Source organism: Eptesicus fuscus, chromosome 10 (assembly GCF_027574615.1).
Source record: "Eptesicus fuscus isolate TK198812 chromosome 10, DD_ASM_mEF_20220401, whole genome shotgun sequence".
NCBI classification, from domain to species: domain Eukaryota; kingdom Metazoa; phylum Chordata; class Mammalia; order Chiroptera; family Vespertilionidae; genus Eptesicus; species Eptesicus fuscus.
Window position 1 is genome coordinate 48,930,531 of NC_072482.1, and position 288,358 is coordinate 49,218,888.

General features: G+C 38.1%; 2 protein-coding genes and 2 long non-coding RNA genes across 5 annotated transcripts in view; 2 read left to right on the plus strand and 2 right to left on the minus strand.

Annotated features, from left to right (window-relative positions):
- Positions 1 to 47,910: 47,910 nt before the first annotated feature.
- LOC103294148 (ephrin type-A receptor 7) lies at positions 47,911 to 167,092 on the minus strand. The gene is made up of 15 exons (XM_054722666.1): positions 167,068 to 167,092; positions 163,222 to 163,377; positions 162,041 to 162,376; positions 79,798 to 79,922; positions 76,125 to 76,308; positions 69,023 to 69,131; positions 68,390 to 68,445; positions 64,049 to 64,174; positions 63,013 to 63,198; positions 62,378 to 62,439; positions 60,671 to 60,880; positions 59,799 to 59,948; positions 51,863 to 52,056; positions 50,486 to 50,641; positions 47,911 to 48,325 (listed from the first exon to the last, which is right to left on the minus strand). Exons 1-15 carry the CDS (start codon positions 167,090 to 167,092, stop codon positions 48,211 to 48,213), a joined length of 2,190 nt encoding a protein of 729 aa, XP_054578641.1. The 3' UTR covers positions 47,911 to 48,210.
- Positions 167,093 to 214,356: 47,264 nt separating this feature from the next.
- LOC129150510 (ephrin type-A receptor 7-like) lies at positions 214,357 to 223,387 on the minus strand. The gene is made up of 3 exons (XM_054722277.1): positions 223,084 to 223,387; positions 218,613 to 218,677; positions 214,357 to 215,044 (listed from the first exon to the last, which is right to left on the minus strand). The coding sequence occupies exons 1-3, from the start codon at positions 223,178 to 223,180 to the stop codon at positions 214,367 to 214,369; spliced, it is 840 nt and encodes a 279-aa protein (XP_054578252.1). The 5' UTR covers positions 223,181 to 223,387; the 3' UTR covers positions 214,357 to 214,366.
- A 1,180-nt stretch (positions 223,388 to 224,567) lies between these two features.
- On the plus strand, positions 224,568 to 272,845 carry LOC129150614 (uncharacterized). Its single transcript, XR_008557334.1, has 4 exons — positions 224,568 to 224,588; positions 255,666 to 255,718; positions 267,806 to 267,892; positions 272,776 to 272,845. It is a non-coding gene; the product is annotated as an uncharacterized LOC129150614 (long non-coding RNA).
- Positions 272,846 to 284,031: 11,186 nt separating this feature from the next.
- The window catches only part of LOC114229395 (uncharacterized), a 25,226-nt gene continuing 20,899 nt past the window's right edge, over positions 284,032 to 288,358 (plus strand). For both annotated transcript variants that reach the window (XR_003615528.2, XR_003615574.2), the window contains exons 1-2: positions 284,032 to 284,179; positions 284,831 to 284,952. This is a non-coding gene — a long non-coding RNA (uncharacterized LOC114229395). The remainder of the gene's footprint in view (positions 284,180 to 284,830; positions 284,953 to 288,358) is intronic.

Consider the following 288,358-nt stretch of genomic DNA (forward strand, 5'->3'; position numbering starts at 1 on the left):
TTTGGCATCTCCTGCCATCTGGCAGTTTCCCCTTCCCTATGCCATTTCTGAGGGGAGATCAGGCTTTTGCAATCTCAATGACAAATAAAAGCACTTGGAGGGCAGGGTCTCTATTGGTTTTTCTCCCTGCTGTGTGAACATATGCATAAAACAGTGCTGGGACTTGGGAGGCACTCAAAAAATATTTACTGAAGCAATGAATGAATTGTTTCTGCCTAAAGATGTGACTTTAAAATATGTAAGTGCCATCATACCATCATGCATAATACTTTTTTTTTTCTTTTCTGTTCTGAATTTACATTTACTCTTAACACTATTTTACTATGTCTAGTTTGAAGATTCTCTTTTGTAGAAAAGGCTTGATACAGCTACTAAGACGAAATGCAAGCATGGGCGAGAGCTTTCAGGATGACAACCTCATTTGCCTGGCCAGGGGCTCCTCTCGGGAAAGGCTTCTCAGTTTCATAGGTACCCGTGACTGCTGTTCCGAAGGAGGCTTTTATCCCTGCTGAGTTCAGTGTCAGAGACCAGGCCAAGGCCATTTATTTCACAGCTGTCGGGAAAGTGCAAAGTTAAACGTCCCCTGCTGACTCCTGCCTTACCTTTAGCCTAGAGGGCTGTGGTGGCGGGGAACACAGGCGCACCTCGCTCAGGTAAGGTGATCCCCGGGGAAAACAGGCAGTGGTCCTTCAGGATCCAGCCTTCCTGTGATGCCCCGGGGAGATGCTTTCTGTCACTCCAGGTTCCCATCCTCTAAAATACCTTCAGAGCCACACAGGAAGATGGCAAGTCATCCAGTCCAGAAGACTTCATACATTTCTTAAGTTGTAAAAGGTCTCAGCACTCAGGGAACTAGACCAGGCAGATAGGTTATTTGTCTAATTATAAGTGATTAATTAAGCCTTATTACTCTTCCAGGCTTAAGGTATGTCATAAATCTAAAAGGAAAGTTAGAGTATATATGTTCATAACCTTTCTCTTACAAATACATGAGCATGCACACATAAACACACAGCATTTCATCATGAGGTTTTCATTTTTACATCTTTTGAAGGGAGGCCTTTTCAATCTATAGCTATGAGGTGAGTATAAAAGAATTTGAAAGAAGACCAGAAAGCCTATATTGATTTACACTGGAAAGGCAGACACATCAAATGCTATAGGTGGGGAGAGAAGGAGCAACTCCTACTCAGGCTGGGTCTGGAGAGAGCTCCAGGGCGTAATTAGTGCCGGGGTCCAGCTGAAGGGGGACTTTGGGGAGATAAGTGAGCTATGAATGGAATTCCTGTCTGGTACATCCCATGTCTCTCTACAGAAATGCTCAAAATAGTTTTAAACTCTATTTTAAACACTGGATAATATTAAGGTTTATATTTGATTTTTTTCCTTAATCTAAAACAGATCAATGACACTTTGCCTAGACTGGATGAAGGTAGGTACTATATTCTAACTTATAAAAGAAGAAGCTAAGACTTATACTTCCAATCAAATGGAACAACAGGGAACAAATTTATGTTTCCACTAAAGCAAACAAACAAACCAAAAAAGGGGAAAATATATGAAACAATGGGTTTCAATTCACCGTACCTCAAAGAACACTGATCTCTCAGAAATTGGAAACCCATTAGGTCTGCCCTACGATTGCCTCAGCTTTCTGCTTTAGAGAGCTTTCAGGTTGCAGCTCACGAAGGCATCCCAGGCAGAGCCAGGCAGACTTCCTGAGTTGAAGAGATCAAGCTGAGAGCCTGGGACACCAAAGTGCTAGAGTTTGGAGATAAGAAAGTGCCCCACAGTGAGAGAACTCTGATCCAAAGAGGGTCCTTCTTGATTCTGCTTAGTATTGATAAACCCATCTGAGTAAGAAAATTACCCAATGCCAGAAAAACGTCCCAAAAGATTAGAGACATCAGTACCTGGTGCTCATACAAAATGGGAACAGTTACTATACAAGATGTTTAAAAATATATATATTTTTTATTGATTTCAAAGAGGAAGGGAGAGTGAGAGAGAGATAGAAACATCAATGATGAGAGAGGATCATTGATTGGCTGCCTCCTGCATGCCCCACACTGGGGATCCAGCCCATAACCCAGACATGTGCCCTTGACCAAGAATCGAACCTAGGACATTTCAGTCCGCAGGCTGACGCTCTATCCACTGAGCCAAGCCATCTACGGCTACAAGATGTTTTATATAAGCCTCATGATAACCACAAAGGAAAAAAATACAGTAGATATACAAAAGATAAAGATTTAAAGACTTGTTATAAGGCTACAGTAATCAAGATAGTCTAGTATTGGCATAGAGATGGACAAATAGATCAAAGGAACTCACTAAAAGAGTTTAGATATAGATCCATACATATGAACAATTGATTTTTGACAAAAGGTCAAAAGATTGAGTGGAGAAAAGATAATCTTTTAAATAAATGTTATTAAAATATTTGACTATCTATATGCAAAAACTTTAAGACATAATTTGTACCATATAAAAATTAATTCAAAATGTATCACAACCCTAAATATAAAGCCTTAACTATAAAACTTTTAGAGGAAAAAAAAAGATAAAATTTTGTGACCTTAAGTTAAGCAATAAATTATTAGATACAATACCAAAACAGGAAACATAAAAAAGAAGTTGATAAACTGGACTTCAAAATTAAAAAGTTTTCTTTAAAAGACACTGTTAAGAGAGAATGATAAGACAAACTACAGACTAGGAGAAAATATGTGCAAACTAAATACCTGATAAAGGATTTTTATCCAGAATATATAGAAATCCCACATAACTCAACAAAGGAATAATCCCTAATAAATAAAATGGGTGAAAGATTTGAACAGATACTTCACCAAAAAAGGCATATGGATGGTAAATAAGCCCACGAAAAGACACTCAGCATCATTAGTCACAGGGGAAAATCAAAATTACTACTACTACTGCTGCACACATATTACTACTACTACTGCTGCACACATCATTAGTCACAGGGGAAAATCAAAATTACTACTACTACTGCTGCACACATATTAGAACGTCTAACATGAAAATGTCTGATCACATTGCGTGCTGGTGTGATGAGAAGCACTAGGGGCTCTAATACATTGCTGCTTGGAATGTGAAATGGTGCAACCATGTAGGAAAACAGTTTGTCACTTTCTTAAAAAGTTAAACATATTCAGACCATATGACCCAGCCATTCCATTTTTTTGCATGTATACCCAAGAGAAATGAAATGAAGATATAAATACAAATTTTTATACAATTATTCAGAGCAACTTTTTTTGTAATATTCTGAAGACAACTCAAATATTCTTGAACAGGTGAATGAATAAATAAAGTGATTTGTGGTCTATCTGTACAATTGAATGCTACTTAATAATAAAAAGGAATGAATTATTGATGTCTCCAACAATATAGATAAAACTGTAAATGATTATGCTGGGTGATAGAATCCAGACCCCCTTCTCCCCCCCAAAAAAAAGAGTACATCCTACATGTTTTTATTTTTATGAGATTCTACAAAATGCAAATTAACCTTTAGTGACAGATGGCAGATCAGTGGTTGACTAGGGATGGGAAGAAAGGGGGGGTGGTTTCAGAGGGATTACAAAAGTAGGCCAGGAAACTTTTTCAGCTGACACAATGTTCGTTATTTTTATTGTGGTGATGTTTTCCTAAATGTACACATCTGTCAAATTATTCTAAGTTCATATTTCAAATATGTGAAACTTATTGTATGTGAATTACATGCTAATACAGCTTTTTTTAAATAAAATTTAAATATTTTTGAAAACCTTTTATTAAAGTTATAAGAAGAAAAAGAAGAAGGAAGATGAGGAGGAAGAAGAGGAACAGAAGGATGAGAAGACCTAGAAAAAATACTCCTAACTAAATAAGATAAATGGTACAATGTCTGGCATGTTTTCTAAATCCCAGGTACTCTCTACTAACGTTGTGTACAAAAGTATTTGATCCCTTCCTCCCATATTGGTAGTGGATTCTGCAAGCTACTGAATTACAATAACCTGGTCTTTTTAATGGACCAAGTAAAATTTGGTTTGCTTCTAGAATTGGTGCACATTGGTCTAGCACTTTTATATATAAAATATTCTTCATTGTTCTTATTTAAAAAGGCCACAATAGAAAAGAAAGTTCCAATCAATACATCTTACACATTTGATTTTCTTTAAATAACCTCAAAAATATTGTTTGTAGAAGAAAGTGGCCCAGAAGAATATTAAGTTATGACAGTAGTTATTATAAAAATAAGAAAAACAGTATCTACAATTTGTACATTTGAGCAAGAATAAAGGAATCGTGATAAATGGACAAAAAACAAAACTTATATAAATTTTCTTACATTCTTTGGGTGCCATAAAATGTTAGCAAAATATTATAGTTTAAACAGTAGAAAATGTTAGCTTATTTGTGCCCTCTTCATAGTAACATCTCTTTAAACTCAAAATTGTATTTTGTTTCTATGGCAAGTTTATATCATTGTTTAAATAAATTGTTCTTAAAATTACAAGTTGAGAAAATTAAGACCATGATGTGAATTTATGATAATATATGTAGATATATGCTGAATAGTGTGCATTTCACAGATTACTTGGCAATCTTCTGATTGTAAAAGTTTCTTCAAAAATAAATGCAGATGGCCAAATTTTATCAAAGAATTCATGAATTTCTCTTTTCATACTGAAGTTAGTAAATAGTTCTTATATACCTTTAAGGTTAAGAAAATACCTGAACTCATCTCATTCAACCTGATAACCCTTGCGTTTCCTGATGTTCATTACATTTGGGAGGAATTGCAGATGACCAAGTATTTGATGGGGCATGGAACCTACTGTAACATCTAAATTTTATTCTTAAAAATAAAAATCTAAGTTACAACAGAGTGTCAATTTGTTATTGAAAGAGAATTTTCTTATTAATTGGAGTAAGATACCATCAGTTTTCTGGTAGGGCTTCAAGTGGGGTAGACAGGTGGAGGATGTGGCCACAAGGTCCTATGGAGTGAAAGGTTTGGAAGGAACACAAAGAGAGAGTGGTAGACTGTACGTGCACAGATGCTCACAAGTCTATTTGCGAATCCACATGCTCTTTCGCAGTGACGCCTTGGTCTTCCCAATGAAAAAGTGTAGGGTGGTGAAGACCTGGTTGGGGGGGTGGGTTGGTAGGGGCTGGGTGTAGGGGGGTAAAGGGGAGGGCATGGGAGACATTTGTAATACTGTCAACAATAAAAAATATATAAAATAATAATAATTTTAAAAAGTGTACTCTGTTTCTCCACTTCACATAAATGTTGCAGAAATACTGCTGTGTGCTTCCAGGCATTGACCTTATCCAGTGTGGAGGCTTCTACTTCATTCCTCTTGGAAGCCATATGCCATGTCATCAGTGGGGCTCCCTCAGAGCAGCAGGCTGCAAGCACCCAAGTCATATGGTGAGGCCCTAACGAATGAGAAACCCTGGGGAGAGGGAGAAAGGCCAAGGGGCACTGGGCTAGCCGACGTGTGGGTGACGAAGTCATCTTGGAAATGCATCTTGTAGCCCAGCTGCCCCAGATGACATCACATGGACCAGAAATAAACCTCCCAACGAGTTTTTCCAAGTTCCTGACATGCAAAGTCAGTAACAAAACCTGAAACAAATAGCATTTGCTTTGCGACTAGAAGACAGGTGGACACTAAGAGAACCTTTAGTAGACTATTTCTTCAGAATGAGGGCATTGTTATCAGAGCTGAAGAAAAGACACCCTCTATTATATTATGGGATGTCTGGCAACATTGTCACCTATGATAACACGGAAAATAAAATGTATTTACCTGGTTTGTTTTGCTAAGGAAATTTCCAGGCAGAACAATGAAAGTTATAACTTTTTTTTTTTTTTTTAATGGCATGGTAAAGAGAGAGAGTAATGATTTTAAAATGGAATTATAGAGTGTCTGAGACAGTCTTTCTTTCCAGTCAGGTAAGAGTTTCTCAAAGGAAAAAAAAAAAAAAAAAAGGCCTCAGGGTAAAGATAAAGACAAAGGTGCAAGGCTAAGATCCTTGCTGAGGACTCAGAAAGATTTAAGGGTATGTTCAGAGACTCTAAGAAATAAACAAGGAGGCCTCCCTCTAAGAATCCTGAAGACATGCCTTTTACACACTGTGCTAGACAAAGGGACTCTTATGGATCCTGAGGGTGTCGTCCCACAGCACCTGGACTCTCAGGGTAGAGGAACCTGTTTCTAAGAGATCCACAGACCCGGCTTTTGTCTAATAGAGGAAACCCCAGTGTGATTTATAAGAAGCTCATGAAGTTTGTAAGAGAATTTTACTTGTTAGCTTGAATTGAAAAAGATGGGGACAGATCAACATGAAAAAAGGCCTGCGGGACTCACATCATCTAGGGCAGGGAGCAGGCTGAGAAAGCTACACAATTGCAAATGGAGACCAAAGACCAAAGTGCAGAGAGCAGGGTCTAACCAACAGAGACGATGCCCAGGAAGCGGAAGTAGGCCTGTTTCAAGGAAAAGACAGCATGTGCCTGGAAAGATTTCCGAAATGCTTTAGACCAGTCGTCGGCAAACTCATTGGTCAACAGAGCCAAATATCAACAGTACAACGATTGAAATTTCTTTTGAGAGCCAAATTTTTTAAACTTAAACTTCTTCTAACGCCACTTCTTCAAAATAGACTCACCCAGGCCATGGTATTTTGTGGAAGAGCCACACTCAAGGGGCCAAAGAGCCGCATGTGGCTCGTGAGTCGCAGTTTGCCGACCACGGCTTTAGACTAATGATTGCTACATACATCCCCCTTCACACTCCCTCACTTTTGCCACTTGAACGTTTATTACATTTACCCTCATTGTATGTATCAGCATTGTATGTGGGGTGTGTGGGATACTTTGACTCCTTAGTCTAGTCACCCGTCTCAGATTGAGAGCAAGCACACTTGAGAAACCTGTGCCACACCTGGACCTGATTTGGATGGTGAGCTCCTGGACTTTGAGCTAATGCCACACTGTAATGAGAACGTGCAGGTCTTGAGATGGGGGTGCGTGTGTTTTGCGTGCTGGAGAAATGTGAATTGTGATTGCCAGAGGCAGACTGGTAGGTAGACTTGCTCCCTGAACACTTGCTGCTTCTCAGATCAAGAGATAGAGTCTAATGCCCTTCTTTTTTAATGTGATGGACTAATCCCAGTGACTTGGTGAACTGATAGAATATAGTGTAAACGACATTCGGGGATTCCTGAGGCTCCATCTTAAGAAGCCTTTCAGTTCTACTTGAGCTTCTTGGAATCAGCCCCCAATGATATCATGTGAATCAGAGGCAAACCTCCCATCTGGGTTCTCCCCAAGTTCCCAACATGCAAAGTTGTGAACAAAATAAAATGGATGTTCTAATATCTATCTAATAATAGAAGAATATGCAAATTGTCCGGGACACTGTCACAGTAACAGTAATGACCAGCAGGCTGCGTGGGGCTACCAGGCCAGCAGGGGGGTTAGTGAGGGACGACCAAACGACTGAACAGCAGGCTGTGTGGGGCAACCAAGACGGCAGGGGGGTTAGTGAAGGACGACCAAATGACTGAACAGTAGGCTGTGTGGGGCAACCGGGCCGGCAAGGGGGGGGGGGGGGGGGGCAGTTGGGGGCGACCAGGTCAGTAGGGGGAGTAGTTAGGGGCAATCAGGCTGGCAGGCAGAGGCACTTAGGAGTGATCAGGCTGGCAGAGGGGACAGTTAGGGGTGATCAAGCAGGCAGGCAGGTGAGAAGTTAGGAGCCAGAGGTTCCAGATTGTAAGAGTGATTTCCCGGGCCTAAACCGGCAGTTGGACATCCCTCAAGGGGTCCCGGATTGGAGAGGGTGTAGGCTGGGCTTAGGAGACTCCCCCATGCACAAATTTGTGCACCGGGCCTCTAGTATCATATAATACACATATTATATTATAACTAACATGTATATTATACATTACTAGAGGCCCGGTGCACGAAATTCGTGCACGGAGGGGGGTTGTCCCTCAGCCCAGCCTGTACCCTCTCCAATCTGGGACCCCTCGAGGGATGTCCGACTGCCTGTTTAGGCCCAATCCCAGTGGGCCTAAACGGGCAGTCGGACATCCTTCTAACAATCCAGGACTGCTGGCTCCTAACTGCTTGCCTGCCTGCCTTCCTGATTGCCCCTAACCGCTTCTGCCTGCCAGCCTGATCACCCCCTAACCACTCCGCTGCCAGCCTGTTTGCCCCCAACTTCCCTCCTCTGCCGGCCTTGTCACCCCTAACTGCCTTCTCCTGCAGGGTTGATCACCTCCAACTGCCCTCCCTTGCAGACCTGGTCCTTCTCAACTGCCCTCCCTTGCAGGCCGGGTGCCTCCCAACTGCCCTCTCCTGCTGGCCATCTTGTGGTGGCCATCTTGTGTCCACATGGGGGCAGGATCTTTGACCACATGGGGGCAGCTATATTGTGTGTTGCAGTGATGATCAATCTGCATATTACTCTTTTATTAGATAGGATAATATATAATTTTTGTTATAATCCCTCTCAAAACCTAGGAGCGATGGAGTTGAAAGCCCAAAAGCCACACCAAAATTCAAATGCACGTGTTTCAGTCAACAACCTAGAGGAGTTCTCAGCCAACTGCCAGCCTAACTGCCCCTCCTGTGAGTGAGCCATGTTGGCTATTCAGCCCAGCGGACACTCAGGTGACTGTTAGCTTTAGTCACTATCTGCCTACAACATGAGAGACCCAGAGTAAGAGATAATAAATTGTTAGTGTTTGAAGCCACTAAGGATACGGATAGTTTGTTACACAACAGTAGATAACCTATACAAAAAGTATTTGTTTTGTCAGAAGGAAGGGATTGTTACTTCAAATATGTGGCAGTTGAAACATGTTTACATCTCAAATTATAGATCATCTTATGTCCTTCCTCTCCCCTTGCTAAATGCCATTGCCTAAGGAGCCCACAGCTTTGCAGTGTGGAAGACACCACTCTCTCTAGTTTAAAAAAAAAAAATTAAGAATGTGAGTCAGCCCTAACCAGTTTGGCTCAGTGGATAGAGAGTCGGCCTGCATACTGAAGGGTCCCAGGTTTGATTCCAGTCTAGGGCATCTACCTTGGTTGCGGGCACATCCTCAGTAGAGAGTGTGCAGGAGGCAGCTGAATCGATGTTTCTCTCCCATCGATGTTTCTAACCCTCTATCCCTCTCCCTTCCTCTCTGTAAAAAAAAAAAAAAAAAAGAATATGAATCATCCACATGACTTGTGTTCTGGGTTGTGCAAATGTTTGCATATTCGATACTCCTAAAAGTAACAGTCATATATTTTAAGGTTGCCTTCCTTGATTTTTATTTTAAAGTGAGAGATGTGTATGGAAAACACATGGGGAAAATATTTTCAGTTTAAGTTGTTGGGCAGGCAACACATTTTAAAAGAAAAGCTTCCCATTATCTCTTTTAGAAGTATGATCAAATGTTTAGAATGTGTCCCCGGTGGATGTTTCCAGCACAGGAAAACTCTCTCAAGATGATTGCCGTTCTTGAGGAGTCAAACCAAACCAGCCCAGCTAAAGCATTGATCTGTGGTCTTTGGGATTCTTAGCCATCCTCTTGCTCCCAAAACCTCTGCTATATTGGTGGCCCAGCTACACTGCTCTTCCCACGGGCCACTGACAGGTGAGGCACCTGTGTCTTTGTATTCCTTCCAGAACCTGGCCTGGTGGTGTGCTCAAAAGAGCTGCTCAGATGGCTGCTGCATGAGAGCATGTCTTCAAAGTACAGAGAATGGGCCATACTGCATTTCATTTCTACCCTGGGCAAGAGTTCCTTGGTTGTGATATACATGTTAGTCTCTGTCCCCAGAGAAGCATGTCACATTAGCAAGCATCTTTACTTTCAAAAACTCCCCAGCATTCATGACATAGTTTCATCTAAAGAACAGGAATGAAGGTTAGGGAAGGAGAAGTGACAGAAAGGTGGGTTTTCAGGGGACGGATTGATTTGGTCACTGAGCTTATTTAAAATCACAACTCTCCATGAAAACACCGGGGAGGCCCTGGAAAGTGAAGATCATGAGAGCAAGAGACCAGATTGTTAAGAAGCAGGCAGGAAAGAAGAGGTTAGGGAAAGCAGGAAGCCAGAGCCTGGAGGGTCGGCCAGAGCCAGAGGAGACGCTATAGTGACAGGGAACCAGTTATAGGTGGGCAAGAAAGGACCCGCAGGGAACCAGCCAGGTGGGTCGTGAAAGCCACGCCAGCAGCGAAGAACCTCAGGTGGCTCTGCAGGAGTTAAGTGGCAGGTCTGCAAACAGTGTGACATGTGGCTAAAGCCCACCAGCCAGCCAATGCAAACAGAAGGCTTTTCTTCTCCAGTGGTTCTCAACCTTCCTAATGCCGCGACCCTTTAATGCAGTTCCTCATGTTGTGGTGACCCCCCAACCATAAAATTATTTTCGTTGCTACTTCATAACTGTAATTTTGCTACTGTTTTGAATCGTAATGTAAATATCTGTGTTTTCCAATGGTCTTGGGCTCTACAGCAGCGGTTCTCAACCTGTGGGTCGTGACCCTCAGGTTGAGAACCGCTAGCAGGGTCACCTAAGACGATCAGAAAACACAGATATTTACATTACAATTCATAACTAGCAAAATTATAGTTATGAAGTAGCAACGAAAATAATTTTATGGTTGGGGGTCACCACAACATGAGGAACTGTATTAAAGGGTCGCGGCATTAGGAAGGTTGAGAACCACTGTAAGCCCATCTAGTCCTCAAAGATAAGTATTCCTCACCCGCCTACAGAGAATTCAGTGCCAGAGTGCTGGGGATATGCCATATCTAGACAGACCCAGTTATATTTGTCACAGAACTCACATTCTAGGGCAGCGGTGCTGAGCTGACCAGCCACTGTGTGGGCAGGGAGAGCTCTCCTGGGACACTGACTTATTTCCCCCAGTCCAGGAGGCCATTCCACCTGCCATTGCCCTGTCTAGAGATGACCACGCAGTAGTCCCAAATGGATGGCCCTGGAATCCTCCCCCACTGTGGCAAGGCACAAGCTGAGGAGTGGAGGAAGCCCACCAAGGACCGGCCCTCCAGGGCAGCTCACAGCACAGCCCTGGGACGTCACACACCTCTGTGCACCAGGACCCCCGCCACCTGGAGGGAGCGGCCGCCGCTCTGGGTTCCGCCCACCGATGAATGCTGAGTGGCTCTTACTGGGGTGTCAGAGCAGCACTTTCTCTAGGCACCTCTGAACTTGGAGCAGGAACCTGGCACTTCCGAGTAATTTTGCCAGGAACGAGGAGAGCAGAGCTGGCTGCCCTCTGTGAAAGGTCAGCTAACGAGCCCCACCTGACTCAGAGGCTGAGTCTGTGGACCTGGCACGTCCCCTAATCCCTGTTAAGCTCTGTGCTCTGGCTCCAGCCACCCCAGACGCCGCCCATGCCCTCGGCAGGTTACCGTGCGTAGAGGCTGCTTCGAAACGGTGCCCACCTTTTACAAACAGCAACAGCGACAATGGAAGAAAAGCCTCTGAGCACCGGCATTGACTGCTGTTTCTCATCAGCTCGGTGTGTACTGACAGCCTGGCTCCTTCATGTGCATTGTTTGCCAGCTTCCTCTCACTGTAACCTGAATGCTAATGAGCAACCTGTTCTCAGCATCGCGGCCATGGAATTTTTGAAATATAAATAAGGCATAGGAAGAGTAGCTGACCGTACACAGCAAGCAAGATCTAAAGTAATGAGGTAGGGGAAAAAAAAATCACTAAACAAAGAAAAATAAATGCACATATCCTCCTACCCTCTGGATGGGCCCAAAGTGATACTCTTCTTTCTATATATTTTTTTACATTATAGTTTAGGAAGGCTTGTAAGTTCTCATTCTGAGAAAAAAAAAAAAATCAGTGGTTAGAATTTAAAATGTAGAATCAAACCTTGATTTGAGTCTCGGCGGCTCTGCCACAGGCTCCCTGTGTGATTTTGAGATACTGAATCGCGTTTTATGACTCAATGTTACCATCAACAAAATGGATGGGATAATCTCACTATTTCAGGCAATAAATAAAAATAAATAAATAACACACAGAAGCCTCTGACAGGGATGAAGCCCTCAAAACAACGGTCGTGAGCTGGCTATATGAAGAGCCACCTGCATCAGTACTAAAGGCAGCTCTCCAAACTGTGTGATCTCCCCTGATCTCAGCAGCTGGCCGGCGCGGCGAGCAACACCCCGCACATGGGCTGGCCTCCCGAAGGCGTGCAGACCTGCTCATGCTCTAAGCCTGCCCTTCTTACGTGGCCTAGATCATTCCCACTCACTATATGGGCACCGGGAGGAGATAGAATTCCCAGTTGTGTGTGTTTGTGTCCATCTTAACAAGTAAAATAAAGATGAAAAAATAGGTCCTGTTAATATTAATAAAGAGTTGATCTGGCACCTCCCTCCACTAGTGTGGGAGAGCCCCGTGTAATGCAGATTCTAGGAGGAATTTGAGAAAAGGGTAGAGTGGGCCTGGGACATCCTCACTGCTCAGTCTGTTTTATTAATTTGCAGTATCTGCAGTTTACCTGAGGACAATTGATTTACTTTTTGAATTTACTAAAATCAACACTCACAAAATACTGGGCTTAAGATGACTTATGCCAAATCAGTGTGACCGTTGATAAAACTAGCAATGCCGCCCTAGCTGGTTTGTCTCAGTGGATAGAGCTCGGGTTTGATTCCGGTCCAGGGCACATGCCCTGGTTTTGGGCTCAATCCCCAGGGGGTGGGGGTGGGGGGGGCATGCAGGAGACAGCTGATTGATGATTCTCTCTCATCATTGATGTTTCTATCTCTCTCTCCCTCTCCCTTCCTCTCTGAAATCAATAAAAATATATATATAAATTGTAAAAACTAGCAATGTCAACACAATCTCAGAAAGAATGATGGGCCCTTTCCCTGCACCTCCCGGCGGCGCTAGACTTCAGTAGAGTTGACTGAAATGAAGGGATTAAGAAGTACAAATTGAGAAGTTTGAAAAAGATGGCGGCGGAGGTTAAAGGCTGTTCTGTTGCCTCGCACCCAGCGAAATCGGAGGGGATGAAGTGTGGAGGTGCGTGGGTCTGGCTGGTGGCGGAGGAAAGGGGCTTTTGTTCCAAACCTAAGGGAGATTAGCTCTCCATCACCCTGAAACCCATCTTCTGGCGAACCCCGGGAGACCCAGATGCCTGCGGGGAGAGGCGGGACTCTTGCAGAGGTGCGCCCAGCAATCAGTGTTTGCTGCGCTGGAGTGCGGAACGAGGGGACTTAGATACATGGAAGGCAGAAGGACCAGACTCACAGCCATCGAGGCTCGCCACACCATGGCCTGTTGGCGCCCTGAGACCCCGCCCCGCCCTGGGACCCGCCCCGCATGTTTTGAAGACCTGCCCCGCAAGTCTTGCAGGCACACCTGCGCCCCAAGCAACGGCTTATGCATGTGGGTGGCCTGCCCTCTGGCAGCGGACCAGATGATCTGCTGTTCTAGTCGGACTGCTCCAGGGCCACTCAGACAGGAGGAAGAAACTACAGTTTTTGCTGTAATCCTTGCTGAGTGCCTAAGGCAGTAGCTGATCTACACCCCATTGGAGACCCAGAAACGAGGGCATCTAGTGGTCTGTGGGAGATGACACCAGATTTCAACCACGTGCATAAGGGACACATTCAACGGGAATATTCAGTGAACGCCAAAGCTTTGCTGCACCAAGACCCGGCCCATAAACGTGTCTCCTGCACAGCAACTCTTCCTTTATAGACAAAGAGAGCCCCCCCAGTGACACCAACAACAATCAAGACTTAACTATACAAAGGAGGACCAAGATGGAGGCATAGGGCGGAAGCCTGATTGTTGCCTACCACAACAACTTTGAGACTACGACAAGAGAGCAGAGCAGACACCATCCAAGACCACCATAGGGCTGGCTGAGTAGATGCTCTACAACTAGAATAAAAGAGGGGTATGTGGGATGATGCTGATGCCGGTGACCCAAAGACCACACTTTAAGAACTACAGCTCAGGCGACACAAAAGAACTATGGCTCAGGCGATACAACAGCGGCCTGGAACGTGCTCGGCGCAGTTCCCCCGGCGGTCTCCGGCTGAGGGGACGGCTCCACTGGCAGCCAAGCACGGACAGACGAGCCCCTATGAGACATGGGGTGGGAGACTCCGCGCTTGCTGACCTCTGAATCCGTCAAGAATCTCAACGCCCCGGAAGCGGCCAGGTGCGCATGCTCGGCGACCAGCCACCTATGCAGACCCAAGGGCCGACGCAGCGACGCCAGACTGGCCCACCACCATGCACCGGGTGCACCGGAACTTCGCCGAGCCGCCGCCCGACGAGTTCTGCAGCAGCCATACTGGAGCTCTGGAAGGATGGCCAGGGGAATTGCTGAGGGGGGATTGACCGGCAGGAATTGGGATCGGGAAGACGGGGCCCCGCTGAGACCCGGGTGCGGGCGGGGTTGCGCGCCTCTGGACTCGGGTGTGGTCACACGCCTCTGGGTATAAGTGAGGCCTCACGTCCCTGGGTCTAGGTGAGGCCACATGCCCCTGGGTCCAGGTGAGGCCGGACTCCGGGTCCGGGTGAGGCCAAGTGCCCCTGGACCCGGATGACGCTGGACCCCATGCCCGGGCGAGGCCAAGCGCCCCTGGGTCTGGGAGAGCCCACACACCCCTGGGTCCAGGCGAGACCATGTGTCCCTGGATCCGGGTGAGGCTGCGTGCACCTAGGCCCGGGTGAGCCCAAGTGGCCCTGGGTCTGGGAGAGGCCAAGCGTCCCTGGGTCCGGGTGAGACCATGTGTCCCTGGATCCGGGTGAGGCCTCGTGCACCTAGGCCCGGGTGAGGCCACGTGCCCCTGGGTCTGGGAGAGGCCAAGCGTCCCTGGGTCCGGGCGAGACCATGCGTCCCTGGATCCGGATGAGGCCTCGTGCACCTAGGCCCGGGTGAGCCCAAGTGGCCCTGGGTCTGGGAGAGGCCAAGCGTCCCTGAGTACGGGTGAGACCATGTGTCCCTGGATCCGGATGAGGCCTCGTGCACCTAGGCCCGGGTGAGCCCAAGTGGCCCTGGGTCTGGGAGAGGCCAAGCGTCCCTGGGTCCGGGTGAGACCATGTGTCCCTGGATCCGGGTGAGGCCTCGTGCACCTAGGCCCGGGTGAACCCAAGTGGCCCTGGGTCTGGGAGAGGCCAAGCGTCCCTGGGTCCGGGTGAGACCATGTGTCCCTGGATCCGGATGAGGCCTCGTGCACCTAGGCCCGGGTGAGCCCAAGTGGCCCTGGGTCGGGGAGAGGCCAAGCGTCCCTGGGTCCGGGTGAGACCATGCGTCCCTGGATCTGGATGAGGCCTCGTGCGCCTAGGCCCGGGTGAGCCCAAGAGGCCCTGGGTCTGGGAGAGGCCAAGCGTCCCTGGGTCCGGGTGAGACCATGTGTCCCTGGATCCGGATGAGGCCTCGTGCACCTAGGCCCGGGTGAGCCCAAATGGCCCTGGGTCTGGGAGAGGCCAAGCGTCCCTGGGTCCGGGTGAGACCATGTGTCCCTGGATCCGGGTGAGGCCTCGTGTACCTAGGCCCGGGTGAGCCCAAGTGGCCCTGGGTCTGGGAGAGGCCAAGCGTCCCTGGGTCCGGGTGAGACCATGTGTCCCTGGATCCGGGTGAGGCCTCGTGCACCTAGGCCCGCTTGAGCCCAAGTGGCCCTGGGTCTGGGAGAGGCCAAGCGTCCCTGGGTCCGGGTGAGACCATGTGTCCCTGGATCCGGGTGAGGCCTCGTGCACCTAGGCCCGGGTGAGCCCAAGTGGCCCTGGGTCTGGGAGAGGCCAAGCGTCCCTGGGTCCGGGTGAGACCATGTGTCCCTGGATCCGGGTGAGGCCTCGTGCACCTAGGCCCGGGTGAGCCCAAGTGGCCCTGGGTCTGGGAGAGGCCAAGCGTCCCTGGGTCCGGGTGAGACCATGTGTCCCAGGATCCGGGTGAGGCCTCGTGCACCTAGGCCCGGGTGAGCCCAAGTGGCCCTGGGTCTGGGAGAGGCCAAGCGTCCCTGGGTCCGGGTGAGACCATGTGTCCCTGGATCCGGGTGAGGCCTCGTGCACCTAGGCCCGGGTGAGCCCAAGTGGCCCTGGGTCTGGGAGAGGCCAAGCGTCCCTGGGTCCGGGTGAGACCATGTGTCCCTGGATCCGGGTGAGGCCTCGTGCACCTAGGCCCGGGTGAGCCCAAGCGTCCCTGGGTCCGGGTGAGACCATGTGTCCCTGGATCCGGGTGAGGCCTCGTGCACCTAGGCCCGGGTGAGCCCAAGAGGCCCTGGGTCTGGGAGAGGCCAAGCGTCCCTGGGTCCGGGTGAGACCATGTGTCCCTGGATCCGGATGAGGCCTCGTGCACCTAGGCCCGGGTGAGCCCAAGTGGCCCTGGGTCTGGGAGAGGCCAAGCGTCCCTGGGTCCGGGTGAGACCATGCGTCCCTGGATCCGGATGAGGCCTCGTGCGCCTAGGCCCGGGTGAGCCCAAGAGGCCCTGGGTCTGGGAGAGGCCAAGCGTCCCTGGGTCCGGGTGAGACCATGTGTCCCTGGATCCGGATGAGGCCTCGTGCACCTAGGCCCGCGTGAGCCCAAATGGCCCTGGGTCTGGGAGAGGCCAAGCGTCCCTGGGTCCGGGTGAGACCATGTGTCCCTGGATCCGGGTGAGGCCTCGTGTACCTAGGCCCGGGTGAGCCCAAGTGGCCCTGGGTCTGGGAGAGGCCAAGCGTCCCTGGGTCCGGGTGAGACCATGTGTCCCTGGATCCGGGTGAGGCCTCGTGCACCTAGGCCCGCTTGAGCCCAAGTGGCCCTGGGTCTGGGAGAGGCCAAGCGTCCCTGGGTCCGGGTGAGACCATGTGTCCCTGGATCCGGGTGAGGCCTCGTGCACCTAGGCCCGGGTGAGCCCAAGTGGCCCTGGGTCTGGGAGAGGCCAAGCGTCCCTGGGTCCGGGTGAGACCATGTGTCCCTGGATCCGGGTGAGGCCTCGTGCACCTAGGCCCGGGTGAGCCCAAGTGGCCCTGGGTCTGGGAGAGGCCAAGCGTCCCTGGGTCCGGGTGAGACCATGTGTCCCAGGATCCGGGTGAGGCCTCGTGCACCTAGGCCCGGGTGAGCCCAAGTGGCCCTGGGTCTGGGAGAGGCCAAGCGTCCCTGGGTCCGGGTGAGACCATGTGTCCCTGGATCCGGGTGAGGCCTCGTGCACCTAGGCCCAGGTGAGCCCAAGTGGCCCTGGGTCTGGGAGAGGCCAAGCGTCCCTGGGTCCGGGTGAGACCATGTGTCCCTGGATCCGGGTGAGGCCTCGTGCACCTAGGCCCGGGTGAGCCCAAGCGTCCCTGGGTCCGGGTGAGACCATGTGTCCCTGGATCCGGGTGAGGCCTCGTGCACCTAGGCCCGGGTGAGCCCAAGAGGCCCTGGGTCTGGGAGAGGCCAAGCGTCCCTGGGTCCGGGTGAGACCATGTGTCCCTGGATCCGGATGAGGCCTCGTGCACCTAGGCCCGGGTGAGCCCAAGTGGCCCTGGGTCTGGGAGTGGCCAAACGTTCCTGGGTCTGGGTGTGACCATGTGTCCCTGGATCCGAGTGAGGCCTCGTGAACCTAGGCCCGGGTGAGGCCACGTGCCCCTGGGTCTGGGAGAGGCCAAGCGTCCCTGGGTCCGGGTGAGACCATGCGTCCCTGGATCCGGATGAGGCCTCGTGCACCTAGGCCCGGGTGAGCCCAAGTGGCCCTGGGTCTGGGAGAGGCCAAGCGTCCCTGGGTCCGGGAGAGACCATGTGTCCCTGGATCCAGGTGAGGCCTTGTGCAACTAAGCCCGGGTGAGGCCACGTGCCCCTGGGTCTGGGAGAGGCCAAGTGTCCTTGGGTACGGGTGAAGCCAGATCCTGGGGCCGGGTGAGGCCGTGCGCCCCTGGATCCATCCGGGTGAGGCTGGGTCCCAGGCCCGGGTGAGACCACGCGCCCCTTGGATATGGGTGAGGCCACGTGCCCCTTAGTCCAGGTGACGCCGTCCCCCTGGGATCGGCCGAGACCAAACCAGAGGGAGTCAGACCTCCATTACCACCATTTGTCCACCATCCAGAGCTGAGGGGTCAGTGCTGACATGTACACATAAGGAACTACTGGACATCGAAATTGGGTCTCAAAAGAACTGTTGGTCCAGGGGGAAGCTCGCTACAGATTGATTCATTTGCCTGTCAGCATAAATATTATTGCTCGTCTCACATTCAGTTCTTATTAGTATATATCTAGTGACATTTGATCTCGTTCATCTAGAGGAAATGATGAACAACATAGACTGAGGAACAAGAACAGAACCAGAAGCAAGGAGGCATACGGGAGGGTAGGGGGAGGGTGGGGGGAGGGGGAGAGTTCAACCAAAGGACCTGTATGCATGCATATAAGCCTATCCAACGGTTAAGTTCAACAGGGGATTGGGGCATGCGTGGGGAGAGGGGTGGGATGGGAATGGGGGGATGAGGACAAATATGTGACACCTTAATCAATAAAGAAATTAAAATAAATAAATAAATAAATAAATAAATAAATCAAGAAAAAAAAAAAAGAAAGAATGATGGGGACGAGACCTCTAATGTAGGTCCCCTGAAGGCCACCCAGATTGGCATTGTGGCTGCTTCTCCTGTGCGAGTGGGGGGCATGGCGAGCCCCTCTCCAATCTCCCTTTGAGACTGAGCTAGCTGTGGGGCTGCGAGGAGCAGTTAGCTGACGGCCTCCAGGTGTGGGTGCTGCAAGGTCCGCCTCTGCTGTCTCCTGGCAACCCCAGGGATAACCACCCCTGGGAGTAGAGGGCCTAGACATTTCTGCCCCAAACAGGACTCCTCCAAGGATGTTCTTTGCTCTGGAGCTGCCTTTTGGGGTGCTGGAGACATTTTCTGATCGGCAAGTCAGTTGGAGATGCTCCCTGCCCAATCCCGCTTCTCTGCACCTCTGCCCCCACCTCTGCCTTCCCTTTCTCAGCTGACAGCTTTGCATTGCATTGTGGTCTGAAGGCTTCTCTGCTGTCTTGCTTCATTCTTCTGCCTTTCACAAGTGTTATGCCCAATAAAACTATTGAACTCCTAACTCCATCTCAGCCTGTGCTTCCCAGAGAGCCCAAATGACAGGGATTTTCTGCAAATTGACTAAGAACTGAAACTTCCGGCCTGGAAATTGAATTTATACAGAAACGGAATTAAAACAGTATTTGTTTCCTTTTCTTTTAAAAAAATGTTTTTTATTGATTTTTAGAGAGGAAGGAGAGGGAGAGAAAGATAGAAACATCAGTGATGAGAGGGAAACATCAATCAGCTGCCTCCTGCACTTCCCTACTGGGGATCAAGCCTGGGAAATCGAACCAGGGACCTCTTGGTCCATTGGACCATGCTCAATCTGCTGAGCCACACTGGCCAGGTTGTTTCCTTTTCTTTTGCTTATTTAATTGTCTACTTTTTGTTTCCTTGTACCTTTAGTTTTTTTAAATATATTTTTATTGATTTCAGAGAGGAGGGAGAGGGAAAGAGGGATAGAAACATCAATGATGAGAGAGAATCATTGATCAGCTGCCTCCTACATGCCCCACACTGGGGAGAGAGCCCTCAACCGGGGCATGTGCCCTAACCTGGAATGGAACTGTGACCTCCTGGTTCACAAGTCGACACTCAACCACTAGGCCACACCCACCGTGTTCCTTGTACCTTTAATAATCAACATTCCACTTAAAAATTTCTGCAAATTTCTTATTGTTTATATTGGACTTATTTCACGTAATTGTTCACCTGGAATCTTGGCAGATTTATTATTAAAATACATGCGTCCACTGCATTTTTATAATTCTTCTTCCCTAACCTAATTTTTTAAAAGTTCAATAATTTCTAAGCTAAATTTAATCAAATATTTATTAACTTTTTACTCTGTACCAGACACCACTAAGGTACTGAGGCATCTGCATTAGTCTGACAGCCACGATTTCCTGCGTTTTTGGTACTTCCATTCTCCTGAGGGAAGAGACAGGCAACAAGCAAAATAGTCGCCTGTTTGGAGCACGGCCCCAACCCTCCCAAGGCAACGGCCCTCACTTTATTCTGGTCTCTGTTCTAATGTCACCTTACATTGGCCATCTATGGAAATTTCAACTCGAATAGCTCTTCTCTATTTATCCTGCTGACTGTTTCTTCCTTGTCCTTATTGCATTAGGGACTATGTTTATTTGCTTATTGCTGTAAGTACTGCCTGAAGGTAAGCTTTGTCAAAATCCCTTGCTACTAGAATGTAGAGTGATATTCATCTGGACTGGACCTCTTCTCCAGTCATGTTATGAGGTAAAAACAATGATAATCTGGCTAGAAATTGTTCCCTTAAAATTGCGTAGACATGGAGTTATCTGAAATATAAGATTATATTCATTATTGATATGATAAACTACTTCCTAGAGCATTTTTCTTCTTGAGAAATTAAGTAATAATAGTATGAAGCTATGACAGAAAGAAAATATTTACAATATTTTATCTTCATCTCTAGCTGCTTTGGCTCAGTGGATAGAGCATCTGCCTGTGAACTGAAGGGTTCTGAGTTTGATTCTGGTCAGGGCACATGCCCGGGTTGTGGGTTCGATCCCCAGTAGGGTGTTCAGGAGGCAGCCAATTGGTGATTCTCTCTCATCATTGATGTTTCTATCTCTTCTCCCTCTTCCTTCCTTTCTGAAATTAATAAAAATATATATTTTTAATTTTTTATCTTCAAGTAATTATTTAAAATATCCACATTTGTGTATGTCTTAGATGTCCCAATTTATAAATAAATGCATAAACATTGTGGGTATCTATTTAAAAGATTTTTTTCTCATGGAATGTTCATTTAAATACATTTGATGGCCACTGCTCTAGACATGTTTTAAATTGTTTAATATAAGACATTTTATGAGCTGAATTGTGTCCCCCACCCCACATTCTCACATTGAATTAAGCCTCGTACCTCAGAATGTGACAGTATTTGGAGAGGACTTATGGTTTCTAAAGTGGTGATTAAGTTGAATAAGGTCATTAGTGTAGGCCCAATTCAATATGACTGATGTCCTTCTAAGAAGAAATTTGGACACAGAGAGACACAGAAGGGAGACCATATAAAGACACAAGGAGAAGATGGCCATTTACAAACCAAGGAGAGTGATCTCAGAGGATACCAATCTTGTCAACATCTTGATCTTGGACTTATAGCTTCAGGACTATGAGAAAATAAATTTCTGCTGTTTAAACCACCCAGTCTATGGTATTTGTTATGGCAGCCCTAGCAAACTAATACAGATGATACAGATTTCTGGAAAATTCTACAAAAATGTGGCCCTACTCTTCCCATATATTGGGTGATTTATTTTATTATACATAAGTACACTTGTTATAGATATTTAAATTCTGATATTTTAAAATTATTATACAATACAAATGATACATTTGTTTAAATTAACTATCCCTGCATCTAGAAATCTCCAGAAATAAATGTAATCATAAGTTTGAGACATATATATATATATATGTATAGATATATATATATATATATAGCTATATAAAGATATATATTTAAATATTTGTGTTAAATTTTTATAACTTTCATAAAGTTGTCAATTTTTAGTAATTGCTGTAAATGGGAAAATCCAGTGCTGAAATGGATCAGTTTGGTAAAAAAGTAAATATTCCTCCCCAAATTGCAGGGTTTGTTTTGTGCATGCTATTGAAATCCATCTGCTTGTACTGGAATTGAAACTAAATAGATTGCTAGGGACATATTACCCAGAAAAGCCAACCTTTTTTGGTCTGTCTTGTGACACTCTGGGCTCAGAATTATGAATGTGTGTTATCAACAATGCTCAAAAATGGCTCAGCCTCAGCTACGACCCAACATCAAGCATCTTGTAGACGCTGTTGAAATACTAGCATTGCCAAATGAAACTGATACCCAGCAACAAAGAAAAAGATTGGATTTTGTTCTACTTTCTGTGACAAGCCAGCCACAAAATCTGTAAAACAATACAGCTCCAGAACTGATGGATTCTAGCCAGGATTTAATATGAAATATATATATACATATGGTTAGAAATTCTCCAACTAAATTATTTGCAAATTCCTGGGAAAAAAGCAATTTACTACAGACGTTGAGATGAGCCAAGCCAGCACTAATACTAAAGAAAAATAAACCAGCTAAGGAATGTTCTTTTATACCCACCAATATCCTTAGGATCCAGTCCAAGGTTTTGGTTGACTTTTTGGCTCATAGATTAGAAGGTTATTTAATGGTGTGAATCAAAGAGTGGATTCTTATTCAGAAGGATAACATTATTAATAATTTTATTGCATGCCATACATCTCAATCATCACAGTGGACAAAAAGGCACAGATGTTTCATTAGATGTTAAAAAGGAATTTATTAAGTTAATTGCCATGTAAGTTTTACATTTAGTAAAATGTCTAAAAGTAAATCTTTCCAAAAGAGTAAGATATAAACTTCACGAGGCAAGCCTAACATAAGTATTCACTATCTTCAATTTCTCTTCTCTTGTTCTCCCTTGAACCTACTCCAATAAATATTTTGCTCTTTTTAAAATATTTTTTGCTTTATTGATTAAGGTATTACATATGTGTCCTTATTGCCCCATTGTCCTCCCCTCCCACTCATGCCCTCACCCCCCTGATGTCTGTGTCCTTTGGTTAGGCTTATATGCATGCATACAAGTCCTTCGGTTGATCTCTCCCCAATACCCCCATCCTCCCCTACCTTCCCTCTGAGGTTTGACGGTCTGAGCGATGCTTCTCTGTCTCTGGATCTGTTTTTGTTCAACACTGCCATTATCAAGATCACCCTCGGTTGACTCCCAGTCCTCATTTTATTTGACTTATCAATGTGACATTTGACAGAATTGACCACTCTTTCCTGCATGAAGGCCCTTTGTTCCCTGACTCCCCACACAATACTCTCTTCTGGTTTTCTTCCTACTTCCTTGTTCTCCTTCAGTGGCTCCTCTTCCTCTCTCTGGCCTCAGGAGGGTCCCAGGTTCATTCTTGGTCCATTCTCTATGTACATTCACTCTTCATAATCTCAACCAGTTTCATGGCTTTACTTGCCATTTATATGTTGAGGCTTCAGTGTCTGCCCTAAACCCAGACTCACCTATCAAACTACCTGACACCTCCCACAGTGATCTGCGGTTATCAAAAAGCCTCCCACAGTTAACATCTCCAGAAACACACTGACTTCTGCCTAATCCCAAATATACTTCTCCTCTAGTATTCCCCATTTGTTAACAGGGTCTTCCTCTTTTTCATTTCTTCAGTCCTTTGGGTCACCTTTTATTACTCTGATTCTTTAGTTCACATCCTACTTCAAGGGCATATATCTGGGTTGCAGATATATGGTTGGGGGCTTGCAGGAGGCAACCAATTGTGTCTCTCTCACATTGATGATGTTTCTCTCTCTCTCTCTCTCTCCCTCCCTCTCTCCCTTCTGAAAAAAGAAAATCCTCAGGTGATGATTAACAAGAACAAAATAGTTGTTGAATAAATGCAAACAAAAATGTATTAAGAGTATGTGACTCTATTATTGTACTCAATTCTGTCAGATAGAAACGTGCGTTATACTAATGGTTTGAAAGGAAATATTAATAGTTAACCTATTGATCACTAAATATGTTTTAAGAAAATAAAATTCACTCATTTCATTCTTACAAAAACCCATGGACATAAATACCATTATTATCCCATTTTACAGATGAGGAAACCAAGGGACAAATAAACTGAGTGTGCAAAGTTTCAGAATTAGTAAGTGATGTATGTGGGATATTAATCCAAATAGTCTAGTTTTAGCATTTATGCTCTTCAACACTGAGTTACATTACCTCTTCATGGTAGGAGGCTAAACCTTGTGTTAAAGTTTGAGAACAATTTTATTTTCTAGTAACAGCAATCAAAGCCCAATTAGTTTACAGACCAAAGGGAATTTGTTGTCCCATTTAATAGGGATAGAGCTTGTCTCAGTCACTCAAGGGAATCAGATTTTACCTTCAAGACTTTCCTTCCCCTTATATAATCTCTGCTTTTATAAACATGCTTCCTTTAGTATTTTTTTTTCTTTGCAGGTAGATTTTCTTCACAACGCAGCAGGTGATGGGAGACTATCAATAGTATCTACACTAATAAAAGAGAAACATGCAAACTGACCATACCTCTGCTACGCCCACAAGCCACACCAATCAGGATTGAGTATGCAAATTAACCCAACCAAGATGGCTGCTGCCACCAAGCAAGCAGGAGGCTTGGGTTTCCCCGGCAATGGAGGAAGCCAAGCTTCCCGCCCGCTCTGACCGGCCCTGGCCTCTGCTCAAGGCTACAAAGTTTCAATTATAGAAGATAAATAAATCCCAACAAAAATGGCAGCAGCCATGGAGCTGGAGAGAGCAGGAGGCTTGGGTTTCCCCGGCGATGGAGGAAGCCAAGCTTCCCACAGCCCTGGCCTGCCCTGGCCTCCACTCAAGGCTACAAAGTTTTAATTATAGAAGATAAATCCCAGATACCAGGCCTCTGCTTGGGTCGCTGGGGGGCGTGGCCAGCCTGCAAACCACCACAGGCCCCTCGCCCAGGCCACCCCACCCCCCCAAGGGAACCCTCACCCTGATCAAGGACACCCTTCAGGGCAAACCCCCCCATCAGTGCACCAGGCCTTTATCCTATCTAATAAAAGAATAATACGCAAATTGACTGTCACTCCAACACACAAGATGGCTGCCCCCATGTGGTCAAAGATGGCTGCCCCCATGTGGTCAAAGATGGCTGCCCCCATGTGGACACAAGATGGCCACCACAAGATGGCCAGCAAAGGAGGGCAGTTGGGAGGGACCAGGCCTGCAAGGGAGGGCAGTTGTGGGCAATCAGGCCAGCAGGGGAGGGCAGTTGGGAGGGACCAGGCCTGTAAGGGAGGGCAGTTGGGGATGATCAAGGGGAGGGCACTTAGGGATGACCAGGCTGGCAGAGGAGGGAAGTTGGGAATGATTGGGCCTGCAGGGAAGGGCAGTTGGGGGGGACCCAAGCCTGCAGGGGAGGGCAGTTAGAGGCAATCAGGCTGGCAGGGGAGCAGTTAGGCATCAATCAGGCTGGCAGGGGAGTGGTTAGGGATGATCAGGCTGGCAGGCAGAAGCAGTTAGGGGCAATCAGGAAGGCAGGCAGTTGAGCAGTTTGGAGCCAGCAGTCCTGGATTGTGAGAGGGATGTCCCAGATTGGAGAGGGTGCAGGCTGGGCTGAAGGACACACACCCTTGTGCACTAATTTTGTGCACCGGGCCTCTACTAATATTCATAAAATCCCGGGATAGCAAGTCTTGAGAAGGGAAGAGGAGCTGACTGTCAGCATTAGTGAGTACCATTATGATGGTCCCTCTTTGGTGAGATGTTTATCCTTGGTCCATCACAGTAGCCAGATTGTGGTGGTTTACTGAGACTGGAGAGTCCTGGAGCACATACCCATTCCTGTGGCTAATTGAGTGGGGACTTTCAATTGACTGACCACCAGAATCACACAAAGTTTCCCAAAGGAAGGTTGCAAACAGTGAGAAAACAAAAGCTATTGGCCACTATCACCTATTTTATTAGGTGGTCAGAGTATAATACTTATATTTACTTGAACTTTGGCAAAATCAATATAAGAAATATGACCAACATTAAAAAGTTTCATGGTTAGACCTATGAGCTATCAGTCCATAGGTTCTCATTACAGTATTTAACTAGTTGACTAAATAAATTAATATATAAAGGTGAGCCTTGTTTAGACCAATGGGATAAGTGCATCAAAGCCTAGGACCATTCATTCAAACCTGTGTACTTAAAGTACAAATAACAAATTAAATTTAAAAAGTTGAAGTAAATAGGTTAAAAAAATTACAAATTTAAATAAAGTTAGAGTAAAATATTACTCTTGGAGTGCCATGAGGATGAGGCAATGGTAAATACCTGGCGGGATATCACCAAGCGTCCTTCCCCAGGGAAACTGGGCATCAGTGACAGAAGTTGAAGTGTGCTCATGGTGGACTCTTGTCTCTCAAGCCGACATGTCCTCTATGTCACCTTGCTTTTGGCCTGTGCCATCTCTCCACGAAAGCTGCCCAGGGGAGGTCTCTAACAATGCGCCACATGTACATTTGTGCTTGTTAACTCCATGTTTTGCATTCCCCAAAGTGCTTCCAATCATTAACTATAGTTGAAATTGTAGTCTGAATATCTACGCCCACTTAAATTAAATGTAAGAATATTCACGAAAGTATGGGAGGGGTAATTTTTCATAAATGAATTTTTTCTTAACACAGTAAAAATAATTTAAAACATGTATCTATACATACATGTGCATATGTGACTGGACTTATCTTGTGGTCCATGTGATTGAATAACATGTTCAGGAGTCCTTTAACTAATTCTTTCCAGACATTAAGGGGGATCTCTAAAAGGCCTTAAATTAGAAGGTTCACTCTCCCAATTTCCTACTTAGTGTTAACGTGCTCTATGACAACCTTTATAATCAAGCCTGTTTATATTTTAAATAATAAAAAGCATCTATTTATGTGCCTTGTGCAGGTACCATATAACTTTAATTTTCATTTCTCTCAAAAATTTTGTGAGACAGGTTTATTATGCATTTTTTAGATGAGAAAACTCAGGGATGCTAAATGAATTTCCCAAAGTCTTATAGCTGGTTCATGGTGGAGTTGGGATTTGAACTGCTCATCTCTAAACACTGTTTAAATGCTCATAAGAGAAGAACAGATTATCCTGGGGTGTTCATAGGAGGAAGAGGGATTTTTGAATAGGAAGTTGGAAGCACTTTTGCAGGACTGGTATGTGCAGGACACGTGATAAAAACCGAGGGGCATGGGAGCATCCAGTACAAGGGCCCTTGGCGGGGAATATATTTTGCTGAAGCATGGGCTGTGCATTAAAGTGATATTTAGTCTCTTTATAGAGGATTTTCATCCCAAATAAGTTTATATGCCTAATCAGATAACCATGGTTATTGACCCCATTTATTAAACACTTGCTCCATGCCAGGCAATTACTGTGTTTTTACTCACATGATGATAATCTAATGGGAGTATTTTCTGACACTGAGCGACACGAGCACAACTGCCATTACTTTGGTTCTCTGCTCTTCATGCCACCATACTGCAGTCAGAACCTACTGGTAATTAAGGGACATTTAAAGACCTGTGTGTCTCCCCTCACAAACTCTCTCCCAGTGTCTAAAATTTCTAGCAATCATATCATTCTCACTTTTTTGGTTGTTTTTTTTTTCTTTTACCATTTTCACTTCTAATGTTTTTATTATTTATGATGACATTATTTATAATAAGAAATTCTGTCAAATTGCCAGAAGACAATTTTATGGCAAAGTGAGATGGGAAACCATGTATAAAAATGAAGGTCCAAGTCAGTACTCGGGAGCGTCAGGTCAAGTACAAGGACAAGGTGAAGACTGGTGGAGTGAATGAGGCTTTATTATTCTCTGACTTCCTGGGAGGCTGACACACCGCACCACCCAGCCCAGGCCAGCCCAGGATGAGAGAGCAGACTAGTGGACATTTCACAGGTGCCTCAGAAACTAGGAGACAAACAAGAATCTTGCCCAGATGAGGTGTCTTAAATTGCACCTGTGTTCCCATGCAGAGAAGACCTGGTCTAAATGCAGGCACCAGTAATTTGTGTGGATTAATTATAAAAGGGGCAAAAGGTAATGCAATCTTTTTATATTGACCTATATAAGTGGGGAAAAAAAAAACCCTAATTTGGATCCACAGTGAGGAAACTGACCAAAGCATCCTGAGCGCCATGGCTGTTGTGACAGAATCGCCCTCTTGGCAATGAGTCTGCCCTTGGCTTCCTCCTCTGGCTCCTTGCTGACAGTTATTTGCTAAGTATTGCGGTAAGAGCTGGGTGACAGGAGAGCGCCAGAGATATCAGGCAACTATATAACCTTGTCCCAGCCTCATGACTGCTAAAGAGCTCTTGTTGAACTTGTCTCTGTGAAAGAAAAAAAAAGCATTATGAAACTGATACGTATACCCAAGACTCATATCAAAGCTGACACATCAGATACACATTCAAACTACTATGCTGGGCTGTGATAATAATTATTCTGACTGTCGGTATCATTGTGTTCACACTATTACCCAGAAAAATTGCACCTTGAGATTGTTGTGTTGATTCAGATTTGAATCTATTCATGTCTAGAGCATATAGAGATACCAAAATAAATTCAAAATCTGTCCTCAGTAGAAGATATAATATCAGGCACATCTCTAAAGCAAAATTGAACTAAAGCATAACTTAGTGACCCAGGAGAAAAGAACTTGAGTTAAACTTGGTGTTTTTTCACTAGCAAGGTTTTGAGAAAGTTATTTAACTTCTCTGCCTTCATATCTGTTAATATTAATAATAAGAACAAAGAAAAGAAACAATAGTTTGAGTATAGTATAGATTTTATTTCCCTAAAAAAAAAAACACGTAGAAAATACTGAAGGCTATCTATGAGTGTTCAGTATAAGGATATGTTCAGTCTATTGTTTGTGTAATAAAATGTGGAAAGATCAGTATAAAGATATTTGGAGAAAAAATTGGGAAAATAGTTTTAAATCCTCATATGGGGAAATCAGAATGTTAGACATAATGAAGATCTTAGACCATCTAATTAAGTGGTTCTCAAAGTATGGTCCCAGCAGCACACTTTGTGAGCTCAAACCTGAATCCCTCCAGCAGACCTCAAACCTAGAGAAGCAGAAACCCGGGTGGCGTCCAGCAGACTCTGTTTAACAAGCCCTCCTGGTGCTTGTAACGTCCCTTTGAGAGGCACTGATCCAATTCAAGGTCTTCACTGGACAGAAGAGGAAGCTGAGGCTCAGAGAGGTTAGCAGATCCATTGTTTTGGGCAAGGTGAAATTAGAAACCAAGTCTCTTTTACTAGTGTGATTTATTCCTTTCACACCTATCCACTGGACTTCAGTTATAAATTAAGTAATGCTTTTCTTGTTTAAAAATATATATTTTATTGATTTTTTTTACAGAGAGGAAGGGTGAGGGATAGAGACTTAGGAACATCGATGAGAGAGAAGCATCGATCAGCTGCCTCCTGCACACCCCCTACTGGGGATGTGCCTGCAACCAAGGTATATGCCCTCGACAGGAATCGAACCTGGGACCCTTCAGTCCCCAGGCCGATGCTCTATCCACTGAGCCAAACCAGCCAGGGCAGTAATACTTTTCTTTAAAGAGTGTCAGTGAGAAGTGAGAGGTGTGGCAGGTCTGCAGGGTGGGAGTGGAAGGGCAGACCCACAGCTTCCAGATCACGTGCTTCTTGAGGATTTCAGCCTTGGATCATTCACAGACAGTCTTAGAACCCCAGCATTCTGTTGCAACTTTAGGGCACTAATAAAATTAATTGTAGGCACCTGCAATTCGTGACTATAAAATCACTATAGTCTTTTCTATCCTATAGGTTTTATGGATATAGTCGATTATCATTTTTCTCATACTTTATGCCATTTATACCCTTTTTTCCCCAAATGGCATAAAACACCATGCCTCCCAGCACCTGAAAGACTTGATCAGGAAGGTTTTTGCAACATATACTGAGAAGACAGAGTCATTTTATTGAATATTCACTTTTCAAGATGTTTTCATGTTGCTTATTGAATTTTATTAGAGCTTACTTTCATGTTTTTGAAACGATACCTCTAATTTGGAAACTAGATACTAACCTACCTTTATTTTTCTAGTTGGAAGGTATTTAAAAAATAAATCCGTCACTAAACAAGCATAAAATAGAGATCATTTTAAATACAAGTATTAATTTACACTTAAATGTAAGATATTCACATTCTATGGTTCTGGAAAGCTGTAATGACAACATTCTAGAGATACATGCCTGTATTTCTCTCCTGGTCAAGCAAGCAACCTCTTAGAATCAGGAAAGCAGAACACCGCAAATAACTTGAGTGAATTTATATAGAGAAGAGTGTAGCATTTCAGGGTGAAATATAGCCAACCAGGCTGTAAGACCTTGAATGTGCTACGTAACTGCTCTAGAGCTTGGTTTCCTCATTTGTGGGCTGAGAATGATGATAATATCTGCCTCATAGAATTATCATGGCAAATAAAAAGGACCACATATTGAGTCTAGCAATCCATTTCCCTACAGATGGCTCTGATGTAATGCTCAGCAGTAAATATCCACTGAAGTTTAGCTATTAGATTTATGTGCTTTTTTCTCTCATCAAAACACTACATAATACTATGTGTTTGTTCCTCACATGTTTGAATTTGTGTGTGTGTGTGTCTGTATTTTCAGCAACATTTTTTTCTGAATTGGGAACAGTTTTTATCCTGTAATTCTGCTTTGTTTATTAATAGTTCTGATATAGTTTTTCATCTGTACCTAAAATGTAGTGTATTCATTAAGTGGTGACTATTCTTGGAACCTATAGATGATTAACTGATTAGCGATTCCATCTAGGATGTAGGCAAGTCCTACCTGCAATTATGGAATGACAATAACGTACAAGAGGAACTGTTGCCTCAGCACATCAAAACACATATCACCTTGTGAATGTAACTACCAGAAAAAACTAACAGTTGTTTGGGTTATTTATTAAAAGTCCTTGAAAGGAAACAGTTATGCGTTAAGCTGTTTGAGTTTGCTATTCTAAAGAGCCTAGCGTCTCACACTAGTGACTGTGAGATAACAGGAAGGTAAAGGAAAATGTGGGGTTTATACTCCAATGGGCAATAAATATTCTCCTATTTAACTTCTCAATTCAAATACTTTTGAGAAAAGAAAGTCACAATCATTTATATGTACATGGTGATAATTCAAATAGTCTTTAGTTTTTAAAATGTTCATGTACTTGTTCTGAAAAAAAATTGGATTTTGTTCATTATTAATCCATTCATGTAAAAATAAAAAAACTGCATGTAAGTGAAAACAAGTATTTGGTTAAAAATAAAATTAACACACACTCATGTTTCTAGATATCTAGATAATATATTACATTGACCAACAACAGTGACTGGAATTTAATCTTTTCCTCGGGATGTTTAGATCTTACACACATGGCTCAGGTCTGGTCTTAATATCATTACAACATATTGAGTCTGGATTCTGGAGCTAATCTATCCTGGTTGAAATCCTGGCTCTCACAGTCTTTTCTCTATGTGATCTTAGGAAATCATTTAACCTCTCTAATCCTATCTCCACACCTAGGATGTGGGAATAACAAAATCCTCACCCTACTGGGTTTTAGTAGACATAGTTGAAATAATTCATGTACCATGTTTAGCAGATTCTTGGCAAAATGTTAACTATTATTGTTAACAGAACATTAACAATTATTATTTTTATCATTGAATATTAGATATATTTGAAAACAAGAAAAACAAGCTCTACAGTGTCTGATTTAGTCAATAAATTAATTTTTTTGTACTGATTATACACATATATTAAATACCTAAAGAAGACTTCTAATGTTTAGAATATCAGGTATCACAAAACTATTTCATAACTATGAAGTCTCTGGAAATATCTGGCTCATTTTTAGCCCATGTGCAAAGGTCCTAAACATATTTATTTACTTCACAAGTGTCCAATAAAATTACATCAAACGTATTAAAGCATTTTCTAAAAATTTCTTGTAAAGAAATTGCAAAGCACCATTATAACATTTGAAATTGCCAAATATATTTTCCATGAAGAGACAAAGTCATGATGACTATTATCAAGTTAACTTGGTGCCCTTATGCAGAATCACTTAGAATTCTGAAATAATAACATTTGGGGGAGGAGGAGTCATAGCCTTTGATATTCTACATGGTATAGTGTTACCCACAGGGAAATATATAGTGCTAGTTCATGAATCTTTTATAAACTTGAAGTTTGTATTCAAATTACCTAAAACAATTTTATGGCAATAATAAACATATTCTCTGTTGATCTAGAGGGATGATCTCAACTTCCATTTCTTGGCTAAGGAGGATTAACATAATTGAGATGAATATCCTTCTCCTTCCCCATACATTCCTCCGTTGTAGACATGTCTAAAGCTTTATGAAAAATCGTGAGATAGAAGCAACTGTTTCATTTTTCTTGAGATTATGAGGGGTGGGGATGGAAAGAAGGCTTGCAAGCAATCATCATTTATATCATTTCTTTTAAGTAAGGAAAGAGCTGGGAGAGTGTTACCCTGTCCTGTCCCCAAACCTGTAAATCTCCAGTCCAAGGCAGTGGTTTCCAAACTTTGTTGCACAATACAATCACTTGGAGTTAAAGGAAAGGAAATCCCAATATGCAGATTGCACCCAGAGGAACAATAGCAAAATGCTGTGGGTGAGAGCAAGGCATCGATCACAATTTTTAAAGACCCAGTGGATTTTTCTGTGTGTCCAAGTTTGGGAGTCAACTGGTTTAAATGTGAGCTTGGAGACCTCAACTCTACACACCAATCCTCCGTTCGAATATATAACATCAGTTTGTAAACTTAAAATTTCTACATTAAAACAAACATTTAGACAAAATCATTGGTGGTTGGCTCATTTCTACAAAATTTGGTTTTTCTATGAAAAAATGCTCAAGTAAAGTGGGAAATACAAAAAATATATATTAGTATCTGGCGTGATTTCAAATTTTGTGACCAACATGATCAGGGCTGCTGGAGAAGGCATGGGGTGCTAGCAGTTGTGGAACTGACAAGAGAATTTGAATGCATGGGTTTAGGTAATCACATAACATATTTAATTTATAGCTTATTAAGCAGTGGGTACACTATTTCCAAATATAAACAAGAAAGTTATTTTCCCACATAGATTTTTTTAAGTAAAATTATTTCTTTTAAATTCCTGAGTCCCTCAAGGATTTTGATAAATGATTCCTATCTTATTACGGTGTGAGAAAGTGTTAGTTACCAGAGGGTTCTGACCAATCATGCTTCTCTTTATTTCTAAAGACTGGTAAGCAATTTGCAAATGTTTCTTGATAGTGCCATAAAAATTATTTTAGGTAAATTTGGAACTTTTCTTTTTCACAAGATGATCTTAGGTTATCTAATACTACATAATTTGTTTGCTTTATGTGATTATTATTTTTTATTTAAAAAACAAGACCAACTTTTCTTTTTTATCCTTGAAATCTGTACAATTAAGTTAGCATGTGTTTTCCCTGAAAAATAGTGAAGACTTGAAAACTTGTTAAGAATAAGGTATTTCAACCAAGCTTTAACTACTACCTTCCAAGTGAAAGAAAGAAATTAGAAAACATTCAGCATTAAATAGCTGGCAATGCCTCCAGATAAGTAGGAAATCTAAAATATGAAGGTCATAACAATACTGTTTCAAATTCATTAGGTCTGGCCAGTGTGGCTCATTGGTTGAGCATTGGCCTATGAACCAGGAGGTCACGGTTCAATTCCTGGTCAGGACAGAAGGCCTGGTTGTAGGTTGTAGGCTCGATCGCCCAAGGGGGTTGTGAAGAAGGCCAATCGATTATTCTCTCTCATCATTGATGTTTCTATCTCTCTCTCCCTCTCCCTTCCTCTTTGAAATCAATAAAAAGATATAAAAAATTCCTTAGTAAAAGCAGGAAAGTCCAACTACTGGAAGTTGAAAGACAACTTTTAAGCTTTTCCTAATATTTCAGATGTCTATTTTGCCCAGTGTGGTATTAGTCTGGCTGGGATGGTAAGGTTAATGACTGCCTTCTATCCAACTGGAAGTTTGCATACTTCTATTGTAAAACATTCATAGAAGGATGGGACATAGATATTTTCTTAATTTGCATTTTGTTGTTTATCTGAAGCTCTTTGCATAGTTATTCAAATACATTTCCCTTTATATGCTGAACTGTGCATGAAGGCAAGATATTATTTTCCCTACTGGTGACACAATGTAGAATGCTTATCAAGATAAAGTAGAGAGAGGTTATGCTTTTCTATAATTTTTATGATTCTGCCTACAGCTATTTAGAAAATAGGAAAGAAATGGGTTTTGTAAACCTATGCAGTGTTAGAAAGGCAGGCTGTTGGTATACTTTCTTGAAAACTAACTTTCAGTAGCTTGTGATAGTGAAAGGAACTGGAATTTGGGCAAAATGGGACATTAAGTTATAAAAACAATAATTAGGTATTTCTCTTTCTTTGGGTTACATTTCTTCACTGTTAAATATCATCAAGATTTGAAAGACCGTTAAACTATTATCATATTCACACTACCATGGTATAGGATTAGATCATAGTTATAAGCACCAGGCCACCCTTTGTACTCACAGACACTTGTTCAATGAGCTTATTTCTCATATGTGTATGTGTGTGTGTGAGTGTGTGTGCATCATCTGTACTCACAGACACTTGTTCTTGTGTGTGTGTGTGTGTGTGTGTGTGTGTGTGTGTGTATTTCATCAATGTACATACATCTGCTTCAACAACTAACTGGCTTTTATCTACTTCACCTTGACTCTTTTTTTCTTTTTCTACTTACACTAGAGGCCCAGTGCATGAATTCGTGCACCAGTGGGGTCCCTTGGCTAGGCCTGCGGGATCGGACTGAAACCAGCTCCCCAACATCCCACGAGGGGTCCTGGATTGCGAGAGGGTGCAGGCCAGGCCGAGGGACCCCACCAGTGCACGATGGGACCAAGGAGGGACCGCAGGAGGGCTCCAGGGCGAGTCGGGCCCCTCTAGCTCAGTCCCAATTGGCTGGACCCCAGCAGCAAGCTAACCTACTGGTCGGAGCGTTTGCTCCCTAGTGGCCAATGCACGTCATAGCAAATGGTTGAGCTGCCTTAGCATATCATTAGCATATTACGCTTTGATTGGTTGAATGGACAACTGGATGACTGGACACTTATAATATTAGGTTTTTAATATGTAGGATGCTATACATTTTTGAGGTCAGCTGAGTGTTAGAAAATACTGTTAACTCCAAGTACTTTAAATATTTTTTTATATATCTTTAAAAACCTAGTGTCCTGATTATTTCATGGGTTTAGGGGCTATAGGTGGAGACTGGATGCTTCCCTACAGAATGACTTCTGCTCATCATAACAAAAATTAGATGCACTAATAAAGGACTCTGGCTGTGTCACATGCTGGCTTCTCCATCCTAGGAGGGCGATTTTGGGTGGGATAGATTGAAAAAAATTGCTCCCTAGGCTTCCTTAGGTTGTCATGTACACTGTGAAGATATGGTCACTGCTATACCTTCCTGGTCGGCCATCATTTCTATCTCAGGGGACAGATGCTGGTAAATCAAGTAAAAGACATATTCTATACCTCAGCATGTACTGTTGCGTGCTTGGTGCAATTAAGGGGAAGAAAGAAACATTGTGTTATTTAGCAGGCAGTATGCTATGTTTTCTCTCTCTCTTTTGCTCAAAAGCAGCACTTTGAAGCAGCTGTTTTAGCCTTGCTTGGCTAGTGATGAAACAGGTTCAAAAAGTTGAGGGGTTTTCTCAAAGTCACAATTAGTGAGAGGCCATGTCTGCACTGTAAGCAAACTGTGTCTAGCTCCCAGATCTGTGCAATTGTCTTCTCGGCAACTGGTTAGGAAGGGATTTAAGAAACCCACAGTTCACAGTTGTAGCCCCAGGCAGTGCCGAAGCAGGTTTTCTTCCATTCTTTCTGGAGTCTATGCTTCGCTCTGGAAATCTGCATATTTGGGTATAGATCCTTTGTTCAAGTTTTCAGAAACTATTTTCTGGGTTCTCTATGTATTTTATCATTAACTCTTCAATAATCATAGTGCTCCGAGGCCCAGCAAAATGCATGACGCTGAAGTTACTCTCAGCAAAATCTTTGTAGATGTTTAAAATGAGGTGTCCCATTCTCTGATGGGTTTCTCTTAATTTGTAATACTGATGGGTCTTCAGTCACAGAGTTTAATGAGTGAAATAATAAGAGCCAGGTACATTTCTAAGATTTTTACATACATTAATTTATTTATTTCTAGGAGCCACATATGAAATAGGTACTATTATTCATTGCCATATAACAAAGGAGAAAATGAAACAAAATGTGGCTATGCAACTAGCTCAAGGTCACACCAACAGTAATTGGTAGAACTGGGATTTGAAAGTAAGACCAAAGGAATTTCCTACCTTCTTGAGGTACAAACATTACTAACAGTTTTCCTCCAGCCAAGCTCAGGTATTTGTGGATGCCAACCTTGCTCAAACTTGCTATAATTTGACTAAGAACAAAAGAGACTTGCCATTTCTGGGGATCCCATGAAGGTAACAACTTCACACATCTGCTTCTGCAATGAAAACAGGGACCACTCTCACCTTTTGCCATCAGGTTTTAAAAAGTTAAATTGAGAAAGGATATTGCAAACTTGGTGACCAAAGGTGTGAGTTTTAGGAAACAGAATTACAGGAGATTTAGAAAACAGCAACATGCAAATCAGGACACAATATGCGATATATTTTTTAAAATTATATGAACACACATAACAGTAGTTATAATTTTATAGTCAAAGGTGAAGAAACTATCACGTCAAGTTTATTTCAACAATTCTTTGAATCATGTTTCTTTAGTCTCAATAGCTCTGATATATTAATTTATTCAGCCACAATAATTTAGAAGTAGTTAGCTTTAAAGCATTGCTATTTATACATATGCATACAGATTTCTACCTGACTGAAATATATTAAAATCAAAATGTAGTAACGCAGTCTATTTTAGTTTAAATGGAGTGAGCCATTTGAAAATCCAAAGAGTAACAAACAAACCAAACCTCAGAAATGCCAGTCATCTTCTTACTTGATTTTCAAATCATCTGAAACTGGTGAGAAGGGTCAGAAAAGGCCTGCTGTGGTTGAGTCCGATGTGAATATTTACATCCCCGTTGTAAACCTCTAAAATTATACAGAGGCTAAAAGCAGTGTTGACCCAGCCTCAGTCATGTTGTTTCAGATCCCGTTATTCTGCTCTTCTGCTATGGCTGACATTTCCAGATGAGCAAGCCCTCCACAATAACATTACCCAACACTCCCCACACAGTGCGAAAACAACAAGCATAGTTAGACATGCATACAGACAGGATTAAAACAGAGAAATCAAAATGTACTGTACCCTGGAGCACGACCAAGCAAGCAAACTATTCATTCCTGCAGAAGTTAAAGTTGTTAAATTTGGGCAGCTTACACCTGTGCTGAGGAACATCCACTTCCTGTAACCTGGGGCCAACAGACAGAATGCAGGATGGCCAAGAAACTCCAGGTGGGCGCTAAGAGCAGATAAATGGTATGCAGTTTGGAGAGTAGGGGATGTGATTTAGAGTTTTGGGGATTAAGAGACCTTACAGGTTACATGCTGCAAGGTCGCAGGAAGCTTTAGAAGCTAAAAAGAAAAACCTTGAATTTGAAACTGTGCTGGAGTGGAAGCCACCAAACTGAAAGCCAAGCAGATGAATTCTTAGACTATGCAATGTGTAAGTCATAAAGCTTGAAAAGCCACAATGGAGTTAGGAAATACCAACCCAGATCAGAAGAAAATATGCCAAAATCGTTAAAAAATTAAAAAAGCATCAATATCTTTTCCTAAACACACATACTTGAAATGAGCAAGCTAAATCGAAACTACAAGAAAACAATTGTCGAGCAGATAGCATTCAAATTCAATTCAAAGAAATGAAATTATTATAATATTTTAAATTTGTTCCATGCTATTTAAAGTTCATGTGTTTGTTTAATTGCATGTGTTCTCCATGAAATTACTGTTAAAATATATAAAAAGCAAGGCTGATATTCCCAATGGGTAAGACATCTGAAGTTCAAAGAGTTTAAGTGTTCTGCCGATGTTGAGGAATCAGTAAATGATAGAACCAGAACTAATACTTCTGCATCTGAGAGCTTCTAACTTTTCCCTCTACCTTGGTTGTTCTTATTCTCATTAAATGTGAAGATTCTTCTTTGACATTAAATGTTTATGGAGTGACAAATGCGGTAGTTAAAACTTAGTAGTCAAAATTGAAATACTATGAAGTAAGTGAAAGACTATATTTCAGTTGCAGTTGAAATGTATTTATTTAACTTCAATGGCAGCGACATAGTTGTCCATGCAGTCAAAGTTATTGATTATGTACCTGCCATGTGCAAGGCACTTTTTATTCAGCCGGTGTGCAGTGCTGGGAAAATATAAGGAAAGAAAGGTCCCTTGCAATGATTTCATGGCTATAGCTTATGCAAATAGAAACTTTGCATTGCTATAATCGAATATTAAATCTTTATAAAAGGAAAGAAAGTAAGAAACATGATGATATTTTTACTTTTGAAAAATGACAAAACATAATTAAGTGTATGCCTCTAGTAGCAGATTTTGGTTCTTATAATTAACTCATTAAATGTATGAAAGCAGTCGATGCAAAGCCTCTTTAGCCCTATTCCCAAACACACTGCCAGACAGGTCACAAGGTCTGCTGCTGCTTTGGGAGCAGGAACAGAGGTAGAGAATTATACAATCATGCATGTACCCTATTTCACTCAGCATACATACATAAGTAAGTGATAAAGCAGGTGTGTGTTGAGTGATTCAGGGTCACATGACCCTATGCATTTTAAGAATATTAAAGTCCAGAAAACAGGCTAATTACAGAGTGTGATATTGCCTTGTGCTAAGGCCATCAAGATCTCTTGCCAAAGGGAAGAAGTAGCTATAAGGCCAGGAAAATACATGAACTGGTTAGCTTGATTATTTGGAAAAAGATGGGGAGAAGAAATATACAGATGTTTTGTCAGTGGTCATATTTTATGTGGTCAGAGTAGTATTTTGGAATAATGAATTTATAATTACATATCTGTTTCCCAATAAAAAAAGTTTGTGAGTTGTTAATTAAATATAAATATGATGTTTTTATACAGTCAGGAATTAAGATATGACCCTCAGCTGATGGTGCCATTTGGATTATGTGTTTGTACAAGGTGTGTAGATCATGGTGATCTTGAGACTTCAGATGGGGTCATGCATATCTCTCAGGTCAATGAAGATGGGGCTATGTGAGGAATGGCACAGTGCAGCATCTGGGAAACTTCTCCGACACTGAAAAGTGATACACTGCAGTAGAATGAGAGTGATTAAGAGACTCAGTTCTGAAGAATGGTCCTCATGCATTAGGTTAAGACTTAATTGCTAGAGCACTAGAGTCCCTGGCTTGAAGGTCATGTGACCCTAACTCACTCAACACAGCCCTGTTCAGAATCTGCAAGGCAGGAGGCTCTGTCCCAGGCTTGTATGAGTTGGACAAAACTTCTACTTCCTATCTGTGTGGCACCATAATTGACAGATAAACAATGTAAAGCATTGTATAATATAACTAATAAAAAATTAGAGATTTTCTGACTTCTTGAAAAGATGATAGAATAAAGCTACGCAGAAATCTCCCCACCACAGTAACAATAGTAGTGAAAGAAAAATTTAAAACATATATTTAAATGAGGTAAAATGTAAATTAGCATAAACATAGATATAATTTTCTATATAACTCAGAATGCAATGTTTATTCAAGTCATCGAAGGAGATACATACAAAGTAAAAAAAAATAGACATTGTAATATTAATTATAAATTGGGGGGCGGGGGAGTTTGGACGTGTTTGCTCAAATTTAACTTCCTTTTGTCCAGCATTTGTTTTAAAGATAGTTACATATTCTTTCTTTGAAGTATAGGAAGACAGGCCATCCCAGCCTTTAAATCTATGTTGGGCTCAGTAAATACCAGAAGAAATAAAATACATTCACTTCTCCTCTTTAAGAACTTATAATAACATGTGTTCTATGCCAAACCCACAAGTGGCTGAGTCTGGCAGATGTGGATAACGGTCAAGATCACACAAGGTAGGGTCCCAGGTGTTGTTATGTTACATAATTGAGGACAGTTCTCTGATCAGTGAGGGGCCATTACTTAGTCTTTTAAACTGGGGGGAAAGCATTTTATGTGTTAAAAAAATGACTCTGAAAGTCATCATGAAAAAGCATTAGGGGAAGGTGTCATATTAGAGGGTGTGACATTGATCTAGGTGAGAAATGAGGAAAATCTAATTTAGGGCACCGACTGTGAGAGTGGTAGTAGATTACAGAGATACTGGAGAGCTAAAATCAGCTGGATGTAGTAAGCAATTGTTTATGGCCAGAATAAAGTTTGATGTTTTGGGTACTGATTTGAAAGAAATTATTAATAATGATTTTTTTTTTAATGGGGAAAGAATAAGAATGAGGTTTAGAACAAAACCCTATCATTTATATTAAAAAATTCATTAGTAAGTTAGTTCAGAATTGACAACGGTGTGTTTGTTAAATAGAACAAAATTCAGAGAAAAAACATATTTCCCAAAGACATAGTAAGAGCTAATGTATATCGAGCACTTTATATTGTTAGAAGTACTTTCCAAGTCGCAATGGACAAATGTAACAACTCTTGAAGGGGGCACTACTTATGCCTATCTGACAGGTAAGATAAGAGGAAATATAGAGAAATAAAATCATTTTCCTCGTGTTACACATGTAGTGATAGGAATCTGTCACACGTGTCTGTCTTCAGACTCTGAAATCACCCATGACATGGTGCTGCCTCTTCGCTATGTAGATAGCAGATTTACTGGCCACACCACAAAAGTTGGCTTTATTATATTTTTACTTAACCATAGAGTCAGTGATACTACCTATAGGTGGAGAGCTGGAATGAGGGAAGTTTGCATTCCAGAAAAAAAACACATTATTTTCCCTTGTCTAGGCCTAATTTAAAAATAGTCACAAGAGCATCTCACATATTTCTGCAGATTACTGTTCCTTAAAAAAACATTTTCATCATGTCTTTACTTCATCGAACAAGATATTGGTAAATAGTTCTTCATTGTTTCACCAAGTCCAATTCCTTCTACTTGATTTCAAATTATTCTTTAATCTTGCTCTGCTATTTATAACCAGTGATACCTCTTCCGTTTAACATCTGGAAGATACTGCTATTTGATGTGTCCTGGTCTTGTTTACTAATCAGCTCCTCCCACCTCTCTCTCTCTCACAGGTCCACCTCTCTGAGCGCCTCAGCTCAGTCCCTGGGGGCACCCTGCTGCCCAGCCTATCACAGAAGCATTCATCCGTGCTCTGAAATTACTCTTCCCCCTCAACACCCATCTTCCGGCCACCTTCACTGAACCCCACGCCTCCTTCAGAGCACCTGATCCTCGCTGCCTTTTAAGATAAAAAACAATTTGAATTAATTTGCACTTCAAGCATTCTAAAATATTTACAGAGTGTCTGCTGAGTGCCAGGCACTGTTAAGTCCCAAAGGACATAATGCAAAGCTTTCCACTTGGCTTTCTGCCCTCCAAAAGCACTTGATCCAGTGGGAGAGAGACGCACACGCCAAGGAGCCGGCGCAGCACCGTGGGATAAGCACAGCACCAGCAGCACAAACAAGGCATAGGAGGGAAAATACTGGCTCTCGGGTGTCAGCGAAGACTTGGGGGAAATAACTTTTGAGTTGTGTCTTGAGGAGAGGAATTTCCCCATTTAGAAAAGGGAGAGGGAATGTGAGAATGGAGAGCAGAGGTATGAAGCACGGAAGGGTATATTCTATTGTCCTGATCCAGAAATAGAGATCAATTCATATTTCAGGCACCACTGACAAACTTTGGTTCTTTAAACTTCATTTCCACCACATCCCTTTGCTGGTTACAATTGCTAATAGCTCTTCATTGCCTCTCCATTTAAACTCAGTTTCTCTTGTCTGACTACAGATTTCCTGTAATTCATCTATGCCTTTAAAAAATGCTGAGAGAGAGAGAGAGAGAGAGAGAGAGAGAGAGAGAGAGAGAGAGAGGAAGAGGAGAGAGAGAGAGAGAGAGGAGAGAAACATTGATGGGTTGCCTCCCGAAAGTGCCTACAACGAGGGATTGAATCTGCTTGGTGTATGGGATGATGCTTCAAGCAACTGAGCCACCTGACCAGGGCCATTAATACCTTTTATGTACACTTTTATATACAATATTATTTGTTCCTTTTCAAAATCTGAAGGATAATATTATTCGGTGTTTGCTGGCTTTGTTTTGTAAGTAGATCCGAAGAGCTTTAACTGCTCTTGTTCTGCTGATCCTACACCACACCTAACCTAACAGGTAGTCCTTTACAAGGTGTGGAACCATTGAAATAGCAGCAGTAGCCCATGCATTTCCCTGCCCATTTCTCAGGTAGAGCTAAGCAGGTCTGTTTGTAGCATCAGGTTCCTGTTTGTGTGAAGCTGGGTTCTGATGAATACATTTGGAGCTTGGGTGCCACCTGGGAAGATTTCGTGAAAACATGGAATAGCAATATAACAATAACGACACTGGCCAATAGATCTCCTGCCCAGTAGGTCCCCCAAACACTTGTGCTAATGTCAGAGCTAAAGAAAGGTATGACTCTCTTTCGCCTGGAGAGAGCACATTTTATTTATTAATATATTTTTATTGATTTCAGAGAGGAAGGGCAAGGGAGAGAGAGAGAAAAACATCCATGATGAGAGAGAATCATGGATCGGCTGCCTCCTGCATGCCCCCTACTGGGGATCGAGTCCACAATCCCAGCATGAGCCCTTGACTGGAATCAAACCTGGGACCCTTCAGTCCACAGGCTGACATTCTATCCACTGAGCCAAACCAGCTAGGGCTGGAGAGAGCATATTTTAGTCTCATATTTTGTACAGTTTCCAATGTTAATAGTGCATGTCTCAAACAAATTGACAGAGAGATGTCAGATTAAATTTAGAGCATTCTCTTGTAAATTGCTGTACAGTCTACCCAACAATGTAATAAAAAGCGTTCTTGAATTGTTTGCCTCATTTCTATGAATTGGCAAACAATAGAAATATTTTTATTTTTAAAAACACACCATTGATATGAACACTAGTTCTGCAAATGCAGTTTCATTTTCTTCTATTTGTTTTTCTAGAGTTTGCTTTCAGTCGTTTACTTTATTTAGTGTTGGTTACACAGTGAAATGATGAGATCTGAACAATATATGTTTGTCCTTTACTATGCTAGAACCAACTTTACTTAAAACAAATGTGCCCGCTTCTCCCTATGTGTCTTTAAGATGTATGATTAACAACACATTTAAAACTATATTGTGCATTCTTATAGCTAAAGTCTACTATAGATTTAAAATCTACTAATATAGGCCATGCATTTCAAAAGGGAAACAAAACTAATCTTCAGCAGTAGAAACGTGGGATATGATAATGACATTCATGTTGCAAGTTATATCTGATTGAGCTTTATTTGCTATTCATGGAGGTTTAGAATAGGCAACACCTCACTTGTTACTGTCCCTAAATCATCAAATGCTGGCAATTTAGGAATCCCTTCTACTGCCACCTACTTAAAGTGCTGTTACATTCCTACAGAACACTAGACCAGAGCTACTTACTGCTACGTGCCAAACTTTGCGCAATAGGCCTAATAAGATCAATTAATTGCGTTTATTTTAACCTCAAGGTCAATCAGAAGAGGTCTTTTATTGTTTAACTATACATTTAATTATATCTAATCACTGACCTTGAAAAAAATAAGCCTCCTTTACAGCATGTGAATCTAATGAGGCTCACAGAAGATGCTGTTCCCTTCTGAGCAGCTAGAAAGCTTGCCAGTCACCAAGCACTGTCTGTTATCATTTGTTAATATCAGTAGTTATGATCTTTTGCATTTAGAAATCAGATCACCTCTTTGCTGTGTGTGTCTTGCTTTCAGCAGCTTTCCTCAGAATTGATATTGAATATTCATGGCAGTTAACAATATAGAACAAAGGGTAACAGGAGATCAAAGCCCTCCAACAAAAAGTGGTTACCCATGATCAGCATAAGTGCGAAATCTCATTTTTACTTAGTGATAGAACTTAGTAATGGCTTCATAATTTTGGAAGAAAAAGAGTGCGGGTAGGCTAGTGTATTTTTGTGCCACGTATGAATCCAGTACTTAGGAGCTCATTTGCGTGCCCTTCCTTGTTTCAGGATGTGCTGTGGGAACTTAACAAGGGAATTGCTTGCTGAATCGTCAGGGATAGCGGAGACTTCAAAGTTATCTTTCTCCGTTCAGCCTAGCCTGAGCCTCAGCACCACAGGTGTGACCATCAGCAGTAGCACCTCACCTGGCCTTTGCCTGGTCTCATTTTTTGAAACATGTTTGGATAGTTGTTAAGAGCTTGCAGAGCTTATGACGATAATGCTGAGAAAGGGGGTGTTTAGTTTTCTTCAGTTCAGGCGCACGTGGAAAGGATCACTGTGTCGGTGTCAGTGAAACACACTCCATCAGACCCTCAGGTAGCGCACTGCTCCCACTGCTCTGGGCCCTGTGCTTGCATCCCGCAGAGTCTTAAGTGTAAACACTCTCCAAGTTGCTGGCTTTTATCAGCGTCCAATGACGAAATATTACCTTCCCCGTGCAAATATTCTTGTTAGTTCCATGTAGCTGTAGTTTCATAAATGTACAAAAAAGGGTTTTAACTAAAATGTCGGACAGTATGGCGCTCTTCGAAGACATTTTTTGTTACTCTGTAATGGTTAGAGTGGAATTAAGTCGGTGTGCTAGAGGATGAGGGGAAATAAAGGATACTAATTCTCTTTGTATTCTGATGGGTCTCCTGAAATAGTTCAATAAAACCTTTACTCTAAACACCTCCCTTCATGATACTGTGTAAGGAAATAGAGAATGAGTGAGGGACATCAAGGAATCCGCCAATGATTGGAGACAGGATTTTCTTTACATTGTCTAATAGACTCGTTTATTATTTTAAGCTGGTAAAAAGAGACTTATGATTCGTGTTGAAGAAAGAGTTATTTGTGCTTGATACATTGAAGACACTGTTCAAAAGCAGTTTGTCCTTATAAAAGGATGACCCCTGTAGTAATTCTTAGGCAAGGAGGGACAAATTCAACCAACAAAAAGCACATCTCGCCCCAAGTTCCCCATGATTTCTCCACATATAGCAAAAAAATACACATCAGTAATTTATTTGAACATGCACATCTGTGAGTAGCACAGTTCTAGGCTACTCAGGAAACAAAAGGGAGAATATCAGCATTACCTAAATAAAAAAAGAGAGGTGAATTACACCATTTTAATTGTCTTAAAAACACGGATAAGAGGAGCAATTAAAATATAGTCCTAAATAGTACTAGCTAATGTAGATTACATAAGTATACAATATGATTTAACTAATAGTGCTCTGACAATCAATAAACCACCAGTTCTAGTAAACAAGGCCCAGACCAATTGCTGAGAAAAAGTTAGATTCGGATGTAACAAACGTTACTTTTATTTCAGTACTGAACGCAAAACACGCGTCAAGTGTGAAGACAGCGTTCTAAAAAGGCGGCTCTATCAAAGCAAGGAGGGCATTTCCTTTTGCATTTTTATAATTTTTGAATTCTATTTTTGACATATACTTTCTCTATTTTTCCTCCCCTGAGCACTAATTTATCAAAAAAAAAAAAAAAAAAAAAAGATTTCAAGGTGCAAGTTGTACATTCTTACTGTTATACCTTTTCATCTCTTTCTGGAAAAGAGTATTAACAATCAGCATTACAATGTTAATTCCTTTTCTCTGGATATCTTTTTCACATACATGTATTTCAAAATCATAGTGTTGATTGGGAAAAGAAACCTACAAACGAGAGCGATGTCATCATACACTTCCTGTTGTGCTGTGTGTCTTTCCCATCCCTTCTCCCCTTTCCCTGTAAAGAGCTGTAAAAAATTTAAGGCAGATGAGGTATATTGCTGAAGGAAAAAGTTATTTTTGAAAAAAAACCTCAAAAAAAACTTTTCTTCTGCCCTTCTACTCAAGAAAGACTACTCAACTATAAATCTAGTGCTAGAAAAAGCAGGAAAGACACCGTCTGCATGTACCATACTATGTCTTCTATTTCTAGAATGGCTTTTTGTCAATTTAATTTTAATAGAAAAAATAAGCACCTTAAGCTATGAGCAAGAAAAGAACTTCATTATCAGTGAGTCTAGAATCCAAACGGAATTAAGAACACTCACTCCAACTCTTCCATTCATTCTCACAAAGGCCAATGCTACTGATTAGAGTTGTAAAGTGCTGTACTGAGTATAAACACTTGTATACACTGCAGACACTGAAAAATAACCCTCAAGCACATTGTGTCATAGTTCCAAAAATATATTTACAGTCTATTACAAAGATTACAAATGGAAGTGTCTAGGTGACTATATTATGCTAATTAAACTTATTTTACAGATTATTTTTCCTTAGGGACAAAAAACATTTTAGTGAAATTAAAATGATTTCTCTAGTCAATCAAAAAAATAAATTAAAATATCAAATAACACTGTACAGTGACTTAAAAGAGGGGGAAAAAAGGGTGGGGAGGGGTTTGGGAAGCAATCCATTTGAATGTTTCTATAGCCATCTTTGGTCCTAAATGTGGGAAAACACATTATGTAGCACTGAAAATACCTGTTCTTTTGTGATGCTCTGCAAGTAAAATAGAAAAATATAGTGCATTTTCAATGTATTCAGAGCCCACTACAGAGAAATGTGTGTACAAAACAAGACAGTATAAATAAAATTTACAAGTTTTACAAAGGAACATTTACAGATTTTGTTTCTTGTGTTTGTTTGCTTGTGGATGCCCACATTATCAAACAAGACCAATTATGACCGATCCCTGGGATCTTCCTCTAGTAAAATCATTATAAACAGCCCAATTCTCTTTGGAAGTACAACAGTTCAATTCTGGGGTAGTTCATGATTTTCATAACTTTTGAAAGCAGTACTCACAATATGTATACATTCCTGAAATAGCTATAAAGACACATTTAATTATTGCTTGTGAAATTCTAACACGTAATCAAATAATATGGAATAATAAATAAAGCTTAAAAAAAAAGTCAGATCCTTCACCTCTTTCTTCCGTGGTCAAAAGTATTCTTTCACTTAAGTTCCTCATATCAATGTTCACAAATAAAAGAATTTTTCTTTTCTGTAACTGCATTGCTGATATCCTGTGCAGCAACTTTGTTTTGCAAGGTGAAAATTGTGAACTGCCCCTTGTATCATGCTTCAGAGTTCTAATATAAAACGTAATTCTTTCCTCTTGTGTTTGGACTGCATTAAACAGAACAGGATATAAAATATAGGCCAACTATTTCTCCTAAATTCCCTAATGGCATGATATTGAAAAAAATCTTCATGTGCTCACACTATTTAGATAACACTGGATAGTTCTTGCTCTCAGAGACTTGCCTTCACCGAGATTCTTTAGGTGAAGTGTCTCATAGCTTTTTTATGGTCAAAATCCTACAATTTGAATTTTGTGATTTTTTTTTAGTAAATTCTGTCTAGTAAAATCCCTCCATAAACAATCAGTTAAAAGTGCCTTATAGTGTTTATGGATCATTATTGCTTTTTTTCATTGAAAAGATAGTGTTGACTGCTCTTTACAAAAAAATTTCTTTTTTAAAAAATATCAGCACTCTTGGTAACTTGAATTTTCTTGACTACCTGGCCAATTAGCAAACCATATCAAAACAGCACTGATTAAACAAATAAAACGGCACAGAAAAGGATACCAATGTTCTGATAGAGATATCTACCATCTTGCTATGTGTTTTTTTTTAAATTCGAGATTCTTTCAAAAGTACCCAGTGTAGTAATGTGTCATAGATAACACTAAAAAGGTCCAAAGCTATAAACAACTTTCTAAAACAAAGTCCTTATGAAGAATAAACAGATGATTTTAAAAAGGAATAGTCTGAAATCACATATTTAAGGAAAATATTTCATTGATTTTAACAATAAGATCATGATTTTATTTGACAAATATATTCTTTCTTAAATTCTTTATGTACATTTTAAAAAGTCTATAAGATAAAAAGGAGGTTAGAGAGCTCAAGGTGTTTGGATGTTTCAGGTAGTACTTTGTTTATTGTCACTGCTGTTTTCCTGGCCACCAGTGGTGGATCCTAAATTCCCTTTTTATATATTCTGGTGGCACTTAGGAGTTCAAGTCTATAGGTGCTTCTTAAATCTTCTCTTCACTGTAGGAAGGACCCAGGACATCAACTGTCTTCTAGCAGCATTCTACGCACATACTGAAGGCCAGCACTGTTCTCTCACAGTCCACTCTCCCTCAGAAGGGAGAAACGCTCATCACACTTGGATTCCAGTTCCATGTAAATGTAGCATTTGTGCTCTCATAGTCTGAATGCTGCTCATGATTTTCTTTTGATGGCCAACCAGTGTGATCCCTAAACTCATCACATCCCTGAAAAAGACAAACGCACTTTTTATTAGGTACCTGGCCAAGAATGTATTTGGTGCTAAACTGTCATCGACTCTTTAATTAAATAATCTGTGTATCTAATCGTAGAGCCCTTGGGTATCATGATCATGTTCCTGCAGTGGGTCAGACTGGCCGCGGATTCAGCATTCTCCTCTGTGAAAACCTAACCGCTCAGCTCTCAATCTGCCCGGATAAATTACTTTCAAAGTGATTTGAAATTTTATATAAGAAATGATCAGTCTTAAAATTATTATTAATTTAAGGTAAGATTAGGAAATGTTATTTGAGATGTTGTATTCTTGAACCTAAGTGAAGTTTAAAAATATTAATTATTAAAATAAAATGTAGTATGAATAGAGATACTTCTGGGCTCTAGTAGATCAAGATTCATTAATGATCATAAAAAAAAGTTTATACTGAGTTTAATTATATAGTAATGCTGAGCACATTATTGGTTGTATACTTACTTTCAGTTCAGTTCAACCATTTGAATACCTTTCAGAAATAAATTATTATTTAAATCAGGGGTCCTCAAATTTTTTAAACAGGGGGCCAGTTCACTGTCCCTCAGACTGTTGGAGGGCCGGACTACAGTTAAAAAAAAAACAAACTATGAACAAATTCCTATGCACACTGCTAAGTCGGCTGCTAAGCAGGACAGGCAGTGGCGGCAAAAACACCCGGCGGGCCGGATAAATGTCCTCGGCGGGCCGCATGTGGCCCGCGGGCCGTAGTTTGAGGACCCCTGATTTAAAGCGTACACTACCCATTACCCACGTTTAATAGCTTAAATCTGACATAAGCTAACTGGATCTGTGTATGTACTTTTACCTTTGCGAAAAGCCATTAGGATTGAGCTTAAGTATTCAAGCACCTAAAATATAGCAACAGGACAGCACTGCACTATTTCGTAGCAGTGGTTTAATAAGACTGAGAGACACAGTCTTTCAGGGGAGTTGGTGACTTTGGGGAGACAGGCATAATTATGCCAGCTCTGCCCACGAGGTGACTGGCAGAAAACTTGACCAGATAGCATGTACATGCTTAAATTCATGTATACTCCATTTCCTGACATGTCAGAAAGCAGTATCTGATTGATGGCCTTCATCTCATCTTAAAAATGTGAAACCCTTCACACAATAGCATGTAAAATGGAGCCCTCTAATAAAACCTTCAAGATTGTTTCCCATTTTTAAAGCATTTTTCTTCTATCAGAATTTTTTATTTAATATACCTATGTATTTATTGTTGACAGTATTACAGATGTCTCCCATTCCCCACCCCCCTTTACCCTTCTCCTCCCAGCTCCTAACCCCTCTCCCCCAACCAGGTCTTCACCACTCTATTGCTCATTTTCAAACACACTGTCTGACTGACAGGAATTGTATCACCCATAAGTGTTGTGCAGCAGCCAAGGAAGCTAAGTTTAGGGTACATTAATAGATTTCATAAGGCCACATAATCAGTGACGGAGTCAAAACAGAAAATTAATTTTTACTTCCAGGTCAAAGCAATTTCAAAGTTGTTTTATCCAGTGATTCTTAAGGTTAAAAAAAAAAATTTGATGCAATATTCACACACTTTCCAAAAGATAAGTTAAAGTAAGCTCTTAGTTACAGTAAATTAAATTAAGCTTCCTTTGACCTCTTCAGAAAACAATCGTATTGAATGTCTCAATGCATTTTGGTATTGGGTTTGAAGCTTTGAGATTTTTAATGTCGGATACAAATGTGGTAAAAGATGTCCTTAGTTGCAATAAGGAAGGTTAGGAACTTAAATGATACAGTGGTTAATGAAAAAGGAAGTCTCACTGAATGATGTTTAGAACACTGGCTATCCAGACAAATTACCTACCACTTAACTAGCTGAGCTGGTTAGGGGAAAATATTTCAGCTCTCTGAGCCTTAGCCTGGTTGTATGAGAAACTATGGACTTAATAAAACTGTTGCTGTGGGGGTTAAAAAAAATACTGTATGTTCAAAGGCCTATTTAGGATAATGCCTGGCACATAGTAAATACTTATTAAAGAGATACTTTTCTCCCTTGTTTTGTAGTTCAGACCTCTTTAACATACCTCTACTATAAAGCTTGAATTATACGGTAAATACATTCCTAAATATAATTTAACAAGTTTAAGCTTACTCAATTGTCATTCTGGCAACTGATTCAAGGGAGTTGTAGCCAGCTGCTGTGAAGTTATCTTTATATCTTTCCATTTTAATAGCTTGTAGCCATTCTCCAACTGAGCAAAATGTAGTGAAGTCGGGAGTGTTTTGATCCAGAAGAGGGCTTATTGGCCTAGATAAGAAAAAAAACAAAACAAACAGAAACAGAAGAAAACATTTTTTTCCACGAACTACTAAAGAAAAAAATGTCTTGTCCTATACAAAAATAAGGGCACATAGGATAAAAGTACACATTTTAATTGATATTAAAATAATATAAATGTAAAACGTAAATGTGTAAGTATTAAAATAAACAGATATACTAATAAATTATAATGCATAAGGTTACCTAATTACTGCAGACTACAAAATTTATATTTTATTTATGTTTCATGACCACCAGATTGCATCGTCCATGCATTTTTAAAGGTACAGCCAGCAGTATTTGTGATCAGTACATATTTGTTCATTTGCTTCTCTGAAAGTAAGTGTGAGTAAAGGAAGCACATCTGGCTGTGGACTGACTGTTTTAGACCATGAGGGTGCTATTAAGAACAGTATGTACCACTGTGCTGAGGGCTCCCTTACGAGACCGTGTGCGTTAACACACCTCCTCAAGGGCCTGACTGACCTCCAGTGCAGACCAGAGCACTGGGTTTACCTGGCAGCTGAGGTTGAATAACTACCAGCATGCATCACAATGGAGGAAGTCAAGTTCAAAGAATGGCGTGTTTCAGACACTTTTTATTTTAATGTTTTTGTGTAACACACTTTACTTTTTTAAAAATTTATTTATTGTCTAAAGTTTTACATGTCTCCTTTTTCCCCGCTGGACCCCACTCTCCCAATCAGACACTTTTTAACTGGTATATCTCTTTAATCATGTATTGAATTACTTTTACAAATGTTAATTTCAGAGACTTATTTTGCATAATTCACAGCAAAACAATAAAATAGATAATATGTCACAAACTAGGGTACTAGCAAAACAAAGCCTAATAATAATAATAATAATAATAATAATATAAATAGAAATGATTTGAAAATGTGAAATGTCACCCAATCACAAAATTCCAATTTAAATTTTTTTTCTAAATGGCAGCCACTGATATCTATCATAACTTTTAAGGAAAACACACACACACAATAATAATTAGTAGGTCTCTTTAAACACCAATTCAATTGAGGTAAGCTGTCTGAAAATAAAAAATGAAAACGGTAAACACAATATATTTAATAAGGACTTATAATGTAAGACACATGTCCATTGGCCATTGAGATGGGCTGAGGAGATAAATGGTTCATGTGAGCATGTTAATTTCTCCCAGGTTCCACTGCCTTAGGCATTTCTTACCTACTGCAGGTTCCCAAGGGTGTTTTCAGACTACTTGGGTTTCGAATCATTTTGTCCAGAATTCCAACTATCTGCTCGAACTTGGGCCTTTCGGAGCGTTCCTTCTGCCAGCAGTCCAGCATGAGCTGGTGCAGGCCCGCGGGGCAGTCCATGGGCGCCGGCAAGCGATAGCCTTCTTCTATCGCTTTTATAACCTACAGCCAAAAGGACATTACACATATTACCGACGGAGGTTCACTTGTAATTAAGTGAATTGCCCAGAGGCAAAGTGACTCATCCTGATAAAAGTGAAGCACGCTACTTTGCAAAAGACTTCCCCGCACCCATACATCCGTAAATGTTAAGCCTCTATTACAGGGGTGCACGAGCAGGATGTGATGACATTTTCTAGTCAATTCAGCAAAGGGGAACAGCAATTAAGTTCACTCAGGTGACAATAGATGGAAAATCTTTTAATGTCATCCCAGAAGTGTTCAAAAGGGAGTATGTTATGGAACTACTTTACTCGTATGTAGCTGTGCATGTACATATTTGCCTATAGATTTTTCAAGTTGTAAGAGGAAGTTCTGTGTTGCCCAACATTGAATCCCTAAAAGTTTCACTTTTTGTATTTTTTAAACAAGATATCAAAATAGGTGAATGGTACTATGACAGTAAATATTACCAAGTACACTATTAAATAATATGAAGCGTATATGTTTAGAAAGTATACTAGTGTTATATGCTGAAGCCTATTTGCACTGGTTCAGGAAGGTGGTTAAATCACCTTGCAACTCCAAGTTTAGTGACGTCACAGTGCCAGACTGAAATGGGCTTTGGGGAAGAGGGCAGTGGGTGGCAGAAAGGGTTACACTAGGCAATTGAAAAAGGTTACAAATCAGGGCTTTCCCACTCAGAGTCCTGGTTGTTATACTTTTATCAGCATATCCCTGCCCATCTGTCATAAGAAAAGCGTAATATGCTAATTAGACTGGACATCCTTGCGGACGACCTTCCAGATGAAGCTGAGGCTGCGAGGGAAGCCCAAGTCCTGGGTGCCTGCATCCAGAGGAAAGCCCGGGTCCCGGGTGCCACAGGAAAGCCAGTGCCGGCAGCCAGGGGAAGGAAGGCCTAGTCTTGCACGAATTTTGTGCATCGGGCCTCTAGTTTATATATAACAGCCTAAACTGATATTTATATCAAGCTTTGAATGTTAATAAAAAATAGGCTTCTATAAACATTTGTATGGGGCAATCAGAAAGTCTAAAAGTTACTTATGCAGACTTATTTTTTATTTATATGGAATGAAAAAATAGATCTTAAAAATCAGAAATTGTTATAAATCTGAGCAACACAAGAAAACTAATAGAAGGGCAAAGAATACAAATAAGAATTTGCAAAACATTATAATATTCAAGGGGGATTAACAAATCCTTTGATACTAAGGTAACAGTAGAAATATAAGAAAAACTGACAAACAAAAGAGGTGACCTGGAGTTTTTGAAGAAAATAAATCCAAAAGCTGGCTTTAAGAAATGCTGATAAAGTTAGTATTTGTAGGGAATCACATCCTTAAGATGCTTGTTGACATTCAAGAATTGCGCATTCAAATGTAAAAAGGTTGTAGGATGGCATTAGTAAAGTAGCTGACATCAACAGTTTTTAGAGAAAATCCTTTGGAAAAGAAAAAAGAGTCCACTTGAATTTAAGAAATATCCATATATGCAAATTGATGAAGCTTAAAAGGTAAATAGATTGACTTAATTACAGTAATTTTTGAGAAGTACTGTGAGTATACAAGCCTCAGACCACATTCTCTCCTGATCATTGTGTCTTATATATCAGTTTACTAGACATCTTCCTCTGGACCTTCCACAGGCATCTCCTACTTCACATAAGCACACACACACAAATGGTAACTCTGCAAAGATCACAAGTATATAACTATAGGGGAAATTAATAAAAAAAAACTTTTAAATGCAAACAATTTCCTGTGGCTTTGTACAGTCCAGTGACAGGCCTATACTTGGACTCAAAAGTGCTCTATGTTAAACGACTTAGATAGAAGTAAAAAAAACTGTACTTTGGAAAGCTGTGTTGTTATTTAAATAAATTATGCATCCTATATAATAAAAGCCTAATATGCTAAGTGTCTGGTCATCCAGTTGGCCGTTCAACCAATCAAAGCATAATATGCTGATATGCTAAGGCAGCTCAACTGATCGCTATGACATGCACTGACCACCAGGGGGCAGACAGTCAACTGGTTGACCAGTCACTATGATGTGCTCTGACCACCAGGGGGCAGACGTTCTGACTGGTAGGTAAGCTTGCTTCTGGGGTCGGGCTGATTGGGACTGAGCAAGATGGACCAGACACGCCCTGGAACCCTCCCTTGCTGTCCAACCTCCCACGTCCCTCCCTGCCCTTATCATGCACCAGTGGGGTCCCTCGACCTGGCCTGCACCCTCTTGCAATCTGGGACCCCTTGGGGGATGTCAGAGAGCCGAAGTGACCACTTGCTATGATACACACTGACCACCAGGGAGCAGACGCTCAATGCAGGAGCTGCCCCCTGGTGGTCAGTGCACTCCCACAGGGGGAGCACTGCTTAGGCACAGGCCAGGCTGAGGGACCCCCCCGTCCTGCCCCAAGTGCATGAATTTCGTGCACCGGGCCTCTAGCAGTAAGTAAATAATAAAACTTCTAAAACTTTATGTATTCAAAATAACCAAAGAATAAACAATTGGGGGTCATTTTTTTTCATAGGAAAAGGAGTGTTTGAAGTTGTTGGAATTTGAACAGTTTCTTTCTGATTTGACAGGACTGCATTCCCATGTCCATAACATTGGTGCTGTCCCTATAACATCCTGACCTGTTTCCCTGCTTGCAGTTTGTCTTCCTCCCATGTCCAGAAATAATGCAGGTGGAAGGAGCTTTCTTTATTTATTTCCCTCTAAATAATATTTTAAAATGATAAACCTAAATCTTATCAAGATCTTTCTGACACAATACTCTTCAACATCTCTCCCAGAGGTTTCTTTAGTTTTGAACCCAAGAAATTCTTAAGTCTTTGTGCCAATAAACACAGTATCATGCCCTGAAAGACTCTTACAGGAATAAAATAGTTAAGAAACCTCTGTAGTTGTCTTATTGCATTATAGGAATGACATGATTCCTATCATTAAAACAAAAAAACAACATGTATCATAATCCAAAATGGAACTTGTAGCTCTCAAAGATACAGTGGTTTACACATTTTTAACGGAGCAGCAGCAATATATAACATTTAAAATAAGAGATGCTCTGGACTGGGAATCAATTTGGGGCTTTAAGGGCCCCATTAACTATCATGCCCTCACCTATATGAGCACCAGAGATGCTTGCTGGGAACCTCGGCCTGGCCAGAGCACAATTTGGCATACATACCTTGGTTTTGCCTGTCCAGATCTAGCCTTAGTATTTAATAAAAGTCAAAGAAAAAATTTATAAGCAATTTCTAATTCTATATAGTTTCCTGTGAAATAAGAAGAGACTAGGGTAAATGCCATCCATAAAAATCCGCTGGGATACAACAGGAGTACTTGGGCATGCACTGTAAAAAAATACTTAGGAATAAACACAAAAGTTGCTCGTTGAGAAGTGTTTCAGTATGATTATAGTATGACCATTGTAATTAAGAGAAAAAGCAGCACCCATGATAATGGGTCTGTAGTCACTCAACATAGGATATAACATGATTGGCTTCTGTTCTCTGCTCATGCCCATTTTCATATCATTAACCTCACATAACATAACCCACATTTTACACAATTAAGTACTTCAGACCCCACTTAAGGGATTATGGCAAAGTTTAAAAAAAAATCACAATTTTGTTTCTATATTAATATAAAAAACCCACAAAGGCATAAATTAGTCGTGGCTTTTAAAAGAAAAATAAATTGAGGGCTCACAATTTAGTTGAAAATAAATTTAGTTACCATGTATTATATTTTCAAAGCTCTTAAGTGTTCTAAAATGAAACACTTTAAGAATTTATCTTTATGCCCCATATCTTTATGGAAGCTTATTCTTCATTATCCTTATGACCATTTGCTAGTAAAATTAAAAATGCATTGGCCTAACTCAAAGAAAAAAAAAAAACCTATTTGAGTACTATGCACAGAAAAACAATCAAATCTGTACAATGAAGAATTTCAAAATATGAGTGTAAAACTTTTATTCAAATTAAGACATAAATTCAATGAAAAGCTAGCTTCTTTGAGTGCCAATTATGAGTATTTTCAATTTCTACAATATCTATTACCTTTGACTGCATTTTACATATATAAAGATTTTTCTCTGAAAGACCATTATGGAAAGGGCTATAAATCTGCAGATTTTATTCTTTAAAAAGAATGAAAATTGGCAACTTATTTAAAATGATCAGCTTTGATTTTAATAGCAAATAACAAGATTCTAACTGCTTCCATTTGGTGAAAATTCAAGAAATTTCTAAGTACGCAAAAATACAATGAGCATTCATTCATACAAGTGTTAATTAAGTCATAAAGCCTTGGGTGTGAGTGTCATTATCCTATGCATGTTATCTTTTCCCAAGTTTTTTTTTTTTTTTTTTCTCACACACATATCTAGAGTGTAACTAAAGCCTCCCGGCAAGGAACTCCCTACCTCACCGACTTCTACAGTAGCCCTTTCCTATTTCTTCAGCGTGATCACAGAAACCTCCCTTTATTCAGCATGCAGCCTGGGATTTTGTGAACTTGCTTATAAACATAACCATCAATTTACTGCTTATTTTCATGGCATCTTATTACAGGCTTTCATAATCTCAAGCATTTGATAGTTGGGGGCTTTCTACATTCCTGACAAATTCCTAGCAACTAAATTTAAACACTATAAAGTGAATTGATTCACTTAATAAATCAATTTAGGCTAATTAAAAAGGTAATATATCTGAAGATCTGGTGAAAGCAAACTTTCCAGAAAAACACAATATATTCTCTGATACACAGGATTTCCATATGCATGAGGGGTTTTAGAGATCTCAATCCTCTCCATGAATTCCTAGCAGAGACTCCAAGTTAAAAAAAAAAAAAAAAAAAGCTTTTAGCTAGAGAATTTTTTACCAGAATAGAATTATTTTAAATTATTCAGGTTTTTCACCATTTTTGTATTGAAGATTGTACATATAGGTAATCCCCCCAAAAGGTATACATACTTTAAAAACAGCTGATAACTCAATTTTTACTCCTTTTCAGGTTAACTGGTTTGAAATAATGGGTGAAGCCAAACTAAGCTTTGAATAAATAAAATTTATCCACTAGACGTTTTTATGGGGCTACATAAAAGATAAAGTTTATGGTACAAAACCAGCAACAGTCGATGAATTGAGGGTGCACAAATACTAAACAAAATGATTCTTGATGTTTGTGATTCCATTGCTTTTCATTATCGGTGGATCAGTCATCAGTTTGAAAACAGGGATTGTAAAAAAAATATTATTCATTTCTGTCGATTCTTTTAAATTTTCAAAGTGAACTGTATGTTAATAAATACTGACTTTATAATCATTTAAAGTGTGTATACATTTTTTTGGGATACCCTATATAACTGCTCAAATAGCACTTTAACAATACAAGTATGAAATAATAAATATTACCCTATAAGAGAAATATAAACATCAAATTCATTACCAAAACTGGCATAGGAAATCTCCTACTATTACATAAAATTGTGTCTGAATTTAACAATTAAGACATTCAAAATTAAAAAAAAAGAAAGAGGTGCTAAATGTTCTACATCAGAACAAAGCTGTATTCTAGACATCATTTAACTTAATTGATAAAACATTTATTAATTCATGATACACTATGTTATCTTCATGATATTTAATGTTCAAGAAAACTTAGAGAATTCTAAAAATGAAAACGGAAGCTATTTATTGTTTTCTTAACTATTTCTATTATTTGTTTTTAGAAGTTAGGTGAACTTTGAATTTAAGTTATCTTATATTCTTGTCATTCCCTTTATGTTTGAATCTAGTACAGAAGGAGGGTGTCAAAAGAAATGAAACTCTACTGAGTGTCTAGGGAATATCAATATTTCTCTTTCTCTGCCCCAAGGATTTGTTTGCTCTCGTTTTGACAGCCCATGGAATCTTTGACACTGACACCTGTCAAATATTAACAACTTTGCCTCTGCCAAACGGACGCATCACTTAGACTTTTATCTTTGAAAAACCAAAACCAAAACCAAAAAAATAAATAAATAAAAATTAAGAAGTTTCAAGTCATCTCTCAATTTAAAATACCAAAAGATTTAAATGACTTAAAAGTTTCACCTTTACAGACTGTGAACTCCAGGTAATGCAGAAATTTGTAAGGAAATATACTGAAAATAACTTTACCGACAGTCTGATTTGACTTTAGCTGTCTAAAAATAACTATAAATTTTAAGAACCATATAAATTTGATATGGAAAATTCTAAAATAAAAAACAAAGGTAGTTGGTCCCCATACACCTTGCTAAGCTTTTGCTTCTGAACTTGCCAGTGTGTTCCCTTGGAGAATTTCTCATCAGCTATAAACCAAGATCTTCTTCAGATTTCTACTTCCTAGATTTACACTTCCTCTACTTTTATCCAAATTTCACTCACATTGTCAATAAGATGAACTATATAATTCTGCCAGTATTTGAAAGTTTTAGACCTATAAAATGTCAATTACAAAAAAAATTCAACCTAATAGAAGCAAAAATTCACACTCACTTATATTGTTTTATAAATGGTCTCTGGGTGTGAGATGTATAACCCCCAATAGGCTACCATTTTCTTGTATCAAAGAATAATAGCATATTTTGTCTTAGTATGTAACAGTATACACATTAATGAGCACTATGTCTTCTTTAGGAATTTCCAAAAATGCTTCCATTGTGATTACATTATGAAATATCACTATGAAACACCAATATTGATCATAAAATTTAGATTGTCTCATGAAATGGAAATTTAGTTATTCCGATTAACAATGATTTAAACAGGTTTTCTCAGAACATTAAAGAAAAAGAATAAGATAAAAACAAAAAATAACCACAATCACAACCTTCTTTACCCTCCTCTCCACAAATGATGCTTTTACTCCTGTGACTCTCCCATTGTAGCTGGGCAAGCAAAGCATCATTACCTTTAATAAGGAGGAAATATCCTGTGGAGGCTTCTATTATATCTAGAGATTTAAAGGTAAAGGAAAACACAATTCTTCAAAATGGAATTGATTGAACCACTAATTTATGGTAATTATTTAGTAATTTGTGGTATTAATTGTGTAAACTCAGCAATTATCCTACATAATAAAGAGCTAATATGCTAATGGCCATCATGCCATCACGCCTTAATGACCAATCAGCAGGAGGCACATGCGGGTGGGCGGGGACTTGATACTGCATCCTCCTGGATAAAGCCGCAGCGGCTGCCTGAGGCTCAGGCAAGCTGTGGATGGCGGCTGCCACTGCCCAGGGCCCGAGGCTCAGGCAACGAGGGCTGGGCTGAGGCTCAGGTAAACCGTGGTGGCTGCAAGGGCTGAGGCTCAGGCAGCCATGCAGCTGGCAGTGGCAGCAGCAGAGGCGTGATGGGGGCGTTGCCTTCCCCGATAGCCGGGTTGCCTCCGCCTCCTACAGAGGGAGGCCAGAGGCAGCAGCAGTGAGGAGGTGATGGGGGTGGTGCCTTCCCTGATCAGCCATGGGGAGCGGGCCTATGCCATCAGTAGGACATCCTCTGAGGGCTCCCGGACTGTGAGGGGGGCAGGCTGGGCTGAGGGACCCCCCCAGTGCACAAAAATTCATATAACATTTTTATAATTCAATAGAAGTTTTATCATATGAGCCATTACCTACATATTGCAATAATAATGGATATCAATGTATTAAATCATTTTTGTTTAAATAGTGTAACACCTACATCTTGATTTGACATGTCCCAATAAGGTCTCTCTCCGTAAGACATAACTTCCCACATGACTATTCCATAGCTCCATACATCACTGGCTGATGTGAACTTCCGGTACTGGATGGCTTCGGGTGCTGTCCACCTTACTGGAATTTTCCCACCCTATTATAACAAGAAATCAACATTTTAAATATGTATAATAACTTATAAATCATTTATAGCAGAACCATAAAGCTACCATTAAACATCTTTATATTTGGTTGGCAATTCAGCAGTATCACACCTATCCATCTTGAATCTCTCTAAGTGTATTTAAAGTTACTAATCTGTTTTTTTAAACCATTACAATATTACACTTTTATGGCAACTCAGTTAATGGGCCTTATGTGGTCTCAGGAGTCTAGTCAAAAGACAATGACAAATTATGCAAAGTAACCACTAAACTGGAATGAAATATGGTGTATTTAAGTAAACCTTCACATATTTCCCTTTTATACAATCTCACAAAAGTTGTAAGACTTAGCATAGCTAATCTTCTTTTAAAATCTTTATTTAAAATAGAATTATATTTCTTTTTTGCTACAAGTATGAGTACTAGTAATAGATGTTGTACATGACTTTACAGTATATTATTTATCTGAACATCCCAATATATAAGATAAGCATGCTATCATTCTTCTTATTATTTCTTCTCTTATCCTATATGTAGATTATAAAAGCAACAATGATTCTTCCAAAAGGAAAAAAAAAACAGTAACAAAACAAAAAACTCCTGAGGTTAATTTGCCCTTTTTTCCCCTGTTAATTTTGTATCATTACGCTTTGCTTTCTTGGTAGGAAAATCTTAGGAATATGAAGAGATGCAGTAACAGACTTTTTCTTACAGTTGTTGTATAGACAGCTTCTGGATCGTCCTCTATAACCCGGGAAAGGCCAAAATCTGACACTTTACAGACAAGATTGCTGTTGACAAGAATATTGCGAGCTGCAAGGTCCCTGTGAACGTATCCCATGTCGGCCAAATATCTCATTCCAGCAGCAATTCCTCTCAGCATTCCCACTAACTGAATGACTGTAAATTGCCCGTCGTGTTTCTACAGGAAGACAAAAATAAAGTCCAGTAAACTGTGCTTTGAAGGGAAAGAAATCCCCATGAAAAAGTCAGCACACTAGTCATTTCCTTTTGTATAATAGGATTTGTTCTTTTTCATACAATACAGACATTTGTGAAAAACAAAATAAATACTGATTTTACTGAGAGGCAAATAATACAAAGCAGAGTTTAGGTAATCAGTTATTTGTACTGATGTCATTAATATTAATTAATAATAGCTCCATAGTACACAAATCCAAAAGTATATGCTAATTTTTAGGTGAAAGTTAAGGAATGGCACATCCAAACATATCCCTCACAGCTAAGTGTTTTCCTCACTAGATAAAAAGTTATGAAAATCACCTAAAAACATATAAAGGTACAAAGACACATATATTATTTCGCCCAAATGGTAAAAAAAAAAAAAAAAAAAAAAGGGAGGACATTTTTTATTAAATATAAAGAGAAACTAAGAAGTAGGAAAGGATTATATTGACTGACTTTGTTTTCTTTTTATACTTTTCCTGGTTTTGCTATTAGTAGGAACATTACTTGCAACAAAAAGTCTCTAGACTAGGTATACTAGCCAGTGGGCTTGAACAATATGTGCAACTGGACTGGCTATCATCTATGTTTAACCCACAGATTTCTCCAAATGAATTACAAGTACGGTGCATGAGGACACTGGTGTTGAGTTGATTAACTTGCTAGGTGATGCTTTCCTCCCAGGAGCTTATAGTCATGCCTATCACACAGATGCGGCAACAGCAGCAATACAGATGTCTCTAAGTCTCCTGAAGGCCTGTGAGTCTGGGTAGAACGTACAATTCTAGATCATCTATGACAGCTCTGCACGTCCTCTTAGTGCTTAGATTATTTTCTCTTTGCCATTTAAAAAAATGTTAACATGTGTTCATGTTCTTAGGTGAAAGGTCTCTGAGGATGAAAATGCATATTTTGAACATTTAGAATGTATCATTTATAAAAATAATCACATGCTATTAATTTTAAAAATGTTAACAATTCGACATTTTATGCTCAGGGTTCACTTAACAGCACAATAGAAATGGCTCCACAGAGCAGAACTGGGGTCATGGTACCAATATTATATGGTTATTTCACTTTTCAGTCTTCTCTGTATTAGCACTGTATTTCATCCTTAATTGTACTAGAAAAGTAAAATGCTACTCTACAACCTGTATTCAAATTACAGGCCTTTAGGTATCCTCTGTACTTGAGGTAGCATATTAATGGAAACTAGTTTTTTCACTACATTGTATCAGTTGAATGATCAAAATGATTCTAGTTCAAGCCAGTCTAAGGCTCTGAATTTTAACCTGCTTAACAACTTTCTAACTTGTTTATAATTTTCGCTGAAAAAAAAAAAAAAACAACAACACACACACACACACACACACACACACACACAACTTCAGGACATTATTTTGGTAGCATGTATGCAATATGTTTAGAATGGGAGAATAATTTTGCTACTTACCCTGAGAAATGCATCTAGAGATCCATTTTCCATGAATTCTATTACAATCATGACAGGTTTCCCTAAAATTAAAAACATATATACATAAGAAAACAAAAGTGTTGCTTCAGAAAAATGCAACCTCAACTTCAAGGTTATTCTCCTTCTCATCCGAGATAAAACACATGGTGTTTTTTGAAAGACAAATGCATGAGAGTTTCAAAAGTTTCCAGTACTGCTGCTAAGGTCAAAGAGTCCTTAAATGTCTAGAACATGGTCACGATTCAAAAAATTAAACAATAAAAATCAGTGTGTTCTTCTGACTCCTGCTTTGTGAACAAAACTCAGGGAAAATGTCACTTTACGTAAAGTATGAAGACTAAAACTGTACCGCCTCTATGGTTTTTGAGCTAAGGGGGAAAAGAAAATCTCAGTCGCTTTAGCTATCAGATATTATTTTATTCTAATCCTGCAGTCATTTGATTTTTTTCCTGAGGTGCTGACACAAAAGAAGAATTGTTTAGTCAGCACATGCCAAGAAAAACATTCATTTAGAATGTGCAATATGTTCGTACTTTGATTTTTTTTACTCTGTGTGAAATGACACTAATTTCTGACAGCCCACGTGGTAAATGAACGGTATGATCAATATCTACCTCTTGTAACAACCCCCTCCAAATGGACAACATTTGGGTGGTCAAACTGCCCCATGATGCTTGCTTCGCACAGGAAGTCCCTCCTTTGTTTTTCCGTGTACCCGACTTTCAGGGTTTTTATGGCCACAGCAACATCTCTTTTCCCTGGAAGTTTCAAACGTCCACTGCACACTTCTCCAAATTCTCCTGAAGCAACAGAACAGGCAGATGTGTTTTAATTGCAGAAGTATTTCCTCTCTCAAAGTAAATGCAAATAATCCATTAAAAGTACTTTTAAGCTTTTCTAAAGTCTGTTACACAAGCTACTATTTTTAAAATGAATTAACAAAAACTCTTTCAGAAACAAAATTTAGAATTAAAATTTGCTATCTAACGCACACTGCCTACTAAAGGGAACATCAGCAAATCCTAAACACTGCTACCTCTTTTATTGTTTAAGGGGCAAATAGTTCTTCAAGATTTAAGAGTGTTGAATTCGTATGCCCCATGACTACTACATGAAATGGACTTGGACTGAAAATGTAACATTATTATTAAAATACATTGAACACATAGAAACTAATATTCCTTTTCAATAATCCATGCATATTAATTTTCGGCGTGAAATTAAATAGTACAAAAGCTACTGAATACCTTACAAATACAAGAAAAAGAAATAAAAATGAAAGCTTAGCAAGAAGATGGTAAATCAAGTAAGAGGAAATATATTCCAGCAAAATTCAGAAACATGCTAATTTTTTATAATACTGTTATTTCTTAAGTACAGGCCAAGCTTAAAAGATAGCTTACAAAAGAACAGTATCTTAAAAAAACAAACAGAAGGCAAAAATGCACAGATTCTCTGTGTCACATGCTTCTTTTTCACTTTTTTCTCTCTTCAGATTTCACAAACAAGTACAGCCTCATTGCTTCCAACAGTTCAGGTAAATGCAAAAGCTCTATACTTGAGGTATAATTATTTGCCTGTCATTATGATGTATGACTTTCGATCTTGGCTAAATGGAAGAGCTGAATAAGGAAGCTACAACAGCCTTACCTGCACCAATCACACGCTCAATTTTAATACAGGAGGCATCTAGCTCCTTGGCGAATTGATGGACAGCTCTATTTGGGTCCTCATAGGTTTCAGGGTCAATGTAGGTTTTGGTGCCTGGAAATTTAACTGTAATGATGTAAGAAAGCATGACTGTGATGAAGCAAAGCACTTATTGTGCAGTCAGCCCAGGAATTTCATTATGCAGAGTGCTCCTTGGAACAGGGAACTTGCTTCCACATCACCTGATTCACAGCGGTTTTAACAGACTACTTCAGTCTGCGGGCGTATAGGTATTATCTGCAAGCTTCTATAGGTTACATAAGATCCAGCTCATGGGTTACTAACTGAATTGCTTTTCCGATAAATCAACAAAATACATCACCAAAATTCTCTGTCATGACTTATCAGACTGGAGGTTTAATTAAATTCACTGCTATCATGGCACAGTTCAAGCCATACTGAGGTTAGTAATGGACTTGGAAACACATTTGTAAATCTATCAGTCAGTCAATCAATCAAACACACACACTGGGAAAAGAAGACATTTCATATACAGGTAGCCTACTACACTGACAGCAATATTAAAAACATTTAGACATCTCACTTATTCTTTTGGTTTATTTTTTTTAAAAGACCAACCACCGTTGACATATACATAAAATTAATACAAGAAGTGAGGGCCACTATCACAGACTCAGAGAGAAATCTACTAAAAACACAATTTCATTTTTACCTTACAGGGCAATAGGGGCCAGAATGTACAGAGTCCAGAGTAAAGTTAGAAAATTTACAATATTCCTGGGATCTGCTAACCATGTATGACACAGTTTGAAAGAAGAATGGTTTATATGAACTTTCATTTATAAGGCTCTGGAAGGAGGCAGCCAATATGCCTCAGAAAAAGTAGTCAAGATTCAAACAGCATAGAATCATAAAAGTTGCAAAAGTTAAAATCTTCTTAAAATGCACCGGAAGCATGCAGGTAACAGATAATGCGATGTTAACTTTAAATCAAATTCAGTTACAATAATGTACTCCAAGTCAGTCATATGGTTAGAGACAAAGATAAGATAGGCATATATTTGGTTATATTAATGCAATGAAAAGAATTACACTATATCCTCAAAAAAACTTTATTGTTTTTAACAAAGCCACTGAACAATCTTTTCATTAAATCTCACTATTTGGAGAACAATATATTTCTTTATGTATTACACTGCAGCCTAACTGTGCTTATGTCATCACATTAAATTAATCTTTTAAAAATAAACACATAACAAACAAAAGGAAGCAGAATGTATGAAGGAAAATGGGATTTAAAAATCTTGATTTATTCTGCTGTAGTTGATTGTTTATCCAAAATTGATTGTCTTAAACAATTACTGTTCCAGTTTATAAAACTGACAGATGCTCATTTGTTACTAAAGCTGAACATGAAGAAAAAAAAAAAAACACACAAGAAGAAAAGAGAGAGGGGATAGAAAGAGAAAAGAGAGAAGAAGGAGTACAGGGAAGAGGGGGGAAGAGAAAAAGAGAGAAGGGAAGAAAACAATAGGTTAACCTCCTAGATTGGCAGGCAGATGGAGAATGAGCCATCTTCTCCCTTTTTATTCTCTTTCTTTCATAGTTTTTGTTTTGTTTTGTTTTGCGATAAGGGAGCTAGAATGGAGGTAACCTTCTGCATCTCAAACGGGGTCTCTGATGGTTCTTTATTCAAGCTGTCATAAAACATTTTGACAGGCCACAGCGATTTTGGCATAAAAACATGAAATACTGCCCAGCTTGGATTCAAAGACATTGTTGGAAGAAATGGTAGGAGGAAACAAAATGTAAATTGGAATTGCTTCACTGAACTCCTCCATTGTGTTTATATCTTTAAATGTAGTACTTGGGCCATGGAGAGTGGAGTGTGCCTGATATAAACGGCTGGACATTCTATTACATTCTGTGCTCTGAAAGCTAGTTAAATGGTTTGCTTTCATATTTCCGTAGAAATCCAATCTGGTGCCTTAGCACCTAAGGAAATTGTTTGTATACTAAAGGAATAAAAGGACACCTCGTTGCCAATAGCTGGTGACCATACTGCTGTACTTAGACACAGTCATGAACTCAAATACAATGTCTGTTTCTTGTCAAATGATAAGGAAAGACATCCTTGTTAAAAGGGTGATTCAAAAATAACAGGGATTAACCAGAATAGGATAGTTAAGTGCACTTTGCTTCATTATTCATTTAAAAATTGATTTTTAAAATAAAATACATTGATATAATTTCTGAATATTCTGGTCTGTGGCTTATCTCATTAAGGCGGTGAGCTTTTCTGTGTTTTAGTCGCTCATTTACATGTCTCATGAGTGTTAAATATCTTAAAACCAACATAGATATTTTTGCTCTGGAGATGAAAACTGTATATTTATCAAGCTTATCTTGTCTACGTTAGCAAGTAAAACATGCCGCCCTATTTTTTCTAATTACAAACTGAATGTCAAATGCAAAAAAAGCAAATGGCATTAAAATATAAAACTGAGTGATGACAATTAAGCATAAGGCTATATAAGTTTTACATGAGCCATATTTCAACTTACTTTCTGCATTAACCTGCAAGCTAAAACTAAGACATATTTGGTAATTTTGAGATGTCTCAGAAATACTCAATAACAGAAACAAAGGTGACATGCTGATTAAAGCAATATTAAATGATTCTACCACCAAATTATTCACATATGGGCAGAATCAGGGACTGCAGGAACTATGGTCTTAAGTTACTCTCCTATATACATTTTAAACTAGATATAAAAATTTAGGCATTCAAGATTGGAACCTCTTTTTCCTATCTGCGGAAGTGTTAAAATTATTCTCTTATGTCCTGAGAGAGAAAAAAGTAACCTCCATTTTTTCTGTACATCCTCTAACTAAAAACTGCCTATGGCACTCTCATCGCCTGAGGCTGTTTTCTCCCAGGAAAATCACTGCTGGATTAGCAATGGGGAAGCTCCAATATCAGGAGCACATCAAATAATCCCAGAGGGGGGAGGTGGTGGGATCACATGTATTCAGCCATAATCAGGGGGAGAGTTAAGTTTTATGAGGCTTCTACAATTATGATACCCTCTTTAAGTAAAAAGAGATTATACACACAGGATGGCTAGGGCTTTACCAGGTCCTAAACAGGGGTCTGTGAAAGTGAGGGGCCCTGGAGCTTAGGCTTCTTAAAGAAGCCGCCTCTGGTCACACCTTTTACTTTAATTTGTAGTATCCCAAACACCCTCCCTGCCTGGAAATTAATGAGTTTCAACATCAATTTAGATATGTATTATCTAAAGCCACTTCTATTTTGAAAGCTAGAGTTACAGTGCTGGTTCAACAAATAAAAACATATTAAAGAAACTCAAAATTTGTGTCTTTAAATAACACATTTTCTCCATAGATGCCTATATAATCTTGTTATTTTAGAATGGGTGCATGGCAATACCTTCTTAGATATTAGCAAAATAAATTGATAAACAATACAATAATAGATATAATTCTTTTGCCATTTAGGAAATTTATCTATCCATAAAAAAATTCTAGTCAAGATGATTACTACTAAGAAAAATAATAAGTAAAATTGTTCTTAATAATTTCAAGGATTATCAGAACTAAAATCATTTGATTGTTAGATTTTTACTTTGGATGCATGGAGCCCTAACATTTACTCACATGGCTCTCATTTTTTACTTGTCATCCATAATGAACAAGAATAAAAGTAATGCAGATGGATATCTATTTGGTTACCTAACCTCTGTTCCAAATACGATTTCTAAAATGAATTTTTAAGAACTAGGTAATCCAAATCTACAGGAAAACATTGGAGGATTAAATCCTATTACTATACGTTTAATGTCTGGTAAAAATATCTATCAGTGATAGACAATGTATAGTAGCTGAAGAGAAAGTGGTTCCTTAGCCTTTCAAGGTAGCATACTTCATTAGGTGGTAAAGCCTTCTAATTTGATAAGAATTCCTTAGCTAGAACGCAGGCCATGCAACATTTAATGGATTATTATTAAAATAGTAGGAAACATTTGAAAAGGAAAAATTGTGACATAAAGGCAGCTTAATATATCCTGCAGTTATATTAAAATTTCTTATGAGATTACATATCAGAATATATTTTATTTTTTTTAATTCACATGATATGGCTTTCATTCTAAATATATTGTCAAATGCTTTAAAGCAGTACTTTGAGCTCATTATATAATTTCAAGGGTGATGCGTTAGGAATTTTTTCATGCCAATATTAACAACCAGGTTTCTGTATTAACTGCAATATATGAAAGTAAAGAAAAACCAAACACTTACAATGAAAGTAAAGCTCTTCATCCCCTTCTTGGTCAGCTTTGCTATATCCACAGTGCCTGAAAAAAAAAAAAAAATTGTGACAAACACATTCAATGATCTTCCTTTATATTTTTAAAATTCAGTAAAATATTTTATTTATTTTACAACATGCTAGTTAGATATATAAACAAAATACGAAAACTTCCTGTCCATAGTTATAAACATAATAGTAACATAGCAATTCATATGATTAAAAAAAGGCACAGAATATAAAGTATTTGTGTGAGACGATGTAGAAGGAACATATTTATAGATTTAGATTTATAAACGAGTAAATATTTGCTTCTACATTTTTTTCCTGGAAAACAACAACAACAACAACAGATTTTAAATGGTTTCCACAAACTTTAACTAGAAGAATAATTTTTCCCAATAGAAATGACAATACTCATCCCCTTAAACTAGAGGCGATGATTAAGTTCAAAGTTTATTTTGATCTTGGGAGAATGAAAACTTAGTGCCCTTTAATGTTTCATACCAGACAGAGAGTGTTTGCATTTACTATTCTAATGTACTAAGTAATAAGCCATGGGGGACCTAATTCTGAAAAATCACAAGTTTTATCTCAGAGATGAGAAGAAACGTGCGTTCTACCTTCTTCCGATGATGAAGCCGAAGACCATGAACACCAGGATGATGGTCCCCGCAACGGCGACCACAGCGATGATAATGACGGGGTTCTGCTCACTGGAGACGGCTGTGGCTGCAAACGGAGCAAACGGGCTCAGCAACACTCAACACCAGGCAAGCACTCGAGAGGTTAGACAAAATCTTACCAACAGGAGATAGCGATGCCATCAGATTCACCTCGAACTTTAAATAAATGCATTGTTTTCGATCAGTGTACGTTTAAATGTTATTTTTGCATTTTAAAGAAGTGGTAAGGACAGTACTTCATCTATTTTATGTTCCTCAGCTATAAAAGAAACCTATAAAATACATCATTGAATGCCTATCTCCTGCTTAGTGATTGGAAACTTGGTTATGAATCAGAGATAGAGATCTTTGGTCTACAATTGAGATTAAATCCCTATTTTTCCTCAGCAAGGTATGTGATCCTTCGAGGTCTGTTTTTCTGGAATATACAAAAAGAACCAAAATACATATTCTCTGTATTTTTTCAAAGTATCTTAAGTGCTTTATCTTTCATGTCATCAATATAAAATAAAAAATCATCATGTGATTAGAGTCATCGTGACTTAACAATTCACCAGAATGAAGAAGAGCAGAATTACTTGTATTAATTTGAAAAAGCATGCAATGCACACACATATGAGAGTTTAAGATTATAGAGGAGGTTAGCTATGTATGAAAGAGCAAACTTTCTGCAAGTACTTTAAAGAAGATTTCAGCATTATCTAATGGTAGACACTTCCTGCATGATGCTGGGTGATTCTTCTATGCTCATTAGGGCAAGCCCTGCTGGCCTTTCGGAGGGTCTCTCTGGGAACGGTATATGTTTACATGTCCTTTAAAGCAGCCTTTGATTCCAATTCTTCAGCAAGTCACATGGCCTTCCCACGTCCATTTTTCCAAATTAGTGGAGTTTTACTTGTATCGCAATTTGCAATTGTCATATTTCCCTCAGAGTATTATAATTTCAATGCCAGTATAGCCTTCATAAAGTAATCAAAGAAATATAAAACAATAAAAATGTATATTCCACGAAATGATTCAGTTTCAAATATCATATAACATATAATGTCCAACTAATGTAGTTTGTTTGTTTCTGAAACAATCAACGGCGGTAATCTTTAATTTACGGCAGGATGGAAAACATTACTCCTCCTTGCCAGTGGCAAGGGACTGGGTCTCCAGAGCAGTAAATTATATGTAGGCAGAGTATGTCCTGCCACAACAGGCAGCGTGAAGTTTTTTGTGTGTGTTTGTTTGTTTTTGTTTTTGATTGGCCTTCCTTTAGTTTATTTATGTCTTCCTCCTTTTGACAACTCATCTCTTAATTTTGTATACCTATGCTAACTATAGATAGCTTTTACCCTGAAAAAACATATAAATAGCTCTGGTATAATAATTTCTGAACAAAGGTATTATACACACTTGCCAATTCAGTACCTGCTGATTTATCCCCAAGGGAACTAAATGAGGCAGGGGTTGAGGGGAGGAAACAACTTTTAAGCTTTATTTTTGAATTACAGCTCAACAACAAAAAGATGATTTAAAGTTTTTTTGTTTGGTTGGTTTGGTTGTTTTCATCTGTCTTTTTATATGTGGTAAGAGAGAAAAAAGGATGGAGTAGTCTGTTCATGAAGAAGGAAAATTATACACATATGTATACAAAGTGTTTCTATTCAATCTATGTGTCCCATGGGTCTAATCCTTTGGTTCTCTTAGGTTCCGTTCTGCCCTTAACTTCAGGAACATAACTCCAATGAGAAAACTGAACTCAGGTGCATGATGAAATAGAACTTGTGAATATTCATTTATATGTTTTTATATCTAGCCGAGTCACACTTTAATCTTTCCATAGTCAACATCCATGGTTAATATTTTCAACTATTTCATGGGTAATAAAATTTAAAACTAAGTTATAGGTGTCATAATCAACACACCATGGTTTAAAAATGATAAAAACAGTAGAGTTGACTTTGCATTAGAAGGGGCTTTTAGGACATATGTGCAATGAAATAGTCTGTTTAACTTCTCTTTTCAAACAGTGCTCAAGTGACTTCTCTTCAGTGGCATCTTCCCTGCTGTTCTTCCTAGCACAGGGAGTCGCTGTTTGCTTACACTAACAGCATTGGGCCATGCACTCTATCAGCACTTAACGGCGTGGCTAGAATTTGTGTACAAGTCTGTCTTTCACTAAACTTTAAATTGAAAGTATCAACTCTGTCATGTGTCTGTACATCTCTAATTCTTAGCACAGTAGCTTGTGCTAAATCATTATTTCTCAAAGAATGGTCTGGGAAGCCTTGAGGATCCCTCAAGAGCTCTCCAGGAATGTGGAAGGCCAAAATTATTTTCATATAATACAATGTAATTTGACTTTTTTAAAATACGTTTTTATTGATTTTTAGAGGGAGGAAGGGAAAGGGAGAGATAGAAACACCAGTGAGAGAGAAACATGGATCAGCTACCTCCTTGCACGCCCCCTACTGGGGATTGAGCTGGCAATCTGGGCATGTGCCCTGCCTGGGAATCAAACTGGTACCTCTTGGTGCATGGGACAAAGCTAAACCACTGAGACACACAGCCGTGTTAATTTGACTTTTTTTACTCATATATGCTTATAAGTGCACAGAGTTTTCCAGAAGTTATATGACATGGGATGACATCATCACCCTGATGGCTAATGAAATGTGTGTTGAAAAAATGTTTCAGTTTAAATTTCTGATGTGGTGAATATCAATAGATATAATCTATACTAATAAAAGGGTCATATGCTAATTAGACCAGACATCTTCCAGACATCTTTCCGGACAAAGCCTCGGTAGCAGGGGCTGAGACAGAGGTGGTTAGGGGCGGTCAGGCTGGCAGGGGAGAGCAGTTAGGAGTGATCAAGCCAGCAGGGGAGAGCAGTTAGGGGGATCAGGCCGGTGGGGGAGAGCAGTTAGGGATGACTAGGCCAGCAGGAGAGAGCAGTTAGTGGCGACCAGGCTGGCAGGCAGTGTGGTTAGGGGTGATCAGGCAGGCAGGCAGGTGAGCTATTAGGAATCAGCAGTCCTAAATTGTGAGAGGGATGTCCAACTGCCGGGTTAGGGCCGCAGGAATCAGGCCTAAACCAGCAGTTGGACATCCCCCGAGGGGTCCCGGATTGGAGATGATGCAGGCCGGGCTGAGGGGACCCCCTACCCCAGTGCACCGGGCCTCTAGTCCTATATAATAAAAGACTAATATGCAAATTGCCCCCTGGACCGGGAGTTTGACTGGAGTTCATCCGGGAGTTCTACAGGGGGCAGGGCTGGCCGGCCAACAGCCCATGGCCCCAGCTGGCCTGATCGGTCCCAATTGGGGCAGGTTGGCCAGATCCCACCCATGCACGAATTTGTGCACAGGGCCTCTAGTACAAATAATAAAAATCTTAATTCCTGAGACCAAAAAGCTTAAAATGGTGTGCTCAACAATATAAGCTGACACTCAAGACTGCCCGGGTGCTGGGCACTGAACTTGGCACTTTGTGTACATTAATTTATTGAATCCTCAGAATGCCCTCTGAATTGGGTGGTGGCTATTATAGCAACCAGGGTACAAAGAAACAACTCATCCAAAGTCCTACATCTGGACATGGCAGAGCTGAAATGCGAAACCAGGAATATGTCTACTCACATGGATTGATACTGATAATCTGTTCTAAATTGATGACTTTTAGTTATTTATTTGTTCATTCATTGAGTGCTTTCTATGTGTCAAGCGCTAGAAAGACAATATTAAGAAAAGATGTGATCATTCTTTCATCAACTATACCAGGGGAAGAGAATATTCTTATGCTAAAAATCGCCAAATCTTTTCTAATGCAAACATTGATTTTTAAGATTTATTTCATGTAATCATTCAGGTTCCACTACTTCATCTTAATCTCTCTGAGTCTTATTTGCTTCATTTCTATATAATGAAAATAATATGTACAAATCTCAGAACACAATTCACAGTAGTTTATAAAGTTCTCAAACCTATTTGGAAAATATTTTAAAAACCATTTTGAAAATCTATTCAAACATATGATAAAAATATTTCGCAATTTTTCAAACCTAATGGTTTAACTGATAAAAAATGTGCAGGTAAATATGAGGTAATTGATGTTTTTTAAGTTAAAATTATTCATTAGAATATGGAAACATTATTTGAAGTGTCTTATTACACTAGAAATCACAAATATCATGAGGTCAACCTAAGACTATGAGAACGCATTTAACACAAGATCATGAAAATGTTTAAATGTTGATACCTCAACTTAAAAATTCTTTAATGTTTTTGGATGTTTAAATGTTAAATTCTCAACTTCAAATCCTTTAATGTTTTTGGGGCCATTGAACTTATTCTCATTTTTAAATTTACATAATCCATTTAAAAAATAATAAAGATAATGGCATTAATTTTGTAACAGTGAATATCTACAATTATATCTACAATCATAAAAACATAATTTATATTTCAAATTTACTTCAATGTTTTATTCTGTGAGGTTCTGAGAATTACTGCTTAGTTTAAAAATATAAAAAAATGTTCCCAGCCAGTGTTGTTCAGTGGTTGAATGTCCACCCATGCACTGCGAGGCCACGGGTTCCGTTCCTGACCAGGGCACATGTCCGGGTTGTAGGCTCTCTCCCCAACAGAGGGCATGCTGAAGGCAGCCAATCAATGTTGATGTTTTTCTCTCATCGATGTTTCTATCTCTCTCTCTGCCTCCTTCTCTCTCTAAAATAAATAAAATCATATTAAAAAATAAAAATATAAAAAATTTTGAAAGACAAATACTGTTGGCAAATTTAACAATCATTAGGTAATATAAAAGACTAGAGGCCCGGTGCACGAAATTCGTGCACGGAGGGGGGTTGTCCCTCAGGCCAGCCTGTTCCCTCTCCAATCTGGGACTCCTCAAGGGATGTCCGACTGCCCTTTTAGGCCCGATCCCTGGGATCGGGCCTAAAAGGGCAGTCGGACATCCCTCTCACAATTCAGGACTGCTGGCTCCCAACTGCTTGTCTGCCTGCCTTCCTGATTGCCCCTAACCGCTTCTGCCTGCCAGCCTGATCACCCCCTAACCACTCTGCTGCCAGCCTGTTTGCCCCCAACTGGTTACCCCTAACTGCCCTCTCCTGCAGGGTTGATCACCTCCAACTGCCCTCCCTTGCAGGCCTGGTCCTTCTCAACTGCCCTCCCTTGCAGGCCGGGTGCCTCCCAACTGCCCTCTCCTGCTGGCCATCTTGTGTCCACATGGGGGCAGGATCTTTGACCAAATGGGGGCAGCTATATTGTGTGTTGCAGTGATGATCAATCTGCATAGTACTCTTTTATTAGATAGGATAGAGGCCTGGTATAGGGGTGGGGGCCAGCTGGTTTGCCCTGAAGGGTGTCCCGGATCAGGGTAGGGATTCCCTTGGGGCGTGGGGCGGCCTGAGCGAGAGGCCTGTGGTGGTTTGCAGGTGGGCCACGCCCCCTGGCAATGCAAGCGGAGGCCCTGGTATCTGGAATTTATTTTCCTTCTACAATTGAAACTTTGTAGCCTGGAGCAGAGCCAAGCCTGGGGCTCCCTCTGAGGCCCACAGCCATTTGTGTTGGGGTTATAATTGAAACTTTGTTGCCTTAAGTGGGTGGGCCCGGCCAGGGTGTGTGGAAAGCTTTGCTTCCCCTGTTGCCTGCGGCAACCCTGGCCTGCTCTCTCAAGCTCCATTCTGCTGCCATTTGTTTGAATTTGTTTACCTTCTATAATTGAAACTTTGTAGTTTGAGTGGAGGCTTAGGCCTGCAACTGCTGGCAGAAAGCTTGGCTTCCTCTGTTACCTAGGAAACCTTGCTCTCTGTGGCTGTAGCCATCTTGGTTTGGGTTAATTTGCATACTCACTCTGATTGGGTGGTGGGCGTGGCTTGTGGGTGTGTCGGAGGTATGGTCAATTTGCATATTTGTCTATTATTAGATAGGATAATTAGTCTACATTTAAAAGATGTATGAAAATATTTTTCTGAAGTCAAAATAATTCTTTGATCAAAATTTTATTAATTTATTTAAAAAACATTTTATTAAAATATAGGGAAGAAAATCATATATTTTTTATCATTTTTGTTTAGAATTTTGTGGGAATGCTAGATTGGCAAGCTGGTGATGAGGTAACAGCTGGTGAACCATTGCCTGAGCAGCGACATCAGGAGAAATAAAAACATTTCAGAATACAAAAGTACACTCTGAGATCTCAGCTAGCTGAAGAACAACCAGCAGTGGTACTCAAGCTGTTCTGAACTTGTACTCTGATGATAAACTAGGACACCATCTAAGATACTTCTGCTTCTTTGTGATACACTATAGACACATGGATCGTTGTGTTCTTATGTTGCATTATAAAGGTAAGCAAAATGATAAAGGGGATACAAGATATTGGTAACATTTTATTTTTAAGCTGAGTGGTAGATACAGAGATATACATTTAAAAATACGTACTATTTCATATATATGTTAAGTATATTCTTTAGTATGCTTGAAATATTTCACACACACAAAAAAAAAGTGATAAAAATAAACATAAATGCATGTTCTAAGAACTTCCTGAGCTCAATTTTTGAAATTATTACCAAAGGGCAAATAACGTAAAATTACTTGCCCTTTGGTAATAGATTCTTACATATCATCTTTCTCTGGCCCACCCTGGTGTGCATCCTGGCTTCGCTTGGGGTTTCTAAAAAGAAGCGGCTTTGACTGATACAACTAGAGTAAATTCCTTTTGGGGTCTACACAATCACCCTGTTTATTGAACAAGCCCTGCCTCTGTTCCTAACTTCATCTTTTTCAAATAAGCTCAGTATGTATTAAAGAAACTATTTGAAATCCCCTGTTTCTAACATTGCAAAACAAAACTGCACATTTAAAAGTATTATCCTGAATAACCTTTACAAAGTACATATATTTACAGACATATTTAAAGTAAAAATTACCTTAAACCAAATCATCATCCCCAATAGTTAAAAAAAAATGCAAGAGTTTAAAAAATATAGAGTGTAAGAATCCAAATCAAGGTGGTAATTACCTTCAAACATTTTACCTGTAGCTTCCTCTAGCGTAGCCACATCAAGTCTGGGGCTGTAGTTTCCATACCCAGCGGCAGTAAAAGCCCGAATCTGGAAAACATACACTGTTCCTGGCTTCAGGTTATTAATGGAGGCTGAAGTGGACTTGGTTTTTACTGTCGAGTAGGTACGTTCCCTTTGATCCTAGAAACAATATATACAGGGCATATTTAACTGTGATCGCAACTAGGCAGTTTGACAGCCAATTTTTGCAATTTATTTCAATTTGCTGCATTGTTATTATAAAGGCTACATTAGATACTCTGTGGAATATTGCACATTGAGTTGTTCCTCAAATAATATAAAATGTAAATGTGAACACATGCCTTTGTTGTATAAATTTCAAAGAGAAATATTTTTGTTTAAACACTTATGATATTTGGAACATTCGCTTTGTTGGTAGAGGGCAGAGTGGCAAGAACTAGTTAGCCATAAAGAAAGTAAAATGCCCTAATGACCAAGACATGGATACACACCTGTAAAATCTATGGTTTAGTAGAGGTTTTCACTTCATAAGATAGTTCTTTTAATATTTTTCCTGAATGTTATTTAGCAAGCAAAAAAAAAAAAACATGTTAAAAATGAAGAAAGCTATTAAATAAAAAAATTTAGCTAGCACTATTACCATAGTACTGCAATTTTCAACCAGTGTGTCGCAAGAATTTTTGAAACATGCAATACCTCACTATTTAGCCAGAGACACTGACCTCTTTTCTGTTAGATGGTCTAACAAAAAAAAATGACAACAGCCAACACAACAATAAGTCTGGTGTGAATGCCTTGTCTTGAACCATAAATATATAGGTCATATAATAGAGTTGAATCTTATGGGTCATGTTGCATAATAAGTTTGCATCTAATTGGTTAATTCTTGGTACCAGAATCCTTATATATGAGTATAGGCACCTGATTTTTAAAAAATTCACTTTGGAGCAAAAAGGGTAGATAATTACTATTATTTGTGTGTTTTTTTTAATCAATCAAAATTATACTTATTTTTATCAGATCAGCAAAAAATATATTTTTTGGTGTGCCACAGAATTTTAGTGGTTTCTGTGTGCCATGAGATGAAAAAGGTTGAACATTGCTGCCATAGTGACATTATCAATTGTTTTCATTAAAACTGCATTTACAACAGAATAAAACCACTATTACAATATAGGAATTAAGGGAATATTTTAAATGAAAAGAATTATATAAAAGTCAAAATATTGTATAATTTATGGCTTAACAATATAATTTAGTTCAATTTCTTCATTTTTCTGATATATAAACTGAGGCTTACAGAGTTTAAAAATGTGACTTTCATATTATATATGACTAGAGACCCGGTGCATGAAATTTGTGCAAGAGGCTTGGCCCTCGCAGCCCTGGCTTCGTGCGGAAGGTCACCCGGAAGGACGTCGGGAAAGTCGTTCAGCTGTCCAGTCTAATTAGCATATTATGCTTTTATTATTATAGATAGAATAAAATAAATTTTAAAGTTCAAGAATATGAAAACTCCATCAAAACAATGTGCAAATGAATACAAATTTAAAACTTAATTGATATGCCTCTAATGGGCTATTTATGAAAAAAGTAATAAAAACTGCTCATCCAAATATACAATTTTAGAGAGTTTATTATTTGTTCTATAATAAATTCCTGCGCTCAACTGTGACTGTCAATAAAAATCTCATTGAAATCTGAAAAGTTCAGTCTGGTTGTTTGATTTTTCTTCACATTAGTATTTACAAAAGTGTAAATAACTGTATATCCAAACTATATTTGTGATTTATAGTGAAACTGATTTGTGATTGTTTTTATTATAACCATTCATAAAAATGATAGTTGGTATTATAAATATGCATTTATCTAAAATAAAACAAGGCATAACTAATATTAGATGACATAATGATATATACATGTGTGTATATGTATATACCAGGTATGTATATATCATATGTTTATATACATTATAGTGCAATACAGTTATTCCCTTTTAATTATTGCCTAATTTGTAAGTTCAGAGAATGTACAAACATTTTCTTTCTGTCATGCAAAATAGAAAAGGAACTATTTGAGTAAGGATTTGCAAAATATCTTGTTTCACTGTAGAAACTAAACTCTCATTTACCTTGTAACTTACATTTAAAAAATGTATTTTATTGCTTTTGAAATCTGATGTAATTTCAGAAGGGATTATAACTGTTAGAGCTCATTGGAAAACAGACATAAAAACCAACATTAAAAACAAGGATTCCCTCAGAAACACATTTTTGATGGGATAAAAATGTTTCCCTGGTACAAAGTGAGGTATTTAAAATGTAACTTTGGCAGTGTAGTCAGGAATTTATAAAGGAAATAATAAGTCAAAATATTGTAAACTTAATCTGAACATTGAAACTAATCTTAAACTGTTTTTGCTTCAAAAGGAAAAATATTATCTATTGCCAATGTACTAGTGCACGTTAAGCATTCATTCAAGTAGATCAGCCCCCAAGTTTTTCCAAAGTTTTCAGTTCCTACTTTTAAAAGCTGTCTAACCGGTTAAAATAGCCCTGGCTGGTTTGGCTTAGTGGATAGAGCATCGGCCTGTGGACTGAAGGGTCCCTGGTTCAATTCTGGTCAAGGGCATGTGCCCGGGTTGTGGGTTCGATCCCCAGTGGGGAGTGTGCAGGAGGGAGCCGATCAGTGATTCTCTTTGATGTTTCTCTCTCTCTCTCCCTCTCCCTTCCTCCCTGAAATCAATAAAAATATATTAAAAAATAAATAAATAAATGGTTAAAATAGTTATGTGTATATTATAGCACTTCAGCTAAATCACTTAAGTCAATAATAGTAACACTTACTATTACTATTACTACTAGTAATAACAATAGTTTCCATGTTTCAAACCTCAAACCAGGTTCTTCTGTGCGGTAGAGCCTACATCACAATTTGTGACTAAGGGCACCAGGCTCGCCCTCTCTCCAGACAGGTCAGAAATAAACGCACTCAAATGCTCAGACATGTCACTGTTTATTAAAATGCAGTAAATATGGAGATACAGAGGCAGCACTCGGGTTTTTGCCGTACTATTTTTCATTGAGAAAGGAGTATAAAGAAGTGGTCTTGGATGTGATTATCATAACCTAGATGAACTAAATTTCACAAGGAATTTAAAGAAGTAGACTATCATCAGCCAATTCTAAAGTTTAGAGAATACTGCAAAGTTATTGCAAAAAATATCTTTAATTTTCAAATTACTAAATAATTTTAGGCCATCATCATATCACTGAAACCACACACATAAAATAAATCATTAAAGGTCCAAGCAGACATCCTAAAATAAACATTTTTCAAAAAAATGCATTGGGCTGTGTGGTTTGGGTGGCACTAAAACACACTCCACCTAACTATCATGATTTCAAAATCTGAAGAAGTAAATGTATTACTAGAGGAATATTTTCAGTTGTGTAGCAGAAATTGAATAACACAGAAATTATAATAATGAATCATAGTTTCCAGGAGATAATGATCAAAACTGGCTAAAATTAACTAAAAATTCTGAAGTGCCTCCGAAGAGTTGGCAGAATGACCAACTTTAGTCTGCAGTGTAGCAGGACGACACGAGACACACGCTGTGGTACATTTCCTGTTCCTGGTACTTACTTTCTCGTAATACTTGATTTCATATTCGGTGATGACTCCATTGGGATGCTCTGGCTCCTGCCAGGAAAGCTCCACACTCCGCTGTAGCACTCGCTCCTTCATGACTCCGCTCACTTGCGAGGGAGCTGTTTGGACAAGATGTGTCAATAAACAATGAGAAAATGCACTGGATGCCTCGAATCAAATGTCACCACTGATCAGTTCCATGCTGTGCCAGTTTCATTAAGGTAAAAGAAAGCACCTTTTCATAGCTCACAATTCAGGAGGTAATGAATATTCAAACAGGACCTTATTACTGTTCATAAACCTTAATAGGAATTTAAATTAAAGTGCAAACAGCAGAAGATAGCATTGTTCAAGTTAGTGAAAAATGGAAATGCAGGGGCTGAGAATGACAATTAAGCCAGTGAATGCTAATTAAGGCTACAAAATATGATTTCAGATTAATCTCCAGTGATAAACTAAGTCCAAATATTTATTTCACATGCAACAGCAATACGCTTATAAAAGAAAAAAAATAAGTTAATATCGTGCAAGAAAAAGTATATGAAATGGCTACTTTTAATCTTCAATGAAAGGGATCACACTTTTAAAAAAATGTATTTATGTTTCATGGGTGTGTGTGTATTCCCAAAGAATACCAATTAACCTTGGCAAAAAATTTTTTACACTTTATTTGGTCAAGGGCAAGAAAATGCTAAAGCTGCTGGTATTCAAATATGCGTGTGGAAACACATATATACTCTTGCACGTGTACTTTATACTTAGGTAACCTAGGCCTCAAGCTTTGAAAGAAGCAGTTCGAACTATAATTTTGCCTTCTCTTTCTATATAGATAATAATATGCTTAGAGCTCTTTCATTCTAATTAGTGGCATATACTCTCTTTTGGTAGCTAAGACGGTGGAATGCAGCAAACTAATTTGCTCTGTCTAATTTGCTCAGTGATGATTAACTAGTTGTCTTCTCTGTCTAAATGAGGAGCTGCACTGGCCTGGCTGAATTTCAGGGGGGTCATTATGTTCCATGTATCATGCTCTATCTCATCCTGTAAAATATTTTCAGGCTGTTAATTTAATTTTCAGATGTCCAAATTTGTTAATAATCCCGCTGACAGAAAAGCAATTATAGGAGGCCAAAGCTGTTTAAGCAAGCCTCTGATGTTTATCCTCTTGGCTTTATTTTGCTTCTTCTCCTTTTTAATGTTTTCTTGTATCAATGTCTAGAGAAAACATTTTTCACTTCTTTCTGGCTTGACGGTTGGGAGGGAAGGACATGGAAGATGCATGACTCCCATTTCCTCACAGATTACTAACAAAAGCATAACTAGGGAAGATTAAGTGGAACAACTTTTGCTTTCGGGGGATGCAGTGTGAAGTACTCAACACACTGTGCTTACAGAATCAATGTGTGTCTGATGTTTCCAATGAAGCAAATTTCTAATAAGAAATCTTATTTTTTGCCACTTTTAAAACCTGATTCTATGCAGGGAAGAAGCACTTGTTTCTAAAGTGATTTGCCTCTCTATCCAGAGCATGCTCGGCGTATCTCAGCCCACTGTGATGTTCAAGAGGCTGCTTCCTGGGAAAACAAACCCCACCTAAGCACGAGGTGAGATTCTACTAAGTAAATGATCTCTAATTGTCTAATTTAGGTAAAATCATTCAGAAAAACCTGTATTTTAATTCTAATTAGTAAAAAAATAGAATGCCGCAGCCCAGGTAAGAATACCAAAATAGTCGACACCCTTAATTACCCTATAAAGCTGCTGGTTTACAACACAGCGTGTGCCATTTGGAAAGAGGTTAGCTGAAAATAGGTGCGAGACCTAGTCAGTACCAATCTCTAGGTCTCTTTCAAGTAACACACATAGTTAAATGTGATTTCCAGCTAAGTCAAACTGTAAGACATTTTGATTAGCTTCTGTCCTTAATTATTAAGGTGAAGGAGGCAGAAGACACTGAATTTTCCAAGGTATGGAGGGACTTGGTGTATAAATTTACCTCATTTAGTTTCTGATATGTTACAGCAAGATCTAAGTATAGACAGACTGGATTTCTGCAAGTTACACACTGAAATGATATTGTTTCATCCTGGAAAACCAATAAAGTTATGGTAATTGGGGGTTGGGGGAGAAATATCTAAAGTACTTTTCAAATGGATAGTATTTTGAAACCTGTGTCGGCACTAACAGTGCAGTGTGCTACACCACCCCTCCCGCCCCCGCCCGCACCTTTTGTACAAGCAGCCGTTTCTGTGACTATACTCCAGAATTTCTATTTCCTTTTTAAAAAAATTATCCCTTGGTGATACTGTAGCAAGTCACACATTTGAGAGGATCAGAGACAGAAGTACTAGCACATGGCCCTAGAGAGTAGATAAATTGCATGATAGGAAAAATCTTTCCCTGTCTTATGTCCTTCAAATACAATATTTTGGTACAGGAAAACTGATAATATTTTCCCTTCAGTTTCAATATCATAGGCATTAAGGATATACAACCCAAAAGATATATAGCTAAGCTAGTCAGATTCTAATAGGGTCATTACTTTCAGATAAATTTATGTGTATAAGTAAAATTGAAGTTGCATAATCTTAAAACTCAATGATTTCTATGGTGAATATATATATGATCTACTAAATTAATCACATTGTTACAATTTCCCTAAAAATACACTCACACTTACACCAAATATTCAATTTACCACAATCTGAAGTTCATTTTGAAAAGAATATGTACACAATTAAATTTTATACATAGTTAACAACCAAGTAGGTGCTGTGACATTTAAATTGTAATTTCCACAATTATCAAAGTGAAAATAAAACATATTATAATCAGAATTGATTTGAAGTTAATAAGTAGTAACCAGCAATAATAAATTCTCTAAATTGAAAAAGTAGAAAAAAATACTTCATATAGAGGAGCTTTTAAACATGATTTTTTTAGTAGGGTTTTTAACAAATGATTAACAGATTCATTTCTCACCTAAATTTCTTGATATATGCATATACAAAAATTAATTTTAACTGAAAAAACAGATGGAACATTTTTGCCCTTAAAAATCTTCACGACTTATTGAGACATATCTAGAGTCTGTACAAATGACAGTGAAAGATGACCTTAGGAAATTCAGAAGATGGGTTCCGTGGCTCAAAGGGGTAAATTTCAACAGTATGAAAACAAGGTTGATAAAGGTGATGCAACAGGAATGCAGAAACCTAATAACAGGCGGAAGGTAATTTGTGGGCTGGGTTTGTTAGTGTGAGCCTTTGAATTAAAAAAATAATCAGTGAGAATGTCAGGTTTATAAAAGACCTGAACCAATCAACAATTTACAGATTTTGCACTTCAAGCATTCATGCGTGACTTTTGATCTTAATCAATTTATAATTAAAATCCAAATACAAAAGACACATTTAAATTTTAAGATGAAATATATTTATAAAGGCTCCATTCTCATTCCCCACCCCCCCACCCCACCCCACCCCCGCCCAAATGTTAAGTTTACCTTCATGCATGGAAAAATTTCCTAGCACAAAGTAGGGAGAAATACAATATTAAAACATAGTGTAGGAGGATATCCAAAGATATCCATAGTCTAATCTCTGGAATATGTGAATGTGCAACAGTATATGGCAAAATGAACACTGCAGATGTAACAAAGGTTATAGATCTTACAATGCAGTTATTATCCTGGATTTCCCCCCGTGGGTCCAATCTAATCACATCAGCATGTAGAGCAGAGACATTTCTCCAACCAGTGTCAGAGAGTGCTGCTGAAGGAGAAGCCAGGGAGGTGTGAAGCAGGGGAGGGTATAACCATAAGGGAAACATGAGAAGATACGGGGACAGCCTTTAGGATCAAAGACTGGTCCTGGCTGACAGAGGCAGGGAAACAGAGGCCTAGATTCTACAAGTGCAAAGGCCCTGGATTCTGGCTACAGTATGAATGAGCTTGGAAGCAGGTTTTCCCGTCTCCGGATAAGAGCCTGGCACAGCTAACAATCTAACCCCACCCAGTGAGGCTGTCAACAGAGCATCCAGCAGAGAGGCCCACAGTGCCCAGATCTCTGACCCATGGAACTGGGAGATAATAAACAGGTATTGTTTTTACGTTTTTGTAGTAATTTTTATGGTAGCAATAGAAAACCAATTTGTATACGTAGTAAAGCAAAAAATAGACTTACTGGTCTGTTTATAAAGTCTATGAAAAAAAGGTTAGTGATAGGATAGTTTGATAATGTGATATGTCAAACTTCATGTTGCAATAACATGTAGTCAAGAAATTTTGATCTTAATTAGCACTCAAAACACAATGTCTTATAGGAAATAAATCTTCATTGTATATTTAAAAAAATATTCTTTGTGGTAGAACTTTAGTGAACCTCATGAAGGATTTAAAAAGCAATTTATACTAGTTGTCATTGTTACTTCACTTAAATGCTCTCATTGAATTTCAACAAAGAATGGTGAGTGAAAACATAATATTTGTATTTCTAAAGAATACAATGAGGTAAGATGGGTCAACAAGCATGGAATGACCTTTTGCCATGCATTTCAAGTTGTTAAATCTATTGACATTTGTTAGGTTTCCATTAAATAAATACAAAAAGTGAAAATGAACAAATCTTTAGAACAGTCAAATGCAAATCTGACAGTAACAGAATAATAGTCCTTACTGAATGCTTTTGTCGCTGCACAGTAGGGAATTCATTTTTAGCAACCCTTTGAAATCATAAATATGTGTATTATTAGCAGCTTGGTATTTTTAACGCACAACTTTTAGCTTCCTTACTCTTCCCTACAGGTGTTTCATTTTTATACTACAGAAAAAGCACATATAAAAATACATATAAATTTATTTCAATAACAAACACTAGGCCATAGCACAGAGTTGAGTATCGTGTACCATATCAATTCCATTTTGGGGGTATGTAGGAACATGTAAAAAAATTCTAACATGTGATTTCACTAAACTTTAATTTCCTGACTGTAAACAAAGGGGTTAGTAGTAATATGATGAGCAATAAATATAAAATTTACCTAACAAAAAGAAGCACAAGGGCAATTGAGCCCACAGCAATTATGAGCAATCAATTTGTGATAGATGTCTGTCAAATTATTTTTGGTAGGAGAGAAGCATGATTTGTAGCTAAGAAAAACACACACATAAAATCTCATTTGAAATACATAGTTGAGAAAAAAAATCAGTATAAAATGAATTTATCTTTTTTAAAAACTTAAATTATGTTATTTGCATTGCTATCTAACATACCAATTAGGATGATTTTTATTCAAAATGTAAAATACACAATTATAATAACATATATCACAGAATGAATTTCTAAATATATTGAAGCACAATAACTGAAAAGACAACTTAAATACGAGTAAAACTAAGATCTGAAATTTTTTAATGAAGCCAATACATTTTCAGTAAGATAATAAAACATAACAGGAACTATGAAAGTCAGTGTTCTACTATTTGATTAAGAACAACCTTGCTCTTGAAAGCAATAGTTACAACATGGTCAGACAATACATCTTTCTGAGAGTAAAGTTTTCTCTGTTATGATCAGATGATTAGTAACCAATTGTTTGGATATTTAATGAATTACTATAGGAGCTAGCACTTCCTGGCAGAATCTCTAGGTAAAATGCCTTAAGGTCAAAGAGGTGAGTATTGTAGGGAAAGCTGTGTGTCTCTCAGTTGGTTCTAAACACACATTGAGCCGATTGCTAATCTCAGTTTAAGTACTGACTAGAATTCTAATTGATGAGGGGTTAATTTGTAAATCCTGGTGCATTTGTGTTTTCATAGGATTACAATGTAATTGTAACTTTCAATGTAAATAAAATAAAATAATATTTTGTAAAGAGTAGGCACACATTGTTGGCCTATGAGGAGATAGAAATGTAGGTCAGATGAACACCTACCTCCGCAAGCACTTTATTGTTGCTGCTTCTTTGCAGACTCCTTGAAGATGTTTTTTTTTTTCTGGTTCAAGCTACTTATCATATACTAGAATGTTCAGTAGCAATGTCTCTTAAACAGAGTCTAGCATTTATCTAAGTACCCTTCACTGTTACACTAACATGCTTAGAGGTAAAAGCACTATAACAACCTTTTATTCATTTCTGATGAAAGCTTCATCCTCTCTAATAAAAGAGTAATATGCAAATTAACCATCACTCCGCTATATAAGCCACACCCACCAGCCAATCAGGGCAAGTATGCAAATTAACCCAAACCAAGATGGCTACCAGACGGGAGGCTTGGGTTTTCCCAGCAACAGAGGAAGCCAAGCTTTCCACACACTATGGCGGGCCCAGGCCTCCACTCAAGGATACAAAGTTTCAATTATAGAAAGTAAACAAATCCAAACAGAAACGGCGGCAGCTACGGATTGGGCAGGAGGCTTGGCTCCGCTCCAGACTACAAAGTTTCAATTGTAGAAGGTAAATAAATTCCAGATACCAGGGCCTCTGCTTGGGTCGCCAGGGGCGTGGCTGGCCTGCAAACCACCACAGGCCCCTTGCCCAGGCCTCTCCACGCCACAAGGGAATCTCACCCTGATCCAGGACACCCTTCAGGGCAAACCAGCTGGTCCCCACCCATGCACCAGGCCTCTATCCTATCTAATAAAAGAGTAATATGCAGATTGACCATCACTCCAACACACAAGTTCAAGATAGCTGCCCCTATGTGGTCAAAGATCCTGCACCCATGTGGACACAAGATGGCCACCACAAGATGGCCAGCAGGGGAGGGCAGTTGGGAGGGACCAGGCCTGCAAGGGAGGGCAGTTGGAGGCGATCAACCTTGCAGAGGAGGGCAGTTAGGGGTGACCAGGCTGGCAGAGGAGGGAAGTTGGGGGCAAACAGGCTGGCAGGGGAGCAGTTAGACATCAATCAGGCTGGCATGGGAGTGGTTAGGGGGTGATCAGGCTGGCAGGCAGAAGCAGTTAGGGGAAATCAGGAAGGCAGGCAGGCGAGCAGTTGGGTGCCAGCAGTCTTGGATTGTCAGAGGGATGTCCGGTGGGATCGGGCCTAAACGGGCAGTCAGACATCCCTCGAGGGGTCCCAGATTGGAGAGGGTGCAAGCTGGGCTGAGGGACAACTCCCTGCCCCCATGCAAGAATTTCGTGCACTGGGCCTCTAGTTTGTTTATAAACTCAACAAATAATTTTTCATGATGATAATAGTATGAACGAAGAATTGCATGGGCTGCAAAGATGATGAGGTCACATTTCCCACTTTGAAGGAGATTTTAATGTAGAAAAGAGTCAGAATGTAAATATACTCAATTTGAATGCACAGTTAAACATCATAGCATAGATGAAGTATGAACTAAGTGCTAGCAAATTCTTGGGAGGCAGTAAAGAGTAAAACACAAGCCGAAACCAGTTTGGCTCAGTGGATAGAGCGTCGGCCTGTCGACTGAAGGGTCCTGGGTTCGATTCTGGTCAAGGGCATGTACCTTGGTTGCGGGCACATCCCCAATAGGGGGTGTGCAGGAGGCAGCTGATCGATGTTTCTCTCTCATCAATGTTTCTAGCTCTCTATCCCTCTCTCTTCCTCTCTGTAAAAAATCAATAAAATATATTTAAAAAATTTATAAAAAAGAGTAAAACACAAAAGCATTTCCTGTAACTCAGTGTTTGACTGGTATAAGCATATATTTAAACTAATTATCAGGAATGTTGCCATCATGTCTATAACCTGCAACAGATAACTTTCTATCAATCAATAATAACAGCCGGGTTCAAGACTGGGCCCATGATTTTCTCTCTAGAAGCCTCCACCAATAAGTCACCACTCACTGAATCATTCTTCCTCTGCTTCAGCTAATACAGAATTTTCTCCAATTACAGTTTACATTAAATATGATTCTGTATTAGTTTCAAGATGTATAGCATAGTGGCTAGAAAATCATGCACTTTACAGAGTGGTCCACCTGATGTTTCAAGCACCAGATGGGCCCACACATAGTGATTATGATACTACTAACCTTATTCCCTACGCTGTAACCAACATCTCTGTGACTGTTCTGTCACTACCAATTTGTACTTCTTAATCCCTTCACCTTTTTCACCCAGCTCCCCAAGTCCCCTCCCCTCTGTCAAGCTGTCAGTCTGCTCTTTGTACCTATGAGTCTGTTTCTATTTTGTTTGTTAGTTTGTTATTTAGATTCCACATATAAGTGAAATCATATGGTATTTGTCTTTCTCAGTCTGACTTATTTCACTTAGCATAATACCCTCCAGTTCCATCCATGCTGTTGCAAAAGGTAGGCTTTCATTCTTTTCATGGCCGAGTGGTATTCCATTGTGTAGATGTACCATAGCTTTTATATCCACTCACCTACTGAGAGGCATTTGGGTTGCCTCCATATCTTGTCTATTGTAAATGACATAGCAATGAACAGAGGAGTGCATATATTCTTTAGAATTAATGTTTCTTGTTTCTTTGGATAAATACCCAGAAATGGAATCACTGGGTCATAAGGCAATTCTATTTTTAGTTTTTGAGGAACCTCTACACTGTTTTCCATAGTGATTGTATCAATCTGCATCCCACCAGCGGTGCACGAGGGTTCCCTGTTCTCCACATCCTCCTCAACACTTACTGTTTGTTGATTTATTGATGAGAGCCATTCTGACAGGTGTGAGGTGATATCTTATTGGGATTTTCATTTAAGATAGATTTTTTTCTAGGAACATATTTTCTTTGCTGACAGCACTACACAATATAACATTTAATTATTTTATAGCCGTTTATCTCCTCAGTTATTCCGATGCTCCTTGAAGGCAGGACATTTAGAGAAGTACGGGAGGGTAGGACTGAAGAGCACGGCGCCAGCTCTGCACCTGGGGTCCACTGCTTATTTGCAGATGGTGTGACCTTAAACAAGGAACGGGACATCCATGTGCCTCAGTTTTCTCAGATTTAAAATTCAGTGTAGCTATAATCAGACTGGATACTTCATAAATAAAATTATTCTAGAAATTTAATATATAAATACATGTAATATATAAATACTTAAAACCATTCCTGACACCTGGTAGGAACTCAGAAAATATACAAGGTGGCCCCTAAAATGAATACACACACTGAATAATTATAAAGGCAGTGTTTATTAAAACACATTTCATTTCCACTTAACAGCTGACAACTCATCTCATTTTCATTCCTTTTCAGGTTTAACTGATTTGAAATAATGGGTGAAGCCAGACTAAGCTTTAAACTAAGAAAATTTATCCTAAGTGCCACTAGCCTTTTTTTATGGGAATACATAAAAGATAAAGTTTGTGGTATAAAAACGCCAACAGTTGATGGATTGACAAACACCGAACAAAATTACTCTTGATGTTTGTGATTTCATTGCTTCGTGTTATCAGCGGTGCCTGGACCAGAATGGTCATCAGTTTGAAAACAGGCATTGCAAAAGAAATGATTTATTTCAGTAGATTCTTTTAAATTTTGAAAATGACCTGTATGTTAATAAACATCGACTTTATAATCATTCAAAGTGTGTATGCATTTTTGTGACACCCAGTATTATGTATTATTATCTTAGACTTTGTCTGTAATAGACTTACTGGTGCCTTGACCTTACTCCAGAATACTCTAATTCTGAAAACAAATTAAGGCATCAGTATTTTTCAAATGCTCCTCATATGAAGCTGATCTACACATGAGTTTCAGAACAGTCCTTTTGAAACTTTGGCGGGAGCATAAATTGTTATTTCAAGTGGGATTCTAATACTCTACATGAAAATTGCTGGCAAATTTTAGATTTTAAAACAGTATATTGACATTTTTATTCAACTTATATAATTTAGATATAACCGATTTCTATAATTTATACTCTGTATTTTATATGTACTAATAAGAATTTATGTTAAGTCATTTAGAAGGAACTTATTGCAAAAAAAAAAAAACACCCACACACAAAAAAAAACAAAACACCACAAAAAACTACCAAAATGGGAAGAGGAATGACAGCACACATCCTTTTCAAATATTATAATCCATAAAGTTAACGAAGCAGTACCAATGAAGCAATCTTTTCTATTTTGGGTGATGAGAAAAGTAATATTTTTAATAATTCTTTTAAAACACTTTTAAATTTGATCTATCAGGCCCTCTCACTCCATCTCTAATTTTCTAAGAATCCATGGTTAACATCTAGCTTGTTTATAAGGCGACTACATAACTACAACCCATAGCTAGATGATTTTAGTTATGAAAATTAACTTAAATAAGATACACGCATACACACACACACACACACACACACACACACACATTTCTTTATGACCCAAACCTTCCTTACATGTCATCAAATAAGTTTTAATTGTGTATATTTTATTTGACTTTGGAACATGTTTTTTCAATAAAGAGAGAATTGTGTTGTATTTTAATCATAAAAATATTTCAATACTAGTTGACAATTTTTGAAATGTTAGGTTAGTCCAAATGTTTGTTATGAATATCTTTAATTATTATTTTCATAGCTAAATTATTTATAATGAATATTCTTTCCATTAATTTATATCAAACAAAATATAAATTATCTTGCACTTGATACACTGTAACTATATTTCCTTACAATATGTACATGAGTATAATCCTCATTTAGATTAATAAGCTTAATTTATGTACTATTATATATTACATATCATAAAAACATGAAATATTCTTATATTATGTAATAATATACATTAATATTTACACAAATAATGGTGTGGCTTAAAAATACTCCTTAGTTCCTCTCCCCAAATATATACACAATGTTTAAAATATTGTTCTGTATATTATAACAACATTCTGAAACTCCACAGATGTGGTTTACTTTTCAGAAGTAATAAAGCATGCATTCAAACAACATGTAGGTTGTTTATTAAGAGAAATATTATCAATAGGAATAATATGAAAGAAAGAGGAGGGGTGAGATTTGCTTTAAAGCACTATGTTAATTATATACAATCAGAATAAATCATATATCCCATTAGAATAAAACTTGCATTACTAAATGCCAACTTTGTACTATGTGACTATACTGCATTTATAACTCCCAACTCCTCTTCTAGTACACCATTGTTTTTCATTATTTTAAAATTAATATAATGTGTTAAAACCACATTTTTATTAAAAAATTAATAAAATGGGCCCTAACCGGTTTGGCTCAGTGGCTAGAGTGTCGGCCTGCGGAATGAAAGGTCCCAGGTTCGATTCCAGTCAAGGGCATGTACCTGGGTTGTGGGCACATCCCCAGTAGGAGGTGTGCAGGAGGCAGCTGATTGATGTTTCTCTCTCATCGATGTTTCTAACTCTCTATCCCTCTCCCTTCTTCTCTGTAAAAAATCATATGTATATGATTTTATATATATAAAAAGGCCCGGTGCACGAATTTAGTGCACGGGAGGGGGGTGTCCCTCAGCTCAGCCTGCACCCTCTCTAATCCGGGACATCCCTCTCACAATCCAGGATTGCTGGTTCCCAACTGCTTGCCTGTCTGCCTTCCTGATTGCCCCTAACAGCTTGTGCTTGCCAGCTGATCACCCCCTGACCACTCCCCTGCCAGCCTAATTGATACCTAACTGCTCCCCTGCCAGCCTGTTTGCCCCTAACTGACCCCCCTGCAGGCCTGGTCACCCCTAACTGCCCTCCCCTGCAGGCATGGTCACCCTTAACTGCCCTTCCTTGCAGGCCTGGGTCCACCCTAACTGCCCTTCCCTGTAGGCCCAGTCGCCCCCAACTTCCCTCCTCTACCAGCCTGGTCAACCTTAACTGCCCTCCCCTGCAGGCTTGATCATCCCCAACCGCCCTCCCTTGCAGGCCTGGTCCCTCCCAATTGCCCTCCCCTGCTGGCCTGATCACCCACAACTGCCCTCCCTTGCAGGCCTGTTCCCTCCCAACTGCCCTCCCCAGCTGACCATTTTGTGGTGGCCATCTTGAGTCCACATGGGGGTAGGATCTTTGACCACATGGGGGCAGCCATCTTGTGTGTTGGAGTGATGGTCAATCTGCATATTACTCTTTTATTAGATAGGCTAGAGGCCTGGTGCATGGGTGGGGGCCAGCTGGTTTGCCCTGAAGGGTGTCCCGGATCAGGGTGGGAGTTCCCTTGGGGCGTGGGATGGCCTGGGCGAGGGGCCTGTGGTGGTTTGCAGGCGGGCTACACCCTTCAGTGACTCAAGCGGAGGCCCTGGTATCTGGGATTTATCTTCTACAATTGAAACTTTATAGCCTGGAGCGAAGCCAAGCCTCCTGCTTGCTCCATGGCGGCAGCCATTTCTGTTGGGATTTATCTTCTATAATTTAAACTTTATAGCCTTAAGTGGAGGCCTGGGCTGGCCAGGGTGTGCAGAAAGATTGGCTTCCTCCATTGCCAGGGGCAACCCTAGCCTCCCGCTCTTTCCAGCTCCGTGGCTGCTGCCATTTGTGTTTGGATTTGTTTACCTTCTAAAATTGAAACTTTGTAGCCTTGTGTGGAGGCCTAGGCCAGCAAGGGCAGGCGGAAAGCTTGGCTTCCTTCATTGCCTGGGACCCCAAGCCTCCCTCCTGTTCTCTGTGGCTATAGCCATCTTGGTTGGGTTTATTTGCATATTTGTTCCTGATTGGCTGGTGGGCGTGGCTTATGGGTGTAGCAGAGTGATGGTTAATTTGCATATTACTCTTTTATTAGATAGGGGATATATATATATATATATATATATATATATATATATATATATAAAAGGAAGCTCAGGTCCTCACTGAGCACATTAAAAAAATTAATAAAATGGAATAAAATTGAGCTCATCACATATATTTCATTACATGTTTGTTTCATATATGTGTGTATGTATGAATATACCAAAGTAAAGATATACAATATGCACCTGTGAATTACTAATTAAGTTATTTTTTACATTTTTTGAAAGCTTCTTGATTACATGATATAAAATTGAGGGTATATTCCTTTGTAGAGTGATATACAGGTGTGTAAAGTGATACAAAACATAATACAGCAAAAATAAGTTTGACAATTCCATATTACATCATTCTTTTACTCTATTGTAAACTTCTTTTTTAAATATTTTTTATTGATTTCAGAGAGGAAGGGAGAAGAAGATAGAAACATCAAAGATGAGAGAATCATTGATCAGCTGCCTCCTGAATGCCCCCTACTGGGGATCGAGCCTACAACCTGGACATGTGCCCTGACCGCTAATCTCCTGGCTCATAGGTCTAGGCTCAACCACAGAGCCATACCAGCCAGGCTATTGCAAACTTTTTGATGATGGTTGAAGAAAATGACCGATTCCATTGTATTCTGGTTGCTATCAATTTCCTACTATTTCACTGTATGGTTTCTTTTTATTCTAATTCTCCTCTTTGCATCTTGTACTCTGGTATGAAGTGATTTTTGTTTTGTTTTGTTTTTTGTTTTGTTTTTGGTAATCTGTACCGAGGATTTTTTTTCCCATTGATTTTTAGAGAGAGTAGAAGGGAGGGGGATAGACCAAGAGATAGAAACATTGATGTGAGAAAGACACATTGATTTGTTGCCTTCCACATGTGCCCTGCCCAAGGTAGGTGCCCTTGAACAGAATGGAACCCGTGACCCTTCACTCTGTGGTCCAACACTCTAACTGCTGAACCAAACTGGCTAGGGCATGAATTGTTTTTTAATCTATTTATTCTTGGTCTAAAACACATAGATATCCAAACCAACCTACTTTCTTAAATATTATTTAACAATATTAACTTTGGCAGAAATTGTCCATTACTGGTTTTGCTCATTTTATTTTTAAAAGTTTTTTTCCCCAAATCATAACTCTGGTGCTCCTCACAATTTATTTGATTTTAATTTCCCATCCTATTAAGTCAAATTATTCAAGGAATAGAAGAGAGAAGAAAGAATAAAGGAAGGGAGAAGAATGAAACAAGAAAGAGGTGGTGGAGGGATGAGGCAGAGGAAGATAATAAAAGAAGGAAACAAGTACAGTATCTAAAAACTCATTAAAATTACCTCATTTAAAATGTGCAATTAAAGAATGTTATCATCTCAGTTGCTCCAGGTTATCTGAATATATTTTCATCTCCAAAGTGCATAAACTTAAGAAATTCATATTACTTAATCATAACTTCTCAATACCAGTCAAGATTTATTATTTCAAGAACCTACCACAAACTAAGCATTTAGTTTAATAGCATCTGCTAAATACATTTCAATTAGCATTGCAGCTTGTATTTTACACATGCTGCCTCACCATGTAAAAGCTATTGCCTAGGCATTTAAGCATAAATGAAAACTACTTTAAATTCCCTAAACCTGTATGATGGCAATGGTGCAATATGGCATTAATTTACTAAAACATATTTTAGCACAAAGAGAAAATTAATGAAGTTCACTACAGTGGCCAATATCTTAGAAGTCACTTTTTGTTTTTCATAGCCGGCTGGGCATTCAGTTTAACTTCCTATAATGTTCTTTAAAAATCAACACATAAAACTACGGAATCACTTCTATGCACTGAGAAAATCTTGAGTTACAATGAACAGATACAGGTAACAAGAGTTACCAATCCTATATAATAAAAGGGTAATAGGCAAATTGACTCTAGTGGCGGAAAGACCGGTTGCTAATATGCAAATCGACCCAATGGCAGAATGGCCAGTCTCTGTGACTAGCACGGACCACCATGGGGGCAGACGCTCAATGCAGGAGCTGCTCCCTGGTGGTAAGTGCGCTTCCGAAAGGGGAGTGTGGCTCAGTCAGAAGCCAGCTGTCTCATTGGCTGGCCAGCACAGTGGAGGTAGTGGGAGCCTCTCCCGCCTTGTTTGTAACTGGACTTCATTCCTCATAGAAACAATATCATAAATAGCACTTAGATTTTCAGGTTAGGCCACAAACATGTATCCGACCTAGCATATTGTTAAAATATTGTAGATTTGTACAGAAAAGGAATAAAAAAACAGTTCTGTTTTAACACTAGTAACTAAGCCAAACAAAAAAAACCAGTACAATGAACAAAATGTGTTTATTATATTGAATATAGGTGTAATTAAGATCTTTCCAAATCTTCCTGCAATTCTCATGTCTCTTATACTGATACATGGCTTGCCTCCTCCCCCTTCCCTCCTCTTGCCATATGGAGTTTCAACTTTATTTCTAAACTAGAGGCCCAGCACATGAAAATTCATGCACTGTAGGGGCTGGTCCCTAAACCCAGCCTGCCCACTCTCACAGTCTGGGAGCTCTCAGGAGTAGGAGGCGACCTGGTGATCAGGGTAAGGTGACACTCCATCACACCTCTGCTGCTGCCACTGCTGGCAGTGCAAGCCTCGGGAGGCCCTGGTTACCTGAGCCTCGGGTGGCCATGGCAGCTGGGCAGCCGCCATCAGAGGCTTGCCTGCTCCTCAGGCCAGACCTGGGTGACTGGGGGGCTGAGGGAACTGGGCGACTCCAGAGGCAGGCGCGTGGAGCAGCCAGGCCCGCCTGGGGGCGGGGCTGGGTGGGCCTGGCCTTGCTGCATGCCTGCCACCCCAGTGGGCTGAGGGGACTGGGCTCCGCCATCTTGTGGTTGTGGGCGCCGCCATCTTTGAGGGCAGGCAGTCAATTAGCATATTCCCTCCTTATTAGCTGTGGGTGCCACCATCTTTGCAATGGTGTGAGGGTCAATTAGCATATTCCTTCTTTATTAGATAGGATAGTCTCCAGCCATAGTTTAAAAACTATTTGAATAGTTTGAACTCATTAGGATCAAAACTTAATGATATAGGGAAAATTACCCAAAATTGCTGATTTTAAAGATATTATCCTAACCTAGAACTGTATCACTACTTTTTTTTTTTAATTGTTTGGGATTTTATGATACTTCTCCTTAAAAAAATGCAATATACATAGTAGTCAAAAAAATTAAAGACTGATCTTAAGGTATATATACAATTTTATAAATTTCTATGAGATATTTTAGCACTTTAATTTGAGAGAATAAACAACCTAGAACTAAAAAGCAAATTTGCTTCCTAGAGGAAAATTTTAGATAATTGAGAGCTGTTATTTATTTAGTAAACCAGAATTAAGTGTATATCTAAAAGCTTGGAAACTGATAAATAGTAGGGACATTATTTGTTACCAAAATCGAACAAGACCTCTATCCCCAGCCTTATTGTGAAATAAATTACTTGTATATTCCTCAATGATATTTCTCATTTATATATGACAGTCACAGAAATGTTATTGGCTATATTTACTAAAAATAAACTCCATATTGAATAAAGCTATAGAATTAGTAACTCTTCAGCTCTCTGTTGTAACAAAAGCCAACACCTACATGAGAAGCATTAAATGTTTCTTCAATTCTGTGAATCAATTTTCCAGGTCTAATTTTGAGGAGCTATTGTCACCATGGTTAATTTTTGTTATAAAATTCCGATAAAATGCAAATCTAAAATTTTACTCTAAAATAAAAAAATATGTTTCTTGTCCCCCATCCTCTCTTATTTTTAGTTTTAGGTAAAGTATTTTGCTTTAGATCTCTTTGCCTTAAATCAGTAGACTAGCCACAAACTACAACCAAGGCTCGAAAGCAACTTTAGTTCCCTGAGAATGAAGCAATGCAGGGTGATGAGCACCTTCCATTACCGGTTCACATAATAATCTTATCTCACTCAATGCAATGGCAAGGCTCTTCAGGATGCCCGTGTCCTGGAATTTTCAGCTTAAGGGCCTGGCAGAAAGTTTCATGAATGATTCATTAAAGGTAATTCTACTTCCTAGTTATTATAAATTTGATTCCTTATTAGCATAAAACAAAACAAAACATACAAATGCAGGAAATAAATACAACATTGAAATATATCCCAATTGTCTATGTTGCAAATATTACCCTGCTGATGCTCACTCAACATTTGCAATTCACTGACTGACAAATGCTCAATTGTTGTGAAAAATTAGGACATTTTCTGTTTTGTCCAGTAATAAATTTTGTCCAATGGTACACTTCTTTATAAAACTGCATCATATTTCTGAATATACCTCTCATTTCTGTCCTACATTGTCTTGGATGTCAAACAAAAACAATTGTGCAACATATCTTGTGCTATGTACAAAGGCAAATTCCATATGGTTTGTATTTATTAAAAACTAGAGGCCTGTTGCATGAAATTCGTGCACAGGTAGGGTCCCTAGGCTTAGGTGGCGATCAGGGCTGATCTGTGGGGCGAATGTTGGGAATATCAGGGGTCCCCTCGTCTGGCCTGGGGCCTGCGGGCTGGGGGCAGTTCCTGCTTTGATCATCTGCTCCCTGGTGGTCAGTAGGTGTAATAGCAACTGGTCATTCCACAGGTCATTCAGCAGTTCAGTTGATTTGCATATTAGGCTTTTATTATATAGGATGTATTTTGAATGAAAGATTCCTATATTATTTTAAAATAAAAACTTTTGAATTTAACAAAGTTCTAGTGCTACAGTTTTGTTTTTAAGTCAAAGCCAAGAAATAATTATTATTAAGCATCTAACCACACACTAAATAAAATATTAAAGCTGCACAATAAATTACTACTTAATCACTAAATAAGTTATTATAATGTGCCACTGAATCAAGTCTCACTCCTGAAGACTAAGTGATGTCCATGATGCTCAGTACTCAACAGCCCTGCTCAGCTCCTACAGACTCACACCTATGGCTTCTTTTACAGAGACAATACATTTCATTTTTGCTCATTCCTTTCTCCTGCTGCCTTCTATTTATCTCAGCATTACTGTCTTTTCCAAAGAACCCTACCTTCTCATGAAGGTTCGACAGCTTCAGGTTGGTTATTTTTACCTCCAGGGATGTTTCAGGCTTAATGTGTTCTAGGAACCACTTACGCATTGGTCCAGGTAGATACTCTCCTACAAATGAATACTTTTTTTTTTCCTATCAGACTTCCTTGCTGTCCACCTTTTGAATCATAGTAATTTGGGAATACAAGGTATTGATTATGACCTGGTTCAGTCATCAATTCAAATGGAATCTACTAAATAACAGACAGGCAATAATTTTCTGGGGTCAGATTACCAGATTATGTTAGCTACTTCCCAATGACCCATTTGGAAAACTGTACATTAATCCTTAAATAAAATGTGCAAAAGGACACTTGGCCACTTGGAACACACACACACACACACACACACGTGCATGTTGAAAATGCAACTCCATTATGTCCCAGAGTTAGAAGGAAAAGTATTTTCAGATCAGTCTAAGTTAAATTTGATTTTCCATGCTTGAAATCAACCATCACCGTGACTACCTATAGATTAGGTATTGTTTGTATATGTCTAAGAGTAATTATAATAAACAGAAAGAAAATGTATTGCTAATGATGCTCCTCCCCCAACTCTACGAGCTTTAAAGTCATACAGAAAAGAGTCATTCCCAGCTCTGTTACTAGACACTAGTGGCCCGGTGCACAAAATTCATGTATGGGGGGGGGCGTTCCCTTAGCCCAGCCTGCACCCTCTCCAATCAGAGACCCTTTGGGAGATGTCCAACTGCTGGTTTAGGCCTGATCCCCTGCACTTGGCCATCCCTCTTGCAATCTGGGACCGTTGGCTCCTAACCGCTCACCTGCCTGCCTGCTTGATCACCCCTAACTGCCTCTGTCTGCCTGCCTGATTGCCCCTAACTGCCCTCCCCTGCCAGACTGATCTCGCCCCTAACTTCTCTCCCCTGCTGGCCTGATCACACCTAACTGCCTCTGCTTGCCTGATTGCCCCTAACTTCTCTCCCCTGCTGGCCTGATCACACCTAACTGCCTCTGCTTGCCTGATTGCCCCTAACTGACCTCCCCTGCCGACCTGATCTCGCCCCCAACTGCCCTCCCCGGCTGGCCTGATCTCCCCTAACTGCCTCTGCCTCGGCCCCCACCACCATGGCTTTGTCTGGAAGGAAGTCAGATGTCCAGAAGATGGTTGGTCGACCTGGTCTAATGAGCATTTTACACTTTTATTAGTATAGATAGATTATATAGGATAGGATTGCTTAAAGGGGGGGGGGGGAGCCTTTTTCAGCAGGAGGAGATGCTCTTGGCAGACAAAAATACATAATCTCTATATCTGGACTGATAGCCAGCCATATGCACTATACTGCCAAACCAGTCATTAAAAAATTGAACCACTTTCTTACACCTTACACCAAATAGCTGTTGCCCTTAAAACCCTTCCTCAGCCCCCACCTTAGGTTCTGCCTTCGCAGTTTACCCAGATTAGTTTCTGATTGGTCGGTTTCTATGCCAGTCAGCGTCTCTGGGTCTTTCTCTGGATCTGATCAGAGAGGCGGGGCTGATCAGCAGCTGCTGGTGAGTGGGCTGAACTGCTGACCTCTCCAAGAGAGAGAGAGAGAGAGAGAGAGAGAGAGAGAGAGAGAGAGAGAGAGAGAGAGAGAGAGAGGAAGAGAGAGAGAGAGAGAGAGGTGCAGCTGCTGGCGAGGCCCAGAGAGAGAGGCAAGGGCTGATCAGCAGCTGCAGCTGCCATGGAGGCTGTGGATCAGACCCTGTTTCTCTCTCCAGTCCTCGTCAGCAGCCGCGCCTCTCTCTTTGTCTCTCCAAGAGCTCAGCAGTTCAGCCCGCTCGCCAGTCCCTGCCCACCCGAGTCTGCTGCGCGTGCAGCCTCACTTTTGGTCATCCCTTCATTCATTTTGGACGTTACAGACCCTGGCTCTTTATATCCTATATAATAAAGATGTAATATGCAAATGGTCGTTACGCCATGAAGCATAACGACCGACCGTGTAATGACTGGATCATGGATCAGCAGGAGGGGCAGTGAGCTACAGGAGAGGGCAGGGCAGCAAGCTATGAGGGGTGCAAGGGAGAGGAGGCGGGGAGCTACAGGAGGGTAGGGCAGCAGGAGGAGAGCTACTGGAGGGCGGCAGCGAGCTACTGGCAAGCTACTGGTGCACAGATTCGTGCGCCGGGCTACTAGTATATAGATAAGCTAAAATCATAGTGTTGGTTACCTTGAGATGTGTGAATTTCATTTTTCATTATTTCATTGTGTGCCTCAGTTTTCTCATCTCTTAAATGAAGATAATATTGTCAAGTTTTAAGGGACTGATGAAAGCATTCAATGATAAAAAATGGGGAGGCTAAGTATAAAATAAAGGGTAGCTGTCATAATATTAGCACAGCATACAGATCTGTCATGGTTGGCTTCTGTTTACTTTTCCAGCACCATCACCTATAATTTCCTTCTTATTTCTATATGCAAGGATTGTACATTCCATTTCATGACTTCATGGTATGGCTGCCCAGTTTCTTCTCCATGGAAATCCTTATACTCTAGTCTGCTAGACAACTTCTGCTCACAACTTCAAGAAAACCAAAGGCTCAGCTTCTCCATACTTGGTATATACTTCAATTTAACTAGGGTAATTACCTATTTACACCCCTCCTCCTCTACCAAAATATGAGCTCCACTGGAGTAGAAACTATATTTGTTCATGGTTACATTCCCAGACACTGCACAGTACCAAACACAAAGCAGGTATTTCACACTTGTTTTGTGGAGCAAAATTAATTAAAAAAATATATATATCTGGGTAAGCAATTCATCACCTTAAAGAAGCTTTAAAACAATTTATACATGTGAATATAACAATATTCACTTCTCTATTTTCAATGCTGCCCAATATTGTTGATATTTCTTTAGTATTTTAAATATCAATGTCCAGCTGATGATACTCATTAGATTGACAGTAGCAGATATAATAGTTATTGGAAAGCTAATTTCTTTAAAAGGCAGGCAAAATTGCAACAGTCTACTTGTATTTGAAAGGTTATTCTTTGTTATTAAGTTACTAAATGACAAAGCTGACACTGATAAAAGGTTATGGGATACCACTGTACTATGCTATAAATACCTATTGCTTTAGATCAATATCCACAAAATTCCCCATTGTGTTTAAAAGCCCAGCATACTACAGTAGGCATAAATAAATAATCTATTTTATACTAACAATAATCTACAGAGAAGCAACTCAATTTCCATAGGCAAACTTTTGTTTTGCAGTATAAAAACAACAGATTGCTTACAACTTCTGTAAACACTAGGTACATAGGCAAACAACCCATTGAACCACAGGTGAGAGAATCAGCAACTAGTAGAGAGGTATTCAGGTTACATCTATGTCCCTGACAATGCTCCATTCCTAATATGTGGTCTAATTTTAGAGGAGATATAACCTTTTTTATATTTTGTGCTGATCTGTGCAAGCAAAGAGAGTGAGGTTATCCTGTTAAGTTGGCATATATTTGTAAATCATATAGATGAAATAAATAATTCTGGATTTTGAAAAATTCAAAAGGAGTAAATTCCTTTTTTTTCCTAATAAGTTGAAGATTTTAAAAAAATATTGATAAAATCAGTTACATTTAAGAATTAAATTATTAAAAAATCTGTGTGAAAAAGGCTATGCAAAGCCATACATGATGCATCTGATTTTTTGGTATTCATAATTTAGTTTGTAAAATCTTCTGTTACTTAAATTTATTTGCACTTGTGTTTATAATTTTTATTTAAAACAATCAAAATGCTGGTAATCATTTTTTTAAAAACATTATTTGAAGACAGGTATTTTAGTATCAAGAGATTATTAATACATTCTGATTTTTTTGTTTTTAAATTTGAGTGTTTCATAATATAAAATAAACTTCAGAAAGAAATGTAAAATTAAATGAGACATTTAAGAAAATTAGATATGCAGGTTTATCTGTCATGTGTTTATAGTTAGAGCTTGCTCCCACGATCATCTTCATGAAATCCCTTGTTTCTTTCTTTGACATATGAGAGAAAACACTGTCGTTCTTCTGTGTCTTTTAGATCAATCTGTTGACATTGGTATCAAACAACTTTGAACCGATGTCGAGTTGAGTAACAAGTGACAATATCAACTCCCAAGGCAGCCAAAATGCTTGCTTCCTGAATGCATTTTGACAGGTCAGACACAAACCTGATACTTACAATATGCAGCAGCAATAAGCAAGCATCACAAATAGTAAACAAAAGCTCCCATTACCTTGGGAGACATGTTTATATTCTCTGCAAAACATGTTCTATATTAATTATTATTCCTCTGTCTTATCTTTGTTTGTTAGTAGCAAAATGTTTGCCACTTACTTGTGGATAAAAGCTCTGGCCCATAGATGCTGCTGTTTGTAAGTGACTCCCAAAGACAACAAGACATCATTTTCCCAGGTGGGCTACTCATTTACTTTCTGTTTTTTTTTTCCCTCCCACTATTCATCTCTGGTGACAAGTGTCAATTATGGACAGGAGATTTATGGGACAGGAAGGATAAAGCCCAATTTACAAATCATTTCCTGAGCAAGCAGACAGGTGCAATGACAGAGCCGGCTTGCTGTAATTGAATTTCTTGCTGCTATCTACTCAGTCACAAGAAGATGTCAACCTCAAGGATATTAGCTGTGCAAAAAGTCTTAATACACTATGATTTTGAATGTGGAGATGACAATGTAGCCGGGGTTTTAATTCTGGACTCTGAATGGAATATACTAAAGTAGTTTCTTTCATGTAAAAATAAGGATTTTCCTGACCCCTTAAATGGAGAGTTCATCAGGGACAATGTGCCAAGGTAGGCTGACTTTAAATTCAATGGCAATAATGGTTACGAAAATAAACTCCATCCAGACGTATCTGAAAGTTGATTTATATATAACTATTAGTATACTAAAACTGAAGAATATTTGTTGGATAAATTCACATTTTTAATGGGTAACTAGTTTGAACCTTGTTATTAATGTGAATATTTTCAATCATATGACTATGGAGCTATAAACTTGTAGTTAAATGTTGCCTTGTTTTAAAGAATATACAAATATATATCATCATAGGATTCTATGATTATATTAATTGCAATCTACCAGCTCTCAAAAACTATGTACCTCGTTTAATTATTAATTTTACATCCTTAGTTTAAATCCAACTTTTTCAATGCATATGTTAATAGATAAAGGCCTCACATACCGTGTTGATAATAAGTCAAAGTTCTGGAGGGCTACAGAAAGTATAATTCAATCAATACTGTTGCTTTTCTTGTACACATTTTATTAAAACTAGATTGGCTCATTTCATGGCCATCTTCTCAAAGTTTAACATTTAAATGTTTCAAATTCTTTTTTTCTGAAAAAATCTTTTAAATCCTACAAAATGTGATAATTTTTTTAAATGGGGCGGGGGACACTTTGGACAAAATTTGGCTAAGAAATTTTTCTAAAATCTTAAATATTCTACACACAGGTTATCCAACAGCCATTATTCCCTAGTATATATTTAAGTTAGTTTTCATTTTTATTTTAATGAACTGATTGCAGATAATGATACAGTGAATCATTTAAATGTATGTGTCTAGAATTGCATTGGTAAGAGAATTTTCAGTTTGGTAAATAAGCAGTTTTATAAATGTCTAGTTCAATCTAAAATTTTCCATTTTCTTTTTTCTTAATTTAATTTTATTGTTTAAAGTATTACATATAGTAGTACATATATCTCCTTTTCTCCCCATATTACATATATCTCCTTTTTTCCCCCCAATAAAATTTTCCATTTTCTGTGTTCTAGATAACACTTGATATATTATATTTTTAATTAACATTTTATTATGTGTTAAACTGTCTTTTGTTGCTATTTATTTTTATACTTCCCTAATTTTGCTGACTTATTGTTAATTCCTATTTCATTAATTTCATATATTTTGTAGGATGTTTTTCTTTTTTTAGTATTTTGTAATTTTTTCTTATTAAAAAAAATAAATACTGGGCACTACTCCTTTGTCAAATAAACCTACCATTCCCTTCTACTGTGAGGTTTCTATTTTCACTTTTATAGTCAATTTTACCAATTTTTTCTTTAAGACTGGGTATACTGAAAATTTCTACTCTAATCAGAGATAATTAAGAGAGCCCTCTCTATTTTCTTCAAAATTGTTTAAGTTATATTTTTCTCTTCACAATTGTCTTTATTCTATGAAATTGATTGTGATTGTGTGCAGTACAATAAATGGTATTATACTACTTTTTACTTATTAAATTATATCACCTCAGCTATGTATCATATTTCTATATATGTTTGAAGATATTTGTTCTGTTTTCTTAGGCTACTTATCTGTGTTTTTGTTGAGAGCACATTTTTAATTCCATAGCTTTATAATGCATCTCTGCACATTTTTCTTCAAAACTGTTTTAGCTATCCCCATCCATTTTCCTTTTTTCATGCAATTCAGAAATTTGATTAACTGATTAAGTTTTACACACAGTCTATTGGAAATTTGATTATAATCACATTGAATATAAAAATTCATTTGAGAAAGCTTGATATATATACACACACAAATATATATAACATATATAACATACTATAGTATAGTACCTATATAGTATATATAGTACCTATATAGTATATATAGTACATATATAGTATATATCTATATATATATATATATATATATAGATATATATATATATATATATTATGAAGACTTCCAAAGCAATGAATATTGTCAACCTTTCGTATTGTGTCTTTGTGTCATCTGAAAATGTTTTGTGTTTTTTTTAATATAAAATCTTGCAAAACACGTGGTCCCTTATAAATTTGTATCTATTTGCTTTTACAATAGCCAATTGCATTTTAAAAATCATGCTTTCAAATTGGCCACTCTTATTTTCCAACAACTGAATACTGCACACGGAGGAAAATACCCTTTATAATTAATTGTCAAACAGTCCTTGGAGAAGGCATTTTAACCACGTTATATATAGGAAACAGGTTAAAACAAGTTACCTTTCCTAACGTGACAAAATGTATAACACTAAGAACATAAACTAGGTCTCATTTATTTTTCTTGCTGTGGAAAGTGAGCCTAATCATTTGCAGGTTATTACATATGAATCTTAAGAAAAAGTTTTTTAACCAAAGTTCACTTTGTCCCATATGGCCATAAAGACCCAAGCCACATTTTATAAGGTGTGGTGCTCTGTCTCTACTCAAAAGTCTCCTCTTTTGATGCCCATTTAGTCCTGTGTTAATAACTGGCTTAGGTCCACTATTCCGGAGGTGACTGCAATTCTGTGTAGCCATTCCAAACCAAAGAAGGGTTTTGAGAAATGGGAGGTTCTTTATAAGCACCAGTTGCCTCTAGTTATTAAAATAAAAGCTTTCCCATATACAATCTTGTCAGCAGTAGCACTTAGTGACCTGAAGGGCAGCTATTTACTAAAAACAAGAACTCAGTAATTGAGGTCCCTGTATACCATATCTCCAAGCCTTGCACGAAAATATAGCACAAAGGCTTGAGCTCAATGCTTTTTAAGCTACTAAGGATTTAAGCTACGGAATGCTTTTTAAGCTACTTCAGCATATGTCTTTGTCAAAAATACCCAATCGGGCCTTATCTCCATTATGGTATTTTACATGTAATTCCCAATTGACCTGAGTTGAAATTACCTTAGTTTGGGTGGGAACAAAATTAGCCTTCAACTTAACAGGCTTTAGCTTTAGGTACGTGTCATTTCACAGATTCTCTTTCCAGAAGGTGTTTGGTAGATCAGGAGGATGCTGTTCAACAAGAAGCTCCTTTGTTTTTGTCCTACTGGGATTTTTATGTTGACTTCATCCGGATAAAACTCTCAGGTAAAGAAAAGCTCTGACTTCAGGGTATGTTGAACGGGGATATAAATTAAGATTTATTGAGTATAGTTTTTTTTTAAGGCTTTATAAAACTTTCTTGATTCTAAAGTAAGGCTTAGTTCTCCCCCAGGCTTCATCACAATTTGTAATATAGGCATAGAATGTTAGAATCAGAATGGCTTTTGGTGCACTAGAATTTAATTTCCATAGGACAGTGATTTTTGACTTCTTCACTGCCACATATCCAGGCAACAACTACTCTAGTAGGTTCACAGTGTGAGCAGAGTCAATACATTAGAATATATTTTTCAATTAGATACCTTGAATTTCATAGCTGAGGACACAGAGATTCCAAAAAGTGAAGCAACTTGTCAAAGGCAAATGGTAACTTAGTAGGAGAGTAGATCAGAACTCAGCTTTTCTGAGATTATGGTCAGTGGTTTCCCAGCATGTCAAATTGCTACTAACTGGGCAGCCAAAGACAGCACTTTCCTGATCCACAGATTAGAACTACAAAGGACAGAAACCAAGAACACTGCCACTTACAGGTGCCTTTTTGTAACAGAGCTGGCCCACTGGGCATGGAGTGAGGCACTTTCAAGAAATTCTCAGTGGAGTAAAATGGCTGAGAAAGCATGCATAATCAATTATTCATAACGCAGTATTTTATAATCTTTAACATACAGCACATATTTATAAATTTTATGAAATGAAAAGCCAGCTTTCTTACTGTAGACTCTGTCTTGCAGCTCTGAAAGTCAAACAGCTATTTTATTTTCTTTCAAACATAAGGCTGATTTAAGAATAATCACTGAGGAATAAACCTAAGAAATCAACAGTACTTGTATAAAAAATAATAATTCTTTACTCAGCTACAGTTACATATGTAATTAAATAAAGGAATAGAATATGTTCTGAGAAAACTCCATGTTGGACAGATATCTATTTTATTCATATTAATTCATAAATTCAATAAAAATCACCATTCAATATGAACTCCAAAAAAAATCATTAAAAAAAAAAAACTCAACACAAAGAGACTAAAATTTATAGTTGGAAAAGAAAATAATTAGGAGAACCATTAAAAATAAGAAAGATAATTATAATTAGGGCACAAATTATAAAATATAAAATTCTAAATCTATAATAAGTAAAACAATGTCATATTAAGCAACCAAACAAACAATAAAGAATTAAAAAAGACTAGAAAGTCCACAAACAGACCCGAACTTCTATATGGCCTTGGCATAAAATTTTAGCATTTTAAATAGTGTGAGAAGAATGAATTTTACAATAAATTGTATCAAAGCAACTGAAAAGCTTAGTGGGAGTAGGGAGTTAAAGATACCTTCACACTGTATACAAAATAAATTCTTGATAACTTAAAATTTTAACATGAAAGCTAAGCCATTTAAAAGAGAAACATATGAATAAGTATTTTTATTTTTTAAAATATATTTTATTGATTACTTACAGAGAGGAAGGGAGAAGGATAGAGAGTTAGAAACATCGATTAGAGAGAAACATCGATCAGCTGCACACTCCCTACTGGGGATGTGCCCGCAACCAAGGTACATGTCCTTGACCGGAATCAAACCTGGGACCCTTCAGTCTGCAGGCCAATGCTCTATCCACTGAGCCAAACTCATTAGGGCTGAATAAGTATTTTTATAACTTTGTTATGAATAAAGTTGTAGACCATTAAGCAAAAGATAGGCTCATAAAAATTTATATGTCAACAGTTACATGCATAAAGTTAAAAGACAACAAACTGGAAACATACTATCTAATAAAAGAGTAATATGCAAATTGACCGTACCTCTGCTACACCCACATGCCATGCCCACCAGCCAATCAGGAGCAAGTATGCAAATTAACCCAACCAAGATGGCTGCAGCCACAGAGAGAGCAGGAGGCTTGGGTTTCCCCAGCAATAGAGAAAGCCAAGTTTTCCATCTGCCCTGGCCGGCCCAAGCGTCCGCTCAAGGCTATAAAGTTTCAATTATAGAAGATAAATAAATCCCAACAAAAATGGCTGCAGCCACGGGGCGAGCAGGAGGCTTGGCTCTACTCAAGGCTACAAAGTTTCAATTATAGAAGATAAATAAATCCCAGATACCAGAGTCTCCGCTTGGGTTGCCAGGGGGCGTGGCTGGCCTGCAAACTACCACAGGCCCCTCACCCAGACCGCCCCACACCCTAAGGAACCCCCACCCTGATCCAGGGCACCCTTCAGGGCAAACCAGCTGGCCCCACCCATGTACCAGGCCTCAATCCTATCTAGTAGAGTAATATGTAAATTGACCATCACTCCAACACACAAGATGGCTGCCCCCATGTGGTCAAAGATGACTACCCCCATGTGGACACAAAATGGCCACCACAAGATGGCCAGCAGGGGAGGGCAGTTGGAAGGGACCAGGCCTGCAAGGGAGGACAGTTGGGGGCAAACAGGCCTGCAGGGGAGGGCAAACAGGCTGGCAGGGGAGCAGTTAAGCATCAATCAGGCTGACAGGGAGTGGTTAGGGGGTGATCAGGCTGGCAGGCAGAAGCAGTTAGGGGCAATCAGGAAGGCAGGCAGGCGAGTAGTTGGGAGCCAGCAGTCCTAGATTGTGAGAGAGATGTCCGACAGTCAGACATCCCTCGAGGGTTCCCAGATTGGAGAGGGTACAGGCTGGGCTGAGGGACACACACCTCCCTGTGCATGAATTTCATGCACCTGGCCTCTAGTTATGTATATATTTGGCTTCCTAACTATGTCTGTAAAAAAGATAAGTCCTCATATATATAATTTTAGATAGACCTTACTTATTTCATTTAATAAACAAATACTTAATGCAATAAATTAAAATATATTTATCTGCTTTTTAGGAGTTTATATCATAATGGGGGTAAGGATATATACAGAAAATAACATGAATAAGTAAAATATATACTGTGCTAATAGTGAGACATGTTAACAAGAAATAAATAAGGCAGAGATATGGGAAATATTGTTGGTGGTTGAAATTTCAGATCTAGCATACAGATTACTTTAAGAAGTAAAATCTTACCATATATTCCTTTTAAGAAAAAAAGGGGGAGGGGATAATGGAGACAAAAGCATATGGATCAGCATAGTATCTACCTGCATTTTTAAACTAAATAAGCTTTTACTGGAGATTTTTAATTTCATAATTTTATCTGTAGAAAGTTGATTTATGATCCTGGAAAAATGGGAGGCGAAATTGTATTTTTAAAGAACGCAAAAGCAACGCAAAGGAACACTCCTTTTATTCTATGAATGTGCAGAGGAACTCCACCTATCTTCCATAAGCCACTTTTCCCCCTGATTTTTTTTTTTTGGTTGAATTGCCAGCACATTCAGCTTCTCACATGCTGCAAAACAAATGTTTGAGAAACGAACAGGAGAAAGATGGTTTTGTGTCTGATGTTAAAGACATACCCCACTGCACTCAAATGAAGAGAACACTGGAACATTTTCTGATTAAATCACAGGATCCATTAAGGAAAAGGGTAAACAACTAATAGGCATCCTAGGATGAAGGGGCCCTTACACATAAGTCCCCAGTTTTGGACACTTGTTGAAACCACGTATTGTGAAAGACAGCACAGAGGCACCTGAGGGCTTGTGGTTTATTCTTTGTTCTAGACTGAAGACAGAAAAGCCATCTCTATTGGACTACAAGGTCCACCAATGACTGTATGAAAGCTTCCTGGAGCTGCCAATGCCAGTGGCAATGCTCATGGTAATCCATTCTGCTCCAACCAAATCCACTGAATGCACTGCACCACCTACTGTATTCAAGATGCTCTAGGTGATATACAAGTGACGGATTGTACCTTATGTCCTTGACCTAAGGCGTATATAATTAGGTTAAGTGAGATATAAGTAGAGAAAATAAGACATCTTCCTTAAAGAATGACATGGATCCTTTCAGTGGAGGATCCTGGAAAACCGTGGGGCATATTATGTCATTCTCCAGCTGAAACTCTCCATTGGCTTCCTAACTACATCCGTAAAAAAGCCAAGTCCTCAGCGTAGCTACTGACTTCATTGTCTACTAAAACTCTCCTTTGCTTTTTAGCGACAGGACAGTCTTCTAGCTGTTATCAGAACTCACCAGGCATGCTCCAGCCTCACATATGGTGTTCCATCTGACTGGAACATTCATTCCTTAGATATGTGCATGGTTTGTTCTCTTTCCTCCTCCTGATTATTAATGCACCCCTCTTACTATTTTTTAAAATTGTCAATCAGCCCCCACCTCACCACCCCATTTCTACTTCCTATTCCTGTGTCTTAGCTTCTAAAGACCATATAGTTTATCATTTACTAGTATTTTGTTGGTTATCTCCACCCATACCTCTAGGATTTATATGAAAACTAAATATTTTTAAAATAAATTGCAGCACCACGAGGGCTGAAATTTTGTCCCCTCCCCCAAATATTTGTATAGCTTCCCCTTCATTACTTCCGGATATAAAATACATATGCATAGAATCAATGAACAACTTAAAAAGTTCATGGACGAAAAGCATGAGCTGGATTTAATGATGTGAGAAGATTTGATTAAGCAGGGAAAACAGTGTATGGTATAAAGGAAAGTAAAAGGTGATGATAGTGAAAAGGGAAATTATGCAAGTAAGGTCCAAGGAATAATATGAGAGGCTAAAGCAATTCTGCTATACAGAATATTGTGGATTAAAATCTCCTAATAATTCCATGGTGCCCTATGGTGGTTATAAATCATGTTTTGTATGGAATCTTTCCTCCTACAATTTCTATTTGACCAATAGAAGTCACATGGGCAATTCCAACCTAGAATGCCCATAGAAGAGAGAAATACTTCTCTGATTAAAAACCACACACACACACACACAACATATAATTAAGCAATTTAGTGACACATAACTAGTTATTGTGAAAGTGGATTGCTTTCTAATTCTTCATAAATTTTAATGCTAATTTACTTATTAGACATATTTAGGTTACTGTGAAAAATAATACATATTGTCATTGCCAAGAAATTGAAAATCACGTCATTAATTTATTCTATTACCGATGGGAATAGACACTGGCAACTATGCAAAAAAGTTTTTAATGTTGTTAATACCTCCATTAGTGCCATTTTTGCAAACTTATAGACATACTTTAGAAATTTTTCTTCCCAAATAGCCTATATGTTCACACAGAGATAACAGCATTTAATATAGTCACATTACTCTCATCAACAGATATTCAGTTAATACCTAATCTTTTTGTTTTAAGATAAATCAATCTGTATAATGAGTGTCATAATAAAATACCAGAATAAAATCTATTTTGGTCCAAAAAAGTGGAAATACCAGTTAGTATTTTTACATAAAATAAAAACTAGTGTGGAAATCAGTACTTATACTCAAATCATACTATTTAAATAAGTCCAAACATGTCTCTAACTTTAAAATAACTTTTAAAAAGTATGATTTGACTGGAGAATTGTGGAAGAAGCCTACATTCTTCTCCATCCTCATAAATCCTCCCTTGCAGCCCAGCTGAATGACTATTTTGCTGATGTGGTAGAAATTATATTGAGAATTTTACATTTTACCTCATTTAATGGGGTAAAGGAACCATAATGTTAGATTCTGTGGAAATAAAAACATAAAGAATGCGTTCAGAGAGTTTGCTAAATATCAGGTTTCTACAAAGTACCCCACATTTTAAGAATATACTCTCAAATACCCAAATGGATTTAATTAAAGTAAATAATAAATTTCTGTTGATATAGCCAACCCCCTAAATATGTGCATGGTACAGCACTATGGGCTTAAAAATTATAAAACCAGAGAAATTAGAGTAAACAAAACCCAAAAGCTGGGTAGTATTTCATATAACCTGTTATATTGAACTGAATATAGTCTTTTTTTTTTTTTTTAATGTGAAACTAATTCCAATGTTTAACAAAACTCAGTGTAGATAAATTGCTTTTCCTTTCCCTGATTTCTAAGCTATATTCCATGTGGAGTTCAAATCAATTTATATATTATGAAATATGTAAATAATACAGACTTTCCATAAATAATCTAACTAAATTTTCTGTAGCTTAAGACCATTACCCTCAGTTTCTTTCCAACTACACTAAAAATTGAACTACATTCTATGACCCACAGTGCGTACACTAGGTTTTGCTTCATCAGGTGAGAGAAATTAACTCCCTCTTGAAGGAGGGAAAATTCTATCAGTGAAGATAAACCACATACTTTAATTCTTTTAGTACCAATTACTATTTATTTTAACAGAAAGTATCATAGTAGATAGACATATCAATTTAATCTTAATGGAATATAGTTACAGTATATAAAAGAAGCATAATTATAAATAACATTGCATTTGAAACACAGAAAATCAAATCAGACTGTAAATTAACAAGTCTAAATAAAATGCATCTCTTTTTAAAAATATATATATTTTATTGATTTCAGAGAGGAAGGGAGAGGGGGAGAGAGATAGAAACATCAATGATGAGAATCATTGATTGGCTGCCTCTTGCATGCCCCCTACTGGGGATCAAGGCTGCAACCCCAGGGCATGTAGCCTTGACCAGAATTGAACCTGGGACCCTTTGGTCCACAGGCCGGGACGTTATCCACTGAGCTAAACCAGCTAGGGCTAAAATGCATCTCTTTAAAAAGGAAATACTTAATGTTACCATCACTGTAATAACCAAATGTTAGCGTCTATGCATTTTCTGTGTAAGAAAACCAACCAGTTTAATAATATGAGCTACAAAAAGAAAAAGAAATCACCAGGATGATAAACACAAAATTCTAGTTGAGAAGACACTGTCTAAGCTATATAGCAGAAATAAAGATAATAAACTTTAAAATCTATTCAGATAATTAACTGAGCTGTTCAGACTCAAATAACAAATTCTGAATGCCTTTTATTTTTATCTTTCTCTTGACTAACTCACACCCATAACAACTTAGCAAAAGATATTTTGAAAGAAGATTATTTAACTTCATCCTTTTTATTTCTTCTCCCTAAAACAGAAAGTTTCCAAGGAGCTGAATTTATACAATGAAAACTAAAATTATTATTTTTAAATTTCACACTATATACCATTTTTGAGTCAAGTTTATTTATGATCCCCTTATGTTAAGTATTGCAAATTTTTTTTCATGGCATTCAGATCATGCAGTTAGTACACGATGGGAAAAAAAGAATAAGTTTGGTAAATATGTATGCACTTATGCTACATATCAATGTAGACCAATTATTATGACTCTATTCTTTATGCCCTAATGACTGTGTGATCACGTCCTGTCTTTTTCATTCTGGGGAAAGCCTGCAACCATTCCTTGAGTTAGAATGAAACCAGGAAGATTTGCTAATAACAAAAGTATCATTTTTAGTTACTTGGAAATAGTGAAGGTAATAAACAGTTTCTACTCAGTTCTCAAATGTCAATATTTCTTTACAGTGACATGGATGTGCACATTTTTGTTCACATGTCAGCACTATAAAAATAAAGAGAGAACATTATACTGACGTCTCCTATTTGCAGTGCCTTGGTGAAAGGTGTAGGGTGGGCCAGATATTGTGTGAGCAGAATAAGCTTACAGTATTAGACCAAGAGTATTGGAATCACAGAAACCTGACACTGTCCAAACAGAAAGCATATTCTTTGTGTCTCATGAAATGCTGACCATTTTTAATCTTTTGAGGTTTAATCACTATTGAGTGATATGCTACATGGTAACTCTAACTCTTCTCAGGCTCTAACCATCATCCTTCCCTCTCGCCTGGGGTACTAGAACCTTTTCTCTGTGGCTCGCCCTGGAGCTGAGCATCCTGACCCTTCAACACCTGCTCTGGCTACCATGTGACAGATTTCAGTACAAAAAAAGGAAAAGAAAAAGAAAAACTCGCTGTTATAATTACTAGAGCCAATGCACTATTAATCCTGAAAATGAAGGTTCACAGTTAGGTGAACACTCCCATGTAGACTTACTTATGTACTTCAAATAGTTTAAAAATAATTTCTTTTTAAATATATTTTATTGATTTTTTACAGAGAGGAAGAGAGAGGGATAGAGAGTTAGAAACATCGATGAGAGAGAAACATCGACCAGCTGCCTCCTGCACACCCCCCACCGGGGATGTGCCCGCAACCAAGGTACATGCCCTTGACCGGAATCGAACCTGGGACCTTTCAGTCTGCAGACCGACGCTCTATCCACTGAGCCAAACCGGTTTCAGCTAAAAATAATTTTTTTAATTTTTCAATTAGAGTTGACATACAGTAGTATATTAGTTTCAGGTGTACAACATGTGATTAGACATTTATATAATAACCTCATGACTATTTTGTAACTACCAATTTTTGTTTAATTCCTTTCCCTTTTTCACTGATCCCCCAAGCTCCCTACCTTCTGGCAAACATGAAGATGTTTTCTCGATTTACGAGTTTGTTTCTGTTTTGTTTGTTACTTTATTTTGTTGTTGTTTAATTTATTTCACATAGAGGTGAAATCAAATGACATTTAAAAAAAAAACCAATTAGTTTTAGAAATTTTATAAATAATTCAAATATCTTAATACATTTTAGAGATCTCTTTTTCTTTTTAACCCTCACCCAAGGACATTTTTTCCATTGATTTTTACAGAGTGGAAAGGAGGGGGAGAAAGATAGAGAAACATCGATGTGAGAGAGACACATCAATTGATTGCCTCCTGCACGTGCCCTGACTGGGGCGGGGATTGAGCCTGCAACTGAGGTACATGCTCTTGGCCGGAATCAAATGCAGGGCCCTTCAGTCCGCAGGCTGGTGCTCCATCCACTGAGCCAAACCAGCCAGGGCTGAGATCTCTTTTTCTTGAAAGAGCGCATACAGGTAGAATAACCTTAATTTTGGAAATTCTTCATAATATGATGGCTACTTTAAAAATATTCTATATTCTATAACTTACCATTAGAACAGTTAATCTTGATAAAAATGATGGCTTATAAAGAAATGATTACTTTATTTAAACAATGCAAAAAGTCCCTGGTGCATAATAAGGCTAAACAAAGATGTCTTTATTATATATGCCATTCAAATGAAATCTATTTTTCAAATTTCATAAATTGTGGTCCTATGAAATTTTATAATTAAACATAAATATAAGAGAAATGAATACATATCTACCCAAATATTGTACTACTATAAAATATTTCCATAAAATTTTCTTGAGATAAATATAAAGAACAAAATTAAAGTTTATGAAGAGACTAGCAATTAAAAGCACTAACTTCTGAGATTAATGAACATTTGTAGTTACACAATTAAATGACCAATGGAAATAAATGTATTAAACTAACTAACATTAAAAAATAATATTTTTCAGTTTTTTTTTTTTTTTTTAAGTCAAAGAAAGTGAGATTAGGGGTATGGAGAATACTAAGTTTTAAGAGGTGGATATTAGCCACTTCAGTCACTTTATATTTGGTTCAAAGTCCTTAATCCCTAGTCAGCTTTATTGCTTTATCAGACATCCAACAAGTGCATTTTAAAAGACTTAACAAATGTATGTTTTTGAAAAGTCTGCAATAAAGATGAATTATTACAATTAATTTACATTTTCATGGTGCTGAATTTTGGAATAAATTACTTGGCCTATGACATGAGTCAAGTTCATATAAATTTTGGTTATGGCCTCAATGTAGAAAGCTGTACCTCTCAACCCCCAAGTGATTTTTCTGTTTCATTATGAAACACATTGAAAACTGAATGAAAATCAGCAGTGGGAAAAACCTTCTAAATACATGACATTACTTTTTTGCATAGTGTTTCACTCTGTAATCTCATAAAAGTTAAAAACAAAACAAAGCAAAACAAAACTCGCAGCAGGTTCCCTCCTATTCTGTTGCATACACTGTACATTGCAACAACCCCTTTATGCAACAATTCAACAATAAGCACCAAGACTTTGACTGAGTAATTCTTTTTCTGTAAATAGATGCTAATATGGTAAAGGGTGTATCTTTAGAGAAATATGAAGCGATTATCCATAGTCTTGGAGAGTTGAAAACAATATAAATATCCTACCTACATTGTATAATAAAACCACAGAAAATAATGTTTTGAAGAACTATTTCATTTCATGAGAAAATGATACTATGTATTACTAAGGAAAAAAGAACATATATGATAAAATACATACCATTAATGAAAATTTGGGAAAGTTTGAACAGCTGGTGATTGTGCTTTTTTCTTCCAAAAGAAATATCCGGATTTCCTATTATCTATAGCAAACACATATTGCTTTTATAGCCAGAAACAATAAAGGTTATTATAAGAGAACCCATATTGTAAAACATTCTTATTTGGTACTAGAGGCCTGGTGCACGAAATTCGTGCATGGGGGAGGTCCCCTCAGCCCAGCCTGCACCCTCTTCAATCCAGGACCCCTTAGGGGATGTCTGACTGCTGGTTTAGGCCCGATCCCTGGGATCTGGGACCACTGGCTCCTAACTGCTCACCTGCCTGCTGGCCTGATCGCCCCTAACTGCCCTCCTTGCTAGCCTGGTCACCCCCAACTGCCCCCCTCTGCCATCCTGGTTGCCCCTAACTAACCTCCCATCGGCCTGGTTGCCCCCAACTGACCGCCCCTGCCGGCCTGGTTGCCCCACACAGCCTGCTGTTTAGTCTTTTGGTCGTCCCTCACTAACCCCCCATGCTGTCCTGTTCGCCCCACACAGCCTGCTGTTCAGTCATTTGGTCATCCCTCACTAACCCCCCATGCTGTCCTGTTCGCCCCACACAGCATGCTGTTCAGTCATTTGGTCATCCCTCACTAACCCCCCTGCCGTCCTGATTGCCCCACACAGAGTGCCAGCCTGCTATTCGGTCGTTACTGTTACTGTGATGGTGTCCCGACAACTTGCATATTCCTCTATTATTAGTATAGATAACCAAGGGTACAAATGAAATTAAATATAGATATCTAAGCAGAATACAATATATTCTTTTTAAAAACAATTACCAAATATAGATTTTTTTAATATTGCTAAATTAAAACCAAGGTATTTGCCATATGATTTGTAATTTTAAAGAAATATTTTTAATGTATTAATCATCAGGGTTAAGTATTGCTTAGAGATGGCACAAGCAGTATAAAGACTCAAAGCAGAGGCTTCCTAGCCTGTGATGGTCAAGGAAAAGGACCAGACTAAGCAAGGTGGTCTTAGTGTGGGAAAGACGAAAATGCAGGGCAATAGCACAGGGAACCAAACGCAGATGGCAGCAAATACACTAGACACAATGAAAAATGTAGGAATGGCCTTTCTCTTCCTTTCTCTTTTCTATTTCTATGTCCTATTTTTTATTCTCACTTCTTTCATCTCCACTCTTTTCGATTCTTCTACTTATGTGTTATAGTTTATACTTCTTCCTCCATTATTTTTCTATCCCAACAATAATCTTATCCCTCTCTTCATTGATGTATTCCATGGCCTGGTTTCTGTAAAATGAAATACCATTTAACAACTGTCTTGACATGCATGGTACTGGCAATTTAGAATGTTTTAAAAGATAATCATATTGAAACTATCTTATTGTATTGACATTTTCCCCCTGAGGCTAGACAAGCATATTCCACAAGAAATATTTATTTTGACTCAGGAAAATATCTAAAGTAATTCAGTATTTTTAGTAAAATAAAATACATCTATAATAATAAAAGCATAATATGCTAATTAGACCAACGTCCTTCCGGACGACCTTCTGGACACAGCCGGGGCTGTGAGGGAAGCCCGGGTCCCAGGTGCCAGAGGGAAACCAGTGCTGGCAGCAGGGGGAAGGAAGGCCTACTCTTGCACAAATTTCATGCATTGGGCTTCTAGTTATGAAATAAATGTTGAGAAGTATCAGTTAGGTTAAATGCTCTTTTACATCCTTCATCACTACTCCAATTAAATGATGGCACATCCAAATAACTACTGTATTTTAGAGAGGAAGACTTAGGCTTGGATTAGCATTTAACAGGGTAGCATAAGGACACCTGACTTGAAGGAACAGAGCCACTTTCCCAGGCCTGCCCAGCCCCACAGATCTCCTAATTCGTCTCACAATCATTAATTAAAACATTCACCTACTAAACATTTACAGAAATCTTAGTTCAACCAACAGAGAAGTGAGTCCGCCTTATATACATGACCTACAACCATGACCAAACATTAGAAGCACAAACTGAAAACCAAGTTAATGGACATTATTCTAAGAATGCAATTTGGGGGGAGGGGGTAAAATGTTCACTCAAGAAAACTGGATTTTAATATAATGTTGTATGTCAATTATACCTTAATAAATTAAAAAAAAAATAAACCTGAAATTTTGCCCAGTTGGTTGGAGCAATATCTCGTGCACTGAAAGGTTGCAGGTTCAATTGCTAACCAGGGCACTTACTGAGGGCAACCAATTAATGTTCTTTCTCTCTCTCTTTTTCTCTCTCTCCCACTTTCCCCTCTCCCCCTCTCAAAAATGAATAAGCATATCCTTGAGTGAGAATTAAAAAAAATAAAATAAAACATTTAAAAACCTCTGAATTTTACATTTAGATATATTTTAGCTGATAATAATATGAAAGTAAAGTATGCATTTTATAAAATAGTATAGTTATTTAATAAATATTGTAATGACTTTAGTAAATTTTAAAAATATTAAATCACTGACATATATAAAAATTAACATTAAACTGACTGACAATAAGATTTTTCTTAAGTAAATAACATTAAATGATGAGCCCATAAGTGGATATACACAATTTCAAAATTAGCAAAACCCGAAAACTAAATTCTTTCATTGGGGTTAAGCCCATGATTAAGATATATACTACTGAGTGGCCAGATTATTTTGATCTCTGAACACATAATAATCTGGCCACTCAGTATATATATATATTAGAAGCCCGGTGCATGAATTCATGCATGGGTGGGGTCCGGCCAGCCTGGCCAGAGGGAGGGGACATGGGCAGTTGGCTGGCCTGCCTTCTGGTCGAACTCTTGGTCGAGGGGACAATTTGCATATTAGCCTTTTATTATATTGCATTTATACTGAGTGGCCAGATTATTATGTGTTCAGAGATCATAATAATCTGGCTACTCAGTGTATACTTAGGCACTGGCACTAATAAAAATTATGATAATTTCTTCTAAGCTGCATGTCAAATATCTTATAGATACACTAGAGGCCCAGTGCATGAATTCATGCACCAGTGGGGTCCCTCAGCCTGGCCTGCAGGTTCGAGCCTAAACTGGCTCTCCAACATTCCCTGAGGGGTCCCAGATTGTGAGAGGGTGCAGGCCAGGCCGAGGGACCCCACCAGTGCACAATCAGGGCCAGGGAGGGATGTGGGAGGGTTCCACGGCGTGTCCAGCCTGTCTTGCTCAGTCCTGATCAGCTGGACCCCAGCAGCAAGCTAACCTACAGTTGGAGCTTCTGGCCCCTGGTGGTAAGTGCATGTCATAACAAGTGATTGAGTGTCCTTAGCATATCATTAGCATATTATGCTTTGATTGGTTGAACAGCTGACCGGCTGACCGGACACTTAGCATATTAGGCTTTTATTACATAGGATATTCCTACTTACAAAAGAAAGAACGTAATCATAGGAATGTTCAGTAGTTGTGTGGTCTGTCTCTGTCTTCAGAGCCCTAAAGCATACAAATTTAAGCAATTTAAAGATAAAATACTTAATATTTCACAACCCAAAGATAACCAAAAAAACATTTCATCTCCCTTTAAATAATGGCTCATTTTGATTTTAGTTTAATTCTCTGGTGGTTTAAAGCAATGATCAACTCTTGTTTGTATCTGAAAAAAAAATTCTCTTCAACTTTAGTTTTGCTCTGGTGGATACATGGTCCGATTTCTTGATGCATACTTTTCAATGTGCCCATTTTTAAGCTCTAACAGGAACACCTTGACTATCTGCTGATCTTTCATTGTTCAATGTTTTACCTGTGGAGAACCATGCATTTGCCTTACCAATTTCATGGCCTCTGATGCTGTTTGAGCTTCTCATAATGTGTTCTTTTACTTATGCTAAAAATGGTGATAATTCGTTCTCAGGATCCCTTTAAAGAAAGAGTTTATGTTTTATTATGAGAACTCTATTGTAGGAATAGGTAGGACTCCTAAACTGGGTGCCCTAAAATGCTGCTCTAATGGTTATGAAAAAGTCAATTTCATTGGACCTACTGTAGAGATTAAAGATCTTCTGGGTCAAAAAAAGAAATGGCATAGCTAAACTCCTATCTTTTTTGAAAGTGGTGAGAAGATACAATGAAAACAATTTAACAGGAAGCAAATGACTTATTTATGCCGTCATAGGAAGGCTTTTCACTGGAAGGCTTTTCACTGCTATAGTTTTGGTAATAGAGTGAAGCCAACAGATAATTAGATGAGCCCACTTTGCTCTCTCAGACCAGGACTGGTAAGGCAGGCGAGGTGAATTTCTAAAGATCTCTTCCATTTAATAATACATATGTAGCAGATTAGCCAGGTTTAAGAAGAGCATAACATCCCCTTTCCAACTTCCCAAATAGCTTAATATTGAAAACCAAATCCTTATAAATTTTTCATTTGCTGAGCTGACCATGTCAAGTAGTTTATAACATTAGAATTTACTCTTATAGAATCAACCTGAAATATTTAGGGCCCTTCCCTGTGGAGCTACAGATACTTTTAGAGACCTTGAAAGCTACTGTTTTGATATTGCATATATTTGATTATATACTATTCTCACAGAATTTCTAAATTCTGAGCACTACAACTTCAGGGTGAATATCTATACTTATTTCTTTAGCTCATCTACTCTTTTAATTGTCTATCAGGTCCCAAGTTGCTTATTTGATATGCAATTATGTAACCATTTACATGTAATATACGAACTGAGTGAAATAATTATTTTCTCTATCAGTTGGTAACAAGGCATATATATTTACTATATCTGATTATATTTTTAAATAATTATATATTTTCAATAACTTCCTGCAGATTATTGTTTCTACATTATATAAATCAATGCTATTTATTTCAAGATTCTCTGGTTATATTTCTTATATATATATGGCTCCTAAATAATATGAGCGATGTACTATAAAAACAAATTTTGAAAACATTGAGAATTCGGGTGGAAAATAATAATTAGCCTTGACAAGAGAAAACTAAACCACAGCCTTAAGATGAAATATAGTAATATCACACTGTACATTTAGTAAAACTACCTGCTGTGTTTACTGGGGTCATTTCTCCCTACCTGCTCTTGCCCAAACAAACAATCATGTGTTAGACACTTTGGATTTCCTTTCTTCTTTTTTCCGCTAGGATGCGAGCAAGGTTTGCTCTTGCGAGCTTTATTCTCCACTGCGTAAGTTGTCTGTTTGCCTGAGTGGACATAAAACAACCTTGTAGGAACCCCATCACCTCCTGGCTTTGGAATTCAGTATAGGGATTTTTTAAAAGATTTACTGTTTGGATTATGTTTTAAATAAACTAATGTGAAAATAAATTCATATCTCCCCATGAAGATAGGTGGAAGTCAGTCCTAGATCTAACCCACAATAGAAACTAGCCTAAAAACAAGGTTATTCAAAAAGGAAAGGATCTAATTTGGGGGACACAGTTAGGTAGGACCCAGTTTTGTGCTGATCTTGGTACTTTTTATATATGACTTATGAACCATTGTGGGTTCTCGTACACATTTTTCAGAGTATTCCATTTTAACATTAGCAAAGTGATTAATCCAACTATGAACTATCTCATAATAAGGCCCTGTCATATAAAAATTTAGTCTTAAGCAGAGTTTGTACTTGGTTACAGACTTGTATATGTAATTACAAGTTTAAATATTAACTGCTTTGGCAGAACCAATTTTACCAGCATTAAAGCTCAGTTGTGTCCTTCCACATCAGTGCTCCCTATCCCCAATTCCTTCAGCTCTTATAAAAGCAGAAATCCTTGACCCTGTCTAGCACCTACAATATGTGAAACTGGCTCCTGCTGCCATCACAGCTGGCTTAGGAATCCCTTGGAGAGTCAGTCATTAGCTACAGAAAAAGATGAAATAGCTAACCTAATGAGGTTACAATATGCGTTGGAACCCTTCATCTCCCTTTAAGTAAGCCATCCAATAATCATAGCTCTCGTTCCCACCTCCATACCTTCTTCATAATCATTTTCTGTATCCGGAATGCTCTACCATTTCCTTTTGAATGAATATTACACTGCAAGAAGCCTGAAGAGCTATTCCAACTATGGCATTCCCCATCTCAGAAGAAATATGTTGTACTTATAAGACATACTGCACTCCTATGCATTAATATCTCTCTCCTGCTAATTCATGTATTTCTTAAATGAAATAAAACAGTATACATGAAAACACGAACACAGTGTTTGGTGCATAATATGGCTCTCAAACGTGTTCATTTTTCCTATTGCTGTTATTTTGCCTACAAATTCTAGCACAGTTTCAGTTCATGGCAGAATAAATTGGCCTGCATGTCTCCATAGCTTGCCACTATGCTGCCATCTGCTTGGTGAGAAAGTGAAAGCTATGTGAAGAAAGAAACTACTTAGAAACAGGCATTTCAGAGCCAGTGAGTTCACTAATTCATGGTATTTAAATGCCGATTTATGGACTGGTTATATTCCTTAATGCAGTTTTCACTAGAAATGAGAAGAAAAAAAAAAAGACAGATAACCCAGTAAATAAGTATATTTTTAATAAAGGTAAATGTATTTAATTTAAAGGCTGTCCTTCATCATGCAATTTTATTGTTTACTCATACAGTTTTAAAACACAATAATAAGAAATAGTGGATTATCAGGGTGCTCGCTTCCTAAGTTTTATAAATATCTAATCGCTATGTTGTATACCTGAAACTAGTACAAACCTCAATAGTAATTTAATTTTACAATTAACAAAAGAAATAATGGAGAGAAAACAATACTGTCATTTTCTTTAAAGTTGGTTTTTTTTTTTCCTTTCTTGTCTATATCATTACCCTTACAGTGAGAGCAGAGTGGGATTAGTCCTTAAAGCTTCATGTAGTTTTCCTTATGTGTCAACCTTTCCTTTAAAAAAAAAATTAAGGTTGCCTACAATTCTAGAATTAGGAAACTATTACTGTGGCTGAAAGAAGAAAGTGGTGGTCTTTTCTTACAAATGTAAGTTCTTCTGTTGTCTCAATTTCTCAGTCTTTGCTGTTATTTAAATATGGATTTAAATTCTTAAGTATAAATAATGTTTAAATAGTTCCTCTTCCTGCTAATGTCACAATTCAATTCAAATGAACAACTATTTATTAAGGGCTTACTATATTCATGCCACTCTTTTGTTAGGGAAATAAAATCAAGGAAGAGAATGACCCATAGCCTCATGAAGCTTACATCCCCCAGAGGGAAAGTAGACAATAACCCTGAGAATGAAGACATTATATAGTGCAGAGGGTGAAAGAAGTCTAGGAAAAAAAGGAACAGTAGAGCATGGCAGGGTGTCAGGATATGGAAAACCTATAAATTGTCATATTACATTGGTAGTCTGGATAGACCTATTGAGAATGTAGCATCTGAACAATAATCTAAAGGAGATGAGTTGGTTAGCCAAATAGACACCCAGCTGAAGAAAATTCCAAGGCAGCAAGAATAGCCAGAACAAAGGCCCAAAGGTGGGAGCATTTCTGGTGTATTAAAGGGCCAGCAGAGACAGACGTGGTTGGAATAAGTGAGTGTGTGTGTGTGTGTGGGGGGGGGTGGGGGGGGGCAATGGCAGGGGATAAGACTGGAGAGAGTGAGTAGGTGTGGTAGGGAGCCAATCACATAGGCCTGGAGGACTTTCGCTCTTGCTCTGAGTGATATGGGGCATTATAGCAGGTTCCTGAAAGAGGAATAAAATGGTTTATGCTTTAAAAAGGACCTAGCTTCCATGTTGAGAATGAACGATCACAGGCCAAGTGTAGAAGAACAGAGAACCTCTTAGGAGTTTTGTAGTAATCCAGGTAAAAAATGCTGGTGGCCTGAACAGCCAAACAGTCATTGAAGTCAAGAAAGCAGCCAGATTCAACATATATTTTATATATGCATAAATATGTTGAGGGTAGAATCAACAGGATTTTCTAAGACTGCATGTATTAGCAACCGAGCATTAAAAGTATTATAATAGCCCGGCTGGAGTGTCTCAATGGTTGAGCATCAACCTATGAACCAGGAGGTCATGGTTCGATTCCCAGTCAGGGCATATGCCCAGGTTGCGGGCTCCATCCCCAATGTGAGGCATGCAAGAGGCAGCCGATCAATGATTCTCTCTCCTCATTGATGTTTCTATCTCTCTCTTCCTCTCCCTTCCTCTCTGAAAATAAATAAAAATATTTTTAAAGGTATTATAATAAACTTTATTTAGAAACTATTAAGTGATAATTATAAATTCACTTGAAAAAATGCTATCTATAAGGCAACAAAATAGTAATTTTATCGTTTTTTTGAGTTTCTGTGGTAAGCTGAAAAATAAGTTTTCTATGTTGAGGATCTCTCATATTAACATATTTATTAGATATTTAGATGGTGAACTGTGTGTTAAAATGGGTAAAATATTGCAATTAGAAAGTATGGTAGATAATTAAAGATGGACTCAGTGGTGAAATCTGTAGTATGTATTGTGTGGCAGTATGAATGAGTTCCTCATTTAAGGAAGGGAAAATACTGAGCCATTTCATTGATTAATTAACTGCCTTGTGAAGCTTTTATCTGATATTATATTTTCATGCCTGGTTTAATTTTACCTAGAAGTGCTTTAATAAATTTTATATTTTCATACATAGAAGCTTCAGCATATTAGAATATTCTGCAGATATAACAAGAGCTTAGCGAAGCACTTTGATATATAAGTACAATTCAAATAAAGATTCAGCATATTAGTTCTTTCATTCCAAAAGAGAATTCTTTTAAATTAACATTATATTACAGTGATAGGCAAAGTGATTAGAGACTAAATATGCTTGGCTATTTTAAAAGAATACAATCATTAGCACAAAATGATTTGTAATGCAATTTTAGTTCACTGGGGAAAAAAACAATTCCCTTTCATATTTAGTAAATATATTTAAGAATGTAGCTAGAAAATCCAGGTTTGGTAGACATATAATGCTTACTTATCTCTTGCATGGCTTAGAAAAGATGGTATTAGGCACAGGTCAGATGTGCAATTAAAACGGAGGGAAATGTGTTTTATAATAAAGAAATCTATTATATTTTTTATAATATATGAAATTTCATAAGCATTAGTCAGAAAATATGATTTGGAAAATTATATTTAAAGCTTACACAGTTTTAGTAGTATTTAATGCTTTAGAGACAAGATGGCCCAACACAATTAGCTAAGTCCTGAGGCAGCATTAAAATGCTGAAATACAGGATTGTAGGAGCTTACCAAGTCAGAAGTTTCCCAAAATAATTTTGATTAGTTAAAATACTATTTTACTCCATGGTTTACAAAAGAATTTACATATTTTTAAATATTTTGTTTTCTGGTAATAATTGCTAAATAAAATAGCAATAAGTTTTACGTACTTATCATTAGTGCTAGGAAGAATTTTTAAAAAGCTGCTTAGTACAGAAACCATGCCCTGAAGCAGATATACATAAATCAATACTCTATGTATCCCTTTAAATCAGTATATCTCAAACTGCTGTGTAAACATCTTGCATATATATTAAGTTCATAAGAAGTACCTGTATCCCTATAGACCATGCACACAACTGGGCTCTACCCTAGTTACCTAGAAAATCAGGATCTCCTCACTGTGGGTCCCAGTATCTGCATTTGTAACAAGCACCTAACATGAAGTCTGGGGACATAACATTTTGATACTCAAAAGAATCAGAGAATGGGATACATACAACAGCAATACGTTATTTGTGGATTGTGTATATATCAATCACAGTGGCTGAGAGTATGATCTATTAATATTCATAGAAAAAGAGAGACTTAAGCAGACTTTTAAGAATGGATAGAATTTGAACATGCAGAGGGCGGGAGGCATTTCTGGTAGAGATACTAAATCCATAGGGGATAGTTAGAAAACAGTTACTAGATGCCTTAGGTGGTAAAAGTGGCTCAGGCTAGACTGGATGCAGGCGGCAGCATACACGGTGGTTCACCATCCAGAGCCCCTAGCATCTCTTCTTGGTATTTTTAAAAAGTTGGTGTCTGACAGCTTACTGCTGGGTGTCTTTCTGAAATTGTTCTTAGAGGACAAGAGACACCTGGGCCAAGGTCATAGCCCCTGAGAAGGGGCATATTTAATAACCACTTAATGACAGAAGGGGGGATGGCATAAAGGTCTGGCTCCTTGCCCCAAATGAGACAACAGTGCCCTCCCAGCCCTAATCAATGGAATTGGCTAAAACCATTGTTAAGGTAGAATCTTAGCTCATTGATTCCTCTACCCAATCCTGATAGCTTTGCACCTTTTAGATGTTGATCTCAAAAGCAGTCTCCAGTATATTTCCTGCATACCTACCTCTTTCTCAGACTCTATTTACCTTTGGAATTCAACCCACAATGCCTGTGTAGCTGTGTTCAAAAGTCAATGCACTTCTCCTTTTCTTTCCACATATCTGTGGTGTTTGACAGTGAGGGCAGTGTTTGTTTTTGAACTGAATTGTTAGACACAGATGATAAAATATTAAGATTTCATTGAAACAGCTAGATTTCTGGCTCCCCTCCTGGCCCCACTGGGCATGTATGCATCTTGAGTATACTTCACTTCCTTCAGAGGATCCTTCCTCTCCAGGTCTCCATGGTCCACACACAACATCTTAATTGTTTAGAAATCTGTTTAAATTAATGGTCAGGCCCTAGCTGGTTTGGCTCAGTGGATAGAGTGTTGGCCCGTGGACTGAAGGGTCCTAGATTCCAGTCAAGGACATGCACCTCCATTGCAGGTTCATGGCCAGGGTGCACGCAGGAGGCAACCAATCAATGTGTCTATTTCACATATTTCTCTCTGTCTCTCCCTCTCCCTTCCACTCTCTCTAAAAATCAATGGAAAAAAAATATCCTAGGGTGAGGATTAATAAAAAAAAATAAGATAAAATAAAATAAAATAATTGGTCAGGTACTATACCCTTTAAGACTTAATTTTTGACCTGCAGTGGGGGCAGGCTAGAAGAGATCAACGGGGGAAAAGTGGGTACATCTGCACTACTTCAACAGTAAAGATAGATTTTTAAAAAAGACTTAATTATTGGCCTTTAAAGTATGAGAAAATTGGAAAGGCCATAAGGCATAGTGATTAAAAGCATGATTTAGAGTTTGATTCCTGACTCTATACAACCTTGAGAGTATACAACTCATATGATCTACACCTTTATTTCTTCATCCGTAAAATGGGGAAATGAACATTATTTATTGATATAATGAATACAAAGAATCTATTACATAACACTATAAAGTAAATTGAGCAATCACATTTTCACACCACACAGATGCATACACTGATGCATTTTTATATATATACCAGAGGTCCAGTGCATGAATTCATGCATGGGTGGGGTCCCTCAGCCTGGCCAGTGAGCAGGGCTGATCAGGGCCAGCCAGCTGTGGGGAGAGACTGTGGGAGGTAGGCTGGCCACAGGAGGTTGGCTGTGGGAGTGCACTGACCACCAGGGGGCAGCTCCTGCATTGAGTGTCTACCCCCTGGTGGTCAGTGCACATCATAGCTACCGGCCGGTCGTCTGGTCATCTGGTCATAACGGTTGCTTAGACTTTTATACACACACACACGGTGGGGTAAAGGTAGGTTTTACAGCTGTATGTGAAATACAGAATTTATTCTTGTATTATTTATTAATTACTGTATATTTTCCATATGAACAACTGTAAACCTACTTTTGCCCCACCCTGCATATATATATCATTTATACTACATGTAATTTATATATTACATATCTATAATGTACTGTGTATAATTTATACTGTAGAAAAGTGACATGAACAAGTAAAGTTTAAGATGGGTCTTTAAAGAGAGAAAATATAGTATTAATTAGTATTATTTTTTAAATTCAGGAAAAATACTCCAATAAAAATTATATAAAATTAAAGCAAGCATCTTTTATAGTCTATTTATAGCAATTCTCTTTATCTTGTTTTATAGCAAAGATATAAAGCTCCCTGGAGAGGCCAAATGATTATTTATTTTAGAGGGGTGCTTTTCTGATAAATATACCCGAGTTTTACAGATCCATACTCTTCCTTAGACAATTTCTAAATCTGAACTAACTACATCATGCTCACTCATGAACATGTTTTTTCCAAACCAATATTTTTGTAAGGGAATATTTTTTAATGAGTGCAGTCAAGTCTGGTTATATCAAAGGCTAAATCAGGGAGGCATAGAGTCACTATCTTATCCTGATTTATACCTTTAAAACCTGGGTTCCTAAATCATGAGTTCAGTCACTGGATCAAATCAAGATCAAAACCTCTGCTTGGATTCAGCGATTCATATAAATTTCTACGGTAAACCTTCCAAAAGTCATCTGCAGATACTTTTACTCATTATGGTAAGAAGTTCCAAGTATTTAGGCAACATTCTGTTCCCAATTGTGTGTGTATGTGTGTGTACACACATGGGGGGTGTTCATGTGAGTTTTAATAGTTCTATTAAATATATTTATTTATGCTACTTAGGACTCATGTAAAACATCAGTCAATCAAATCGGTCATGAATTTAATTTAAAAGCTTGAATTCAGATTTTACTAATACAGTATCCAAGGGGGAAAGCAAACAAAACGCATGATGTGAAAAATTTTTCATAACTGCAATTATGGCTTTTGCCCACTGATCCCAATTCAAACAATTTTAATTCTGAAACACAGAACATTTTAAGTATAGGTACTTAAGAATTTTGGTAAAATAGGTTATTTCTAAATATTCATCTCTCTAGGAAATAAATGAATAAGTAGACTATCTTAATCAACCAAATGTACATGCTCTGAAACTTAAGAACAAACATGCTATTATTCCATACTCAGCTGGCCTTTTATCCACCTCAGTGTGGGCTTAAATACTGGCATCCAATAGGGTAAAATGTTTTCAAATATATTTGGGACTCCTGCCATTTTTCCCCAAATGCTTTCCTTCTTTTTCTCAGTATTCTACTCATTATCCTCTGCCACTTCTTACAGTTTAGCTCTCGAGACAAAAATAATGACTTTAAGTATATAGAATATAAAGTTCTGGGAAATGTGCATGGTTTCATATGCTCACAGATATAGACTATTCATTAGGTACTAAATTTCCACGCACAGAGCAGCATGTGTTTCCTGGCCTATTGCAAACAATATTTTGGAAAGGCAGCTGTTTGACAATTGCACTTACATATCCTCAGATTTTACGTATGAAGTGGAAACTTCCATCTGCATTAAAGTATAGTCCTACAAGGTTCGAAATCAGCAATGAGGGAACACTACCCCTAACCGATCCTACTGGCTTTCATACAGTGCTGCTCTTTAGCTTCTTTCAATTTGATATCATTTTTGGATGTAGCTAAATGCCAGATACCCTGATAAACATATACTCTACCAGCTGGATCTCCATCTGCTCAACTAAACATTTTCACACCAAATCTGTGTAAAAAGCTATATTTTCAAAGACAGTTATCTACAACTGAAATATTAAAAGCTTAACTGCAGGAGTCCTTCCTCTTACATATTTCACATGCATTTAATCACAAATACAAAACCATCTCCAAGTGTTATCAGTGGTCTGCTTGCTCTATTTTTGCCAAAAGTTATCTTTGGCCATTAATACAGAGGCAGACAAAGTTTTTGAGCACAAGAAATATGTTTGACATTTTTATAGAAGTATTGCTAGAATCTTTCATGTGTTTGCTTAGGGAAAAAAAACTGTAAAATTAATGGAAATAATGTTTGTTTTTTTTAAATCTGCATTGGTTGTCCTGAGATAACTTTATTTGCCTATATGTGAATATATTACCAAGCAATATACTTATAAATGATTCAGAATCGTTTTAATTGGGCCTCAGTTATGCTGAGTAAAAAAAATAGAAATTCTACCTGAAAATCAAATTAATCTAAGATGGTTCTAAAGAATACTACATAAACCTCAGTGGCTAACATATTTTAGCTGGGGGAAGATTCATCTATAAACTATTATTAGATTTTAGGAAACAGAGCAGATGAAAGACAAAGTGTAAAAATATAATAGTATTGTCAATGAGGCAAAAATAGAATCACATAACTCATACAACATATTAGTGAAAACTCACAAAACATAATAGGAAAAATTTGGGAACAGGAAACTGTATATACTTTCAGAACAGTGTACACCACTTTTAGATAAATTAATGGCCATGCTTTAAAGAATGTGTGTGTGTGTGTGTGTGTGTGTGTGTGTGTGTGTGTGTGTGTGTGTTGGGATACATAAGAAGGGTCAAGAAAAGAATCAAGAATGATTTCAAGATATACACAGAGAAATACAAATCTACATTTCTTAGAACCTAGGCAAGCAAACTTAAAGCATTCAGAACTTTGATATTTCTTTCAAATCAAGTCCTTGGGCAGAAAGCAGCAGGAAATGTTTGTCTGCTCATTGCACGAGTAGAAGAGAGGTTCATTTTTTTTTAAGAGGGAGAAAGGGTAGGTATAAACCCTGTATCCATATATTTTCCCTTCATTATTCTATTCTCTACTTATTAATAACAATCCTTACACATTATTTCCAATAAATATGCCTTTTCCAAGACTGAGATTATGTAGGATTTAACTTTCATCTCTGAACTTCCCCTAAGGAGAAAAAACAAAAGATCTCAATCACAATACAGACAATTACCTACCTTGTAGACCAAAATTTATTTTAAGCATCTACCAGCAGAAACAATTAGAATCGCTAAGTATAATATATGTACATAGGAAAATACTTGCAAAAATATAGCTCAATTCAAATCCTAAATTCTAAATGGGAGATCAATGGAATTTAGAAAGAACTAGTTGTAAATGGCTTGTACTTCACAGAATTGTCAACAGTATGTCACTGCATATATATTGTTTTAATAATCAAAACTCTCTAAGTGAAAAACTCTACACCTATTCTTCTAAAAGACATAGTGTGCCCCTTTATCAAAACAAATGACAGGCCTCTTCAGCTGCAAGATATATAGGCCAAAACAGTGATGGGTACTTTACTCAAAATAAATATCTGCTAGAATCAATTATCTAAAAAAAATTCCATAATTACAAGCTTTGTTTAAAATGGTAAAAGTTAGGATATAACATCCTCCTAAACCACACTGCTTTCCACTCTTCACACCTCATCTTGATTTTGCCAAAATATATCTAGCTAGAGTACCCAGGTAAAAAATAAAAGGTACAAATGGTAATGAACATTCTTAAGATATCCCAACAAAATGAGTTACCACTAGTCTTAATATCAAAAAAGGTATACATTTAAAAATTGCAGTAAAAAAAAAAGAGAAACTTTTTTGAATACACTGGTATATTTTATATTTACTCAGATGTGCTTTGCAGAATCTGAATATATTTAATTGGCTAAAAAAAGGACTCTGAATCACAGAAATATCAATGAAGAAAATGTGCTTAATTCAAGCATTTGCCAAGAAAAATGGTTATCATCAAACACATGAGATTAAATAATTATCTGTTTTCTTTGCTGGCTCAAGATAGATGTAGATCTGCTGCCTGCGATTAGTGAAAAAATGACATAACATTTTGTCTTTGCCATCAGCGAGATCCATCAAGGATTCAAGAACAAAGATTCTAGATTTATAAACTGCCTGATGTCTTTACCAAGCATTAGCCATATAGCAGGTAATTCTATTCATAGGCTAAGAATATGTAATGAATCTCTCATAAGAACTTAAGAATAACCTCCCAGTGAAAGTGCAAGGAAAGAGATTGATATCGATCTCCCCCAATAACCGAGGTTCTGTGAGACACTATGACCATTTCATCACCGAATCCCTAGCTCTCAGCAAATTACCTGACATATAGTAAACACTCAAAAAAAGTTCGTTTAAAAAATGAGTAAAAACATAACCTGAATATCAATAAAACATTTCCACAATATTCAGTGTCATTTAATAATGTATGAAAAGTGATCCTAAATGATTTTAATATGGGTATTAAATATCTAATGAATGTTATACCTTGAACTTAGAAGGAAAGCTGACTCTCATGTGATCTAAAATTCCCCATTTGTGATGATTTCTAGTAATTCGCTGAAAATTGTAAGCAGGAGCAGGTACAGAAAGCAATTTTTAAAACTGAGAAATCATTGTTCCTTGAATTTTTAAAGTAAGATTATATCCTCTTCCCCCTTCACTTTTAGTGAGCGAGTTTCCTGTTACTGTGGGAATACACAGAGACCTGGGATCTCATCATTACATATCACAGTTTTGGACTAAAATTCTTTAGTCTACCCCATGAACACAGAAATCTTGTCTTCCTTGCAAACTACCTGACCTCCAGTGGCTAGCAGAGTCTTTGACACCTCATAGGCATGTGCTATTTATTGAATAAACAAACAAATGGAAGGAAAACAACAGACACATTGTAACTAAAACTTTCTACAATATAAACCTCATAGTTTTGTGAAGATTCATGCAATATCCTCCTCAGTTTTTTTCCAAGTAAGCTTGACCCATCCTTTTAACTGGCATTCACATGATATGATTGGGAGTCACTTCGCAATGGTGCCCAATACTCCGAGGTGGAGGTGACAAGTGTAGAGCAGAGCGGAGCGCCAGCCACCCTTAGCCTACAGATTCGTGCGATCCGAGAAACGAGATGTTCTGATGGGAGTTCATCATTTCCAAAGTGCAGCTCCCACTCCTCACCTGGCAGGGCTATTCGCATTTGTTTAACACAGATCACTGCCGGCTCCCTGAAGAACGTTCTGTGTTTTCAGGGCATTAAACTGAATGTTGCTCCTATCTCACTGGCTGTTCATTCTCCGTCACTTTTTCTAATTCTTCTTCATCACCCCGTGTCCTCACACTCAGAGCTAAACCCTCTTTTCAAATGTCAGCTGTACTAATTCTATTACCTCATTTAGTTTCATTATTTTAATTTCATATCTATACTGATCGTGTCAGGTTTATATCACCAACCCAGACTTCGCACATGAACTCCAGATTTGTATATCCAATGAGAAGCAATTCCAGACATCTTAAACTAAGCATCTGCAAAACTGAGGTTCTAAACTGAGATTCAAGCCTGGCCCCCTGCAAATTCGCCGTTCCTGGAAATAGCCCTTCTCTGTTGTATTCTCATGACACATATATGTCATTGAAATGAACCAAGAAATAAAATGTAAAATAAATCCAACCATGTGTAAAACACACACACACACACACACACACACACACACACACACACACACGTCCCCCTGCACCCGAGTTATTAGTAAATTCACCTTTTCAGTTGCTCAGGCTAAAACCCTCAGTCACACTCTTGGTCTCTCTTTTTCTCACATTCCACAGTCAGCTAATCTTGTTGATTCTATATTCAAAATGCATCACACACACACGTCCCCCTGCACCCGAGTTATTAGTAAATTCACCTTTTCAGTTGCTCAGGCTAAAACCCTCAGTGAGACTCTTGGTCTCTCTTTTTCTCACATTCCACAGTCAGCTAATCTTGTTGATTCTATATTCAAAATGCATGCAGACTGTGACCACCACTCCTTCCATCCCCTTGCTAATAGTCCACACAAACCAACTCCATTCTCTTCTAGAATACTCCAATAAGCACCCAAAGTAATCTCCTACTGCCATCATTGAGTCCCTCTTATCTATTCTTAACATAGCAGCCAAACGATATTGTTAAAATGGGAGTAGATGGATGTCACTCCTCTGTTCAAATCCCAGATGGCTTTCCATCTCCATCTAAAGCCAGTGGTTATAATGACCTACGAGGACCAACCCAATATCCTCCGACCTCATTAACACCCTGAACTCTTCTACTCTCTTAAATCTCTCCACACCAGCTCTACCCACCTCTCCACTGAACACACCAAGTGTGTTCTTTCCTCAGGATCTTGCACACCTTGCACCTCTGACTGGCACACTGTTCCTTCTGTTGGTTTTGCTTTTCATACTCAGGCTTTTCTTCAATTGTCATCTTCTCAACGAAGCCTTTTCTGACGACCTTTGAAAAACTGCAACGCCTCTGAAACTCTGCTCATGCCTTTCCTACCCTGTTTATTTGGATAGCATCGTCTAATTTTTAAATATTCTATACATTTAATATATGTTTGTGTGTTCTACCCTGTGTATGTAATTCCCACTAAAAGCTAAGGGCAGATTTTTTTGTGTCTACTACATTTTCTCAGAATCGAAAACAATGCATAGCATTTGTGAATGCTGAATAAAGTTTTTTGAATGATAAAAAATGAATGAAAGTGTTAAGAGAAATCATTTCACTACTGAATTTTCACCAGTTGGAGAGGATTTTGGTGTGATGGAATCCACACCTTCCAAGAAGCACACCGTATGTCATACTTCATTGATTTTCCCCACTCAGAACAGAGGTAGCTGGTCTTCGCCAGCATTATTATCATTGGCTAACAAGATTTCTCCTAGGACACTGGTTCCTGCATTAAAGCATAAGAGGGTCACTGTCCACTCTGGGCAATAAAACATTCTCACTAGAGAATTCCCATGGAAGCTCCACATACTCAATGCCTCCCCTCTAGGCACACAACCTCGCCAGAGGAGGCAGATTCTCTGGGATACAGGGGTGCAAGATGGCATTGTCTCCTTAAGCAGAGTACACACACACCATGGTTAAAATAATGCTTTCACTAAACAACAAAACAGGCAAAGTTCTAAGTTCCTAATTAAAAGATCAAATTAAGAAAGCAAGAGAAAAAAGGGCCCATTTTGTAGAACAAATGAACTAAAACTGCATTATAAAAAAATCCGTTTATCTTTCCTGATCAAAACCAACATGTAGTGAGGACACCATACTTGTGAAAGTCTCCTCGGATCTTGCACACAGATCACTGCCTCTTTATCACACACAAATACTGCTCCTCATGGAACTGAGGTTAATAAAGTGATGTGTGTTTTTTGTTATGATTAACTTTTAATTTTGTCTCAATTTGAAATTTTACATTTTAGTATCAGTTACACTGAATAAATATCTTCTTTCCTCAGATCTGTACTGTAATGATGTAATTAATATGCAAGATATGTGACTACAGAGTGGGTTTCTCAAATTCTGAATGAGGCATGGGCCATAAAACATTTATCATTCATCTTTTAAGCAAAATAACTAAAATTTTAAATTGCTGATCATTAGTAGTTTTTATTTCAGACATAAAAGTTTGAAAACTTTTGTCATGTAACATCTAAGTCAGACCAAAAGCAATATGAATGCAAATATGGAAATAAAATTGTCATTTTTAGTCACACTAATACAGCAATATCATATGGTTCAAGAGATCTTCAGGAATGTTACTCACCTAATAAAAAATGTGAGTGCCATACCATGAATTATGGACTCTGATATATTTGAATTTTTTCACGTACTTTTCCAACATAGCTATTATTTGTAGAATTTTGAAAATAAGGGGACATTTCCCAAAGTATACATTGCATCTATTAGAAAGTATGGCTAAGGTTAAATAAATTTAGTGACTTGCTGGATTTTCTCAAATATTTTTATTTATTTATTTTTTAGAGTGGGGGGTGAAGAAAAGAGAGAAACATCGATGTGAGAGAGACAGATCGATTTGTTGCCTCCTGTATGCACCAGGACAGGACTTGGTGGGGATTGAGCCTGCAACCAAAGTACATGCCCTTTACCAGCAATTGAACCAGTGACCCTTCAATACAAGGACCGATACTTTAACCACTGAAAACACTGGCCAGGGCTCAAATATTTTTGATAACTATCTGTATAAAATAATCTTTCTGCATGCATAGTCTACTTCATACAATGAGAATGAGGCACAACCAGGAAGTAAAACCAGGTCAACTTGCTATCCTCTTTCCAGTACTCAACAGTTAAAATGCAATAATAATAATAAAAATAAAATGAAAATAAAAAAACAAAGATTCATGCTTGGAGCAGAAGACACTAAGCAATAATATTGAATTAAATTACAATCATACCTAGGATATATGGCGGGTTTGGTTCTAAACCACTGAAAAAAATGAGTATTGCAATAAAGCAAGACAACAATTTTGCCTGTGGAAGGTCTTGCCTTCAATTTGTAAAAAAACACATCCTTAAAGTGCAATAAAGTGAAGCACAATAAAGTGAGGTCTGCCTTGTATTACAATGTAAATTCTCACCTAAAATATAACCAGACCTATCACTTTATATTGGTCAAAAGAAAAAAAAAACTATGCTTTGGGGAGAATGAAGAAAAATATCACAGTGAGTAAGACAAGGGGAGATTACTAAATGAAATTGGAATAAGCCTTGTTATACAATGTTAAACATACCTATTAAAATGATTTTTGAAACAGTGCATAAAGTGGTAATCATAGTAAGAAGGTGACTCTATTTGAAGGCAAACAATTTTATTTCTTCTCTTCTCTGTTAGCTTGGGCATCAGCCTAGAAGGTATCTCAAAAGGGGCCAAATATATATTGGCTCTTTATTCTGGAACTGGTCTTAGGACTTTACAATGTGGAAAACATGCACACCTAATCAATGTCAAGTATTTCTTAAGTGGCTTTAATGAGAAGATCTGTCTGATCAAGTTCACATTCAAAAGTAGGCATATAGATCAAACATTTCAATACAGCAATAATTATTCAAAGTATCACAAACATTGGAGAGTAAATTGACAATATATGAATGAAGTAAATCTTAGGGCTTAGGTATAACTTTTGACCAAAAAAAAAAGTATAAATCAGAATACTGCAAATGGAGATATCACTGTACTTTAGAAAAAGAAGTAAACAAAGATGGCCTAGTAGCTTTTCTCTAGTTTTATTTTCTCTCTATCTCTCTCTCTATATATCTATATATATATATATATATTCACACCACTATAATAAAACTATGTTTTTTAAGGTCTCCAATGATTTATTTCTAGCTAACTCAGAATGTCTTTTCTCAGTTTTCTTCACCCATAAACCCTTTCCAAATTCTGCAATTCTTAAACACATGCCTTCTGGAATATGCAGATATTATCTTTAGCAGAAAACAAATATAAAAAGCATGACCTGGGGTTCATTCAAATCAAACATATACATAGGTCTTTTATTATTTTAGAACTTATTTAGAAAAAGAGATTCCTTCTAGAATTAATAGTAGATTTATTCATGTACAAACACATATTTTTCACAGAAATGATCATGGAGAATTAAAGAAATAGTCTGAATAACTAAGAAAGAATTATTTCACCTGAAATATACAAACTATTGAGGCAATGGTGGTTTCTCTCCTAGTAAGTTCCTCAATATAATATGTGTATGTGTGTGTGTGTGTGTGTGTGTGTGTGTGTGTGTGGCAAATAGCAATTCAACTACATTGTACATTTAGTTTATCAATGTTTTATTTCTTCAAGGTAGGCATTTTTCACTTTTCAGCTGCTAGTGTGAACACTCTGTCATTTTAGATGTTCCATAGTATCCACAAGCCAATACTTTCATTATAGTAAGTCTGCTTTAAGCGGAACATAGACAATTCTAAGGCACATTTACTCATATAATTCAACTAAATATAAATCATGTATTAATATATTTTATCAAGAAATATGTATTATGCACCTTCTACTCACCTGATCTTGTTAGCTGCTTGACTTTAGAAAACATGTTTAATAAGAATACTTGTTTAAGAATATTATCACAGAATTGGACTCAAAATATGTTTACAGTGGAGCTCAGTGGACCTGGTGGGAGCTGAGGAGTGGGAATCAATCAAGCACACAATAAATAAAAATGAATGATAAGTCTTCTTGAGAAAATTAATACTATCTAATAAAAGAGTAATATGCAAATTGACTGTCACTCCAACACACAAGATGGCTGCCCCCATGTGGTCAAAGATGGCTGCCCCCATGTGGACACAAGATGGCCACCACAAGATGGCCAGCAGGGGAGGGCAGTTGGGGGCAACCAGGCCTGCAGGGGAGGGAAGTTGGGGGGACAAGGCCTGCAGGGGAGGGCAATTGGAGGGGACCAGGCATGCAAGGGAGGACAGTTGGGGGGGACCCAGGCCTGCAGGGAGGGCAGTTGATGGGGACCAGGCCTGCAGGGAGGGCAGTTGGGGAGGACCAGGCCTGCAGGGGAGAGCAGTTAGGGGTGACCAGGCTGGCAGGGGAGGGCAGTTAGAGGTTACCGGGTCGGCAGGGGAAGTCAGTTGGGGGGGACCAGGTCTGCAGGGGAGAGCAGTTGGGGGCAACCAGGCCTGTTGGGGAGGACAGTTAGGGGCAATCGGGCTGGCAGGGGACGAGTTAGGCATCAATCAGGCTGGCAGGGGAGTGTTTAGAGGGTGATCAGGCTGGCAGGCAGAAGCGGTTAGGCGCAATCAGGCAGGTAAGCGGTTGGGAGCCAGCAGTCCTGGATTGTGAGAGGGATGTTCGACTGCCCTCAAGCGGTCCCAGATTGGAGAGGGTGCAGGCTGGGCTGAGGGATACCCCCCTCCCCCATTCATGAATTTCATGCACCGGGCCTCTAGTAAAGTAATAATAATGTCACAAAATAAATGCAATAATGAAAATTATAACTCTTCTTATCCTCACTCTGACAAATTACATTTCTGCTAATTCTGGCTATAACTAAAATGGTCAGTTATTTAGAGAATGTGATCTTTAAGTATTTGTAATCATTAATCTGATATAAACTTTTACAATAATGGAAAATTCCATTTCTCTCTTTGCTAGCTGGCTTACATTTTAATTATATGCAGTTTCTACATAGGAACTCAACTATAAATTTAATAAAATTTAATTTTTGGACTGCATAGGAATATATCTGTGCAAGGCAAAAGTGAGCAAGTTTTTATAAATAAGTGGGTTCTGTTCACATTTGAATCATACACCTCAAATTCTGAAGGCAAGCATTGAAGATATTTGTTTAAATACCTTAAATTCTCAATATAATTAAGTAAAAATATTATTCAGTATATTTTTTAATTTTCAAGTAAATTGATTCAATCAATAAGCTGACAAAGTTCAAAAGTAAATAAACTGTTGAAAGTGTTTATTTATAAAGGGTTGGTTCAAATTTATTAAAATAATGAAATAATTTCATATTTTTATTTATATTAATTTTATATATTTTTTATATAATTCTCTAACTTACATATACTACACCTACAATTTGAAATACTTTCCAATTACTAGGGAGCAAATTTACCATTTAATGTTAGGAAAAAATGTCCAAAGAAGCATGTCAGATGTTATCATTGCTCCTACTCTGGAATCCTGGATAGAGAGAGACAGACATATGAGGTGTCTTTCTCTCTATAACCTAGCAAAGAGGCACAGATATTATCCTCTTTATCCAAAGCAAAATGGATAATGTTTAATTGTAATTTATATGTTTTAAAAGCACACTTAAAGTAGTATCATAAAAGAGAGAAAAGTTATATAGGTCACATAGTGTTCTGAGTACCAAAACGTTTAAGCCTTTCAACTTCTGTAAGGCCACTTAATATAAGGAAAAAATAATAACAGCCATCATATAACTTTGTTTACAACATTGTCCTTGATTTTTAGGGTTGCCCAGAGGAACATTCCCTACCCTCACTTCAATGACTTTATCATCAGTAAACCAGGCAAGTTCAAGGCATACATGACAGTTTCAGATTCTGTCATTTGCCACATGTTACAAACTGCTTTGACACAGTGTGTCCTTCCCTCCCTTTGAAAACATAGTGGGTAGTTAAATGTACAGCTAGACACAGCCTTTTACACCTTGCAAAAAAAAAAAAAGGAGAAAACAGTTTTTTCCCCCAAATCAAGTTCCTTACCAGCTACTGCTTAAGCAGCTGAAAGCAACCTCTTGCTTTGAATGGCATCCTTCTTCAAATTTAACAAATTTACAATAAATCTGAAGGATGTTCAGATTGATATAAGTTGGATGCCCTTTATAATATACAACAGGAAAGAAAGAAGAAAAAAAAAAAAAAACAACAAGAAGTTTTTATCAGCCAACCTGTTCCTTTGTTTGCTATGGAAAGGGATAGGGGCTGGGAGTCCTTAGGAAACAGGCATGTGTGAAGTATAAACCAGTAATTAAAAGTGACTGATGGTGTCGCTTTACTGTATTTGGCCGAAGGCACATTCACTACAGTGAGAATCCTTACGGAAGGTATCTTAAACAACAGAAGAGTGTATTGCTGCTTTGTTTTCAAAACCAGAATTCAAGCCCTTACTTTCTCCCATGGGAGACTGACTCCGAACACTAGAGAAAGATCCTCCAGGATAAGGTTGCTCAATAATGTCAAAGATTACCAGTGATCAAAAGCAAGGTTCCCGTGACCGCACACCATTTCCAAAAGGTCAAAATCACAAGATCTTGTAGTAAGTGGATGTGTTTACACACTGGTTGAATAAGGCTGTAACAAAAGACTCCACTTTTACTCTTCAGAATACAGATTAGAAACTAGACCTGCTTTTCTGTGGGTAGTGCTTTGACCAAATCTACCCTTAGAAAAAGCTACCTTTACAAATATAAAATGAGTTTGGACCAAGGGCAGCGTTTTATTAAAAAAAAAATGTTAAAATGTCTAAAGGAAAGAAAACCTGTTTTTGAAGGGCCTCTAACATCTATTAAAAAAAAAAAAACCACTCAATACATTTGTATAAATGCACTTAGTAGATAATTGAGAGACTTCTGTCAAAGGACTCTATCAGGAAAATAAAATATCCCAATACTTTTCCATATCAAACAGGACTGTATCACAGACAGGGCTGTTGTTATTCTCACCACTGATCTCAAACCTGCAGCTCTTAGGTGAGATGTACCTCAGAGAGAGGACGGAATACCACAGGACAAAAAAAAGCAGCCCCATCCAGGAGGCAAAGAAATGAATTCTCAGGGAACAACTTGTTCTTTGTTCACCATTTATAAGACTCCTGTGATATGGGGCTAGTGGCTTCCTATGGTAGCATCCTCCTTCCTGTGCCTAGCTGCTCGCCACCAAAGCAAATGGGAGGGCAAGAAGGGCAGGAAGAAGAGAGAAAAAGAGAGGGGGGTGAGAGGGAGGATCAAAAGTAAAGAGAGATAACATGTCAAACAGCATAAAAGTCTAAACAGGAGACTCAAGAATATTATCATGTTGCCAGAAATCCCCATCAACAACACCCCCCCGCACCCCCTCAAGAGCAGAAAAGCAAAAGGCAAAGGAAACAACTGAGTTACAGGTCAGTCTGAAACTGCTGTCACACACTATTCTGTCCAAAAATAGAATGCATGTTCCTCTCCCGTCTTTTTTGTTTTTCTTGTGTTTTATATCTTTTGGCTTCCCATTTCTTGCCGCCCGCAACCCCCCACCCCCACCCAATAGTTTAAGGTAGACTAAGCAGGGTGTGTGTGCATGAACCGTGTAGTCAAGGGCTCATTTTCTAGCCAACACAGAAAGAACCAAAGGAAGAGTAGAAACCAATCAGAGATACACTGCGTGAGAACAATTTTCTGGTACGTATTTTAAGAAGCTCATACAGAGCTACACAAGGGAATATTCCCGTGACTGTATCACTGTATACCGTATTCGAACCTCAAAATTAAACTTTCTCTCTAAATTAGTATCTCAATAAATCATATTTCTCCTAATACCAGTTTGTCACAAATTTGTTTAAATTTCATTCCCAAATACTTAAAATTTCCTAAAAGTTATAAACTATATCTGAATATTAAATAATAATAAAAAACAAAGGTGGGTCATTTTTTATTCTCTTATTATTTAATGGAGATGCATACTACAATATATCTTAAAAACCTTAACTAAAAATTATTGACCTTTACAATCTTTTCAATTTATTTATATCAAATCATCCTCTTCCAATTTTATATTATACTAGAGGCCCAGTGCATGAAATACATGCACTGGGGTGGGAGGGTGGTGTCCCTCAGCCCGGCCTGCACCCTCTCCAATTTGGGACCCCTCGGGGGTTGTCCGACTGCTGGTTTAGGCCTGATCCCACTGGCAGTCAGACATCCCTCTCACAATCCAGGACCACGGGCTCCTAACCACTCATCTGCCTGCCTGCCTAATGCCCCCAACTGCCCTCCCCTGCTGGCCTGATCTTGCCCCCAAGTGCCCTTCCCTGCCAGCCTGATCTTGCCCCCAACTACCCTCCCCTGCTGGCCTGATCTCCCCTAACCCCCTGACAGCCTGATCTCGCCCCTAACTGCTCTCCCCTGCCAGCCTGATCTCATCACTAACTGCCTGTGCTTCGACCCCCACCACCATGGCTTTGTCCGGAAGGAAGTCGGACGTCCGGAAGATGGCCTGTTGACCTGGTCTAATTAGCATATTACCCTTTTATTAGTATATATTAATCACACAATAAAATAAAAATTGAGTCAAGTAGTGGAAAGGCCCTGCATTCTGATAGAGGAGTAAAGTATATGTAGTTATAATATTTACCTATATAGGGAAATAAATTTTATAAAAAATTAAACAAATGTTTTTTATAATCCATATCATACACATGTATTTTTGCACTACTTAATTTCCTTTTTTTTTTGAATGGAGGTTTGCTATGGTTATTATTATTATTTTAAATTCTTTAATGTTAAAAGTATTATATATATTTCCTTCTTCCCCCCGTTGTCCCCTCTGCACTACTTATTTTTTTCAGAAAAAGAGATAAAATATAACTGATATTTACCATCATTGTCTAAAAGTATAACAACATGAAAACTAATTTATTGTGAGATAGTGCCTTAAGAATTCAAAGTTAATTTTAAAACATATATATCTCTTGTTAATTCCTGGAATTCCTTGAATCATGATGATTTTGGCCAGAAATGGGTTTATAGAAATGCCTGTATTTTTGTGGTCCTGATTATTGAGGGGGCTACATTTTGTGAGAATTAAGCCAACTTTAAGTTGTAGTACAATCATCATTCATTTGCTAATTTTACTAAGATTGTGCTTTGTCAGGTAAGTTTATAGAACAGCTGGTCAAAACTCCATTCTATTACATCAACACCACCATCTGAAAACTGCAAAGTGTTTTTATTTTATAATACACTGTTCATGTATTGCTTCATATAATACTGTTTTAACAGTAAAATATAGAGATTGCACTACTTGCCCAAGATCAAAAAGAAACTTGGTAACCTGAACTGAAACATTCTGATTTGAAATCCAGAGTTCTAAGTCCAACTTGTCTGATATGTCTTTTAAGTCTATTTTTCTCTATATGCACTTTTATAGAGAAACTGTTTTATTATGATATAGGTAAGTAATCTGCTCAGCTCAATATGTTTATTGACTACATAAACAGACTAAGCAATACATATTTTAGGCAAGTCAATACATTGAGAAAAATCTACATCTAACAATATAGAGAAGAGAAGCAAAATTACTCAGATGACATGTTTTTAGTTAACAAATACTCCTAAATTTTTAAATTAGACCCTATTGATTAACTACAAGGTTTTATTCAATAGTCTCTCTTATTTAAGCCTCAATTCCTTTATCTGTACACATTAAATTGTTTATATTTGTTATACTCACAACTCAAAATGGTATAAAATGGAAAATTACCATTTACTGAACATATACCATTTACTGAAAACATAAACTCTCATGATCCAGAAGTGCCAAAAAGAAACTAAATGGTAGAGACAGATGTTAAAAGGCCATAAATTGTTTGGTTGGATATTAATATTTAAGAGGAAATCTACCTAACTACTTAAGAGATACTCTATACTAAACTATTAGGGGTAGTACACATTAATAGTATATTCATAGAGGAAATAATTTCTTTAAAATTTATAATATGTATTCATATCCATGCATAATATATACATCTGGGTGTGCATGTGTGTATGTGTATACATATATGTGCATGCACACACTTTCTTGAGAAATTTGCAATAATGAACCATTCATAATGAATCTTCCACACCAAATTAAATCCTGAGTTAAACTGTCTTGTAGCTTATAAGCAATTAGTATGAACATATATAATCAAAATAATATTGAACTAAATTATTGCATATCCATTCCAAAAATATCATGGATGGTAAAATATGTTTATTCTTGCAATTAAATCACTGTGAAAAAAACTCAGGAGATTCATTTCTAAAGGACAAGGGAAACATTTAGAAAAAGAAATACTATGTGATTTTTAGAAAGTAATGTTAAATGGTTTATGAATCCATATTTATCATAGATCACATTAAAGCTATTCAATTATTTTCATACAAAACAAAGGATCAAACTGTAGTTACACATTAAGATATTTTTTTAAATAAATTTTAGCTGTGTAGAGTTTTGGTTTGACAATGAAATACTTCTAACATCATGACCTATGGCCTTGCAGAGGTATAGGGCCGGGCTTTGTGAAAGAGGTAAGGGCTAGAAACTAAGACTTATGGAGTTAATTATATAGTACTGATAATAGAAGCTGCAAAAGTGGTTATCTTTTCCTTAGTATCATCAGTACAAATTTTTCACAAGATCTTACTGTATAAACATTATAATCTATTTGATCTACTGCAGATTGGACTGACTTCCTTCTGCTAACCAGGCAATCTCTGGCTTAAAGTGTTGTCAGACATCACCTTCAAACAGACAGCCAATGAACTGATATTACATTTAAATTTGATTTTCAAGGAGCTCATTTTTTTTCAAATATCTTTAGAGTAAAACACTATATAAACTATAAATATAATTTCTAAATTAGAAAATTATAAATCACTTACTTAATGTGCTCGTTAAATTATAAAACAAGACTATAACAGAAGGGCAAATTATATATTTTAGAATTATTGCATGTGTATGTGTGTAAACTAAGTTCGTAATATCATTGAACTTTGACATCAATCAGTGTAAGGAAGGAAGGAATTAATATCATCAAAACAAAAAGACAGGGAAAACATAAAAAGTGAGATATCTTTTAATTCAAAATAAGCACATTAATTGTAAGTCATTCTAATTTTGACCTAACCAACTTTTAACCCAAAACTTTTAGGTGGTAACTGTGGCAAATTTATATCAGCAGATTGATACAGATGTTAGCTACAGTGAACAATTTAGCACATATCCACAACATACAAAATGACATGCAGATTGGCTATGCCTAGAAGTGAGTGTTTTCCTGATTATAATAATCTATAGGCTTCATTGAATATGGAAGTGTACTTGTGACATCAAATATAATTTAATCACAACATCCAAGAAAAACACACACACAACACTTCTAAGGCATGGTTCCAGCATTTGGAGGACCTCAGATCTCTTTCAGGGTCTGCCTGGTTAAAGACCCAAGACCCATTGAAGCACACATAATTCAGGAGGCCTGCCTGCCAGCAATAAAGGCTGAAATTGGATACTTGGTGAGATTAATTACCTAGATAGGGCTTGATAATGCAAGTCAAATGGGAATGTAATTAAAGTGCAACTTCCATGAAAATTATTCATTGCTGATGGATCAGGTGACAGATAAATCAAAAGGCATTTTACAAAAGCCTACAGGTTAACTTGAGGCAGGTCTTTCTTTTTTATAAAACTCTGTAATTGCAGGTGTGGAATTTGCTCTTGCTGTCCTAATCTCATCATGATCCCATAGGACAAAAAGGTAGATTGTAATGTAACCTCTTAGAAACAGAAGCCAATAGAAAAGCCATTAGGATCATAGTTCCAAACAAAAGGTCAACTAGACTGGAACCAGTTGGCTGGCAGCTTTCAGAAGAAAATATTGCTCTATGTTCTTACTATAATGGGGATTGCAACCATAAAAGAACAAGTGATGAATTAATCAGTTGACTAGTCCCCAGGGTGCAATTCTTGCAGATGAAAGACATGCTGGGGGAATCAAACAGAGTTATAAATTAGATACATCGAATGGTGTACAATATTTTACATCATCATTATCAAATAAAGCCTTCCTGGATGTGCTGTTAATTCTTCACTGTCAATACATTTATTTACAGGCTAAGAATAATAAAAAATACACCGTTTTATAACAGCAGGGTAATTTCAGTTACCCAGAGGGATACTAAATCTAATTTCCATGGTGGGTTCTCTTAGGTGGGTTTATTACACATCTAAGAGCAGATAGATGAAACAAAATGCCCAATTAAATGATAGTTATTGAGAAATATGGCTTTACATGTTACTCATTTGCGAGCTATAACTAATGAACACAGTTTGCTTTTAGTGACCTTTTTAAAGACAATGCATAACAGTGTTCTTGTTTGCAAGAATAGATTAATGCTGAACAGCAAAACCATGCCATCTAGTAGAGGGCTTATGGAATTCACAAAAAAGGACAATTACTTTCAAGAAAAAATAATAACCTTAGCATAAAAATTGAAATATTTTTGTTAGACAGAAATCTAAATAATAACATAAATATGGGATGTACTATTAAAAACCCTAAAATAATTATGTAACTTTCCCAAAAATTTACACTTTATGTTTTATTTAAACTTAAAAAAAATGTCAAATTCCCCTAAATAAATCATCCATCTCAGTATAAAATAAAAATCCTCCAAAGTAAAAGGCAATCAGAATAGTAAAATCTATGTTGCACTAATACCTATCGGCAAGTAAAGGGCCCATCACAAATGTTTTACCTATTTCTAACAAATATTGGTAACATTGTTGTGAATAAAAATAAATTTTACAGAGCAGCTCTTTCCACATGGTGAAAACTCAGAAGTAAGAAAATCCTTAGGCAAACACACTTTTAGATTTTAGGTATGTAAATCTGATACATGGAGCCTATTTATGTTTGAAGTGCTATAGGTAAACCATAAAAATGCATCTGTCAGAGAATCTTCTGTTTATAGTTCTCCATTCCTAAAGGTTACTGATTAAAATTGAAAACAGGCATGGTAAATACCCAATGCATTTTATCAGCACACATTGCTCTTTATGTTCCCTGCAGGTTCCAGTTAGTAACTTAATCCCAACCAAACTATAAAGTAAACTATTCATGATTTGTCAGATTTAGCTGATGCTTATCCATAAAAATGGGCTTTAAAAAAAGTCACCAGGACACTATAATTAAGATCCGTTCATCCATTTCATCCCTGGACTGGGGAAAATAATGAAATATCAGAGCAGTTAGACCGCATTCTAAGGAGGCCAGTGAGTATCTTTTCAAACATAACACCAGTATTTGATGCAGCAGGTGCACCAGAAGGGACTCACAAATCATATTAATGTCCAAAGTCTGATGAAATGGCATCAGGGCTTTCTGTTCTTGGTTTATGTAATTTTTAAAGGTAAAAGGAAAGGTGACTAAAAATGAAAGATAAAGACTTAGTAGTATTAACATACTATAAACAGCAAGAATAACATTTCCAAACTTTTAGGTGGATCTCCTACTTTTTTATAAGGGAGCACATGATATGGGGCATAATTTTAAATGTCTGGAAGAAAGAAAATAAACTGGGACTAGAAGGAAACATGAAAATTAAAAGCACAACAAAAACATGTATGTATATAACTATGCACACTACCTATACACTATATATAGTAACAGACCTAATCTTTATCTTTATGAGATGGGTGTAACAGGTCATTTGATTTTATAGCAATATTTTATATTAAGAATGATAAATATATGGGATATTGTTATAGATGCATAATTTATCTTTATACAATTAACAGCTTTCCTTTTATGACCTCTATTTCTGAGATTATCAGATTCTCAATAATGAAATTTATGGGAAGCTAAATTTGGGTTCTTAGTGATGTCAGGGATATTTGAAAATAGGATGAGATATCAAAACAAGGAGAAAACAAGGTTATGATAATATATTAGAAATGAAAAAGGCAGTAATTTTTTTCAAACAAAATTCAGACTCATACTCTGTCTTACAGTCCTCGCCAGTCTGATAAATGTTGTATGAAATCAGCATAAAGAGTCATCTATTATAATTCAATTCAGCTAACATTGAGCGCTTACACTACCTATGCCACAGTGCTAAGCTTTGTTTTCAATCATGGCAAATATGATTATAACATTTTCTACGGCAAGTTGTCTATCAAAATTGTTTCTCAGAGCCCCAAATTATCAAATTCAATGGACTTTCTTTTGTCTTCATTCTACTGACCTCCTATAACATTTGATTCTAAGGTCAACTGACTCCGGAAATTTCCCTTCCTTCCATTACTATCACAGACCTCTTATCCAGCCAGCCGTGGCACTCCTCTTTGGTCTTTACCATATGCTTTTCATATTCTGTCAACTTCTCACTCTCAGTGTTCTCAAAACTTCTCTCTCAAGCTCTTTAATTATACCTTCATCTTCTCTTCCCAAGACAGGTCATTCGCTAACTCACCATTCAGAGGTTTATGATTCTCAGATGTATAACATTTATTTTGCACCACCATCCTAATGTTCATTATCCTGGGACTATATGTGCACTCATAAAATACATGAAGTTAAAAAGCACATATAGTAATAAATGTCTATATACATACCTATGCACAGAAATACATTAGATCACAGAAATACATTAGAATTATATAGCCTGATGTAACAGACAGTAAGGGTGTTCGGTTTAAGAGTATAATCACAATTTGAATAAACTTCAATAATGAAAAGGCTTAACCAAGTATCTTTGCAATGTATTATCATATATGATTGCCATTATGAATGCTATGCCCAGTCAATGATTTGTATTTTTTCCACATGCTGAAATTAATGATCAAATATCATTAAACATCTGAACACTAAATATCTGGTGTCCACATGCTACAGAGCGTTAAGAACTGTGGAGCACTAAAGCTATGCTGTTTCTCAGATCTTCTCTAGCCTCGTGTCTTCAACAAGGCAAGCAGCTACAGGCCTGTGTGTACATCCCACCGTGCACTTTATCACAGAACGTACATCATCCATCCAGCCTTGTCCCTGATCAACTTTGTTGGGTTGCACCAATCACTCCTCCCTTTGTGACTGACCTCTTTGCAAATGGAGTGCAGGAAATATGGATATTTTTTGCTGGAGTTTTACCACGTAACTGATCCTTTTTTTATTGCTTACAATAGTACAAAGGGAGTCTAAGTCATAAAACAGTTGAAATGGAAACAAGAAGCAATCAGGCTTTTGCAGTAGTAATAGACAGATCTGAAAAGCAAGGTCTTGATAGTGGTCCCTCCTTCCCACTATTACCGTACGTAGATCAGTTGGTTAAGACTGTTAATGATCCTCTTGGATCAATGTCTTTTCCTTGTAGCTCTAATTTACTGCATTGTTTGATTAGTACAAATGTTTTCGTGGATGGCTCTGCATTATTCTACCAGAATGCTTGTCTGAATCAAATTTGCTTCAATTCATTCACCAATGAAGCAAGGAAAAAAATAATCAACATTTACTCTCTCTCTTAACTCTGGTACTGAAAATGGAACAACAAATAAATGCTTGTCAATTTAAAGACTTTCTTCTACCTTCTCAAAGTTATGTCCCTCAGTTTATCCAGGGCTTGAAATGGTATATATGGTAAGGTATAGCAGTGTGTAGGAAATAGGACTGGGGAAGCTAAATATGTACTTCAAATTTATGGGCCCAAGTTTTTATTATTATCACCTCTGTCATCATTATCATTATCATAAATTCACATGTATGTACCCATTTATATACAAACTAGAGGCCCAGTGCATGATTGAATCATGCACGTGTAGGGTCCCCTACACGCTTTCCCTTTCGATCACGGGGAGCTGGGTGCCTGTCCGCTGGTGCACCAGGCGCCAGAGGCTTCTGAAAGGCCTGCTGCCTGAGCGGACAGGCACTCAGCTCCCCCGCTTTTGATGGTCCGCGCGGCGGGACGTCAGCTCGCTGCCCCAGAGGCCCCTTCTGTGCCGCAGCACAGCCATGGCGCAGACGCTGAGCTCGTGCTGCTGCTGGCGACGCAGCTCAGCGTCCCGCCGGCCCAATCAACTACCCCGGCCACCCCGAGTCCCGCCCCCCCACACCTCCTGGCCAATCATGGGCATAGCGAAGGTACGGTCAATTTGCATATTTGTCTATTATTAGGTAGGATAATGTATGAAATTACCATCCACTGGCTTTTCATTCTCTGAAATGCAACTTATTGATTTCTGACTATTAAATGAATTTTTTCTGAAATGGTGTCTGTTTAAAAAATATCAATGCTATTTCTTTAATTACACTTTTGGGGAAATGGTTACAATAGGTTGTTCTATGGGAACTAAGCAAACAACTCACAGATAAAACCTTATTGTACTGTGAAACAACACCAAGTAAATTAAGTAACCAGTTTTGCTCAACTAAGGAAAAAATCACCTCTTGATTCAATCTGTATTAAAAATATTTCACAAATGAGTTAGTTTGTATTCTTAGTGTAGTAATGCTATATCATATTACATATATTTTGTTGTCTACTTAAGTTCTTAAAACCTCTAGAAAAAGAGACTGAATTCAATATATTGAATATTGACCCATGGTTGTATACTGAAAAAAGTTGCATATTTTACTTAGGTCCATGCTATTAATGTGTTTTGTATATGTTTCACCTAAAAGTAAGGTATAGGTGGTCTGGTTAGTCACATTTCAGTTATAGCTTTGCTATATATTAATTGAACAAACTTCATGACTTTAAGAGTAAAGCGGCTATTTCTTTATAAATAATATTCTATATTTTATACATATTATCTATATGCATTTTTAATTTGCTGCAATTTCTACTTGATAAGCTGACAGCAAAATGAAAGATCTCCTATTAAGGACAACACACATAATAAGAATTACTTTGCATAATTCCATCATTATAGACTATTCCAGGATAATGGTCCTAATGGACAGTCATATATTTTTTGAAGAGCCTATTTAGGGGAAGCTTAAATTTAACAAGTTACAAATTTAAATCTCTAAAATATAGAGTTGTAAAAACATCTTCACTAGAAAATCCTGAAACAGCATTCACTTCTTAATCACATAGACATTTCTGGTTTAACATTGCCAAGAATATGACAAACTTGCTGAAGCTTAAAAACTCAGTGACAAAACTCATAACTTACTTTGTACCAAATGTTCTACTACTATCAATATAGCACATCATATAATTTACTAGATAATGAATTGGCTCTGTTAAAAAGATGTCTTGGATATGAAAATAAACGTATTACTATTGGTCTTTCTGCCACTTGCTAAGGCATTGTCCTCAATAAGTTGAGCACTTTTCTGCGGTGGAAACATTATAGGAATGCACATAATTTCTAAAATTCCCTCTCCTTGATCCATCCACGAAAGTGTACACATCTTATTTATCCCCATGAATATTGAAAATAAATACTTTCCTTCAAAACAATAGTACAGAACTAAATTAAACGATCTCAGGAATGGGTGCTTGTGTTATTCTGCTTAGGTTGCTATAACAAAATACCACACATTAGGTGTCTTAAGAAACAGAAATTTGCTGAAACCGGTTTGGCTCAGTGGATAGAGCGTCAACCTGCGGACTCAAGGGTCCCAGGTTCGATTCCGGTCAAGGGCATGAACCTTGGTTGCGGGCACATCCCCAGTAGGGGGTGTGCAAGAGGCAGCTGATCAATGTTTCTCTCTAATCGATGTTTCTCTCTATCCCTCTCTCTTCCTCTCCGTAAAAAATCAATAAAATATATTTAAAAAAGAAACAGAAATTTATTGTCTGGAGGCTGGAATTCCCAGCTCAAGGTCCAGCAGGGTTCAGAGTCTGATGAAGGCTTTCTGGCTTGTCAATGGCCAGGTTCTGACTGTGTGCCCACATGGCCTTTCCGTGGGGTAAGGACACAGGGAGAGAGTGTGAGCTCTCTAGGGTTTCTTCTTATATGGACACTGACCCTCTAGGAAAGGGGCCACAACCCAAAAAACTTATTTTACCTTAATTATCTCCTTATAGTCCCTATGTTCAAATACAGTCACATTGGGGGTTAGGGCTTTAGCATAAGAATTTGTGTTGGGGGGACACAATTCAGTTTACAGCAGTATTAAAACTAAGCTCATGAACAAATTAGCTCTTTCTTCCCAGATCTTAAATATCATTATCCAAAAAGTAACAATGCTGAGATAAAAAATTTAAGAAAAGATTAAGACGTATTAAATTGTAATGACAAGCTACGTAAAACACCTTATACTAGGTTTCTTTCAAATGTCTACAGTCCTTCATTCAACAGCATGCAGATCAACTTCTCACCCTAACCCCAACATAAGCAAAATTAGTTCATTACACATATTCATAAAAACAGAAAAGGGTGGATCTGACAGATTCTGGGATTGACGAATATGGAGGTAAGATGCAGATGAAGGTGTGGGGCTGATGACATGGGTTGTTTAGGGGCATTTCTTTCTATATATTTTAGTTAAGAAAAATCACAGAACAGCTACATGCTATAGTCTGAAGCAGTGAAAAACTACTAAACAAAAAATATTAACATAATACACTGAGTGGCCAGATTATTATGATCTCTGAATGCATAATAATCTGGCCACTCAGTGTATTGTGTTAATATTTTATATGTATTATGTTAATATTATATATATATATATATATATATATATATATATTATATACATATACATATATATATATATATTAGAAGCCCTGTGCATGAATTCGTGCATGGGTGGGGTCTAACCAGCCTGGCCGGGGGAGGCGACATGGGCAGTTGGCCAGCTGGTCGAACTCCTGGTGGTCGAACTCCTGGTTGAGAGGACAATTTGTATATTAGCCTTTTATTATATAGGATATACACTGAGTGGCCAGATTATTATGCGTTCAGAGATCATAATAATCTGGCCACTCAGTGTATATGAAGAGCAGGTGTCATGTGCTTAAACTAGTAGTCCTAAGCCCTAATGAAAAAGACCTCAAATCTTAGTTTCTATTCATGCTTCTAATACATTTAATGTCATATAAAAAGACAGACATTAATTCTATTTTCAGATTTTCAAAATATGAACAACTCTAAGTTTTCAAAATTAAAGGTTATTTGTATCTTAATATTTTATAATAGATTACTTAAACTTTTGTCCTAAATCTCTACTTAAATACCAAGTAGAGATTGAAAAACTCATTATAAGATTTTTAAAAATATCTACAGTTTCAAGACCAAATCACAAAATTTTTATAGGTGAAATCATTATCCTATGTATCCATTGCCTAATTTAAATAAAATTATAAATATGAATTAAATTAATCTTTTAAATATTAATCTTAATAATCTTATAACATCTCTTTTCATATTACAATACTATATAAAGAGTTTATGATTCGCCCTCATCAGTTTGCTCAGTGGGTAGAGCATCAGCTTACAGGCTGAAGGGTCCTGGGTTCGATTCAAGTCAAGGGCACATGCCTGGGTTGCAGGCACAATCCCCAGTAGGGGGAATCTGGGAGGTGGCCAATCAATGATTCTCTCTCATCATTGATGTTTCTATCTCTCTTTCCCTCTCCCTTTCTCTCTGAAATTCAATGAGAAAAAAAAAAAAGAATTTATTAATTTGTTCAACAGATATATTAAGCTTGTACTCTGAGCCCAATATGTTACTGGGGCTATTGAATAAGACTAAGATACCACTGTTTTCTTACAAAGTGAAGTCTAACAGAAAAGACAAACATTTCCCAGATAAAATGTGAAGAATTTATAAGAAAATACAGGAGCTCTGGCCAGATAGCTCAGTTAGTTGGAAGGTCATCTGATAAACCAAAAATGTTGCAGATTCGATTCCCTGCCAGGGCACATAACTGGGTGAGGCATGTACAGGAGGCAAACGATCAATGTTTATCTCCCACATCAGAGTTCTCTGTCTCTCAATTCCTCTCCTCCTCCATCTCTTCTTCCCTCTCCCTCTTCCTCTTTCACTAAAAATCAACAAAAATATGTCCTTGGGTGATCACACAAATACTTAATTTTCTCCTAAATTTACATAGTAAGTTTGGGATGTAAAGATACTGTGTAGGCATATGGGTCTTTACATGTAAAGTTACCAGCCCATAATACTAGTAAGCACTCAATAAATTGTAGTTGTCAGTATTCATGCCAACATAGTTGCATTTCCCATAATAAAAAGTTTATTAAAAGAGTATCCCAAATCTACCTTTATATGTTTTAATTAGTGATGCCCACTAAAAAAAACCCGGAAATGTACCTACATGTATACTCTTAAATTAATGGTGTCACAAAAATACTTAAACATTAAAGAATTAAACTTTACTAAGAGAATCTAAAACTATTTGTTAAGCAAAGCATGTAAATTTCTAAAATAGCATGTCCTATGGCATGAATTAGCATGATTGTATTTGCTCTGCCTTTCAGATAAAGCAGGTTTATAAAATAACTAGAATCAAACAGACATGCGTATTTTGAATGGTTTACTGTTAAAAGAATCTCATTGAGCTGATCTTTCTGTTGCAGACTGTATACGTGTGAGTATGTGCATGTTTTAGCAACATTAAAACTATTTCTATAACATTTTTGTTGGTGGTGGTGGCTTTTCTTGCACTTATATCTTGTTTCACCTTACAGAGGCTGTTGCATTAATATTGTTCAATATAATCAGTAAATGCTCTCAAACAAGAAAATACTTTTTGCTTAACATTAAGTTCCCTTAAAGTAGAAATCAAGCTTATATATTCCTGGGAAATATAAAAAATATATAAACTTAAACGGAATTAATTTATTTTACTTCTAACTCGAACTACTATTTTAAGTCATTGAAAAAAAATGATCTGAGTTAATTTATGAGAAAAGTAGTCACGGTTGAGTCACATTAATAAATATGTGTAAAGATACTCTGACAAATACAGGAAATGACTTCGGGCACTGTCTTTTTTTTTTTTTCAAGTAATTTTGACTATGTGTGTTATATCATATAACCCTACACTTATATTTCATTCGACACTTTCCATAAACATTACAGAAATCTAAGTAAAGGGAATACTGAAGCAAATCTTAATTTTGACAGTGAAATAAGATCTGGGTACTTGAAAACATAAGGGAAATTAAGACATGCAGGGTTATTTTTATAGTTTCTTGAAGGACAATAAAATTGTAGCCAAAAGGCAAATACTATAGTTACCAATGGTCTCTCCCATAGATTACTTTTGTTATTAATATCCTCAGGAAATAACACTTCTTATTAGGTCTCCTTTTCATTGAACAGTAATTTATCACCAGGCTATTGAATCAATCTGCAAATTCCCATATAAAGGGTTATAGAGCTAAATTCTTTAGGTTAGCAGACCATGATAAGATTATATAACAATAATTCTGAGGTAAAGTTGTACTTGATTGCAATAATCAAGGTCACATGTATAATCTTTACCATGTATATATTTACCACGTGACCTTTCTAAGTTATACACTGTAAACTTCAACATTTTACCTGCAAATATTATTAATACTTATCTTACCAAATTTACAAATTTACCTGGAAATTTTAATGATATAATGTGTGTACAAGTTGTAGGATGACTGGCATATTTTCTGTGAGGACATTCATCCAGATACACACAATTGGTGATAAGGAAAATACATTTCTTGAGAGAGAGAGAAACTTTGTAAGATATCTTGGCAGAGAAATTAAAATGTTTCCCTACACCACAATGGCAGATTTGCTGATATTTTCTCACATTTTCAGAAAATGTCTTCTGCATAAATACATAGGTATAGATAAATACTTATCTATATCAATCTACATACAAGAAACTACTCTATGTATTACATCAAATATGTGGAAGATATAGCAAGTTTAAAACTTTAGCCGGGCCAGTTATGTCATTGCCTGTTCAAAACCAACAAGGTTCTTCCCTTGTCTATCAGAGAGGTGTATTTTCCTAAAAATAAAGTTTCCTATTATCCTTTCCTACAAATCTTTATCCACTAGTTTACACCGCTATTCTCTAAACACACTCTGAACTTTGTCCTCTCATTCTTGTGCATGATTTAACTACTTGTAAGGGAGGCTGTGAGGGGCTGCCCACATCCCCCCTGGTGAAGGACAGAAAGACTTACTTGCCCAGCTTCTGAGACAGCTGCCAGAAAGCAGAGCCCAGATCCCTGCACCCTCTTTAGAATTCCTTTGTCTGGAAAATGACAATTTGTGCCTTACTAGGGTAGCCTGCAGCCATATCTGGATATCACACAGGTATGAAAGTCTGCCACGCTCTCAACCCTGGACAACCTGAAGGTCCAGGAAAGGTGAAGAGCGCCCTGTGGTGTAGGCTGAGGATTACAATGAGCCCGCATCATAGCTCATCTGCTCAGTAATACTCCCTCCCCGTCTCTTCCGATGGTGCTGATCCGATGTGCACACCCTAAAATACCACTCCTGCACACTATTCTCCTGGGGAGCCCAACTTGGGGAATTAGATCCTCTTTCAAGAGATGACAGTATTCATCCTCATTTGCTTCTCAATGCTATCAATCACACTAAAAATTACATTATCTGTACACACACTACTCAACTATCAATAACTGTCAATCAACAGTGCACAATGTATATTTTCTATTGTTTGATGACTTTGTCTGTTTAATTATGGACATAGGATAGGATCTTAGAGGTCTTCTATCCGAAGTTTCTCTATTACATAGGAGGAATACAAGAATAATTACTATATCTCTTATTAAATCTCTTTGGGGGAAATAACACATTTTATAATTTTTTGTTAGTTTGCTAACAAAATTAAATTGTTTAATTGTTTAAATGATCCCACAGTGAATGGAGGTATTGCAGAATTTTAGGGAGGCCTGTTTTTATTAACTTTCATACTTCTGCAGACCACTTTTATGTTAATCCTGTTGGTCTATGGATGGAATATAATTCTATCTAATAAAAGAGAAAGATGCAAATTGACCATACTTCCACTACGCCCACAAGCCACACTCACCAACCAATCAGGAGCGATTATGCAAATTAACCCAACAAATACGGCAGCGGCCACAGAGCTGGAGAGAGCAGGAGGCTTGGGTTGGGTTGCCCCTGGCAATGGAGGAAGCCAAGCTTCCCGCCTGCCCTGGCATGCCCTGGCCTTTGCTCAAGGCTACAAAGTTTCAATTATAGAAGATAAATAAATCCCAGATACCAGGGCCTCCAGTTGGGTCACCGGGGGGCGTGGCAAGCCTGCAAACCACCACAGGCCCCTCACCCAGGGTGCCCCATGCCCCAAGGGAACCCCCACCCTGATCCCAGACACCCTTCAGGGCAAACCAGCCGGCCCCTACCCGTACACCAGGCCTCTATCCTATCTAATAAGAGTAATATGCAAATTGACCATCAGTCCAACATACAAGATGGCTGCCCCCATGTGGTCAAAGATGGCTGCCCCTATGTGAACACAAGATGGCTGCCACAAGATGGCCAGCAGGGGAGGGAAGTTGAGAGGGACCAGACCTGCAAGGGAGGGCAGTTGTGGACAATCAGGCCAGCAGGGGATGGCAGTTGGGAGGGACCAGGCCTGCAAGGGAGGGCAGTTGTGGGTGATCAGGCCAGGAGGGTAGAGCAGTTGGGGGGGACCAGGCCTGCAAGGGAGGGCAGTTGGGGGTGATCAAGCCTGCAGGGGAGGACAGTTAGGGGCAATCAGGCTGGCAGGGGAGCAGTTTGGCATCAATCAGGCTGGCAGGGGAGTGGTTAGGAGGTGATCAGGCTGGTAGGCAGAAGCGGTTAGGGGCAATCAGAAAGGCAGGCAGGCAAGCGGTTGGGAGCCAGCAGTCCTGGATTGTGAGAGGGATGTCCGACTGCCCGTTTAGGCCTGATCCCTAAATGGGCAGTTGGACATCCCTCAAGGGGTCTCAGATTGGAGAGAGTGCAGGCTGGGCTGAGGGACACCCCCCCCCCGCCCCTGAATTTCGTGCACCCGGCCTCTAGTGGGAATTATAAGATTTTAAAGGGGGTGCTCCTCTTGAGGGCCTAGAATATACCTTATTTCTCCTCATTTTGGCAAATTCATATCCATTCTGAAGTTGTAGGATGACTGGCATATTTTCTATGAGGACATTCCTCCCCCTACCACCCCTCACGTCCCCCCACCCCCCTCCAAATAGGCAGTCCTTTTTCAGGGTTTCTGTATGTTGTTCCTAATATTTTTACAGCATGCATCACTTGACATTCAAGTTCACTGTCTTGAGTTGTGAAATACATATCCTACTACATTATGGGCACCTCATAAGGATGAGACCATTCTTTACCTTCTGTCCTAGCATTCTCCACAGTGCTTGACACACACTGGTCAGTACAGCTGGATGAATACTTTAAAAGTAGCATTTAAATAGTAGTCAGCTCTTAAAAACATTTAAGTAATTATTAAGACCATATTTGTTCAAGAGAGCCTTCCAATGTAAAGAAGATTGAGCATCATCATGCCATAAATCAAATGTATATGCTTTCCCCTCCACTTATATATTTTAAAAATCTCTCCAATGTCTATGAGTTTGATCCATGTGACTTCACTCTTTTTTTTTTTAAATATATTTTTATTGATTTTTTTACAGAGAGGAAGAGAGAGGGATAGAGAGTTAGAAACATCGATGAGAGAGAAACATCCATCAGCTGCCTCTTGCACACCCCCTACTGGGGATGTGCCTGCAACCAAGGTACATGCCCTTGACCGGAATCGAACCTGGGACCCTCGAGTCCGCAGGCCGACGCTCTATCCACTGAGCCAAACCGGTTTCGGCTGACTTCACTCTTAATAGATCAATAACATTCCTAAAAAAGCAATAGTAAAAAGAATATATTTCCGCCAGTTTATGTAAGTCATATGTTCCTGATAAGTAAATACAAAAATTATCTAAATATGAATATCACAGATTATGCTCTCACTATAGTTCTCATCTTAAAGCTAATTATTGGTCTAAGTAATAAATGATCTAAATAATAATTTAGACCTATAAATTATTGGTCTAAAGGTAGCTTTAGACTAGTCTTAAGATAACTTGTGACTAGTCTAAGAGTCACATTTTATACAGGCCAAATAAAATTAATTTCTCCATCCTCCAATTTGTGACACATCACTGACAATTCTGAGCCTCCATTATTCTCCCCTCTCATTGTAATAAAAACTTTAGACTGTTTTGCCTTGACATGTTCACAAAGCTTTACATAAAAAGAAACTAATAAGCATTCATCTTGCTACTCACTAAAGTATCATTTTTGTAATAAGATTTTTTAAGTTTTCTCTAACATAATCTCATTTAACAAGATAATACAGGAAGCTAGCTATTATTTTATCCCCATTTTATGTATAAAGAACTTTAGCGGTTCATCCTTGAGCACATGCCTCCTGTGTGCTCAGGCAGAACCAGGCCTAGAGCACCATTCCTTGACCAATACCCTGAACAAAAGATATATTTCCATTCAATGTATTTCCATTTCCACAAACGGTGGTACAGAGGGTCTTGAGCTCCAGACTCCAATATAATAGAAAAGGAATTACAAAGAGCACACACTGCCTTTCAAACCCTGGCTGATTATGTGCCATTCTAACTCTGTATTCTTGCCCCCTCACACGCAGATTCTTTTTTTTTTTTTTAATATTTTTTTTATTGATTTCAGAGAGGAAGGGAAAGGGAGAGAGATAGAAACAACAATGATGACAGAGAATCATTGATTAGTTGCCCCCTGTATGCCCTGCACTGGGGATCCAGCCTGCAACTCTGACCGGGAATCAAACTGTGATCTCCTGGTTCATAGGTAGACATTCAACCAGTGAGCCATGCTGGTCAGGCCAGAATATTTTTTTTTATACAAGGCATCAATGGATTTAAACCAGAGATAGAGGTTTTAAATTCATTACTGAAGTGACCGCAGCATATACTACGTGGGAAGTGAGGCTATGTGGTTAATGGAGAACTTCAAAGATCACTGCAGATTTCCATGATACTCATGAACATGAACCAAGTTTCAAATCATTCCCCCTTTAAAAATAGCACAAATATTGCTGATGCAGGTGAGGGAAAGTAGGTATACAAATGGAATAGGAAAATAGTCATTCACATATTCTACATATGCTCTGTTAAAAACTAATTTAAAACTTTTCAAATTGCCACAGCTTTCTGCCATATTTAAACACTTTTTTTGAAGTAGAAAAAACTAACAGTGTAACAGTGAAAATTCACGGGTTTTTAGTATTTGAGATATAGTAGAGACTAGACAATTGTGCATTAATATTTCAATATAAAAGTGCAAACCTAGTTTGCTTTTTAACTTTATTATATTTATTCTTCATAAACAGTTTAAGAGCTTTAATGGGATATAATTTGTATACCATAAAATTCACTCATTTTAAGTACACAATTCAATATTTTTTAGGATGTTTACAGAATTGTGCAACCATCACAATCTAATTTTTGCACATTTAAATTACCTCCTCCCAGAAAAACAAACAAAACTAGTTTGCTTTTAACCAGAAGAGAATCAATGCCTAAAGCCACTTTACTACTGTGAGATATTTGATTTGAAAATTTATGTAAAATCTATGACCCACTTAGCTGGTGTAGTATAAATTTGAAAAATTAAACACCAACATTTAAAGAGCAAAAAAACAGATTCCAAATGCAACCTAATTGGCAAACTCTAATTGGGGTATAAGTTCAGCATCTGTATGTTGTATTAAAAAATAATTTTAAATGTTCCTTTACATAGTTGATATCAGCAGGAATGCAGCAGTTATTCTAGCTCAGTAGACCTCAGAGTCCTATTAATGATTCCAAAGATAGTGCCAGTGTCACAATCATAAACGTAAAGATTTTTGTTGTTTTTAAGCCTCACCCTAGGATATTTTTCCATTGATTTTTAGAGAGAGGGGTAGAGACATAAAGAAACATCAATGTGAGAGAGACACATTGATTGGTTACCTCTAGCACTCATCCTAACCAGGCCAAGACCAGGGCTCAGGCCTGCAACTGAGGTACGTGGCCTTGACTGGACTCAAACCTGAGACCATTCTATCTGTGAGCCAACACTCTATCCACCGATCCAAACCGGCTTGGACAACCTAGTGTCTCAAACACACTCACTGTATAGTTATGATGACAAATTTCAATATAAAGCACACCAACAAAAATATGTAACAGCAGCAGCATTTTAAGACTAGTACATAGTGTAGGGTAAATACATTACATCAATGCAAATATCAGTGAAATCAGTTATTGCTTTGGTCTAATGTTTGAAGATTTAAAAGTCTCTAGGTTATTTTACCTCCGGACTTCTAATTTTATAGGGGAGATCTGATTTGCAATAGCCTTTTAAATATCAAAGAGAAACCTTTAGAATAAGAACCTACTACTTTGTTCAGAATGGTAAGCAGAAGACCATATGCATAGTTTTCATTCTGCAGATATCATTTAAATAGGTAACTTTGCTAAAATTGGCATAGAAATGAAGAATAGATTAGTCTATGTCCAGGAATTTGGGCTAATACTGGTTTTTGACAGTCAGCCAAAAATCAAGAAGACCTTGATTATGATGCTCACACAACTCTGGGTTCCCGGGTAGGTCCAGTTTTATTAATGACAATGACATAACACTTGGCTACATCTACTACATAGCATCTCCCTTCAGCAGCAAGGATTTTCAAAAGATTGAGAAAGCCCTCAATTTCTGAAACTTTCTTCAGTAATAATATTTTTCTGAAAGTTTAGAAAATCTCCAATTCATGAAACTTCCTTCCCAATTTGTGCTTTCCAAAACATACATAGCAATGCGGAGAATGACTGAATAGGGCATCTCAAATGCGAGTAAGGAAATAAGTGAAAACTGCTTTTAGGCTAAATTACAAGTTCATAATCATGGTTATTATATATCCTAATTCATTTCTTCTGAAATTGTCATGAGACCTCCCAAGTATGTAATTCAACATTATAAACATTATATCATCACAAATCTGATGAACTTAAAATTCCCTTATGCAAAATTTAATTCAGACTTGCCACATAATGTAAATAACACATTCTCTCTGGTAAAAAATTGATTAACACTATGTGAGACAGTGCAGCCAACTCTTTCATTATTCTTAATTCTCAGGTAGATTTTGATCATGAGCACATATCACACAAAAAGGTAAAAATGCAAGTAATATTCTGCATTTCATTTTATCCAATATATCCACTCTCCTCTAGATCTTTCAACAGACTTTCTAGTCTAAGAGCAGCCTTAACTGGTTTACAATTTATCCCTTTTATTTCTCCTGCCAGATCTCTGGAGGAGATGTTAATGAGTCTAGTAATGGTTTAACAGGCAACAGGAGAAATAACAAAGACAAGCTAAAGGTGTGAATAATCAACAGGCTGGAATAATTGAGTTCTGTGTAGCCAAGTTAAGGAAATATTCAAGTGAGACACCTCACCTCTGTAAGCACATTATTCACTTAGTAAAGGCAAACGAAAAAACATACCTGCTTGACCAGTGGTGATACTGACAGCGGCAAAGAGCCTCTGGGATCGGCTTAAGTCAGAAACTCCATTTACAGCTTCAACTTCAAAAGTGTAATTCGCGTGGGCTAGCAGGTCCATGACGGTGACGTAGTTGTCCTCTAATCCAGTCTGCTGGGGCATGTATCCAATGTTACTCCCACAAGGAACACACTCGCCCTGCTCCCAACTGCACCGCTTACACAATATTCTGTAGGTCACATCGTTTCTTCCCCCATTGTCTGCAGGAGGACTCCATTCCAAACTTACTGTGGTTTGATTGATGTTGAAAATGAGGTTCTGTGGTGCAGATGGAGGCCCTTCAGAAACCAAAAATAAATAAATAAACAAAAACAGAAGAAAAAAAAAAAGCAAACAAAATGCACCGCAGGTCCACGTGGTGCATTAAGCTGGCGGCTGAATTACCATACAGAAAACTAGTCGCAATGCTTTCTTTCACATAAACATTTCATTACCTTTCCTAGAGAAGCCATATAAAAGCCTCCTTGAATTCACTTGGCAAGAGGCTTTATTTATTTTCCATTTAATATGTCAAAATGAAAACAGGATAACAACTGTCTTTGTACTTTTGCCACGGTCTTTAGCTACTTTACTTCCAAGCAATTAAAGAAGAACAGTTAATGCACCTAAAAAAAAACAGTTGTGAAGTTGTTTAAAAATAGTTTCCTTTTTAAGCATATAACAGAGAATACATCTATTCATTTTTAATGCGCTCAAGAATGATTTATAGGACTGTCTGGAATTTGGTTTGGATTTGGGTCTCTCAAGCACTCATTAATTGAAGCACCAAGATGTGAGATTTGTTCAATTTAGTGATGGAATTTTAATTTGCAAACCATTACTTTTTAATCGCATTTCATACACATGTAAGACTCAAATAAATAACTTTTTACATTTTATGATTCCTGTTAAATAGATGTGAAAAGTATTATTAAAATGCATCTTGATTTTGAAAACATAAGAATTACATTGAAGTTGAAGTAAGATGTATTTTACGTTATTGTTTAGCCTTAGAGGTTTATGAACAAATTTTAAATACTTAATAATAATTAAGATTTGTGAATGTATTCACAAATTCTATGCCTATCTCAATGACAGGAAGGAATCTGAAAGTCCTTTTGTAACTTTACTGCTACGGACTTACTTGTGCACGCAACATATGGTGGGTCAGATGGAGCCCTATAATACCCATCCTCACATTCACATCTTGAAGAACCTTCTTTATCAGAAAAACTGTGAGTTGGGCAACGAGAGCACTGAAGATCTTGAGAGGAAGATTTGTAGAACCCTCGGCCACAGGCTGGGTATACAAAAGAAAGTGAAAATAGAAACATGAGAGCAAGTAGACCTTTTTTCAATTTCAGTAATATTTTGCAAAGAATAAAGTATGAAATATGATTTGTGAAAAACAAGCTGTTTATGATAACACTAGAGGCCCAGTGCACGAATTTGTGCATGGGTGCGGTCTTGCTGGCCCGCCCCAATTGGGGCTGATCAGGGGGCCAGGCAAGCCAAAGGGAGGAGCCGTGGGAGGTTGGCCAGCTGGCCCTGCCCCCTTCGGGCCGGTTGGCTGGCCTCAGTGCTTGTCATACCAACCAGTCGTTCCAGTTGTTCCGGTCATTTGGCTTTTATATATATATATATATATATATATATATATAGTAGATTTCATGTTAGTATATATCAATAACCATATTTTATGATACTACATTTTAAGACAAAATAATAAAAATCAAAAGATACAGCAAACTTGTACCTATAGTTGGCATCAGTTCAAAGTCAAGAGCCCTAAACTAAACATAAGCATAATTTATTTAGACAAAATCTTAAAATATTTAAATAAGGGTAATGTCAATTTCAATAGAATTAACTTGTTTGTTAAACTGCATTAACACACTCAAAAAGTTATGTTTTCTTCATCAAATATAGCTGTAGCCCTGGCCAGTTTGGCTCAGTGGATAGAGTGTCGGCCCACAGACTGAGGGGTCCCCGGTTTAATTCCTGTCAAGAGCACATGCCTGGTTTGCAAGTTCAATCCCCAAAAGGGGCATGCAGGAGGCAGCCAATCAATGATTCTCTCTCATCATTGATGTTTCTATTTCTCTCTCCCTCTACCTTCCTCTCTGAAATCATTAAAAATATATTTTTAAAAATATAGCTATAAATTAACATTTTGTGTTAATTTGATTTATAATGAAAAATATAAAAAATAAGTTTAATCGTCTACTAGAAACAACGGTATAAAATTTTTCATCTGAAAATGATAGAAATTTATTCCCTTCGAATTTTCAGGAAACTTCAAAATATAATTTCAACCAATTGAACTTAAAACAATTTAACAGGTTGCTTTCTACTAAGTGAACTCCCGTGTTACTAAAAATAATGAAATCTTGTAAATAGGAGACACCTATTCCATCAGAATTAAGGAGAAAGCCATCAACTGTAAACAGACTGAGGACTGTTTCTCCCCTGCTGAGAGAAGCTTAGGATATAGTCACACTAACACAGCAAATGCTCTCAGCAATGATTAGATAAGTACAGAAAACATCGCTATCACCTCCTACTGAAGTTGTTTTTACTCACTTACATCCTATTTATTATTAAATCAAGTACCCTTAAACCATTTACTATCACTGGATATTTTCTATATTTATTTTCAATTAAAATTTAGCAAACTAAAATTATATTATCTCAACAATTTTTATTAACAGATGGTATTATACATTGAATATATTAAATAAATTTAATGTATCCTTCATATTTTAAATGAATATCTTTTTAAGCTTTAGTGACCTTCAAATTTAATAGAAATTAATAAATCATATCTATAAAGATTAGTTAATATTTAACCTACATTTATATTTAAGTTTATTTAATGTTCTTAACTTGGGCATTATTCAGTAACTGAATCACATTTTCACTATTTGGTGGGAAAAACAATCTTGTTTTATCAAGAAGGTATATTCTCAAAAAAAAAAAAAAAGGTGAATCATTCTCTATTTTTGTTCACATGCTAATTTTTTAACTCATGATTTTGATACATTTGAGAGTTCAAAATCACCTTCTGAGTTTCAAGAAAATAAGCCTCTTTTACATGAACAAGATGGGTATTTTAGATAACTTAGAAACTTAAATATCTGTTATATTGTGAAAGATAAGTGTTAGATACAGAAACAGAACTACAATCAACTCTTTGTAAATATATCATACACTCCTGAGCTCAAAAGCCAGTCTGCCTTTGGTTGGCTTCCTCAATTCATAGACGAGGAAAACACACATAACACATCCTATCTAATAATAGACAAATATGCAAATTGACCATACCTCCGACACACCCACAAGCCACACCTACAAGCCATGCCCACCATCCAATCAGAGCAAGTATGCAAATTAACCCAAACCAAGATGGCTACAGCCACAGAGAGCAAGGTTTCCTAGGTAACAGAGGAAGCCAAGCTTTCCACCTGCCCTTGCCAGGCCTAAGCCTCCACTCAAGCTACAAAGTTTCAATTATAGAAGGTAAACAAATTCAAACAAATGGCGGCAGAATGGAGCTTGAGAGAACAGGCCAGGGTTGCCGCTGGCAACAGGGGAAGCAAAGCTTTTCGCACACCCTGGCCGGGCCCACCCACTTAAGGCAACAAAGTTTCAATTATAACCCAAACACAAATGGCTGCCAGCCAGCCTCAGAGGGAGCCCCAGGCTTGGCTCTGCTCCAGGCTACAAAGTTTCAATTGTAGAAGGAAAATAAATTCCAGATACCAGGGCCTCCGCTTGCATTGCCAGGGGGCGTGGCCGGCCTGCAAACCACCACAGGCCCCTCGCTCAGGCCGCCCCATGCCCCAAGGGAACCCACACCTGATCCGGGACGCCCTTCAGGGCAAACCAGCTGGCCCCCACCCCTATACCAGGCCTCTATCCTATATAATAAAAGAGTACTATGCAGATTGATCATCACTGCAACACACAATATAGCTGCTCCCACGTGGTCAAAGATCCTGCCCCCATGTGGACACAAGATGGCCACCACGAGATGGCCAGCAGGAGAGGGCAGTTGGGAGGCACCCGGCCTGCAAGGGAGGGCAGTTGAGAAGGACCAGGCCTGCAAGGGAGGGCAGTTGGAGGTGATCAACCCTGCAGGAGAGGGCAGTTAGGGGTGACCAGGCTGGCAGAGGAGGGAAGTTGGGGGCAAACAGGCTGGCAGCAGAGTGGTTAGGGGCAATCAGGAAGGCCGGCAGGCAAGCAGTTGGGAGCCAGCAGTCCTGGATTGTGAGAGGGATATCCGACTGCCCGTTTAGACCCGATCTCGGTGGGATCGGGCCTAAACAGGCAGTCGGACATCCCTCGAGGGGTCCCAGATTGGAGAGGGTACAGGCTGGGCTGAGGGACAACCCTCCTCCGTGCACGAATTTCGTGCACCAGGCCTCTAGTATTAAATAAACAAAGAAGCTTAATGTACCTTCACATGTTCTCAGTAGCAATAACTACAAATCTAAGGCACAGAGAGAACAATAAAATTGATTACAAAATAATATAAAAATATAACACTTAAAAATGTTTATAAAGATAGGATCTTGACACATAAAAGAAAGGTGAACTGCTAAGTTAAAGAACTGAGCATGAATTTCTCAGCCTTTCTTTAAGTATTCACTGTCTCTTGCTCTAAGTATTATTTGTAATTCAACATCCAGATATACCATCCATAAAATATAGAAGGCAATGCTTTATTCACAACCTGCAGCTTGATAACATTAATACCCAGATAATTAAAAAAGAAAAAGAGACAGTAATAAAGAGAGGGAGGGAGGGAGGGAAGAAAGAAGGGAGGGAGGGAGAGAATGTGTATGTTGAGTCTTTGATGATATCATGTGCGTATTTACATAGGTTTTACAGGGAGAGGAGGTTAGGAAGCAGGGAGATGGGAACACAGTGGCAACATGATTTAACATCTACAAGGTAAGTCTTCCAGAGTTACTAGGCAGCAAACTACCTAGTGGAATCCCTCGAATTCCCATGCTCCAATTGCAAATAAAAACCTCTAAAGAAAGGCTTATTCCTGTTTTCCTCATTAACAAGGAGGTATACTTTTTTTTCTCTCAGCATACATGATTTATAGAATATATAGGGTAGAAAACTGTAAAATTCTTATCATTCAACTTTCAAATTTACATTAAATTCTGTCACCACTTTAACAGATGGGAAAACAGATTTGAAGCAAAAGTAACCTGAGTTCTTCAAGTAATTCCATTTGTCTAGGTTAAAACTGGATTTAGAACGCAGGCCCACTGATATGAAATCATGCTATTCCACCAGTGTCGACTGCTGAATGAACCAGAGTTTGGCACTTATTCAATGGCTCTCAAGGGCTTTAGCAACCCTAAAAAATTATTTTCAATGTGTCCCTATTTCTTTAATTTATACCTCTTTACTAATTTAAAGCTATTTTTAACTTACAAAACTATGAAATAATATCCTAACATACCTACAGAAGAGATATTAAATTGGTATTCTCAATTTCATTATGAATTTTGTCACTGACAATTCCTGCAAAATTATGGAGAACATGCATGGCTATTATTAAATGGATAATAATAGAAACTATATTGGAAAATGTGGTCATAGAAGTCTTAACATTTTTTCTTTGAAGTACTATTTTGTTTCAGTTCAGTTAATATTGAAAATAATGAGTTGTAACAGGACAGTTTTTACTTAACCTCTATGGAAACTATTAATTTAGACTTATTAAAAAGAAATACAGGAGTCCTCCCTTATCCATGGTTTCGCTTTCTGTAGTTTCAGTTACCCATGGTCAATTGGCATGGCTCCGTGATCCAGAATCACCCAAAGTAGATGATTCTCCTTCTGATGTATTGTCAAAGGTCAATAGTCGCCTAACCAATGTCACATCGCCTACTCCATTCACCTCACCTCATTTCATCATTGTATCATCTCACAACATCACAAGGAGGAAGAGGAGTATAGCACAACAGGACTTTAAGAGAGAGAATCCACATTCACATTACTTTTATTATAGTACATTGTTATAATTATTATCTATAATAATAAAAGCATAATATGCTAATTAGACCAGACATCCTTCCGGACGTTCCTCCGTCCTTCCAGACAAATCTGAAAGGGAAACCCGGGTCCTGAGTGCCTGCCAGTGGCCAGAGGAAAGTCCGGGTCCTGGGTGCCAGAGGGAAGCTGGTGCCGGCAGCCAGGGGAAGGAAGGCCTACTCTTGCATGAATTTCGTGCATAGGGTCTCTAGTTTTATTATAAGTTACTAGAGACCCTATGCACAAAATTTGTGTGGGAGTAGGGGGCCCCTCAGCCCGGCCTGTGCCCTCTCGCAATCCAAGATCCCTCAGGGGATGTCCAACTGCCAGTTTAGGCACGATCGGGCCTAAACTGGCAGTCGGACATCCCTCTCACAATCCGGGACTCCTCATTCCTAACCTGCTCGCTCCTTACCACTTGGCTTGCCGCTCCTTAGCACTGCCACGGAGGTGGGTGAGGCTCCTGCCACCACCGTTGTGCTCACCAGCAGTGAGCCTGGCTTCTGGCTGAGCAACACGCCCGCTATGGGAGCACACTGACCACCAAAGGGCAGCTCCTGCGTTGAGCGTCTGCCCCCTGGTGGTCAGTGTGCATCATAGTGACTGGTCATTCTGGTCATTCTGCCATAATGGTCACTGGGCTTTTATTATATAGATTATTGTCAATCTACTGTGCTTAATTTATAAATTAAGTTTTATTATAGGTAAGTATGTAAAGGAAAAAAACATAGTATATATAGTGTGAGGTACTATTCATGGTTTCAGGCCTCCACTGGACGTCTTGGAATGTATCCCCCACAAATAAGGGGGGTTACTGTACAAAATTTTTGGAGCTATGGTATTAAGTCAAGAACATGCAACAATATAAGCTGTCTCTTATGATAACAGTGAGCAATTGGGTGGTTAAAAAGTTTGTGAAGAAAGTAACAGATGCTCTTAAAAATTAAAATTTTAGATGAAATTGCTACATGAAATAACTTCAGTAAAATACTCAGTGACAGAAACTGGGGTGCAGTGACATATCTGACAGTCAACCTTCATAGGAAGAATCAGATGAGTTCTCGAAAATGCTCCCAAAAAGGCTACCTAGAAATCAAGACAATTTATCTTCTATGAATGCAGCTGGTTTTCTAAAAAGTAATAATAAAAACATTTTTAGGGGCAAATGACTTCTGAGACCTCAAACAAAGACAAATTCACTTCATACATAACTATAAAATATACAGAAATAACTTAGTAGGAATCATGCAATCACAGTTTTAAAACTTTACTTTCTTCACTTTATTTCTCAATTTGTTCAATAGCATTTGAACTGAAAGCAAACTTTAATTAGTATAGTATGTGCCTATGGTAAAGTTAGTTACAATAAAAAACATACCATTTTAATTTCCTGCTTTTAGATGTTTTTGCTTTTTAACTGAACATTGTATTTTTTGTGTGTGTGTTTATATTTTTTCTGTTTTAGTGAATTTATTGGGTTGACACTGGTTAATAAAATTATACTGGTTTCAGGTGTACAGTTCTATAATACATCATCTATATATTGTATTGTGTGTTCACTACCTCTTTATGTAATGTTTCATCATATTGATGAAGTTGGAAATATGTATAAAATTTATTTTCAATATTTCATTACTTTTGTAAAAAAATCCTTTTATCTATTATTTTAGTAATAGTACTTTTTCAGTGTTACCACAAAGACCTCAGATTAATTCTTTTGAAATTTTTTCAGCCCTTAGGACCATAATGAATAAAATAACATAAAAATTCATTATTCTAGAGCCAAGAACCATAATCTTGTCAGATTTTATATACTAAGCAAGTTTCATTTGGTCTGCTCTTTAAGTGGAAAAATACAAAAAAAAAAGGGGTGGTTGGATCAAGGAAGCACATGTAATTTCTGTTTACTAGAGAGTAACTTTATTATCTACTGCAATATGTCCACTAAATTATAGTACAGTATACTATATTTCAATATGTTATAGTATCTACTACAATGAAAGAAATGTCACTTAACATATTTAATTTCAACTATTTTAAATAATAATGTTGTCTTATGTAATATGAAATTGGTTCAAATAATATTTGGAATTTAAATTCCTTTAAGAAGAACAAAAAGGCAATAGGGTTTATAAATTAATTACTTAAGAGTTATAATACTGCAACAAAATGTCTATAAACACAGGGCTATTTAAATCTATAAGGGAATTAATACTGAATCCTTGCACTGTGATTCTCAAGTGAAGTCTCCTAACATTCGCACCTTCTGGAGTTGTCTTCAATGGTGTCAGTGTTTAACTAATGGCTGCTAGGTCTATGAGTATCCACCTCCAGGAGGCAGTGTGTGGAGCAATCAGGGTAAAGCCTCTGTGTTCTCAATAAACATTCATAAAGGCCATCCTAAAAGCCATCGACAAATGTCCACCCTTTAGACTAAGCAATTAGGTGAAATGGGGTATCTCTTCATTTTGAGTGAGGGTGCAGATACTCAGACTTGCCCTGGTTCTTTAGGTTTAATACCTACCAGGGTAAACCTAGGGGATATTTTATCTTATTATATTCCTAAGGACCCTATCACAGAAAATCCACATACTTCTAGAGTTCTATAGCCAAGAAATATTCTCTGGTCTTTAATGGGCTATTTTCTTGGAAATCTTGAGCTCCAATTTTAATCTCAGACATACTGGACATCAAGGCACTGATAATCTATTACCTCAGTCAGCTATGCTCCATGACTGCACATTTGGAATGCCTGGAAAGATACTAATGCTTGGGCCTATCACAGTAACTGAATAATTCCTGGAGCTTGAACATTTCTATATTGTAAAAGGTTTCCAGGTTTTTAGAAACCTCATTCTGTAGGTTCCCGGTTTCTTCTCAGACTATCAAAGTCTCTAAAGAATGCATAATAACAAAACACCTCCACCATAAAATTGATGAGGGGGTAAAATGAGATATTGAGAAATCTAAAAGTTAGAATTTTAAGAAAAATAAAAATTCATTAAGAAGCCAATCAAAAACTGCAAATAATCTGAGTAGATATTTCTCAATGAAAGATAAGCAAATGGCCAATAAACACTCAAAAAGATGCTCAACATCATTAGCCATCAGGGAAATGCAAATCAAAACCACAATGAAATCACACTTATACCAAGTACAATGGATATAATAAAAAAGACAGATAAAACAAGTGTTGGTAGAAATATGGAGAAATAAGAACCCTTATTACTGTTAGAAATGTAAAGTGTTGCAGCCACTTTGGGAAAAAAAATGATAGTCCTTTATTTTTTTAAATATATTTTTATTGATTTCAGAGAGAGGAAGGGAGAAGGGAGAGATAGAAATATCAATGATGAGAGAGAATCATTGATCGGCTGCCTCCTGCATGCCCTCTACTGGGGATTGAGCCCGCAATCCAAGCATATGCCCTTGACTGGAATCGAACCTGGGACCCTTCAGTCTGCAGGCCAATGCTCTATCCATTGAGCCAAACCAGCACGGGCTGATAGTCCTTTTAAAGGTTAAGTATTACCCAGTAGTTCCACTCCTAGGTATAGACCCAAGAAAAATGAAAACCTGTAAGCAACAGAAAAACTTGTATATAAACATTCATAGCAGACTTATTCATAATTACTCAAAAAGTATAAACAACCCAAATGCCCATCAAATAACAAACAAACACAATGGAGTATTATTCAGCCAACAAAAGGACTTAAATACTGACACATTACACATGGATGAATCTTGAAAATATTATGCTAGGTGAATAAACCTAGTCACAAAAGATCATATATTTCATAATTCAATTTATGTGAAATATTCAGAAAAAGCAAATCTATAGAAGATAGAAAGTAGATTAGTGGTTGCTAGGGGCTGGAACAGTGAGGATAAATGGCAAGTGACTATTAATGGGTACAGGGTTTCTTTTGGAGGTGATGAAAATGTTCTAAAATTAATTTGCAGTGAGAGTTGTACAACTCTATGACTATACCAAAAACCACTGGAGTGTTCACTTTAATGGGCATATGAATTATATTTCAGTAAAGCTGCACATATAATAAAATCTATTAATAATGTGACTTCAAACTAAACATTTAAGCAAGCAAAGAAAAATGTATTACATTTTTCTGTTGATAATATATTACTTTGTCTAACACATCTATATATATAAAAGCCTAAGTGACCGTCCAACCGTTCAACCATCCAACCGGTAGCTATGACACGAAATGACCTTCAAGGGGCAGACGCTCCACACAGGAGCTGCCGAGCTGCGGTGACTAAGCAGCTGCAGTGACTTGGCAGCTGCGGTTCTCGGGTGATGCACCCGGAACCAGAGAGGAGGGAGCCCGATTCCGGGGTGTGTCACCCAAGAACCACCCTCTTGCAATCCGGGACCCCTTGGGAGATGTTGGAGAGCCAATTTTGGCCCCATCCCCACAGGCCAGGCTGAGGGACCCCACCAGTGCACGACCAGGCCTCTAGTATATGCTATATTCATCTATTTTTATAAAGCTGTATTTAGGTAAAATAAGTTAACTATAAATTATTTAAAAATTTGGAAAATCTATAATCAATAGATTCTTTTTTTACCCATTTGGTAATTTTAGAGACACATAAATAATAATTTATCTTTTATCTGAGGAGTAGTAATTTTATCTGAGTAATTAAATAACAAAATAAATAGATTCTTATCAATACCAAGTTTATATTTAGGGGAGACATTGGATACATTATATACAAAGTGAGTTTTGAGTGAATATCTGAATAGATCTTAGATATTCTTATTTTTCATTCACATCATTTTTCCAGACAGCGGGCTTGTTTCCTTCCTTACTAACCCTCTCAATTCTTCTTCCATGAGCTAATTGAATACAACTAGATTCAGCTTCCTCAGGCCTTACTCTGTTTCCAGACCTGTGATTTTAAGCACAATTGAACTTTTTCTGAAGTAATTATGTGTATGTGTCTGTGTGTAAAATATGAGGCTTTGCAGATGTTTCCGGCCACAGTCATACAGCTGCAAAAAGTTTATTAATTACAAACTATAAGAGGATTGTTCTGTAATTGAAAGTTTCTGGGCTTTAATATTATTGCAGAATCTACATACATACATAATGAATGCTGTTATTTTATTTATTGCAGATGGACATTTTATTTCATTCAGGCAAAGTGAGTCTGTTTCCATAGGAGCTTTCAAATATTTGTGTCCTATTAATGTCCGTGCTTCTATAATGCAAAGGGGAAAGCACAGCTTATAGAAATAGTACTCCCACTGCTCGAAGTGCTGACCTCATCTGGGACAGACAGATCCAGATTCAGTATTTTAATCCTATTGACAGTGCCTCAGTGGGAATAATTACAAAAGTCTGCCTGAAAGCCAGACCTCCTGTCACTGATATGCTATGATTTCTCACATTGAGAATGAACAGCGGGCAGGAAGGATAAAAACAACATGATGTAACTGAGTTTGTTATAGTTTGTGAGGCACCAGCCAAATTACCCTACAACTAATTTGTAAGAGTTTAGAAAAGAAACGGTGCACAATATAAAGTTTGTGACAACAGGTGCTCAAGTGATGAAAAAAATTAGGAGATTTTTAAAACGAAAAAGAAACTTTAATTTCAGGGCATAATTAAATATGTGTTATTTACTTGTGTTGTTTAATTTAGTACTTTTATCGGTCGCATTTAGTGGGAAAGAAACAGATATAAATGAGAAGTTTTTAAAAGTTTTGTTTTTAAGATATAGACTGTAAAAGGAAATAAAGCATTATGCAAACACAGTGTTTATTCCTTTATTAAATTATCAGGTTGGAATATGCTAAGAATTTTGCTGAGATCTAGCATTAAAATACTCTATTTTATCAGAATATCGCCATAATTAAGATGTCATTACAAAATGATTTAAAAGAAATAAAAAGATGTCAAGTTAGAACATTCAAAATCTCTTTTGTATTCTTATTCTACTTTATAAATATTGGGCTACATTGAAGAGACAATGTGTTACAGCAAAAGAGAACTGGATTTTAACTGAAATGATATGTGTTCAAATCGACTCCACCACTGTGGCATATAATTTGCACAAAGCCACTTCCCATTCCTGGGCTTCCATGACCTTGTTTTCTTGTTATAAATTACCAAGTCTGGAGACATACTAGTTATTTTTATGTTTGTAAAAGGTGGTTTTAACAATAATACAATAATCAGTTATCCAGCTGTTAAAACTCCCACACAACTGTCTTCAATGAAATGCTTTAAAAGCACGTTTCTACCACCCATCACCCCATCCCCAAGCCCCACATAGAAACGAACACCCCTTAGTCTTTCAGTGGTGCCTCAGGAAGAGTGTGAAAGATGGGTGCTAAACGGGCGCCCTGCCTCCCCTACCATTCCTGACAGACCTGTGTCCCTGCGCCAAGGACCCCTCTGTGCAACAAGTCACCTCTAACTCTCACTGTACCATTGTCGTCCAGCCCTGTCTGTGATCCCGGGGTTGTGCACATTCATTTTGATTCATGCAAATAAGTATCCTGAAATAAAGTATGAAAATTTTAAGTAAATTACTTAAAATCACCTCTCATAAAAGGAAAGATTCAAAATGAAATCAGACCCTTCTGGATCTCACTCAATATTGCCCTCATAGGTTCAATATGAGAGATCAACCTATAGATAAAAAATTAATTATATATGAAATCTCAGAATTTAGTAACCCCACTGGAAAAGAACTAAAATTACAGTCATCTTAAGTCTAATTCAAGTGTATTTCTAAGTAGTATAGTTATGGGGTTGCCATGATTAAAAACACTTAAATAAGGGAAAGCTAATTGACCAAATTCAAACATTCATTACTTATTTGCAGTAACTAAAAAATGTGGCTTTTTTGGACAGCATTATTTTATTTTTCTAAAAGATTTCCTTCAGGTCATGTCATCATAAACAAGAGGCTTCAACAGGAGAGATCTTAAACAGCAGCTGGTGTTAAGAAGCTTTTAGACACGGGGTACAATTCACTCTAGCATTTATGCCACTCCAAGTTTAGTTTCAAATATTTCTCTTATGTTTATTATACATTACATAATTTTAGTTTTAGTATTCATTCTCATTATGTTCCTCACAGTTTCAAAACATATCAAGAAAGGTCAGATCATGTAGGCTCTACATAAAAAAAAAAAGATATAAAATATATGAGTGAGAATTTCTTTTTTGAAAAATGAGTATTCTTCACATAATCATTTGTAAAACAACATTTCTTAAAAGATAAAATTTATATTCTCAAGAATAGATATTGTTAAGTTCATCAAATAGGCCTCACTTCAAAAACTGGAAAAGGCAATACGACTTGTCTTTTATGTAAATGACCAGTTTGGCTTCTTCTCCACATGGATTAGCTTCATGATCTTTGTAAATTTGTTTTTTTTTCTGAGCCACATTTCTTATATCTAAAACAGAGAAACCTGATAACAAGATGACCTTCTAAGATGGTTGTGAATTAAAGTACATAACTCATGTGAAGAACTTAGCACAGTGCCGAGTGGAGAATAAGCACTCAATAAATAACTATGATGATGATGTCACGATGTAATTTTCCATGCAAAGTTTTGATCTCACTCTGGTTTCTACCTTGATAAACAGCGAGCCACTTTCCCAATTCCAGACGTGTATTTAAACAAGACACACAAATTATTAGGCAAATATAGCCAAATTTCTCATTCCCTGTTAAAATAATTATTGTTTGCCTATTCTTTGCATTGTCAGGTAATGGACCAAAGGTATATCTGCTAAAAAACAAATATGATGACATCTAAATAGCATATTACCTTTGACCTGAAATCAAATGGCATGCATAAGCTTTTGATTATGTGTTTCAGCTAATTAAGATTCTGATATTTTATACAAGTTACTCTTATAAATTATAAATATTGTGCCTTAATTTGTATATTTTATAATGTGCTTAATTGTCTCCTATTTCAGTGGTGAATATAGATTCAAAGGTCACCTTTCCTGCCAAACTGTAGCATTTCATCGAGGTGAAGTGATAAAACTAGTCAGTGCAGGTAGACATGTAGGAAAGGTGTGTAGGGACATATGACTGACCAATTATATTTACCCTGGATAGCTATTTGTGGCAGTTAATGGCTTGTTTCTCAGTGAGGCTAATAGTGGATCTGGCAATATCAGAATATTCCAAAAGGGCAGTTTACTTCAAATTCAAAGATCTTCAGCTAGATAAGAAATAGACATCCTATATAGTAAAAACTCAGCAACCAAAACGGCAGAATGACCAGTACAACCAGAATGACCACAGCCCCTTGCCCCTGCTGGCCCAATCCCCCAGCGGGACCCCCACCCTGATCGGGGACCCCCACCCATGCACCGGGCCTCTATCCTATATAATAAAAGGCTAATATGCAAATCGACCAAACGGCAGAATGACTGGTCGCTATAAAGTGCACTGACCACCGGGGGCATATGCTCAGCACAGGAGCTGCCCCCTGATGGTCAGTGCACTCCCTCAGGGGGAACACCGCTCAGCCAGAAGCCCTGAGCCGGGCTCACTGCTGGCAAGCACAGCGGCGGTGGCAGGAGCACTAAGGATGTCCGACTGCCAGCTTAAGCCAGCTCCCTGCAGGAAGCGGGCCTAAGTCGTCAGTCGGACATCCCCTGAAGGCTCCCAGATTGAGATAAGGTGCAGGCCAGTATGAAGGACCCCCTCCTGAGTGCGTAAATTTTGTGCACTTGGCCTGTAGTATAAATTTAAATGTCTGAGATTCCATTGTGTTTAACAAAGTGAACATATTTTAGTTCAATTTAAAGAAATAAATTTAGAATATTTTATGAGTGATATCCTCAATAGCAGGTTTTTCTCCTGCATATCTGTAGAAAAGTCTTTAAGATCCATAGCCAAAATAATGAGTTAATTCCATCTTAATCTTTTAAAGAGCAGTCCTTCCTTTTGAAACAGTCTCAGACATGCCTTTTCACTATCAGTTCTCTGAAATAATTTTAAAAATTATTAAAACAAAATCATCAGTTAAAGCAATCTTTCTAGCTGTTTTGTAAAGACTATTTTTCTTATTTAGTCAGTTATAAAATGTGGATCAATACTAAGTCTTGTGAAGCAAGTAACCCTAAAGCAGTTTAATGCCATTTGAACATGTGGGGAGATAAATAATCATTTCTATTATGTCAGTAGAAAAATTTCTGAAGATCATAAAAAAATCAGTTTACCCTGGAGCATGACATTTTAACAAGATGCATCAGAACAATGAGGAAACTCACTCTATCCTTACATTTTAGAAATAAAAGAAAATAACAGGCAGAATAAATCCTTACAACAAATAATGTTGTTGACCATCAATCCTTTATCCAAAAAAAGAAGTTAGCTATACACATACACAAAAAGCAAATAGACATACACATACATATGTATATACTGGTATATACATATATATAGGTGATAAATAATCACTAGAGATCTAAAATAGTAAAATTCTATTAGTAGATTCCTATACTTTCTACTTCTTATAATAGAATATCAGTTCATTGCTAATTTTTCTCTCTACACCAAGTAAATAATCTGTCACAGCTCTCTCTGTATCTTATCCACTTTGCATCTATAGCATTTTGCAAACAAATAATGTGGGTACTACTAGAATATCTTTTAATATCATTTTTAGTAAAGTATAGAAAAAGTAGCTATGTTTGATATGAAAAAGACATCTTATTTAGTTCTTTATTTAAGAATAACTAACTCATTCTCCAAAATAAAAAATAAGAATATTCTAGTTTTAAATAATCTAGAATTGTATACACAAATTCCTTCATCCCTGGTAGTAATTTGGAACTAGACAGGCCACTATTAAAATAAATTCTTGTAATTAACATTTCTATTGGAAAACACAGAAATATCACTGATGCCTTACACTATGAAAAATGATTTCAATTTATTTCTTACTGGCTCTCTTTCAAATTTTAAAAACAATTATTGTATAGTAAACAAAAACTCATTTTAAAAAAATGGGCTATTACATCTTTTATTTTCTTTTATTGTGAGCATACACACACCCTGGTGTACATTTTTGTTTTCCCATTCAATTTCATATGTTGCTAAGATAAATTAATTCATTTAGTCTATGACCTACGGGGTGAGGAGCATAACAAAACTAAGGGTTAAAGTCTATTTATATGCATATATATTATTTTACTATTTTCAAGTTAATACTTAAACCTAACAGGAAAACTGGATAAAAACATTTTACTCTTAACATTAAGAATAAGCTCAGAAAGGCACTACAAAGTATTGGACTCAATATATAGCACTGCATATTTCAATCTGAAACAATTGAGAAATTTAGGTGAAATACTGGTTTCTCCAGGGGAAAGATAATAATGTAAATGTGAGCATTTCTAAATAAGAAATTTGTTGAAAGTTCTCTGGAATAGAATGATTGATTCTATTTCTACACTAATGGTGCTGTAATATAATAGTGTGTACAGAAAATTGATCATGCATAAAACCTTCCTAATTAATTATAATGAAATCATCTCAAAACCTTCCTAAAGGTTTGGAAATATAAATTTATACTAACCATAATACAGATAATAAGGAAGGAAAGAAAAAGTTCAAAGACTGTACCCAAATAAAATGGTGAAGAATAATACAGAAAAAAAATGGATGGCACACTGTGAGGACATACTCACAGAAGACATACTGACTAGGTGCAATGGGTCAGATGATATTTTCAGAATAGATTTATTTTTCAACATTTAAGTTGAATTACCCTTTGGTGTACATATTCAACAAAAGACTGATAAGAATGTTAGTTGTCTGTATGTCAAAGTAAACAGAATGTCTAATATCCAAGATGTGACTAACTTAGTCTTGTTTAACTTAGGAGTAATCTAGCATTTTATAAGAACTTGTGAAAACCACAGTTTTGTGAGAATATGTATACTAATAGAAAAATGGGGTATCCGATGCTTGAAAGTTTTGATGTGCTTTCATTTCATCTCACCATAATGAACATAATACCTACAGCATGGTAAGAGCAAGGGTCACCCTTGCCAAATGTCAACAATTATAAAAGGAGAGAGGCCCAACTTTATAAAAATATGACTATTCCGTTTTTCAACATGATTACTGTGTAGTTTGAATTAGTCGTCTTTTAAGTAGAGGCTTAGAAGGTAGATCTTTAAAGCTACACATGTTAAAATGATATGTCTCGTCACAGCATGAGTTTTGAAGTTCTGATTTTCCGTAAATGAAATCCTTCTCTTATCATAAAAATAGACAGTGTCAGTTATATTAAATATTTTGTAAAATTAGAATTTTTCTCTTTACCTGTTATCTTTGTTATATCTTTCCTTTACAAAATGTCCATCTATGTTATAGCCCTAAATGACATGCAATCTGTAGAATATTAAATTCCCCACCAACAGAAAGCACAAAAATAACATGGAGTCTCAGATAAAGGTATTTAAAAAGAGCATTATTATTATATATACATTTTTACAGTCAGGCTTAAATATGGAGATATTTATATCAAGGAGTAAGCTATGTGGTGCAGAACTTACTGAAGAAGACTCATTAGAAATGTATTTGCTAAAATTGCAAACCACAGATCCTTAGTGAAGTCCTAACTGACTTCTGGTTTAGGCAACTGAATTCCTTTCCTCTCTTCCCATTCCTATAATGAAGCATTATATATAAGATTTGTGTCTATGTCTATATCTAAGTCTGTCTGTATGCTATATCTATATCTGTATCTATATCTGTATCTCTATCTATATCTCTACAAACCTAACACTGGGTATATCACACCCTCATTACAGTCTTAAAAGGTAGTTGACATATTCTTCCAATCTATAATAACATGCTAATTAGACTGGACAAAATATGCTAATTAGCAATATGCTAATTAGACTGGACATCCTTCCGGACAAAGCCGGGGCCAGAGCAAGCCAGGGCCAGAGAGAAGCCTGGGTCCTGAGTGCCGGAGGGAAGCTGGTGCCGGCAGCCGGGGGAAGGAAGGCCTACTCTGGCACGAATTTTCATGCATGGGGCCTCTAGTTTAATATAAAAGTGTTAATTATGTTTCCTTTATATTTCACAAGAGTTTGATCCTTTAAAGTCTTCCATCTGAGTGTCATGCCTGACTAAGCAAGTCTTAATACCGCCCAGAATGTTGGTGTTCTACATTTATTTATTGCAATTTTATTTGCCAAAATAGAAGAAACTTGTATGTGTGAATATGTGTTGATGATTAAGAAAATCTTGATAAAACAGTATAGAATAGTCTTTAAGAATGCAGGCTAAGGAGGCAAACATCTTGTGTTGAAATTCAAGGATCAAATGCTAGGCTACTTATAGGTAAGAAACTGCCTGGGAATAATAATAGTTTTTTCCTAATAAATCACTATATAGACTAAATTAAATAACTTATAACAATGTCTAGCACATACTGAAAATTTATGCATGTCAGTTCATATTATAATTATGATTATGTTAACATAGAAAAGAACACTATTTTTTAAATTAAGATAATTTTGCTTCTACTAAAAGACACAAAAACTTTTTAATATTTTCCAACATTTTTTCAAATAATCTGTTTAACTGAATGAATATGTAAATCATGTAGCTAAATGTCTAAATGTTTCAACTTAGGAATTCCTTTAATAATTTCAACAACTGAAAAAACCATGAAGATGATAGAATTTTTTTAAATAACCTCATTTTAAAAAATCTGCATTGGAAAAATCAACCTATTCTCTCTTCTGTTGTTTTTGTTCTCAATAAACTTACTTTGTTTAGCATGTTATTTAGGCTATCCTATACTCTACAATAAAAGGAAGCATGCCAAACACATTTCAGTCTGTGCTACTCGTCATTTAGTATCAAGATAAAGCAACATAAGAAATATTGATAATAATTCAGAGATCTGAAAGGGTAAACAAAAGCTCTAGTATCTTGCAAGCAACTATCACAGATAAAACATTCACTGAGAGAAAGAGAGAGAACGAGACACAAAAAAATAACAGATTCCTATTATAATACAACTTTTTTCTAGTCAGTTCATCCTTTTTCTTTGCTACTCTTAACAGTGATGTAATAATCCATATATATTTTAATATCAATCTGCTTTGTATCCACATTTGCAGAGTCTAACAGTGTTTTTTGTCTAAAGACTAATAAGAAGCCCGGACAATATGGCTCCCAGGTTGAGCATCAAACCATGAATCAGAAAACCAAGGTTTGATTTCAGATCAGGGCGCATGCCTGGGTTGCAGGTTAGATCCCCAGGAGGGGGCGTGCAGGAGGCAGTTGGTCAATGATTTTCTCTCATCATTTATGTTACTATCTCTCTCCCCCTCTCCGTTCCTCTCTCTAAAATCAATAAAAACATATTTTAAAAAATAAATTAAATAAACATTAAAAAATAAAGACTACTGAGAAAAGTGAAAGCTACCATTTTCTTCCTTTATGACCACAAAAGAGGGAGGAGGAATCAGAGTACTTTGGGGGCTTATTCTGTCATTATTTTCCTTAGCTAGATGCCAACAGAACCTTTGTTATAAGAGACTTATGATACGTGGACTAGACAGGTTAGGCAGAAGAAGGTAGGGCCTTCTTATAATTAAAAACAAGTCTGAAGATAAGAAGTAAGAAAGGAAGAGAGAGGGCAAATTCCAGAAAGCATGCTATGCCATCACTAGCGGTAACCACGTGAAAAAATTGTGGTATCATTTTCGTATATTAATACAACACTGATAGTCTTCGGCAAACAACTGACATGAATCTTTTGAGAAAGCAAATAATGATAATATATGAGAAGAGAAGGCAGAAGATGCTTCTCCCACCTATAGGAATGTATGCGGCTGATTTTTTGGAAAATTGTGTCCTTCCATTATAAGATAAATATTCGCTGCCTTCCATATCAATGCATCTGAACAAAACTAAAGAAGACCATATACGTTGACTGCACACCCTATAACCAAAGCCTCACCTTTGGGAAAATGTAAGTACTCTTCAACTCTTCACTCCTGAGCCCCAAGTCAAAGACAAGGCGGAGTCATGCACTCTTTGAGGCAGATCCTCAAAATGCAAATTAATTGTTCATCCTTTTCAATTCTGTCCCTTAGAAGTCTTTGCTTTCTGAGACAAGTACCCAGGAGTCCTCACCACTTCATTCTTAGTAATTGGAGAATGGTCACATTGGTCCTTTACATTTTATTAATGATAACCAAATAAAGATTAGAAATAACTTATATGGGAATTACAAAGGCTCCAATATATTGCAAAGTTTTCCTACAAATGACAAGGAATATAATTTTTTTAATTCTGCAGTTCATGACTTTTTAAGTGGGGGTATTTTGGCCCAAGAACTATTTCATGAGGACTGCAGACATTTTAGATTACTTTATCTGTAAGGGGGTGATTTAACTGTCATCTAGTAGGTAGACATCAGAGAAGCTGCTCAACATCCTACAGGCCTCTCCACAACAAATAATTATCCCATGCAAAATGTCAACAGTGCCACCGCTGAGCAAACCTGCTTCTTTACAAACAGGTATCTGCCAGTTTTATTTCTGAGTCCTAGTTATCTCATGAATAGGCCCTTCCAACTAAGCAAAATAAAAAGAATTGTGGCTAGATTCTGTTCATATTTAAACAAAAGTAGAAGTTAACTTTGTTACAAAAGTTAGTTTTATCTTTCAAAAACTCAGCTTTTTTCTCAAAATTTCTCCAGCTAACACTCTAGATGATTTGCTAAGAAAATAGCCTCATTTGACATTTCTATAAAAAAACATTCTTTTGAAAAAATAAAGAAGTGCTATATTATAGATTCAAGTTGACAGAACTATTGTTATTACCACCATCCCTTCTCTCATATCAGTGTCTCTTATTCCAAATGTCCAGCTATATGTAAGGTGTCTCCACTTATAAAGCCCATCGTAACCTAAAATTCAAAAGAATGAACTTGTCATTCCTTCAGTAGGAGGAAGCTTGATGTTTCCACTTTCCTCTACTCTCATATTAAGTTAATTCCTGTCCATTACTCTTTGGACACCATCATTACAGTAATCCTGGGTCAAATGTTTAACACAGCTCATCTTATTTACTGTGCTACCTTCCTATAATCATTCACTTATTCATTCAACAAACACATTGATTACCTCTTATCTACTCATATGAGAAGAATTAGAGGCATTGTGGAAGCAAAACAGACACAACCCTTTTCCTCATAGAGCACTCAGTTTAGTAGAAGCCAATAATTAAATAAGCAAGTATAATGAACCAAAATGTGTTAGGAAAGGAGATCACTGTAGGAACACCAATAGGTGGCATCTCTTCTCATCACGTAACTGAAATCCATAGAATAAGCAAGAAACATTATTTTTAAACAAAAATTTGGAAAGAGATTTATTCACAGGCAAAGACAGAGCAAAGAGGAAAATGATCATAGCACATTTAAGGCAATGACAGAATGCCAACGTAGAACAAGTAGAAGAGAAGCAAGTTGATGAAGCTAGAAAAGAAGGCAGGCTGTGAATTAAGAAGGTTGTACTTTATTCTAAGATAAATAGAAAATCATTGAAGGATCTTTAAGAAGGAAGTGTTGCGATAAGACTCATATTTAGAAAGATCACACTCAACACAATAGATTAGCAGAAGGCAGAAAAAGAGACTAGAGAGAAGGCTGCAGCCCTGTTACCCATGGAAGATGACAGTAGAGAGTAATAGGATGCACGAGTTTGTTTATAGAGAGCTAGATGTTCAGTAGATGTTAAAGGAAGCATCGAGAGGTTTTTACCAGATAGCCTCTAGTATCTACTCTAGCACTTTCCAATTATCCAGCACACACCAGCAGATTCAATTCTGAAATGCTGTAAATAAAAATGCAGTTTTCAGAGAAAGGCCAATATCACATGATCTCACTCATATGTGGATTCTAATGAACAAAATAAACTGATGAACAAAATAGATCCAGAGACATAGAAGCATGAAACAGACTGTGGGATGTTAGAGGGAAGGCGGGAGGGGGGGCAAAGAGGTGGGGGAACGGAGAGATCAGCCAAAGAACTTGTATGAATATATGCGTAACCCATGGACACAGACAATGGGGTGCTGAAGGTTTGGGGCCGGGGCAGGGCGGGCTAGAAGCAGTCAGTTCGCGGGGTTCGAGGGGGGAAGGGGACATATATAATATTTTCAACAATAATTTTTTTTATAATGCAGTCTGATTTACAATAAATAGCAAAGAGGGTCCTCACAACATCTTATGAGATAGGCAAAGCGAGCAAAATTCCCTCATTTGACAGATGATGAAAGTGGAGGCTCAGAAAGATCAAGTAATTTATGCCAACTTATGTTACCAGGTAGTAAAAATAGGCTTAGCACCCAACTGAGTTTCCACATCCACTTCTGTTCCTAGTGGTGTGTTTCTCCTGGATCCAGACCTTTGCCAAAGCCTTGCGCTATTGGTGTATATTATACACTCTGGCACCCGATTACTGTCAAGTGTGATTTTCTAATCACTTCATAAGTGTATATGTATATTCAGTGGCCATTCTACATAGAAATGGACATAAAATCTTAAACTCTTATTATATTGAATAGAACTAAATGAATAAAATTATAAATAGACATTTATATTCATAAAAGCAATACAGGAAGAAGAGATCTAATAGCATTGTCCAGGCTAAAATTATGTTTCACATCGGTTACTTGGCAATATGACCAGAACATAAATATTTAATGAAATATGAAAATCAAATGTGCCTTCATGCAAGTTCTCTCTAAAAGCACATTAATTCCAGTGAAGTATAAAAGTTAAATTGCCTCTTCCTCCAAAACATAATTTTTCTTTCCATTTAGCTGCATTTGACAAGTAATCCTATAAGGTGCTTTATATTTCCAGCTCTAAATTTGACTTCAAAAAATTATAATTAATCAGTTTGCTATCATGAAATATGAAGTCCTGAGTCACAGTTTCATAACTTAACTTCCAGGCAATATAATTACTTTTGTTAGTGGGTATAACTACCAGTTACTCATATATACTAGGAAATTTATTTTGGATATGATAGGTAACAATAAATTTATATTTTAAAAGAGCTGCAATATAAAAGAATACCATTTAAAAAGTGATTACTTTGGAAACACACAAAATGTGTGGAAAGAGGAAGCCAAACCTTTCTATGGAAGATGACTATATAATTTATTGTCCAAACCAGGACCCTTTCAAGAGTAAAAGGGGAACTTTAATAATGACAACATGAATGACACCCTTGTCACTACAATGAGATGATAATAAAAGGAAATGGCTTTCTAAGAGGTCCTGAAATTACAATGATGGGCCCCTTAGTAAAATTAGCTTCCCTATACCACTATAGTAACTAAGTAACCTAGATATAACCAAAGTTCTGAAATTTGGAGATTTGGGAAATTTTACTAGCCAGCTCCTTTGCTAATGTTCTTAGAAGTGAGTTAAAATCAATATATTTCACAGTAACAACTTGCTTAAAACTGACTTTAAAACTGTAAGAATATTGTTGTTGAGGTTTGTTTTTAACTTTCCTTCATACTAAAGTACCCTTGCTTAGTGCTAGGAAGCTGGGTTCCTTGCCACAGTTACAAAACAATATCTAATACATTTACAAAATCTTTTATTATTTCCATTAAACACATTTCAATCTATAAGAACAATACCCAGTCAATTTTGAAAAGCAAAGCATAAAACACCAAATAAGTCAAGCCGTATTATACCTCCCCCTAATTCTTGTACTTCAGTTGTAAATAATCACAGGAAAAAAAAATTTTGTAGGGGCAAAGAAAAATACTTTAACTCAAACTATTAAGGTGTGGGTTGTGAACAGTAACCACTTACAATATACTGTATAATACAAAAGCAATATGCTACCACAAAAGCATTCCTCCATGGATAGCAAGCCTTTTCATCTGCTTTTGTGAAAAACAGGAGGTATTAAAGAGTTGAGACAGAAAAAGATTTTTTAAGATGCCTAGAGAAAGAAATATCCATTAGTAAACAGGATTCTCCCTGGGGCTGCATTTCTTGAATATTCTCCATCAAGGAGATGAGAATATCAGTTTTTACACTGCAGTCCAGGAAAGTGATCGTCTGAAATTAGAGCTGCTAAAAACAGGCAGGTACTGTGAAATTCAAGGAAATGCTGCATCAAGAAGCTAAAGGAACAAAGAAAGGATAAAATTCTCGTTATCCTTACAAAACTGGCACATTATTCCAAGTGAGGTAACAGGCAGAACCTCACAGCAGATTAAAAGAAACTTGAGGACAAATGTTTCATTCAGTAGGCCTTTCTATATAGCAGATAACTTTCCACCCAGTCAAGAAAAGCCTTGTCTTTTATTAATTCCATTTGAAGGTTTGCCTTACTATATAAAACCCCTCTTTTCTCACTTATTCATGAATGTATTGGCAAGTGCCTCTACATCATTCAACATGGCAGGTGCCTTAATTTTTCACTGTAACTATTAAAAGCTCTGCAGAAGGTAATGGCCTTGTTTTCATGTTGTTTGTTACAGTTACCACTAAGCAATTCCTCCTTCATATTTTCAGAAAGCATCCTCTTTAAAAATAATGAAGTCCTCTTTAGAAAGAAATCTGAGGTAGATTTTTCTGAGAAAAATTTAACTACTTGCTATTTACTTTCAGTGCTTCCATGTAATCTGTCCTTGGCTACACAATTATAATTTGAGAAGAGTCTAAGATAATAAATTTTAAGTTAAAAGGAAAATAAGCAATACAAGCAAGCCATTATTTTAAGTATTAGGTAGGTAAGTGATACATATTTTACTTTTAAAATTGGGAACTGAAGAGAAATTGTGGGAAACACAAGTCAGGTCTAATGCAATACGCTTTTAAGAAATCATATTGTGTTTTTACTGCCGGCTCTGAAAAAAAATTAAAGATTTCAATTCTAGAAAATCCTTTTCATTTCAAACTGTGTCCTTAAAAACAAGGACCTCTCAGTTTGACTTATTCTATAGGGCAGATAAACTGCTTCTTTTGGTATTCTGATTATTACACATGTATTTAGTAATTCTAACAACTGAAGAACATTAGCAAATTAATCACAAATTGAACCACAAAATAAAAAGCTTAGAAATGCTATATCAAAGGTTGTTGAAACCAATGAGGTAATAAGTTAGGAGAAAAGATTACATTCTAGAATTCTGTGACAGATTACACCTTTTTCTTTTCTTTCTTTTTCTTATACCCTGTGATGCTCTCATTCCAATTTTTCTGCCCCTTCTTTGGCGAGATAAATTGATAACATCATCATCTGTCAACCAGCACAGCCATACTTAGGCCATCATCATCAATCAGAATGTTTTCATTTCCCAGTCACAAACTGAAATTTCCCACTTTGATCTCAGCCTTGAATCTTGTTCCTTATCCACTTTAATTCTGCTTTTTTGCCCTTCTCCTTCAATGACCCTAAATGATCATTTCCCCAACTGTGTTTCCAAGCATTGCTACAAACATTACTACGGATTACATAAAGTCAACTATCCACATTTTACAAATAAGTTTAGAAAACTTTGAATTAAAAAAAAAAAGTCATAAATACTGACCTCTCAAAACCTGTTTCACGTTATAAACCATCAAAAAGGGGGAAGGGGGAATTATGTGGACCATCCAAATAATTAAGTAGAGACCTTGTATCCCTCCCTAACAAGTTTACTTTGTTGTTTATCTCTTTTCTTCATGACAACTGTCTATTTTACTTTCTTTCCAGCCATTTTCTCACTTTACCATTCATTCCTTGGATCACTTAAATTTGGTTTCTGCCCTCATCATTGTTAGATAATGAGACACTGCTTACCCATAGTTAAGAAAACTCTCTCCCCAGGATATAATTGAATTTGTCTTCCCAGCTTTTTCAACTACCTCTATTTTCACAGATATCTCTGACAAGGACCTAGCATACCCAAGTCACTTTCAAGAGATCACTAACACTACACACAGCCACATTCATTTCAAGGGAGAAGCCCAGACTACCTGGTTTTCTGATCAAGGGTGAAAATTCAGCAAAAGTGGGTATTTAAAACTATTTTTTTCCTTCTTTGTCCACTACACCTAATCAAAGTCTTTATCCTATTTTAAGAGCCGGCATTAAGAATGCTTAATTTGACTAGCCCATTATTTGATGAGAGACTCTCATTCCCCACTGCCTAACATCGTTTAGGTAATTCATATCACCTTGCACAACATCTAATATATTTATCAAACACCTATTTTGTTCCTGGGATGTCACTCAGTAAGACATATGCCTTATATAATTTAATATTGGATATCAGTCAGTCTCCACAGATTCTATCATGATTCCCCAATTTAAGAGGAAGAAACTGAGACTATATGAGGTTAAGTAATTTGCCCAAGGTCACAGCTAGTAAGCAGTCAAATATGAATTTGGCTCCAAAGTGCTTGCTCTTCACCACTAAAATACAATATCTTAGATGATAACTGATTTTTCATAAGAAATATACAAATAAACTATTCTGGATTTTTAAGATAGGAGGAGAGATTAATATGACCATGAAAACCAGAGAAGGCTACCTGGAAGAGAACACTTGAGTTTTTGATGGACACACAATATAGGAATGTATTATGAGGATATGGAAGAAAAGGAGTGTCAGGAAAATAAAACAAGCACAATAAAAATATTGCAACCAAAAAGTAAGAGCTACATTTAGAAACTAAATTAACAAATTAAGTTAGTTTGGCTAAAATGCAGTGGTAAAAAGTAAGCTCATGTTTCATCTTTAATATCTGGTTTTTCTAGGCATTAGTTTTACCTCCATAATGTGTCTGTAACACATCCCTTCCCTCTCATTCTCAGTAACAGGGTCTCTATTCAGTCTTTACCTTGAGTCACTCCAAAACATGCTGTGGCTTTCAGTTGCTCTCACTTCTAATCCAGTCTTCAATTTCAAGAAGTTATTACTACAGCACAACTTTGATTCTATGTCCCCCTTAAAAATTCTTGATGATTTCACCATAACTACAAAAGGTAGATAAATTCCTTAATACTGTAACATAGAAAGCTCTCTGACCAAGATTTAATCCAAGTTATCTTCCATTTTCCTAACTTTACCACTATCTAATCCTTTTCACAAACACCCCAGCTATCTCATCACCAAATATGACCTGCAATTTCACACATGCCCCACCTTTACTCATAATGTTCACCAGGCCTGGAAGTGCCTTTCTATGGTTTCACATCTTTCTATTAAAACTCAAGTACATACCATCTCCTGCAAGCCTTTATTTTTTCTACAGTTGAAATGTTTCCTCACTCAATTAGAATATATACACAACTTACCACTTTCTAAATTACAGTGTAACTAGTTATTTAAACATTTATATTTTGATGAAAATATAATCTACCTTAAAAGTGCACAGAATAGATGCTCAGTAGTTTTATCTTGTTTTTCTGGTTTGTTTTTCCAACTAATGGATGGAGAGATAAGTTTTGGGGCGGGAGCGGGGGGATGTCAGTAGGAGCAGATGTTTTCTGGATACAACTCTTACAGTGGACAACAGCAGTTGTGATGGGAAAACACGAGCTGCGGGGCAGCCTTTTCCATCTTCTTTACTAATCACAAATTTCCTGGTGCAGCAGAAGCGTCTAAGATCAAAATCCTCAAATGTTGTCTAACCCTCGAGCATCTGAGTAGAGAAGGCTGATCTACCAAAATTATACAGGACTAAGCAGGCTAGAGGCTGCATGTTTATATATCTTTTAAAGAACTAATAAATTATACTTTATCATCTGATTCACAGATGATTTATCACCCTAAAATATTTTCTATAGTCTGTTATGAAAACAAGTGTTAGTTCCTTAAAACAAACCTACTGAAAGTTAGACATGAAAGTTTAAAAAAACTATTTTTAGTTGGACTAAGAAACACCGATTTTTTTGAACATGTCATATCAGACAATAAAAAAATAGTTGCACGATAAATACAAATGTATGTGTAATATACAGAATATGGCAAGATTCAATATACCATTAAAGATGATTATTGAAATTTTATAATTACTTTGGCTTTCCTTCTGGAATTAATATGCAATTATACACCAATTTCTTCCTCACACAAAAAGACATTTACCTTTGGACAATTCATATATAAAACCTATTAAAATTCATGCTACTCATTTACAGCTTATTCTTTAAGTGATATCCATTGCCACAAAACAATGCAATTGACTGCAAATGTATACTAGCTTATTAGTAACAGCTACAACTCAAGGACTAGTAACCTACAAGAATAAAATATATATGTGTGCATAGGTATGCACACACAGAGTTCTATGTATTTTATATGTATTTTGTGTACTTTATGTTTAATCTACTTCTCTGTCATCCAGCAGTCAGAAAGAAATCATAAATGCTAAATACTTGACACGTTTTAAAGTCCACAGAGTCCCTGTTTTCCCTCTATATTTATGGTGGAGTATTTACTAAATTGGCTTAGGTTGTGTGCTTTTTGATTGATACAAAAATATTCCTGAAAATATGAAACCCTGTATTTAACTAGAGTAGAATCCCATATTTTTAAACAGCAACCACAAAAAGTACTTGTACCCCCCATGTTAATGAGACTAAAATGCAAAGCAAGTATGGGTTAATTTTGTCATGTTCTATCCACACTACTTCTTTTACTTTGTGAAATTATAGATTACAAAGATTTGTGTGTACACACACAGACATATATATGTATAGTGATACATGATCAATGCAAAAAACATGAAGATAGAATAATCCAAAGCAAAATAAATATAACCTATATCCCACAGGCCACAGAGGATCCACATTAATAATTTTATGTATATTTTCCCAGGCATTCTCTAAAAGTGATATCACACCTCTTTATGCATTGCTTTTTACTTAGCCTAATATTGTTAACAATTTTCCATGTAAACAATTATAATTTAATGATATGATTTGACAGTCTACACTAGATTTAATTTGATGGATATCCTATAATACTTTTTTAAAAAAATGTTTTTATTGATTTTAGAGAGAGGAAGGGAGAGGGAGAGAAGAGAGAGAAACATCAATGATGAGAATCATTGTTTGGCTGCTTCCTGCATGCCCCCTCCTGGGGATCATGAGTGAAAACTGGGCATGTGCCATGACTGGGAATCAAACCATAATCTCCTTGTTCATAGGTCAACATTCAACCATTGAGTCACACTGGCCAGGCCCATAATATGTTTAATCTCCTATTCTCAGACACTTAGGTTGGTATTTCCATTTTCAGAGTCAAAAATCTTTTTCTTGCCTTGGAAGAGAGTCCATAATATCATCATTATCATCATCAAAATTACTTGCTGGTACTTAACTGTTAACTAGCAATTAATTGAACACTGAATAAGAAATATGATTTTTGTGTTCTGCTGTATAGAAGTGACCTAAATAACTACATGTATATGTTTAATCCTTCCTCGTCTATTTACTGAGCAGATAGGATGAGCCAGGTAGGGTGACATTTTTAATGAATATAAAGAAATGTCATTATTCTGTAGTAATCTATAATCTAATGGGGCATCTACACTAATAAAAGAGAAACATGCAAATTAACCATGACTCAGCTATGCCAAGCCATGCCCACCAGCCAATCAGGAGTGAGTATGCAAATTAACCCAACCAAAATGGCGGCCAATCACGGAGCTGGAGCAAGCCGGAGGCTTGGGTTGCCCTGGCAATGGAGGAAGCCAAGCTTCCCGCCGGCCCTGGCCAGCCCTGGCCTCCACTCAAGGCTACAAAGTTTCAATTATAGAAGATAAATAAAGCCCAACAAAAATGGCAACAGCCATGGAGCTGGAGCAAGCAGGAGGCTTGGGTTGCCCCCGGTGATGGAGAAAGCCAAGCTTCCTGGCCGGCCCTGGCCTCTGCTCAAGGCTACAAAGTTTCAATTATAGAAGATAAATAAATCCTAGATATTTGCTTCTATCTGGCCCTGGCCTCCGCTCAAGGAGGCACTGAAAAAAAAAAAAAAAAAAAGAGAGAGAGAAAGAAAAAAAGGAGGGGTTGGGACCTTGGGTCGCTCGGGGGTGATCAGGCCAGGATGGGACAGCAGGGGCCATTGGGGGTAAGCAGACCAGCAGGGGGGTAGTTGGGGGTGAGCAGGCAGTCAGTGGGGGTCAGTTGGAGGTGATCAGGACAGTGGGGAGGGAAAGTGGGGGTGAGCAGGCCAGCAGAGGGGGCAATTGGGGTGATCAGGTTGCCGGGGGGGCATTTGGGGGCAAGCAGGTTGGTGGCAGGGGGCAGATGGGGCAAGCAGGACAGCAGGCAGAGTGGTTAGGGGCAATCAGGCAGGCAGACAGGCAGGTGAGTGGCTGGAGCCAGCAGTCCCGGATTGTGAGAGGGATGTCCGACTGCTGGTTTAGGTCCGATCCCTGTAAACCGGCAGTAGGACATCCTTCGAGGGGTCCCAGATTGGAGAGGGTGCAGGCCAGGCTGAGGAACACCCCCACCGCCCCATGCACGAATTTTGTGCACCAGGCCACTAGTATTACAATAAAGCTGATGCACATTGGAAACCTGTCTGATCCCATGGCTGTGAACTTGTGGGGAAGAGAAGAATAAGGAGAGTGGAGGATGATAAGATTAGAAAAGCCTTCCAAAAAAGAGATGACAATCTAGGCAGAAAATTACAATAATTACAATATCTGAAGATCACAAGGGGAGATAAAGCAATTCTGATTTCTCAAATTATTCAGTACAGATAAGTAATGGGCATAAAAAGAAACAGAGGCAAGTACAAAAGGATTTTGAGTAAGATGATAAGAACTATCTTGGTAACTACTTGAGTAAATATGTTCAAAGAAAGTCATGACATGATTGCATTTGCATTTTAAAAGATTACTGTGGGGGAGAAGCAGAAAAATTGAAAGGGAGTAAAATCAAATACAAACAAAAATTAGGCAGCTACTGATATTCTTTAAGGAAAATAAGACAAGGACTTAAGCTTGATGGCAATAGGATGGGAAAAAAAGGATTGGATAGATTGAAGACATTATATAAAGGTAGAATTAACAAGGCTTCTGGATCACTTCCAGCATCTTTTACCAAAATAAAAATGCAGTGAGCAATTTTTAGAATAATAACAATTATTGCTAACATTTATTGATCATTTACTATGTGTTAGACACTGTGCTAAATGCTTAGCAAACATCATTCCATTTTTATGCATATTTATCTTCCACTATACATGTACAAGTGTTGTATGTAAGTTAGATCATTTGGTCCATACACAATGTCTTGAAATAGATACTATTAATACTTCCCATTTAAATTTAGGAGACCAAGGACTTGGGGAATGAAGTAGCTTGCCCATTCACACATCTAAGTAGTGACAGATTCTGAACTTGCACTTCTATAAGTGTATCTTTAGCCCAGAAGAAACATTTTAACCACTAAATACATATATTTAAATATGTTTTTATTGATTTTAGAAAGAGAGGAAGGGACAGAGAGATAGAGACATCGATGAGAGAGAAACATCATCAATTGTCTGCCTTCTGCGCACCACCTGCTGGGCATAGAGCCCAAAATTCAGGCATGTGCCCTGAGCTGAAATCGAACTTGCAACCTCTTGGTGCATGGGTTGACACTCAGACACTGAGTCACACCAGACTATTTAATTATTTTAATTGGGTTATGTTCCAAATACGAAAGATGTCTCAAAAAGTCTCCTGAGGATGAAATACTTATTCACTCATTATAAAATAGGCATAACAATAAAGATACATTAAATTTCTTGTCAGAGGGAAAAAAAAAAGTAAAAAATAATAGAACAAAGGCTGAAAGATCTGGGTCAGAATTTCAATCTTAAAAAAAATATGACATCAAAGTATATAATTAATATTCATTTTCATTCTTCTTTAAGTAGAAAGCATTTTTCTTTAACTACAGAATTATTATCTTATTAGAACTTGTGAGTCCGTATCACTATTGGAAAAAAACGGGACTAGGAAGAACAAAAACTCTTTCTTACAGAACAAAACAAACCATGAAATATAGAAGGAATAAGAAAATTAGAAAACCAAAAATTTGCAACTACCATTGTAATAAATGATTTCACTTGCTATTATCAATGAATAATAAAGCAGGGGCAAAAAAAACTGTGAAGGAATTTGAAAATTATAATGTCTTTTAAGTTTCACTGAATAGATTATTGAATAATTATAAAGGGAAAACAGTAAATGTACAGTTATATAACCTTAACCAAGTCATCAAACTTAGCATCACAAGTAAGTGGGTAAGTTGACAATATGTGATAGAATTGAAAGTAAAACACCTCAGCTATGCTGTATCTCTGCCAAAAACTTTAAATTGAATCTAACAATGAGGAGACAGCCAGGCAAATCTACAATGTGGTATTATTCGAAGAAATAACTGATCTAGATTCTTTAACAAAAAGTCAGTAAAGTGAGAAAAAAATTTGAGGGAAAGTTTTAGATTAAAAGGGAAGAAAGGAAATACCATAGTGAAACAGTGATAAGATCTTTAAATGTATCATGAATTGGAAAAAATCAGCTATAAGAGACAGCTTGAGGCAAATGGGAAATTAGCATAGGAATAGTTTATTAAACTTCTAAACAAATAGCAAAGTTCTTGCATTTGAAATATAGTAGCATGTTTACGTAGAAGAACGTCTTTTGGAAAAAATGCTAGAGTATTTGGGAGTTAAATGTAATTACATCAGCAACTTACTTTTAAATGGTTCAGCCAGGAAAATATATACATAAATATATGATATATAAATATATAATATACACAAACAAGAGTGAGGAAGGGAGAGCAAATAAAAATGTGGCAATATTTTAAATATTGGAGACTCTGGAGACCATTAGAGTGTTCATTGGGCTATTCTTCGTGCTTTTCTGTTTGTTAGACATTTTAAAAGGAAAAAAAATTATAAGGTGGAAATTAATTTCTCAAATGGAGTTAAATATTTACTGCTTGACTGTTAGCCTTATTCGTTTTAAGTGTTTTTGGCAATCTATAAACTCATAAATTTATCTCTCACTAACACATTCATCACAGTAATCTATAAACAAAAAGCACTCAAGAAATATTTGTTGAACTAAATTGAATTGTTTTTATATTCCAAACATCTTTTCCCAACAGCATTTTTAGTACTGAATTCTTGTTAAAGCCAACATTTTTTTTGTTTGATCTACTCTCCATGCAGCATTGAAGAATCCCTAATCCCCCTATATATTATATTCCTGTCAGTTTCATCATTTTTTCTCAGTAAAATGCATTAAAATTTGACAATAATTTAAATTGTCAACAAATATTAAAATCTAGCCTAACAGTACGTGTAGCCTTGATATGAATACACTGTAAGGAGAACAATCCCTCAGGAACTTTATACCAGAGACTAACCCTCCAGAGGTTCATAGAGATTCCAAAACAAGCATCTCTACCTTGAAGGCAAGAAAGGTCATTACAGGTATGAAAGCATGAATGGAAACTTCAGTGTCACCTTCACTGGAAAAACTACTAATGTGATATCACTGTCTAATAAATAAACAAAAACATATTAACTTTAATACCTTGGTAGAGCAAGACAGAGGAGGGCCTGAGGGGAGTAGCATGAACAGGACAGAACTCAAGGAACAAATTCCTCAGTCACAAAGAAAAGATACAGGTAAGAAAGCATCTACTACTGCAAAGCCCGTGGACCTGAGATAGCTGCCTATATATTTATGAATATATCTATGTAGTCATAAACAGTATATATTTATAACATGTATGTACACATATATACATATATACTTACATACATATACATATACATTTATATATATACTAGAGGCCCGGTGCACAAAGATTCATGCACGGGGTGTGGGTCCCTCTGCCCAACCTGCACCCTCTCCAATCTGGGAGCCCTCAGGAGAACCCTCTCCAATCCGGGAGATTCTGTCTGTCTTTGCAATCAGATGAGTGAATTGTCTGAGACCCCAACCCAGTTTGGTTTGTTGCTCACAGAATAATAGAGGGTTGTTGTTTTTTTCTTTGCTTCATTGGTGGAGATTTCCTGGAAGTTTTAGGATATCTTCCCTTTAATTTTTCCTAGACACTCTGATTTTACTTATGTCTCTCACCTTTGCTTTCCCTCCATCCCCCACCACAACAGTAAATTGCTCCAGGCTCACCTTGCTCTAGTGTCTAGGAGATCCATCTGCCACCAGAACTACAATTCCCAGCATTCCTGGTGCTCCCCATGCTCTGGGTTTTCCCTTCCTGCTCTGTCTCTGTCCCATGGCCTCTAGCTCGGCCAAGTCCTCCAAACCTCTAGCTCTCCCACTCTGCTCTCTGCCTGGCGCCTGTGTATGCAAATTAATCCACCATCTTTGTCAGGATAATTCACATACTCACTCCTGATTGGCTGGTGAGAGTAGCAGAGGTATGGTCAATTTACATGTTTCTCTTTTATTATATAGGATAAAACATTAGGAAAGGGGGAAGGATGGGAGGGAGAAATGGAGAAAGCTGGTTAGTTATTTAATTAGATAAAAGAGAAACAGAATAAAATAATCCACTATTCTAACCTATTTCTTCCTCATTATCTTCAGCTAATTAAAAATGGAAATAAGCCCGGCCAGTGAGGCTCAGTGGTTGAGTGTTGACCTATGAACTGGGAGGTCATGGTTTGATTCCAGTCAGGGCACATGCCCAGGTTGCAGGCTTGATCCCATGTCGGGTGTGCAGAAGACAGCCGATCAATGATTCTATCTCATCATTGATGTTTCTATCCCTTCCACTCTGAAATCAATAAAAATATATTTTTTAAAAAATGAAATAAAAGTTAAACTCATGGTTTAGGAGATAGAAAAATCTAAAACTGAAAACCCAAGATCTGAACTGTGATTGGACTTAAACCCATTATATTTACTATACTTTGGAGCGTTAGTCAGCTTTAGACAATTTCCTTCAATATAAAAGGACACAACATTTTTCCAGAATTCTACATTACAATCTAAAATTTTAAAAATTATATAGTAGTCTCCTGCTCTCCAGAAAAAGCAATTTTACCACCCAAATCCTTCCATCTCAAGATTCTTTTACAACTGTCAAAAAAGCCACGCTGATGAAGCAGTGCAGAGTAAACTCTAATCCAACATAACTTCAGAGACCTGCAGGTAAGAGAAAGTAAAAATCCCCCACTTTCCCTGACCTCAAACACAGGTCAAGCTTCGCCAGAAATCCTTGATCCCTGTAGCACAGTAAGAATCAGAAGTAAAGTCAACCATGCCCTCAAAGGGATGGTTATCTTTTCAGTTGTCTTGTGAAATGTCAGACCAAGGATTGGAAGTGCTGGTTTATTTTTTCCTCCAGATTGAAACAAGGAAAAAACAACTCCCAGGGCTCTCAGAGATGTCACCTGATGATTCTTCAAGTGATTATACTACAAATAACCTGTCCATTTTCTCTGTACTTTTTTAAACAGGAAAAACAAACCCAAAGCATTTAAAACTACCACCCATTTACTGGATTTTTCCATAAATTGCTTCTTCAAGATACCAAAGTAACAATATATTTTAACACAGTATATAAAATTAATACCAAGGAAAAGACTTACTTTGAAGTACAGTGGGGGAGGTTAAACACAAAGTAACTTCTTTTATATTTAAAAATATAAGCATGTCAAGCTCACTTTACACAATAACATACAATGTATTATTTTTTAAAACATGTCTATTTTGATATCATACATTTCCCAGGTAAGGTTATAAAAATAAATAATAAGATAATGAAATGCAAAATTAAGAATTAATGGTTACCTAAAATATTTCAATTTTTCTTTGAAAACGGATAGAAGTACATTTTTTAATTGGGAATAATTTTTTAAACATTTATGTAAACTTATTTATTAAATAATGTATAGCAATTTCTTATACAGATCATAAAACTAATACTGATGAGGGCAAAATGTCTCATTTCATTTAATAATATATGGCAATAATAGCACTCAACTCCTGTAAAGGATTCACTGATTCTACAGTCTGGTTGCATTTAAAGATCTTTGAAACTCATTTTAAGACCTGTTTGGACAAATAGTAATTCATACTGAAGTGGCATGGTTTGCTTAGGCATCTTTAATAATCCTCTATTGGCATCTTTTTAAAATCATAGCCCTCAGCAATTATGGCTTTCTAACAGGACTCGGAAGCCCAATTATTTCAGTCATTATTTGGTTCCTACAAATGTAAAATGTAATCAGTATTGTATGTAAATATAGCACCTAGTATAACGTTGAGTAATGTTGCTCAATTGATGATTGTAATATTAGTACAGGAGTGATGTTTAGTACCTTCCTAGTCTCGAAGAAGTTTCCAATCCTTGAATAAGCTGAGAAATTCTGTGAAATGACACCACTGGTTCAAATGACTCAACAAGGATTAATTTTAGAAAGTCACTAGAGGCCTTTATGACATCATAATACACTGATTCACATATTTTAAAAACCCTACACTGGGCTTGCAGGACTTAAGTGGACTGAACTTTGTAAGTTCTAAGGGCAAAGGGGCTGAGACTTAATAGCAGCATGAAATGACACTTTGGTTTCTAAACTTTAGTGTTACTAATCGAATCTGACTCCTGCAGATCATAAAGTACAATTGGCTTTTTCAATTTAGATTCAAACAGCGGGCTAAGTCCATTAACCAGTGATTCCATGAAGCAAAATCTACTGCCTTTTACCAATTCTTCTTTATTTTCTTCTACTATGGAAACTCTTTGGATGATATTTCTGAAGAAATCTAAAAAATCTACAACATAATAGAAAAAATTTAAGCAAAGTTATATCTGTACCCCTAGACAGCTTTTCACAAATGTTTATGAGAGTTACTATATTGTGTAGATCATTTAGAAAAAATATCACCAGGAGGCTGCTATCATTTCTGGAGTAGTTTGTGTGCATTTTGTCCATTGGATTTATCTGGAGGGGTCTTTGTAGAAAGTAATGCAATTCAAGATATTTGAAAATCAGCTTAATTTAGTACACCTTCCCCTTCCCCAATCATCACCACTGTTGTTAGTGGTTAACAATAACAAACCTTCTGAAGTTACTCTTGGTCAGAGTACTCATTTTGAAAAAAAAAATGACGCATTGACTGAATTTAGTATCTGTATGCGCAGATAGTGTTTAAAATTCATAAACAAAACTATAACTCGCATACTTGTGTTTTATATGTACATCATTGTTAAATCCTGCAGATGATAACTGATGAGACATAGAAATGTCACCATTCAGTGAAGTTACTGTCAACTGGGGTAATTTCTCTCTGGTCTTCGAGCTTCATTTTTCTTAGAAGGGTGCTTGGATTCAGACAAATGTGAGAGGAAAAATAAGAATTGACTAAACACATGTTTAGTGTCTTTGTATGATTAGGTTCTGGAACACTTCCAGGAGAAAACTTTGTGTATGAGCTCATCTGATTTTAGTTACTTGCAAAAGAAAATAAGAAGAATACATCTTCCTGATCAAACGCTGCCTTTTCAAGTTTGGTAGAACAAAAAACATGCCTCCTCCTTTAATAAGTACAAATACACAAGACTGATGAGGTGAACAAAAATCAATACACAGATTCCAAAAATTTCACAACTGTTTATTTTCAGTTCAAACATGATTGATGTCAATTAGATGCAGATCTGTCCTGGTGATTCTCATGAAATCCACCATGTCAGATAGGCACCTTCCGTGGAACTCTGAAAATTCAACACTGTGCTTTAATGTACTTCCCCCTAAATCCTTAAATTCCACACATTCTATAAAATGATTGTTTTGTATTTATTACAAGTATTCTATTTTTGTCTGTGGTAATATTTAGTTACAGTGTACATAACTACTTAATATTGTTGATATAATGAGTATTTATGACGACTGGCACATTTTAACCCTCATTTTTTGTAAGAAAAAATTTTAAAGTACTAAGGAAAATCCTCCAGAGCAAGAATATGCACAATATACAATTTAAAATGTAGTCCTCAGTAAGAAGAATAAAGCAAAATCTTGCTTTGTGGACTAAGAAAAACGAATAGGGTGTAACAGGCGTTACTAACTAAAAAGAAGATGGGTTTTTAGACAATGCTTTCAAATGATAAAATGAAGCCTTTCTGACTTGCACTCTAATGAGAGCAATCCACTTTTCATAATCATAAAGAAATATATTCTGCTTCATTATGTTTTGAATGTGAACTAGTTACCCAGAATCTTCTCGAAATTTATCTCTGTTATTAGGGAAAACGGAATCTTCTCCTCTGTGACTAGACACTGTTACAGAAACTAAAGAAAGCCAAAACAGAGCTGATTCTGCAGTCCAGTCAAGCTCTGCCTGTGAAAACATCTTGACATGGGAATGAAAAGAACATCAAGTTACATTGCTGTCAAAATGGTAAATCTGAGGCTATTGGGAAAATCAAAAATATGGAGCGCCTAATGAATATATATTTGCCTACTTGACCAACAAAACACACACACACCACACACACACACACACACACACACACACACTCCGTCCACCATTCACTTTTTGAAGTGTCAGATAACATTCTTTCTCAAATGGCACACAGGGCTTCATTGGCTATGCATAAGGTCAGTGAATATTAGCTTCACTTACACTTGGCTGAGAATCGGTTGGTGTCAACAGTAGAGGCTTAGGTCCTCCACTGAACAGGGTTAGAATCTGACAGAAAGCTGCCTCTGAAGAAGATGGATGATCTTCTCTGCTGACCCTGCCCCGCTAAAGTGTTGTAGTTTGGGTCTCTTTCCATCTCTACAACAAAAGACCCTCACTGAGCTTCCCAGTAGCCTTCAGCTTTATTGGTGCTAACAGGTCCAGACATTTTCACCGATTTGATTGTCCACCTTTCAAACACAAGAGCTTGCCCTTTTTGGCTAGCTAAACCTTGGCACAGATGTCTTTCTTCGTAATTACGTCTCTGCTGTCTATTGGAAAGGATGCAATCAGACAGGCAAACATCATGTTAGCACGGAAAATGCTGAACTATTCATCTCAGTTTCCCAATGTCATTTGTCTGTAGAAATTAACTCTTAGATCATCGCAAGGTAGTCTTCTAAATGGGAAAATCAAAATCTCATGTCTATGTGATGACTAGCATGTAAAGTATGTTATGCACAACTATTCAATAAGTAGGGAAAAGAAGTGCTTCTGAGTCATTTTACATGAGCAGTTATTGACAACCATATTTTAAAATGCATGTACCTGAAAATATTCTAATAATTTTCAGAGCTCTATTTTGCTTTCCATTTTTAGTGACTAATCTGTGAAATATGGCCTTCCCTGTATAAAAAATACATAAAAACATTTATTATCTTATAAAGATGCTCTAATGATATAATAAATTGATTTGAGATGCTGACTATGAGCTATTTTAATATGGTAGATATTTGTTATTTATTTTTATAATAATATAAAGAAATTGCCTAACCTCAAATTTAAATGTTCAGAAACATATATGTAAACATGATAAAAAGTTCTTGAAAATAGATGTTTTAAAAATAAATATTTTGAGTATATATGGATTTATAACTCTGAAGCTCTAAAATATTATAACTGCCAACATTATTTATTCCATGCAAAATGTAATTTAATATATCTATATATCTAGAATTACAGTTAGCTAATAAATGCATGTATTTATAAAATATACCAATCTAAGTACTAAAAAAGAGAACTAAAAATAAAAGTAAATTTCACAAAAATGAAGATAAGTATAGTACCAATATAATTCAAGCTAAACCTTTTATTAAATTGCAGACAAATTATAATAAGATCCTTTTCCTCTATTTTGAAATGAAAACTATGTACCTTAAATTAAATAATTCTGAAAAATTCTGAAATTCTGTATATTATATTGAAGTGTTAATGCTTTCATTCAAATTGAGACATTAACAAGTTATAGTTGAAAATAACTATTTTTTTAAATTTTTGCAGTAAAACATTTTGATATGATATTAACAACTATCATTAAAATAAAAATACTTATTATGGTTGGGGAATCCATCAAAAATATACAATGCTGATAGTCATTCAAGGAGAAATTCAAGAACACAGTTCAGTTTTATCTTTAATATCATATAAGCTGTGTATCAATGACTTTTATTCTCTCAAGTAAATAATATTAGTCTAAGAAAAATTCCAGTAATTTCAAGTATGTATTTGCAAAGCAACTATCAGTTTTTGCTTTTTAAATTGTATTTATTTATCTTTCTGTAAGACAGAATGAACAAAATCAAAATTCTTCTTCTAATTGTGAGCTAGAGTACCAGGGAATCAAATTAGTTATTACTCTTATTTGATCATTTTAATGCTAAAAATCTAAAATTAATCTTAAAAATCAAATGCCTTCTTGATACTATGCAATGATTTAAAAAAAAAAAAAAAAAAACAGCAACAAAATTCTTCATGCCCAATCAGGTCCAGGGCGGTGTTCTGTGTTCCACTGACCTAAGTAGTCTGCCTATGCAGATTTTCAGGAGCACGTCCATCCATCTGTGTCAGCATTCTATCAGACTCCACTCTGATCCAAATGACAAGCAGTTATCTACTGACATTAATGAATAATAAGTAACCATGCCATCTTGGTTTATATGAATAAAATGTATGTTATTTTCAGTGAAGATTAGTCTATATGCAGAAGCAGATATGGGTTTTTTTTGTTTTGTTTGTGTGTTTTCATCTCATACATTAGGAAATGGTGGGGGGAAAAAGTGGCTGCAATAAAAGGTGTGCTTAATGTGAACTCTGGTATACATGAGTGCTTTGTTTTTCACCAAGGCAATCTTGCCTCAGCTTGTATCATATAAGCCTAAATGAGCTGTATTCACAGGCTCCTGAATATTTATGCTGTCTTTTACAGACCTAACACGTAGTTTGTTGTCTCTGCAATTTAGTATATAATGACAGAAAATCCTTAAAAAACTAAAGATCAGAAGAAATTGTGTCAGTATCCTAACCTTGCTCCTCTTTCATATTCATCCTTAATCTGACTTCCTGGAGGAAAACCTATTTAAATTATTAGTATACTCTCCTTTGTTGTTAAGTCTCCATCTCTCTCTGATTTAAACACACAATAATAGAAATTGCTACATACAGCTTTTTGAAAAACTAAGGATTAAGAACTTTAACTGATTTGGCATTCATATACATATCTTGATTGAGTTCCTTTATGGTATTGACTGATAGAGGTAATTCTGGCCCAAATGTTACAAGAGACTATGATCAAAATGTGGATTTTCTTACCTCAAAAACAAACAAACAAACAAAAAAAAGATAGAATTCAAGTTACGCAAGTTTTGCCATATATTATGATTAGTGATTTTCATTTTTAACTTTACCATTTTGCCTTTCCATTATGAAACTCTCTTCTCAGTTTAATAGTAAAAGTTTAATTTTACAATTTTTGTAAATAATGAATATTATGAATGATTGAAGAGGTAAAAAACTGGATTTCTCATTATACCTAATTAAGAATTTTAACAGAAACATAAAAGGATGGATTATAGTTCAAAACAGAAGGATATGCCAGGAGTAGATCAAAACTTTGCAATGATAATATTTATTAATAAGGTTCAATATTTTATTAATTAGCTATTAATTTGTACAACATCGAATTATAATATATAGAATCACTCTCATGTAAACAAGGCAAAAGAGCAAAATGTTGCAGGCTATATATTTTATCTTAGTAAAGACACAGAGCAGAGAATGAAGATGTACTTTCACTGCTTTAATCCACTTCACTGATGGGAAGGCATGTCCTAAAAAGTTTAAAATCAGTGGATAATGTAGAATTTCTGAAATGGAAGTAAAAAGCTATTGCCAAAGTCTATGAAACTATAGGAAAAGATGCAGAAAGAACAGAAACTAGAGGGAGCAGTTATGGCAGAGAACATCCACTTTACCACATTGAAAGATAAATTATATTAGAAAGAAGGATGATTACACATACAATGATGGCCTGGTGAATAATTTTGAAAATCAATGAGAGAGCTGTTTGAACTTGAAGTGAGAAGCAATGTTGTCTTATTGGGGAAATTTACAAAGAGGAAAATGATCAAACCATTATGCTCAGCCTTGAAATACACAGCGCTCTCATACATAATGTCTGTGCAGAATAAACATCAGACACAGAAAGAGCATGGCTGAAGCAGCAAGCTTAAAAAGTTCCAGTCAGGTTTCCTCTGCAAACTAAAATACTGTCTCAACATAATAAACCTGAAGACTTACGTCGTTCCCAGCTCCAGCTCACAGCCTGGATATCTAAGCTTAGCATGTGTTAATTTTAAAGCTCAGTTTTGAAGAAAAGATTTTGTAGAAGCAAAGACTGAGGGGCTCAAGTCTGCAAGTTTCTTAGAGGAGAGCTAGTCAGAAACCACAAGACTAAACAGCAGAGTTTTGGCTCCCTCTGAAATTCTAGGTTTGTAATAATGTAAGAAGGGGCCACTGTTCTCATTTTAAACATTTACCTACATTTGTCAAAATATCCAAAATGTGCTAATTGCTAAAATTCACCTTCTTACAATCTGGTAAAGTACCACAATAATTAAAAATTTAGAAAATAATAATCTATTTGAAAATCAAGAAGCAACATTTATATATAGATAGATAGATAGATAGATATAGATAGATAGATATATACATATATCTATATATATGTACATATATATAGATATATATGTACATATATAGATATATATACACACACACATATATATGTACATATATAGATATATATACACACACACATATATATATGTACATATATATAGATACACACACACACACACACACACACACACACACACACACACACATATATATATATTGCTTTCTGAAAAAAATTTGCAGGCATTGCCAAGGAAGCTTTATTTTGTTTTGTCTTTTTAAAATATGCAATAATCCAAGAATATACAAGTTTTCGGCCTCTGTAATTTTCAGTTGAATTTTCCACATAGAAAAACAAACATCTTAACTATTCAACACTTATAAATTAAAAGATTAGTGCACAGCAATTTAGAAATCTAAAAATGGGTCAAGGACAAAAATATACTTAATTTTTTGTTACATATTGTAAATTGGTGTTTTTTTTCCTCTAGTAGGACTAGAGATTGGCAGTGTGAGTATGTGTGCATATGTGTGCATGTGTGTATATGTATGTACATATGTGCATATGTATCATGTGTATATTATCTTGCAGTAGAAAAATGGAAATAAGTTCTGATTTTACTTTGGAATCTGTCATGAATGGCCTGTTAGAACTATAAATGAGACCCCGAACACCCTCTAATTTAACTTTTGCAATCTTTAATTTACACTCAAACTTTGAGAATTTATCATTCTAATTTTCTTGGAAGAGATTATAAACTCAAGGACTGCAAGAATGTCCACAGAACAGTTGTGTTATAATAAATGTATGTGTTTGAGAGGGTATACCAATTAAGATTACTTAATCCATCTACTCGTTTAAATTAATGTCATTAATGTGAGTAGGTAAGTTAATGCCACTAGCTGTCACTGTCTACATGGCAACTAGTTCAGATAATGATAGTAAACTACTAATAAACATAAAACATACAAATCACTTGAAAATATAGAGTAGCACAGTGAACTTACTGATATCAAATTAATTTGTTTCAGAATAAACCTTCATTATATGTAATGATGCTTTAGATATATTTTACCCCCTACACCTAATGTCTTCTTACTCTACTCTTTTAAAAATAGTGCTCTTCTTTAAAAGTAGAGTTGGTAATATTAGCACAATAGATTGTTGACCAACTTTAATAGATAATAAGTGCAAAATTTATAGATGATAATTACATCTGATCAATATTATAATATATTGATCGAAGCATCACAGGGCTCCCCAGATGTAGGTTTTCTATAAAAGTCTGTAATTCAGCCTTTAGTGTTAATGGTGTTGGTGCAGGTCTTATATCACCTTAGGTGAGTGGCTAACCTTAGATGTTAATTGGGTGACGTATGAAACAAAATATGATAAGCAGTAAGTGTCCTTTCAAAGCCTCTTGACTTTTAATACATTGGAAGCAAGAGACAAAATAATCCTCAACAGTAAATAATATAAATGAATGAGACAATTGAAAAAATTCAAAATCCACAGTAGAATAGTACCCTCTCATCCAGAGAATACCTTCCAAGATCTCCAGTGGATGCTTGAAATTTTGGACAGTACTGAACCCTGTACATATCTACTATGTTTTTCCTATATACCTATGATAAATTTAACTTATAAATTAGACACAGTAAGAGATTAACTAATACCAAAATAAGAGAAAATAAAATACTGTAATAAAAGTTATGTGACTGTGGCATCTCTGTATCAAAACATCAAATTGCATTGTGCTCACCTTTTCACTTAAAGGAAACACTTTATAGCTTCCCTTTGGCATATCTGAATTGCCAGCATCACTACTTTGGCACTTTAGGGCCATTATGAAATAAAATAGGGGTTACCTGAACACAAGCACAGTAGATCTGACAACTGAGATTACTATAAGTGACCAACAAGTGGATAGCATATAATACAGCGTGGGTATTCTGGAGAAAGGAATGATTGACGTCCCAAACGGGATGGAGACAGATAGTGTGAGTTTTTTTCATGCCATTCATAACTACATGCAAGGGAAAATTTATAAATTGTTTATTTCTGAAATTTTCCATTTAATATTTTTGGACTGTGGTTGACTATAGGTAATTGAAACCAAGAAAAGCTAAATTGCAGATAAGGGAAGACTGCTGTATATAACATGTGACCATTAAATTTTTTTCAAATTACTATACCCAAGAATGTATTTTCCCTGGTTTTCTATGTCAATCATTGACCACCGACTAAACAAAGTCAGCAAAATAATAAACCTCCCATACTTCTTAAGGCCACAGAATTTGTGAGAGACAATGCACATTTAATTCAACTGAGGTATGTATTATTCAGGGTTCTTGTAAAAGTGTGTTATTTGGGAATAATACTATAACCTATACATATAACTTCTCAGATTCTATAACTTTTAACAAAGTTGATATCACAGGCAGAAAATAGAAAACAATATTGTTACCTCACTAAATTCAAAGGTGAATGGTTTTTGTTACCAGATTTTTAAAAAAATGCACATTATATATGCATGCAACCTACTTCCCAAGTATTAATACTACATGAATATCCTAATGGAAACATGCCTCCATAAAATTAAATTGGTGAGATATATTGCAGAAGATGGGATAACTTAAATGTGAGAAAAAATGAAAAAAGCATTTTCCAAATGTTTCTTTTCTGACTCATGCAACAGATAAATATGCACATAGAGAAAAATATATAGCAAGGTTGAATTCCTCCCTTAAAGATAATATTATTTGTTGTACAAAATAACCACATTATACACAACATCATGATACATTAAATATTTTATACGTTATAATTATAGTGACCATTGCCTTAGAGGAAATGGCTAGAAGTTGGCTACAAAAATCAAATTCAATGCAAAATGCTAAGGCAATGTATTATGACATTGCCTGCCAGAAATTAATGCCAATTTAAACTTCCATTAGAAATGTAAAGAGTGACCATATACTTGCCAAAGTTAGGATAATTAGGAAAGTTCTAAAGTTATAAACGGCGCTTATAAACCATAGAAAGTTAAATCAGACACCGTAATTTCATTCTTCCTTCTTTCATTATATTTTTCATTTTCATCAGATCTTCCTTCTTCCTGTCCTTTATTTATTGACTAGTTAAATGCAAGGTGGTGCATATAAAGATAAGTAAAAAGCAATCTAATTTTAAATGAAATGTACAAGGTTGTAGTAGAAAACTGTGATGATTATAAATGTAAGAATCACAATGATCTTCCTCCATTTTTTCTTTAAAGGATAGAAGAAAATGATCATAGCAGTTGCTCCTGGGGAAAAGGCCGTGGGGCTGGAGATAGGGAGGGCACCTGTTCTAGACCGGTGCACGTTACCTACTCAAAAACATCTTAAGAAAGTATGCTGAGCTTCTGAAAGTGACTAAGCCAAAAAATAGTAAAAAATTGTGATGTAGTTTTAACTCAAATAGAATAAAGATATTTGGAAATGATATTAAATTTAAGTAATTTCCAACGTATAGAGTGTAATATTAGCTATGAATTGATTTCTCAGGTTTGGTTTCTTTCTATTATTTTTTGCTTGTTTTGCAATTCAATAAAAAAAGCAAAACCATATAATCTTATAGTAAAAGTCACTTTCCCATATAATCATAAATATACTTCAAGAACTTACTTTATTTTGATATTTTTTTAAAATTTACCTTTATTGTTGAAAGTATTATAGATGTCCCTCTTAAGAACTTCTTATTTTATGATAGTTGGAACTCTGTCTTTCTCAAGACATAGATATTAAGTAGTAAAGAAGGTAAATGGCTTTCATTTCATTAGAGGAGGGAGACGAAGTTGTAAAGGAAGACACAGAAAGATAGCGACAAACATGACAATGAATAAATAGAAATAGAAATATTACTTTCATAGAAATAAATTCCTCATATCTGGAGCAGACTTCTGTCTGTGTTTCCTAGTTAGCATATCACCTTGCTATATTCTCTTCAGATATAAAATATAATAAAGGGTTCTCATACTCACAAAGTGTAAGACTAATCATAGACACTAGCCGTATACAACTAGAAATGAAATAGTCATGCAAATTTAAAATAAAAAATAATTACTTTGGCAATGGGTAGTGTATGATGCTTAAGTCTTTAAGACTATTGATAAACATTTATTGGAAGACTTATGTGCTGCAAGGAACTACTAGGGTGAGTAGGTAGAACACTATAAGTTTGCATTGTTAAGAAGCTTAGAAGCAGTAAAAGAAAATCACAAATAATAACTAAAATCAAATAGTGTATGATGATACCCACAGAGAAAAGGCAAAGTATTTATACGTATTCACAAGGAGAGATTATCTAACGGGCTATCAGTGGCATTTAATTGAAATTTTAAGTAAAGGCAAAATTTCCACAGCCTGAGATCAACTAGGTAGAAAACAGCAAGGCATGGTAATAAAAGGAAAATGGCATGGAAGGAACTGCCGTCAGAATTTGGAAGACTGAGGTCAGTGAAGAAGTTGGGGAAATGTAGAATAGGTAATGCATTGATTATTTGATATGTCCCAGATACTGTTCTTAGGGATTTTTTTTTAACATGCATCATTTCATTCAATACTGACAAGAACCCTCTGAGGCACATATAATTTTTATTAGCCCTATTTTATACTTAAGGAAATTAAGGCTTAGAGTGATTGTCCTAGTTTATACACCTGGTGTTATATAGCCAGAATTTTAAAACTCTGTGACTCCAGCATCAGAACTATTAATTCCAAGTGTATCTTACATTTCCACATATATTTTTTATTATAAATACTATACATTATAAAGACTCATTTGTTAAAATGAAAAGTGATGATAAAAATTACATACTACTTTTCTGTGAAAAAACAGTTTTCAAAAATCTAATCAAGCAGAAATCTTATTAGTAATGCTATAACATTGAATACATATTTTAATTTATGGAATAGTATGTTACATGTCCATAAATGAGATATTATTAAAATAATGACAGACCTGTTAATTTATTAATAGAAAGAATTAAGAAACAATAGTGAGGGAAATTTCTTATAATAAAAGTGAAAAGTGTATGATTATTTGAATCCCCCTTTACATGAAATCATAAAAAAAATTCTAACTGTTTTAATTCAGAAAATTAAAATTAAGCAATATAAATAACAGAAGCAGATCACATGGATGTGTTCTGACATATGTGCATGCAAACTGCATTACATCTTCAGATTTTTTATAGTTAGAATGACCTGGTTTATTATCATCCAATGAGAACACTTTTGAAAGCAAAAAGAAGCGGTGTTAATAAGTAAAAAAAAAAATATCTTAGGCAAATGATCACCCTGCTTAAAATAAAGTTTCATTAGTTATTCGTTAACTAAAATCCATTAGTTGAAGTAGAGGATACATTTTAGAAAGCAGCGTGGTGAAGTGAGGAAAAAGACTAGAACTGGGAAACAGGACCCCTGGTTCTCATCCAATATTGTTCCTTATTCATATCCCTGAGTTTCAGTTTCTTCATATGTCCAAAGTTAAAAACAAAAAACTTCCTACCTGCCAGTGATATGCTATGGATTAAATGAGAAAATGAACATGATTGTTCAGTGTCAAATGCAATTACCTATACAAATCCAAGGTATACTGCCCAGCTACACACTTTGACAAATAATATTCAAATTTTAAATGGAATCAAGTTGTACAAAAGTTCCAAAAATTTCAAAATATATTTCAAATGTATTTTTATTCATCTTCTGAACATAACTACATATGTAAAATACAATCTACTCTTAATTTTTTAAATGACTACATTTTTTATCTAAGAAAATAGAGTGGCCAGTTTCATAAAAGTGACAACTTCTATGGTAATTTCTTTAATGGATTTCTTGACAATAAAAGCATGTTAACTACCTGAAATTTTATATTTTTAAATGACTGTAAAAATGTATCTTCATAAAAGCATTATATTAATTAATCAGACAGAAGTTCTCCATATATTAGACATGAGGAATATTTGGTTTTTAAATTGGAGGGGTTTTTATCTCCCAAATTTTGACAGAAAAAAACTCTTACATCCACTGATCAAAATTGTGTTCAGTTTTTATAGTTTTAATATTTCAAATTATACTCTAAAAATATCCCAGTGATCTGCCACTCTAGAGAGTGCCCAGATAAACTTGCCCCTACGTGGCTAACCACCCTTATTTGGCTAGGAACTCACTAGTATCTTCTCCCAAACACTTCAGTTTTCCTCAATATGGAACCAGAATTTGTTTTCAAACTCTGAACAGGATCACTGAAAGGAAAGAGGAGAAATCCTGTAAAGACAGGCCTGGATTGAATCCAGGGGCAAGTACTCTCACAGCGATGCCAAGGAATTATGCCAAGGAGGGAAGTGATTTTGCAAATAGTGCCACAGTTAAGTATAAGGCATGTAATTCTTTTGTCAACACCACCAAGGTTAAAAGGAAAGTTATTTGATGAACAATTTACTTGACTTACAAAAATGCAGACATACTCTTTCACAGTTGAGTGATAAGGAGGCATCTTTACTCCTTTAATCACATTTTCTTTAATGAACTCCTTCTATTAATACCTAATTTCACCTATCCTAATGCATAATTAATGTAGATGACAGTGAAGTAATTTTATTTTATTTTTAAGTACCTTAGTGTATTTTGCAGGTGACAATAATTTTGGTATTCAAATGAGTTTCCAATTCTTGAAACCAATATAAATGACTGAATAATTTTAATACTACCACATTTAATGAGATGATTTTGCTCATTTGGGAGAAATTGGAGACTTTTCTTCACCGCAGAAAATATATCTCTTTACCGCAGTTAAAGACTGGTTTTCTTAGAAGTATAGCACTCAAAAAGTTCCTGTTTATTTTTCTTAACAACTAAATGTAAAAATCCTATGAATTAAATTACACAACATGAAACAAAAACACTGTAATTTTTTAAACCTTTAAACATTAAAAGGTCAGGTCTAGTCTTTTCTTAGACAAAATTTATTGTGCACTTTTATATGTATCCCTGCTTTGTTTCTTATGTTTCCCACTTTTTATTGTGCTAAAGTTTTACATTCCATTTTCACATGAAAACCTTCATACTACTAAACCACTGCTTTTATAGCTAAAATGTAATAGTATGTTCTTAAAATTTTCTGATAGTAGTTACTGTTGAATTCACCATCATTTTCAAATAACTGTTGTTAGCCTCTAGTCAATAAGAACATTGCCTTTCATTAAATTGATTAGTTAACTAAGAATACTTCTTTACTTACCCAGTGTAATAGCATTCTGCCTACTAATCTTCAGTTTTTCATTTCCACATACATGGAACCTGCAGGATTTTCTACTATGCAAAAAATACTGCCAGTGACAGAAAGGGGAAGAAGACAATGGGTAGACACGTTTGCCTCCTTCAGGGGGTGTGAAGAAGGCTGCTATCTCGCCTATGAGACCTGAACCAGTAATATCTCAATCTATTTTGCAGAGTGCACCTCACAGTGTCAGCTATGAAGAAGATGGTAATTAAGTGCTGGGTCATAAGTATTTTATATGCTAGTGACCAGCAACATGAAATATCTAATTTGTCAACCAGGACAGGAAAATATACTTGGCTCAGTTACTCCATCAAAATAATACATCCAGTGGAAACATAATGTGAACCACATATATAATTTTTCAATTTCTAGGAGCCACATTAAAAGAGTAAAAAGAGCCCTAGTCGGTTCGGCTCAATAGAAAGCCTGTGGACCGAAGGGTCCTGGGTTCGATTCTGGACAAGGACATGTAACTCCGTTGCAGATTCCTGGCCCTGCCAGGGTGTATGCAATAGGCAACCAATTGATGTGTTTCTCTCTGTCTTTCCTTCTCTCTTCTACTCTCTCTAAAAATAAATGGAAAAATATCCTCAAGTGTGGGGGGGGGGGAGGTAAAAAGAAATAGTTGAAATTATTTTTGATATTACTATATTTTGTTTGATTTATCTAAAAAAGTACTAATGATGTATGTTACATTCTCTTTTTTCATACTAAGACTTTGAGATCAGGAGTGTAATTTATACTTACAGCACATATCAATTATGTATAGCCACTTTTCAGAACCTAAAGAACTACTGTCTACCAAACTGGATAACACAGTTCTATACATTTCTTTTATTATTTCTTTAAATATTCTATTAGAAGGATAATTTTATGGGGAAGTAATGTGATTTATATGCCAAATTACTATTAGCAAGACATTCCAGTTCAGCAATGAAACTAATATTCACTAGGATTTTCCTTGTTTTATGATGAAAACTAGAGCAATATTGTAGTTAAAAGCCCAGGCTCTCAAATCAGAATGCTCTGAGTTTGAAGATAAACATTACTAAAGTAACTGCAAGCAAGCCATTTATCCTTGATAGCCCCGATTTTTCATTCTGTACAATAGAGGTGATAATGGTATCTACCTCATTCAATGAGCTAGTATATGTGAAGCACATGGAAGAGTATCTGCACCTGCTGTAACCACCAAACTTAGTTATAACAATTACGGTTAGTTATACTCCCCTCTAAATTACCTAATATTTGCAAATACTAAAATTATGCTGCTGGCTAGGACTAAAAGAATATATAAAAGTTATTTTTTGGAATGTATTATAAGTTACAAGTTAAAAGACATATAAGTAATATAATCTCATAAAAGAAAAAGTGTCAGGACATTCACAAACAGAAAAATATCTATCAATTTTGAAGGTCTATGTGACAGTTTTCAATTTAAAAAAATTGGTCAATTATTATGAGCACATATGTTATGTAATTTAAAATCCAGTTTTAAAAAAACATAAAACTCACAAATTCATAGGCTGTTGTTATTTAAAAACAAATAGGAAACGTCCAGCTGATGTTTTATGATAACTTAAACTTTACTCTGGCCCACTTCCACAAAAATGGGGTCTACTATAACACAACTTACCAGGAATACACTCATTTTACTTATTATTTAGTCCAGAAAAGAAATATGGCTTTGGCAGAAGTAACCTCAGAGATTTATCAATGTGATAAATTGTGATGATTTTGTATAAAAATGTTAGTAATTATAAAAATATTTTTACAAGTTTGCAAATGTATTTGTACTTGCCCTGTCAGTAGAACTCTTGTTAGCAGGGGGCTCCCTTAAGCTACTTTTTTTCGGCTACTCACAAGTCCAGAAGATAGGGGTTTCAAAACAAAAGGAATCACATATCACTAAATCCTGATTAATGTCACTTCCCTCTCCTCTCTCAAATCTCATAGCTCAATGTGCAACTGTTCATTTCTTCTATGTCAAGCATACAGCAAATTAAATTTTAGTAGCAGATACTGTTATCGCCAGTATTTATGACATACCCTTAGTGCAGAAACCACAGTGGGGAATCCTTGTTCCTAAGATCTACTGAATCAGGCTGTAGCAAAGACTCGCATGTTCAAATAATTATTATTACTTAAACACGTTGTCACTGAACTAGAAAAAAAGGCAAAGGAGAATGTGAATAGTGCATATTACTTACGTTCACACGTGTCCCCCTTCTGCTGGTAGCCTGCTTTGCAGATACATTTTCCAATGGGCACTAACCACTCTCCTTCTGCACTGCAGTGCATCCTGGGGGAGTTTTCCGCCTCTTCCTCTGCACTGCTGACACATGTCCCTCGAACCTCAACTAAAGAGGAAAATTCTGAACCAGTCACTGTATCTGGAAAGACAGCTAAGTTCTCAATAATGGACCAGCACTTCTTGTAGTACACTTTGACAGAAACCAAAGCTATGCAAGCCCCTACATCCTGAAAGGCAAGATAGAATCCCTTTTTGGACAAAGGTCCAATCTCTCTCACCTCAGTGTTAAGCTTCATCTTCCTTTCACCAAGGTCACCTTGGGTGAAACTTTCATCTGCAGCAATGGTGTCTATTTTTACATAGAGGTTTTCTCTTATATTCCTGCCAGTGTCGTAGTCTGTCTCATAATAGTACAAATTAAAGGTTTCCTTGCAAGTTCCCAATACTCCAGGAAGACTGTTACAATCCCTCAGGGTGAATTTCAATTCTACAAAAATCCTTTGTGCGTTGCCTTTCGAAATCCAGTTAGTCCGCAGCCAGTTGTTTTGGTTGGGCTCCATGACCTGGCACACCTGGTATGTTCGTATTGGGGTGTAGTTCTCATCCAAACCACTAATTTCTTCCCACTGTAAAATTAAATAAAGGTCATCAGCCATCCGGCGAACATAATAATGATAATAATAACATTTTGACTTAGAGAGTGCATGAGGAATCTCTTAGCACAAATGTGTATCTTTGAGAGAAGTAGATTCCCTACCCTGACCAACACTGCAGCCTGAGAACAGAGCATTCTCCACTTCAGCTGCATCCTTGTGGCGGGACAGGCTGCGTGCCTTGTTTGCACAAACAATAAATATTTCATTTTGTTTAATATCTCTTTGCTAGTGTATTAGATTAGTTTCTTTTTACATGTTTGCTTACATCTGTAGTCTCTATTGAGATTATATTTCTGGACTAAAGTACACAACACAATTATTATATCACAGTTTAATGCATATACATATGGATACATGGCAGAATTTTTTTATAACGCAGTTGACATTTTAAGTGTGAATGTTATATTTAAACTTAGAAAGTACCTAAAAACATAGGGAAGGAAATGCCAAGAGTACTCTGAATGGAAAAGCATTCAGATGTCGATAAGTTGATATTCATAATGCGGACTCTTTTACAACCTTTTCAAAGTGAGACATAAGAGAGTAACATTTTACAGAGCTACTTATTTATTGCAGTGTTATTAATAATAGTGTACACAAATCCACATATCTTTTAAAAAAGTACTTGTATAAAAGTATGATTCATCTTTGTAAATAAATTGCTTTCAATAGAAAATCAAATGTACATGGCAAAGCAGCATCCTGAATCATATTTCAGTAATAAGCTTTCTGACCGAAAAAATAGCAAATGTTTCAAAATGCTCTTTCCTATGCTGATACAGTGCATGCTACAGCAATCTCGTGTTATATGTATTCGCACAAAAAAGAAAAATAATAAGTTTAGGAGAATTAGAAAAAATTTAAAGATTATTAAACCATGGATAATATCATCTATATCGCTATTAACAATTAAAGTAATTTCACCTAAAATAGCCCAAAATGCCTGAAATAACACTTATGTCCTTTTGTATCATCATTACAAAATTACCCACTTCATATTTATGCTGTCTTATTAGTGAAATTATCATCTACTTTTATTCATTTCACCAATGTGAAATGGCAAATATAAAAATATATTTGTATGAAAGTTCAGTCACATAGCATGCAATATTTAAACCATAGTTTCGAGAAAAACAGGGGGAAAATAAACTAATAAGCATGTGCTAGTGAGTTTTATCTGTAAAATTTGATCTAGAATCAATTTATTTAAATGCTCTATAAGTGTTAATATCTTCTTTTAGAAGTGTTTCTTAAAAAACTAATGAAACTCACAAATTAGCAATTTACTGTAATTCAGCAATTCCTTGTGAGATGTTATATAATGGCTACAATTTTATTATACAAATCACCCAAGGTCCTCCACTACAGCAAAGATCCCATATCAACACAACTCCAGTTTGTGAGGAGTTAGTGGTGTGCATTATTTTCCCTTTGCTTCCATTCGTTGCGTATAATATGAATGACAGCCAAATAGACCCAAGTTCCTTCATTGAGACAGGTAGGTTTTTGTCTCTAAATTAGACTGAAATTAGTAAAAGAAGTAAAACTGGTAATGGTATCTACTACAATACCAAAAACTACAAAGATAAATGTGCTGTTTTTAATAATTTCCCAGTTTGAAGAAACCAAGGCTAATTACTATAAAGGAATAAATCTTACAAACTGTCTAATTTTAAGAAAAATTACATTATTTTGTTCTATCTATGAAAAATCAGTTTTACTAAACTATGAATCCCAGTTTATTTTCATTTTTATTTAAAAATTTGTTCCTAAGGGGAAAGTTTCAAGACTAGATAACAAATAGTGACATGATGTAAATGCATTTAACGCAACTTTTGTCTTTTCTTTTTTTTTTATCTCACTTTCTGATAAACTGCAGTGATTTCTACAAATGACACCACTGGGAAAGAAGTCTTAATTCAGATAATGTGCTTTTATGGTTTGCTTATAAAATTTTTTTCTAGAAGCTTATGTCTTAATAACAATTTATTTCCAGTTAGATTTTTAATTACATGTAAGCTAACCCATTTCATATACAAAAAATACTATCAATCTTCATTTTCCAATATTATCTGTTTAATCCTTCAGATATGTAGGGCTAAATGTTACTCAGATATTTTGAACTGACAGAATGCCCATTTGAGTCCAAGATAACATGGACAGTCATAATTTATCATGTCATGGATTACATGGATGAAGTACTACAATCATATATCAGTTTACTTCTCCCTAGAGATAAAAAACCACCCACTATCTCTATTTGTTTTAATTGATGGATGGTAGAAAATAGGCTACATCTGTCATCGGCAAGAAAGGTGTTTCATTTTTTTATTGTGAATGTCTTCCTATAATATGAAGTATATTATTTCACTCATGGAAAACCTACACTTGCAAGAAAAGTACTGCACCTCAAACTTCACATACTTTTTAAATTTAATTTGTAAAATATGTGTCACTTTTTATAATTTATTTTGCCCAATACAGAAAACTACAATATGATATCAAGCAATCTCTCTGAATATTTTAAACATGTTTTCATCATTCACATTTCTCATTCTTAAACTGACTTCCACTTCATGACATTGATCTTATGATGTTCTTATACTCAAAAAAACCCTTTCGGACTTTTGTTCTTCTCTTTGCAAAATTTTGTTACACTTTTTCTATCCTCACTTCATGCTCTTTGATTCCATGTCAAAGATTAACTCAAGTAACAATAGGGTATACTTTCCTTTCTTGAAGCCCTCTTCTTTAATAAGGGATGAAGTATGTGATCTCTCTCACAATTAAAAAACTGAAGAACAAAGGCGTTGAACTAAATTTAAGAAAGTAATAGATTTTTCCTGATATATAAACCATAATGGTCAAAAATTGGGGGTGAAAGGTTACTTATGTTTTCCAAGATTTTTGGTTGACTGCCTTCACTCATACTTACTGTAACAGATTTTCACTGTAGTATGTGCATGCTCTGCACTTCTGATTAATAACAACAGATAGACATGATATAAACTTGGAAAATCCAAATAATATCTCATAGCAAACTGTATGCTAAAATACTGAGCATATTACATTTTTGGCTGCCTTTTAAGGTACCTTTTGAATGATGCTAAAACTGTTTTTAAAAGAGGAAAAACAGATTGCATACTATTTTCAAGAACTATACACTACCTACCTGGCTATTATACTAAAGAAGTGTAAAGCAACTAGAGTGGTTTAAATGAGTTTGTGAAAGGATTGTTCCCTGTAATTAGTTAGCATTTATAGCCTGGAACCTGAGGTATGATACCACTCACAGTAAGAACTCAAAAGATTATAGAGTGCTTTTTAAATCCATGTCCCCAAGCACGAAGTATACCTTCTTCTCGACTTAAAAAATTAAATGTCTCACGACAAACACAACAAAATATTGAATATGAAACCTGGAATTGAAATTGTTTAAATTTAAAGAATGTGAGTAACTCCACTATGGAGAGAGAGGAAAGTTCTTGAGTCTTGCTTTTGAAATGAAGGGTGATATTTTATGAGGAGAAGCACTTACCCCATTGGGTGGAGAGGAGATCCATTCCAGCTCTGTTTGTTGTGCTTTAGAATCCAGCAGCAGTACTGAAAAAGAAAGTTTTATTTCCAAACGTTACAGGAAAAACTGCAACACATTTGTAAGTTATTAAAGTGAATCTTAATTTTATCTAATTATCACTTTATGACTTAAGATATATAAAACAGTTATTTATATAAAGGAATGGTGAAATGAATACCTACCTACCTGATACAAGTATATTACTCCACTGTGGGAGAAAATGTATTAAAATGCCATCTTATATTTTGTATTTTTGATTAAAATAAACTCAAAAACTCAAAAGTAAAAAAAAAGGAGAGTAAACATTGCTATGTGATGTATTGTTTTTCTAGAAATTGTATATTATAATAGTTTGTAAACCATTGAGCCTTCCAAATTTTGTGAAACATGATAACCTGAATGTAATAAAGTGTAATTCTACATGACGCTTAAGATAGTCATTAATTTATAGTATTTTGCCATCAGTATTTCCTAGCACTTTTTGAGAATTGCAGTTTATTAAAACTCTTCACACGCAGTGTCTTTCACACACATATACAAGAGGAATATGACTAAAATATGTATTAAGAAATGTTATCCTTAGAAAAATAAACTATTATTTGCAAGGTATAGTTTTGAGTTAGTTAAACATCTGTTTTCAATATTTCTATATTTTTTTAATTTCCAAAGGTTTCAAAGCATTAGCTAATTCTCAAAAATGGTATATTTGAACTCTGACTTGACTATTTTTCTGATTTTCTTTTTAAAAGTTGTATTCCACTTTTATGCTATCAAAAACCATAATGAAATTAAATTAAATTAATATAAATGTAATGATTGCTCCTGATATTATTAATATAACATATTCAAATGGCATATATCATACTTCCAAGTTTATACATTTTATTGCTTTTTAAGACAATTACCCTCCTAAAGCATTCACTGTTTGTTCAAACTGGTTTGTTACCAGAGTTTTTCTCTTTAAAAGTATTTTTGACTCTAGAGTATTTTAACAAATGTATCAATTTGTCCACAAATAACAGTGAATGCATTTTTGAATGTGCAAATATGGTTAACATCCAACCTCAACAAAATGTTAAAATTTGGACTTTAATAAAATACATGGTTATGTGAACTTTTAAATAATCACTAGAGGAAAAAAAATGTATTTTAAAGGAAATGAAAATGTGTTATGCTTGGAAAACAGAACACACTGATTATGTGTTCAATTCCTCCATGCTAGTCAAGGTTATTCTCTGTAACTGAAACAAGTAGATATAGATAGATACAGAGACACTTGTTTTCAAAAATGCTTTGCACTTAAGACTATCCGGGAGACCATGACAGCACAAACTTTGGTCACAAACACTTGACTCTCTTCCAAATGAGGAGGGGGAAAAAAACACACTTTTAAAATGCAAGTTATACTTTACACTTTGAACATTAAAAAAAAACACGTTGGATTAGTGAATTTATATGAAGCAAATTTTATTTTGTTTTTGTCCTCAACAATGGAGACAAAGCTGAAGGAAACAACGTAGGTGCCACGCACTCTTCTTTTGAGATAATTTATCTTATTTTTATGACTTTTTTGTCTTTTGTATTGACAAGAGACCATTGGATTTTAAACCCAGGTGACCTTCTTGGGTCATTTTTGAGAGCAAAATAGGCGTTGTGGACTGTTGACTGTCATTCCGTTACCCCTCGACCCAGACTGGGGTGGGCTGGGGTGCGGATGGCAAACACGTTGAGAAGTCAACAAAAACAAACAGAAATTGGCCCTTGCAGGTTGAATCAGAAGCAGCTCTCAAGTGATCAGCGTGCCTCGCTCCCCGCCATCCGCTCTCCGGACGCACCCGCAAGTGCGCGCTTCAGCCTTCGCGTTCCCAGCAGCGGCGTCACCCTCCCAGCCCGCGGGGGGCAGCCCAGCGGCCGGTCGGGACCTGGGGCGCCCAGAACGGGCGCGGGGACTCCGCGCCCAGCCGCACTGGGGCGGCGGGGTAGGGGCGGGGGGCGCGAGGCGGGCGCGCCCTGGCGGAGGCTGCCCAAGGCCGGGCGGGCAGCGGCGGGCGGCGGGGCCAGGGCGGGGCCGCCGGCGGGGCGGGGCGGGGGCTGCCAGACGGGCGCGCCCGCCGCGCTGAGCATCCATTACTCCTCTGCCAGACCTGGGCACTCCAGGGAGCCGGTGGCGCCCGGGCTCCTGCAGGAGCCAGCAGGAGGAGAGAGGCTTTCGGGAAGCGTCTCCTCTGAGGATGCAGTGGCGGCGGCCGCTTTTACCGAGAGGAAAGACAGCAGCTGCACTTCACCTCCAACCGTCAGACGCTTTAGACCCCGCGCTCGCAGTAGCGGGAACCGATCTCCCCGGGAGAAAGTGTTCGGGGAAAAGTGGAGGAAGGGGGCGGGGGGGTGGGGGTGGGGGGGAGGAGATCCCTCATCTTCTTCCAACCACCCCACCCACCCTGGAGGGCCGAGCCCTGCTTTCCCAGCGCCCGCCACTGAGCGCCCCGGCCGGGCCTTTGGGCTTGCAGAGCGGTCGCAGCTCCCGATCGCCGCTGCGCGCTCCGAGCGTCGCCACCGAGAAGCCGGGCTCCTCTGCCACCCCGCCCACCTTTTAAATATTTCACTTCTGCGTTTAAACACTTCAGCCTCCTGGAAGGAGAATCCTTCACACGGATCCTGCACGCAGAAGAGAAAGGCGAGCGAGCGAGTCTGGCTGCGGAACCTCTCCCCCTAGTGAGGCAGTGATTTACAGCGCGCACTCCGGCCGGGGTCTGCCCGAGCTCGCGCGCCGGGCTCAGCCGCCGCCGCCGAGCAAACTTTTCCGCTGCTCCCGCGATTCCCGAGGAATCGGGACAGGGTTCCAGATGTGGATGCTCCTAATCGCTAACGCCACGGGAGTGGAACTGTGGGTTTTGGTGTTGCCTGGGTGTGTCTTTCTAGCAGATGTCAGTTCAGCTGCAAACGCGTAACCGACACTTCGACGGAGTCCAAGGTTTTCTCAAAATTCCTCTGAATGGGTTCAGAGTCAACACAGGTTGCAGAGGTGGAAACGGGGGTCAGAAGGTCAGGCTGGATCAAGAAGTAGGACAAGACGTTGGTTTGAATGAACGGAGAGGGGTGCACGAAGAGAATGAGGTTGGGGGGTGGGGGGGGGGCGCCAGCACTAAATCACCAAGTTTTCAATGATAGATGAAGCGAGAACCGATAGGTAGCCCCACCATCTCCACCACGACCTAAATCTGATATCAGATTCCTCCATTCCCCACACTTCAGAAGCATTTATAAAAAAAAAAATTATTAGTATTCTGCTTTTAAATATCGTAAAAATCAACCTTAGACTCACAGCCTAGAAGACCGGGGGTGGGGGGGGGGGGGGATGGCGGGGGCTAAATAGTGACAATGCTTGGAGCAAGGTATTTCCATTGACAGGATTTATTTCCCCCAGCTCCAACTACAGGCACCGAAAGGTATTTTACCTTCTGTCAGTGGTTCAAAGGAAAATAAGAAAGAAAAAATAAATAAATAAATAACAACACCTACAAGCGTATCTGGTGCCCAAATGCAACCTGCTCTCTCCATCCACAGCTAGCCCTCGTGGTCCAGGTCTTCCGCTCTGTTGGACCACTCGGACTGAACTGCCGGACTTGGGGCAGATGTTTGGGGACTTTCGGTCGCCTAGTCGGCAGCACCTTATCAGGCGCACAGCCGCAGCCTGCCCCCCGCCTCCCGGCCCGGCCGAGCCCTCTGGGCTCCGGCTGCCCCGGGCCGCCGGGTCTGCGCGTGGCGCGCGCTGAATGGAGACATCCGCGGCCGCGGGGAGCGCGCCCCGGGTCGGCTGCACCTCCGCGGCGTTATTGTTCCGCGCAGGCGGCCGAGCGCCAACCGCAGGCCCGCGTCTCCTCCTCCGACGCAGTGAGCACTTCATTAGTAACCCGAGCCCTCCGAGCTCACCCCCGTCACCGTCCCCCCAGGAAGGCTCCGGACTTCAGCCGCTCGCTGGCGGGCTGCCCGGGACACCGAAGGCTGCGCTCTCCAGCCCCCCACCAACTCCGGCCCGCAGCCTAACCCACCGGGGGCAAACACCGAGAGGAGGAAGGGAGAGAGGGCTCGAGAAAGAGATCTGACCCGCTCGGGGTCTTCGAGAAGGATCACGCCGACCGTCCCCCAAACCCCATCCCGCCACCCTCTGTTGCTGCTCACGCCCTCCAGACTGCCCGCGAAAAAACCCCGCTCCGGTCGGGCCGACAGCCCGGGACGCGGGGCAGCAGGAGGCTGGGAGCAGCGCCCCTGGCCACCCGGGGCAGCCGGGACGGCGAGGGGGGGGCGGGGAGCTAGCGGGGGAGGGTCGCCAGGCTCCGGAGGCGCGGCCGGCAGCCCCCCGGACTCGCCGGCTCGCGCCGGTAGACAGCTAAATAAATAAGTCAGAACAAACTTTGCTTTTCCATCGCCTTACCTTCCTTTACAGCTTGCGCCTCCCCGGTGTGTGCAAAACGGAGCAGCCAGATGTAGCATAAAATAATCCATGAAGGGTTCCGAGTTTGAAAAACCATGGTGCATGAGCAGGTTTTATTTTAGGTTTCGGTTGAGTCGCAGCTTTTTAAACGCTGTTTGCTCCGAGTGGGTTCTTTTTTTTTTTTTTTTTTTTTTATTGCTCTTCTTGCATCGATTCCCCTTCTCGATCTCCAGGCGACGGCTCCACGTTTAGCTTTTTAAAAAAAAATTTCCCCCCTCCTGAACGTTCGCACCACCGCGTTCACTGCCTGCAAGTCTCCGACTGCAGACCCGCCGCTGGCTCCACACTCCAATAATATCAATTAGGGGGGCGGGGGCGGGGCTCCGAGCCCAGAGCCTCAGCCACTCGGGCTGAGTGGCAGGCGCAGCCGGCCTGCCAGGCTGCGATTCCCAGGGCTGAGGGGCGGGCCCCCGCGAAACGGCCGCCCCGGCCACGGAGGCGGGGCTCGGGGAGCGGGCCAATCGGCGGCGAGCGGAGTCAGATTGCGGGTCCAGGATTCCCTCCAGGTTCTGGGCTCCCTGCCGGTGCTGGATGCTCCGCCACGGAGGACGTGGATGGCCGCCGAGGTGCGTGCTGCCTTGGCCTCTCAGCGTTTAGCAACCGCAGCTTTCAGGGAGCCGAGCCATTCCGAGAATAACGCTTCCGATTTCCAGCCCCCTGCACAGCCTTACTCCTCTACATCTGGTAGAAACCAGAGGCAACGCAAGCGGCGGGTCAGCTACCGAGCGCTCAGCCGGGACAGTAACATGAGCTGTGCCTTTAAGCAAAGTGCCTTTTACTTTTTACTTTTGTTGTTGTTGTTGTTGTTACAACCTCCGCGGGTCGGATAACTTTGTTCCTTTCTTTTCTTGAAAGGTTTCTACTTCTCTTTTTGCTACGGCAGTCAGCTCCAGGCACCACCCAGCACAGTCTCCGGAAGAATAAAAGTAACCACATGTATTATGTTCAAACAGTGTTTCCGAGAGTTTGCAACAAACTCGGGCCAAAGAAACAGAGGAAAAGGGAGTGTAGAAAGGAAGTCTTTTGTTTTATGTGTCCCTCTCACCCCGCCCAATCTTTTCACAATAGTTTGTTGGGTGAAGTAAGACATTAAGAGAGAACCTTCAGATGGTTCCGTATCATTTTTTTTTTACGTGTTTATAATTTTCTGAGGTTTTCTTTGGATTCCCTCATTTTGACGGTTTCCCATTTCGCTGCAAAAATTACATTGAATTTTAGAGAATGCTAGAATGCTACCACGCATTAAATTCATAAAGTAAAACGTCTTTTGCAAAGAGCAACTACTTTCTTATGATTATTCAATAATTATCTCTCAAAAGGGAAACAGAATAAGAAGTGTAACCAATATCTCCAGTTGAATTTATCCAACCAAAATGTCGAGGGCGGCTGTGTAGAGAGAAATCGGTTTACCCTTAGGCAGTTTTGGACTCTTTGCAATTCAAGAGGTGAGTAATATAATGAGGAAGAACTTTAAAACATTAATTGTCAAATCATCCATTTCAAAGGTCACTTAATGTAACCTGATCGATCACACATTTAAGACGAGCTTCATTTTCTTCTTGTCCTGTATCTCTTCCTTTTAAAAGAAAATCTGACATTCATGATTTATCTTTATTTGTGATAGGCAAAAAGTTTGATCTCACATAAGATTCCAAACTTTTCCTGTCTTTCTCTCTGGAAATATAAAGTAAATGGAGTTATTTCTGGTATTTTTAACAGAGTGCTCAGAGATGACAGATCCCAGATTTTTTATTTTTATTTTATGGTAAGTTGTCTCCTATAGCTTTTACTTGCCTAATGCAATTACAAAAATAAAGAAATGAAATTTCCTTCAGCTCTAACTTCTCTTTGGTTCTGTAGGTTTTTTTCCTTAAATGTTACTTTTTCCTAGCCATTATGCCTATTAAATATTTTAGAAATTATATGTAACAGCATCCCAGGTGTCTTTTAAGGGATGCAAAGAAAATATAAACTCTTTGAAAAGAGACAAAAAAAAAAAAAGAGAGAGAGAGACAAAACATGTAGAGTACACTTGTTACAGAGAAGATCAAGTGGTATTTACACAAACAGATGCTTTAAGAGTAAAAATTGTAAGGTAAAACATTAGAATTAAAAACATAAATCCCCACACATAGGCTATAAAACTATTAATCTCAAAACCACAAACTCACAAATATTAAACCACTTGTAATAGTTACAATAATTCTCCAGGATTTCAACACTTTCCCCAGGGCCTCATCCCCACTTCTTAGAATGACACCAAGGTAGCCTTTAAAGTTTAAAATAGTCCTTTCATCTATTGAATGGCTAATACTCAGTGATGTGAATACAAATACCTTTGCATTAAACCAGGAAACCAAAGAAGTAACATCCTTCTCTCTGATGAGTGTAGGTGGTATAGGGAGCTGCCTTATTGTATCCCCTCTCTGTGTCAGACACGGGGGGCTTGCTTTTATTTTTAGAGACATTAAATGCACATGTGCCCGGCTGCTGACAATTTTCTCTGCAGAGTTGCACAGTGATACTCATTTTAAGTTTACCCTCTCTTCTTGTTCTCCCTCCTCTTCCTCCTCCTCCTCCTCCTCCTCCTTTTCTTCTCCTCCTCCTCCTCCTTCTCTTCCTCCTGCTCCTCCTCCTCCTCCTCCTCCTCATCCTCCTCCTTTTCCTCCTCCTCTTTCTTCTTTTTCTTCTTTGGAATCTAGGCATATTGATAAAGATGTCATGGCATTTAAATAAAAGTGAATGATTTAGTCAAGAGGAGAATGTTCATTAAACAGTATTATACATCATATATTTTAGTATATAAATTGGTATTAGACTGTACTTAACTAGCAGCAAAGCAAATAAACCTATTTGTACATGAAGTCATTGAAATAAAAATAATCAGTTTATAAAAGTTTCATATTTTAAAATAACATTGAATAGTTACTTTATATAACCATTAAAATGGTTTATTTTAGCTTCATATTTATGAATTTGCAAATTATCTCTAAAGCAAATTGTAATGTGTACTGAAAATGTGTGTGTGTGTGTGTGTGTGTGTGTATAAAATAAAAGTTAGACAAGAAGTCATTTTCCTGAGCAACACCGAATGGTGTATATAGCCAACAGATGTGAGCTAAAGCAGAGATTTTGAAAACTATTTCTTAATTTTTATATATTCATTGTACATTGCAATTGATGGAGAGTAACCTACATATTTTTAGCTAATTTTAAATAAATGGAAAAAGAAGATTGAAACCTTAATATTTCCATTTATATCTACTCCTTTGAAACATCTATCATAAATTTATAGTAGAAAGATTAAAAATGCCTACTTTCAGATTCAAAGATAATTACCCAATTTTTATGTACCATATTATTTTTATCTAATTACTAATCATCACAATACCTGTACATATATGAAAATAAATGTATAAATTCAAGACATATCAAATGAGAGTACAAAAGTTATTTTCTTTTAATTTGCTTCAATACTAACATTTATCTCACTGTTTTTCCCTGGGACACATTCTGTGATTTTAAGAGAGAGATACTTACTTAGTAGTAAATTATAAAGACTTCAGGAAATAAGTTCCGTGAATTTTCAAATAAAATCCTGTGTGTGTGTGTGTGTGTGTGTGTGTGTGCGTGTGCGTGTGTGTGTGTGGTGGGTTTAGAAAGGAGCATTTAGAGAGTAGGGAACAGCCTGAGACGTTAGTATGTTAGAAATCTAGGGTGCCAAACTAGTTAACAACAGCAACAATGAAATCAAAGGGCTGTTTATGAACCTACTACTTTTGCATTTACTTTCTAAATGCATTCACAGCTGGTAAATGTGAAAATAGAAGTTCATCACAGAAAAGGGGGAAATTAGAAAAGGTACCGTGCAGAAGAAACTGATTATAAACAGAAAAGAAATGTATGTCTCAGTTAACAGAAAATTGGGTTCTCTATTTGTGATTTCAGTCAAAATGTAAACAATCTTTCTACTGTGCAGAAAAATCACTTACATATTTACATTGGTATGATTTATGTAGTGTATGTAAAATATTTATTTGCAGTCAATGTAAAAAGTATATATAAGCTCATTTTTAAAAAGTAATAATTTAATTTATTCTTCTAAACTTAGATGTAGCTGGATAAAGAAAGGCAGAGGTCAGATAAACTGTAATGTTTCAAAGATTACAATTATAATTATTTAACTACAATTAACATAAAACAGCTTAACAAATAAAAATACAACTTATATCAAAATTACAAGAGTCCAATTGAATATTGCTAATTTATCAATCTGAAGTTTTCTAATTACTTAAAATATTCAAAAATGATAAGTAAAATAAAGTTTTTTTTTACTAATATTAAAAGAACTACTAATATAGCAGGAAATGTTGCACATTCTATTCAAAATCCCTTAGCACACGTTCAATACTCTTCAGAATTTTTTTTTTACATTTGCTTTTGTGTGGGAGGTGCTACCTTTACATTACTTACTTTTTTTTTGATAAATCACCAGTACCCATAAGAAGAACTAGTTTAAATTATGCAAATTACTTGTATATGCTTTCATGGTTTCTGATCGCTCTCAAAAAGAGATGTTTTAGCTCTTCAAACCTAGTGGATTTTTAGGTTGTCAAGATCTGTGATAATTCAATGACCACCAGGGGGCACCACAATCTCTGGGTGCCCTGACCAATCAAGTGCATAGTGAATAAGAATGAGGTAGTTATGAAATTATATACATATAGAATTATATATATATATTTTATTTCTATACAATTGTATATATAATTAATATAATTGATACTTTCATCCTTCCTGTACCTATGTCAGCCTCCTGAAGACCTTCATAAAAATTTGATATGTTCTATGACCTATTTCAGTCCACAGAGGCCACAGTAACTGAAGGGACCCCAAAGGCACCTTAGGAGGTGAATTATATTGGAGAAAAATGCTCTTCAATTTAAAAAAATTAAATATCTGAGGAACTCAGATAGTCCACAGATGCTCTCTCTTCCTTGCTTTCCACCCACTTAACTCCCAGAGTCTTTTATCCTAGAAACTGTGCCAGTTTGGGATGGAGTGTTCTCCTGGATTTGACAATTCTGAATTTTTAAGGATCTTGTGAAGTTCCTAGAACTCTCTAGCTTGAAGAACATTTTAGAGACCCCTTTGAACCTAGTTTTCTGCCATGGTTAATGCTAAAAATACCTTATATCAAAATTTTCCTGGCTGCTCTCAAGGAAGTCTAAGACAAGGTCTAAACAATAGGAGTTTCTCTATAATCACTCTATTGTGTGTAAAATTTATTTAGAAACAGAGCTTCTATGTTATGGGGAAGACAGTTAATGAATAGATTCCCCTAGCTGCAACATTATAAAGCTGTGGGTACTCTTTCCACTGACTAAGGGTGGGATTCTCTACTGTGACAAAGGTGGTGCCTACAACTACCCCTTGACAGGACACATGGAGTTGTTCTCTGCAGAGGAATGGTGAACGTTTGTATGAGACAAAACTCCGCTGGTAGGAGGGATATCACAAGTCCCAAACCCAGTCCCATTCAATGATATTAGAAGCTTCGAAATATGAGGATGATTTTGACTGAGAAGAAAATGAGCCCAAGAGTCTCAAAGAAGTACTCATTGTGAGGGAAAGAGAACTCTGTGCTTGAAATTTCCTGGGTGGAGACATAGACCTGAGGCTCAAAGGCCTTCTGAACCCAGCAGCCCAGGTATGGTGTTTCTACTGATTAGCTCAGTATAAACTAAAAGAGCTATATACACAGTTGTGGCCAAAATGCGGAGTGACACTATAGCTGGGGAGGGAATCTATAGAACAAGGCAGCAGTGGATCAATTATGTGTAAAGCCAGTCCAGTTTTCAAAGTGATACAGTGTGGCAGTGATGAAAATAAAGCTACTAGGGGACTGAATATACTAATCATTAGAAGAAATCCGATCCTTTTGGGCTGGGTGTACTCCTCCAGTTGTTCGACAACTATGGAGAAGAGAAAGCCGCAAGGAGGAGGTGCGAGGCTTCCCCTCAAGTTGCACAAGCCAGCTTAAAAGAGACAAGGGACCATATTTCTCCTCGATGCTGTGATCATGTTGATTACAGAGTCTCATTCTCAATAGCACAGTATTCCTGAAAGACAATAATGACAGACGCCTCGGTTAAAAATAGGATTGTCAAATATTTCTTAACTATTTACAAAGGCACCGAGGGCATATGCAGACAAAGCATAGCCCAATACTCAAGAGACCTAACACCCATCAGGATTCCTTTGTGACTCATGTTTCCTTTTAGAAAAGCAGAGAAGATCATATGTTTAGAGAAATAGGAAAATAGCCAGTTGTACTCAGTGTTGAGTTCAGCCATATCAAAACGATGATGTCTTCATAATCACCCTATTGACCATGAGCTGCAAGATGATTCAATGCACAGTAAGGCTTTTATCATCTGGCTTGTCCAAGATTGTTTTCTTTACCCTTCTCTGCACTCAGATCAGATTAAAAAATTCATGAAAATTTATACTCCATCTCAGATTCTCTGAGGTTATTATTGCTATTGTTTGGTTTTATAGATCTATTGCTATAGCTGGAGCTACAGAGTTAACCCGGCACGTTCTCTGGTTTATTTTAGATTGATGAAATGACTGAGGTCAATCTCAGTTTAATTAAGTATGTTAACATCTGATAGTCACTCTCTCTGCAGTCTTTTAACAGGCAGGCTCTAGTGGCAAAGTCTGGAAAACTAAAGATGTGAAACCATGAAAGAAAGTTGACTTGGTTAAGGGTACATGATAACCACAAAAGATAAAACCTACTTTGTCTACCTCACAAGTACAGCGGAAGAATAAATTATCACTTATTCCAATAGAGAGGGACAGGACGCCTTATGAGAGTTCTTTCACATCTCAACTTGGATTTAATATTTCTATATGATCACATCTCTGTATTTAACAATTTGTCATATATTTACATATACTTTTGAGTTCAATTTTTGAGTGAATTACTACTTCCTAAGTTTGAATAAACATCTTACCTAATAATAGAGAAACATGTAAATTGGCCGTACCTCCCCTACGCCCACAGCCAATCAGAGTGAGTATGCAAATTAACCCAACAAAAATGGCAGTTAATTTGCATATATACCTGGGTCCCGGGAACCTCCTCGGCATGCAGGTCACTCCCAGCGGGCCATCGGAGGGGCGGGGGGCCCCCTTCCCAAACCTAAAACCTCAGGCAGAGGCTTTAGGCTTGGGAAGGGGCTGAGCTGGTGATGGGAGGGGCGGGGCCCCCTGACCAAGCCTAAAGCCTGGGCGGCCCGAGCTGGCAATCAGAAGGGAGGGGGAGGGGGGCTCTGCCCAAGCCTAAAGCCTCAGGCAGAGGCTTTAGGCTTGGGAAGGGGCCCAGCCTGGGATCGGAGGGAAGGGGAAAAAAATCAATGGAAACATATCCTCAGGTGAGGCTAAAAAGAAAAATAAAGAAAGAAATGTCATATCCTATGAAAGACACATCTTGAAAATGCCTAACTAAAGAAAGTTGTCATTTTTTCATGGTGAAGGGACTGGAGTCCCTGTTGATGAAAACACCTTGGTGGCTGCGGTGACTGACAGTGGCTGCAGCAGTGGGGTGATGGGCTGGTGCCTTCCCCTGATCAGCCCAGTTGCCTCCCACAAAGGGAGGCCAGACTGCAGCTTAGGTCCACTCCCAACAGGCTTTCACCTTGGTCTTTGGCAAACTAATCCTACCATTAGTAAGACAGAATTCAAAGACCATGAGTCATATACTTGGAGGACCAGTGATTCATTTTTGAATGAGGGTCTACATTTGGTTTTCTAAATCTGGTATTTAAATTCTTAACTTGGCCCATAAGTGTGAGGCCCTCAAGTAAACTTCCCACTACCCCATCCCTCTAATGACACCCTTGTCCTAGAAGCTAGCCCTATGCCTTAGGCCACTTGCTACCTGCTGACATACCATCTTGAATTGGACCATATGCTGTCTGTCTGGATATTACCTGATCTTCAGGGCCTTTCTTTGATTGCCACCTACTAGGTTTTACTGAATTTGTCTAATGCCAAAGATTAACATGTGATGCCATTTTTCTTATCAAAATATGTATTTATTGGGCAATATACTATCTGCCTTTCTGGACTACTTCATCACTTACAGATCTGGGTATTTCTCTTAGCAAGCCTAGGTATGTCTTATTCCAGCCTTGACCCTTTCCACTGCAGTACATTCTTCTACATTTATTTATTTATTTATTTATCTATCTATCTACAGAATTTATTTGGGTGACATTAGCTAATAAATTATATAGTTTTGAAGTATACAATTCTGCAATACATCGTCTGTATATTGTACCCAGTGTTTACCATCTAAAATCAAGTCTCCCATCACCATTTGCCCCACCTTTATCCTCTTCTAAGTCCCTCCTCCCCGCTTGCCTCTGGCATCATCATACTGTTGTCTGTGTCCATGAGTCTTTCTTTTTTTTCTTTGCTTAATCCCCTCACAATTCTTATCCAACCACCAACCTCCTCCCCTCTGACAGCTGTCACTCTGTTCTCTGCATCCATAGACTGTCTCCACTTTGTTAGTTTATTAGAGTCTACATATAAGTGAAATCACATGGTACATGTTTTTCTCTGACTGGCTTATTTCACTTAGCATAATACCATCCAGGTCCATCCACGCTATTGGGAAAGGTAAGATTTCCTTTTTTTTTAAAGCTCCAGGAGTATTCCATTGTTTATTTATTTATTTTTTTAAATATATTTTTATTGACTTCAGAGATGAAGGGAGAGGTAGAGAGAGATAAAAACATCAGTGATGAGAGAGAATCATTGATTAGCTGCCTCCTGCATGCCCCACACTGGGGGTACAGCCCGCAACCCAGGCATGTGACCAGACCAGAACCAAACAGTGACTTCCTGATTCATAGACCAATGCTCAACCACTGAGCTATACCTTTTTAAGCCACTCATCTACTAATGGGCTCTTGGGCTGCTTCCAAATCTTGGCTATTGTGAATAACACTTTAGTGAACAAAGGGGTGCATATACTCTCTCATATTAGTGTTTTGGGTTCCTTTGGGTATATTCCCAGAAGTGGAATTGCTAGGTCATAAGGGATCCGACATCATATTCAAGGGCAAAAACTACAAGTGTGTGCCTTAAGATTGGGAACATGGCAGGGATGTCTGCTTTCACAACTCTTATTCAACATAGTGCTGGAAGTTCTAGCCACAGCAATCAGAGAAGAAGAAGAAAAAAAAGGTATCCAGATTGTAAAGGAAGAGGTTAAACTGTCATTGTTTGCAAGTGACATGATCCTGTATGCAGAGAACCCTAAACAATAAACTTCTAGAACTGAGAGTTCAGCAAGATTAAGATGGACCACTCACCCTAGCACCTTTGCTTAAAAGGTGCTACTTAAAAACAAAGTGTGATAATAAAGGTCTAGATGTAAGGACATGAAAAAATATTATTCTCTATAAGTCAAGTTTCCTAAAGGGAAACCATATAAAAGCCCTAAAGTAGCAGTTCTTTATATGATGCCTACAAATACATTGAAAATATATGCAAACCATGTGAAAATGTATTTTTGGAGTGGGGGATTTCCCAAACCCCAGGAATTCAAGCTGAAAAAATTCAGAGCCTGTCCTTACATCGATGATTCTTACACCTAGCAACACATTAAAATCATCCAGGAAGCTTTTTAAAGTGATCAACCATTATTGGCAATTCGATTCAGTTAATCTGGGGCAAAGTATAGCTACCAGTATTTTTTTTTTAATTCCTTGGGCCATTCTACTGCATACTCAGAGCTGGGAATAATTGCTGTAGAGCAGCATTGTTCCATAGACATATAATGTAAGCCATATGCAATTTAAAAAGTTGTAGTAGCCACACAGAAATATTAAGAAGAAATAGATAAAGAATATGCTGGTCAAAGTGTACAAACTTCCAGTTAGTTACATGATGAATATATTCTGAGGACCTAATGTGCAGCCTAGTAAATACAGTTAACACTGCTGCTATATACATGAAAGTCAAAACACAGCTTGCTGGTTCCCAGTCTCAGAGTTTCGGAACCAGTAGGCCTTGGGTGAGGCCTGAGAAATTGCATGACTAACAAATTTCCAAGAGATTCTTTTGCTTCTGATTTGGGATCACACCCTGAGAGCCACTGCTTCGGAACCTTGGTTTTTGAATGCTGGCTGTTTACTGAAATCACTTGGGAAGTTTTCAACACGCTCCTTCAAGTATTCTACTCCTAGAGATTCTGACTTAATTTGTGTGAAAGGAGGGCTCAGATTTTTAAAAAGTTCTCTGGTGATTTCTAAACTTTTAGTTTTTAAAGAATTATAGATTCACAAAATTTGCAAAAAATAAAAAATACAAACAAACACAAAGAAGAATAGTATACCATTCACACGGTTTCCTTCAGTATTAACATCTTGTAAAACTGTTGTATAATATTAAAACCATGACATTGACACCAGTACAATCCACAGAGCTTATTCAGTTATGACCAGTTTTACACACACTCATTTGTGTGTGTGTGTGTTAGTTCTATGCAGTTTTATGTAATTAAAACTCCTTTTGTGTAATTACCATCATCTTTTGTGTAATTACACAATAGCTCCTTTTGTGTAATTACCATCATCTTCTTTCCCCAGTATTCCTAACTCTGGGCAACCATTAATATCTTCTCCATTTCTATCATTTTGTGATTTTAAGAATTTTATATAAATGGAATCATAAACAGTATGTAGTTTTTGAGATTGGCCATTTTCACTCAGCATAATATCTGTGAGGTTCATACAAGTTGTTGAGTGTATTAATCGTTCATTCTTTTCTTCATTGATGAGTAGGATTCCATTATATGAATATATCACAGTTTATTTACCTATGCACCCATTGAAGGACATTTGGATTGCTTCTGGATTTTGATCACTATAAATAAAGCTATGGACATGGATGTATAAGTTTTTGCACCATCATAAGTTTTATTTCTCTGGGATAATGCCCAAGAGTGCAATTGCTAGGTCACAGGGTAGACACAAGTTTAGTCGTGTAAGGAATTGAAACTGCTATACTCTTTTTCAGTGTAGCTGTACCATTTTATATACTTTAAACTTTTTTGATAGATTCTAGACAGAGGAAGAGAGAAATGGAAAGAGAGAGAGAGACTGAGAGAGAAGAGAGAGAGAAACATCTACTAGTCATCTCCTGCATGCTCCCTGACCAGAGTTCAAACCCACAACCTGAGCATGTGCCTTGACTGGGAATCGAACCTGCCACCTCTTGGTATATGGGACAACACACCAACCAACTGAGCCACACTGGCCAGGGCTGTACCATTTTACTTTTTGTTCAGCAATGAACGAGTGATCCAATTTTTCTGCATCCTTATCACATTTGGTATTATCACAATTTCTTTTTTAGCCACTCAGTCAGGTATGCAGTGACATTGCATTGTATAATTTACATTTCATTAATGGCTAATAATACTGAATATTTTCCTTTGTGCTTATTTGCCATCTGTTTATCCTCTTTGGTGAAATGACTGTTCATATCTTTTTTCCTATTTTCCAATGAGATTATTTTATTTTTGTACTGTTGAGGTTTTTAAAAAAATATTTTTATTGATTTCAAAGAGGAAGAGAGAAGGAGAGAGAGTTAGAAACATCAATGATGAGAGAGAATCATTGAATGGCTGCCTTCTGCACACTGGGGATCGAGATTGCAACCCAGGCACGTGTCCTGACTGTGACCTCCTGATTCATAGGTCGACTCTCAACCACTGAGCCACGACAGCCAGGATTCTACTGTTGAGTTTTGAAAGTTTTTTTTTTTTTAATAGATTCTAGATGCAAGACCTTTTATGGATATGTGGTTTTACAAATGATATCTCCTAGTCGGTAGCTTGTTACTTCACTCTCCTCACAAGGTGTTTCACAGAGAAAAAAGTTTACATTTTGGTGAGGTCCAGTGTATCAAATCTCTTCTTTTATGAATTGTACTTTTGTTGTCAAGCCTAAACTCTCTTTGCTTGCCCTAGACTTAAGACTTTCTCCTATGATTTTTACTAAATATCTGGTAGTTTTACATTTTACATCTGTGATACCTTTGAGTTAATGTTTTCTTATAACGTATGACACTTAGGTAAAAGTTCACTTACTTGGGCCTGTGCTTCAATTGCTCCAGCACCATTTGTTGAAAACACTTTCCTAGTAAAGTTTGAAAACCATTGTAAACTTTGGCAGATTAATACGTTTGTATCTACCTCCCTCTTCTGGTGCATTCTACGAGTCATTAATAAGTGTGTTTCAATAATCTCAGGTTCCAAACTTACTAACACACATGGACTTGGTCTAATTTGAGTATTCGGAGTTGAGGTTCAGATTTATAAATACATTTCTTCACTTTTTTCTCCACTTCCCTTCCTTTCCTCTTTTCCTGTTATCTTCTCCCTCACCTTTCTTTTACTCATCTACTCTCTCCTTTTCATAGCAAGACTGGGGTGCAGATACTGTGGATGTAGCAATGAACAAATTATAGTTATCTTCATGGAACTTCTATTCTGCGTGGGAGAGCCAGGTAATGTGGACAACTCAAAACAACAGAGATTCAGAGACTAACAAGTGTTTGCAAACTAGTTAATGTTGGTAATATTATACAGTTCGTTAGAAAAGAAGACTGCTTTAAATCAAGGTGTAAGCAAAGTCCTTTTTTAGGAAGTGTGTATACGCACAAATAGATGTCTTATAATAGGATATTCATTTTCAAGTTTTTTATTGAAGTGCAGAATGTTTCTGAAAAGCAGGTAGCAGAGTTGTTCTAGTAGATGCCTGACTTACCTCTGAAGGGACTGGACAATAATTTTATTTTTAAATATGAAGCAAGCACAGGAACACATTCAGGCCCAACTCTGGGACCTGTTTAAGGAAAATGCGTACTTTTGTGATACAAATCCAGCTTTATTCTTTAATGCTTAATTATCCTCTTAATAGACTATATTAAACATGTACTTGTTGATAACTATTTTCAAAATGTAATTGAACAAATTAAGAAATAAGATAACCCACTAAAAGAAAAGTGGGTACAAAAGTGAAAACATTGTTATTTCAAATTGCATTAAGCACAATTCCAATCTAACTCAGCCCTTCTTGAGATGTAATGCCTGGGCTGACCAGCAGACCCTGAGCGATGGATGAACAGATTGCTCTGACACACGTTTCTGTGAAAAAGCGACTAAGGGACTACTTGGCTATCGCCACCAAGTAGCCCTGTTCGCCTGCCTCCTTAGGTTTTTATTGTCATAACTAGTAGCCCCGCGTACAAATCCGTGTGCCAGTAGCTCGCTGCTGCCCTCCAGTAGCTCTCCGCCCACTGCCCCACCCTCCCCGCAGAGCTTGCTGCCCTTCCCCCTCCTGTAGTTCTCCACCACCCACTTGTAGTTCGCTGCCCCACCCTCCTGCTGATCTATGATCCAGTCGTTACGTGGTCAGTCATTATGCTTCACAGTGTAACGACCATTTGCATATTACATCTTTATTATGTAGGATAGCTTGAACTCAAATTAAGCTCTAGATACAATCAGCAGGATAGGTATTCTTGAGAAAGTATATGCTTCTACAAGGTCGGGTCTTTAAAGACTAAACATAGAGATTCTAGCAAAACACCTGGGGGATCGGACTTGTTTGGAAAAGTCAAGGTAGGGGCTGCCGCCTTCGGCGAGGTCCCCTCAGAGGCCCCCGACCGTTCGGAGAATCCTCCTTGCAGACAATGCAACCAAGTCCCGTGTGTCCCCACAATGTAAGACAGTCAAACGTCACTGACAAAACTCCCTTTGCATCTGCCAGGACAAGGCTGAAGTTCCTTGCGACGAAAATATCTTAAAAGGAAGAATGTGAAGCCGAAGTTCCCAATAGAGTCCCTGTCAGAGCTTGAGAGAGCAAGATCCTTTTAGCTTATTGCACTGACTTAAGCCTTGGTAGAAGTCCATTTTGCAGTCAAATTTTATATATGCATCAGCAATTGGCCAGAAAAACATTTCCACATGCCTGTAACTGGTTAACCTGTTCTTTACACCCAAAGAGCTACCCATAAACAATTTTTTTCTGTAGCAGACCCCACAGTTTGTAAGTCATTTCCAATAACCCTGTCTGAATTTGGATGTTCTGGTGAATATAATCACAAAAAGCTCTGAATATATCATTGTCTTTCAAAGACAAAGAGATTTGCATTTATGGGAAAAGGAATTATTAAATCAACTAATGATTTGCCATGCATACTACCTGGACAATCTGGAAAATACGTCAGTCTTGTCCTGTCTTCCAGCAGGGGTTCTTTATTGGTTCATGGTTTTTGGTGTAAATTTCTTGGTACTATGTTTGTTTGATGGTTATCTTAATTTAATGTATGTTTTCATATAACCCTCTCTGTCTCTTCTTCAGGTATAAGTCATATCATCATATTACCTCTAATAATGCTCATTATATTTTCTGAGCACTTGTTCTATTCCCTGTGTTTTCATTATACAAAAGTTGATAATGAATTTTCTATTCCATCTCACCATTTACTTTCATTCATTTTTCTCAAAGGTTTTCAATAACTATAACTTCAATAACTCAGGACTACGTTCCAAGATCATATTGTCAAAAAAAAATTTGGATGAAAGGAAAAAAAAATTGGTAGTGCCTATTCACTAATTGAATGTGATTTTTGTAATAAGTCCAGCTCTTAGTTCCAGGCATATATCTTCAAAATAAATATTATTCAGGGAACACTATAAAAAAAGGTTATTATAGTCTTACTCTTGGGTACAATTTTGAATGATACATAATGATACATGCATGCGTATTTAGGGTCAGATCCCAGCCCCATTCTTTTTTTTTTTTTCCAGCCCCATTCTTATTTGCTTTGTGACTTAGGACATTCTCTTCTAGCTGTTGAATATAAGTTTCCTCATTTGTCTAATGGAGATATATATATATATATATATATATATATATATATATATATATATTAGAGAGAGAGAGAGAGAGAGAGAGAGAGAGAGTAATTGTAACAACCTAGAATGATGAATGTAACTCACTGAACACAGTCAAATTTTACAAAAGTTGTCTTTTATCAGGAAGAGTAGGCCAGCAGTCTTGTAACAAATTATATATACATATATGTAAAATTGTTCTCCATATCAATTAGGCTAGTGAGTAGAGCACAATAATAAAAACATATATAGAACAATTTTCTAAATGGGCACAGCTTCCTTTGCCCAGATTCTGATTTCATCCCAAGCATCCCTAATTGGTGCCTCACTCTCCCCAGTCTTCCCTATCTCTCCCTTGGAACTAGTTATAGGTCTTTGCCATGCTATAACCCTTATGTATCTCTGGTAGGTTTGAGGAGCTCTGATCCCTGAATCCTTCTATGGAATGGACACTGGGCTGATCTGTGCCATTCTTCCTCAATCTTCTAGGACCCCAGTGTAACATATTTATCTAAGTGGTGTTCGTGCCTGGAGTGGTGAGAACATCCTATGGTTCTGTCCCTGGTCTGGGCTTAATGAATTCTTTTCTTTGCCTTGCCAATTAAAATTTCTTATGGCTTCTCTTCAGTCTCAATCTTCTACCGTCACACTCCTCAAGCCACCCTTCTATTTTAGAACGATTTGCCTTGTATTATTTCATTGTAAGTTGTTTTCCAAATAAGATAAAAATAACATGAGCTCACCACAGCCAATTAAATAATGCCATGATCTATAAAGAAATGGTGATTATTTCTTACTACGCTCACTTTATTACTTCTCATTCTTCAATGTAATCCCATGTAAATATGTTAACATTTTAGGGTATTTCTAGCCACAGCTTTATCCATCCTTTTATAATCATATGGTTACTTTCCTAGGTTTATAAAATTGTTTTAACGAAAGTGATAACATCTGAATCTGCCATCGTTTTTACTTAAAATAATACATTAAGTAAATCTATTACATAAGTAAAATTGTTCTTCTATTTTATTTTTAAAATTTAAATATTAAAATTATTTCAAAATTAATTTTACATATGGTGAGAGATTGGGCTCCTTTTTTATTTTTTTTCTTGGGTATCTAACTGCTTAAACAGCTACCCAGTGTTGTGAGTCATTACAGATATTTAATCTACTTTTGAATTCTCCATTCTGTTCTACTTATTTATTTATTTATTTATTTATTTATTTATCCATACCCAAGGATATTTTTTAAAATTTATTTTTAGGGAGAGGAGAAGAGAGAGAGAAACATCAGCGTGAGAAACATCGATTGGTTGCCTCCCGTATGTGCCCTGACCAGGTATTGAACCACAACCTTTTGGTGTACAGGACAATGCTCCCACCAACAGAGCCCCCCCTCCAGGGCTCACTGGTTTATTTTTATCTTCCCATTCCCCAAACACATTTTTATGACAAAATGTTTTATAGTAAACATTTATAATATTTAGGAAAGCTAGGATTTTTTTTAAAGACTATTTTCTCACTCATTATTATTTTTATTAATTTTGTTACCTCTTCATATACTATGTATTATTCCACATGAATATTTAAAATTTACCACATTATAAATTGTACTAAAATATTCATTGATTGAGAATTAAATTAATAAAAATAATATAAAACAGTCTTATCCAGAGATTAAGTATATTTCTGCAATTGTTCAGATTTTGCTTTATTTCTGGAAATAATATTTTCACATAGGTGCTATAATATAATTATCTCTGGGATATTAATCGTTTAACCCTATTTTTAACTTGTTATTGAGAATTACCTATGGACTTTTGCATATTTTTTATATCTATCCAACTTATCCTATATAATAAAAGCCTAATATTATGCTAAGTGTTCAGTTGTCTGTTCGTCCATTCAACCAATCAAAGCATAATATGCTAATTATATGCTAAGGCTGCTCAACTGCTTGCTATGACATGCACTGACCACCAGGGGCAGACACTCCAACCAGTAGGTTAGCTTGCTGCTGGGTCCTGGCCAATTAGGACTGAGTGAGATGGGCTGGACATGCCCTGGAGCCCTCCCACAGTCCCTCCCTGGCTGGCCAACTTCCTGCATCCCTCCCCAGCCCAATTGTGCACCAGTGGAGTCCCTCAGCCTGGCCTGTGCCCTCTCGCAATCCGGGACCCCTCGGGGGATGTTGGAGAATCAGTTTCGGCCCGATCCCACCAGACAGGCTGAGGGACCCCACTGGTGCATGAATTCATACACCAGGCTTCTAGTTGAATTATATTTTTAAATCTAGTATTATATAGCATCTCTTGGATTTTGGAGGCATATATCAGACATTATGTAAATAGCTGTATTTTTATTTCTCCAATATTTAAAATGTTCCAATTTTAGTTCCAGTTTCATTGACTAAATTCTTAAAAGTAATTTTCATAATAATAATAGTTGGCACAGGCATTCTTGTCTTGTTTTTGACTTTTGTGTTATGATTTTAACATTTCACCAATCACTATAACGGCAGGTTTTAGTAAATATCGGTTATCAATGTTTATCAAGTTAAATAATTTCCTTCTATTTCTATTGTATTTAGAGATTTTATATGGATTGGTTGTGAAATTTATTGGGCTTACTGTAATTATATGATTCTTTTTATTGAATACATATCCTGACTTTGATCATTCTTTCTGGAGTGAACACTATTTAACCACCATTTATTATGTTTTTGTCTGTTTCTTTTTAATTTTATGGAAGTGAAATTCATGTAACATAAAGTTAATATTTTTAGGTCAACTCACTGATATTTAGTACTTTTACAACATTATGAAACCTTTATCTAGTTCTAAAGTATTTTCATCACCCAAAAGGAAACGCAGTAAGCAGTTACTCTCCATTCTCATTCTCTTCCTCAGTCACTGACAACCACCGTTCTGCTCTCCATCTCTATGCACTTTACCTAGTCTATATAATTTACATAAGTAGAATCATACAGTATGTAGTGTTTTTTGTTGTTGTTAAACCTCACCCAAGGGTATTTTTTCCATTGATTTTTAGAGAGAGTAGAAGGGAGCGGGGAAAGGCAGAGAGAGAGAGAGAAACATCAATATGAGAGAGCCACATGGATTCGTTGCTTCCCACACGCCCCCTGACTGGCTCCGGTGATCAAGTCTGCAACCGAGGTACATGCAGACCTTGACCAGAATCGAACCCGCCACCTTTCAGTCTGTGGTCCAAAGCTCTAACCACTGAGCAAACCAGCTAGGGCACTATGTAGTGTTTTGTGACTGTCTTCTCTCACTTAGCATAATGTTTTCAAGGTTCAAACCAGTTGTAGCATGTATCAGGACTTCATTATATTTATGGCTGAATACTATTCCATTGTACATCACAATTTGTTTATCCATTCACCCTTTGGATTGATTAACACCTTTTAGATATTTGGGAACAGTGTGACTCTGAACATGCCTGAATATGTGTTCATATAAGTACCTATTTTCATTTTTCTTGGGTGGGTATATACTGAGTGGATTTGCTAGATTGTATGGTATTTTATATATAACTTTTTGAGGAATTGTCAAACTGGTTTCTGTAGTACCTGAACCCCATTTTACATTTCTACTAGCAGTGTATGGCAGTTCTATTTTGTCTAGCCATTGGAGGCTACACTCTCCAATCTTAAAGTTGGAGCATTGACACCCTCCTTATAAGCTATCATAGAGAGAAAGCACTAAGTTACCTTCTTCTCATGCATGAGTAGGTCTCCATCTGCTTACTTGCCTCTTTTACATGAAGGAAAGTGTTTTCTGTTCCACCAGCTAGACTAGAGCTAGAAGAAGAGAGTGTATCTGTAACTATATGTAGATACAAACAGGAAGCAGTATGACCCATTCGTGTTTTTCAAAATTCCGATTTGTAGTTTCTCCTCAGGAAAGAGTAAATTTCTTGCTAGACTCATACCTATTCTGGGCATAAAGTTAGTGCAAAAATTTATTTTGCTTCAAATTCTTTTTTTTCTTTTTTTTTCTTTTTTACTTTTCCCACTTCTAGTTCACTCTCTATCTTGTCCCTTAAAAGGATTCATACCTTTCTTTTAGGATCCACATCTTAAAATACAGTACAATAGAATATATAGATTTAAGTGCAAGGATTTCTTAATTTTCTTAAATGATTTAAGAAAACATTCAGTAGTTCATGCTTCTAATTCTTTTCTTTTAAAGCAACATTGCATCTCTAACTTAGTAATTCAGATTTAGATTGCCTTCCTCCCATTCCCTCGCCCTCCAAGTTGGTGGTAATTGAAGGAGCATTTACTTAATATATTCCACCAGGTAAAGTTCATATTTGAACAACTGTATGCCAGTGAAGTTCAAAAGAAGGCTAAGATTTAAACAAAGAATGTTTATAAAAAGGCAAACATTGTATAATGTTATTTTCGGGTATGTGTGACTTCCCTCTGCTGTAAGCTTTTGTTGATAATTATCACAATATGCATGCATTTGTGTCTTTCTCCTTGAGTTAACTGAAATCTTCAAATAGAATCCCACCTAGTTAAAGCCAGTTTTGACACAACAGAGCTAATCAAATAGTGCTTTGCTGAGCTGTAATAAGGAGCTCTTCTAAACATACTAATTCAATTAGTTGAAATCAAAGTTATGCTACTTTCAGTGTTAGGTAAAACTAATATAAAATAATAAGAGTTGGATCAATGTAAACTTGCAAATAATATAAAAGAGGAGCTTTACATGAAGTATTGAAAGCAGTCCAAAAAGGCAAATCCCAGCTCATCATCAGACATGAAGAGAAATAAATGAAGGAAAACGAAATGATTAAATGCTTTCATCTGGAAATTTGATTTCAATATTCAGAAACTCTACAATTCTGCTAATTCATCATGCTCTTTGTTTATTACTAATAAATTAGTGTGCTGATGGAAAGAATTCATTACCCTATCTGCACACTTCACTAGTTGCAGGTCATTTATTTCTGTGTTATCTGGTGAGACTAAAACAGCTGTAATTACATTGTTAAACATTGATTAATAAGCAACTCTCATCACTAATAAAAGAAACATGTAAAATGTGTATTCTTTCAAGTATTTGGCTCCAAGTTTTACTCCCCTCTTGGGAATAAGGAATTCCAGAATTCCATTAATATCTTCCTGAGCAAACTTGCTGTGCTTTTGCAGCTGCTTCCAGTCACACCTATGAAACCCGATTTCCCCCAAAAATTCAATTACACTAAAGAAACCCATCATAGCCACACCATAATATTAATTCCCCAAAATTAACATTCAAAATATGATTTTCAAAACATTTTTTTAAATTTAATGTTAAAAGCGTACTCCATCAAAGCTCTGTTTTTATTTCCTCTATTTTGATTAACACATACATTGCGGTTTGGAATTCGAATATTTTATAGATTGGCAGTACTTCAGCCAGAAGCATATTAAAAAATACTCTGTAGTTACTGTTTATTGGGTTTTCAGTATAATCGGGTTGATTTAAGTGTTACCAGACCGTTATTACATGTCAGATATTTTGATTATCATTAACGGTACACAAGCAGACTCCCTCTGACACATGAGCAAATTATACAATTTCCTTTCCATCAATACCATAACCCATAAAATGGTAATTGAAGAAATGGCTTTCTAGTAGATGATTTTAAGCATCACCCAATCGAATTCATGACTTCTTAATAAAGTGCCTTTTGTGCTGTCAAAAATTCATCTTGAAATTTGAGGTGCCGTGTAGTCTCTTGCACCTTTGTCTCTGCACTGACTGCTGCCACTAATTTTCTCACACTTATGTATGAGTGTCAGGATCTTCAAAGAGCTAGCTGTCATTTTTAGGCAGGGTGGTAGTGTGGCAGGAGCTGAGGGTGGGACTTACAGGATCTAATCCTAGCTCTGTCACTAGAGAGCAGTGACTGGGAGAAGTTATCTCAACTCTCTTATTATGAGAATAAAAGGAGATAACTTCAAAAAGCGGCCAGCACAGTGTGGTTGACTTATAGTAGACAAGTATACAATATTATTTTCCCTCTTCCCCTTGCGTTACAATTTTTAAGCAGAGTCGTCAGTCATCTAACTGCTGAGATTTTTAAGGCTGCCAGGATGGTCTTTCTGGTCCTCAAAGATCTCAACTAACAGCTGGCCTCTGATACCTAAAAATCTATTGGTTATATGTCAAGTTTCTAGCAGTTATACACATGTAACTGAATTCAAATATTGGAATTAAAACGTTTGGAATGAAATATTTCCAAAGATGAGTATTGAGATTTAAAGAAATACTACACACACACACACACACACACACACACACACACACAGAGAGAGAGAGAGAGAGAGAGAGAGAGAGAGAGAGAGAGAGAGCGAGAGAAGGCTCTGGATGAGGACGGAGTCAGCGAAGGGAAGGCACTGAGAAGGGGACTGAGTGTCTGGGTAAAGAAGACAGAACAAATAGGGACAGACCCATAGTCACATGTGCAAAGGAATAACCCCCACCTACTCCATGGGGAGAGCTGTTATCATCTAACTAGCAACTCAGTGTTGCAAACAGGAACGATACACTTTAGGATGCTCCAGAGTACACATGACAGAAGCCAGCAAGACCATTTTTTGGGAAGGATTTGGGACCTTATGTAATTGTCCAGAAGCTGAGAGGCTAGGTTAGGGGAATGGATTGAATTAAAGGCTTTCCAGTAGTAAAAGTACAGCAAGTACTATAATTCTTTTTCGCAAGAATAGTCAGTCTGGCCAGGCAACTAAGGAAATGACCAGAGATTGCTCTCTCTGGAATAAACCCTAACTCCCTAGTTAATATTGCTTATTTCCTCCAAATTCAGAGTCTTAGGAGGACGTTCAGTGATCTTAGGTCTGGAGACGTGCCCCAGTGGGCAGAGGGCCGCAAGAGGACAGGCCTGTCCCTCTGGCTTTCATAGTCAATAGGAGCAGGAGCACTTTCCCCACTTCACCAGAGACAATGACAATGGCAACTCCCCTCAAAGTAAGAAATGTCCTTGGATGCTATTAAAACACAACAAACCATGAGGCTTTGGTACCTGCCTTATGTGTGAGTTTTCCAAACAGTGAGAGGAAATCAGACATGTCTATTGTTGATAGCGGATCCATCTCATTGTTGTTTGAAGAAAATGCAACAATGTAGGGTATGGGCAACTTGGCTGAAGGAAAACATCTATTTTATTTCTGGAGGATGTTCTAGAGATACCTGTTTGCTCCTTCCCTACTCTGATCTGTGCTAGGCAAGGCTGACTTTTATGGTCATATCAACTGGTCTTCTGATAGGATTTAGAAAGTGGGAGAAAAGGCCAGATATTGGAGATTGGGAGGACAATGAATTTGAGATATTTATTCTCTTAGCCTCCTTCCTGCCAGTCCTCATTCTGGTTGACTGTACCTGTTTTTCCCTTAAAGACACAGCTCCTGACCTGTCCTTTTCCTACAGGTACATGTATACCTGGGTTCTAGTAAACATTCCCTCTCATTACTCAGGCTTGGGCCTTCTTTCCATGATCATGAACTATATCACTCTTAATTGTTTCCTTTAACTGTGTTGAAGGCTTTGCAAAATAGGTGTGTTTTTTTTCCCATAAATCATCATCACTGATACTCCTTTTGAGTATGTCTTTGGTTTCTTGCCATAATCTGACTGATAGAGACAAGCTGTAGGACAGACAGGCCTTAGATCTAAATGGAATCACTACTGTATTACTTTATGGCAATAGTTTGAAAGCATTATCTTTACAACAAAATTTAAGCTATTTTCATGGCATACCAAGTCTTAATAATTCAGTCCAATTCACCTTTTCTGTCTCATCTGCATCTCTCACCCTTACTCACACTGGGCCACATCACTGAATTTTTGTGGTTTCCCTAACATACCAGACCCTCTAACTTTATGTTTTTGCACAAGCTCTCTCTCCTGTCTACAGTAATTCTTTCTTCAAGTTCCAGGTCAAGTTAGCCTTTATTATGAAAATGACCCTCTTCTGAGGTCTTTTCATATGCATTGTCTTCTAATTAGTTGCTAAATGTGTCTATTTCACTACACTATGAATTTCTGGAAAGTAGAGATCCCATTTTTAATCCATAGTGCCTGGCAGAGGGCATGTTAATGATTGAAAGAATGATGAACCTTTGTTGTTGAATACATTAATGTGTGTGTGTGTGTGTGTGTGTGTGTGTGTGTGTGTGTGTACCAACTCCCTGAAAGTATCTCTTCTAGCTCTTTGATGGTATTTGTATTGGGTCAGATTGTGAAATCTGTCAACAGTGACAACAGAGATAGAAGTAATTCAACCAAGTATTTCTTGGTTGTAATTAGTAATACTGTTAATAATTATAATTTAAACACCTTACACATTAATTTAGGGAAATTTTTACTTACATATTTATTGGCTGGACATTGTTGGTTTGCTCCTTTAGATCCTCTGTTCTCCCCTCAGTTTTCTGTCTGAGGAAAATGAACAACTTGGCCCACCATAGGGTTCTTGTGCCCAGTGGCTACTAACTGGGTCTGGCCATTGGCGAGCCTGTAGGAGATCTGAGGGCGGGAAGAGAATGAACTCAAGTATTTATCCCCTTGGCTCTCTCTCTCTGCAATGGTCCAGTAACTGCTCTCTCTCTTCTTGATTTTGTCGGTGCAGCAGCTCCACAGTTATTATATGCCCACATTGCTGCTTTATACTTTGTGGTTCCTCCAGTCTAGACCTCCATCTCTGTAAATAGCTTCATATTTGGGTAATTTGTTGAATTACCCTGATTTTATTGTGACATTTGTTTCTTGTTGGGAACTGATATAATTCTCTTCTATTTCCATGATTACTTATTCTCTAGAAAAATATTCTAAGTGGATGGCTTTTTCTCTGTGTGTGTTTTTATTAACTGTTTTGTATAGCCATAAGTTTTGTTCATCCTTAGCCAATTGTGCATGTGTATGTGTTTGCATAATACTAACTTAAAAATGAACAATCACATTTTGCAAAATGTATGTTTATTATAGAACAATCGTTGAAAATTATGTAGATTAAAGTTGAATAGCATTAACATTTTAAGAAAAGTTCCTATTAAGTGGAATTATTTATTCAAGAGCATAAGTCAAATTAAGATGCATTAGCGTGTTTCTTAGGGTACATATGGTTAAAAAAGCTTTTATGAAAATTATGTCCTTAAAGTAAATAAAGCCTTATATTAAACATTCTGTAGATAGCAATTAAAATCAATAGTAAAGAAAATATTAACAATTTAGAAAATGTTAAATTTACATATATTTTTAAAAGGTGAAAATTAAATATATAATCAATAACTGTATAATTATAAAATATTAATTACTTATTTTTTTAAGAAAATGAAAGAGATTTTCTTTAGCATTTGCATTATAGATTCTTAGTGTACCATTTTGACTCCTAAGCAAATTGTTCCACTTATTATTCCAAATTATTAAGATGCAAATATATACTGGAACTTTGCTAAAACATGGTACTCGTGGTTTCTGTTGTGAGATTACCTTTAGTGAAATTATTTTAAATCCTCTTGGCATTTTACTGAATACTCCTCCTCCAGGTGATGCTGAAATAGGCTTGCTTCTTCTGTAGTGTGTTCTACAGTGAAGTTTTCACACATAGCTCTTTAAGATTCAATCCTTCATATGTAAAGGAAACTTTAAAATTACATTTTAATAAGGAACATATCCTTTAACTTCACTATTTTACATGAAAATTTTTTTCCTACATTTCTCATTTCTTGAAACTATTCCTTTCATTGTTCACATGTTAAGTCATTTTCACTAATTGTATCCCTTCTCCCTTTTTAACTTTCCCAAATGATAGACCCCATTCCACAATCTCAAGGTTGGTGCCTCTGGGTTGTTATTTTCCTGTTAAGGAACTTTTCATGAAGTCAGGTGTGCGTGTGCGCGCGCACGCGTGTGTGTGTGTGTGTGTGTGTGTGTGTGTGTGTGTGTGTGGCACTTTCATATACTGCAGAATTTTTGACAGCACTGGTGCTCATGTGTTTTGGGTAACACATCAGCTTTCTAAGAGTAGCACATGTCTTTGAAAACACTCACCCATGATCTGACATTCTGATGAATGTGATCTTGAAGTCCATCTATAAGAAGAAAGACTCGTGACTATAAATCATTTGGTACAGTGTGGGTACAGATATGAACTAATAGAAAACTTGGATACCCAGCATTTTGAATCAGTTACAACCAGAGAAATCTCATAGGTTCCTGGCTCCGAATTCTGCCAGTCTCCTAGAGCTGATGTTAATCCTCTTCTACCTAAACCATTTTTACTATGCTCTCTTTGACAGTACTTACCTCAGTTCTCTTGACTCCATTGTTCCAAACTCCAATATAGGACTGAGTCCACTTGTATATATCAAGTACACCTTCATATTCCCCCAGTTTTGAGACCATCTCACTTATGAAGGAGTTACTGAACAGCTTAAGACACCAATCAAAACACATTTAAGCTTGTTTTTAGCTCCGAGCCCGAGACTCTGGGTCAGAGACTTCAGAATTAAACTTCTCTTATCCCTAGGAGTTCAGTTCCCAGAACAGGGCTAATTAATTATTTGTTCCTCTTGCCCTGTCTTCTTTTGTACTCTTCTAAAAGTATAAAAGGTTGCTTCTAAACACCCAACTGCTAAATGGGTCCTTATTTCCCACCTACAGACCTATTTCTGAATAGTAACTTTTTTTTTTCTTCCTAAATTTCCTGGGCCATCAACCAGATTATAGTTGGGCTCTGCCTTCCTGCTGGGATCTAACACCTGCTCTTGCAACCCCCCTTTTGACTTTTGTCTGAATCCAAATTGAGTTTATAACATTCTTTGTACATTGTTCATAGCTCATACTACCTCCTACACCCCTTCCCCTTTCAAGTACACTTTGTAGTTAGTCTCACAGTAAATCTAACTATCAAGTCCTAAAAAAATAATGTCCTCACCTGTTCTGCTCTGGTGGGTTCAGATTAAGGACCAAGTAGCTTCATCCTTTCCACTCTTTATTTTTTTCATGATTGTAGCTCCACATCTTATAGCCTAGTGCTATGTATGACATGTCCATACACCCTAGGTTTCCTTGTCAATTTTTAGCAGGCACTGTGTTAACCTCAGCTTCCTTAGTAGCTCTCTATATCTGTGACCAGCTTGCTTATCATTGTTTTTTTTTTTAAAAAGTCAGGAGACTGCCAATGTAATCAACTACAGATTCATTATTTCTCTTCAGATAGACTTTAATCGTAATTTCTGTATCCATTAGAGGTTGTTTTACACGTTTTCATTTCCTTCCGGCTTCTAAGAACACTCCTGCCCCTATCCATCCCTTCCACTCCCCTATACCTCCCTCACCACTTCTTGCCTTTCCTCTCTGAGCAAATAAGAAACATTACTTTTATTAAGATAACAATGTCTTTTTTCTCTCCTAAAATTTCTCACCATTATCTCTTTTCCATTTTTCTTTTGTCTAACAGACACTATTGCCTGGCCAACATTTGCAAACACAACTTTGTTAACATTCTTCAATTTTCATAATTATATTTATTGATATAGTCCTCTCCTCTTAGTTTTCAGTTAGTTCATCTTGGTGGCCAGAAAAGCAGAAATATTTCCTTTCTTGGCCCCTCGTAATGCTTGAGCTTCTGTGGAATCTCCTTTTTACCCTTTACTAATGAACGACACTACAGTTTTCACCCTCCTTCTAATATTTTACCTCTCAGTTGCTTAAAAGATCATTTTTTCTTAATGTATTGTAGCCTATACACAAACAAGTGTATATACTTATTTTTTAAAATTATGCAATGTGTCCTGGCTGTTTTTTGTGTTTTTTTTTCAGTGTTAGAGCATCAGCCTGCAGACCAAAGGGTTGTGGGTGTTTGATTCCCAGTCAAGGGCTCATTCCCCAGCTCTGGTCAGGGCGTGTGTGGGAGGCAACCAATCAATGTGTCTCTCTCACATTGACGTTTCTCTCTCTTCACCCCCTTCCCTCCACTCTCTCTAAAAAAATCAATGGAAAATCTCTTCATGTGAGGAATACACACACACACACACACACACACACACACACACACACACACACACATATATATATATATATATATTAACATTCATGTGCCCCCAGAAATAGATTAGATTATGAAATAGATTATGATTAATAGATTAAGAAATAGATTATGATTAATACAATTGAATGGACTTCTGGCAGTTGCTGTTCTTCATTCCTTCCCACAAGTAATCATTATCTTACATTTGTGATAATCATTTCCTTTACTGTTTTTCTTTATGGTTTTATGTGTGTGTGTGTGTGTGTGTATTAGTAATTTATATATTGTTTGAATTAATGCAACATTTGTCACAATTCTTTTCCATCTCAGCAGATATCCCTCGGGTGTAGTTTCGGAGCCCCTGTGCTTACATCTGTCATAGAATTTATCACATTTACTTCCTGCCATTCCCTTAGACTGTGAGCTCTGTACATTTTATTTCTTTATTCTCAGAACTTAATCAGTCCCCAGAAGATAGCAAGCATCTAACAAATATGAGTCATATAAATTAATAAAAGAAGAAATTGGGGGCACAACCTCATTGCAGGTTCAGAGTTCCTGTATTTTCATATTAAAACATTTAAGGAGCTGAACACATTTCTGAGTGGGAAATTTTTCAATCACAAGGATTAAAACCAAAAACATGTTCTAGTTAAGTTTCTCTTGTAATCCCAGTTCTGTCACTAATTGACTGCCACCTTGGGCCATTTACTTAACCTGTTGGTCCTCGGTTACCTAATCTATAAAAGGAGGTTGGACTAAATGACCTCCAAGGTCCTTTCCAGCTGTGAAATTCTATGATTGTCATCAATGATTTTATAAATAAAAAATTCAATTAACAAGAACTCTTAATCCCTAAGCATTATCATTAAATTGAGATTTCAATTTTTCAAAGAGAAATTATTTTATATACACAGCAGGGGAAAAAATGTGCTCACATATATTGCTTCCTAGGCACAATTCATCTTCATCAACACAGTCATTATTTTTTCATAAAAGCATTCATTATTCATAATAACCAAAAAGTGGAAATAGCCTAAATATCCATCAACTGATGAACAGATAAACAAAATGTGGTATATCCACATAATAAAATATTATTCAGCCATAAAAAGGAATGAAGTACTGATACATAATACAATATAGATGAAACTCGAAATCATTACACTGAGAGAAGCCAGTTACAAAACAAAGTCATTTTTTAGGTAATGGAAATAGTATTTTTCCAAGTCAAATATGGGTATCATTGAGAAATCTCTTTTTTACTTACCGGTTAATAATGCGGATTCTGTAATCAAAGAAAACACGATAATTTCACGAGAAACATTAAAAGTGCTTTATTCAAAGTAATGTCCATCGGTAGCTACACATTTTCCCCATCTTTCAGATAATTTGTGGATACCGTCCCAATAGAACTTTTCTTGTTTTGAGGCAAACCATTCAGAGACCCAATTTTCCACTTCTTCGTACGTTTTGAAGTGCTGCTCAGAAAGTGGTTGTGCCATTGATCAGAACAAGTGGTAATCTGAAGGAGCAAGATCTGGTGAATACGGCGGTTGAGTTAATACTTCCCAGGCAAGATCTTTTAATGTGTCTTTAACTGGTTTTGAAGGGTGTGATGGTGCGTTATCATGAAGCAAAATTGCTTTGCCGTGTCTTCCGGCCCATTCTGGTCATATTTCACCATCAAAGCGTGGTTCAGAGTGATTATTTGTTGTCAGTAGCAATCAGTATTATTGGTTTCACCTGGTTTTAGAAGCTCATAATACACCACACCTTCCTGATCCCACCAAACTCAGAGCATTGTCTTCTTTCTGAAGCGATTTGGCCTTGTAGTCTATGTTAATGTTTGACCTGGATCAACCCATGATTTTGTGCATTTGGGATTCTCAAAATAAATCCACTTTTCATCTCCAGTCACAATTCGATGCAAAAAAAGATTTTCTTTCATGCCTTTGAAGCAACATTTTACTGATGACTTTTCGGTTTTCCATTTGTCTTTTGTTTAGTTGATGTGGCACCCATTTTCCTTCCTTTAAAATCTTTCCCATTGCTTGTAAATGACTGGGAATTATTTGCTGAGCAACGTTTAATCTTTCTGAAAGTTGTTTTTGAGTTTGACATGCATCTTCATCCAATAATGTTTGTAATTGATGGTCTTCAAACTTTTTCGGTTGACCTGGACGTTCTTTGTCTTTCACATCGAAATCATCACTTTTAAAGTGTTTAAACCAGCGTTCACAAGTATCTTGAGATGGAGCATGTTCACCCTAAGCTTCCGGAAGTATATGGTAACTTTTTCTTCAAAATAAAACAATGAATTAAAACTTCCCACAAATGCTCTTTTTTGGGCACAAAATTTGACATTTTTAAGAGTAAAAAAATCTATGATGTTAACATCTTCAGAAAATTTGACATATGAAGTTTTGAAGCTTGCTGTCAATACAACAAAATAGCATACATATCAAATTGCATATATATTAACATATGTGTAACTCCATCTATTGAAAAAAAATTATCATGATTAACTGGTACACCTGAATTCATTACCTAACTTAGAATATATGTGTCACTTGTTTTACCCTAGTCCAATGAAATATGCTATAATCTCCCCAAAAACCTAGTTATACTGTACCTTTTAGGTGACTATCCTGGGAGAATATCTTAGATCTGCAACTTCTGACCTTGGCCTTCATGTGCTCCTGGACTTTTCCAAACTCATTTCCACCTCCTAACCTGATTCACCTTTCTTAATGCTCTGGTCTTCCCTCCCCACTGCTTTGCTGTCGTCCTCTTATACCTAGATTTCATGGAGATACTTCTGGGTAATCTCCCCCACCTAACTGGCCACACAGGACTTTTTCCCATAAACCTTTCCCTTGAGAGAAACTCTTTATCCACTATGTTACTGCTAAAAGGTAAGAATCTGGATCCATTATAATGTAACCACAGTTAATGAAAATAGTTTAAATATAAAAAGTAAAACATGGTCATTGTAAAATTCTAAACAACTTTATTATAATATAAGTGACATACAATAAATGTTACATATATAAAGTGTACATTTTAACAAGTTAATATATGTATACACCTGTAAATCTGTCAACAGAATCAAAATAATGATCATAACTTTAATTCCCTAAATTAATCTCATAACCCTTTGTAATTCCTGTTTTCCACCTTCCACCCCCCCCCCCCCACTCCTGCCACTTTCTCCTTCCCAGTCCCCAGGTGCCACTCATTTATTTTCTGATACTACATATTATCTTGAATTTTCTAGAATTTTTATATAAATGGAACAAAAAATGCATTTTTTTTGGGGGGTGGGGAGTCTGGTTTCTTTCACTTAGCACTTATTTTGAGACTCACCCACATTGTTGCATGTATCTTATCAGTAAGTAGTTCATTCCTGTCTGTTGCTCAGCAGTATTCTATTGTGTCGAATTACCACAGTTTGTTTATTGATCTATTGATGGACATTGGGTTGATTCTAGTTTTTGGCGATTACAAATAAGGTCGCTATGAACATTTGTATTCAAATCTTTGTACAGGCATATTGTTACTGGAGGAAGACTGGTCCGGAAATAGGTTCTTGCAGTGTTACGGGAAAATCATTTCAGGAGGATTTGAGCACTAGTGGTAAGATCCATTAGCGTGCTGAAAAGGCTACCTCACTGGATGAGGCACTTCCCCAGCGGGTACAGCAGCAGAAGCTGGTTGGTGTTGTCAATCTGCCCCCAGATATACCACTGCCAGGTGGCTCAGCTCCCCCTTGACCAGGTGGCTCAGCTCCCCCTTGCTGTGGAAGAAGTGGAGCGTCTGGGGCCACAAGCCCACACTTGTGCCCACCAGGCCCAGAAGGGTCAGGGCCCAGAGGTACAATGCCATGACCCCCAGCACCCAAGGCTCTGGTAGTCCAGCTCAGTCCCTCCTCTGAGCTGGCATCAAAATTCTTAGCTGTGTGACCTTGGGCAACTTACTGTACTTCTCTGTGCCTCATTTCCCCATCTGTACATCTGTTGCCAAGGCTTGATGGCACCCAGGCCGCAATTGGCATTGCACTTTGGCCTGCACAGCTGCTACCTAGAGAAAGGCCTTCGTTCAACTTCCATATATTTCCCTGGGTTTGGGGAAAGAGCAGGCTTTCTTTCAAACTTCCCAATCTCTTTCCTGGCTTTCCTAGGCCTGTGCTAGTGCCCCCCCCCCCCACCCACCCAATACATTTCCTGGATATTCCAGGGTTTTATGCCCTTATCCTATCAGGTCTTTTCCCCCCAGGGTAGTCTCCTCCCCTTTATGATCACCATTTTGGCTTCAAAGGAGCTTGTGCTTAGTAGCTTAGTAAAAGGACTTACCCCTCAGGGTCCCTCGCCCCCTTAGTTCATCAGGGGGAGGCTGCTGGTTGTTCCCCGGGGTGATTGTGAAACTGCCCCTTCCTAGTTAATCCAGTTTAATCAGATGTTTGCTCCCTTCTTTTTTGTTAATAACTAACTGCCCGCTGTAACAATATGATTTTGTTTGGGGAGTGGGAGTGGGTAGTAAATACCAGAAGTATCTCTGGATCATACAGTAAGTATTTTAAGAAACTACCAATCTGTTTTCCTCAGTGGTTGTAACATTTTACCAGCAGCAGTGTACTTCTCTGCATCAGTGGGTCATTGATTATCACATATCTCTTTATTTAAAGTGTGTGTAGAGGGATGCTTGGCTGGCAGTCAATACCTTTGTGAATTTGAGCAAATTACTTTTTGCCCCGGTTTTCTTACCTCATTTATTTATAAAGGGTTTGAGGTAGCTTATCACTTATTTTTTCTCTCTCAAACATTCTGTTACCATTCTTTGTTGCCAATAGAGCATACACATGTGAAATATACATCTAATACAAACTCCAGTCAATGCAATATAGTGGAACTATCAGAGGCGGTTTTGGCTCAGACTAATCTATATCAAAATTCTGGTGCCTCGTTACCATCTAGGTGACATTAGGTAAACTACGTAAATTCTACAAGCTTGAGCTTCATTGGTGTCAATAGGAAATACTAAAATGCAGATGTATGATTGTGATGAGAACTACTTAACAAAGAGTCCTGTCTGTATCCGAATACCAACAGGAAGCAGATGGCACACTTAATTCTAGAATGACATATTTATAGAGATTCTAATTATAAAGGTGTGGGTGTATGGTAACCACAAAGGATATTGCAACAATCTGGGGCATATTAGCAGACAAATTATCATCACACTTAGGCCCAGGGGGAAGAGGCGAGGAAGCACTTTTGGGGGGTTTGATGGACATAGGCATGATCAATCTTGGCCTTGAGGGAAGCAGTGGCCATGAGCAGAGGGACACAGTCAGCCTAGGACAGACATAAACTTCATTCAAAAGCTATAAGTTTGGTTAACTGAATCATTCAATCACATTTAGGCTCTAGAATTTGAGTTCTAATAAGACCTGTGTTTTTTAGATATCTTCATATACACATCAAGAGATGTCTCTTCATATTGGAACTTAAAAAAGGTAGGAAATTTATTCGTCCAGAGTAACTAAGTCCATGAACCAAAGGAAGGTTCTATACCATTTACAGTGCAGTCAGGTAAGAGCTATAATAGGCCTAATGGAGGTTCTGATATTTCCAATTCCCCCTCACATAAGATTCGCAATATTGAACAATGTGATATGGTCTATCTGGGTTTTGATCTTTCCATTATCAAGTTTCTCTTGCCCAAATCTGCCTGACCTAGCGACAGGTTCCTTAATACAAGTTTCTTAGTCTTTTCCTGTTTTTCTTCCTCTGTGTATAATCTTTAAGCATTGGATCTTTATCAACTGACTTCAATGGAAAGCTGTGCTTCACTCCAATATGTTCTGGAAACTGATGTCTTTTGAGAGTAGTTTCCAGCTAGCTGCTCACTGCGCTTCTATTCTGAGAGCTCCGACTACGGCAGCTGCTTTCTCTTTGTGGAATTAGTATTCTGTTCTTTGCTTTGTTGATGTAAGAGGGTTTTCTAACCCTTGTTTTTAAGAGACACATCCTGCTTGGAATCATAACCGCATCTGCCATTGCAGGGAAACATGGATGTCATGACACTTCCGTGGGTAGCTATAGCTCAAGGCACTGTTCTTTAATTACTACATGTCCTACTTGTCAGGAAATTAACAGAGGTGGATAGGATGATGAAAAGAATGCTGGGATAGAAATTTCAACCCTGGGCTATGTAGTTAGTCTGTCCTTTCCTAGCCATGCAATTTGGAAAAATTACTTAAATTTTTGATCCTCGTGTGTTGTTTTTCCCCCCTCTTTTCTTGTCTATAAAAATGAAATAATACACTGCTATACTTACCTCACATAATTGTTATAAGACTCAAATGAAATAATGTATGTGATGTGATTTGTAAACTATAAAGTGGAAAGGATTATCACTATTTGGAAAAATGGATATTCTTGAGCCTTTGAAAAAAGCACAGTATGATATGTAAAGTAGTATTGACTTTGTGTTCATATTTTCCCACCTGACTAGTCAAATGAAAAAGAGATTTATTTTTCATGGCAATCTCAAGGGATATTAACCCATCTTCCTTCAGTATATTTAATATGATTCTAAGAATTTATAGGCAACATTTCGAGTATTCACTGATACAAGGCTACACAAATGAAACATAATCGTGTTTATTTTACACTGATAAAGTTTCCAAGAGTGAAGTGTACCTTTGCTATTCATGACTTACTTGAATAGTTGCTAAGCCTCCATGTAATTTTCCCCTGAGTTATAAAAGTTCAAAATTATTATATTGACTTGAAGAAGAAAATTGCATGACCTTCATTAAAAGCAATGACTATTATTAATTTATTAAATCTGAAATTACTCTGTACTATTCATATGAATCAGCCCACTGCAGGGATGTTTGGATCTTTAACTGTGAGTTAAAATTTTATTAGGTGATATTATTTTGCTTATATTTTTTCTTTTATAAACCAAATCATAATAATTGTATTATTATTGCTTGATAGTATATCTTTATTAGTAGTAATTAGATTCTGTATGATTAGATTCTGTACTCGATGTGCAGTAAAGAGTATTTTTGAAAGTAAGGATATTAAATCAATACTTTAAATACAAACATTTCTTCCACTGATTTAGAATTTCAAAGTAATTATATAACTTTATTTTTTTCTATTTTAGTTAGAACACTTAAATATATTTGTGAACATATGAACATTACTCACAATAAGCACATATTTTTGTTGTTTTATTATTGCCATCTGCTATTTTGAAGTAGTTAATGGCATTCAGTGAGTGGATATTTTGTTCCTGGTAGTTGACACCAGGTAGTATAAAAGTCAATAAAAGTGATTTCTCTTATGGTGATTACCTCCCAAGAGAGAAAGACATAAACACACACCCAAATAATTAAATAAGACACTTTCACTTGATAAGCAGTGCCATAAAAAAAAAAAAGTGAAATATGGGATTAGGAGTGACTGGGGTAGAGAGAGATAGGAGGTAGAGTTGCCTTAATTGTGATGGCCAAGAAGATCTGTTTCAGGACTTAACATTTGAGTTGAGACCTGACTTATTAAAAAGGACCAGAATTTAAAAAACTAAAGCAAGGACATTGTAGGTAGAATATGAAAAAGCCCTGATGAGAGAATGAGCTTGGCAAAGAAAGTCTGTTTGGTTGGAATGTGGTGAATGGTTAGGCAGGTAGGCAAAGGCCAAGTCAAATGATATGTTTCAGGCCAAGACAATGAGCTTAGATTTTATTCTAACCTTAGTGAGAAGCCATTGGAGAGATTTAATCAGAGGAATGACAGTATTTTATCTACATTTCTGAAAGTTTGCCCTACCTAGTATGTGGAAATGAGCCAAGTGAAAGCCAATAATAGAAACTGAGGAGCTGGTGAGGAGGCTTTTACACTATTTCAAGTGAGACAAGATGATAGTGAACAAGGTGGTCAGTGTTCAATAAAAAGGGTCAGATTTGGGGTACACTTGAGAAGGATAGCCACATTTTTGCCTTTTGGCATTGAAATGCAAAGCTGGAGAACATGCAAGGAAACTTGAAAATGTTCTATCAGTTTGTTTGTGGAATCAGTTTTTCCTTTTACATTTGAACTGTGATCATCTAATGAACAATGAGTGAAGAAATCTAAAAGAAGGAGCATTTGGAGGTAGGGCAGGTTTAGGGCTGAGATAGAGTCAAGATATCTGTTTTGAGCCAAAACCGGTTTGGCTCAGTGGATAGAGCGTCGGTCTGCGGACTGAGGGGTCCCAGGTTTGATTCCGGTCAGGGGCATGTACATTGGTTGCGGGCACATCCCCGGTAGGGGGTGTGCAGGAGGCAGCTGGTCGATGTTTCTCTCTCATCGATGTTTCTAGCTCTCTATCCCTCTCCCTTTCTCTCTGTAAAAAATCAATAAAATATATATATATTAAAAAAAAAGATATCTGTTTTGAAATGGTTAATTTTGAGATACTTATTGGGCACCCAAATAGAGATACCCAGTAGCCAGTGGTTGAGTGTCAACCTATGAACCAGGCGGTCATGGTTTGTTTCCCAGTCAGGGCACATGCCTGGGTTGCAAGCATGATCTCCAGTGTGGGGTGTGCAGGAGGCAGCTGATCAATGATTCTCTATCATCACTGATGTTTCTATCTCTCTCTCCTTTTCCCTTCCTCTCTGAAATCAATAAAAATATATTGAGAGAGAGAGAGAGAGAGAGAGAGAGAGAGAGAGAGAGAGAGAGAGAAAGAATCCTTGATTAGCTGCCTCCTGCGCAACTCCTACTGGGGATCAAGCCTGCAACTGGGCATGTGCCCTGACTGGCAATTGAACCATGACCTCCTGGTTCATGGGTTGATGCTCAACCACTAAGCAATAGTATTTCTGGCCAGGCTAAGCCCATGGTCAGCAAACTGCGGCTCACGAGCCACATGCGGCTTTTTGGCCCCTTGAGTGTGGCTCTTCCACAAAATACTACGGCCCGGGCGAGTCTATTTTGAAGTAGCGTTAGAAGAAGTTTAAGTTTAAAAAATTTGGCTCTAAAAAGAAATTCCAATTGTTGTACTGTTGATATTTGGCTCTGTTGACTAATGAGTTTGCCGACCACTGGGCTAAGCAATAGTATTTCTGAAATACAATAAGTTTTAAGGAGACCAAACACATTTATATTTAAATGTATTTTATTTCATTCCAAAGTCTATATAGTTGACATTTGTGATCATCATCTACTCATGATGGTGAAGGACATTCCAGTCATGATATTTATGATATTCTTTACCATGGGCGACTGAAGTTACATCACAAGTTTGATGGTGCTATTTAAATTCCTGCTTAATTTCTCTGACTCCGTTTCTCTAATTGGTTTTTTTTTTTTTTCAAAAGTGAATTCTGTCCTGGGTCAAAGTGCATCTGCATTTTGGATACTATTTTGTTTAGAAATGTTTTAAAGTGATCCAAAATAGTTAGAGACAACATAACACTTATTTTAAATTTTATAACATCTGGTTACAAAAGCAATTATCTAAAAATAGCTCAACTTTGTTGCAACCATTGTCCCTGTCAACAGAACAGAGCACACTTCCTTAGCGTTTGAATATTTTATGCTAGAGCTTGACATGCTGCCCCTGTTGGGAGGTGGCAAGGAAGGGAAGGGGGAGGGTCTATAAAGAAAGGGGCTCTCTACTGGGGATGGATACATTTAAAACTAATACAGAATTGCATGGGTTATTCTGTCTTTTTTACTTGGGATATGAAGTTTACATTTATTATGCTGTTGTAAACCACTAACAGATTAAACCCAGTTCAATCTGTTTATTTTTATAAAACATTTTATATAAGTGATAGAGGCCTGGTGTACAAATTCATGCATGGGTGGGGTCCGGCCAGCCCATCACGATCAGGGCCAATCGGGGCCGGCCAGCCAGGGGGAGGGGCTGTGGGAGGTTGGCTGGCTTTACTTGCCCCCAATCGGGGTGGGGGACAATCAGAGGTGGAGCCAGCTGTGGGGAGAGGCCATAGGAGGTTGGCCAGTTATTCCAGTCATTCTGGTAGTTCCGGTCACTTGGCTTTTATATATATACTAGAGGCCCGGTGCACGAAATTCGTGCACGGAGGGGGGTTGTCCCTCAGCCCAGCCTGTACCCTCTCCAATCTGGGACCCCTCGAGGGATGTCCGACTGCCCATTTGGGCCTAAACGGGCAGTCGGACATCCCTCTCACAATCCAGGACTGCTGGCTCCCAACTGCTTGCCTGCCTGCCTTCCTGATTGCCCCTAACCGCTTCTGCCTGCCAGCCTGATCACCCCCTAACCACTCTGCTGCCAGCCTGTTTGCCCCCAACTTCCCTCCTCTGCCGGCCTGGTCACTCCTAACTACCCTCTCCTGCAGGGTTGATCACCTCCAACTGCCCTCCCTTGCAGGCCTGGTCCCTCTCAACTGCCCTCCCTTGCAGGCCTGGTCCTTCTCAACTGCCCTCCCTTGCAGGCCGGGTGCCTCCCAACTGCCCTCTCCTGCTGGCCATCTCGTGGTGGCCATCTTGTGTCCACATGGGGACAGGATCTTTGACCACATGGAGGCAGCTATATTGTGTGTTGCAGTGATGATCAATCTGCATATTACTCTTTTATTAGATAGGATAGAGGCCTGGTATAGGGGTGGGGGCCAGCTGGTTTGCCCTGAAGGGCATCCCGGATCAGGTGGGGGTTCCCTTGGGGCATGGGGCGGCCTGAGCGAGGGGCCTGTGGTGGTTTGCAGGCTGGCCATGCCCCCTGTAACCCAAGCGGAGGCCCTGGTATCTGGAATTTATTTTCCTTCTACAATTGAAACTTTGTAGCCTGGAGCGGAGCCAAGCCTGGGGCTCCCTCCGAGGCCTGCAGCCATTTGTATTGGGGTTATAATTGAAACTTTTTTGCCTTAAGCAGGTGAGCTCGGCCAGGGTGTGCAGAAAGCTTTGCTTCCCCTGTTGCCGGCAGCAACCCTGGCCTGCTCTCTCAAGCTCCATTCTGCCACCATTTGTTTGAATTTGTTTACCTTCTATAATTGAAACTTTGTAGCTTGAGTGGAGTCTTAGGCCTGGCAAGGGCAGGCGGAAAACTTGGCTTCCTCTGTTACCTAGGAAACCTTGCTCTCTGTGTCTATAGCCATCTTGGTTTGGGTTACTTTGCATATTCGCTCTGATTGGATGGTGGGCGTGGCTTGAGGGTGTGTCGGAGGTATGGTCAATTTGCATATTTGTCTATTATTAGATAGGATAGACTAGAGGCCTGCACTTGTGGAGGGGGGGGTCCCCTCAGCCTGGCCTGCACCCTCTCACAGTCTGGGAGCCCTCGGGAGATGTCGGACTGACTGCTTAGGCCTACTCCTCAGGGGGAGCGGGCCTAAACCAGCAGACAGACATCCTTAGCACTGCTGTGGAGGTGGGAGAGGCTCCCACTCCTGCTACTGCCACTGCACTCGCCAGCCATGAGCCCGGCTTCTGGCTGAGCGGCACTCCCCCTGTGGGATCAGGCTGAAACCGGTTCTCCGACATTGCCCGAGGGGTCCCGGATTGCGAGAGGGCACAGGCCAGGCCGAGGGACCCTACTGGTGCACGATTGGGGCCAGGGAGAGACGCAGGAGGTTGGCCAGCCTGGGAGGGACCGTGGGAGGGCTCCAGAGCTTGTCCAGCCCATCTCACTCAGTCCTGATCAGCTGGACCCCAGCAGCAAGCTAACCTACCAGTTGGAGTGTCTGCCCCCTAGTGGTCAGTGCATGTCATAGCAAGCAGTTGAGCTGCCTTAGCACATCATTAACATATTAAGATTTGATTGTTTGAACAGATGACTGGACCACCGGACACTTAGCATATTAGGCTTTTATTGTATAGGACTAGAGGCCCGATGCACGAAAATTCATGCAAGAATAGGCCTTCCTTCCCCCGGCTGCCGGCACTGGCTTCCCTCTGGCACCCGGGACCCAGGCTTTGCTCTGGCCACCACCAACAGGCACCCGGAACCTGGGCTGCTTCACTCTGGTCCCAGCTTCGTCCAGAAGGATATCCGGAAGGACACCCAGTAGGACGTTGGGTCTAATTAGCATATTATCCTTTTATTATTATAGATTATATAAACTTGATATTAAACTTAATGCAATTTTTTAAAAAACATGCTACTAGTTTTTTTCTACTAATTTTATGTAATGAATTCATAAGTCTATATTTTATTGTCAAAATACCAAATACTACTGGTAAAGCAATTTTAAAATTATTTAACCTGTACATTTATATATTATTAGTACAATATATTTCACTTCCATCCTATATTACTTTATGTTTTTGAGAAAACCCATGAACAGCAAAATATCTAATTGGTGTACACAATGAAAATTTTCCTAGCTTTTCCCTTTAGTATTATTTTCCTTGAGTCTTTCATTTTAGATAAAATGTTATTAATCCTTGTGTTTAGGATCTCGCATTACACCAGGTTTACATACACAAAAAATATGTATTACATGAAATTTTTTTTCAGTAGATTTACTTGCCCAGTAAATATGGTTGAAGAAAGAACAGGCCATGGGGATTCTCATTAATCTTCTAATAGTTTCTGCTGTCCTCCCTCTCTAAAGCTCCTTGCCTTGTAAAGTATGTGTGATAGAGCAAAAGCACTTTTGCATTCCACTAAGCAAAGTCATCCAGCCAGATCCCAACAAAAGCCACATCTCCCTTTCAGAGAGTTTCAGCATCAGCTGTATTATTGGCTGAGGTTCCATGCCTTGAAAGGGAGACACTATTTGTTTAACTGTGCTTCACAATACAAACAAGCAGAGAAAATACAGCCTTTGGTCTTTTGTGTCCCTGATGGTAATACAGTTTTACCCTTAATGATTGCAAAATTACTTCAAATAGATGATAGGCTATTTTTTAAAGCTTGTAAACATTTCTTTAAATATTGTACCTTAATAACAGAGCTGGGTTTGGAATTATCTGATAAAGAGAATATCTAACAGGTAATGTTAAATATAGTATGTCAACAACCTATAAAATGAGTTTCATATTAAGCCACATGTTAGTGGCTGTAAATTAAAACCAAATAAGTTATTGAAGGAAAATAATTTCTGACCAGCTTTTAATGTGTTTTCTTTTTATAACATTAGTTAAACATTTTTAATTTCAAGATTAAATTTGTAATCTTCCTTGAAAAGGGAAGGCATATCTAAGTCATTCCTAACTTCTGCTCTCAGAACCTGATAGAAATTATGCTATAAAAAACTTTATTTGCACTATTCTAAACCCATTAAAAGAAGTGACTCTTTTTGAAAAAGAGAAGATAATGGGAGTGATCTAACACAATGCCTGTTACACTATACAGCCTGTATGTACTCTGGGTAGCTGCAGATGATCATTCTTTGTAATTTAGAAAGAAGATGAACTTGAGGCATATTCCTGTTTTCTGGATTAAAAAATATATTTTCATTTGAGCACAACTACCACCTATAGTTGGTGGTAATATAAGAAGGAAGATTTATATATGTGAATGTATCCCGTCACAAAATTTTACATTTCTATTACTTTGATTTAGGATCCAAGTGCCCAGAAGAGAAGCATATATAGGGAAACCATCCTTGATAAAAAGGGGGTATAACATTTATCGATCTATCCATTTATCATAACCAATTATATAATATTAAATAATATTAATCCTAAGAGAGAATAATCAAAGACATTAAAAATCATCTGCAAATCACAATGATTGAGGCTCAGCTTTAAGACTCAAGTAGCTCACACTGAATTGTGGTTTTCAAAGTGTAATCTCTCAGCTAGCAATATCAGCATTACCTGGGAACTTATTAGAAATGCAAATTCTTCAGCCCCATTCTAGGCCTACTAAATCAAAAACTCTGTACACAGTTGAGTATACAGATGTTGTATACCTGAAATTTATATAATTTTATTGACCAATATTACCACAATACATTTCATTACAAAACAACTCTGGGTCAGGGTCTCGATAAACTGAATTTTAACAAGCCTCCATGTGATTTTGATGTACACTAATGTTGATAACCACTGCTCATGCAGCACACAAGGTGGGCTAGAACTAATTCTGAGCCTTAATCAGTGTAGTGTTCTGAAACTGTAAACCCAGACGAAGTTCAAGCCAACCCTTGGTGACTTGATAAAATACTAGTAGACAGGGCTGTCTTCCTTCATTATCCATCTTTTATTTCTCAAGAAAGCATGTTCTTTTGGATGCAACATGAAGAAAATATTTAATGTTCCAAGACAAGATGTTATTTTGAAAAATCTCTGTAAGAGGAGGTGTGACTCAAGAACGCCAAAGCACATTCTGTACAGATCATTTTAGTAGTGTTTGTGGGGCATTTCCTTATGGAATCAGACCTGCATCATTGTTTTCCCATATGTATCTAGCCTCTCTCACCCCAGGCAGAGTGCTCATAGCAAAATATTACCTCTATAAAGATGCATCAGCCTGCCTCCGTCTCTGCACTGTTTATTCTAATGAAAGAGCTATGACATAAGAAGCAGAAGAACACAATTCTAGTGACTTTGTTGGGATATAGTGGAAGTACATTGAGCCAATGGTATACTTAGAGGAGGCTTACTCATTGCTATTCTATTTTTGTTAGACACAAACTATAATGTCATATGGTAGTAAGCACCTTCAAGGATCAATAATATTCTTTTACTCTAGATATTCTACTACTGAGCAAATGTTACCATTAATTGCCCTCTAACAAAATATGTTATTTATAAACTTTGGGAAGGCACAATATTGAATTTCTTTGTATCTCATTTTTCTCACCTATCAAATGGGGATAAACTTATCCCTAAAATTTACTTCCTAAAATTGGGGTAATCTTGATATTTAAAAATGTACAGCACTTAAAATAATTCCTGGCAAATAACAACTACTCACTTAATATTAGTTAACACTATTATTGTTTTTATTTACTATATTATAATTAATTTCTGAAATCTGGAATTTTCAAAATATTTTATTTATTGTGGTGATTATTTTGCAATATATAGAGAAATATCAAATCATGCTATCCACCTATAACAAATATAATGTTATAAATCAATTATAGCTCAATAAAAATATTAGGAAAAAAAACAAACAAAAAATACATTCCACTGTGGTGTGATACTGAGTGTGGTAAAAAGTTTTTTTTTAATAGACTTTTTATTTTAAAAAGAGACTCAAACACTAAAATTCATTTATGTTATAAAACAATTGTGTTGGGTATTTGTATCACTAGATATTAATTTGCTTTGTTTTCTATGGAAAGCTGTCCCATTACATGCTGAAACAGAGCTGGGAATACTGCACAAAACAGTCATTTCTCAAGAGATGCAATCCACACACCTACTGTACATTTTTGGAATGTGCTTTAAGTCACTCTTTGAAAGTAGTATAATAAAGTGCACATCAGAAATGGGAATGAGTCCATTCTCACCATCTGTTCCTAATTTTTTTGAGCTGAATACTCTATATTATTAAACCACTGTATAAAATGTTAAAATGTTATTAGAAATCTGAGTTAAATGCACAAAAGTTCAGAGAACTTGGGGTCATTTGCAAAGATCTCCATAGTTACATTATATTGATGAGTAAAATAAAGCCAGTCCTTTATTCTCAGCTAACCCTGAGCTTCATTTTTTAAACTTCCCACAGGTGTAAAGTTCTTCCAAATATATTATTAGCCAAATTGTATATATATTTAATTTCTATATGAACATATACAGTTTTGTACCCTGCTTCCGTTACCCTCATTTTAGCTAAAAAGTATTTTAAAATATCCACTAGTCATGAAATCACACAACTTTAAGATTTCACACCATCCCATGACAGAATTTTGGTGACTTTCTTAAGACCTCAAAATTTCAGACTGTTTTCTCCTCAAATGGTAAGTGATTTGACTTAATTTCCCCAGGGAATGCAGATAACAATGTGTATATCACTTCTATGTGGCATCCTTGGCAACTCCCAGAAACTTCTATAAAAACAGCCCGTTTTAAGGTCTGGTCCTAGGAACATACATGTTTCCAATGGGATTTGAAAAGATGAAAAAGTGTTTGGCTCCAAAATACCTCCATCCTTAGTCCTGCCAGTGTACTAGAAACTTCCCCATCAATCACGATTGTATATTGGGATTAAAGATATGGTTAAAATATAACTGTACTCTGTTTTAGATACAGTCAACAAGTACTCAGCATTTACACTGAGACAAGCATTGTAGTGACTGGATGTACATGAATGTAAATGCTCAGCGTGTGAAAGGGTCTGCACTATCTTCGCCCTATCAAGTGGGTCAAATGGGCATTCAAGCTTGTGGTGGATGCCCTGTTCATTTTCTTAGGAGATAAAGGCCCAGTTAATTAATTTATTCATAAGACATTCTTAGAAACATTTCACTGCTGATTGGGTGGCAACAGTCTGTCTCAAAAACCCTCCCTGGGAGATTAGGCTAATTACTTGATCCCATTCTTTTATGAGCTCATTTCACATTGGTTCCTGAAGCAGATTGATGTCTTAGCCCCTTTTGACTGAGGTCATACTTCTTTCTTATTTTAACTTGATTCATTTCCCATGGACTGAACTCTGAATACTTTTCCACTCGTGATCGCCTTCCATTTTCTTGTGTGTCTCCTGGGATGACTTGAATCTCTTCTGATAAGGTCACTGTCTTTGCTTTGCACTGAAAATGCTGCTCAGCCACCACACTGCTGTCAGATAGTCCAAATATCTCAGTTTTCCTTTGCTCATTTCCCTCCACAGTCACAAAGGTGCACTGGTTGATTAGCTCTAATAGTATTATTACACAATCTATTAGAGTATATAAAGGTTCCTAGGCAGGGGTGGCAACATTTAGTGAGGACTTAATCCACGAGCCTTTTACAAGCATGATTTTATGTGATCAACACAACAACCCTATAGACATTTCCTCCCCTTTTAATGAAAAATAAACTTAGTTTAGAGAGTTTAAATAAGTTGTATAAGGTCACACTTAGGCTGTGGCAGAATATATTCTCAGGTCTTCTTTTATTCAAAAATACCTATGCTCTTAATTACTATACTAATCTCTTTCTCTCTCTCTCTCTCTCTCTCTCTCTCTCTCTCTCTCTCTCAGCATCACAGCACAGAGTTGAACACTTGAATTTTTGGCAGTGCACTTGAAGTGATTAAAACACTCAATGGAACACTAAGCAGGTTAGCAATAGTTACAGTGTGATCACTAGCCCAGCGTCACAGTGTCTTCATGGCGGCCATAAAAGGAACCACTGTTCTCAGCACAGCCACTGCTGGAGCTGCACTGTTTACTGAACATCTAAGCAAGCGCTGTTAAACACTCACCAGGAAGAGTTATCACAGGTCACACTTAACCTGGGCTTATTCTCTGTCATTCACTTAACATTTGACTCTGATTCACTCTTATAGAGCATCTTGTACCCAGCTTAGAAGCATAATGGAGGACCCTCTCCACTCCATGTTCCCTCTTTAGATGTTCTAACATTATGCATATCTGGTTTTAGCAAAAATTAAATTGTATGCATTGATCAAAATATATTGGTGCTTTGGACCCTCAAAATTCACTTCATTCTAGTGGCAGACAAAGTGCAATAGATGAGCAGAGAGGAGCATAGAAGACTCGAAAGAATAAGTGACCTTGGATCTGGACCACAAAGAAAAGGTAGGATTTTACCAAATTAGGGAGGGAATAAAAGGCATTCCATATAAAAGAAGCAGCTTTGCCCTAGCTGGTTTGGCTCAATGGATAGAGCATCAGCTTGTGGACTGAAGGGTCCCAGGTTCGATTCCTGGTCAGGGCACATGCCTGGGTTGGAGACTCGGTCCCCAGTAGGAGGCGTACAGGAGGCAGCCAATCAATGATTCTCTCTCATCATTGATGTTTCTCTCTCTCTGTCCCTCTCCCTTCCTCTCTGAGGTCAATGAGAATATATATATATAAAAAAAAGAAGCAGCTTTGACAAAGGCCAGAGGACTCAACACACATGCATTATTTGGGACTGCCAAGTGGATTGTGTGGTATGGAACTAAAAATGCAAGTTAGACAGTAGCAGAAGAGACTGAAAGGGGGAGTAACAGGTAGATCCTACATATCCTATCTAATAAAAGAGTAATATGCAAATTAACCAGCACTCTGCTACACCCATAAGCCACACCCACCAGCCAATCAGGAGCAAGTATGCAAATTAATCCAACCAAGATGACTGCAGCCACAGAGTGAGCAGGAGGCTTGGGTTGCCCTGGTAATGGAGGAAGCCACGCTTTCCACACACCCTGGCTGGCCCAGGCCTCCACTCAAGGCTACAAAGTTTCAATTATAGAAGATAAATAAATCCCAACAAAAATGGCTGCGGCCACGGAGCAAGCAGGAGGCTTGGCTCTGCTCAAGGCTATAAAGCTTCAATTATAGAAGATAAATAAATCCCAGATAACAGGGCCTCTGCTTGGGTTGCCTGGGGGTGTGGCCAGCCTGCAAACCACCACAGGACCCTCGCCCAGGCTGCTCCATGCCCCAAGGGAACCCCACCCTGATTTGGGACACCCTTCAGGGCAAACCAACTGGCCTCCACCCGTGTACCAGGCCTCTATCCTATCTAATAAAAGAGCAATATGCAAATTGACCATCACTCCAATACACAAGATGGCTGCCCCCATGTGGTCAAAGATGGCTGCCCCCATGTGGACACAAGATGGCCGCCACAAGATGGCCAGCAGGGGAGGGCAGTTGGGAGAGACCAGGCCTGCAAGGGAGGGCAGTTGTGGGTGATCAGGCCAGCAGGGGAGGGCAGTTGGGAGGGACCAGGCTTGCAAGGGAGGGCAGTTGGGGCTGATCAAGCCTGCAGGGGATGGCAGTTAAGGGGGGAACCCAGGCCTGCAAGGGAGAGCAGCTGGGGGGGACCAGGCCTGCAGGGGAGGGCAGTGATCAAGCTGGCAGGCAGAAGCAGTTAGGGACAATCAGGAAGGCAGGCAGGAGAGCAGTTGGGAGCCAGCAGTCCTGGATTGTGAGAGGGATCCCAGATTGGAGAGGGTGCAGGCTGGGCTGAGGGACACACCCCCTCCATGCACGAATTTCATGCACCAGGCCTCTAGTGGTGACAATAAAACTTTCTGAAATTGGAAAACTTTTGAAAGTAAAAGGGATGCTATAAACGATGACACCAAAATAGCAGATGACTTTCCCAACAAAACTGTGAATGGTAGCCCTCCTCATAAAGAGCCTTGGATGTTATGTTAAGGAAGTAATGAGAAACTTAGACACACGAACATTTAAAAAAATATTCTGGCAATAGAGTAGGAAGAGGTAACCTTGCAAAGAATTGGGAGTGACAGACCTATTATAAGCCAATTTCAATGAAAATGAAATTTCTGTCTCCATGTCTCTCCTGGATCTTCCTCTGATCTCCTTGCTGGATTATTTGAAAGGGCCACTACTTCTTCTTCACTCAAGTTCTGAATCAAATGAAAAAATAGATAATAAATAAGCAGGTGGGAGCCGAAATACTACTTTATTGTTGATAAAGACTGGCTTGAAGAATGTGGCTTAGATCTGTCTGCTGATTGCTTACTTATATCAAATCCCAAACCACAGGCAGCTCTGGGCTGGGGCAAGGCCCCTCTACTCCCTGGGGCAGAACCTAATCCCGGGACAGCATGCCCACACCAGACAGTGAGCTATTCCCAAAAGGGAAGAAGGGAGATATTAAGCTTAAATGTTCCAATAAGAAAAAGCATTGTATTCTCCTGGGATGGGAGGATTGTAGAGGCAGAGACTGGAGTGTTCCAATAATTCTATTTATTGTCACATGAAAGGAAATATTTAGGAGTGGGGAAAAACACTCACTATTATCTCCTATCACTCTTTACTTCGAAATGTTCTTTCTGGGCTCATTATGTGTCATACACTATCCAATTAGTTATTAGACATTATATCACATGCATTTATATATTGTCTACATTGTCTATAGTGATTTCTACCATGTTTTTACACGCTTGTTTATATGCTTATGTATTATCCCCAAATAGATTTTCTTACACAGTCTCTACTGAGCATAACTGCTGGGATAACAGGCACTCACAGTCCCCCTGCAAATGATAGTGACTGCTGCCCTAGACACATTGACTATTCTTTACTCATGTACCTGAGCACATCTGTTCTCATGAGACACTCATTTGCTTGCCAAAAGTCAGTTGAGTTTGTTCTCAAACCTTCTTATAACATTTATAAATAAAATTGCAATTATATAATATATTTACATATTACAAAAGTAAAGTGTGACAAAAGTTGGATCTTTTAAACTAAGTGAAATGCTTTGGAAAGACTCAATATGTAGTCACCAAAGAAAAAGACCCTTAAGTTCATATGTAAGTAATAACAGATTAGAAAAAAAAAGCAGGATTTTGCACACAGATCTTCAAAAAAAATCTGTAAGTTCTCACTTTACTTCACAGAAACAAAGACTAAGAATTATAAATTATATATTATGGTGCAATCACTAGCCCTATATTTTTCAAAAAAGTTTTTATGTGAAAAGGTTGGCAAGTGTGTGGTCATTTATGTCTATTAAGTTAAAATAAAATGTTTAATCTATGTATTACACTTATTTATAATCCCTTATTTATTACTAGGAGCCCAGCATGGGATTCAAAATCACGCGGCGCTGCCCACCCTTGAGTTGCCAGTCCGGCCCTGCCTTGCTCTCCAGCCCTTGAAGCAGCCATAGCCGCTGCTGATCAGGCCCTCCCCCAGCGCAGGCACGGAGGCCCCTGCCACCCTGCCCCTGACGCTGGGCACACACCTCCTCCTGTCCGGTTGACCCGTTATGGCATCCCAGTTTTTTTAGCATATTTCTCTATAATATATATAGATATTTTACTACTCTACATTGAGGTCCATGGAGTGCAAGCACCCTCTTTCATACTCTTTGTATTAAATCTTCTCATTTTAATTAATACTGTTGGAGGTGGTGTTGATGGTAATGGTGGTGGTGGCAGTGGTTCAGACTAGATTTCAGGAACAGGAATGAATCTTAGAAACTATATCATTTAATGCACTGATAACAGATGAGTAAACTGAGACTCAGATAAGGATTTAATCATTGTCACACACATAGGTAACAGTTGATGTTCAATAAAAGATGAACAATTGGATATTTTCATCCCAAGTAGGTTTCAGAATTCAAATACCCTTAGAAATATTATTAAAAATAAAAATATTTTCTATGTCTTCTTTATCCTTTCTCTAACATTAATCTCAATGGTCCCTTTTTCTTTATTTTGAGCTCTCATAGCCCTCATACAGTCCATGTGCTCATTTTCACCATAATGACAATTCCCCTTCATTTCTTGCTCAATTACCACCAGGGATTAACTTTAAAAAGATAATGTTCTTGCCCAACTGGCGTGGCTCAGTGGTTGAGCCTTTACCTATGAACTTGGACTTCATGGTTCGAGCCCTGGTCAGGGCACATGCCCGGGTTGCAGGCTCAATCCACAGTGTGGGACTTGCAGGAGGCAGCCAATCAATGATTCTTTCTCATCATTGATTTTTCTAGCTCTCTCTCCCCTCTCCCTTCCTCTCTGAAATCAATTAAAAAACATATATATTAAGAAAAGGTAATGTATGTTCTGGAAAACTGAGGCTCATCTATGAAAGAGAGAGATATTTTCTTCTCCAGCAGGAAATCATAGGATCTTATATGCAGTAAATGTACATCCATTTACTTCGGATATTTTACATTCACTTGAACTATTTATTTTGGGGAAAAGTAATACACCATATGAATCATTATGGAGAGGCAAAACATTATCTTTGAAGGTAACTTATGATATATGGTCAAGGTATTGGTGGGAGTACACTAAAAAATCTGCTCTGCCTTAAAATATTCATAGATGAGGATGTCTGTGGAGCAAAGACTGTCTTTCATCCCAAGTTGTCAGAGAATTTTCTCAATTTAAATATGGAGACTTAGATATACTCGCACATTGCTACAATATGAAAAAATACTATTGTATTTTAATAATTCATTTAAAAACACTTCATTAAGATATTATTTTCTTAAAACTTGTTTTTTGATAACTCCTTTAAAGAAAAAGTAGAAAACTATTTAAAAGTGTGTGATAATACTAAGGAGAAGAGTAAAAATAAAGGTGTACAATTTTATATATGGGAAGTGTGTGTATAAATCATTGCAAAACATATACATAATGTAAAACCATATACATGTAAAAAATGTAAAACATATAAATATTGGACTTAGATATGTCAAAGTAGCAAAATAATTGTGTTTGAGTGGGGCTATCAGTGATTTTTCTTCTCTCTGTTTTCTACATTTTCTTTGATATTATTTTTATATTTTAAAAATTATGTAAACATTTTTTTATTATCCTGGGTGGAATAAAATGCCAACTTAAGCTACTTCCTCACATGAGAACAGAGTGCTCTGGCAAACTTTATAGCTTTAGCTTGTCAGAATGACTTTGACATTAAGGACTAAGATTAACCAGTGTTCCTGCTTGTGACTGATTATGTTCCTCTGTTCATTGCAGATGTCCTCTGTTCCAGGTTTGTGGAGCATTCCTAAGGGATGATTCTGCTCTGGTCCGCCACCAACCAATCTTGTGGCCAGGAAGTTGGATTACAGGTAATCTTTTCTTTTCCCCCCCTTTTTTTTAAATTTCCTTTTTTTCTTTTCCTTTATTTCTCCCACTTTCTTCCCCCTTTTTCTCTTTTTTTTCTTTCTTCTCCTTCCCTCCCTCCTCCTTTTTTCTTCCTTTCTTCCATCCTCCCCTTCTCCCTTCCTTCTTTCCTTCCTCCCTTCCTTCTTGCTCTTTTCCTCCTTCCCTCTCTCCCTTTCTTCCTCCCTCCCAGCCCTCATTCATTACTCCCTCCCTTTCTTCATTTCTTTGTTTCTTTCTCTTGCCTTGCTTTTTTTTGCTTTTGTGTTCTTTCCACATTTTCTGCAATTAGCATATATTGCTTTTGTAATCAAGAAAACACAGTATAGTTATAAAATAACACAAATTAAGACATGCTGCATAGAGAAAATTAAAATTTTAACTGTGTTTTCAATTTAAACTTTAAACTTGAGAATAGAGATTATCAAAATAATTTTCTTTATATGTTGTATTTTTTCCTGTTTCTCTCTTTGTCTTAGGTGGCTATAATAAATGCATGAACCAAAGCCAGGTAAAGATGGTTCTATGAGGAGTGTTTCCTCTAACTTCTCTTAGACTATACTAATTGACTATACTAATAATCTCTGCTTCTCTTCTCATGGCATTAATAAAATCCATAAATTCATTTTGCACAATACATACCCATAATGGCACTATATTAAGGAATTCCTTTTCAATTAAAGAAAGTTTGTGTTATCTCTTCATGTAAAGTATATTTATAAAATAATTAAAATATTAATATGCACTTTGCAAAAAGAATATATAGGTTTTGGTTAATATGAACTATCTGAGGACTCCATGGTTGTTATAATGTGGTTGCTATAGACTTCAAATAAAGTTTTTAAAGTGAAATGATTCTTAGGTCAGAATCTGGAAGCCATTTGTCTAATTTTAAATCCTACCTCCAAAACCGAATACCTTTGTGTCATTAAAAATGTGACTTAACCTGTCTGTGCTTCAGTTTTCTCATACAGTTTCATACATAAAATGAAATAATAATATTACCGGTTTCTTAGGATCATTGTAGAAAGAGATGAAGGATTGAAGTTAAGTCACTTAGAATAGTCCCTGACACATAGTAAGTGCACAGTAATGATACGCTAATATTATTTCTATTAAACAAACTGAGAGCCTGTTCACTGGTGACCTCCAAATGGTAGAGTGATGATTCCCACTTCAATCAAACTTTGCTGTAATTCTTACCATCTTTATGCATTAGAACAAGAGCTACGTTTGCATAATATCTTTATTATAAAAGTTGTCTTGACATAATAGACCTTGCCTTCAAAGTCAAAGTGCTTTATATTTGTTTAGAATGTATAGGTGAGAGGTTTTTTTTTAAAAAAATTATTTGGTTTCAGTTTAAACTTCACATTTTGTTACACCCTAAATAATAGAGCCCCTAGCCCATAGAAGTGACTACCTACCTGAGTTTTATATGTCAAACTCCACATTGCAATTAATTATCTTAATTACTTCTTCATTATAATTTGGTCCCTTAAACCCCATTTTGGTAGCAATTTCTTGTAGTGTTCTGAGTTAAACCAATGAAGCACACAAAAAATAGCACACTATTTCAGCTGTGACTTATATCATGTACAACCAGAGATAACGAAACAAAATTAATAGGTAACAGTTAATAAGTTACATGAAAAATCGGAAAAAAAAACAACTGATAGAGAAAGGTGCTGGCTGATGTTGAAGATAAGTAAAGAGGAAGAGGCACCACAGAAAAAAAAAGATAGAAGAAATCAAGAAATAAGAAAGAGGTAAGGTAATAAAAAATATTTGGAAGGAAAAAAAAAAAACCTACAGGTGAGGACAGAGAAAGAATTCTCAGTCAATAGAGCTAAAAAATGAGGAAGAGCATGGGGAGCCAAGACTTAGCTCCTGTGGAGAAGAGAGGAGGAATTGTTCCTATAAACATATGGAAATACTAAATGAAAAAAGCTAACTATCTGAACTAAAGATAATAAAAAGTGAATCCACATTTGCTTGAAGTCAATTACAAATCCAGTTAAAAAATGTTAGGTCAAGGCTGATACCCAGGTAGCTGAGGGATTGGGGTTCTGAGGCTGAAGAAGCGGGCTCTGAAGTTGCAGGAAGGTAAGGGAGGGCAGGCAGCATGGCGTCAGTGCTGCAGAAAACTCAGGGCGGGCAAGCTCCTGCAGAAAACTCAGCACTCCTCGGCCTAGCCTCTCCTCCTGAAAAGTGGTAAGGGAATTAACTATCTCTACGGCTGAGGAGAAGATACCATTGAAGAGAAACTGAAATCCCAAGCCTACCTTACATATAAATACGGAATGATAATGCACATAGCCTGCGTGGCTTGAGAACTACATGGCCAAAATTCAATGTAAAAATTGCTCCAGGATCATTGAAGTCCTTGAAATCCCCCGAATAAACAAGCCAAAAGTATCTCTGAAGTGACATTTACACATTTGCACATTTTGGCTTCCAAAAGAAAACAATAAATAAGTAAATAAATAAATAATAAATATCTTGACTAAAAATAATTATTCACGCATAGCAAATAAAGCAATGGGAGAACTGGAAGACACAATGAAGAGAAGAATGACTAAACCAGAAATAAAATTTAAAATGTAGTCTTAAAATGATTGGAAAGATAAATGAAATAATAAAACCATCTATAATAATAAAAGCATAATATACTAATTAGACCGGACAGCCAAGAGTCCTTCTGGATGTCCTTACGGACAACTTTCTGGATGAAGCCGGGGGTGCGGGGGCCAAGCTCCTTGCACGAATTTCATGCATTGGGCCTCTAGTAGTAAAATAACAGTGAAACGGAAACCAAGATGGCGGCATAGGTTAAACACCTAACCTGCAGCCGGGCACAACAATTTCAAAAATACAACTAGAGGTCAGAACGGACATCGTCCAGAACCACAGGAAAGTTGGTGGACTGAAATGCCCACAGCTGGGGGGAAGGAGAAGGCCACGGGGACAGTCGGGGAAGCCGTAAAAGCCTGAGGTATGGAGAAACGGGCGGAGACACGAGCACACGCGCCTGCGGGGAGGATGGAACCGGAGAGGAGGGGGCGGCTGATGACCTGGCCGGAGTTCACTGGCAGGAAGGAGATAAAGGCTCCGGAGTGCGCTGAGCGCCGGCTCCGATTGCACTGAACCCCATTCCGGGCGAAACCCTGGGAAACTCACTCACTTTCGCAACTCCGCCGCCCCCGCAGGCCTCCCGGCCCGGGACGCTGGGGACGCCGCCGCAGCGGCGGCGCCCGGAGCCCGGCGGCCTCCCAGCACCCGTCCCCGCCGCGCAGCCCCCGCGCGCCTGGCGCCCTCTCCGTGCACCTCCCGGCGGCGCTAGACTTCAGTAGAGTTGACTGAATTCAAGGGATTAAGAAGTATAAATTGGGGGGACGCCGCGGCGGCGACGTCCGGAACGCGGCGATGGCGGTGCCTGGAGCCCGGCGGCCTCCCAGCACCCGTCCCCGCCGCGCAGCCCCCGCGCGCCTGGCGCCCTCTCCGTGCACCTCCCGGCGGCGCTAGACTTCAGTAGAGTTGACTGAATTCAAGGGATTAAGAAGTATAAATTGGGGGGGACGCCGCGGCGGCGACGTCCGGAACGCGGCGATGGCGGTGCCTGGAGCCCGGCGGCCTCCCAGCACCCGTCCCCGCCGCGCAGCCCCCGCGCGCCTGGCGCCCTCTTCGTGCACCTCCCGGCGGCGCTAGACTTCAGTAGAGTTGACTGAATTCAAGGGATTAAGAAGTATAAATTGGGGGGACGCCGCGGCGGCGACGTCCGGAACGCGGCGATGGCGGTGCCTGGAGCTCGGCGGCCGCCCAGCGCCCGTCCCAGCCGCGCGGCCCTCGCGCGCCTGGTTCCGCGGGACGCACGCACCGCGCACCGGACGGAGGCCCGGGCGCCCTTTCCGTGCACCTCCCGGCGGCGCTAGACTTCAGTAGAGTTGAATGAAATGAAGGGATTAAGAAGCACAAATTGAGAAGTTTGAAAAAGATGGTGGCGGAGGTTAAAGGCTGTTCTGTTGCCTCGCACCCAGCGAAATCGGAGGGGATGAGGTGTGGAGGTGCGTGGGTCTGGCTGGTGGCGGGGGAAAGGGGCTTTTGTTCCAAACCTAAGGGAGATTAGCTCTCCATCACCCTGAAACCCATCTTCTGGCGAACCCCGGGAGACCCAGATGCCTGCGGGGAGAGGCGGGACTTTTGCGGAGGTGCGCCCAGCAATCAGTGTTTGCTGCGCTGGAGTGCGGAACTAGGGGACTTAGATACGTGGAAGGCAGAAGGACCAGACTCACAGGCATTGCGGCTCGCACCATGGCCTGTTGGCGCCCTGAGACCCCGCCCCGCCCTGGGACCCGCCCCGCACGTTTTGAAGACCCGCCCTGCAAGTCTTGCAGGCACACCTGCGCCCCAAGCAACGGCTTATGCATGTGGGTGGCCTGCCCTCTGGCAGCGGACCAGATGATCTGCTGTTCTAGTCGGACTGCTCCAGGGCCACTCAGACAGGAGGAAGAAACTACAGTTTTTGCTGTAATCCTTGCTGAGTGCCTAAGGCAGTAGCTGATCTACACCCCATTGGAGACCCAGAAACGAGGGCATCTAGTGGTCTGTGGGAGATGACACCAGATTTCAACCACGTGCATAAGGGACACATTCAACGGGAATATTCAGTGAGCGCCAAAGCTTTGCTGCACCAAGACCCGGCCCATAAACGTGTCTCCTGCACAGCAACTCTTCCTTTATAGACAAAGAGAGCCCCCCCAGTGACACCAACAACAATCAAGACTTAACTATACAAAGGAGGACCAAGATGGAGGCATAGGGCGGAAGCCTGATTGTTGCCTACCACAACAACTTTGAGACTACGACAAGAGAGCAGAGCAGACACCATCCAAGACCACCATAGGGCTGGCTGAGTAGATGCTCTACAACTAGAATAAAAGGGGTATGTGGGATGATGCTGATGCCGGTGACCCAAAGACCACACTTTAAGAACTACGGCTCAGGCGACACAACAGAACTATGGCTCTGGCGATACAACAGCGGCCTGGAACGTGCTCGGCGCAGTTCCCCCGGCGGTCTCCGGCTGAGGGGATGGCTCCACTGGCAGCCAAGCACGGACAGACGAGCCCCTATGAGACATGGGGTGGGAGACTCCGCGCTTGCTGACCTCTGAGTCCGTCAAGAATCTCAACGCCCCAGAAGCGGCCAGGTGCGCATGCTCGGCGACCGGCCACCGATGCAGACCCAAGGGCCGACGCAGCGACGCCAGACTGGCCCACCGCCATGCACCGGGTGCACCGGAGCTTCGCCGAGCCGCCGCCCGACGAGTTCTGCAGCAGCCATACTGGAGCTCTGGAAGGATGGCCAGGGGAATTGCTGAGGGGGGATTGACCGGCAGGAATTGGGATCGGGAAGATGGGGCCCCGCTGAGACCCGGGTGCGGGCGGGGTTGCGCGCCTCTGGGCTCGGGTGTGGTCACACGCCCCTGGGTATAAGTGAGGTCTCAAGTCCCTGGGTCTAGGTGAGGCCACATGCCCCTGGGTCCAGGTGAGGCCGGACTCCGGGTCCGGGTGAGGCCAAGTGCCCCTGGACCCGGATGACGCTGGATCCCGTGCCCGGGCGAGGCCAAGCGCCCCTGAGTCTGGGAGAGCCCACACACCCCTGGGTCCAGGCGAGACCAGGTGTCCCTGGATCTGGGTGAGGCCACGTGCATCTAGGCCCGGGTGAGCCCAAGTGGCCCTGGGTCTGGGAGAGGCCAAGCGTCCCTGGGTCCGGGCGAGAACATGTGTCCCTGGATCCGGATGAGGCCTCGTGCACCTAGGCCCGGGTGAGCCCAAGTGGCCCTGGGTCTGGGAGAGGCCAAGCGTCCCTGGGTCCGGGCGAGACCATGTGTCCCTGGATCCGGGTGAGGCCTTGTGCACCTAGGCCCGGATGAGCCCAAGTGGCCCTGGGTCTGGGAGAGGCCAAAGCGTCCCTGGGTCCGGGTGAGACCATGCGTCCCTGGATCCGGGTGAGGCCTCGTGCACCTAGGCCCGGGTGAGCCCAAGTGGCCCTGGGTCTGGGAGAGGCCAAGCGTCCCTGGGTCCGGGTGAGACCATGCGTCCCTGGATCCGGATGAGGCCTCGTGCACCTAGGCCCGGGTGAGCCCAAGTGGACCTGGGTCTGGGAGAGGCCAAGCGTCCCTGGGTCCGGGTGAGACCATGTGTCCCAGGATCTGGGTGAGGCCTCGTGCACCTAGGCCCGGGTGAGCCCAAGTGGCCCTGGGTCTGGGAGAGGCCAAGCGTCCCTGGGTCCGGGTGAGACCATGTGTCCCTGGATCCGGATGAGGCCTCGTGAACCTAGGCCCGGGTGAGCCCAAGTGGCCCTGGGTCTGGGAGAGGCCAAGCATCCCTGGGTCCGGGTGAGACCATGTGTCCCAGGATCCGGGTGAGGCCTCGTGCACCTAGGCCTGGGTGAGCCTAAGTGGCCCTGGGTCTGGGAGAGGCCAAGCATCCCTGGGTCCGGGTGAGACCATGTGTCCCAGGATCCGGGTGAGGCCTCGTGCACCTAGGCCCGGGTGAGCCCAAGTGGCCCTGGGTCTGGGAGAGGCCAAGCGTCCCTGGGTCCGGGTGAGACCATGCGTCCCTGGATCCGGATGAGGCCTCGTGCACCTAGGCCCGGGTAAGCCCAAGTGGCCCTGGGTCTGGGAGAGGCCAAACGTCCCTGGGTCCGGGTGAGACCATGCGTCCCTGGATCCGGATGAGGCCTCGTGCACCTAGGCCCGGGTGAGCCCAAGTGGCCCTGGGTCTGGGAGAGGCCAAACGTCCCTGGGTCCGGGTGAGACCATGTGTCCCTGGATCCGGATGAGGCCTCGTGCACCTAGGCCCGGGTGAGGCCACGTGCCCCTGGGTCTGGGAGAGGCTAAGCGTCCTTGGGTCCGGGTGAGACCATGTGTCCCTGGATCTGGGTGAGGCCTCGTGCACCTAGGCCCGGGTGAGCCCAAGTGGCCCTGGGTCTGGGAGAGGCCAAGCGTCCCTGGGTCCGGGTGAGACCATGCGTCCCTGGATCCGGATGAGGCCTCGTGCACCTAGGCCCGGGTGAGCCCAAGTGGCTCTGGGTCTGGGAGAGGCCAAGCGTCCCTGGGTCCGGGTGAGACCATGTGTCCCTGGATCCGGATGAGGCCTCGTGCACCTAGGCCCAGATGAGGCCATGTGCCCCTGGGTCTGGGAGAGGCCAAGCGTCCCTGGGTCCGGGTGAGACCATGTGTCCCTGGATCTGGGTGAGGCCTCGTGCACCTAGGCCCGGGTGAGCCCAAGTGGCCCTGGGTCTGGGAGTGGCCAAGCGTTCCTGGGTCTGGGTGAGACCATGTGTCCCTGGATCCAGGTGAGGCCTCGTGAACCTAGGCCCGGGTGAGGCCACGTGCCCCTGGGTCTGGGAGAGGCCAAGCGTCCCTGGGTCCGGGTGAGACCATGCGTCCCTGGATCCGGTTGAGGCCTCGTGCACCTAGGCCCGGGTGAGCCCAAGTGGCCCTGGGTCTGGGAGAGGCCAAGCGTCCCTGGGTCCGGGAGAGACCATGTGTCCCTGGATCCAGGTGAGGCCTTGTGCAACTAAGCCCGGGTGAGGCCATGTGCCCCTGGGTCTGGGAGAGGCCAAGCGTCCCTGGGTACGGGTGAAGCCAGATCCTGGGTCCGGGTGAGGCCATGCGCCCCTGGATCCATCCGGGTGAGGCTGGGTCCCAGGCCCAGGTGAGACCACGCGCCCCTTGGGTATGGGTGAGGCCACGTTCCCCTTAGTCTGGGTGACGCCGTGCCCCTGGGTTCGGCCGAGACCAAACCAGAGGGAGTCAGACCTCCGTTACCACCATTTGTCCACCATCCAGAGCTGAGGGGTCAGTGCTGACATGTACACATAAGGAACTACTGGACATCGAAATTGGGTCTCAAAAGAACTGTTGGTCCAGGGGGAAGCTCGCTACAGATTGATTCATTTGCCTGTCAGCATAAATATTGTTGCTCGTCTCACATTCAGTTCTTATTAGTATATATCTAGTGACATATGATCTCGTTCATCTAGAGGAAATGATGAACAACATAGACTGAGGAACAAGAACAGAACCAGAAGCAAGGAGGCATCGATCGGACTATCGGGCCTCAGAGGGAGGATAGGGGAGGGGAGGGGGAGGGTGGGGGGAGGGGGAGAGTTCAACCAAAGGACCTGTATGCATGCATATAAGCCTATCCAACGGTTAAGTTCAACAGGGGATTGGGGCATGCGTGGGGAGAGGGGTGGGATGGGAATGGGGGGATGAGGACAAATATGTGACACCTTAATCAATAAAGAAATTTAAAAAAAAAAAAAAAATAACAGTGAAATTCAAGGGCCTGAATTTAGAGCCTAAAAGGCCTGGGAATGACTGAGTTTACCAATAAGTAATTGAACAACAGGTGTTTAATTTTTCTGAGCTTTAAATTTCTCACGGAATTATTGGTATAGCCATTGCATGGTAGTACTTGAATGAGAAAATGCATGTAAAGTTCTTAGAGGATTAGGAGTTTTCAATAAATATCAGTGTTTATTTTACTACCCATTTATGAATGAGAAGTCAGAAGTTGAAATTTGGTCTACTTTTTATTTGCAACTCTAAGTACAAGGTCTATTTAATGGATATTCAATTTTGAAACATAGATTTTTAATAGTGGCATTGCAAGAAATTAGTATGGAATAGTTTATCAAGATATGCAATTAACTAACAATGGTCACATACACATTTTCTGTCCACCTATATATGCAATGCCCGATTCAGGGAAGTATAAAATAGAGTCCCAATGCCTCCTTTAAGCATGGTTTTCTCTAGGGAAGAGGGCACAAGAATAGCACAATCAATTTTTCCAGATACAGCTTAGAATTATTTTTGTCAAATTTAAAATATATCCTTTTGGGATGTTAATTAGAATTGCATTATATATATATATATATATATATATAATTTTTGGAAAATGTATACCTTTATAAAAATCTCTTTTAAGGCTGGGGAAGGTTGGGGGTTGGGGAGGGGTAAGAGATCAACTGAAGGACTTGTATGCATGCATATAAGCATAACCAATGGATGCAAGACACTGGCAGGGGGGTGAGGGCATGTGCCAGGGGGTAGGGGAGGCCGGGGGAAGATCAATTGGGGGGAAAAAAAGGAGACATATGTACTACTATTTGTAATACTTTAAACAATAAAAAAACCCTCTTTTTCTTTTTATCCAGAAATCTGGTATTAAAGCATAATATGCTAATTAGACCAGAGAGCCAAACGACCTTCCAGACCTCCTTCCAGACGACCCTCTGGATGAAGCTGCGGCTGCCAGGGCTGAGCCCCTTGCACAAATATCATGCATTGGGCCTCTAATATTTGGAAAGATAACTAAAAGGCCCTGCCAACATGGCTCAGTGGTTGAGCGTTGACCTATGAACCCGGAGGCTATGTGGCTTGAGAACTACACATATAATGCAAATACACACACACACACACACATACATACATACATACACTAGAGGCCCAGTGCATGAAATTCATGCACGGGGGTGGGGGTGTGTCCCTCAGCCCAGCCTCACCCTCTCCAATCTGGGACCCCTTGATGGATCTGGCCTAAACAGGCAGTCAGACATCCCTCTCACAATCCAGGACTGCTGGCTCCCAACTGCTCGCCTGCCTGCCTTTCTGATTGCCCCTAACCGCTTCTGCCTGCCAGCCTGATCACCCCCTAACCACTCCCCTGCCAGCCTGATTGATGCCTAACTGCTCCCCTGCCAGCCTGATTGCCCCCAACTGCCCTCCCCTGCAGGCCTGGGTCCCCCCCAACTGCCCTTCCCTGAAATCCTGGTCGCCCCAACTTCCCTCCTCTGCTGGCTGGTCACCCCTAACTGCCCTCCCCTGCAGGCCTGATCGCCCACAACTGCCCTCCCTTGCAGGTCTGGTCCCTCCCAATTGCCCTCCCCTGCTGGCCTTCTTGTGGTGGCCATCTTGTGTCCACATGGGGGCAGCCATCTTTGACCACATGTGGGCAGCCATCTTGTGTGTTGGAGTGATGGTCAATTTGCATATTACTCTTTTATTAGGTAGGATACTAGAGGCCCAAGGCATGAAATTTGTGTGAGAGTAGGCCTTCTTTCTCCCTGGCTACCAGCACTGGCTTCCCTCTGGCACCCAGGACTGGGTTTCCCTTGCAGCCCTGGCTTCATCCGGAAGGTGGACCGGTCTAATTAGCATATTACCCTTTTATTATTATAGATGTGTATATATATATATATATATATATATATATATATATATATATACATATATATGGTCACTGAAGTTTTATGACATTTTCATAACTATTTCTCATATAATTAATTCCTATATATTTTCGACCTTAGTTTCTATAGTGACTGACATCTTATATACTATTAGGTATGCAAGGAAACTTTTTAAAAAATATATTTTATTGATTTTTTACAGAGAGGAAGGGAGAGGGATAGAGAGTTAGAAACATCGATGAGAGAGAAAAACATCGATCAGCTACCTCCTGCACACCTCCTACTGGGGATGTGCCTGCAACCAAGGTACATGCCCTTGACTGGAATCAAACCTGGGACCCTTCAGTCTGCAGGTCGATGCTCTATCCACTGAGCCAAACCGGTTAGGGATGCAAGGAAACTTTTGATAGTATTTTCTTCTCTTGAGTATTTTAAGTTGATTTTTTTTTTTTTTGCCAGATAGTGGCATCTTTTGGAATTTTTTCCTTATAAATCATTTCTACTATTATTCATCACATTGACAAGAATTTTCAAATAATGTGGCATGATAAGGAAAGAGCATAGGTTGTCTTGTCCATTCTACATTTAGTTTTCTAAATATGACACTTTCTTTGTATTGTTTTGTAATTTCTACAGATGATTATTTGTTTTTCTCCCCTTTAAAGTAGTAAAGCATTTTATTAATAAAAATGCCCATTTTGGAGCTCCCTTTTCTTCTTGTATGTACCTTAAGTCATTATGAAGTGAAATTATTTTAATAAACTTATGAAAAGTATATACTAGTATTTTGAACAACCTCAAAAGGGGGATTGAAGCATAGTTTATGTGCATGTGTTATGTCTTCCTTTCTTAGGTCTGAGTATTAAAGCCAACTTCACTATCCTGGGAATAATATGTTTCTTACACTTTGAATAATGCAACAGTAAAACTCTACTATAAGCTCTTGAAGACAAGGACATTCTCTGCGATAAACATAACTCAGTGCCTTATAGGAATATGCATGGATTAGGTAAAACCACAATAGAAACATGAAACATTTTCAATTTTACTAAAATACTTTTTTTCTGCTGAGGAATCAATACCTTTATATTTAAACAAAATGGATGTTTATTGAAGTAAAATACTAAATTGTCTTTTACTATTAATGGTGCTTAGTGGGAAAGTTTGATTATCAAGCCCACTTGATCTGTAAAGCTGTTTTTACTGCTGCATTTTTTTCATTCACTTTTTAAAAAAGTATATTTTTAATGATTTCAGAGAGGAAGGAAGAGAGAGAGAGAGTTAGAAAAATCCATGATGAGAGAGAATCATGGATCAGCTGCTTCCTGCAAGTCCCCCACTGGGGATTGAGCCCACAACCCCGGGTATGTGCCCTTGACTGGAATCAAACCTGGGACCTTTCAGTTTGCAGGCTGACGCTCTATCCACTGAGGCAAACTGGCTAGGGCTCATTCACCTTTTTTAATTTTATTTTTAGTTTTTGCTTTATGTATTTTGAGACTATGATATTTGGCAGGGTCTTATTTTTATTTTTGTCATTTTTATATTATTGTTATTATTATTTGTTCACAATCAATGCTTTGTAAGACTGTTTTCTTGATTTCCAATGCCTTTGATCAACCTTCTAATTCTACCTCGTAGCTCAATTTACTGTTTTCAGATACACGTTCTTTAGCGATACCCTCAGGAAGAACTCCTAGAAGGCAAGATTCTCTCTCTCTCTCTCTCTGAAGATGTCTTCATTTCTCCTTTGGTCTGAAGCAAAAATTTATCTCCTAGAAGGTAAGATTCTCTCTGTCTCTCTGAAGATATCTTTATGTCTCCTTTGGTCTGAAGCAAAAAATTATTCAGCATTTTGAAGATATGGCTTCAGCCTTTATTGTTTTTGATAAATACTTTTGCCCTCAATGTAACTAACTGTTCTTCACATGCACTTCTTTTTATTCTTTGGAAATTTTAACAAATGTTTGGATTTGAATTTATTTTTATTTATCATGTATTTTTCTTTCTGTGTTTTGTTAGAGAATTTTGTCATATAAATTCTCAGGCATTGTATTTGTAATATATCTTATTTTTCTCCAACCTTTGAGATATTATTGACATATAGCATATGTGTGTTTAAGTATACAATGTGATGATTTGATACACACATGTATTGTGAAATGAATAACAAAATAAGGTTACTAAACACCTCCATCCTCTTACATTAACATTTTTTAACATTTAAGATTTACTCTGGTAATAACTTTCATGTAATATACTAGAAGTCTGGTGCATGAAAATCATGCACTCAGTGGCAGGCGGGGGCGGGGGGGGGGGATCCCTCAGCCCAGCTTGTGACCTCTTGCATTCAGGGAGCCCTCGAAGGATTTCCAACTGATGGCTTAGGCATGCACACCGTGGACATCCTTAGTGTGTCGTGGAGGCGGGAGAGGCTCCCGCCACCGCCATTGCACTCGCCACCCGTGAGCCTGGCTCAGGGCTTCTGGCTGAGCGGCGCTCCCCCTGTGGGAGTGTACTGAACACCAGGGGGCAGCTCCTGCATTGAGTGTCTGCCCCCTGGTGGTCAGTGCATGTCATAGTGACCAGTTGCTCTGCCGTTCGGTCGATTTGCAAATTACCCTTTTATTGTATAGGATAGCACTGTTGTTAACTAAAGTCACCATTTGTACATTGGATCTCCAGGGCTGATTCATCCCATAGCTGGAAGTTTGTACCCTTTGACCAACATCTCCCCATTTTCCCCACACTTTTAGCCTCTGGCAGCCACCATGCTACTCTGCATTTCTATGAGTTTGGCTTTTTTATTCATTATTTATTTTTATTTTTGTGTTTTTTATTTTTTAATTACAGTTTACTTTCACTATTATTTTGTATTGGTTTCAGGTATACAGCAAAGAGGTTAGACAATCAAGTTTGCCTTTTAAAAATTCTACACATAAGTGAAAATGTACTGTCTTTGTCTCTCTCTGTGAAACTTATTTCACTTACGATAGCATTGTCTTCCAAGTTCATCCATGTTGTCACCAAAGGCAGGATTTTCTTCCTTTTTTTTTTTTTTAATGACTGTGTTGGCCCTTCAGTTTCTGCCTTTCTAATCTGCTAACCTCTGCCTCACTGAGGTTTTTAATTTGGGGACTGCATTTTTTCTGCTCTGGGTAGTTTCTTCTGGATCAGATTTTCCCGTTGGTTGTCTGCCTCGTAGTTGTACGACTGCCTTGACTTCTGTAAAGCAGCATCGATTATGTGCTTTTTGTAAAAAGTTATTTTTAGAAAACGTAACTCTTCTGACTGCTCTTCTGAGTTACTCTTTTTTGAACTTCCATGTCATTTCATATACCCAGCGATTTTATTGTACTAGCTTATCATTACAAAGATCTTTCCAGGACCCATCTGCTTTGGTGTGAAATGGGACTTGTCAGAGGTTGGGAGACTCTCTTTCAAGCCCAAATGAAGGGGGAAGAATAAAGTGCCCATATATAGCAGTTGTACTTTGTCAGTTGTGAGCCCCATTACCAGCGGTCCGTAGAGAAAGCCTCTCTCTGTATCAAAGACCACTGCTTTGTGTTTATCGTGGCAGTCACCTACCCTGGCAGCGAGGGTAGGGACACTTCCAAGGATACCTGTGAGCAAGTCTGTGGGGTGCAGACATGCAGGGCAAACAGTAACAGGGCACTTACGGAGACTGGGTGGGATCGCATATTGTTGACTTACTGATATACAGTTAGGTCTCCCACCTGTTGCTACTAGCAAGTGAATATCCTTTTTTAAATTTTATTTTTTTGATACTTGGAAAAGGAGAAGCACCAGTTAGGCGTTCTGGATTCAGCCTTTACAAAGGCACATCATCTCTTAAAAGTTCTCTCAGATGCAGAAATGAACCAGAGTAAAATATTTCAGACATATTTTTGACACAAACTAACTGTAAGCCTAGAATAATTTGCTAAATGTCACAAGAGAGGAAAAAATTAGTCGGAATAAATAGCTGCCTTCAAGCTTAACTGTAGTATTTTCTTGTATCTGTGCTTTAAAAATCACCCCTGTTAGCTGGCAGAGCACATTAAATCAAAAGGAGTTAGCATTGTGGTTAATGTCTTGTTCTTTATGAACTGCACGGGCCTAGATATTACAGCACATATTTTACATATGTAATTCTGCTTGGGGACTACTTTAAAAACCTACGTACAATATGCTGAATTAATAATGCTTATAAGTGTAATATATATGGGGAGAGTTTGAAAAACTCTTGATGAAAGCTGATATATATTTATGAGGTGCCAGATGTTTGCCTTTAAAAGTAATTTTTACTAACCCACACTATTGAGATTTGTATTGAAGTGGTCTCTTTGTGGTTGTATATTACTTAAAATATGTTCTGTGAGACCTAGGCACAATGGGGTGAGTAAAAGAATAAGTATCTGTCTAAATTTTATGTACTTTTTAAAATTAGACCATTGGGGTACATTTTTTAATGCAGGTGCAGTGGATTAGACAGAAAACAATAAAAAGGGTTATATATTTCATGTACAACTGCAGGTGTTGAAAATGTACATATTATTGTTATTTTAATATTTTCTTTTCTTTTTATTATGGGGGTAATCATGATATCATACGCTTACATATATATAATATTTCTTCCAAGGTGTTCAAAAACATTACAGTCATTCATTATTTTACATTTCTTAACTTCCCTGAAGGGAAGCAGGGGCAAGTAATATCACCCCATTTCACAGATGAGGTAACTGGTTACCAAATGACCACTCTTTCAATGTCTCTGGGACAATTTCAATCAACTTGTCAGATATTTTTTCCTCTGGACTTCCACAGAGTTTGTCCCCTGGGCTGTTTCTGTTGCTGTTGACCACCAGTTACCAGTCCTCCGGTGACGGCCCCTGCTACTGTGACTGGCAAGGGCTCATTTCCTCCCCAATACAAGGCAGAGCCCACGCTGCAAATTGTAATGAAATTTTAGCAACTATTTGGGAAAGTAGAAGGTGCACAGAACAAAGTGACAGGTCCCCTTATTGGCTGCCTCGTGTCCTCTTCCTGACCCGCAGGGCTGTTCATCTCTTACCACATCTCAGAGTCCGACCTGCTCTAGGCTCCAGGAAGGCCAGACAGTTTTTCTTCCCCTAATCGAAAATCCACTTCCAGAGGCTCCAGGATTAACTTTCCCCCAAGTTGGAAG

Coding starts and splice junctions, on each gene's coding strand:
- LOC103294148 (XM_054722666.1), bottom strand. CDS start 167,092: ATGGGAATTCGAGGGATTCCACTAG. Junction 63,199..64,048: donor TGAGCGTGTGATTGGTGCAG/GTAAGGCTGTTG, acceptor CTGTTGCTTCAG/GAGAATTTGGAGAAGTGTGC. Junction 48,326..50,485: donor GTTGCCAGAATGACAATTGA/GTAAGCTTAAAC, acceptor TGTCTTTTTCAG/GGATGTGATGAGTTTAGGGA.
- LOC129150510 (XM_054722277.1), bottom strand. CDS start 223,180: ATGGTTTTTCAAACTCGGAACCCTTCATGGATTATTTTATGCTACATC. Junction 218,678..223,083: donor GGCGCAAGCTGTAAAGGAAG/GTAAGGCGATGG, acceptor TTTCTTTTTCAG/TACTGCTGCTGGATTCTAAA. Junction 215,045..218,612: donor TCTCCTCTCCACCCAATGGG/GTAAGTGCTTCT, acceptor TTAATTTTACAG/TGGGAAGAAATTAGTGGTTT.